At 38.5% G+C, this 288,358-nt stretch overlaps 2 protein-coding genes and 1 non-coding gene across 4 annotated transcripts; 1 reads left to right on the top strand and 2 right to left on the bottom strand.

Moving 5' to 3' along the window:
• Positions 1 to 21,062: 21,062 nt before the first annotated feature.
• On the top strand, positions 21,063 to 74,074 carry FRRS1 (ferric chelate reductase 1). 2 transcript variants are annotated; one of them, XM_043877916.1, is made up of 16 exons: positions 21,063 to 21,200; positions 33,998 to 34,193; positions 35,203 to 35,339; positions 36,585 to 36,679; positions 38,719 to 38,866; positions 42,177 to 42,359; positions 47,438 to 47,536; positions 48,693 to 48,840; positions 59,000 to 59,113; positions 60,682 to 60,794; positions 63,548 to 63,634; positions 70,244 to 70,341; positions 70,583 to 70,641; positions 71,785 to 71,928; positions 73,049 to 73,110; positions 73,193 to 74,074. In XM_043877916.1, exons 2-16 carry the CDS (start codon positions 33,998 to 34,000, stop codon positions 73,283 to 73,285), a joined length of 1,776 nt encoding a protein of 591 aa, XP_043733851.1. In that variant the 5' UTR covers positions 21,063 to 21,200; the 3' UTR covers positions 73,286 to 74,074. The 2 variants fall into 2 exon arrangements, with proteins under 2 accessions (XP_043733851.1, XP_043733850.1); XM_043877915.1 differs by lacking the exon at positions 21,063 to 21,200 and adding an exon at positions 21,350 to 21,460.
• LOC122678429 lies at positions 52,406 to 52,512 on the bottom strand. Its single transcript, XR_006336103.1, has one exon. It is a non-coding gene; the product is annotated as a U6 spliceosomal RNA (small nuclear RNA).
• A 10,933-nt stretch (positions 74,075 to 85,007) lies between the features above and the next one.
• On the bottom strand, positions 85,008 to 142,596 carry PALMD (palmdelphin). The gene is made up of 8 exons (XM_043877126.1): positions 142,185 to 142,596; positions 119,033 to 119,113; positions 112,363 to 112,487; positions 92,814 to 92,928; positions 92,642 to 92,675; positions 92,412 to 92,525; positions 89,544 to 90,638; positions 85,008 to 85,360 (listed from the first exon to the last, which is right to left on the bottom strand). The coding sequence occupies exons 1-8, from the start codon at positions 142,227 to 142,229 to the stop codon at positions 85,317 to 85,319; spliced, it is 1,653 nt and encodes a 550-aa protein (XP_043733061.1). The 5' UTR covers positions 142,230 to 142,596; the 3' UTR covers positions 85,008 to 85,316.
• Between the last annotated feature and the right edge of the window lie 145,762 nt (positions 142,597 to 288,358).

The following is a 288,358-nucleotide window of genomic DNA, read 5'->3' on the forward strand; positions in this document are numbered from 1 at the left end:
TGGGGAGGAAAATTATACCATGATCTGAATAGTATATGTGGAAAGCAGAAGGGATGTGGGATCTATGTCGGGCTAATGAGGATTTCAGAATATAGACAAATTCTGATTGGTTTCATAGTATGTGAGGAGAAAATGAGTGAATTTCAGGTCATTGAGAAATTTGAGTGATGAGTTATGAAGTTTGTACTGCATTGTGTGAGCAGCAGGAACCCACAGTTTTAAAAAAGGACTGTTAAGATCAAAGCTGTTCTCAAAGAAGATTAATCTGATAGAAATGTCAAGGGCCTGAAATTGGCAGTTTAGTACTGGCCTGGTTAGGATGCTATATTAATAGTCAGGAAAAGACAAGGAGAGCCTGAGCTATAGTAGTGGTAGCAGGCATTTACTCATGAGTCAAACACTGACCTTTCTCAGAGGTCAATGCTCTAGTGGAAAACACACAAATAAACTAGTGATTACAACATAATAGGATAAAAGCTGGAATAAGATCCAACTGACTAGAAGTATACAACAGTAACATTAAACTTGTATGTGCCTATAAAATATACTCAATATTTACAAAGCAAAAGTGGATAGAACTATAGGGAGAAACTGATAAATCTACAATCACAATGGAATATTTCAACATGTATCACAAAATTGATGATAGGTTAAGCAAATAAAATATTAGAAAAGATACAGAAGATTTGAATAATGGAAGTAATTATATCGATGTTGGCTCAAATCAGGGAATAATATAGCCTCAGAGAATAATATATTCAGCAATTAGAGAAGTTATCTAAATGCTGTTTCTCCTTTTCCCTTTCCCAAATTCTCTTTTATAGTCACTATTTCCCAACTTTTCAAAAGAAATACCTCTTATTCATCCCAAATCTTCCAGGATGCATCACCCGGGATAAACAATCTTCAGAGGAACAGTCAGAGTATTGGTATTGGAGAAAGCTCTTAGAAACCTTTCATAGGCCATTGTCTTTTCCTGTCTTGTATGAATGTCTAGTAAGGGTGAGGCATGGCGATAGTAAAGGGGTAGTTTCACCCTTGGGGGATGTTTCAAATTCAATAGCATGGGACAGTTGCAGTGATGAACTGTGGTTGTTTGACTACCTTACTCTTTCATTCTCTCATTACCAGATAATGAGTTGCTCCTGAGGGAGTCATAGCAGAGCAACACACTTACTGGGGTAGGTGAGAAAGGGGGGCAGGGAGGACCTGGGGGAGCTGGCCTGGTGCTGAGCCCCCAGGCCATAGCCGTAGCCTGGCCAGTCAAAGGACTGGAGACTCTTAAGCCTTGCCCTGGCAAGAAGCACCTCCTGAGAAAGAAACTGGGAGAAAATGATAGATGTGGCTTAACCAATAACTGCCGATAATGATGAAACAAAAAGGAGCTTTTTTAAACTGTCAGTAATAAAATATATCAACTATATTGAGGAAAACACTTGATTATCTATTTTCCCATGGAAAATGATATCCGAATGAACTGTCATTTGAAGAGACAGTTTGAAGTCATTTGAAGAGACATTTGAAGAGTCATTTGAAGAATTAGAATAATGTTATTCTAATTATCAGGTGCAAAATATATTACTTAATATATTGTAACTTTTACTAACAAAACTCATTCTCATCTACTTACATTTAAAAATAAGATTTTTTTAGTGTTATAAATATAAATGAAAAACCAGAATAGCTAAATCCTGACTCATTCTAGTCATGAAGGTAATATTAACCCAAGGATAAATTAACTTTTAAACATATTAAAAAATATTAGTCAACTTAAAAAATTTGTGAATGATACATTCTTTTTCAAATTTCTTTTACATGTACACAGGCAAAAATGTTTGGAGACAACTGAGCTAGACAAATAACTATGGAAGACTGTGTAAATCAATCATGCAACTCTTTTAAGGGAGCTGCCATCTATTTTTAACTGTTCTGTTGGCAGATTTCAGCAGACAGCTGCATCAGATGGATGGAGGCTGCCTGAGGGTGTGAAGAACACGCGTTGGCCCACTTATCTCCAGTTGTGAAACCTTTAAAAACCCTAATATTTAAAAAGAAGTAATTGAGGCTAAACATTTTTAAAGTCTGGGGTGGAAATAGCTCCCATTAGTGCCATAGAACAGAACATGGGGATCTATAGGCCTATAATGGCAGCAGTTCTGGCCCATTTCCCTCAAGGTGCTCCTTTTATTTGTCCAGAAATCCTTGTGTTCTTCTTATCAGTATGTAGGAACAGGTGAGAGTGAGGCTGGAATTGATCCAGACCACCTTTTTTGCTCTCTTGTTGATGAATCTAATGGAGGTACTTGTTTTTAGTTCAGAATTTTTTCCTGCATAACAGGCTTTGCTTTAGGGCTGCCTAGGACCTGGAGCACCAGCAGTAGATGATTTATGAGGGTAGGAACTCTCGCTTCCCTCATGCTATTCTTATAGAAAAGGAGTCTATTCAAACTGATCATAACTCCAGAATCTTTGTTCTTTTCATTTCTTCCTCCAATCATTTTCCCTGGGGCTGAGTCTATCAGATCTATACAGGAGAGCATTAAGAGAGCTAATTGAAAAGATTGCTAAGCTTGCAAGAAGCCAGAGATGGGCATTTTATTTCTCAGTTGGATGCTTGCTGAGCCACAGAACACGTAGGTCTCCCCTGGAGCTGTCATGGAAGTATGGTGATGAAATTACTAGGAGAATTTGGCTTGTACCCTCTGGGACTTGGGGATAAATATGAATATAGAGACTGGTGCCTATTTCTAGTCTAGAGATTTCTGAGGGAGTCTCTCTGGATTAGTCCATGTTTGTGGGGCTTGAGGAGACTGTGGTAGAGTATACATGAATAAAGGAGGAGACAATCCCTTATCATATTCATTTGAAGAGGACCTGGAAGTTCTTGAGATTTCTAAGAAGAATGTTATCAGACAAAAAGGAAAACACGAGTTGCCATGTAGGAAGATAAACTTGTTCTAGTGTATCTCAGGGGGGCTAATACCTAGAATTTCCTGGTGTCTACTGCCACCATGTGGGTACTTGCATTTATTGAATTTAAATGTGAATATTTCCCTCTTAAGGCTGATCCTAAGCCAAAATACAAAGAACTCTAAGTGTGTTTTAGTGCTCTGCAGCCTCAGATTGGCTCCTAAGTCCCCTCGAGCTCCTCTGTGCTCTCAGACTCACAAGGAGGTTCCATCACTAAGTATTCTTCTCTTCTGTAGCACTCTGTTAAAATGGTAGTAAAACCATGTTGCTGAGACCTCAATGACTTTGAGCTCTGAAATCAGTTTGAGGCAGAGAAACTCTAAAATGGTCCCCACTTATCTGTTTCCTTTTATTCATGCCCCATGTCACCATTTTACCTTTATCGTGGGTGGGACCTGTGTCTAGCTTCTAACTGACAGCTATGGCAGAGGCGATTGGGTGTCACTTTCATAATTACATTATATAACGCTGTAACTTCTGTATTGCTAGCAGAGTACCCTGACTGCCTCTGGGTTTGAGTGCATGAAGCAAGCATCCGTGTCTGGGAGACCCAGTGAAAATGAACTTAGGGCAACTACTGGCTGTCAGCAGTCAAGAAACGGAGGCCCCCAGTCCAGCAAGACAGAGATCGCTGACTCCTGCTAGCAACCAACCATGCGAAGTTGGGAGCAGATTCCTCTCCAGTTGAGCTTTCAGATGAAATGCTGGAAACCTTGGTTGAAGCTTCATGAGAGACCCTGAAGCAGAGGACCTAGTGAGCTATACGCAGGTTCTGCGAGATGATACATGTGTGGTGTTGTTAGCCACTAAATGTGTGCTAATTTGTTATACGACAATAGGTAATGGATATGCAGTTTTGCGGTTTTGCTTATATCACTCCCCTCTTCACAGGACTGCAGTGTTAGTCCTTGGAGATTGTTCTTGGAAATAAGTATAACTGACAATCCCCACTCTGTGCTCAGAATTGTCCTTCTCCTTCCACCAAAGGTCTGTTACCTGATCACCTTTGTTGTGTTTGATTTCTCTGGGAAAAGTTGTCTCTCAGGTGATACCTTAGCTCCTCACACAAAGGGAGCTTTGTGGGGCCTGCCTATGTTGTTCTCCAGATAAGCCTGAATAATCTTAAATCCAGCAGTGGTGCAGCTTGGCCTAAAGCTGAGAGCTCACAATATGTCAGATAATTTGTCAGTTTCCAGATGTATTATCCCAGGGGTCCCCAACCCCCCAGGGCCACAGATCAGGGCTTCAGAGCAGTGAGCAGTGGGTGAGCAAGAGAAGTTTCATCTGTATCTACAGCCACTCTAGTTGCAGGAAAACAAGCTTGGGACTCCCACTGATTCTCCATTATGATGAGTTGTATAATTATTTCATTATATATCACGATGTAATAGTAAAAGAAATACAGTGCAAAATGAATGTAATGCACTTGGGATCATCCTGAAACTATCCCACCCCACCAACTCCAGTCAGTGGAAAAATTGCCTTCCATAAAACCAGTCCAAAAGGTTGGGGACAGCTGCATTAACACTACTGTAGCTATAGTTATTAGATTGATTTTTTTAATTGATTTTTTCCCATTTATTTTTATTAGTTGGAGGCTAATTATTTTACAATCTTGTAGTGGTTTTTGCCATACATTGACATGAATCAGCCATGGACTTACATGTGTTCCCCATCCTGAACCCCTCTCCCTCCTCGCTCCCCGTCCCATCCCTCTGGGTCTTCCCAGTGCACCAGCCCCGAGCACTTGTCTCATGCATCCAACCTGGACTGGTGATCTGTTTCACACTTGATAATATACATGTTTCGATCTGTTCTCTCAGATCATCCCACCCTCACCTTCTCCCATAGAGTTCAAAAGTCTGTTCTGTACATCTGTGTCTCTTTTTCTGTCTTGCATATAGGGTTATCGTTACCATCTTTCTAAATTCCATATATATGTGTTAGTATACTGTATTGGTCTTTATCTTTCTGGCTTACTTCACTCTGTATAATGGGCTCCAGTTTCATCCATCTCATTAGAACTGATTCAAATGAATTCTTTTTAATGGCTGAGTAATATTCCATGGTGTATATGTACCACAGCTTCCTTACCCATTCGTCTGCTGATGGGCATCTAGGTTGCTTCCATGTCCTGGCTATTATAAACAGTGCTGCGATGAACATTGGGGTACACGTGTCTCTTTCAGATCTGGTTTCCTCAGTGTGTATGCCCAGGAGTGGGATTGCTGGGTCATATGGCAGTTCTATTTCCAGTTTTTTAAGAAATCTCCACACTGTTTTCCATAGTGGCTGTACTAGTTTGCATTCCCACCAACAGTGTAAGAGGGTTCCCTTTTCTCCACACCCTCTCCAGAATTTATTGCTTGTAGACTTTTGGATAGCAGCCATCCTGACTGGCGTGTAATGGTACCTCATTGTGGTTTTGATTTGCATTTCTCTGATAATGAGTGAGTTGAGCATCTTTTCATGTGTTTGTTAGCCATCTGTATGTCTTCTTTGGAGAAATGTCTGTTTAGTTCTTTGGCCCATTTTTTGATTGGGTCATTTATTTTTCTGGGATTGAGATGCAGGAGTTGCTTGTATATTTTTGAGATTAATCCTTTGTCTGTTTCTTCATTTGCTATTATTTCTGCTTCTTGATTTGCTATTATTTAGATTGATATTAAACTTTATTCCTCATTTAAAAAATGCTTCATGCCCTGTGAAATGAAACATTCCTTGACTATGAGCAGAAATATAATTAAAAAAAAAATAATACATATACTCCAGTGGTCATTTCAGTACTATTTACAATAGCCAGGACTTGGAAACAGCCTAAATGTCCATCAACAGAGGAATGAATAAAGAAGATGTGGTACATAATATGATGGAATATTACTTAATCATAAAAAAGAATGAAATAATGCCACTTGTAGCAACATAGATGGACCTGGAGATGATCATACTAAGAGAGGTAAGTCAGACAGAGAAAGACCAGTATCATATGACATCACTTATATGTGGAACCTGAAAAGATGAGACAAATGAAATTATTTACAAACCAGAAACAGACTCACAGACTTTGAAAACAAACTAATGGTTACCAAAGCAAAATGGTTGGGGAGAGGGAAAATTCAGAGTTTGAGATTAACATATACACATAACTAAATACAAAATAAATAATCAAGAAGGACCTACTATACACTAGTAGGGAACTATACAGTTATACTATACAGCACAGGGAACTCTCCTCAATATTCTGTAATAACCTATAAGAGAAAAGAATCTGAAAAAGAATGAAAATATGTGTATGTATAACTGAATAACTGTTGTACACCTGAAACTAACAAAATTGTAAATCAATTATACACCAACATAAACTAAAAATTAAATTAAAAAAGGAAGACTATTGGATTTCTTGGATTTGACCAGACGGGAGGATAGAACTATTTGGTTGTGAATGTGTACTGCTCTCCAAGAAGAAGGAAAAAGGATTTAGAGATCCTCAGGGCCTCTACCTCAGTCTCAACAAGGTAGATAGCCTCTGGCCTCCAAACGAAGCCTGAGGATTAGGAGTGCCCTCTGGAGCCATGAGACAGGGACCACCCTGCAGAGTCTTGGAGGTGTGACTCACCCTCTCAAATCTCCCCCTTCCCTCTCTTCCCCCCCACGCCCTCCACCAGCAGAGCTACAAAAGGAAGTGGGTAAGGCAGAGTGCTGAACCAAAAAGGATTATTCCTGAACTTTAATATCTGAGGGAAATTCACCTTGCTAGATTTTGAATTTGCTTGGGATTTACCATCTTTTCCTTTTTTCCTGTTTCCCCCTTTTGGAATGCTAGTATCTATCCTATGCCTGGCCTGGCATATTTTGGAAGCTTGCCTGGTTTCACAGGTTCACAGTTGGAGAGGAGTTATGCCTCAAGATACTTGGAGACTCATACCTACTTGATTTAGATGTCATTTAGATGGCACTTTAGACTGTAGAGTTCTTGCTGGAATGAGTTAAAGACTTTGGGGCTGTTAGGATGGGATGAATGTATATTGCCTATGAGAAGGATATGAATTTTGAAGAGTCAGGGGTGGAATCTTTGTGTCCCATCAAATTCATATGTTGAAGCCCTAACCCTCAGTGTGATGGTATTTGGAAATAGAGACTTTGGGAGGTAATCAAGGTTAGATTAAGTCATGAGGGTGGGGCCCTCAGAATGAGATTAGTGGCTTTACAAGAAGAGGAAGTGAGAGACTTGCTCTTTCACAGCAAGGGAAAGCCAGGTGAGGACATAGAAAGAAAGTGGCAGTCTGCAAGCCAGGAAAAAGGCTGTAACCAGGAGCCGAATCAGTTGGTACCTTGATTTTAGACTTCTCAGTCTCCAGAACTGTGAGAAATACATGTCCATGTATTGTTTAAGCCACCTAGTCTATGGTATTAATATTTTTATGCAGAGCTGACTAATATAAAGAGCACAGGGAACACTTACATTATGTTGCAACAGGGAGCACAAAAAAATTATAATAGTTTAGGCAGGGGAAATGAAACCAAGGAAAATTTTGTCAAGATGGGAGAAATACATGTTTGTGTGCCAGTGGGAATGAGCTTGAGAGTGAACCAAACCCCTCCCTGAGTGGATGTACTAATTCTAGGCACAGTGGAAAAGAAGACTGGTGATCTCTGCTGTCTTGACATTTACATTTTAATTGAAACATGATGTGTGTGTGTGTGTGTGTGTGTGTGTGTGTGTGTGTAAGGGAGACAATGAACAAACAAACAAACAAACAAAAAAACATCAAATGAGTTCATATCTGAGTAATGTGAATAATACTCACAAATCAGGCTATGTGATTCCAATAAATGGAATGAGTAAGAAACTGGATGATACTAAGGATACTGTGTGGAGTTCATTTACTTCTTTATACTATAAGAAACAAAGAAGATTCTAAGAAACCCCAAGGCAAAACAACAAAACATTAAACACTACAGAAAAGGCAATGCTCCAAATATGAAGCAACACAAAATTGTCTGATTTATAACAATGGGTAGAGCAGTAAGAAAAGAGAATCTGCATTGTACATTGTCATGCTGAGTGGCACTTGGATAAAGACTTTGGAGATATAAATTAGGAAATCTATGAACAATGTTAAAATAATAATTGTAATATTGTGATGGACAGGGAAGCCTGGCATGCTGCAGTCCATGGGGTCGCAAATAGTCGGACACAACTGAGTGACTGAACTGAACTGAGATGTCTTTATAGTTTTCAATTTTGAGATCAATTTACAGGCAAAGCAGGCAAGACTTAATTATGGTTACAGAATAGAATGTAAATGTTATTCACCTTGACCAAGTTATTAACAGAAGACAAGAGGGGGTGGGGAAAAGAATGAAGATAGCATGCTAGAGGTCCTATTATCCCCATCTACTATAGGAGAAATTCAAAGGATGATGTCTGTATTTGAAACTATGATAGAATTTTAGATATTATATTAAGTCACACAAGTAGCCAGTGAAAGTGAAAAGTGAAAGCAAAAGTGATAGTTGCTTAGTCCTGTCTGATTCTTTGCAACTTCGTGTAGCCCGCCAGGCTCTTCTGTCCATGGAATTCTCTAGGCAAGTATACTGGAGTGGGTTGCCATGGGATCTTCCCCATAGAACTAAAAATGGTAATATGAACATACAGGGGGAAGAAGTGAGCAGAGTGGCAGGAAGTTAATTAAAAACATCTTAAGATATATCAAGAAATAGTAGGAAGAGTAAATCATTAAGAAAAATGATATTAACCACCAGAAGAACCAAAGCAGATATATATGAAAGATTTTGCCTCTAGGTTTGGGAACTGATGTTACTAGTCAGAACACAGAATGATTGCTTTTCATTATTGCTGTTGCTGCTGTTCAGTTGCTAAGTCGTGTCCAACTCTATGTGACACCGTGGACTTTAGCCCTCCATGGGATTTTCCAGACAAGCATACTAGAGTGGGTTGCCATTTCCTTCTCCAGGGGATCTTCCTGACCCAGGAATCCAACCTGCATCGCCTGTTTGGTAGATGGATTCTTTACCACTGAGCCACCTGGGAAGCCCCTTGCTTTTCATTAGAAGGCTTCTATACTAATTGGATTTTAAAAACCATGTTTTATTTTGATAAAATTTTTAAGAACTAAATATGTATAAACAACTTGCTGCAATTAGAAGAATGTCTCCTTCTTTCTGAGTAAGCTATTTACAAAGAGCTTTTCTTGGGGTGGAGTGGTGTAGGCAGAAAACTTCTGAGTTAAAATGATACCCACCATGTTTCCATCATTTCTGTAATGCTGAATTAGTATCCTTATATAATTACCGAATAATGTCACAAAATGAAAATTTCCTCATTGTTTAAATCCTCACATGTTGTTGGTTAGAATAAAAAAACTGGTACAATCACTTTGGAAAACAGTTTGGTAGTTTCTTGTTAAGTTAAACATACAGATGTGAATATTTATAGTGACTTTATTTCTAATTGCTGCAAACTGGAACCAGCTCAAAGGTCCTTCAGCTGGTGAATGGATAAACAAACTAGTATATATATGCACTGGAAAATTATTCAGCAATAACAAGGAAAAAACTTCTGATCCATGTAACATAGATGAATCCCAAATAACTATGCTAAGTGAAAGATGCCAGATGCAAAAGGCCATAGAGGCTATGATTTCGTTTATGTATGATTATATGATATTCTGGAAAAAGCAAATCTACAAGGAGAGAAAGCAGATTAATGGTACTATGTGTTGCCCCAGAATTCACATGTTAAAGTCCTAGCTCTAGGATCTCAGAATGTGACCTTATTGGAATAGTGTCTGTACCAGGGAAATCAAGTTAAAAAGAAGCCTTTAGGTAGACCTTCATTCAGTATCACTGCTGTTATAAAAAAGGAAAATGTGGACACAGAGACATACAGAGGGAAGATGATGTAAAGAGACATAGGAAGAAATCAGTCATTTATAAACAAAGGAGAGAGGCCTGCAACTTCCTTCTCAGCCCTGGGAAAAAACCAAACTGGCTGACTACTTGATTTTGGACTTTGAGATGCAGATTTTCTATTCTTTAAGAAATTCAGTTTGTGGTACTTTCTAACAGGAGTCCTCGCTAACTAATACAAATGGTTTTTAGGGAGGGAGTGAGACAAGTGTTGCCTAAAGGGTCACAAAGGGACTCTCTGAGGTGATGAGAACCTCTGTGTCTTGATCGTGGTGGCTGCAGGGTTGCATATGTTTCATGCATATGTCAGGAATCACAGAACTCTACACTAAAAAGGGACAATTTCACTCTTTGTAGAATTATACTTCTATAAATACAACTTGAAAAAGTTAATAAAAATGACATTAAAAAAGGTTACTTTTTAAAAAAGTGGAGAAGTGACCCAGAATGTATGTATATACAAAGATATTTATTTTAATGTTGGCCATAATAATAAAATGGCAGAATGAAACACAATGTCCAAAATAGGATATTATTTGAACAAATGGTTAAAATCAGATACAAAAAATAAAATTATTTCCCTGACAGACCTTACATTCTAGAAAATAAGACAGCCAATACACAAACAGATAAATAAATATATAAACATAATGTCAGGTAGTGATAAGTTCTGTGAAGAAGATAAAGCAGAGTAAGGAAGGAGAGTTATATGGAGCTGTGTTTTAGATACAGTAGTATGATGTTGACTGTGCTAGGTTATAATCCCCAGTTATTCCATCAAATGCTAAGCTAGACATTGCTATGAAGGTATTTTGTAGATGTGGTTCAAGTTCATAATCAATTGACTTTCAGTGAGAGAGATTATCCTGCATATCTGGGTGAGCATGATGCAATGATGAGTATGCTAAAAGACCTTACTAGCAGAGACTTCCTTGAGGAAGCAGATATTCCAGCTATGGTGAGAGAGAAAACTTGGGAGAAATTTATTATATCTAAGACCGTGTTATCCTAGGGTTTTATTAATCAAGGAAGGCACTACAATTTTTTCTTTGTCATGGTAAGTGTTTTTAATTGGAGGATAATTTAATTGGAACATTTATGTGTATATGTGCCAGTTCTTCCCAACTTCTAAATGTTAGTGAACTCAAAGCTCATTTGGTCAGATCTTTTCTTTTTTCCATCCATGCTCACTTTGTAGTATCGATGACTCAAATATTTATTTTCATACATGTCTATCAACAGATAGCTTCACTTGGCTATTTTAATGGCATCTAAAACTTAAAACGTCCAACACTCAGCTCTTGCTTTCCACCCTTCAAATCTGCTCTTTCCTTTTCCCACTAATCTTCCCATCCGAATAGATGCTACCACTACCAATTCTTCCTCTTGCCCTCAAATTTCCTGTCTTGGGTTCATCAGTTTTTTTTTTCTGTTGATCAGAATTGACTCAAGAGATACAGTTCTGGTTGTTGCTTCCATTGCTCTCAGAGAAGCAAAGTTATTAGTGATTCAAGTTAGGAGTTTATTCAGTGTTCTGAATTTAGAGTCTTAACTGTCAACATCTTAAAAGAAAATATCTCATTTTTAGGCTACAGAAGAACAAACTTGGCCTACTGGGGGCAGCAGAAAACAGTGTGTTAAATATTTAGGCCCAGAGAAGACACTGGAAGCGTTTAGTTACTAAGCAACTCTCCCAAGCACTCAGATCGCTGTGATCAGTAGTCAGCTCTGTCGTTGGATGATGGGAGGTAAAAGACTGGAGGGGAGTATCGGTGCCCATGTGCCTATCAGAGCTGGAAACCAATGGACAGACCTGGCAGCAGTTTGCTCCACAGTAAAGTAAAGTGAAGTCGCTCAGTCGTGTCCGACTCTTTGCAACCCCATGGACTCTAGCCTACCAGGCTCCTCTGTACATGGGATTTTCCAGGCAAAAGTACTGGAGTGGGTTGCCACTTCCTTCTCCAGGGGATCTTCCCGACCCAGGGATCGAACCCGGGTCTCCAGCATTGCAGACAGATGCTTTACTGTCTGAACCAGCAGGGGAGCCCACAGGGATTATCAAATTTCCTGGAGAATCCATAACCTACTGAGATTATTATCTTTGTTGACTCCCTCCAGTTGTTCAATGGCACCCTGATAGTTAGCTATCAGTGAATTAGCTTATGCAACAAATGGACAAAAAGATTCACTGTTTTTAGACCGCCTAGTGTTGTTGTTTTTCTTTTTCTTTTTTCCATATTCCCTTTCTTTTACACATTCTGTTTTTGTGTTTGGCCCTTGATAGTCTAAAGTCTGTGGAAAGAAGGCCTACATATAAGTATTGTAGGGGTGCAAAATTTGCCACCCCAAAATACTCTTTGGCATGAGGATTAATTTAGGCTGATCATTTTTAAGTAATAGAAGACTCAGGAAGTCTCTCTTCTACAACCTGTTGGCTGTCTAAATAATTTAAAAGGCCTGTTCCCAGAATAAAGCAGAGATATGGGTGGTGTTGAGGGGGAACTCAGCGAGGCCCAGGGGTCAGAGTCCACTCTGTGTTCCATAGTTTCTACACGGCCAGCAAACATTTATTTACCAAATGTTTACTTTTCTATTTCTATGTCAGTTACCTTCTTCCTCTCTAAAGTCTCCAACCTATTACTCCCAACATCCTCATTTGTCTTTAGCTGAAGATGGTATTCAAGGTGAGGTTTTAGGTCATTTTGGCAAATAACTCAGTTTTTCTGCATCTCTCCCAGGGGTACATGTTATTAAACTTTTCTTGTATTTTTTGTCTCATGTCAGTTTAATTCTTAGACCGTTGTGAAGAATTTAGAAGGACAGAAGTAAGTTTTTTCATTCCCCAACAATACTGAGAAAGAAGGAACTGATAATTGACTTGGGGAGATGAAAAGCAGTTGGTTTCAACATTTGGGGCTGTTACCCACAGTGAGAAATACATCTTATCTCACAAACCAGGACATATCTACTCATAATAAAAAAAACTCATGCAACAGCAATTACTTACCCTTTTCATATAAAGATATTTTCTCTGATATTTTCTATTTTATTTCTCTAACATTTTTTTCTGATTGTGACCATTAAGATTATATAATCCACTAACAATTGGGTTGTGGCTCTGAGATGAAAAATTCTGAGCTATAAAATATGAAAAAGACAAAAAGTTGAAAATCATCTCCAGGTTTAGCTTGTGTGGTGAGGAAAATAGGTTCCACTAATTGAAAAACAAAGAAGAAACTGGAAAGAGAAATCGATCAAGTTTCCTGTGGCTACTGTAACAGATGTGAAAGGAAAATATAAAAATGGAGTTGGTTTTGCTAAGAAAACTCTCTAAAATGAACCAGGAGGCCACTGAGGAGGTGTGACTTGTATGCGTCTTGATGAAATCTGGCCTTTTGATTCTTGTCCTACTCAGCATCCTTGTTGGACTGTTATTACTCTAGGGGGCTATTCACAACCTATCTGCCTCTGGGCCCTTACCCTAGAGCAGCTCATGATTCCTTGAGGACAGATGTTTCCTGCCTTGCGTCAGGGTCGGTCATGATTCTTTGGCAGGCCATGTGGCTTTTATCTTTGTGGGCCCCTGCCTCTTTCTCTTCTCCAGAACACTCTTCTGGTTTTCTCCCAATCTGTGTCTCCCAAATCGCAATTCCTTAGACCCCCAATAAAACTCTTTGTTCTTTGCAACCTCAATATATATTACTATTCAACACAAATGACCATAAACGTGGTAGCTAAAACAATGAAAATTTATTCTCTCATGGTTCTGGAGACCAAAAGCCCAAAATCAATATCAGCAGGCCAAAGTCAGGAGGTTGGCAGAACCACGCACCCTCCACAGGCTCTAGGTGAGAATCTGTCCCTTGTTTCTCAAGCTTCTGAGGAGCTGCTGTCATTCTTCAGTGTTTACTTCCAGGGTCACACTGTCTTCTCTTCTTTTGTGTGTACTCTCCTGCCTCTCTTTCTGGGACATTTGTGATTGCAGTTAGGGCACACCTGGATAATCTAAAATAATTACTCAGTGACATCTGCAACACTCCCACCCCATGCACTTTTTTTGGCCTTGTAACATTCATAGGTTCTGGAGATTTTTGCATGTAGATAACTTTTTGGAGACTATTATTCAGCTGACTAGGAGAAAAATAGATTGAGTTCAGTTTTTGAATGGAGAGATGCTCAATTAGCTTGAAAGCAAGAAAACAAGACTGGAATTTATTATTACATAAAAGATGAGGGCTATAATTATATTTTGGGTGTTTATTAACATCAAGGAAAGTTGAAAGTCTAAGAGTGGAGGTGTTTATGGAAGCCTGAACCAAATTTATCTTCATAAAACATACAGTGTTGTTCAGTTCAGTCACTCAGTTGTGTCCGACTCTTTGCAACCCCATGAACTGCAGCACTCGAGGCCTCCCTGTCGGGAGCCGATATGGGAGGTCCCGCCCGTGACGAGGTCATGAAGAAAATACCGGGCAGGCAAGGCCGTCCGAGACCCCATCCATGACGAGGTCACAAGGAAAATACCTGACAGGCAAGGCCGTCTAGGATAAGGGACCCTCCAGGTTGGCCTCGGCCTCTACCCTACCCTATATTCTCCCCCCTTTTCTGCTGTTGTTCTTGTTTGCCCTGCTGCGGATTCTTGTGTTGCCTGCCAAGAGCTCTCCTGCTCCTCTTTCACTGAGTGAGGACCAACTTAAAACCCTAATTAATAAATCTCCTGGACGCTGGTACCCTATGAAGGGGCCAGGGATGAAGGAAATGCTTCAGTTCAAACCCTTTAGCTGGCATTCTAGCTTGTTTGATAAATGTGTGCTCTCATTGCACAAAATGCTCATGATTGTTCTAAACATCCTAAGCACAGTATGCTAACAAAAGAAACTATTAAGCATAGCCCCTTCGCAGGGTGAAAAAAGCTCCACAAATATGATAGCCACAAATGTGCCTAATAGAAAATAGTTTAGATAGAGATTAGCTGGCGACTTCTTGCAGGTAATTAACTTTTAGACTAAGAGCCTGTTTTGTGCCATATCTGCTGTTTTTGCAATCCTTTGCATTTCTGTTCTGTAAAAAAATGTAATCCTATCTAGTTCCTTTGGAGATGACACCTAATAGAAAGAAAATAGATTAACCACAAAAAAGACAGGGTTGGCTACTGAAGTTGCTTAAAGTTGCACCAGGTGCAAACCATAAATTGTCAACAGGCCTGAAAGCCAAAAGATATTATACATAGAGATTAACCATTAAAAAGGCCCTAATAGGCACAGAGCCCTTTGGTGGGGTGAGGAAGCCCTATTAGAAAATACAAAAAATATTGTTCTAAAAGTTGTTATTAGATCAACGTTTGATTGATGTTAATGTGCTGAGATTGTGCAGTGGAAACTATTGTTAATATAGCTAAAGATAGAGTAAAATAAGAGTTTAGCCCTAGTGTAAAAACAATAAGATAATTGTCAATTTTAACCAAGAGTGCTAAACAGGGGCTGCCTCTCCAGAGCCACAGAGTCTTTGTGTGTTAAACTTTTTTAGATAAATTTAGCTGAGAATTTCTGCAAAAAGACTGACTTTATGTTAACAGGATTTTATTTCTATTATGTTACAACCTGCTGTACCATGAGACTGCCACTTTTCTGTTTTCTGCTAACCTCAAGGCCAGAAGATAATGTACAAAAAATCTATGGGAAAAGACTCTCGTAAACAAAAAATATACAGAGCACACCTGGTTTCGTGAAGGACAAGCTGATGTAATGTTAACCTAAGTCTGTATGCTTATCTGCCCCTTAGAAATGTATCAACTTAGGGTATAAAGGCGATGGTGAAAAATAAAGCAACTGCCAGACTCTGCTGCATATTCCTGGTCTGGTCTCTTTCTTTCTCTCTCTCTCTGTCTCCCTAGCAGACTTGGCCCTATCAAGGCCGGTCCTACATGTCTCTCTCTCGCCGACGCCGTTCATCCTGAGGGTTCCCCTGGATCCTGCTGGGGCTGGACCCCGGCACCTCCCTGTCCATCACCAACTCTCAGAGTCTACCCAAATCCATGTCCATGGAGTTGGTGATGCGATCCAACCATCTTATCCTCTGTTGTCCCCTTCTCCTCCTGCCCTCAATCCCTCCCCGCATCAGGGTCTTTTCAAATGAGACAGCTCTTTGCATCAGGTGGCCAAAGTATTGGAATTTCAGCTTCAACATCAGTCCTTCAGTGAACACCCAGGACTGATCTCCTTTAGGATGGACTGGTTGGATCTCCTTGCAGTCCAAGGGACTCTCAAGAGTCTTATGGGACAAAGAACATGCTCAGATGTCTGGAAAACTACCAGACTGCATGTCTACAGGCACATGGGTTTACCAGATAATTGTGCCCTTTCCTTATTCCCTTTCTCCCCCTCTCCCTCCCTCTTTCCTTCCTTCCTTCTTTCTTTCTCACCCACCTAGGAAGACACAATATATTACAGTAGATTTAGAACCTCTTTGTACAAGTATAGGTTGGTGCCTAGTACAATCTTTGCAATACAGTAGATTACTTGACAAAGTATTTGTTGGATGATTGTGATAATTTTTTTTTTAAACTGACCACCTAAAAATCTAATATTTTTCTGGTGCATTATGTGCCTCTTCTTGGCTACCAGAAACTGCATTCAGAATTTGACATGAGACCTTAGAGCATATATGATTCTGGTTGTAACCCCTCACTTTTACTTTTGAGGTAACAAGAGCAGAGAGGATAAGTGATTTGTCTAAAGTGATCTAGTGCTCTTTTCACCACACTCATTTGCCTTTTCACCTTCATTTTAAGCCAAGCTTCTCTAGTTTACCTGTCAACCTGAAGAAGCAGTGCAGGCATGCATGCTAAGTCTCTTCAGTCATGTCTGATTCTTTGTTATATTATGCACTGTAGTTTGCCAGGCTCCTCTCTCCATGGGATTCTCCAGGCAAGAATACTGGAGTGAGTTGCCATGCCCTCCTCCAGGGGATCTTCTCGACCCAGGGTTCGCATCCGCATCTCTTGTCTCCTGCATTGGCAGGCAGGTTCTTTACCACTAGCGCCACCTGGGAAGCCTGAAGAAGAAGAACTATTACTAAAGTGGGGTAATACTCTGAGTCTTTCCCCTGTTAGTATTTATTTTCTTCAAAAGCAAAATGCTTCATTCCATTGGGATCGGGAGTGACTCATCTAATCACAGCCTTACACAGTGGAGCCACTCTCATACCTTATATCTGCTTCCTGCTGCAACTTTGGAAATGTGCAGTGGCATTTTTTGGATTATCATTAGTAATGGGTAGAACAGGGCTTCTATATTAATAGCTGGAGTAATGGAAGGCTTAGAGTTTCTACAAAGAGCAGGACGGTGTGGCACAACAAGGAAATATCTCACTGGAAAAGAATTGTCAGAAAGCAACGTCCTATGCCACAGAGTTATCCTCTGGAGTAGATGTTTTTGACTTCAGATCATCTCCAAGTTTTTTTTTAAATTTTTTAAATTATTTTTTTATTTTTATTTTTTTTCCAAGTTTTTTTTATAGTGAAAAGAAATTATGGTGAAAATAAAGATTTTTTTCAAGAGATTAATTTTACCTAAATAAGTCAAGACTGGATCTCAGTAACAATGTTAGTTACCTTTTGAAGACACAGATAATTCTAGCCAGGGGTTGGGTGAAGTGGCAGATATTGTTCAGGCTCATTCATCATCGAGAAGTCACATTACGTTGAGTAATTTAAGGAGTAGGCTGTGTTTAGAGGGGCATACTGTGAAGTGACCTGGAACTGGTGGGAAGAAAATTATGAAGAAGAATATTGCTACTACTAATCTAACGCTGAGAATGGCTTTGTGTTGTTAGAGAACATGTAAAATGTGGATTTAATGAACAGAGTTTGGTCAGAAGTTTATGGGTAATTTTGGAACAATTTCTTATTGTGAAGCATGGGAAGATGGGAGGTTTCATTTACAAATACTTTTGTGGCAGGCACTGTGATTTACAGATATTATTTCATTTGACTGTCAGTCTATGGAATCTGGACATTCATTCATTCAGCAGTAAGTAGTTAAGTGAAGGTTTTTTGAGAATTACATGGTATGAGTTATACTTTAGGAAGATTAATATGATAGCATGTGGGATGGCTTATTAAGTTGATGAGAAACTGGAGGTGCTTAGTAGATAATGACCATAGTCCTGCTGAGAAGTAATGAGGATGTAAGCCAGAATGAAGGCACTGGAGATAGAGAAGAGGGGATGAATTTGGATGAAATTTGATGAGATATAATTAAAGACTGAGTGAAAATAAGTTCATTTTAGACAGTGGATTTGGGTTTATGGTGTTGAATAGTCCATGGAATTCTCCAGGCCAGAATACTGGAGTGGGTAGCCTTTCCCTTCTCCAGGAGATCTTCCCAACCCAGGGATCAAACCCAGGTCTCCTGCATTGCAGGCAGATTCTTTACCAACTGAGCTGTCAGGGAAACCCTTTATGGAATTGAGGCAGGGTCTAAACAATTGGAGATGTTTTACGGGAATGTAATTTTTAATGACATGCTGACTGCAATAGGAAGATTTATACGTTTGGCCCACCCGCCCTCATTCATACTTGGCAGTGGGACTCAGTATATAGAGTCAGTAGCTCTGGCTTAGATCCCTGTTGGCCACTTTTTTCTGCCCGGCTTTGGGCTCTTTACTTAGCCAGGCACAGCCTTAGCCTTCTCAGCTGCAGTATGTCCATGACAAATACCTTTTACCTAGAGTCCTCGTGAGACTTAGATATGATAATTCATGTGCTTGTTCAAAATGGAAGCCTAATAGGTGGTTCTCATTGTTCATGCTATACTTTATGTGCCTTATTCATCCTCATTCTCATATGAGTATGCAGTGGATTTTTCCAGTGACTGCACGATGTGTTGTATTGTGTTGCAACAGACTGAATGGAGAAGCAGGTATGAGAATCCAGCTGTCTTTTATTAACCCAGGCTCAGAAGCAATTTGTAAAAATTTAAACAATACTACTCTTCTCACTGAATTCTTATTTTTGGAAAACACTTATAAAGGCAAGAGGAAAAAATATTAAGAGTAAAAAAGAAAAAATACATGTGATGAGTTCGTTATTGTCATTTGTCCATAAATAAATATGTGGAATTTGTGAATAAGTATTTAAATATGCCTCATTTTAAATTTTTTAATACGATATTGACAGATATCACCCCCATAACCGAACATTTCTTAGGGGCTGTAATAATTTTTAGGAGTTGCAAAGGGATCTTGAAACCCAAAAATTTGAGAACTGCTAATTTAGAAACCTGAGAGTGGGATCCAATGGGCTGGTGTCTACTTCTCAGAGTCCAATGTACATCGAAGATTTTAATAAATAGACTTTCTTTTCTGGCAGCTGACATGTAGCTGAAGAGGTGAGCTTGTGGGAGGGAATGATAAGGGGAATTAGGACTGGGGACTTTAAGGGAAATGATAAGCCTGGAAAGGCTGGTTTTAGAAAGGGCTAAACCTCTCAATTCAGTTTTTTCTGCCATACCATACTGCTTTCTAAGAGTGCTTTAGGATGAAAGATTGATAGCATATTCTAAGAATTATTTGTTTTATAGACTTTATCATGCTTTTGGCATGTAAAGTGTTCACTGGGGACTATTCCTGGAAAGAGTCTAATTATAGAAAGTTTTGTCACCACTTGACCCTTAATATGGAAGGACTGAAGTTCAACTGACTCAGTTTAAGTTCATTCACGTTCCAAGCAGCTTTAGGATAGAAAATCAGAGTCTTCTTTATTTAAAGCTTCTCTCTAAAATCCTGTAGAGGGGGCTTTTGTTAATTTGTGGCAAGTTCTAAAGATTAAAGTGATGGTGTTCTTTCCCTACTCTTCCTTTTTTGAAATACTTTTAGAAAATTTGCTAATGTGATTGCCAACTAGCGATCACAAGTCAAGGCATGTGTGACAGTTTGTTTTTCAGTCTGCACGTTCTAGTCATGGTCTGAGGTATTTAATATTGTCTTTTTCTAGCCCTGAGTTTTTTTTGTTTTTTTTTTTTTTACAAAAAAAATATTGGCAAAAGAAAGATTAAAGGCTTTAAAAAGAAACAAAAACAAACTCCTACATTCCAAGGTGTGCGTGCTCAGTGCTGAGTCTGTCCAACTCTTTGTGACCCCATGGACTGTAGCCCACTAGGCAACTCTGTCAATGGGATTATCCTGGCAAGAATAGGGGAGTGGGTTGTCATTTCCACCTCCAGGCAATCTTCCCCCACCCAGGGATCCAACCTACCACTCATGCATTGACAGGTGGATTCTTTACCACCTTGGGAAGCCCCAAGGTAAATTTTGCGTAATAAAAGAATTCTTTTGCATTGTCACTTGCACTTTCAAAGGTTTCATTTTAATGCAGTCTGATTCTATTACACCTTTTGTAGTTAATTGGAATAGTCTGCTAATTACTGTTATTCCCTAGATAAGGTTGCCAGATAAACTAAGCTAAGCTAAGTTAAGCGAAAGTCGCTCAGTCCTGTCCGACTCTTTGCGACCCCATACAGTCCATTGAATTCTCCAGGCTAGAATAAGTGGCCTCTCCAGGCGATCTTCCCAACCCAGGGATGGTTGGGCGATCTTCCCAGCCCAGGGATGGAACCCAGGTTTCCCGCATTGCACAGGTGGATTCTTTACCAGCTGAGCCACAAGGGAAGCCCAAGAATACTGGAGTGTCCCTTCGCCAGCGGATCTTCCCCACCCAGGAATCAGACCAGGGTCTCCTGCATTGCAGGCGGATTCTTTACCAACTGAGCAATTAGGGAAACCCTGTCAGATAAAATACAAGGTAAATTTGAATTTTAGGGAAACAATGAATCATTTTTTAATATGCGTGTCATCAATATTGCATAGGATAATGCTTATATTAATGAATGATTGGTTGTTTATCTGAACAACCAATTGGTTGTTTGAATTTAACATCCTATGCAATAATTTTGCTAAATTTGGCAACCCTTACCTAAGCACAAACTGGTTCTGTCTTTACTGAGCATTATCCAGAACAGATTGTATTTCAAACGGTTTTATAGTTAAAGACAAAAATTTAATTTTCTCAGTGAAACAGTGATTAGGTGGTATGGTAAAATTGTTTCTTTGTGTAGAACAGAAGGGTTAATTCTCAGAAACAGAGTCCTGAGACTAGTGTCGGGCTTGCAAATCCTGTTTTGCTGCTTAGTTTGGGAAACTCTCTTCTTATGGGTAAACTGGCTCCACCCAGCTGCTGAAAAAGAGATACGAGTTGTTAACAAAACCGGAAGCTGGATAGGCTGCCTTTGCTTCTCAAGGTAAGTGTCTCCTGTTTTCTTTCTGCCAGAGCTTTTTGTAAGGCACTTAAGAATTAATTCCAGCTCCGTGACTGTACTGAGAGAGCAGTCGCTTGTGCTGACCCGGGCTGCTGGAGACGCAGGGTGGATGTCTTATTAACGAACTGTGTTCTGGAGCTTGTGAGCTTGTGTTGAGCTAATGAGTGTTCGCTAAGGAGTTAGGTTAATAATATGTCCCATGACTTTGACTACGGAGCTTTAATCCCATGAAAAGGGTGATTGTAAGTAGAGACATGTTTGGGATCATGAAAAGCCCTGACTTTATTCGTGCATCAGTGTTTAGTCCTTAATTTTTAGCAATGGAAACTCCCTTTTTACTTAACCTAATGGCATACTTTATTTGATCTTTAAAGTGTCTTTTAATTTAGGAATCTTAGCTCCCCCACCCCTAGCTCTGGTGTGCTTTAGAATTTCAGAGAGGCTCTGGGGTGACTAGGTGTTACCTCTGCCTTTAATTTTTTTAAATATCTTGTCATGCTGTCCTAGGGGCAAAGGGGGAGTTTTCAGTTTGTAAATGTATTATCAGAAATAATTCTTTATAAAGCTAAACTTTTAGTTCAGATATTTTCTTTCTCTGAATTAGAGAAAAGGTGGAAGAAAGCTTTGAATGTTTACTTGGATAGTGCCGAGGTGGGAGGCTAAAACTCGGTCTGTTGATTTACTGAAAATAGTGAAGGACTTTTTTTTTTTTTTAAGGGGATGAGTTCTACTAAGTCTTTTAATAAGCCAGTATGTTGATTCTTTTTGCTGACTGTACCCTCTGTTTCACACCTGTCTACTTAGGTAATGTCAGATTTTCTGGAATCACACTACTGCATTGCATTGAGTGCTATTTTCAAGGTTGTCTGCTCAGTTATTGTGAAAGGAAATCAAGGAGTAGAATGCCTTTGCTTCTTTAAGACAAGTCAACCTGTTGTGGCAGAAAAATGCATTAACATGTTTTATTAGCAAAACACTACAGCTTATGGAGCTTCCCAGAAGAGACCAGTTATTTAAGGTTGGCAGAATTAGGCAATATTCCAAGGAAGAAAGGATTTTATGCAAGATCTGGTTTGTGGTAGACACTCTGCTAAATGTTTCACAGATGTTATTTTGTTTAATCTTCATCAAGGCCCAAATAATTTGCCCAAGGTCAGTCACTAAGGTGGTGCCTGCTGGATTCAAACCTAGGTCTATGTGATTTCAGAGTCCTTACTACACACTGTCTCATAGGACAGAGTGGTTGATAGCATTTTAAATGGACCTTCAAAGAGGTGTGGAGGTTTTATGAAAACAAAAACAAACAAAAAACAGTAAAAGTAATATAGAATATTTGAAAATTGAAAAAAGATTCTAAACATCTTGCAGTTTATTTAATGTTTCTTTACAGTCTTCACATATGCATGTTTGTAGTCTATTTTTAAATTACAAAGCACTGCATGCTTTAAAAAATATACACAATTTAAAAAGGATTAAAAAGAAGTCCACTCCTCTTCCCATATTGAAAACACTTTCCTAGGGGGTAGCTGCTATTGAGAATGGTTAAAAGATGGTGTTTTTTCTTTTCTCTTTTCTTTTGTATGTAACTTAAGTATTCTTTTGTAGTATGTTGTTTTCATTCCTCACTATGGCGTGAGCATGTCTCTGCCTAAGTGTGTGCAGACTCATGTCTTAGGATTTTGTGAAAAGAATTTATATTTGCAAAGCATTTAAAAGAATTCCTACCTCCTAGAAAGCAGTCAGTAATTATTAGCTGTTATTCCTGTCATTATTTACTCTATTTCATTCTTTTAAATGGATACACAGTATTTTATTTTTTAAAGCAGAGTTGATTAACAATGATGTGTTAGTTTAAGTGTAGAGGAAAGTGATTCAGTTATATTTATACACATATATACATTTATATGTATCTATTCTTTTCCCTTATAGGTTATTACAAAATATTGAGTATAGTTCTCTGTGCTATATAGATATCCTTGTTGATTACTTAAGTTATACATAGTGGTGGGTACACATTACTTTAGAGTTTGGGGACAGCATAGAATAAGGGGCATCCCAGGTGACTCAGTGGTAAAGAATCCACCTGCCAATGCAGGAGACACAGAAGACACAGGTTCAATCCCTGGGTTGGGAAGATCCCCTGAAGGAGGAAATGGCAACCCACTCCAGTATTCTTGCCTGGGAAATCCTGTAGACAGAGGATGGGCCACAGTCCATGGGGTGGCAAATAGTTGGACACGACTGAGAGACCAAGCGTGAGCATGCATAGCATAGAATATATTTGTAACCACCTAAATTGTCTTACATTTTTGTTATTACAAATAACCCTTGTACAACTGTGTGGACTTTTCTTTTTCTTTTCTAAAAATTGAAGTATAGTTGGCCTACAATATTATGTTAGTTTCAGGTATACAACAGAGTAATTCAAATTTATATAAAATATACTCCATACAAAGTTTTTTAAAAATATTGACTGTATTTCCTGTGCTGTTTGTTGTGTGGATTTTTTTTTTTTTTTTGTAGGATAAATTCCTAGAAGTGAAATTCCTTAGTCAAAGGTTAAACATATTTTAGTTCAGTAGGAAATTGTTACATTTCCTCCAAAAATATTGCAGTGATTTACACTCTTCACTGTATGACAGCACTTACTTCTCCACATCCGTGCTTATATTGTATATTACCAGTCTTTTGCATTTTACGTGAAATGATAGGCAACTTACCTCTTTTTTTTTTTAAACAATGTTCAGATATTTTTGTATGTATTTTTACCCCCCATTTAACATATCTCTGTTTTGACATGGGTAGGGATTTGATGTGTAGCATAATGGAGGTCCCAGTTAGAAGATAGAACACGGGTAGAAAAAAAGTGAAGCGCCTGTTCCAGAAGCAGGTACAAATGGTACATTGTTGTTGGAGCACGGATTGGGTTGAATACACATTAAATGCCTAATGCTTTTGTCCTTAACTGAGTAAGTCCTGAGAAGCTGTAGAAGGTTTTTGGAGAGAGGAGTGATGTAATGAGAATTGTGCCTTAGGGAAATGATCTTGTGATGTTTTGTAGGACAGATTAGAGTGGAGATGCAGAAACAAGGAGGCAATGGAAAAGATTTCACTAATCTGGGTGACAGATAATGAAAGCTTTATGTTTGAAGGTGTTGTTGGAATGGAAAGCAGCAGACAGATATAATAGAATGAAGGGTAGATGAGAGAAGCTGAAGGGATAAATAGGCAAATGGAAGAGTAGAGGTGGAATCTGCTGAGCTTGTTTGGAAATTGGGGTCCCGAAGAGTGTTTGGAGCCAAATCTTGAGAATTTGGGATTTCAAATCTGTTGACTAGAAATGTTGATAAGCCACCATCAAAATAGGAAACTCAGATGCAAGAGCTAGTTTGGAGGAAAAAGTAATGAATTTCATTTCAGAAAAAAATGAGCTTATTGTCATCCAAACAGAAATCTATAGATACTTGGAAATCTGAGTCGAAGCATTATGATTTGGGAGGGGGGCAAATGAAAGATTTGGGAAATATTATTCAGGGGTGATAACTGAGGCTATGGAAGGGATAGCCTGTAGAGAAATGCAGGGGTCAAGAGAAAAAGTCTTGGGGATGGATATCTCTTTAGTAGTGAAGAATCTGCGTGCTAATGCAGGAGCTACAGAGGACGTGGGTTCAATCCCTGGGTCAAGAAGATCCCCTGGAGAAGGAAATGGCAACCCACTCCAGTATTTTTTGCCTGGAAAGTTTTATGGACAGAGGAGCCTGGTGGGCCACAGTCCATGGGATCGCAGAGTCAGACACGACTGAGCAGTGAGTCACACACTGTGCGTCCAATGACAATGACATCGTCATGTAAGAGAAAAAGCTTTCTGATGATGCTGTGATTAGGAGAATCAGAATTAGATTGTGGAGCTTCCGGTTCTTTCTCTTCAGTGGTTTACCTTTACCTTTTCTTTTCCTTAAACTCTAAATTCTTTTCAACCATTTTCGGTTGTCACACCTGACAGATCTCAAATTGACTGTCAATGTGCCATTTTTTTTTAATGCTCTTTGTTTTTTAGAACCTTTACCGAAAATGTCATAACTCCAATTGTTAATTTTAAAAAATCGTTTTTCTCTGTACTTCCTGCTGTGAAAATGGAGTCTGAAACATTTTTATCTGGGGAAGTGGAAATACTTGACCTGGTTTTCAGTTTCTCTAAAATTTGAGATTTAGCTATCAAAGTCAGTTTAACTCTTGATATTATGGAAGCTTTCTATGAAGGTGAAGTTAAATTACTGGCAAGAAGGGGAACACATTTTCTGAAATATTTCAAAAGGCTTGAACAAATTAAATGCAGATGAAAGAAACACATGGAAATCTCAATTGTTTAACCACAACGGTGTTCATCAGAAGAATTTAGCGCATAATGGCGATATGGAAAGTGACTAGTGATTATAAATGATGGCAATTACCATGTATTGATGGTGTTTTTAAGCATTATACTAGTTGTTTTTGTATCCATTGTTTCAGGGGCTTTAGTTTTATGAGAAAAATCTCTACATTGCTTCTCAGACTCATATAGTAGACCCAGCATTCTGAATAAAGTAGGCTAATTTTGATTTCTCATTTGTCATAATATGCCCCCACTCACATTGTTTGTTGTGAAATTCGGATTCTCGCTGCACCTTGCAGATCCTCTCTCTCAAAGGAGGGAGCAAAGATTTGAAGTGAAGAGAATCCAAATGTTGGAGGTAGGTTTGGGTTCTAATCCTAAAAGTGCTCAGGGTTTTGTGTACATTTCCTGGTCTCAGATTTTCATCTCTAAAATGATGCTTGTTGTAAGGATTGTGTTAGATGTAGTCTCTACTAGTTTATCACCAAATGTATGTTTCTTTTTCTTCTTTTTCACACTATGTCCCCTTTCTTCCCCCTTCTATAGTAAAACTAACCCTTTCATTTCTTATTGCTATAGAAATTTCATTGCTTTCTGTGTATCTCTTGTGCTTAGTCTTATCTGATTTTGTCAATCTCCTTATCCTCTGGTTCTACCTACTTTTCTAAAACTCTTCATGCCTAGCTCTGCCACTGTAAGGCGAACACCTATGGGTATCTTTAACCCCAGTCCCTCTAGCTTTTGGTCATAGGCTTAACAGTTTTGCCCTAGCTCCTAGATGGAATGCTGAAATTACATGTACTGTGTCCCAAAATTAATTTATCACTCAGCTTGGAATTTCAATTTAATTTTTTAATGGAAACATTATTAAAAAATGGTGGTTCTGTTTCTAGGCCAAAACATAAACAAAAGCATGTTTAACTTATAAGCAAATTGAAAAATTTTATACTTATAACAAAATAAAAGAAAATGATGCCATTGTAATTTTAGTTAATAAAATAAAAGCAATATTGAATAAAAAGTAGTTATTAATTTTAAACATTATGGAATGTGCTTTATGGAAATTCTGAAAGGAGCATTCAAGTGCTTTAGGGATTGCAATGTTTTTATATTATGGTTACGATGAAATAAATATTCATATTTTATGCCAGACAAGTGAAAGTGAAAATGTTAGTCACTCAGTCATGTCTAACTCTTTGTGACCCCATGGACTGTAGCCTGCCAGGCTCCTCTGTCCATGGAATTTTCCTGGCAAGAATACTGGAGTGGGTTGCCAGACAAGGAACATTTAAATATAAACTTTTCTCTGCCCCTTTTGGCCACCTATCTCCCCTCTAGTGTGCACTATGCATTTGTATTATGGGTTAACCAGACAAATGCCTCCTCAACAGTAAAGATCGATTTTTCTTCTGGCACCAGTCATGTTACTCCTTTAAAGATAACATTCCTTTCTCAATCCAGTAAGGGGTTGATTATCCGAGGTTGATTATCTTGTACATGCAGACATCTTTGGTGAAATCAGATGGTGAAGAATTCACCTGCAATGCAGGAGACCCACGTTTGACCCCTGGGTTGGGAAGATCCCCTGGAGAAGGAAATGGCTACCCACTCCAGTATTCTTGCCTGAAGAATTCCGTGGACAGAGGAGCCTGGTGGGCTATGGTCCATGGGGTCGCAAGAAACAACTGAGTGACTAACACTTTCACTTTTGTGTATGAAGCCAGTATATTATTTCTCCTAAAGATAGCGATTGATGTAAAACAAACTGGTCAGATGACCTGGGGAAATACTGGGTTGCACCTGATGAAAGTCTTTAGCTTAAATACTTACTGATGTCCTTATTAATGTTACTAGCTATATTATTTGTATTCTGCCTATTTTACATGACTATTGTTTCTTGCACTACCAAATATGTCACTGACCTAAGGTAAATTTAGTGATGATTAGGAAACCTGAAATGATTGACCAACTATGTAGTACTATAAGCTCAACGATTATAAGTGCAACTCTAGTAGTGGGAAGAAGCAACAAAAAGGAACCATTTCCTGGACCATAACAGACTAGTAAGACAGGTGGTTTGGAGACTTTTGGCTACTGTTAACTGGGCTTAGTTCAGTAATAGCACATTGAGAGCCTATCAGTGAAATCCTTGCTGGTCTGGGAATGAGCCTTCCTACTACCAGGGGGCAAATTTGTCACAAAATGCTTACTAAACCTTAGTTGAAGTTAAGACCGAAAGGGAAGGGATTGGAAAGAATGTTGCCCAACTTCAAAATCAAGTGATCAGCTGCTTCAGTCGCTGACCTATGGTATACCCTGAAAGAAGTTCACAGTGAAGATCAGCATGAGGCACTCTGTGCTCTGGGAAAACTGGCAGGACAGGCCTGCAGATAGATATTTTTAGGGGAAAATTTTAAGAACCCAGTTTCTTGCATCTTCCCATACTTAGAGGAGCACTAAAATCATTCACTGAGATATCTCCTCCTTGAGAAAAACAGTAACTTTTACCAAGATGTGTACATGATTGCACATACCCTCCTCTCTAAAAATCACGTAATACTGATCTCTCCCTTTACCTTGTTAGAACAGTTTTCAGATCTCTAAAGAAAGCTAATTTACTAGCCATATTTATAGTTTTTGTTCAGGTTTGCAAATGATATAATACAGAATCAGACTTTTTTCCATTGCATAAGTCCATCTCTATCTCCAAAATCCTCCTTGTGGCTTGGCTTATTTGTCTCTTCTATAGTTCTGAGAACTCTCCTTTTTTTTTTTTTTTAAAAAAAAAAACCCTGAAATCCCTGATCCTCCTAAATTAGAACTTTCAAGACTGAACTTTAATGGTCTGGTCTGTATGTGCCGTGAAATAATGTTTTCAAATTGCAGATTAGAGTCATTGATAGATTATGAAATAACAATTCAGTTGGATGTGACCAGGGCTTCCCGGATGGCTCAGTGGTAAAGAACCTGCCTGCCAGTGAGGAAACATGGATTCAATCTGTGGGTCAGGAAGATCCCCTGGAGAAAGAAATGGCAACCCACTCCAGTATTCTTGCCTGGGAAATCTCATGGACAGAGGAGCCTGGAGGGCTATAGTCCATGGGGTTGCAAAAGAATGGACATGACTTAGTGACTAAACAACAACAAGAAGGATGTAACAGGATAAAAAAAAATGAAGGAATAGAAAATATATGAGTTTATCATGTGTGATAAAAGTAAATGATGGCTCTTGAAATGTTTGTAAGGTCATAAAGATATTTCTTAACTTTGGGTGTGATAAAAAAATTAAAAATACCCACAAGATATAGCAAAAAATATTTTTATATTTTTTATAGTAAACTCTTCTGGTTTTTACTTTTTTGTGACTTTTCATAATTGAGAAAACCTTTTTACTTGATACCTATGCTTTAATTAAATCTCTTAGTGCCTACACTTATTTCCTGTTTGATGTGGAGTAGGTGTTACTGGCGACTTCCCACAATTTTTTGTGTCTGTGTTAACTTTTGAACTCCTTTGATGCTTTCATTTAAAATAAGTGACTGGTAATAAAAGCTAGAGCTTGAATGAAATATAACTAGGCTTGATTAGTTATTTGCTAGCTTACTCATCTCACATGGTTTTCAAAGATGTGCTTTCCTCCGTATTTCTTTTTTCTCATGTTCTTGGAGTAACACAGTTAAAAGATGTCATGACTGCTTTATTTAAAATTATCCTTAATTAACACATAATCCTTTTTCTTACATATATTTTCAATTGAATTCTTTTTATTTTATCTGAATTTTACTTTGTTGTAATAAATATGTTGTCTTGATTAATCTCTGTAGTTCACAGTCACAATAATAATAATTACATATTCATCTAGGTACAAGAGCTTAGTATTTAAATAATAAAGTTTATTTTCATGTGAGACATATGTAGAGTGTGGTAAGTGTTAGTCGCTCAGTCATGCCCAACTCTTTGCAACCCCATGAACTGTAGCCTGCTGGGCTCCTCTGTTCATGGAATTCTCCAGGCAGAAATGCTAGAGTGGGTAGCCAGTCCCTTATCCAGGGGGATCTTCCTGACCCAGGGATCAAACCCAGCGTTCCTACACTCCAGACAGATTCTTTACTGCTGAGCCAGCTGGGAAGCCCAGAGCATGTAAAGGCAGTCATTTTACCTTTTTACTAAGTACCTGTCTTTCAGGCAAGAAAGAAAACTGTATAAATCTCGTCAGGTTTGGTAATTTTTCAGTTAGAGAATCAGGATAATCTCTCTTTTAACCTTTTAAACTAAGAGGTCTGTCATCCTGGGATGACAAAATCCAAGCTCTGGTATCTTTTCTTTAGTTCTCTATATCATGCTCATGGTAGAATGTGAATATTAAAAACCTGTAAAAATCATACAAAATTGGTTGGAGTTTTTCCAGTGCTTGAAGGGTGGTCTTGTAATATAATAGCTCATTATCCACCTTCCACAGCTTTAGCTTAAATGTTTTCACATATAACTCTTTATTCCTTTTCATAACTGTGCAATCTTGTTAGCACAGATTGGTTAATGAATTAACATATTATTTTTAAAAAGTTGTTCCTTAAATCATTAATTGGAAAATTGTCAATGCCCATTGGAATGAAAATAGACTTTACCTTGAATGGTCAGTATCTGACCAAGGACAAAGAAATTGCTGTCTTCTATTTCTCTGTCTGACCTTGTTATATTTTCCTAATGAATGGCAGTAGTGAATGGTGTCTTAGTCACTTCCCTTTCTCATTTTATACAGCATGCTCTGATAATTCCTAGTATGCTTTTCCACTTCGCTTTCCTAAAATTGTAATGTTAGGATTGGACCTGGATTTATTCCAGTTCAGTTGTTGTGTTTTGCAAATGAAGAAACTGGAACAGAGATTAAATGAACTGACTGATGTTATTCAGCTACTAGATGCATGTATGCTGTTGCTCAGTCGTGTCTGACTCTTTGCGACCCCAGGGTCTGTAGCCTGCCAGACTCCTCTGTCCATGGAATTTTCCAGGCAAGAATACTTGAGTGGGTTGCCATTTCCTCCACCAGGAGATCTTCTCTTGGGTCTCCTGCACTGACAGGTGGATTCATCAGTTCAGTTCAGTTCATTTCAGTCACTCAGTCGTGTCCGACTCTTTGCGACCCCATGAATCGCAGCATGCCAGGCCTCCCTGTTCACAGCAGAGACTAAAAATCTTGTTTCCACTTTCACCTGACACAAAATCACTGACAAATAAATATTAGTTAAATCGAACTAACTATTCACTATAGTGAATATATTCACAGTATTCACAAACAAACTTTTCACTATACTATTCTTTAGGTGAGGCACATTTCGCATTTAATTTTCATAATAACTTGGCCAAGATCACATGGTTAAAATAATGACCTTGATCCTCTCCAGTAAATCTTGTATGGCCTTAAAAGCTGGTCTGCATTAACAAAAGGATCTGGAAGCCACGTTTGAACAGAAAATTTTTCTATTGCTTCAGCAGTTATTTTCTTAAATATTGTTTCCTATAGTAATTAACTATTTTCAGAGTTACTGCAGAGGATGACTGCAGCCATGAAATCAACAGACGCTTGCTCCTTGGAAGGAAAGCTATGACCAACCTAGAGAGCATATTAAAAAGCAGAGACATTACTTTGCCAACAAAGGTCCGTTTAGTCAAAGCTATGGTTTTTCCTGTAGTCGTGTATGGATAAGAGAGTTGGACCATAAAGAAAGCTGAGCACCAAAGAATTGATGCTTTTGAACTGTGGTGTTGTAGAAGACTCTTGAGAGTCCCTTGCACTGCAAGGAGAGATCAAACCAGTCAATTCTAAAGGAAATCAATCCTGAATATTCATTGGAAGGCCTGACGCTGAAGCTGAAACTCCAATACTTTGGCTACCTGTACGAAAAAATGACTCAATAGAGAAGACCCTGATGCTGGGAAGATTGAAGATAGGAGGAGAAGGGGATGACAGAGATGAGATGGCTAGATGGCATCACCGACTTGATGGACATGGGTTTGAACAAGCTCCGGGAGTTGGTGATGGACAGAAAAGCCTGGTGTGCTGCAGTCTATGTGGTCACAAAGAGTCGAACAAGTCTAAGCAACTGAACTGTACTGATTTTCAGAGTTATGCTTTTCCTCTGAGTCTACAGAGAAATCTTTGCTGTTGTTCTTTAGGTGCTAAGTTGTGTCTGACTCTTTGCAACCCCATGGACTGCAGCACGTCACACTTCTCTGTCCTTCATTATCTCCCGGAGTTTGCTCAAATTCATATCCATTGAGTCAGTGATGCTACCTAACCATCTCATATTCTGCTGTCACCTTCTCCTTTTGGCTTTAGTCTTTCCCAGCATCAGGGTCTTTTCCAGTGAGTCAGCTTGTCACATCAGGTGGCCAAAGTATTGGAGCTTCAGCATCAGTCCTTCCAATGAATATTCATGGATGATTTCCTTTAAGATTGACTGGTTTGATCTCCTTGCTGTCCAAGGAACTCTCCAGCGTCTTCCCAGTGCCACAATTCGGAAGCATAAATTCTTCAACACTCAGCCTTCTTTATGGTCCAGCACTCACATCTGTGCATGCTTATGGGAAAAACCATAGCTTTGACTATTTGGACTTTTGTGGGCAAAGTGATGTCTCTGCTTTTTAATATGCTGTCTAGGTATATGCTTCTCTTATCATATAGAACTTTTCAAAAGCTTTTGATTGGTTCATTTGTTCCTTTAGCTTATCTTCAAATGAGAATAATTCTATCTAGCTTCAATGTTTGATAAAAGATAGGGGTATAGAATTGGTTGCTAAGCTACCTAGCTGGTTGCCATTGGTGTAACATGTAGGGCCAGTGAAAGAGTGTAGCTCCAACACAATTTCTTGTGTCTAGTAGGAATTTCTGTAGTTTAGCTCTGGTCCAATGTGTGGTTGTAATTTACATGATTATAAAAGGATAATTTATTCTATTGTAAGGGTGTTTTTATTTTATGACCAAAGTTACATGTAGAAAGCTCCCGTTTCTATGGAGAATGCACTTCCTCTTGAGCTCTTTTCATCTGTAGCCTGTCTACTCTGTGAACTTCGCTGCCCTATAACATATTCCTACCCATCTACCTCTGTTACGCTGTGCTGTGCTTAGTCGCTCAGTCATGTCTGACTCATTGGGATCCCATGGACTGCAGTCCGCCAGGCTCCTCTGTCCATGGGGATTCTGCAGGCAAGAATACTGGAGTCAGTTGCCATGCCCTCCTCCAGGGGATTTTCCCAATCCAGGGATCAAACCCAGGTCTCCCACATTACAGGCGGATTCTTTTACTGACTGAGCCATCCAGGGAAGCCTAAGAATACTGGAGTGGGTAGCCTATCCCTTCTCCAGAGGATCTTCTTGACCCAGGAATCGAACAGGGTTTCCTGCATTGCAGGTGGATTCTTTACCAGCTGGGCTACCAGAGAAGCCCACCTGTACCTCTATCTCATTAAGTACTGTGATTTGCAGGTTCTGAATGTATACACAGTGAGTGGTTGATGTGGACTAGACAAGGGTGGGACTGGTTTTCTGTTAGGCAGGTGGTAAGAGGCAGATAAATTGGATGAGAGAAGAAAATTTCGTTGGCTAACAATTCAGAAGTATCTGGACTATTGTTTGGTTGCTAAGTTGTGTCCTGCTCTTTTGCGACCCCATGGACTGTAGCCTGCCAGGCTTCTCTATCCGTGGAATTTCCCAGGCAAGAATACTGGAGTGGGTTGCCATTTCCTTCTCCAGGTGATCTTCCCAACCCAGGGATTGAACCTGAGTCTCCTGCATTGGCAGGTGGATTCTTTCCCACTGAGTTACCAGGGAAGCCCATTTGAGCTGTAGGTAATAGAAATACCGTCTCTTGCAACTGGTTGTTATCCTCAGTTTTCAGTGCTACAAATAAAATGGTCATTATGAGTAGATTTCATATCAAAGATTTATTCAGATTATGATATTTAAATTCAGAAGAAACATTTCTTATTTGTTTAAATTTTCTAGTATGAAATGGAGCAAAACCTTTTGCTTTTATTGGATTATTTATTATTTCCCAATCATGCTAATGAAAGTTAACATTTATTATCTTCCTTTTCAGACTTTTGGTTGTATATATTATAGATTTTATTAAAATAGCTTTGAAAGGAGAGTTTTCGTTTCCTTATTTTTCAGGTAAGAAAGGAGGCTTAAGTGATTTGCCTAAAGTTTCACAGTCAGTAATTAGAAAAGCTGAGATTCAAATCCAGATCAAGCTTCATGCACCACGTTATTTATATTACATGCTTTTGAGAATGTGGTTAAATGATTATTGAAAGCAAATAGTTGTCTAGAACTTACTGCCCTGTGATATGAAAGCTCTTATATTTTAGTTACCTTTGAAAATAATGTGCTTTTAACCTTCTTTTTAAGATGACAGTTCCTGGATTTACCGTCAGTGCCTTCATCCTTCTGTTGCATGTTAATTTTGTGGCTAGTTATCCCAGTGGAAAAGTAACAAAGTCATGCCATGGAATGATTCCTGAGCATGGTCATACCCCACAATCTCATCCTGCTCACAACATTTCAGTGAGTCAGATGACATTCAGGCCAGGAGATCAAATCAAAGGTATTGTGCTGGTATTAATTGTTTGCATTTTTCATTTTGCTTTTTTTTTTTTACTGTACATTGAAACTTTATTACTGTTGGATTTATATAGTTTCATTTAATCTATTCATCTGCTTTCATAAGATAACATGATCTTATACTTCTCATTTTTGTGTTTAACTACTGCTGATGACTATATTACGTAAGCAGAATATTCACTCTCCAGTCAGACTAGGCTTTTTTTTTTTTTTTTTTGACCACACTACAAAGCTTTCAGGGTCTTAGTTCCCCAACCAAGAATTGAACCAGCCCAGCAGTAAAAGTGCTGAATGCTAACCTCTGGACCTCCAGCGAATTCCGCAGAATACGTTTTAAAATATTTTTGTCATTATTTAATATATCTTCATTAACAGTACTATTTACTCAGTAGAAGAGGAAAATAAAGCTTAGTTTATCTGGCTTAAGATATTAAATCCTTATCCTACTTAATATTGTATAATTTCTTATGTTTCCCTAATTCTTTTGGCACAAAGTAGGCTGAAACTTAAGGATGTATCTATAACAGCATTTTACAAACTCTATTTTCTGCAATGTTAGAAATGCAAAATATTAATAGATACTTTCTAACAAAAAGAGTTTATGGAAAAAATAAACTTAGAACACTCTATGTGTTACATGTATTCTATTTCTTAGAGCTTTATAGGATATAGCAGGTTGTTTAAACCCTGAGGGATCTGCAGTCAAGACACAAGTGTACTTTTAACCAGCATTTTTCAAGCTACTTTGGCCCTGTGAACCACACTCTGACCATAACCAATCTTTTCTTCCCTGTTGAATAGCTATTAAACCTTATGGAATAATTTCCTGTGGAACATGGTTTAGAATTTCTTTGACTATGAGATGATTTCTACTGTTTTCTCTCCTGGAGTAGTTTTGTATATGTACAACTGACTTTGTGACATGGTTCCTCTAACAGTCTTTTGGGGGGATGTTGCTAAACTCTTAACTTACTTTTTTATTTGTTTCTCAGTTACTTTGTCAGGGCCACCATTTAAAGGCTTTCTCTTAGAAGCACGTGACGCTGAGAATTTGAGTGGCCCTCCTGTTGGCTCCTTCACATTGATTGACAGTCACGTGTCACAGCTTCTGACCTGTGAAGATGTACAGGTTTGTGTTTAGTTTGAAACTGATTTCTATCAGTTTCCATGCGTCTTTTCACTGGAGTGGTGTTTGCTAGATAAACAATGACATTACCTATGTATTACAGACATCTGAATAGAGTCACAATGAGCAAAGTTTCCACCTAATTTTTCTACTGGCAATATATTTTTATACATCAACATCCTAGACAAGGTAGGCTCATAGTTTTAAGAGTTTATAGGTTTTGATATTTTATCAAAATATTTTGAAGGATGTTGATATTGAAGATAGAGTTCTAGAGTGAAACAGAGGTCTGACTTTTGTAATTAATTAATTAAGTGAACATTTACTATACCAGGAACTTTCCTGCAAGGGATATGGTGATGAACAAGATTTGTTATTTGATGAGTCCAGAGCCTTACACATAAGTAAAGCATATGGACATATGCTATATGACTCATAAACAGAACATATGGATATAGGACAGACACATTAGTAGACTGATATGATGACTCAGATTAGAACCATACACAGGGTGGGTGAGAGGCATGGCAGAAATGCCACACTGACTGTAATTGAGTGAGTTTGGAATCGAGTGAGTGCTTTTTAGAAGAGCTGATCTAAGCTAGACCTCAAAGGATGAGTATCCAGATGAATGAAAGTGGGAAACAAGATTGTTCAAAGAAAGGAATTACTAAAAGATAATACTACATATTTGGAGGCAGGAATTTTTTCTTTTGGTGAATATTCTGCATTCTATTTGTATGTATTAATAGAAAACCATAAACTTACAGTATAAATGAAATAATGCTGCTTGGTTGCTTTGGTCATGTCCTACTCTGTCCGACCCTATGGGCTGCAGCCCGCCAGGCTCCCCCGTCCGTGGGATTCTCCAGGCAAGAGTACTGGAGTGGGCTGCCGTGTCCTCCTCCAGGGGATCTTCCTGACCCAGGGATCAAACCCAGGTCTCCTGCATTGCAGGCAGATTCTTTACCACTGAGCCACCAGGAAAGCCCCACATAAATGAAATAATGCACAGACTCTATACAGCATCAACACATCCAGTATTTGTAAGTCTCTTCAGTTCTTACATTTCAGCTGACTCTAGAGCCAGCTACTAATTTGGTGTCAACCAATCAACATATATTTATTGAGCACCCGAGTCCTTGTGTTTAACAGAATACCAGGGTTGTACAGTGATAAATGGTTATAGTTCCAGCTATATTGAGCTATTGGGTAACTGAATGGTAGTTCTTTTCCATTTTCTTTCAGGGATCAGCTGTAAGTCATAGAAGTCCATCGAAAAAAACAGAAATCAAAGTCTATTGGGATGCTCCAAGCAGTGCCCCCAATCACATAACCTTCCTGTGAGTAGAAAAGTTTGCAATTCTGTAACTAGTATAATTGCAGTAATTAGAGTCTGCATCATTTTTTATAACTACTGAACATTCACCAGTATGTCAGAGGTTTGGTATAGTAACGACACCCGTTTACTAATGTAAGTGGTTGTTTTGTTTGTTTTCTCCAGCAGTATATACTGAGTACCTAGCCCAGGACCAAGGACCTAATAGACACTTGGACATTTGTTGAGTGAATGAAGTGTTGTAGTGCCTTCAAACTAACAAGAGCCATCAGTTAATAACTAGAGTCTGTATGGTGTATGGATGAATACTTTTTAAAGTTTTCTTCCTGTATTAGTATGAGAATATGAAAAAAAGCAGTCCTGAAATTTGAATGACTTTTTTTTTTCATTATTGCTACTTGCAGATTAGATTGTCAGAAAAGTAAGATCTTGTGTGTTCCTCAGAATTATGAAATTCAGTAGAATTAGAACAGTATTTGTCTCAATCTTACATGCAAGGAGGAAATGGAATGTCATAAAGGGGGATGTCATGAATGTCATTTAAGGGGAGAATTGCTCTCCTATCCTGTCTCTATTTTCTGCTTCACTTTGGACACAGATCACCAGCACACAGTAATGCAGCTATGCACCTGTGTGTTGAGTGGAATGTGAAAAAGGAGATTTGACCCCAGTTAGAGCTGAGCGTGGCTTGTGCAGCCTCTGTACAGCTTCTCTCTGTAGCTGCTTGTTACCCATGCTTTTTGGAATAATTTGAATAACCACTGTGATAAGTATAGTAGGAGTATGTCATGTATACGTCAGGAGTAGAAGTCTGTGCACTTCAGTCCCTGGGTCTGGCATTCATAGCTGCTGTGAATATGCCAAAAGAACAGATAAGACAAGAGAGAGAACAGTCAAAGTTCATTTAGCAGTGAGGAGGTTGAAGAGAGTCATTAGAGATTTGCCTCCTACAAAATTCTGTTGGGTAGTATAGGCATTGTTGTTTTATTGCACTTTGCTTTATTTGACTTCACAGATAGTTCATTTTTTACAAATTGGTTTGTGGTAGCCCTGCATTAAATGAGTCTATGGGAGCCATTTTCCCAACACATTGGCTCACTTTGTGTCTCTGGGCCACATTTTGTTAATTGTCATAACATCTCAAGCTTTTCCATCAATATTATGTTTGTTACGGTGATCATTGATCAGTGGTCACTGATCACTGATGTTACTACCATAATTTGCTGAAGTCTCTGATGATGGTTAGTATGTTTTAGCAAGAAGGTATTTTAAAATTGTGGAGAAGGAAATGGCAACCCACTTCAGTATTCTTGCTTAGAGAATCCTGTGGATAGAGGAGCCTGGTGGGCTGCCGTCCACAGGGTTGCACAGAGTCGGACACGACTGAAGCGACTTAGCATGCATTCATGCATTGGAGAAGGAAATGGCAACCCACTCCAGTGTTCTTGCCTGGAGAATCCCAGGGACGGAGGAGCCTGGTGGGCTGCCATCTATGGGGTCGCACAGAGTCAGACACGACTGAAGCGACTTAGCAGCAGCAGCAGCATTTTAAAATTGAGTTTTCCTGGTGGCTCAGTGGTAAAGAATCTGCCTGCCAATGCAGGAGACATGGGTTTGATCCCTGGGTCAGGAAGATCCCCTGGAGAAGGAAATGGCAACCCACTCCAGTATTCTTGCCTAGGAAATCCCATGGACAGAGGAGACTGGTGGGTTAGAGTCGCCAAAGAGTCAGACACAACTTAGCAAATGAAACAATTTTAAAATTAAGGTATAGATGTTGTTTTTTAGATATAGTGCTACTGCACACTTAATAGACTACAGTGGAGTATAAACACAACTTTTGTATGCATTTGGAAATCCCACAATTCTGTGACACTTTATCATAATATGTGCTTTATTGTGGTGGTCTGGAACTGAACCCTCAATATATCCAGAAAATACCTGTATTAGGTTGTATGTCCCTAGTTAGTTACCTTTTTTTTGTTTGCTTTATGATGAGCCATAATCATGGTTCTTTCTAATCTCGCTGGTACTGCATTTCAGGGCCACAGTCGTTGAGAAGTACAAGATCTACTGGGTGAAGATTCCTGGTCCTGTAATTTCACAGCCAAATGTACTTCCTTTTACAACACCTGCAGCCACAACGGCACCCATGCCAACAGGACCTCCGGTCTCCCATTTAACCAGATCAGTGAGTAGAGTTTTTATAGTTTCATCAAATACGATCTCAAGGAACAGCTTCCTTAGAAATTGTGGTTCTGTGCTTGAGGATGTTTGTAAAGGAGTAGCTGTCCTGGGCTTTGGTAGCAGGGTTTTGAATGCCTGTCAGGAAGTCAGGAGGGAGTCTTCACTGCAACATTATGACTTATAGGTTAGAATGAGGAGTGCAGGACCCTACATGTTCAAGGTGTGGTTGTGACATTCACATGTAGTCTATACTAGCAGTGGATATGTTTTCATTTGAAAATAAATCTGAAGAAGCAGGGTTTATTTTCTTTTTTAAAATACAGCCAAATAGCAAACCTGAAGAGGGAGCTTAAAGCTGAAGCTAAATTTATCTTTCAGCTAAACTGGGAGGGGTGTGGGTGAGGGGTAGAATCTTGAAACGGTGATGTAATTCTTCACTCTTGTTTCAACTAAGGCCAATGAGTACTGCAGAATTCTACAGGTTGAACTCTTGCAAGCTCATCAGCTAGAATTTTTTTATAAAATTTAGGCCCTCTGATTCAAAAGAAGTACAGTTAAAAAAACACATCTTGGAAAGGGTTATTCATGTTACAAACATCAGAACGGTTTTACTGAAAGCAATTCTGATGAATTAGACTTCTCAATTCAGAAGTGACTATAACAAAAAATGTCTTATGGAAGGTTATTACAGTTAGAAGAACGAATTTGGGCCTGAATTCTGATTCGTCTAATTTCTGTTTGAGTTTGGACAAATTACTTAAATCTTAAAACTGAGACTAAAGTCTCAGTTTCTTCACCTACAAATGAGAAATAATAATATCTAGTTCTTATAGAATCATATATATTACTGTGAGAACCAAATAGAATGAATATAAGATTTCTGATTGATTTGTACTTAATAGGTATTTAGTAAATATTAGTTCATTTTTTCTCTTCCTTCCACTTTCCTGTCTCTTTATAGCTCTTTTTTCTCATAGGGAAGACTAAAGCTTCTATGCCCCTATATAGCGTCTTGTTTTGTTTACCTTCTTTTCCACATTACACAACACGTGATGAGCCATTTGATTACACTATTATGAACTTTTGTTTGACCAAACAATCCGATTTGTTGTTTGCAGTAATTCTGTTTGTTTAGTCTCAATGTTTATTTATTTTAAAGTTGCTTTAGGGGATTCCCAGTTAGTTTGGATCTGAGCTTCCCAGGAGGAATCTATTAACAATCTAAAAAAAGATTGTTATCTTTTCTTATATTCATTTAAAAGGCATTAGCTCTTGTTGGAGATTTTTTATTGTATCTCTGTATCAAGTTTATAATCTCCAATTATGGAGAGATTCATTCAAAGTCACAGGATGTTGGCACTTGTAGAGAGCTAGACAGATGGGACCTCAGGGTCCCTGTTGCATAAAGATAAAGAGACCCTGAGAGGTAAGTTCTTTAGCAAACATGATGAAACAATGGAGTAAAGGGGAGAACAGAGACAGGCTAAACTCTTGTTTCCTAGCTTCTAGTGGCTTGTTCTCTCCACTCTACTATACTTTCTCTTTAAGTTCCTGTGAAATAATAATCACAAATATATATATATATATATTTATTGGCTTCTGCTTGGTTTCTGTTAATAGCTGGCCTTTTGACCCCAGTTCCTGATACAGAGCTGCTAAATCCCTTGGAATTTCCTGAATGATGGGGTATCTTTTGTTCTAATGAGGTGACTCTTGGTGGATATGGGGGCTGGTCCCCCAAAACACTGAGCCATGATTAGAAGCTTGCTGCTTTCAGCCCACTGACGCCATCTTCCAGAGAAGGGAGAGAGGCTGAAAATTGAGCTAATAATCCTTCATCCCACATGATAGGGGTGGTGGTTTAGTCGGTAAGTTGTGTCTGACTCTTGCGACCCCGTGGACTGTAGCCTGTCAGGCTCCTCTGTCCATGAAATTCTCCAGGCAAGAATACTGGAGTGGGTTGCCATTTCCTTCTCCATCCCACATGATGGAGCCTCCATAAAAGTTCCAAAAGTGTAGGTTTCGGAGAGCTCCTGGGTTGCTGACCACATGGAGGTGTGGGGAGGCTGGTGCCTTAGAGGGGTCATGGAAGCTCTGTGCCTGCCCCTTCCTGCATACTTTACTCTATGCATCTCTTCCATTCTGGCCGTTTGTGGGTTGTTATCCTTTTATAATATACTGGTAATCTAGTAAGTTAACTATTTTCCCAAGTTCTGTGAGCCATCTTTGTAAATTACCTAACTCAAGGAGGAGGTGCTGGGAACCTCCAGTTTATGGCCAGCAATTCAGAAGTACAGGTGGCAGCCTGGAGCTTGTGATTGGCATCTGTGATGGGCATCTGAAGTGGGTGCAGTTTTGTGGGACTGAACTCTTAGCCTGTGGGACCTGACACCAATTTCAGGTAGATAGTGTCAGAGTAGAGTTGAATTGTAGTACACTAAGTTATGTCTGCAGAGAATTGCAGAATTGCTTATTGTGGAAAATGCCCACACCTGTTTGGTGGCCAGAAATATTGGAAGAGTAGAAGAAGAGATGAGTTTTTCTGTACAGTTCCCATTAAATCTAGTGACTTAAACTCATATTTAGCTCCCTTCTGAAATGTGGTGTCACAGTTCATTCTAACTCAGTAAGACTGTTTGTTTGCTCTGTCAAATTGTAGAGCTGACATTTTTCAATAGTCTTTCTTATTTGCCACACCGAGAAGCTCTGAATTAAATCATCATAGATGGTTTTTGCTTCTTCCCCACTAAATTGTTATTACTCTTATTTGGAGCGGTGGTATATATGGGAGTAACCATTTTTTTCTTACATTATTTTAATGTCAAACTTGAACTTGAATTCTAGAGGCAGAGTCCAGGATCTAAATATAAAAACTTGCTAAGGGTTTGTTTGTTTGCTTTTAAAAATTCCATCTCTGAAAGCTAGAGGATATCCTTTAGGCAAGAATGTCAATGTGGACTTAAATATTCCCTAAGAAATTTCTCAAAGTTTACTTGAAACTTTGCTCCAGAACATAATTAATGTGAAGTATTCTGTGTATTAAAGGGATCTTAATACTCATGTGTAATTATAGTCCAATTAATGTTGTGTCTTCCAAATTTTAATTAATATTAATTAAATTTAAAAGTTTACAACCTAACTACTGCTTTGACAATTTTTAATTTGGGATGTGGTCTTTTTCCCCTTGTTTGAATCCTTATTATGAAAATGTATTCTTGTTAAAACCCATACTTCAAGGTAGCAGCTCTTCTGTCATTGGAGATGAATTGCCTGTTTGATAATTAAGAGTCTTTTCCCCCCTGTCATTTTTCTAGTTCAATGCTTCAGACTGTGGGAAGAAGAAGTTCTGCATCAGGAGTCCTTTGAACTGTGACCCAGAGAAGGAGCTTGCCTGTGTCTTCTTGTCTTTCACACGAGATGACCAATCTGTGATGGTTGAAATGAGCGGTCCCAGTAAAGGCTATTTATCCTTGGCATTTTCTCATGACCGATGGATGGTTTGTACCTCTCACTTACATCAGTGGTGATGAATGGAGAGTCACTGGAGTGAGTGATAACAGCAGTTTAGCATTTGTTCCAGAGTCAGATTCTCATACTTTAGGGAGGAATGGGAAGGGAGGTCAGAGAAACTAACTTGGATTCTCAGTTAAACAGCGTTGAGTTGAGCCATTCCATATTAATATCTCTAAGAATAAGGCTGTCCTGAGGAAAGTTAGGAAAAGCATTTTGTTTCCAGTGGATTTGCCACTTTATCTACTTCTATCTCTGTGATAAAGCAGGAAGTGCAGTTAAGAAAAAGTTGCTCTTCATAAAATCTCATGTTGTTTGTGATGGTCTTCAACTCCTAGTTTTCTCAAGTGACTACAGCCTGGATTGCTGCTCTTGTTGCCCCCGTTTTGATGGTCATGGCACATTTCCCCAACAGGGAATTAAACCTAGTGTCTCCAGGCATAAATGGCTTCTTTACTGGGTTTATGAAATTTCTCTCTCCTTGGGTAGTGCTGAATGGATTAAGAGATTCTGTAGGTGGCAGCCTTGTGCTGTGGTGTGGAAGAACAGAGTCCTGCATTAGCATTCTGATTTCCCAGGAGAGGAAGAAGGCTTTAAAGGCCAGGACATGTGTCTATCCTGTTCCAGCAGAGCTGACTGTGGAGGGGGTTGGCTACAAATGGAGAAAGCCTCTCATTTCCACATTAACAAATGCAAGGAGTCTTTTCTTGAGAGTTTTCTTCCTGTTAGGTTTTAAACTTATCACTTTTTAAGGAAATCATTATTTTTTTTAAAAAGAAAAGGAACACTGAGATTCTGTGATAGAACAAATATTTTCCTTTAAAGTGCATGCTAATCGCAGTAATCCTTGTTATGCTGGCTGCAAATATTTCAGGGGGCCACATGTGACTTTTTTGGGGGTGGATGACATTGCAATATGTGATATGACCTGTATATTTTAAAATGTAGTTTCACAATGCACTCATTATCTTTTTTCATTCAACACAGGGTATACCTTAAACCTATGAGATAGAAGATATCCCATAGGCTTCTAAAAATACCATAAAAGAAATCGTGACTCTTTTCCTTTTAAAGTTGCTTTTATGGGAAATTTTATACTTGATCAAATGATGTTGCAATTCTTCAAAACATTTCCCCCATTTTTCCTTTTGTAATTACCATTATGCTTACAGCATACCCTTTTGTTCTCAATTTTGGCAAAAATGAACCTTATTAATACAGTGCGTGAGGAGGCTGGGTTAAAAATAAATGTGACTGTAAAACAATAAGGAAAGATGGTGGTAGGGCCTGTTTATGTGAAGGGAACTGGCTTTGAAGGAAACTCTGAAGAAGAGTCCAGCAGGGGTTAACAATGATAGCCTTGTTGGAATAAATGTAGGTTCATTAAGGTGCATGTGTAAGGTAGAGTACACATTTAGATCGTATTCTAGTCACTTAAATAAAAGAATCCTAGCCAAACTCCCTGCAGTGGTACACTAACACGTTTCCTTTTCTGGTCACATAAAATCTGTCAGCCAGAGGAAGACACTATTGTTACAGACAGTGCTGTGATGAGGAGCCTACAAGTAGAACAGTTAATTCTGTTCTTAGTTGTAGGCATAGGTGACGCAAAAATGTTTACCTCTAATTCGAGATATATTTATCTTACTTAGAAATCTTATGTTTCTAGTATAGTACTCATCAAACATGTTTATAAAAAGACTTAATTATACAGGTGCAGTTAATTTATGGAGCAAACCTCTTTGATGATTAAAATCATCTGTACACCTGTTTGCCTAAATTGGGGGTAATAAATCATCACCAAAAATATTTGTAACATGGTTGTTTCTATTTTTGATTATTTTTAAATTCTTAGGATATTTTTATGACCTGTGATTTCTTATCAGTATGTCCTATAAGTTCAAATACCGAAGGTATCTGATGGTATGAATACTGATTAGATAAGCTAAATTATACCTTTTTCCAATTTGGTTTGTACATTATGATAGCAGTTCTGTTTTGCTATTAGACCTCATCACTAAAATTGAACGTGCAGCTTTCCATATTTTTTCTAACAGTATTTGTTAATATCTGAATTTTAACTGAAATTCAGAATATACACATCTCCCTCATCTTAGATATTTTTTTGTTCTCTGAGATAAAGTGTTCAGGTATACACACTGTATTAGCCGCTGTTCTCTGTCTTCCCCTGCCCAGTGTTGTCTTCTTCTGTACATAATTTCTTAACACTCAAATTCCAGAATGCTCCCAGTGCTGGCCTCTCTTGTGTGTCCAGTTTGAAATTTCCAGCTTCTGGGTGGTTACTTCCGGATGAGTGTTCTGGACAACACAGGCCATCATCTACAAAGTGAATTTATTACCTACCCTTCTAACAGCCTTTTGTGTTTCCCATTCTTGGTGATCAACAACAATAGTAAAAAAGTAACTATTATTGATCTTTTGCTTCTTTTCAGATACTGTCTGGGAAACTTATGGACTGACTATCTCATTCATTGCTGCCACCATCTTCTCTGGTGTTCAAGAAAGCGTTGTGACTTAGATTCCTCTCTTTTACTCGCCACTCAGGTTCTTCTTTGACCCACCCTAGCTTTTTGTTTTGAAAAGTTTTAAACCTAGGTGAAAGTTGAGAGACTAGTATAAGGAACACCAGTAAACCCTTCACCTGCATTTGTCCCTCTCTCTTTCCCTGTGTGTGTGTGTGTAGATTAACTTTTTCACTGTATATTAACACACATTTTTTCCCCTGCACTATTTGAAAATTAAGTTACAACTATCATGAACTTTTGTGTTTCCTTTTCAGTATGTATCTACTAAGAAGGATATTCTCCTACAATTATCATATCACCATCAAATATATAATATAATAATTTTATTCAATATAGTGTATATTCAAATTTCCCTAATTGTCCCAATAAAGTCATGTGTATATGTGTGTGTGTGTATATATATTTAAAATCTCTGATCCAGACTAATCAGTTATCAGTCGGTGCGTTTAATTGTTATATTTCTTTAATCTCCTTTTCTTTAGAATGTTTACCCTACCTTTTTTCTTGATTTTTTTTCTGGCTGGTTGTTTTGTAGAATGCCCTGCAATTTTTACAATAGATTTAGGTTATGATTTTAGACCACATTTGAGGTAACCTCAATCCTAGCTCCCAAAGCATTGGTGAACCATTAGTAGTTACAGGAAAATATTTTTTTCTTTAACATATTTTCGAAACTTTTCAAAGTGCTTGTTGGTATTTCTGGCCTTGTCCTGTATATGTTTTAGCTTTGTGCTACCTGTTTCCTAAAGTTTCCATATACTTTTTATATTTCTATATCTTTGGTCCTAGAAGTTCCTCAGTTTGAAAAACCTTTCCCTTAATTGCAGCTCTACCTTAGCCACATGTATTTTTTATTCTCTGAAGCATAGTTAATGCTATCTTTTCTGATAAGCCTTTCTCAATCCTTTGACCCTACCTAATTTGTCTTTCTATAGCACTTTGTTTAAACCTCTATTTTATCATATTTCACGTACTATTTTAATTGTCTCCTCTATTAAAACATAGTCTTTTGATCATAAGAACTATGTTGTCATCTTTGTTTCTCTCACTTGATATTTTCTTATAGAGTGCATTCTAAATGCTGGAACTGAGAGGAGCAAACAGGGGTAGGAGGTTCTGTCTAATTCTGGGGTTTGGTTGGAACTTCTCATGTGTGTTCTACCATGCTCCACGTTTGGGGTTTCTACAGCTGCCTGGACATAAGGCTGTCATAGCACCTCCTCTTCCCCTCACTGTGAGCCTTGAAAACTGAGAGTTACCTCTCCTTCATCCTCATCACCTCACCAGTATTTGAGAGATTTGCCTTAATGACTTAGTTGACTTCTTACCATCAGTTTGCCTCAAAATCAACCATTTTGCTATACTAAATTTTGTTTGAAATAACAAGAAAAGTCTATTGTTTCATTGATGATAGACATTCTAGAAAATACACATTGTCTGTTTAAATCAGAGTTCAGCCAACTTTTCCTGCAGAGGGCTAGATAGCAACCACTTTAGAATCTGTGGGCCTCATGGTCTCTTTGCAGCTACTCAGCTCTTTCATAGTGCTAAAGCAGCCACAGACTGCTGTAAATTAGTATGTGTGGCTGTGTTCCAGTCAAACTTTATCTGTAGGCACTGAAATTTGGATTTAATGTATTTTCACTTATCATGAAATACCATTCTTAAAAAACCACTTAGATATGTAAACACCATCCTCAGCTTGTGGCCAGTACAAGAACAGGCATCAGGCCAAAGTTAGTCCGTGTGCCATAGTGTGTAGTGATTTAAATTATGACAACTCCAAATTTCTTGAGTTGCACTAATTCTGATTTGAGTATAAGATGTGTAACAGGGAACTTCTTTGCTAATGTTATGTACTTGAGAGTTAAAACTGGAACTTTTTACAAGAAATTTAAAATTTTTTGTAAATTTTACGAATGTTAGAATATCGTAGTGGTATTTTTAACAAGACTTTAATTATAGCTTGTTAGTCTTGGGTTTTGTTTAAGGAATTCAGTGACAAAAGCTGGTTAAAGACCTTGTTAGATAGTTTATGGAGAACAATTTAGAATAGATGAAATAACCAAAACTACACATAATAACTTAAAATCCATATTATTTATTTGGTGGTGGTAGAGTTGTTTGTCGCTAAGTCAGGTCCAACTCTTTGTGACCCAATGGGCTGTAGCCCACCAGTCTCCTCGTCCATGGGATTCTCCAGGCAAGAATACTGGAGTGGGTTGCTATTTCATTCTCCAGGGGATCTTCCCGACCCAGAGATTGAGCCCACGTCTCCTGCATTGGGAGGTGGATTCCTTAACCGCTGAACCATCAGGGAAGCCCTGTCATTCATTTGTACCATAACTTAAATGTGCTTTAAAGATGCAGTCTGCTGTCTGATAATCACTTTAAGTAAGATTTAATTTTTAGAGCTAAGGAATATTGGAGATTAAAGGAGAGATAAGAATTAGACTGATAAAGAATGCTCCCTTGTTGAAATTCCCTTGATCTTTTTTTCATTTGCCATTGTTTTTCAGGGTGATGATGATGCTTATGTGTGTATTCATGAAGATCAGATTGTCCACATACAACCTTCCCGTTTGACAGGGAGAAGTCACCCTATAATGGATTCTGGGGTAGGTGTGAAGATTCTGGAACTCTCTACCTGGCTGGTCCATCTTCTGGCTATATGGCTGACAGTGCCATGGTTGTGGTGCAAAATAGCTTCCAAACCTGCAGCTAGCAGCAGAGACCAAACAGGGTCCTGGTAGCAGAGCTCCTATCTTATAGTCTGGGAGAAACCTTTCTGCATTTTATTATATATATGTGTAAATTGTATGTATTTAAGGTATATAGCATGATGTTTTTATATTCCTCTCCATAGTGAAATGATTGCTAAAATCAGGCTAATAAATATATCTATTGCCTCAGTTACTTTTTTGTTTTTTTGTGATGAGAACAGCTGAAATCTACTCTCTTAGCAAATTTCCAGTATACAGCCCAGTAATAAAAACTACAGTTACCATGCCCCTTTTCTATGCTTTAGAAAGCAGAGGAAAGATTTCTTTTTTAGCTAAAGATGAATTCTTATTTGTTTCTCTTAAATTCTTTTTTATTGCATCTGTTAAAAATATTTTATGATTTGTTAAGAGTGTCAAAGCAGCCACATTTTTTTCAAAAGCTTGCAGACAGATTTTTAAGAGGTTTATGTTAGTGACACAGAATTTCTTGACTGATGAGAAAGAGGTGGATATATATGGTAGGTGCTGGTTCAGTGTCTTGGGCAATTGTCTTAAGTGCCCAATGTTGACATCTGTGCCAAATGTGGCCTATTTCTGGTAGAGAAATGTCATTTTCACATGGCAATTGACAAGCAAATGAGTTCCGAAGGGGCAGTAGCTACCACCTAGTGACATGTTCTCTGCATAACTTTCTTGTGAGGTTAGAGCTTCTCACAAGTTGCATTTTGGCTACTAGTGTATTACTTGCTAAGTATTTCTTTAGTGTTGTTGATTGTATATTAGGGGCCAGATGGAGTTAGTGCATCTGCCAAAGTTTCTAGCCTAGGTAGTAAAAATACTATTTTTGCCAAGTGGGATAAACACAAATAAACTGGGAGAATGTGTTACTTGTACTCTTCAAAGAGGAAGTGGAAAAACAATGACACTGCAGACAAAACATGCACAGAGGATCTTAGAGAAAGGAAATTGAACAGGTCCAGGATTTTGATCACATCTTATTTTTAGCAAATATTTGGAATGTGCTGAGAAGACCCATTGTGTGTGTTTGTAGGATCCTCTTGAGGACATGGCTTGGAGGTTGGCAGATGGTGTTATGCAGTGTTCTTTCAGAAGAAACATTACCCTTCCTGGGGTTAAGAATAGATTTGATCTAAATGCAAGCTATTACATATTTGTAGCAGATGGTGCAGCTGCTGATGGTAAGTATATTGATAAAAAACTATCTTTTTAAGGTTTGTCTTTCATTTTTTTCCTTTCCTTCTTTTTTTGGAGAGACTATGGTAATTGCTCTTTTTTAAAGATATGCATTTGTGAATACAGAGTTATCAAACTCTTTTCCATCTTTGCCTGACAGTTTGACTTCGGTTGACCTTCTAGCTTTGTTTCCCTGGAAACAGGTAAAGATAGTGTTGACTATGTTATAAGGCAACACAATAAAAGTGATTTCTGGCTGGTAAACTGCATTTGGACCAGGAAAAACTGTAAATACCTGATCAACAGCTGTATCTTTGAGCTTTCTTGGATGTAGTGACCTTGGCAGTTTCCTTGCAGGGCCCCTAAAGGCAGGACTATGTGGGGTTTTTGCAGGAGATACTGGCTCTTGTGGATGACCTGTCCAGTATGAATCTCACCTCCTTGGGCCTGAGCTTTCTCCAGGGCGGTAGAGAGGGGTAAAGGGAGTAACTCCGTAACAGCTGAGCAAGCTTCTATAGGACCTCCCTTTGAAAAAGGGCGCCTCGTGGTGCCCTGCAGGCGGGCTGAGTTTCCTGTCTCAGCCTTCTAAGTCAGTCTGATGCCAGGTGTAGCCCAAGGTAGTTTTATGAGTTCGAATGTTTAGTTTATCTTTAATACAGCCCTGGTAGGTACTGAAACACATATTAAAAAGAATAAATAGATTTTGTTTAAGGTCATAGCTAATGATATTCTGAAGAATTGCAGGAAATGCCAAGGTAATGTTGTAGTTAGTGACTCATCTCCCAAACTTAATATCCCCAAACTTGGAGCATATGGCCTACTCTGAGAGTGGTGAGGCACTGGGCACATAGAAGGGAAGAATGGGGATAAAGGAGGAGGAACAGAATTGTGGTTTGGGTAAATTGTGAAAAGCCTTGCATAGTCTATCATGTGGTTTATTTATTTTTAATTGAAGTACAGTTGATTTACAATGTTGTGTTAGTTTCTAGTTTATAGCCTAGTGATTAAGATATTTTTTGAAACTATATATGTATTTCTGAAAAAAAATATTCTTTTTTAGATTCTTTCCACTATAGTTTATTATAAGATATTAAATATGGTTCCCTGTGCTATACAGTTGGACCTTGTTAATTATCTGTTTGGTATATAGTAGTTTATATCTATCACATTGTTTAGATTTTATGCTATAGGTAAAGTAGAGGTTCAAAAGGTTTTAAAGCAGGATAAAATATCTACTCAGCGTTAGAGAAAATTTAGGAATATTTGCAGGTTTAGTGGTGGGTGATATGCTTGGTTATCTTAGGCAAATCATGTATTCTTACTTGCACCAGCAACAGCAAATGTAGCTTGAAAATAACTTCTTGGTTAAATGATAATATGGGTAAAATTACTTAGTACTTAATGAGGCCAGTTGTTAGCACTATCATTAAGGTTTTCATTTTATCTTCATAAAAACCTACACAAGATATGCATTATTATTATCCCTATTTCGCCTGGAAGAAGACAGGCTTCGAGAGGTTAGGTCATTTGCCCAGACAAATAAACAGTGGAGTTGGAATATGAACCTAAACTCTTTGAGCTCACAAATAATTGGGAAAAAAAAAAGAAATACAATTTATTCAAACTTTCTTTTAAGGTTTCTATGTTATTTTTTAAAAGTTACTTATTTCTTTATTTATTGACTGTGCTGGGTCTTCCTTGCGGCGTGGGCTTTTCTCCAGCTGTGATGCGCGGGGGCTACTCTCCAGTTGCGGTATGCAGGGTTCTCCTGGTGGTGCCTTCTCGTGTTGCAGAGCCTGGGTCCACGGGTGTGCAGGCTTCAGTAGCTGCAGCGCAAGAGTTCAGTAGTTGTGGTTCCTGGGCTCTAGAGCACAGGCCCAATAGTTGTGGTGCACAGGCTTAACTGCGCTGCAGCATGTGGAATCTGGGATTGAAGCCTGCATTGGCAGTTGGGTTCTTTACCACTGAGCCACCAGGGAAGCCCTCACAGAGATCTTATGAATAGATATTATATTGCCCGTTTGTAGAGATAAGAGAACGAGAGCCTAGAAAGGGGGAGCAACTTGTTCAAAACCACACAAGTAGCAGACTCAGGAGTTAAACCCAAGTTGATTCCAGTTACAAATGCTGTGACCTTTTCATCATATCCAGCTACTTCCTTTGGGGCCCAGAATGTCATAGGTACTCCAAGAATGATTATCAGCTTGAATGGATGACTTAAATTTCTAGGAGATTTAACAGTTTGCATTTATACTTTTAAAAAGTTCATACTTTAAAAGAAAAAGTGTCATTTATTTTTAAAAATTTATTTATTTTTTCCATTTATTTTTATTAGTTGGAGGCTAATTACTTTACAATATTGTAGTGGTTTTTGCCATACACTGACATGAATCAGCCATGGATTCACATGTATTCCCCATCCCGATCCCCCCTCCCACCTCCCTCTCTACCCGATCCCTCTGGGTCTTCCCAGTGCACCAGCCCCGAGTACTTGTCTCATGCATCCAGCCTGGACTGGTGATCTGTTTCACCCTAGATAATATACAGTTTCCATGCTGTTCTCTCGAAACATCCCACCCTCGCCTTCTCCCACAGAGTTCAAAAGTCTTTTCTGTACATCTGTGTCTCTTTTTCTGTTTTGCATATAGGGTTATCGTTACCATCTTTTAAATTCCATATATATGTGTTAGTATGCTGTATTGGTCTTTATCTTTCTGGCTTACTTCACTCTGTATAATGGGCTCCAGTTTCATCCATCTCATTAGAACTGATTCAAATGAATTCTTTTTAATGGCTGAGTAATATTCCATGGTGTATATGTACCACAGCTTCCTTATGCATTCGTCTGCTGATGGGCATCTAGGTTGCTTCCATGTCCTGGCTATTATAAACAGTGCTGTGATGAACATTGGGGTGCACGTGTCTCTTTCAGATCTGGTTTCCTCAGTGTGTATGCCCAGAAGTGGGATTGCTGGGTCATGTGGCAGTTCTATTTCCAGTTTTTTAAGAAATCTCCACACTGTTCTCCACAGTGGCTGTACTAGTTTGCATTCCCACCAACAGTGTAAGAGGGTTCCCTTTTCTCCACACCCTCTCCAGCATTTATTGCTTGTAGACTTTTGGATAGCAGCCATCCTGACTGGCGTGTAATGGTACCTCATTGTGGTTTTGATTTGCATTTCTCTGATAAGGAGTGATGTTGAGCATCTTTTCATGTGTTTGTTAGCCATCTGTATGTCTTCTTTGGAGAAATGTCTGTTTAGTTCTTTGGCCCATTTTTTGATTGGGTCATTTATTTTTCTGGAATTGAGCTGCAGGAGTTGCTTGTATATTTTTGAGATTAATCCTTTGTCTGTTGCTTCGTTTTCTATTATTTTCTCCCAATCTGAGGGCTGTCTATTCACCTTGCTTATAGTTTCCTTTGTTGTGCAAAAGCTTTGAAGTTTCATTAGGTCCCATTTGTTTATTTTTGCTTTTATTTCCAATATTCTGGGAGGTGGGTCATAGAAGATCCTGCTGTGATTTATGTCAGAGAATGTTTTGTCTATGTTCTCCTCTAGGAGTTTTATAAAAAATATGGAATGCTTCACTAATTTGTGTGTCATCCTTGCGCAGGGGCCATGCTAATCTTCTCTGTATCGTTCCAATTTTAGTATATGTGCTGCCGAAGCGAGCACTAAAAATTTATTATTTTTAATTGAAGAATAATTGCTTTACAATATTGTGTTGGTTTCTGCCATACATCAGCATGAATCAGTCATAGGTATACGTATTTCCCCTTCCTCTTGCATCTTGCTCCCACCGCCCACCTCTTTGGGTTGTCACAGAGCACCACTTTGAACTTCCTGGGTCATACAGCTAATTCTCACTGGCTGTTTTACATATGGTAGTGTATATGTGTCCTTGCTACTCTCTCCATTTGTCCCACCCTCTCCTTCCTCCCTGCATCTTCTGTGTCCATAAGTCTGTCCCCTCTGTCTGCATCTCCATTGTTGCCCTGCAAATAGATTCATCAGTACCATCTTTCTAGATTTCATGTATATGCATTAATATATGATATATGTTTATCTCTTTCTGACTTACTTCACTCTGTACAATAGGTTCTAAGTTCATTCACCTCATTAGAACTGACTCAAATGCATTCCTTTTTATGGCTGAGTAATATTCCATTGTACACATGTACCACAGTGTCATTTAAATTGGTGAATTCCATTGTACTATAAGTTATGTGTGTTTTTGGGTGTATGGTGATGACAACTGTTTCTTCTTAGGCCAGCATTGTAGAAATTAGAATGCATTTTCTGATAGAAACAGTATTTTAATTGATTAGTATTTTCCTGGAAAAACCGAGTTTGTGGATGATACATGTGCAGGATAGAGCATTGTTTTATCTCCCTCTTCTGCTGGTGTTGCTATGCTCATGGCATGGTAGGGAGAGACTCTATCATATTTGGTGGTATTTTCCAAAGTGTGGGGATCAAATAACCTGCTTCAGAACCACCTGGAATGACTGCTGAAATGCACATTCCTGAGCTCCATCCCAGACTCAATGAATCTCTGTTGTTTATGCTTGGAATCTGCATTTTAACAAGCATTTCAGGTGATTGTTCTGTATACTGTGGTTTGATAACTTAGTGCTTTAGAACAGTGTTCTTCCAACGAAGGTGTACATGTTGTAAGATAGTCCAGGGGATACAGAAAACAATGCTAGAACTTTCTATTTAGATTTATTTTATCTCACTAAAAATTTCTATTTTAAGTGTTCACAATGTATTAAAATGATAGTACATGAATATGTTTATTAACAAACATATACATAAACCACAGACATTTCTCTTTTTAACTGGTAGAGTGCAAAGCAACCAAACCAAACTGCAAAACAAAACAAACCAACCTGGACATTATCAGTTCAGGGAATTCATTTTTTAGTTCCTTTGTGTTGGGGAACAAAATACAGTTGCCCCACAGGTCATTGTTGCTTTCGTTGGTTTTGTTGTTGTTTAGTAGCTCAGTTGTGTCTGTCTCTGTGACCCCACGGACTGCAGCACGCCAGGCTTCCCTGTCCTTCACCATCTCCTGGAGTTTGCTCAAACTCATGTCCACTGAGTCAGTGATGCCATCCAACCATCTCATCCTCTTTTGCCCCCTTCTCCTGCCCTCAATCTTTCCCAGCATCAGGGTCTTTTTCAATGAATCAGCTTTTCGCATCAGGTGGGCAAAGTATTGGAGCTTCAGCTTCAGCATCAGTCCTTCCAATGAATATTCAGGGTTGATTTTCTTCAGGACTGACTGGTTTGATCTCCATGCTGTCAGGGGGCTCTCAAGAGTCTTCTCCAACACCAAAATTCTAAAGCTTCAGTTCTTCGATGCTCAGCCTTCTTTGTGGTCCATCTCTCACCTCCATACATGACTACTGAAAAAACTATAGCTTTGACTATGTGGACCTTTTTTGGCTAAGTGATGTTTTTGCTTTTTAATATACTGTCTAGCTTTATCATAGCTTTCCTTCCAACAAGCAAGCATCTTTTAATTTCTTGGCTGCGGTCACCATCCTCAGTGATTCTGGAGCCCAAGAAAATAAAGTCTATTACTGTTTCCACTTTTTCTCTATCTGCTTGCCATGAAGTGATAGGAGCAGATGCCATGATCTTAGTTTTTCGAATGTTTTGAAGAGTTTTAAGCCAGCTTTTTCACTCTCCTCTTTCACCCTTATCAAGAGGCTCTTTAGTTCCTCTTTACTTTCTGCTATTAGAGTGGTATCATCTGCATATCTGATGGCAATCTTGATTCCAGCTTGTGATTCATCTAGCCTGGCATTTCATGTAATGTACTCTGCGTATAAAATAAATAATAAGCAGGGTGACAACATATAGCCTTGATGTTCTCCTTTCCCAATTTTGAACCAGTCCATTGTCCCAGTCCATTTGTTGTCTTGTCATGTGTATGTGGATCATTTATATGCTGCACTCTGCTTAAAAACAGTGAGACTTTGTGAGGTTGAAACCATTTTTCAGAGTAATCATATCTCTGTAACCCATGTAAACATAAATAGAACAAGGTCGTCCTGGGCAAGTTTGACAAGCTCTATTGTTTAGTAATGCAGACTGAAGGTCAGAGGGAATGTGATGCTGAATCAGAAGCTTCTGGTGATTCTTACAGACTGTGTCAAGCTCCAAAGGACACTACGTTATTAGTAAAAACAGAAAAATTAACCAGTTTCTTCATCCAAATATGCAAAAGTGATTTAGTAAAAGTGATCAATATTAATATACAGATGAAATTGCTTAATGTTTTCAGATTTCAGATAACTTTTCAGATTTTCATTTTCTACTAATTTTTCTTGTTATCCTTATATTTGGTGTTAAGCTGGCATATAGCTATCTTTCTGTTCTTTTTCTAACTGTTGAGTTGTTTTATTTTTTTACCTTTTCACAGGAAATTTAGCTCTCTTTTCTGGGTATCAACAGTGCTTGTGGATTAGAATTTGGAACATTCAGAAAGCAGATAGCTGAATATTGTCACATTTCTTTACATCATGCTGTTCAGTCACTAAGTCAAACCATAGCTTTGACTATATGGATCTTTGTTGGCCAAGTGATGTCTTTGTTTTTTAATACCCTGTCTAGGTTTGTCATAGCTATTCTTCCAAGTTACTAAATCATGATGATTACATGACTATTAAACATTCATGTCTGCTAAATGCAGTGAAAAAAATGGTATAAATGTTTACCCAATTCCCTTGTAAACAAGGTTGTTTTGCACAGTAGTAACAAATGGAATTAATGTATAACACAATGTCAGTGAGGTAAATTTCTCTGTAAATAAATTATTCTATTTATTTAAATATATTCTGATTTTTTTCAGCACACATTTACAAACTGGATCAGTGAAAAAAAAAACAAGATATATATTTTACTTTAAGAAGAAAAATTTGAGAAATGACCCACAATGGGAGAAATCACCTAGGAAAAGGGGTCAGAAGAAAACAAAAGATAATTGAGAGTTAAAAATATTGTCATATTTAGTAAAACCTATTTAAAACCTTGTTCTAATTGCTATTTTACCCGCAGAAAGCTTTGTCTTATCGTGAAATAAGCCATCATGTGAAATGCTGAGTCTGAACTGAAAGACAGAACTCATCTGCGTAAATAAGTTATTCACAATTAGAAAATCTACCAACTTAAATAATTAATGAAGCAGAGACCCCATTATCACATGACCTATTATTTTGGGAATTTAGGAATAATACTGTAGGAAGTGAAGTGAAAGCATGGTATGCATATGCTCAGTTGTGTCTGTCTCTTTGTGACCCTATGGACTGTAGACTGCCAGGCTCCTCTGTCCCTGGGATTATCCAGGCAAGAATTCTGAAGTGAGTCGCCATTTCCTTCTCCAGGGGATCTTCCTGACCCAGGGACTGAACTTGCATCTCCTGCACTGCAGGCAGATTCTTAACCATTGAGCCATCAGGATGCTAAACATGAACTCGGTGTCCCTTAAAGCAAAACACCAAATTTATAATGGAGCCACGCAATGAAACACCAAATTATATGGATCTCTGCTTTAATGAAGGTTAAGTTCATGTTAGTCCATGGCTCCACGGTACTTCAGTTTAAAAACACTTTTCTTCCAACTTGACTCTCAGGCTGTTCAGAATGTGGCTTGGTTTTTATCACTACCACTGTACTAATGCAATATTTTTAGATTCTTCGAAGCCTTCCTTGTCATTTTCAATAGTTTTTTTTTTTTTCATTATCTTCTATTTGACATTTTTGTAACTTCTGATAGCTATTGTCTCCTTTTTCTTGACACTAGTCTCTAGGTATTCACTATAAAAACTTCTCATTTTCTGTTTTATCTCTGATCTTCTCTGGTATAACAAGACATGATATAATTGTATTCACCAAATGAATAACCAGGTGTCCAAACACTAGTTTTTGAACAGTCCATTTTTTCTTTACTGTTTCTAAAGGCTCTTTATCATACACTAAAAACTGTCAGTAAATCACATTATTTCTAATTTATTCTTCCATTGATCTATTTGTCTATTACTGTACTGTTTGAATAATAGGTTGTAAGTTTTCATAAAACATGATTCCCCTCCTAGCCTTCTTTTTTTTTTTTAGGAATTCTTGCCTCCTCTTTGTGTATCTTCTCTTCTAGATTAAGTTTAGAAATGATTTGTCAAGTTTCACTAAAAATCTTATTGGGTTTATGATTGGAATTGACATTAGTAGCCCTCATTTTCTTTCTTTTCTTGTTTCACTGCATATCTTACTTCTCCCAGAAAAGTGTGGAATGACAGTGTAATATGGCAAGCATTCTTGTCTCATCCCTGATTTTTATGGGATTGCTTCTAATATCCAGTATTGTGTCCTGTTTATTGTATTTTTCTGGGGGATATATTTTATTGTGTTTAGGAATTATTCTGTTCCTACCTTTACAAAGAGTTCTTGTCATGGGTGTGTGCTGAATTTTATCTTCTGTCCTTTAGGTAGCAACTGAGATGATAGTTTATCGTTACTTTTGTATATTTCTGAACAGTGAACAATTCTCACTTTCCTGGGATGAAAGTGCTTGGTCATGTCCTATTATTCCCTTAATGCAGATTAATATAATTCACTAATGTTTTATTTAAGCTTTTCGCATCTATATTCATAAATGCTTTTGGTGTGTGGTTGTGGGATTGTGTGTGTTTTTTTGTGTGTGCATGCCTGCCTCATGTTGGTTTCAGTGTTATGCTAATCTTATAGAAAAAACTCAAGAAGAGTTAAATAAATATGAATTTTTGAAGTTAAAAAATTTTTTAAATTGTATGATAGGACTCATTCACATAACAGCCTGAGACTTAGGGATGGAAATATTTGACTAATTAAATAAAATTTTATTATTATTCTCCAGATTTGCTACTACTTTGATCAGTTTTTGTAATTCTAGATTTTCTTAGAAATTCATTCACTTCAGTTAGATTTTGAAATATTTTTGGCTGACTTAATGTTGTATATAGCATTTTTATATAATTTTAAGGGATATCTTCATATCAGCAGCTGTGTCACTGTTTTCATTTCTAATATTGTTTGTGACTTTTTTTTCCCATTTATTTTTTTGTGGTCAGATTTATAAAAAACTCAATTTTATTGGCTTTTACAGAATTAATTTTTCTCATTTTTAGACTTACTAGTTTGTTAATTTCATTCATGTATTTTTAATCCATCTTCTTTTCTGGTTTCCTAGGTTATGTTTTGTAGTTTTAAATGCATCTTGAATTAAATTATTTACTTCAAAGTTTTCTTAAATTTTTTTAAGAAAATGCTTTAGAACGATTAAAAACTTTTGAATGGTACCTTGATTACATTGCCTGTGTTTTGATATAAAGTGCCTTCATTGTTATTTGTTTAAAAACGTTTGTAATTTTAGTTTTGACTTCCTATGTATCCTAAGGATTATTTAGAAGAGTTTTATAAATATCTAGCTGGACCACTTTTTCCTAGCTTTCTTTTGTTAATTTTTTTTTTTTAATTTTTTTGATACACATCTTTTGTTAATTTTTATTTTGCTTAATTTTAGTTAGATAAATAACCTATATACATATTTCTTTTTGGAAGTCATTGAGGTGTAGTCTGTGGTCTAATTCTTACTTGAGACAAAGATTCACCATATCAAATTTCTTAATTATTTTAATTCTTTTTGACACTTGTATTCTGAAAATTATGTATGTTCCATAATTTGTTTACTCATTCTTCTAATGACGGACATTTACCTTGATTGAATTTGTTTGGTCAGTGTAAAGAAATGTTTCTATGAACACTGTTGTATATATATATCTTTGGTTAAAAAGGGAATATTTCTGTAGGATAGATTCCCAGAATGGACACACATACTTTCATAGTGACATAAACAAACTAGCTGGGATAATTCTATACATTATAGATTTTATTTTATAAATAATGAATATTATTATAATATATTAAGATTATATATATTAATATTATATCAATACATGTTGCATATTAATATAATATCAGTATATAATATTATATATCATCTCTACTGAAATTTATTTTTTATTACCTTAAGAAATTTTGTTTTCAAGCCATGTCATTGTCTCTCCATTCCTTCTCTCCTGAGAAAGTAATTCATCTTCATTTTTAAAAAAAATTTCAGGTCGAATTCATAAGCATTCTCAGCAACCTTTGATTACACATGAAAAATACAATGTGACAGGCGATCCAAAGAACATAGGAGGATCCCGCTCTTTACTCCTTCTGAAGGTTCATGGTAAGTTACATGTATAGTATTAGTAATACTTTGTGGAATAAACTTAACTTTGTGGAATAAATTTAATGCTGGCTAGATTGAGAATGGTAAGAGGCACAATTTAGCAAATATCCATAAATCTTCTAAGTTTAGGCAACAACATTTGCAGGTAGCATTAGGTATCTTAATGTTTGCTATTTTGTCACAAAAAGAGAGTAGGGATATTTCAGTGGTTTTAACCTTGACTTATATTAAAATCACCAGTGGAGCTTTTAAGACATTTATCAACAGAATTTTTAAAAAGTACACTAGTTGTTTCTAATTGCCGCCAGGATTGAGTATTATTGGGTGAATTAACTTTTATGAGACTTTAATTATACCATTTATTAAAATAAATGGAATAAATTAATAGTTTGTGATTGTGATTGTTTAATTATAACAGTAGTTTGGCTTCAAAGCTTCCCTGGTGGGTTATATGGTAAATAATCTGCCTGCAATACTGGAGACCCGTGTTTGATCCTGGGTTGGGAAGATCCCCTGGAAAAGGGAATGGCAACCCACTCCAGTATTCTTGCCTGGAGAATCCCATGGACAGAGGAGCCTGGTAGGTTATAGTCCACGGGGTTGCAAAGAGTCAGACACAACTGAGCAACTAACACTTTCACTTGGTTTTAAAGATGTAATTTTTGTTGTTGTTGTTGAAGAACTGGTCAGTTTACAAGTATTTGAGGGTATGTAAAGTAACTCAGTGCTGTCATTATGTATCACATACTTAAAACGAAGGGAATCAAGTTGGAAGAGCAGTAGCCTAGATATAAGGCTCTGATGTACTCTGGTTGTACAAGTAGAAATTGATCCCATTTGAAAAGCAGTCCAGTTATTGTTGAAAAATAAGGTTAAAAATAGGAGAGTAGTGTAAGTGTATACTGTACTATACTCTACTTTTATAAAATATTAGTACTGACAGGGAAATTTCCTTAATTGGCGTATTTCCTTTATATACTCCAGAATTATTCATTCTAGTGGGAGTTTCAGTAAAACTTGAAAATATCTTTATTGTTGTTATTTCACTTTTACTAGTAGTTCTAGTTGAGCAGTAATTGGATTCAGAAATAATGTGCCTATTTGTTTTCCATTATTTTTAGGAGTAAAATGTGAGAAGATTCTGAGAAAGCTATAGACAGGCTGTATCAGTGTAATGATTAAGAGCACAATTAATTAAAAAAAGACTGGGTTCAAATTCTGACTTATAACCTTGGGCAAGTTACTTAACTTCTCTATGCTTTCCTTCCCCATATAGCTAAACTGGAATAATAATTGTAAATATTTTATAGGAATTGTTGTTAAGATCAGTTAGATTAATATGCATAAAGTACTTGGAGACAGTGCCTGGCATGAAATAAGAGCTTTGGAAGTGTTGGCTATTAGAAGTAGTAGTGGTGGTAAAAACATTGATATTTAGATTGTATTTATTATGTCAGCTGAATGTATTTTGTTGACTGCTTACATTTTCTAAGCATTTGGATTGATCATTTAAGAAATAGCTTAATTAGATTGTGTTGTCAACCATTGCATTTTCTCACCTCTAGGTGCCTTAATGTTTGTGGCATGGATGACTACTGTTAGTGTAGGTGTACTGATTGCCCGGTTCTTCAAACCTGTTTGGTCAAAGGCTTTGTTTGGTGATGCAGCTTGGTTTCAGGTAGGTGGAGAAATAGTTTAATGCAATTTCCATATTACTTGAATGTTGCAACATGAAAACATATGAAATAAGTGGATTTTTGGGTGGTGATAGTTGTAATTTTAGATTCCTTATAATCTCTTTTTGCCCTTTGGTTTCCTATCCAACTGAGAATAGACACAAGATACGTGATGGAGATAAAAATAAAGACAGCTTTATGAAGGAGCAGGCTGAGCTGGAGAACGTATCATCACCATGTGTGTTTCTTTGGAACACAGACCTTGAGTTCATGTAACATGATCTTGAGTTACCTGTCTAGTTGCAAAAGATTAGAAGAGCATTCACCAACTTCATTGAGTACAGATGGGTCCAAGAAGGCAGTGCATGCATACTCAGTCGTGTCTGACTTTCTGTGACCCCATAGACTGGTAGCCCACCAGGCTCTGCTGTCCATGGGAATTCTCCAGGCAAGAAAATTGGAGCGGGTTATCATTTCCTTCTCCAGGGGATCTTCCTGACCCTGGGATCAAACCTGTATCTCTTGCGTCTCCTGCACTGACAGGTGGGTTCTTCATCAGCTGAGCAATCAGGAAAGCCCAGGAAGGCAGAAAAGCAGAAGAAAGAAACGGTGGTTGCTCACTATGCTGCAGAGCAGTGGTCTGTCCTCTGGTTGATGGGCTAGTGAAGGTGAGGCAGTCCCTAGCTCATCAGTCAGTTCAGTTCAGTCGCTCAGTCATGGCTGACTCTTTGTGACCCCATGGACTGCAGCACGCCAGGCTTCCCTGTCCATCACCAACTCCTGGAGTTTACTCAAACTCATGTCCATCAAGTCGGTGATGCCATCCAGCCATCTCATCCTCTGTTGTCCCCTTCTCCTCCCGCCTTCAATCTTTCCCAGCATCAGGGTCTTTTCAAATGAGTCAGCTATTCACATCAGGTGGATAAAGTATTGGAGTTTCAGCTTTAACATGAGTCCTTCCAGTGAATACCCAGGACTGATCTTTAGGATGCACTGGTTGGATCTCCTTGCAGTCCAAGGGATTCTCAAGAGTCTTCTCCAACACCACAGTTCAAAAGCATCAGTTCTTCGGCACTCAGCTTTCTTTATAGTCCAACACTCACATCCACACCTGACTACTGGAAAAACCATAGCTTTGACTAGATGGGCCTTTGTTGGCAAAGTAATGTCTCTGCTTTTTAATATGCTATCTAGGTTGATCATAACTTTTCTTCCAAGGAGCAAGTGTCTTTTAATTTCATGGCTGCCGTCACCATCTGCAGTGATTTTGAAGCCCCCCAAAATAAAGTCTGTCACTGTTTCTACTGTTTCCCCATCTATTTGCAATGAAGTAATGGGACCAGATGCCATGATCTTAGTTTTCTGAATGTTGAGTTTTAAGCCAGCTTTCTCATTCTCATCTTTCACTTTCATCAAGAGATTCTTTAGTTCATCTTCACTCTCTGCCATAAGGGTGGTGTCATCTGCACATCTGAGGTTATTGATATTTCTCCCGGCAATCTTGATGCCAGCTTGTGCTTCCTCCAGCCCAGCGTTTCTCATGATATACTCTGCATACAGATTAAATAAGCAGGGTGACAATATACAGCCTTGACTCATCAGTCAAGATCATGTATTCCCTTGTAGGTGGGAAGAGAAACTGAAAGTGTCCTTTTTCATGCTGTCCATTCCCTGGGGGATGAGAAGGCAGTCTTTTAATAGAAACATGGACAAGGGTCAATAAATACCCCTCAAAACAAAGTAAAACAAACCTTGCCTTTCATTTGTCATGGAGTATGGATATTTGCATATACAGTGAAAGATCAACAAATATGTGTTGAGATAGAATATGCATGTCTGCTTGTAGAAAAAAATATTGCTTACTGTAACAGTTTTGACTTTAGAAGAAGGTATTCTTGAAACTTCATATACATTTGTAGCTTTTAAGATTTGCCTTGTCTAATATTTCTCAGTTTTGGCCGGCAGTGTTAATCTGTTTTATTTGCTATCACTGCTGACTGTCGTATGTCTTGCTCCTGTCTGTCTCTGCCTTTGATTGTTCTCTCTCTATTTTTCCTCTTCTCATGTGGATATTCCCAACTGGAAAACTCTGTCTCCCTTTCAACCAACTCAAGTCCCCCACTGTCTTCAATGCTATAATATCTGCACATGTTGCCTGACTATCGGTCCTACTTTCTGGTGACTATATATGTGTGTATATCTATACTATATATAGTGACCATAGGTCTTACATTCTCTGGGGTAGTTTTGGTTTGCACCAGTTATCCTGGAATAACCCACTATCAGTGCCCATTTTCACTCTCAGTATTCTCCTTGTTTGAATAATGAATTAGACATTTCAAATATGTTTCTCTTATCTGTGCAATTAAATCACAAGCTCCCCAGGAAACAGTACTTTCTGTTTCCTTGCAGTTTCATTGTATGTACCAGGGTGCTTGGTGGTAGAACTTAATAAATGTGTTTGGAAGGAGATGAGTTTGGCAAGTAAGTGCTCTCTGTGTGTGAAAATATCCATTCCCGCCGTTTTGTGCAGGTGAAGTCTTGGCAGATGCTTTTGAGTGATGAGGTTGGCAGCTTAAACTTTTCTTTAAAGTTCAATGTTATGGTAAGACTTTTTTAGCTGACAACAAATTGTGGTTATATGTCAACAGAATGGATGCCTTCTGTGGATCTCACCCTGTGATCTTCATGGTTACACCAGCTTCTTTGTCTTTTGCGGTTCTCTCTCTTCTCATTTGTCATTTCACTCTTGCAGGTGCATCGAACTCTCATGCTCACTACTTCTGCCCTCACCTTTATTGCTTTTCTTCTGCCTTTTATTTACAGAGGAGGCTGGAACTGGGTAAGTAGATCTTAAAAAGAATGTTTTTTATTATATTTATATGTTTAATATTCAGTTTGATGCCAAAGGAGATTTCTGTTTTTTTTCCTCAGATGATGCATAAAAAGATATATCTTCATGTCCCTCTTTCTCTCCTTTTTGAATCATCTGATGAGTGTTTCACATGGTTGGTGTCAGGGGTGGAGTTAGAATGTCAGTGCAGATTACTTGGTAGTGGGATGTATTTTTAGAGGGTCTCAAATTTTAACTATGTATTATGTAGCTTTAAGGAGTTTTCTCACTATAGAATGGTGAAAGTTGAAAGCATATCTAAGGAACATGAACACTTTAAGTGATTTTCTCTAATACTGTGACTATCACTGTTAACATTAGTTGTATTCCTACTATGTGAGGAGAGTTAAGAAAGCCTTCCTCAGCCATCAATGCAAAGAAATAGAGGAAAAAAACACAATGGGAGAGACTAGAGATCTCTTCAAGAAAATTAGAGATACCAAGAGAATATTTCATGCAAAGATGGGTTTGATAAAGGACAGAAATAGTATGGACCTAACAGAAACAGAAGATATTAAGAAGAGGTGGCAAGAATACACAGAAGTACTGTACAAAAAAGATCTTCATGACCCAGATAATCACGATGGTGTGATCACTCACCTAGAGCCAGACATCCTGGAATGTAAAGTCAAGTGGGCCTTAGAAAGCATCACTACGAACAAAGCTAGTGGACGCGATGGAATTCCAGTTGAGCTATTTCAAATCCTGAAAGATGATGCTGTGAAAGTGCTGCACTCAATATGCCAGCAAATTTGGAAAACTCAGCAGTGGCCACAGGACTGGAAAAGATCAATTTTCATTCCAATCCCAAAGAAAGGCAATCCCAAAGAATGCTCAAACTACCGCACAATTGCACTCATCTCAGATGGTAAAGCGTCTGCCCACAATGCGGGAGACCTGGGTTCAATCCCTGGGTCAGAAAGATCTCCTAGAGAAGGAAATGGCAACCCACTCCAGTATTCTTGCCTGGAAAATCCCATGGCTGGAGAAGTCTGGTAGGCTACAGCCCACGGGGTCACAAAGAGTTGGACACGACCGAGCGACTTCACTTCACATCACTTCACATGCTAGTAAAGTAATTCTCAAAATTCTCCAAGCCAGACTTCAGCAATACGTGAACTGTGAACTTCCAGATGTTCAAGCTGGTTTTAGAAAAGGCAGAGGAACCAGAGATCAAATTGCCAACATCCACTGGATCATTGAAAAAGCAAGAGAGTTCCAAAAAAACATCTATTTCTCCTTTATTGACTACGCCAAAGCCTTTGGCTGTGAGGATCACGATAAACTGTGGAAAATTCTGAAAGAGATGGAAATACCAGACCACCTGACCTGCCTCTTGAGAAATCTGTATGCAGGTCAGGAAGCAACAGTTAGAACTGGACATGGAACAACAGACTGGTTTCAAATAGGAAAAGGAGTACATCAAGGCTGTATATTGTCACCCTGCTTATTTAACTTATATGCAGAGTACATCACGAGAAACGCTGGGCTGGATGAAGCACAAGCTGGAATCAAGATTGCTGGGAGAAATATCAATAACCTTAGATATGCAGATGACACCACCTTATGGCAGAAAGTGAAGATGAACTAAACAGCCTCTTGATGAAAGTGAAAGAGGAGAGTGAAAAAGTTGGTTTAAAGCTCAACATTCAGTAAACTAAGATCATGGCATCTGGTCCCATCACCTCATGGGAAATAGATGGGGAGACAGTGGAAACAGTGACAGACCTTATTTTTTTGGGCTCCAAAATCACTGCAGATGGTGACTACAGCCATGAAATGAAAAGATGCGTGCTCCTTGGAAGAAAAGTTATGACCAATCTAGATAGCATATTACAAAGCAGAGACATTACTTTGCCAACAAAGGTCCATCTAGTCAAGGCTGTGGTTTTTCCAGTAGTCATGTATGGATGTGAGAGTTGGACTATAAAGAAAGCTTAGCACCAAAGAATTGATGCTTTTGAACTGTGGTGTTAGAGAAGACTCTTGAGAGTCCCTTGGACTGCAAGGAGATACAACCAGTCCATCCTAAAGGAAATTAGTCCTGAGTGTTCACTGGAAGACTCATGTTGAAGCTGAAACTCCAATTCTTCGGCCACTGTATGTAAAGGACTGACTCATTGGAAAAGACCCTGATGTTGGGAAAGATTGAAGGTGGGAGAAGGGGACGACAGAGGATGAGATGGCTGGATGGCATCACCAACTCGATGCGCATGAGTTTGAGTAAACTCTGGGAGTTGGTGATGGACAGGGAGGCCTGGCGTGCTGCAATTCATGGGGCTGCAAAGAGTCGGACACGACTGAGCGACTGAACTGAACTGAACTGAATTGAGAATCAGAGATGTACCTAAGGTCAGAGTCTGAGTTTCCAGTATACTCTTCTTGTTTAACAGCCAGTCAGAATTTGATATCAAAATTTAATATTTCAATTTGGGCTGTTGCTATAAGGGCAAATATGGATGAATCTTGGGTCATAGGTATTACTAGGAAACCTCCTTTCTGCTTTTTAAGTATTTTTAGACTGGTCAGCCTATTTTTTAAAGGAAATTATGAAGATTTTCTGATATGACTTGAGATATTGGGACTTTATTTTCTCCAGGTACTTGTGACAAGTGTAATGCTTACTTTATAAACTTCATAGCTTGTTAGTCTTTGTAGTTGTGACAAGGGTGGTAAAAAGATAAAAAGCATAATTCTATAGCTGGACCCTTGGATTTGAATCCTCATGTCATCACGGATTACCTGGGACACCTTGGGCAAGTTGCCTAACTCCTCTGTCCCTCAGTTTACTCCAATGAAGACAGTAGAGTATCTCATAGGCTTTCTGAGGGTTGATAGTTAATTAACTGAATGCACTTAAAATAGTTCCTGGCACATTCTAAACAGAGAATTTTGTCTCTGCTATTACTATTTTTTATTAGATAGGGACAATTTCCATCTCTAGAGTCCAAGTTGTAACTTATCTGCATAACTGAGTCCACAGTTTGAAAGTTTTTATAGTGCTTGTCTGTCAACTTTTAGTTCCTAATTTGCAGAAGCTTCCTATCTTGGCTTAGAAACCATATGGCCTTGTTCTAGGTCACAGGTTTTAGAGCCTACCCAAGCATGGTCGTCAGTGACAACAGACTGAGATATCCCTCTATCTAAATGTATCATGGATAAGAGCATTTCTGTAATCCTTCTCTTAAGTTTTTAAGTGCCATAATTGTGCAAAGTGGTCTAATCCCACTCTCTGTTGATTTGAGCCGACACACATCACTGAGGGAGGAGTATAGCTGAAACTATCAAGATGTTGCGTTGATGATTTTTCTTGGCTGAGACCTTTGAGTGACTAGGCTCTGTTAAGCCACACGGGTTGCTCCTGCTGCTAAGTTGCTTCAGTTGTGTCTGACTGTTTGCGACCTCATGGACTGTAGCCCGCCAGGCTCCTCTGTCCATGGGATTCTCCAGGCAAGAATACTGGAGGGGGTTACCATGCCCTCCTCCAGGGGATCTTCCCAACCCAGGGATAGAACCTGCATCTCTTATGTCTTCTGCATTGGCAGGTGTGTTCTTTACCACTAGCATCACCTGGGAAGCCCAAGCCACATGGGTTACAAGGAATCACATAGAACCTTTGGCCCCGGGAAACATAGAGGTCTGAACAAATAATTACAATACACTGGATTGATTGTTCCTTAAATGCAGATACTAACTAGTCTTCAGTTCAGTTCAGTTCAGTTGCTCAGTCAGGTCTGACTCTTTGTGGCCCCATGAACTGCAGTACACCAGGCCTCCCTGTCGATCACCAGCTCCTGGAGTTTACCCAAACTCATTTCCATTGAGTTGGTGATGCCATCCAATCATTTCATCCTCTGTCATCCCCTTCTCCTCCTGCCCTCAATCTTTCCCAGCATCAGGGTCTTTTCAAATGAGTCAGCTCTTAGCATCAGGTGGGCAAAGTATTAGAGTTTCAGCTTCAATATCAGTCCTTCCAATGAACACCCAGGACTGATCTTTAGGATGGACTGGTTGGATCTCCTTGCAGTCCAAGGGATTCTCAAGAGTCTTCTCCAACACCACAGTTCAAAAGCATCAGTTCTTTAGAGCTCAGCTTTCTTTATAGTCCAACTGTCACACCCATACATGAATACTGGAAAAACCATAGCCTTGACTAGATGGACCTTTGTTGGCAAAGTAATGTCTCTGCTTTGTAATATGCTATCTAGGTTGGTCATAACTTTCCTTCCAAGGAATAAGCATTTTTTAATTTCATGGCTGCAGTCACCATCTGCAGTGGTTTTGGAGCCCCCAAAAATAAAGCCTGACACTGTTTCCACTGTTTCCCCATCTATTTGCCATAAGTGATGGGACCAGATACCATGATCTTAGTTTTCTGAATGTTGAGCTGTAAGCCAACTTTTTCACTCTCCTCTTTCACTTTCATCAAGAGGCTTTTTAGTTCCTCTTCACTTTTTGCCATAAGGTGGTATCATCTGCATATCTGAGGTTATTGATATTTCTCCTGGCAATTTTGATTCCAGCTTGAGCTTCCTCCAGCCCAGCGTTTCTCACGATATGCTCCGCATATAAGTTAAATAAGCAGGGTGACAATATACAGCCTTGATGTACTCCTTTTCCTATTTGAAACCAGTCTGTTGTTCCATGTCCAGTTCTAACTGTTGCTTCCTGACCTGCATACAGATTTCTCAAGAGGTAGGTCAGGTGGTCTGGTATTCCCATCTCTTTCAGAATTTTCCAGTTTGTTGTGATCCACAGTCAAAGGCTTTGGCATAGTCAATAAAGCAGAAATAGATGTTTTTTTGGAACTCTCTTGCCTTTTCAATGATCCAGTGGATGTTGGCAATTTGATCTCTGGTTCCTCTGCCTTTTCTAAAACCAGCTTGAACATCTGTAAGTTCACGGTTCACGTATTGCTGAAGTCTGGCTTGGGGAATTTTGAGCATTACTTTGCAAGCGTGTGAGATGAGTGCAATTGTGCGGTAGTTTGAGCAATCTTTGGCATGCCTTTCTTTGGGATTGGAATGAAAACTAGTCTTTGGTGGGCTTCAGATGGCTGTGCTGGTGTTAGTGGTCATCTAACATACTGGTGGGAGGGGGCCGCATTCCGTCATTAGATTCCATCACAACCATTTGTGCATTGTGTGACCTGGCTACATTACTCACCGTCTCTGAGCCTCAGTTCCCTCGATTGTGGAAGTGGGATATTGATAACTAACCATCAGGCATCAGAGTGAGCATTAGTGATAATGTGTATAAAATATGTGCCTGGCCAACAAAGGAAACTATAAGCAAGGTGAAAAGACAGCCTTCAGAATGGGAGAAAATAATAGCAAATGAAGAAACAGACAAAGGATTAATCTCAAAAATATACAAGCAACTCCTGCAGCTCAATTCCAGAAAAATAAATGACCCAATCAAAAAATGGGCCAAAGATCTAAACAGACATTTCTCCAAAGAAGACATACAGATGGCTAACAAACACATGAAAAGATGCTCAACATCACTCCTTATCAGAGAAATGCAAATCAAAACCTCAATGAGGTACCATTACACGCCAGCCAGAATGGCTGCTATCCAAAAGTCTACAAGCAATAAATTCTGGAGAGGGTGTGGAGAAAAGGGAACCCTCTTACACTGTTGGTGGGAATGCAAACTAATACAGCCACTATGGAGAACAGTGTGTAGATTCCTTAAAAAACTGGAAATAGAACTGCCATATGACCCAGCAATCCCACTTCTGGGCATACACACTGAGGAAACCAGATCTGAAAGAGACACGTGTACCCCAATGTTCATCGCAGCACTGTTTATAATAGCCAGGATATGGAAGCAACCTAGATGCCCATCAGCAGACGAAAGGATAAGGAAGCTGTGGTACATATACACCATGGAATATTACTCAGCCGTCAAAAAGAATTCATTTGAATCAGTTCTAATGAGATGGATGAAACTGGAGCCCATTATACAGAGTGAAGTAAGCCAGAAAGATAAAGACCAATACAGTATACTAACGCATATATATGGAATTTAGAAAGATGGTAACGATAACCCTATATGCAAGACAGAAAAGGAGACACAGATGTACAGAACAGACTTTGGGACTCTGTGGGAGAAGGTGAGGGCAGGATGTTCTGAGAGAACAGCATTGAAACAAGTATACTATCAAGGGTGAAACAGATCACCAGTCCAGGTTGGATGCATGAGACAAGTACTCGGGGCTGGTGCACTGGGAAGACCCAGAGGGATGGGATGGAGAAGGAGGCGGGAGGGGGGATCGGGATGGGGAACAGATGTAAATCCATGGCTGATTCATGTCAGTGTATGGCAAAAACCACTACAGTATTGTAAAGTAATTAGCCTCCAACTAATAAAAATAAATGGAAAAAAAAAAAAAGTATGTGCCTGGCATAGACGCTCAGTGAACAGTGTTTATTATTATTTTTAAATGTTTACAGCTAGAGAAAAGCCCTAAGAAACTACTTCTGTTGTATTATTTTTAATTTGAGGATTTGGTGGGCAAGATTAAGACCATTAAAATGATATAACTTTGTTCAGCATGCAGGTTATCACCCATACCTTGGTTTTATAGTGATGGTTTTAGCAGTTCTTCAGCTTCTTTTGGCAGCTTTCAGACCACCTTTACATGACCCAAGGTACTTGTAATCTTTATTTATAAATGCTCTTTAGGTAGATATCATTAATTGGCAAGCCAATTGCTTTTTGTTTGCATTTTATAAAATTCAAAGGTAAATTATATTTACTTAAAAGGTTTTAAAATGTATTTCAGATAGCTGATGCCTAAGCAATAAGGGAAATTACATGCTTTTTATTCTCTTGGGAATTTCTTGTAGTTCCATCTCTTTAAAGAATACTGACTGGTTCTTTATTTGGTAGAAGGAAAATGTTTAACTGGACTCATTGGAGTATGGGAACAGCTGCTAGAATAATAGCAGGTAAGTAATTGCAATGCCACTTATTCATATATAATTGAAAGTTGTTTATACTGTAAGTCGTAATTTGGCTTAAATGATTTTTAGATGCATTAGTAAGTGGAGTAATTGGTTATTGAGGAGAAATCAGTCTTAACCATTGAAATCCAGAAAGTAATTTCTAGAGGTAACTATTTAAGCTATCATTTCAGTTTCAAGGTTTTAAAAATGACTTAAAAACCCTCCTTTTAAGACTTTTTTTTAGTGTTTGCCTTTGCCAGCAGAATAAGCTATGCTGATGACCAAACGTATAAGCAGCTCAGCTTGAGGGTCTGTCATGGTTTGGGCTGAAATGGGCTTGGGGACCCAGCCCTCTGTCCCCAGGTTTTCTCCATGGGAATGGTACCTTCCAGGGCAAGGTGTTTTTCAAATGTCAAGTATGAGTCTGTAGTATTTTTTAAATTAATTAATTAATTTATTTTAATGGAGGATAATTACTTCACAATATTGTGATGGTTTTTACCATACATCAACATGAGTTGGCCACTGGTATATACGTATTCCCCTACCCCCATCCTGAACACCCCCTTCCTGTTCCCTCCCCACTCTATTCTTCTGGGTTGTCGCAGAGCACTGGCTTTGGGTGCCCTGCTTCATGCATCAAACTTGCACTGGCCATCTATTTTACATATGGTAATGTATATGTTTTAATACTATTCTCTCAAATCATCCCACCCTCCCCTTCTCCCGCAGAGTCCAAAAGTCTGTTCTTTACATCTGTGTCTCCTTTTGATGCTTTATGTGATAAATACCTAAGCTGATCTCCTGCCCTCACATTTCTACGTTCTGTAGAGATTGTGGAAGGGGAGGTATAGTCAGAAATGGTTTCCATACTTTTTCCCCTTCCTACATTGCAGACAAACCATTTTTAAAAGTTTGGGCACCTCTTTTTTAACAATTGGTAGATTATAATTATAATTTCCCATCTTAGCCTTTCTAGTCTTACAATAAGAACTAAATTAACTACTTGGTCTTAATTATTAATCTAATTCATCTCATAAACTCTTTGAGTATATTTTACTTGATGTAATTCACACATGTATGCACATACATCCATAGTTACCTCTTGAATTGTATTTGAATATGTGTATTTTCTTATAAATGTAGTGGCAGCAATGTTCCTGGGAATGGATTTGCCAGGACTGAATCTTCCTGGCCCATGGAAAACCTATGCAATGATTGGATTTGTTGCCTGGCACGTTGGGACAGAGATTATTCTGGAGATACATGCTTACCGACTCTCTAGAAAAGGTAATCTGCTCAAAGAGCAGTGTTGTAGAATCACTTTTATACAAACTGTTGGAAAATAATTAGTTTCTCGACACTAATGATTGACTCTTTCATAGTACCTTACTAAAAATTTGTTTCCATCACTCAGGCTATGATAAAAATAGTGGAAATTTTCTGCCTTTGATTTTTATATTCATTAGTATTAGAGTTTGTGAGTAAAATGCAGGGAAAGAGGGCAGCTTTTAGGGAAGATGCCTTCTTTCTAAGTACTTTTTTACTTTGCCTGCTGGTCTGACGTGGGGCTAGAATGAACCGAGAGCCCTGAATGGCTGGAGCTGAGAGACCCCTGAGACGGAGGAAGAAGAGATGCTCATCCAAAGTCAATACAGGGCAAAGCTGCAGATGAATTTTACCTATTGAACAGACTTCTTGTGTGCTATCACTTACGTTGCCATCTGCGTTATATAAAGCTAGCTAACCAGCATGCTACATAAGAAGGACTTAATATTTTGCCAGTGCTCTCTAGTGGCAAGGTCCATTTTGGCCCCAGTGCCAGGCAGGATAAGATACCTGTAGCCATTAGGAGTGGAGAGATTAGTAGAGAATCAGTGACATGTTTGCCTGGTTTCTAGGCTAACTGTCCTTCGTGTCCTAAGGTGGGCTTCTAAAAACAAAACCTCTTTGTTGTCTAGTGTGTATGCTCAGCAGCTTTTTCGGAACTGCGTAGTAAAAACTGTCCTACCGGTTTTTGACTCTTGATAGGGTAACATACATAGGATTTGAGTCCTTTTTTTTTTATTGGTGTAGTTGATTTACAATGTTGTGTGGGGTTTGAGTCCTAAAGGGACTTTTGATGACCACTAGATTATGGCTTGCTATTTAAAAAAAAATATATAGGTATTTAACACTTGGATTGTTAGAACTCTGACTAGAAGAAAGTCCTTTCACATGTATGCTGTAGCCAGCTTGACCTGATTTGTAAGAGCCTTAAATATGTAGGAAGTTTGCAACATTTGGTCACGTGAAATGCGAGAATGTACCTCTTGGAAATCCTCCAATGCTCCAAATCAGGGCTTTCTTTGAGAATGAGTTTACCTGCATACCCACTGGCCTTACAAACTTTTGTTCTTGTTCTTGACAGTTGAAATACTGGATGATGATAGAATTCAGATCCTCCAGTCATTTACCTCAGCTGAAGCAGAAGTAAGTTCTTTCTTCTTATTTATTGACACAAACCTTAGTGATTACAGTTTCCTTTTTTACATCTCATGTTTTTTTCTTTTAGGGTTATGTTTTTAAAAAGGTGGTGTTAGCAATTTACGTTTGTGGGAATTTGACTTTTCTCACCATGTTCTTATCTGCAATCAACCGTCTATGAGCGAGTGAAGACCTTGGCTTTTGCAGGCCAGGTGATAATCACCATCAAGCCAAAAAACATGATGCCTATCCTGACTGCCTGGAATGTATTCATGATTCTAATTAGGGAAGATCAGATCATGTCTACAGAGAAATTCTGAAATCTGGTCTTTAGAGATCAACATTCAGTAGGGTGCTATGGACTATAAACTGATGTCAAGGTTTATATATTATTCTGAGTCTTAATGGGAAGGTTGTGTCTGAGGAGAAATAACTCAAATATTTTATATGCTGAAATTTTAAGAATGTTAGCATTTAAGAAAAGAACTTTTTAGAAAAACAAAAGGATGTCATGGAGATAAAATGGAGACTGTATTAAGGTAAATATCTTTTGAACTTAAAGGTGCTGTTGTACTTTAAAGAAAACATTTATTTTTTACTAGTTTCTATGAATGGTCTTTCTTAGGACTTTTTCCCTTTCCCCTTTCCTTAAGAATTTTTGAGAAACATATTTTTCAGTCCAGTTTTTTAGACGTGCCCTTTGTTTCATGTATTTTGTTACTTCCCTGATAAAGGTAAAAGTGGGGTTAACACCATTTCATTAACATTTGAATATATTATTAATATTATAATTTCTTTCTTAGCAGTGAAATGCAAGTGTGCATCTTTTGATTGAGTGTCTTCATTTATTTCGCTACAGAGCTAAAATGACATTTTCTATGTTAATTGTTTTGACTATGAGATTAAAGTCTTAGTCTTTGGAGACTGTAGACTTGCATTTCTAAATTAATAAAATTCATTGTTGTGAGCATTTTAAGAGTTGCTCTCTTTCTTTGTGCTAATAAAATAATATGGATGATTCTGTTTTGTTAGAAGTCTCTGATACTACAGTGAATCAGAATCATTATTATTATTTTCCTTCCTATTTCAGTAATTTCCCTTTTATGATTGGCTCTCATATTTGCTATGAGGATTTCTAGCCAGTGGGTGGCACCATAACACTACTACTTTGTTCCTGTTTCCTTGTGCGGATTCATTTTTAGTACCTGGTATCTTGGGGTGGCATACCCCTTAAAATTCACCAACTCTTAATATTTGTTTGAAAAATTTCCGCCTTTGAGGGAATGATCACAGTTATAGGATAGAACTGAAATTAGGGACCAATGTTGTTATTTTCTGGTTCTAATTCTATTTGTTTTCTAACCATGTTATTTAATAACCATTGTTTGATACTTTTTCTGTTTACATTTCTGTGACCTGGTAACAAATGAACACAACTATATTAGATAGATAAAACAAGCAAAACTCTGTATTCTTAAAATAAAAAGTTTAGGGAAGCATAGTTTAAACTTTTTTATGTTAAAAAAAAAATACGATTGGTCCAAGGACCTAAATTCTATCTGGTATAAGTAATAGCCTCATTGGTGTATCTTACACCTTTTTCTGGGTAAAATGATATGTTTTTGTCCTTTAGATAGGTGTTTATCATAAGTAGCTTAGGGTTTGAGATGTGATATTTATGTATTCATGTTCTATAAGTGTCAGGCTACTTACAGTCTAAGCTTTTTTTTTGAATGTCTTTATATAAAAGCATAGGGCTTCCCAGGTGGCTCAGTGGTAAAGAATCTGCATGCAGTGCAGGAGGTGCAAGAGACTTGTGTCTGATCCCTGGGTTGGAAGGTCCCTTGGAATTAAAAAAATGACAATCCACTCCAGTATTCTTGCCTAGAGAATTCCGTGGGCAGAGGAGCCTGGTGGGCTACAGTCCATGGGACCACAGAGTCGGACATGACTGAGTGAGCATCCCTTTTTATTGGCTCAGTGGTAAAGAATTTGCCTGCAATGCAGGCGACTTGGGTTTGATCCCTGGGTCAGGAAGATCCTCAGGAGGAGGTATGGCAACCCACTCCGGTATTCTTGTCTGGGAAATCCCATGGACAGAAGAGCCTGGTGGGCTACAGTCCATATGGTTGCAGAGTTGGACATGACTAAAGTGACTGAACACGCATGCATGCACATTTAAAGCATTTTGTAAAAATATATAGATCACAGAGTCAGACACGACTGAGCAACTGGGCACACACACATAGAAAGTTAAATGTATACTAAAATATTTTCCTCTAATTTTCAATTATGAGGGGCTTAAAGGTTAATAAATTACATTTGACATGGAAAGATTTGTTTAAGGAAAAGATGAACCTTGCTGTGTTTTGGTTTTCAAATACATAAACTTACTGGATTTCCATTGCTGAGGCTAACCTGTTTTACTTTTCTTTTTCACTAATTTCATCTGTTGACACTGGATATATCAGTTGATATACAGAGTTGTCCAAAGAAGTCTTTACCATTTAATTTTAGTAGACCAACAAACCTTTTCATTAATATCAAATTTATGATTCTTCTGCTTATGAATGGTTGATATTTACAAATTGAAAATGCCTGTTCTTTTTTTTTTAAAGTAAGTATGGTATTTCTGTGCTCCAATAGTCTAATACATATTATTTTTATTTATTTGGCCACACAGGGTCTTTGTTATAGCACATGGGGTTTTTGATCTTCATTGTGGAATGAGGGACTTTTTTTTTTTTTTTAAGCTGTGGCATGTGGGATATAGCTCCCTGACCAGGGATTGAACCCAGGGCCCCTGCTTCAGGAGCATAAAGTCTTAGCCACAGGACCACCAAGGAAGTCACCAAAATGCCTAATCTTTACTCCTCTCAACTTTCCTTCATGTTTTTGTAATAAACAATCTGTTTTTTAAAAAAGATATCTTTTTTATAGGAGTGATTATTAAACTAAATGCCTTTATATCTTAAACTATGTTGCCCCTAATAACAAAACCATGAATTTTGTTCTTTAAGATGGATTCTTCTATAAAATAAAAATAAGTTTTTTTTAAAGAAACAAATTCTGGAATGTTGTGGTTGGGGTAACATTCATAACTGATGCTATTTTTGTTTTTATTGTTTTCCTGTCTTTGGAAATCATTCTCGGGGACATAGGTAGCCTATGGCGTAAGTAATTGAATAAATGATTCTTAATTCCTACTTGGTTATCTGGATTTTGGCTCAAATGTGTGTTAAATGATATTCATCCCTCCCACCTCCTGTCCCAGTACAGGTTGCAGTGGAAGACAGATGCAGCAATGCCAACTAGGAAGCCCTAGGGGGACATGTAATTTTTGACTAAAGTTCTATTTATCTGTATATTCTGGTGAAGCAAGGAAAAACAAAAAACAAAGGTCCTTGTTTAAGATAATCCATTGTAGATGGGAATGAAAGAAAGATTTCTTCTAAACTCTTTCAAATTAGATTAGGTTACATCCTGTCACTCCACACATCCTGTTTCTTTCCTCCTTGCCCAATACCCACCAGGCTCATCTCTGTACCCAGGTCAGATGGTCACCTGCCTCGTATGCCCCTTCTGTTCCCCTCTTCCCAGAAAAAACTAATTTATTAAGTTCTGGCTCAAAATCTTTCTTGTTTTTGGAGCCTTCTTGACTGTTTCTTCTACATAGGTCTCTCCTGATCATCCTTATAAAGGGTGGATTGGAAGGCGGCTAATCCTGTAACTAAAAAGGACTGGGAGTTTGGGAGTGGAATTGGAAGACCTGAATATGCATGTTTGGTTTATGAAACTCATGTTGTTGAGCAAGTCACTCATCTCTGAGTCTCATTCCTTCATCTGTAAGGCCCATCTCACAAGGAAGTTGTGAGGAAGGAATGAAGTGGTGCCAGCAAAAGATACTTTGAACAGGTTATTGATGATGTCATTGCTTTTGATTACAGTGTTAAACATTGGTAATTTTTAAGCTATGAAATGTGTAGTTTTTGTTTGGTAAAAGATTTGATGTTTACCTTGAAAGCATAATGCCAAGTGAAATAGCCAGACAAGAAAGGACGCTATTATGTAATTTATTTACTTGGAGTATCTAGACTAATCATATTCATAGAGATGTAAAGTAGAATGGTGACTGCCAGGGGCTGTGTTGTGGGGAGGGAGGAGAGGGGACTTATTGTTTAATGGATACAGATTTTCTGTTGATGATGAAATTGTTTTGGAGATTTACGGTGGTGATGCTTACTTGTGAAGATTACTTTGTGAATAGTATCCATGCAAGTAGTTAAAATGGAAAATTTTGTGTTACATATATATTTTATCACAATAAAAAATTTGACTATTCATAATAGTCAAATGATAGAAACAGCCCATCTGCAGATAAATGAATAAGGAAGTTGTCATACATACATTCAATGAAATAATATTCAGCCATAAAAAAGATATGAAATACCGATACGTGCTGTCACATGGACGAACCTTCAAAACATATGCTTCTCCATGGCTACCAAAGACACTGAAGGACTAGAATAAGAGGAACAACAAACAAACCAACAAAAAAATATCATGCTAAATGAATCAGACACAAAATGTCACATATTATGATTGTATGAAATATCCAAAATAGGTAAATGCATGGAGACGGCAGAGTAGTGATTGCCAGGGCCTTGAGGGGAGGGAATAGAGGAGGGAATGGGGAGTAAATGCCTAATGGAGATAAGGTTTTATTTTGGGGTGAGGAAAATGTTTTGGAGATAGAGGTGGTGATTGTGCAACATTGTGAATGGAAGAAATGCTACTTTAAAATGCTTACTCTATCTTTTGTGAATTTCTCCCCAGTAAAGCAAGTATTTATCTAATTGCAACTCTTGGATTATACCTTTTGCTGCCCTTAAATTTGGTATCAGCTTAGTTTCTTATTTCATTATCAAATAAGTTAATGTAATTTTATATTGTGCCTGGTTATATAGCTCTAGTTTAAAGGAGAGGTAGTTCCTAGAACGTATCTTTAGAAGTATATTGTCTTCATATGATAATCTTCTTATTCACATATAAAAGAAATTCGCATTAACATGTCTTCTTGTTCACATGTGAAAGAAATTGTACTGCACTCTGGGTTTCTGAGTTGGTGATGGACAGGGAGGCCTGGCGTGCTGCAGTCCATGGGGTCGCAAAGAGTTGGACACAACTGAGCAACTGAATTGAACTGAACTGAACTGGGTTTCTTGTAAGAACTTAAAGAAATTTTTTGATTTCCAGACAGATGCTAAGACATGGTTATCAAGTTCTGGGAATGAGAATTTCCTAAACCCATACATTCTAAATATGTGATGTCTGCTGCCAGTAATGGCTAAGATCCTGCAAAATAGACTCTTCTTCAGTAAACTAGGGTAAACTTCAAAAAGCAGCTATCTAAAAGCCCCAGGGAGTGGTGGGAAGTAGGAAGATTTGGATGAGGTGTCCGCACTCAGAGGAGGATAATTGTCTGGAGTTTCCTGTTTTCACTGTTTTTAGTCTCAGAACAGTTGAAGTCAATTGTGTGTGTGGTGTTGAGTGGCAGGGAAACTACAGAGTCCCTGGCATAGAAATCCAGAGGACTGATGGCTGGACCAGTTGTAGCTGTCAGGGAGTGGGATGAGAGGAGGAGGTTTCCTTTCCTGAAAAGGAAAACACTAGAGAGGGAATCCCAAATCCTGTTTGCCCACAGCTCTGATGAATCCTCGAATATGTTCACATGCATAAAGCAGATACAAAGCAGCTAGACCAGATGAAAAAAATTGACTTGAGATTGGAGCTGTAATGTAAGTAACAAGAATGTGCAGTCCAACCCCGCTATTGCCTGCTAAAACAAAAGAAGCAACTTTCATTGGGGAAAAATAAATGAGGATCCAGTATTTTACTTAATGATATACAGATGACAATCCAAAATCACCTGACATAAGAAGAATCAAGAATTACCTGACATAAGAGAATCTGGCCCATTCTCCAAAGAAAGGGTTTGCTAACTTTTTCTCTGAGGGGATTGATACAAAATATTCTGGGTTTTGTGGCCCACCTATGGTCTCTGTAGCATAAGCATTTTCTTTTTTATTTTTATTTTTTTATTTATTTTTTTTAATTTTAATATTGTATTTTATTTGCCATATCTAACGTATTATCATCTCAGCAAGTAATCAATATAAATGGTTGAGATGTACTTTTTTTTTATTTTTTTATTTTTTTGGTCATACATTGATATGAATCAGCCATAGATTTACACGTATTCCCCATCCCGATCCCCCCTCCCACCTCCCTCTCCACCCGATTCCTCTGGGTCTTCCCAGTGCACCAGGCCCGAGCACTTGTCTCATGCATCCCACCTGGGCTGGTGATCTGTTTCACCATAGATAGTATACATGCTGTTCTTTTGAAATATCCCACCCTCACCTTCTCCCACAGAGTTCAAAAGTCTGTTCTGTATTTCTGTGTCTCTTTTTCCATTTTGCATACAGGGTTATCGTTACCATCTTTCTAAATTCCATATATATGTGTTAGTATGCTGTAATGTTCTTTATCTTTCTGGCTTACTTCACTCTGTATAAGGGGCTCCAGTTTCATCCATCTCATTAGGACTGATTCAAATGAATTCTTTTTAATGGCTGAGTAATATTCCATGGTGTATATGTACCACAGCTTCCTTATGCATTCGTCTGCTGATGGGCATCTAGGTTGCTTCCATGTCCTGGCAATTATAAACAGTGCTGCGATGAACATTGGGGTGCACGTGTCTCTTTCAGATCTGGTTTCCTCAGTGTGTATGCCCAGAAGTGGGATTGCTGGGTGCATTTTCTTTTTTAAACAGCCCTTCAAAATGTGAGAAATCATTTTTAGTTTCTGGGCCATACCAAAACAAGTTGTGGGATGGATTTGGCCTTTGGGCCATAGTTTGTCAACCCTTGCTCTAAAAATAGAATAATCAATGGAGACCAATTTTTGAGATTCCTTACATTATTATTTTCAGGAGATAAGAATTGTAAAGTATGTATTATAACTACTCTCAACTATCTGAAAAGAAACTTGTTTGCTATAAATAAAAATGCGTAGAAATAGAAACAATACAAAAGGACCATGTGAAAGTAGGAAAGCTAAAAATATACAGTATTTGAAATAGTTCAGGAGAGAATGTCAGAATGAAGATGACAGGGAATAAGAGCCAATGAACTTAAAGATAGATCAATGGAAATTAACAGAATAAGGAAAAATTTTTGAAAGAGAAATGAATCCCAAGGCCTGTTAATAATAGCATCTTTAGTATTATCTCAGAAGGAGAGGAGAGTCTAAGTTAATAATGACTGGAAAATCCCCAAATTTACTAATGGCCTAACTTTACTGATTCATGATACAGGAAAACAACTCAAGCAGGAAAATGTTGGCAGTCATGCTTATACAAATCATAGTCAAACTCATGAAAGCAAAAATTACAGAGCAAGTCTTGAAAGCAGAAAGAGAAAAATTAAGCATTCCAGACAGGGGAACAATGATTTGGTTAACATTTGACTTCCTTGGTGCTCAGACGGTAAAGAATCTTCCTGCAATGCAGGAGACCTGGGTTCAATCCCTGGGTTGGGAAGATCCCCTGGAGGAGGGCGTGGCAACCCACTCCAGTATTCTTGCCGGGAGAATCCATGGACAGAGTGCCTGGTGGCCTACAGTCCGTGGGGTCACAGAGAGCGGGACACAACTGAGCGACTAAGCGTAAGCACAGCGCAGGGACATTACGGAGCCCAGACAGAGCGGAGTCACACCCAAAAGAGAAAAAATGTCAATGAGAATTCTAGTTGCAGAAAAAATATCCTTCAAGAATGAAACAGAAATGAAAGGACATTTAAGAGAATTTGTTAGCACATATGCACTACAAGATGCAGAAGGGAGTTCTTCAGACTGAAGAGAAATGACAGCCGGATCCTGGGAAAGAAATGAAGAAAATTCAAAATGATAAACGATTAGTAAATAAAAAATCCCTTTTGGACTTTTACGACCCAAGTTCTTTATAATAAGTATGTCTGATTAAAGCAAAAAACAGTCTACATTGTTTTGTGGGGTTTATAATATATGCAGATATAATGCATATAACAAGTTAGCATAAAGGATGGCAAGAGATAATGGACTCATACAATTGAAAGGTGTTCGCATTTTATATGAAGTTATACAATGTTAGTTCTAAGTGAAAAGTTCAAGATGTATATTGTAATTCTTACAGAAATAAAAAATAAAACATATATAAGAAGCCAGCGGAAAAAATGATATAAAATCTTAAAATTATTTAGATAATTTAATTTAAAGATTAGAAAAGAAAAATAAAGGAGCAAAAAAGCAAAAACAAAACAAAACAAAAAAAACACAGTGGGGATAAAGAGAGAACAAATAATAATATTGTGGGCCAAAACTCAATCACATTCATAATTACATTAAATATTAATGGACTAAAAACTCCAATTAAAAGCAGAGAAGGTCAGATGGATAAAAAAAGCAAAACCCATGATATGATTTATTAAAATATAAAGGGACAGATAGGTTGAAAGTAAATAAATGGAAAAAAGCATAGCATGAAATAATAAGCTTGAGAAGGAAAAATGTCTGTTTCCAGCCAGAGAGTATCACGAGAGAGAGACTGTACATTTTTGTTTTTTCTTTTTTGAGATAGACTCTTCTTAATTGTTTACAGCATTAATATATTGATGCAGTAACTCGAGAGTAGTGTAACTCAAGAGTAGTAACTCAATCAGTAACTCAAGAGTAGTGTAAACATCCATGAGCCCATACTGATTTAAAATTAATGATTGAATAAATCAACAAATGAAGGAGAATAGACAAATCTGTACAGAAGAATTTGAAATAATTGATACAGATACTCTGTCCTCAAGGAAAGTGAGCCTAACTTCCTATTACGTAAGTGTGGGCTGTGTGTAGTGACCTCCTGCCAATGCAGACAGCCAAAAAGAATGATTTTACAGTGAAGTAATCTGACTAAATTATATCAGCCAGTTTATCAAGGTCAACATTAACAGTGATAAATCATGTTGAAAGTATCATTGATATGATCTGATAAAAATGGCAGTTTACCTCTTTAGTCTTCCTTTCACAAACTTATGACCTCAGTTTATCAGGAAAGTAACATCAATTTGCAGTAGAGAGACATCTTATACAATACCTGGATGGTAATTTTCAAAACTGTCAAACTTACCAAAAACAAGGAAAGTCTGAAAAACAGTCATAGCCACGTGGAGCCTAAGGAGACATGACAACTAAAAGTAATGTGGTTTTCCATATACGATCCTGGAATTGAGAAAGTACGTTAGGTAAAAACTATGGAAATCTGAATAAACTATGCTGCTGCTCCTGCTGCTAAATCACTTCAGTCGTGTCCGACTCTGTGCGACCCCATAGACGGCAGTCCACCAGGCTCCCCCATCCCTGGGATTCTCCAGGCAAGAACACTGGAGTGGGCTGCCATTTCCTTCTCTAACGCATGAAGGTGAAAAGTGGAAGTGAAGTCGCTCAGTCGTGTCAGACTCTTAGAGACCCCACGGACTGCAGCCTACCAGGCTCCTCTGTCCATGGGATTTTCCAGGTAAGACTACTGGAGTGGGTTGCCATTGCCTCCTCTGGAATAAACTATGAGATCTTAATTAATAATAATGTATCATTTTTGATTCATTAATTATAACAAATGTACCATACTAATGTAGGATGTTAATAATAGGGGAAACTGGGTGACGAGTATATGAGAACTTTATATTATCCTCTGATTTTTCTCTTAATCTAAAGCTATTCTTTGAAATAATGTTGAATATAGTTGACTGTAGATAAAATAACTTGAGCATGTTTCTCTTCATCTCAGGGAGAAGGTGAGTTCTTTGTATAAAGGATAACTGCCTCTTATTAGATAGAGATAGTTGTCTTTTTAGTTGTTTGAATGGTCAAATATATGTAGAAGGATAAATATGGAAGCTGAGTAGAAAAATGGCTGGACGGTGCCAGTTTAATGCCTCATCTTTATCTTCATCATTTAGTGCCTCATCTCCATATCCACCTTCTTGGTCCTGTTTTGTTATGTAAGCATTTCTCCTTTGCCAGCTGAAGCAGTTGTAGAAGGTGTGAAAGTGTTAGTCGCTCAGTCGTGTCTGACGCGTTGATCCCCTATGGACTGTAGCCCCCCAGGCTCTTCTGTCCAAGGGTTCTCTAGGCAAGAGCACTGGAGTGGGTTGCTGTGCCCTCCCCCCGGGGATCTTCCCAGCCCAGGGACTGAACTTGAGTCCCCTGCATTGCAGGCAGATTCTTTGCCATCTGAGCCACCGGGGCAGCCCAGTGTTACGCTTTGTCAATAGAGAGTACTGGAGGGATGTCGCAAGGGCAAGAAAGCACCTCACTTCCATTTTCCCGCTTTCCTTCCTTTTTGCTGAGTACAGGGGCCAGTGGATTGGTGTGTGGATGGCCCAGTCTCATCTCAGCAGCTCGGACTGACCAGCTCCAGCTTTGCACTCAAGCCCCATCCTGCCCACCTGGCAGCCAGTTTCTCAGCAGCTCCAGCTTCATCCCCAGGCAAGAGGCCAGCTCCTGCCTCCCACACCTTCTGGCTATGCTGGGCCACTTCTACGTACAAGCCCTGGTCCATGACTCACGGTAAGTGGCTAGATGATCTGCCAGTCAGATTCGGCTCATGTTGCCTGAGACCAACTGGTGTTACACAGCCTCCCCTTGTAGATTACATCTTTCCCCTTATGAACTGTTTACTCATTCATATGTTTGTTGACCAATTCCTTGGTGCTCAGCAGTGTTCTAATAAATTTTTGTGTGCAAAAGCAAAACCCAGTGATTTATTCACAAGGATGACAGAGCTACAAACGAATGTGCGGATTTGACAGGTCATTTATGCTAAAGCCAAAGGCAAGAAAAGGAAGGAATGGTACCCTTGGACCTGGGATAGGGGTGTTTCTGTGAAAGTGCTTCTGAAATTTGACCCTTCAGCTTTCCCAGAACATTTCAGGCCAGCTGAGGAGCTCTTTCCTTTTAGAGAAAAACTGCCCTTTGCAAACAAATCATCTGAGACTGATGCTCCCCAGGTAAATTCTTGTCCTCATCAGGATCTGCTTCTTTTACTGCTCATTACCTCCACATCAGTAGCTAAGATAATTTCATCATGGACTTACCAGGGAAATTCAGTGTTTTCCCTGAGAGAGAAAAACAGACTATTTATTGAAAGACTTGGTAGGACCTGGGTAATTTGCACTGGCAATCCAAGGGAAGATGTGTTTGCATAGATTTTGGAGGCTTGTTGGATGGAAGACAGAATAAGAAGGTAGAGTAGGAGAGAACTGTTATGGGAGTATTATTCAAATCATGATTTAATATCTTGGCAAAAATACTTAGGAATTACATGTGGTATACTTTATTAGTAAGTTTTAGCATTAGGATTCTGACTTATTTATAAGAATTGGTCAAACATTAGACCAGATTTGTGTTGAGCATTTGAGAAGTCCTCCATCCAACAGCCTTGGGCCATAATCAGTCACTGTACCCCAGAATTCACATTGAAATGAATGAAAGAAGATATTTCAAGAAGAATGAACATATTGGTTATCAACTTTAAAGTCATGTACACTAATAAGATAATCCAAATCCAGTCCCCAAATAAGAGGATAATTATTGCATGCACCTTTGAAATGTATGCAAGGAGCTTGAAGTCTCAATTGAATTGTTCCTTGGCAAGGGATGTAGTTGCCTGAGTCCTTGTATACTTGGGATGGCATGTTTACTTGTCAGAGTTGAAGATGAATATTTCTGTGATAAGGCACAGTGATTTCCTATAGTCTCTTAGTCTTTGTGTTAGCAAAATGACAATGTCAGTTAATAAAATAATGTTGGGCTATTTTAAATAACTTTATTTGTAAATTTAACAAGCTCTTATTAGAAATGCTTTGGTATCAATACAATAAAAATATGTTGGTTTCCCCTCCACTGAATCATATCAAGTAACTGGAAAAGTTAAGCATTTGTTCTCCCCAGCTTTTTTTGGAATTTTTTCAAATAATGACTACTGCTTATCCACATGGCATAATATGGCTATAATTATAATTTTTGTATCTTAGGAAAAAGAAACAAAATATCCAGAAGAGAAATCTTCAAATGTTTCTTAGTTTCTTCTTCAATGGATGTTTATGTAGATGGTACACCTCTCAGATAACCTTTTTCCCCAGCTTTGCCATTCTCATCCTTAATGCTGTAAAATAAAGAAAAAATAGAGAGTTATAAAAAGCTTTAATTTTCACTCTAAATGACCATTTCATAGATTGCAGGAAAGTTTGAAACATACCTCAGATGATTTTATCCAACAATGTGAGCATTGTTTTAGTAGCATAAAAAGATAGTAGAAATAATAAGCTATGGTTAACTTAGGGAAGAAGCAGGTTTAGAACTAGAAGGAACCTATTTCTACAAATATTAATAAAGCAAACACAGCATAAATTGAGTAAATACAGGACTAGTGCACATTAACACTACTAGCCATAGATAAATGGTATGGGTCAACAACTGTGTTTTGTGCATATTTCTGAGCTATGTACTACTGAAGAGAAAAAGGTATTGATATAAGCCCTAATTCATGATGGCTGGGTTATTTTTTAACTCATCAAATCTAGTTGTCGAAAGGAGCTTCATCCTTAGGTACAGAATGGCAAGAACAAATTTTTTAAATAATTAAACAATGTGAACTAGTAATTAGGAGTTGGAGTCATTATGAAATGTCTTTGTCAAGATATAAGTACTTTCAAATGGCAAATTTATCTTTTTGAGAATACTTCACTGTTAATGATGTATTAGATATAGAAACCATTTTTAAAATGTAGATTTAAAATTCATAACACTGGTATCATGCTCTTAACAGTTAAAACCTGATTATAGCTGCCTCAGTCATGTTCCAAAAGTTGAGAGATGCTTTCAAGGCACCAATCATTACACTCATGTGTAATATTGCCCAAGCACCAGCTATTTAGCTGTTTGAAAAATTTTGTTTAATTAAAAAAAAAAAGCAAAAAGGAACTCATATTCTCTCATTTCACAGTTATATATTAGTTCTGTATTGAAAAATGAAGTGACCCTACTTCTAAGAAGCTTTTTTTCACAAATACAGGAAAGTTTGGGATCCAACACTATAACAATACTATGGTCAATTTTGTTGTCACTATACTTATATGAAATGTTGTCATTTAAATGAAGCCAAAGAGCTTTATTTCCCTGAGAAATTTAAGGGAAATGATGATTTTCAGTGGCAGGATCAAGAATATTTCCTTGAATTTAGGACCAGCTGAGATAATTTTCCTTTGTTCTGTAGCCAGGAAGATGGTCCCAATTGCTGGGAGATGTTGGGTGGTGAAATCTAATGACAGGAGTGTACCTCCACATCAAGGAGCAAACTGAAGACAGAAGGCAAGTCTTTGTAGTTTCTACTCTGAGTCTTTGGACCATTACCTTTCCCATATCAAAATAAGAGCAGGGGCAAAATCCATTTTAAGGGACTTTTTGAAGGTCTCTTTTAAGGGAAGGACAAAGTCTCCTCCTTACAACTACTCCTCAACTTAGATTCAGTAAAGCAGGCCTACCCAGTTGCTGTAGACCTTCAATGAATTCTTAAAGGACATCCTGGATGTCTGCATCCTCAGGAGTGAGGCAATCCAGTAGCTTACTGTCCCATTTCTTAAGGTAAAAAAAAGAATTCTAGATTCTTAGAGTCTGCTATTTCTTTCTTTAGGCTTATGGTAAGTAGATGGTGTGAGTTCTAAGTAGCTGTGTGGGGATAGGCAATGAGAAAGCCCCTTGGTATAGCAGCTAAAAAACCTGAGTTATCACCTCTCTTTTTACTTTTCCTTTCTAGTCTTCTCTGATCTCTGTTTCCTCTCCCTGTGGCAATCCAGACACAGTTTTGACTGTTTCTAACTTGACAGAAGAGAGCCTGCTTCCTTACTTTCAGTGTCCCCTGGCCTCTAATGGTTGCTGCGGGTTGGCAGTTCTGGCACCAACAGGTTGTGAATCCCCTGGAGCTGAGGTTCCCTACCGATTTATTCTGAAGTGCCACTGACATCTATAAGAGGGGAGGACAGAGCTAGAAGTATAAAGGTAGGTAGGTGAGGATTACCAACGGGAGTCAATTGTTTAATTGGTGGGGATAGTAATAAAGTCGCAGTGAGACGTTACATGGCCACTCATTGGTGGATGTATCTGGCATTGAACCAGATATTTTGAACATGACCCTGTTATACTTACTTTAGCAAATGGACGTAACTTTGCCTAAATTTTCTTGTCATGTCTCATCCTGTTCAAAGTTTTAACTAAATCTGGTTTTTAGGATCCCCAGGCTCCAATTTGCTCTATCATTCTTTCTCCTTCGTGCTCTTTTCCAAGCATTAAAAATTGCTCTTAGATAAGGCTTTGATAATAACATTTGCACAAATGAAAAGAGACATAGTTCTTAACTATTACTGTGCCTACTAGGAATGTTATATTTAGTAGGGCACCTATACCATAAATAAAGTAATTGACTTAAATGGGGGATTCCCAAGTATCAATATGCTTTTAGGGGGAAGGTGGATAGAGAGAAGCTTAACCTACTTGGTGCTTGTGAAATTAAAATGCATGGGTGGCTATAAATTCTATGTATATGGATGACCTTGAGGTCAATATGATATACTTATTTTTAACACCCATTTAAAAATATCAGTTCTGTAATCCACATGCTGAATTGGAAAACAAGAATGTAAAACAGTATTATGATAGAAAGCAAGGAATCTGGAGGATTCTGTTTATAAGATGCCTTGATTGATAGAACATAACTTTGTATTGTTACTTTGTCTGGAAAAGTCTTCCTGTTTTCATTATTTTAGCTCAGTGGCATGATTAGTGTTGTCTGGAAACATTAGTCACTTCCTATATTTTTCTCTGTGGTTAATGTGTTGACACAAGTAGGGGAGAAGGAATAAGGGTGTTCAGGAGGAGTTGGCTAACATCCAAGTTAGAAAATAGGAGGTTTTATAGTGGGTAATGTCACTGCTCTTGACCATAAAGAGTGTGTTCCTCTTTTCTAAGTCTTCTGTGTTGTTCTTTTAAAAATGGATTTAAGATGCAAAATGTGATCAATAAACAAAGCTCATTCTCAAAACAGAGGAACTTTTAGTTTTAGTAGGTTTCTTTTGTGGGGACACACCATTAAGCTCTGATTTAGGTAGATAGTGTAAGTGTACACTTACCAATAGGTTAGAAATTCTTCAGATAACCAAATTTATAATTGGTATGCCTAATTTAACTACTTAATAAAAAGGGAAGAGGTCCATTTTATTGTATCATTGACAACCTAAGACTAGGTTGCTGGGTTACAGAGGAAAGATCCTTCCTGAATTGTTCTACCAATTAGTTTCTACCACAGTTCTACAAGATTATTTAGTTTTTTGATTGCTAGATAAGTTGGGGTTTAATAGTTACTGCTTTTTAATGAGAATTCTCTCATTAGAACATTTAAAATTACTATCCCTTTCACAGATCCAGTACTTATGTCTGGATAATTTGATTTATGTCTTTAGGCATGGTAAGTTCAGCTGTTATAATTAGTTTGATCATATTTTTACTTATTGTTCATAAATAAGTAGAATACAATATTCAAGTGATAATAAAGAATCTAAAATAGATGAGCTATCACTTTTGTAGAAAAAGTGTTATTTTCTATTCAATACTAAAAAAGCTAGATAGCTATAAAACTTTACAGAGAATGAGAATGTATGGAATGCAAATATTTAGAAAATAAAAAAATAAAATTTCTAAGTTAGGGAAGATTATGTGACATAAATATTATAATTAGAATAAACTGATACCTTTTGTAAAATGTAGAAAAATGAAGGACATAAAGTTAATAAAATTATAAAAGTGTAGAGAAACAAGATATAGCAAAGTAATAAAATATCACACTAAAAATAAAATTTGTTTTGTGTTTTTTTCTTGCAAAATTAAGGCAATTTGTTAACTTAAGTAGGAAATCTAAACCACGAAGAGGCACAAAAAAAGGGCTGGCTTCATTTCTTCTGGGAAAAGATCTAATATTGATGACAACATGATTGTGATTCAAACACATTCATACACAGTACCATACCATGCCAGAAGACGAATTTCAAGTTACTAAGATCAATCAATGCAATACCCAAATAAGGCAACAAATTTTTGTTTCACTTTCTTTTTCTTTTGAAGTGACTTAATGCTTATGATGATAATAACTCATATCAGCATTAATAAAAAAAAAACCTTAGCATGTGTTAGTCTATGAAGCGTCAGAAAAAGCTGAGAGCAAGAAGGCTTGGTAACAGCACAAAGAGAAGATTGTCACATGACTAAGCAGCAGTGACAAGCCTTGTCATGTTTGTTACCTGTTAAGGAGGGATCCTCAGTCCCATCTCCTGCTATCTGACCGTCCAGTGGAGAATGATGGATGGGGCTCCCTAAGCTTTCTTCTTGTTCCTTCAGGGATATGGAGTTTTTATGGGGAGATTTATGGTTTGTGTTTTCATGGGGATTGACTTCTGGTCTCTTTCTCGGGAGCGGTGTTGGCTTGGCAGGCTGGAAAACCTGACTGTGGGGAGCTATGGGATGGTAGGCTGGTTTCTCAGCTTCTACTTCACCCTCCTCCTCGTCATCAATCACAACAAGCTCAGCATGGATGATTCCATCATACCCAGTCAGAAGCTTCTTTTCTTCCTCATTGTCTTCTGCCTGCTGATACCCCATGAAAATCATTGTCACGGGCTCTTTCTCATCCAGGTCAGAAGGCAGGGAATGAACAATATTATATCTAATGTCTTTCTCATCCTCCTGGCAAGGGGGTGAAGAACTCTGGCGTTCTGACTTCTCAACTAGAGCTCTGCTGGGACTCAGTCCTGCCTTTGGAGAGGGAGTATACTTGTCCTGCATTACATTTGGTTCTTCCCAAGGAGTCATCAGCCTCTTTTGTTGTTTGTGGGGCATCTCCTCTGCTTGTTGAGTCATTGATCGGGGATGAGGTATCGGCCGAACTGGGCTGATGTGATTGACAGTGTTACCTCTCTCCTCTGCAAGTCCATTGTCCATGCTGTGTATGGATCCATTCACATCATTACCCAGTCCATTAGCTTTCATTTTTATCCTTTCTTGAAAGGTTGGTCCAGGAGTTACCTTCTCTCTCTGTGGAGTTGTAGGTCTGCAAAATGGATTGGCATATACAGGTTCATGGTACTCTGTTGGGGATTTAGAATTTCTCTCTGAAGCCTGTCTTAAAAGTTCCTCCACTTCAACTGGTGCCAGGCCATCGGTGCCATTGTACGCTGCACTGTGATTAGAGCTTACTGCATAGACTGACTTTTGTCCGTCGTCATAAACTTTTATCCCTGTACCTTTAAAGTCATCTGAGGGGAGAGGTATTGAAGACAGGACAGTACTTTCTCCGGTCTTCAAGTCTTTTTCAACTTTGATTTCCATGGCATACAAGGCTGTTGAGAGACAAATTTGATCTCTGATTTAGTCAATTTTTCCTGTTGTAAAGTAACTTGCTTTCACAGTGTTTATGTCCAGTATACCTGTTGACATTCTTTTATGAGAAGTCTTTTTAAAATTTCTGATTTATTCATTAAATATATAAAGACTAAAACTTTAATGACATGGGTTTTTATGCAAGGATGTGTGAAAATTACTAAAAAAATGGGAAAGACTGAAGAAGGGAAGCTGATTGTTCCAAATGGTAAGGATTTTCACTAGGAAACCAAAAGATGTCCCCTTTCTAATGAGAAAATCTGACACAACAGATTTCCAGTCTTTTATATTGCTCAGTAGGAAGGATCAGGGTTTTCTTTTTAATAAGGAAGAATATGTTACTCTGTGCATTACTGTTGGTAAAGGCTGAGCAAGGTATATTTTATTATGCTACATCCTTGATATACAGCCCTGTAATGTGTTGAAATTAGAGAGGCGTGTTCTAAAGTTTTCATAGCTGGGAGGCGGTTAAATGTTGAACTGGTATTGAAGAGGCAGGAAGAAGGCTAGAGTCACATGCTTCTCATTTTGCCTTATGTTTCTTTTCATTTTGACTCCCACTTGTAAGAAGAAGGGCTAAAATTAGAGCCGTATCAGCTGTATTAAAAAAAACTGAACTGGGGGGAACTGGTTGATTTGGGGGAAGCTGAAATCTGTTTCATGGCCCTGGCAAGGTCTTGATGCATGTATGCATGCTCAGTCGCTCAGTCGTGCTGACTTTCAGTGACCCCATGGACTGTAGCCCACCAGGCTCCTTTTCCATGGGATTATCCAGGCAAGAATACTAGAGTGGGTTGCCATTTCCTCCTCCAGGGAAGATCCTAATGGCCAGGATCGTAACTGGCAGGGTAAAGCTAATGGGATCTTGGGCCACATTACAATGCGGCACTGCCTGTTTTTGTGTCCCCCAGCTTCCTCTTTGGAGACATCTTGCGTGTCATCTCTCCCCCCACAGCCCGGTGGTTCTTGGCCTTCCCTGGCTACCCAACTCACATTGTAATACACTCACCCACATGTGCCCTTTCCACCTTCTCTGCATTATTCTTCTCTTTAGCATTTTTGCTTCCTAATATATTTCATTTATTTACCTAATTTTTAACCTATTGTCTCCCTTAGAATGTCAGCTTTTATTCTCCCTTAGAACGAGGGCAGAGATTTTTGCTGTTTTATTCACTACTGTATTCTTGGTGTGAAAACTGAGCTTGGCATTGAGCTTGGCACTGAGTATTTGTTGAATGAATGAATGAATGGTTGCTCCCTGAAGGTAAAGTGTAGTTTTTCTTTTCACTCTAAAATTCAAAGGTTCTATATCTACCCCTATACAAGCCTTCATTTCCCCTGGGCCATTGACATTAGTTTCACACAACCATTCTCACATAGGGGCAAATAATGCCTGACCTCAGGGGGAATACTTTTGTTCATTCATTTCATCTTATTCTAGGGTCTACTACACAGAATATGTTGGGAGAGATGTTTTTGAGCAAGGGAGCTTTGTTTTAAGAGCTTCTTGTCTCCCTGTCCTTACCTAGTTTGCTGAGGAATAAAATGCATGGAAGAAATACTGTAACCCCATTGTTGCTACTTATACAAGTGACTTACCTCACGGAACTTTGTAAAATGGACCATTACTTAACCTGGAAGGATGTTACAGGATGTTACAGCAAGTTGCCAATATTTGATATTGTAAAATATGAATTTGAGAACCTACCATTGAAGACAAAGTTTTCATATACCTTTTCTATTTTGTTCATCATCTTCTATTCCTTCATTTCTTTCCTTCCTTAACCTGGAAGGTACGTAGGATTTTGGAAGGTCAGGGATGTTAGCATAGATGTCTTCAACTGACTCTGTAAAATTCATGTTAATTCAAAATACATTTAGAATATACTTACAATAGAGAAAAATTTCAGCAGGCTAATCAAAAAATATCTTAGTTCGACATAACAGACTGCTCAAAACATACCTTCTGATGTTTCTTCCTTTTCCACCTTCACAGACTATAAGAAAAAAGAATTCTCCATGATTAATACAGTTTAAAAATAGATTCTAAATGTGAATATACTTTCAAGAATTATATACTATTTGTGGAATCATTTTGGGAGGGAGTCATAATTTTCAGATTAGCTAATGCTCACCCTTATTATGTCTTCTGTTGTCCTCTCAACTGATTTCAGTTTCTTTAAAATTGCTTCTTCATTGGTTGAGATTTGCAGTTCAGCCTTCTCAAGATCTTGGATCTCTTTCTCAAGTCTGAACAAAGATATACTTTATATTGTTTAAAACAATACAAATACAGAGCTCTCAAGGATATATTTCCCATATACCAACTTTACTTGGAATATTGCATGTAAGTATCCAGATACCATATAAGATGCTGAAGCTGAAACTCCAATACTTTGGCCACCTCAGCAAAGAGGTGACTCATTGGAAAAGACCCTGATGCTGGGAGGGGTTGGGGGCAGGAGGAGAAGGGGACGATGGAGGATGAGATGGCTGGACGGCATCACCGACTCGATGGACATGAGTTTGAGTAAACTCTGGGAGCTGGTGATGGACAGGGAGGCCTGGCGTGCTGCGATTCATGGGGTTGCAAAGAGTCGGACACGACTGAGCGACTGAACTGAACTGAACCATATAAGAACTTAGCATTACACCAAACATCATGTTAAGCACATAGAAGATACCCAATAACTGACTTTGACTTACTTTTCAAGTTGTTTGTTTTTGACAAGGGGGATTCTCAGGTAAAATATTTGACCCTTGGTCCCATTTTCTTCATTACAACTACTAATGTTACTTCCAAATGAAATCGAGAGATTTCTCTTACAAAGAGGCACAAGTTTAAAGTTGGACCAAAAGGAATGGTCCATCTGTCATTAATACTGTAGAATGCCAATTTTTCTTACCCAAGTTTTCATAGAAATTACTTGGAGAAACATTGTAATTTTATTTTCTAGCCAAGCAACACTTTATAACATTATAATTATTATATTTGATTTAAAAATCATAACTATTTAACACTTAAAACCCCTGCATATCCTAACACTGAAAATGACACTTCATTTTAATTTTAGTTTTCTAAAAGTTGCTATATTATAGTGAGTAGTGTTCTATTATAGTGAGTGAAGAGGTGAGAAATGGACAAAATCTAGTACAGTGGCCTCAGTTGCTGTTGTTTATAGAGGCTATGTTTCCCAGATTAAAAAAAGTTATCACATAGCCTAACAAAGTGTAAGGGAACTCACAGGGACAGAAACAGACATTTGAAATTGGGTTGTCACATCCTGAGCTGGTATTGACTAGTTTAGAACTGCATGTCAGATTCAAGTTAATTCCAGGGTGTGGCATCATGACCTCTATCCTGGATAAAAGCACATTATTACCACTGGCGTTCACAAAGTTAGAAAAGTTGGCCCTTGGCATCCATGAAACACACATAATTTCTCAGGCAAGTACTCTGAGCTGTAAAATCAGCTGCCTCAAAGGATGGCTGCTTAGATATAGCAGCTAGTTCAGGAGATGACAGCTGTGGGTATTAGCGTCAGCTAAGATAATTGTCAGTTTTCTTGACTTCTTTCTTTAAGGTGATCATGCATCTGGCAGCTCAAAATCCCTGTGCTGTTGTCACACCAATAAAAGTCCAAGATATGGTCAAGCAGATCATTCTCCTACTTATTGCTTTCATTTCAAAGTTCTGACTTGCCTGCTGCCTATAACTGTTGGTAGTTGGCTGTTTATAGCTGAGGTGCTCTTGCACATCCTAAAACTCCAGGTAAAATGCAGTACTTCTGGTTTCTTAGAAGTTAGTAACGTGTGATGCCAACCTCTTAAAATCCCTCCATGTCCACAGTAGTATAGTTGCCCTTCAGTAGAGTTGTGGGGATATATGTTGGTTGGTAGAATGGAAAGTTGAATATTAAAAGTGATAGATCTGGACTGTTCTGTTTCTGCTACTCACTACTTGTAAAAACCAATTCTTTACACTTTCCTGAAACTCAGTTTTGTAATATGTACAATAAGGATATAGTATACACCTTACTTGATGCAGAAACTTGGTAAAGCTAAGAAGAGGTGATGTCTTTGAAAGCACATTAAACATAGTTGAGGGACTTCCCTGATGGTCCAGCGGCTGAGACTCTGTGCTCCAGTCTGGGGTTCAATTCCTTGTCAGGGAATCAGATCCTGCATGCCACAACTAAGGATCTTGCATGCCATAACAAAGATGGAAGATCCCGCATGTTGCAGTGAAGACCCACAGGCAAATAAATATTTAAAAGTAAATATAATTGATATCAGTTGTAAATGTTATTTTGGTGTAATTATCAAAGATTTTCTGCAAGGCAACATGTCTCTCTTCGGTTGTCTTGTTCTGCAGGTTCCTTTACCTGATAGCATGTTAGAGATAATCTAATGGGGAGCCTTTGAGTAGAAATCAGGAAGGCTCAAGTCATTGCTGCATAAAGCTCTCAGGATCCAGCTGTGGAATCAGGCGGACCTGGGCTTGAATTCTGGTTCATCTATCAAGTTCCTGGGTGACCCTGGACAAGTCACCAGACCCCACTAAGGCTCATCGTTTTCATTTATTTACAAATGTTTGTTTAGCATTTACTTTGTACCAGGCACTATCCTCCATGCTGAGATGTAATGGTCAACACAGCAGTTCCTGCCCTCAAGGACTTTACATTCTAGTGGATACTATACTGATACAGGAGCTGGCAATCTTTTGCTATAAAGGCCAGATAGTAAATACTTTAGGTTTTGCAGGCCACATATGGTTTATGTTGCTTATTCATCTTTATTATTTTTTAACTTTTACAATATTTTAATAGTGTAAGAACCATTTCTAGCTCATGGCTATACAAAAAGTTGGCCATGGCTAAATTTGCCAACTCATTAAAATGTATATATGTATGGCCCAGGATCAAATCTAGCCCTGAACTTTACACACACACACACACACACACACACACACACACATACATATGCGCACCTCATATATTTACTTATAAATACACAGATACACAAATATATATACATAATAAACAAATATGTATGTATACATACATGCCTTTATTTATAAAGAAAAATATTTCCTTGAAAAAAGAATCTAAGGGTTATAAACAGAAGAAATAGGAGATGGAGGGTGCCTAGGAAGGGTGTTCTATTTTACGTAGTGTGGTGATGGAGAATCTCTGACAAGGTGTCATTTGAGCAGAGACATAAAGGAAATGAGGGAGAGACACACAGGAGTGTTAAGGGGAGTGTACTTCACAGAGAGAAAGAGTAACTTCAAAACTTGAAATAATAGCTGAGGGATTAAGGAAGCAAATGATGAGAAATGAAGTCAGAGATGGGGTGGCTGACAGATCATACAGGGCCTTCTGCATGGTAATGCCTTTGGAAATTCTGAGAAGAGGAAAAACTTGCCAGGACTTGAAATTTAAACAATTGCATTGGCTTCTGTGTGGAGAATAAACTGGAGCAAGCAAACACAGAGATCTCAGTTGTTGTAATAATTCAGATAAAGATGGCTTAATCCAGGGTCCTTGCTGGTTGAAGGGTGAGAAGTAATTGGATTCTGGAAATATTTCAAAGAAAGAACTGCCAGGATATGTTGATAGATTGCATGTGAGATGTGAAAAAAGAGAAATGTCCAGAGTGATTTGCATGTTTGTGATCTGAACAGTTGGAAAACTGTGAATGCAAGTGGCCAAATAGTAATCTGGGAATGAGAAGAAAGGAGATTGATGGGGGATGTGTTAAATTTGAGACAGTCAAATGATGACATGGAGAAGACAGATATAAAAGTTGGGAGCTTAACTAAGCCTGGGTTTGAAGATATAAATTTAGGAGTGGGCATTTATAGCCATAGGAGTGGATAAAATTTTCTAGAAAGTCAGGGATTCCAAGGGCTGAATCCTGGGGCAATTAAACATTTAGCGATCTGGGCATGTTAAGTACTTTGTATGGTTTGTGTGTGTGTATGTGTTTTAGTCACTCAGTTGTGTCCGACTCTTTGTGACCCCATGGACTATAGCCTACCAGACTCTTCTGTCCATGCGATTATCTGGGCAAGAATATTAGAGTGGGTTGCCATGTCATTTTCCAGGGGATCTTCCCAACCCAAGGATTGAACCTGGGTCTCCTGCATTGCAGGCAGATTTGTAGGGTTTAATAAGGAATAAAAGAAATAGTGAACACTTGGCTAATGCTAGTTGTCTCCTGTCTCTGATCCTTTCTATTCCTGGGGCACAGAGATAGAGCTCTTGGTCTGCCTGAGCAGCTACATCTCAGGGAAGTATGAAATGCACTGGTATTTGTAGTTGCTTTCCTCTGTAAAGAGGCTCATGGATAATGTAATGTTGGGTAGTACTCATGAATATCTTTAGATTAATATGGTAAGAATATGAGGTTGAAAGCCTGTCAGCATCATCAGAATAATTGCTAATGAATGTTTCTGGAGGTTTTCAAGTCTTTGGTAAAAACTGCATTAATATGAGGCTGCTGTCAAATGACACATCATGAGGCATGCGTGAAAACAAAATAGATGCAAAAACACACACCTTTCTCTCCTTTATCACTTAGTTACAACCAACTCTCTGTAAAATAGGATAATAAGGAAACATCTTGGTGTTAATTACTTGGAATTGCAAACTTCTGTAGTAGATGCTTACTTTTACAGAAAATTTCTTAAAATTCTCACTCTAATATTTTGTTTTTATATGTTGATGTGATATTTCTGCATATTATTTGTGGACAACATAAACATAATTAAGGGATAAATGTTAGAGTTTTTTTTTTTCTTCTGAAAAATCTTTCTAAAAGATTAGGATGTCAGTGGGAGTAATGGGAGGCCCAGGGTAGGGAATGGGCTTGTCTCCCGTGGTTCTCCTCACAAGATCAGAGCAGTACAAGAGGAGGTCTCACAGCTCCGTATCAGACAAAGGATCAAGCTTTTGAGGAATGAGGATTCTTAAGGAATATACAAATTACAACTGGCAGGTAGGTGCTATTTTGCATAGCCAGTACAGCGGGTCTCAACTGAGGGCGATTTCTTCCCTGAGGTCATTTGGCGATGTCTGGAGACATTGTTGTTCTCACAGCTTAAGAAGTGCTTCTGGCATCTGGTGGGTAGAGGCTGGGGATGCTGCTGAACATCCTATAATGCAGGGCACAGACCCCCACAAGGGCTTATCTCACTCAAATTGTCAATAGTGTTGAGGTAGACAAACCTGTGACACCTATTACATTGCCTAGTCTAGTATAGGTGCTTGATATACGCTTTATAAAGGGTGTTTAAGTATCTGTCTCTGGGATATTTTTACTTTTTCCTCATTATTTTTCTCTTCCACTTAGCCATAATCTGGGATCCAAATTTATTACTTGTTGAAAAGAATTTGATCATCCCACTTTTATTTAAAATTGTTAATTCAGTCAACTTGCTTTTCAAGTCTCTTTCTGTCTCTCTATATAAATCAGTCCGTGTGTGTGCTCAGTCGTGTCTGACTCTTTGCAGCCCCGTGGACTGTAGCCCGCCAGGCTCCTCCGCCCTGTAGGGTGCTCTGTCCACGGAATTTTCCAGGCAAGAATACTGGAGTTGGTTGCCATTTCCCACTCCAATATATATGTAAATTTATGCACATATAAATATATATTTATTTATTTCCTGACTCAGTGACTCTTCAAAATTAAGAGGATACTTAACTCTGATTTGAAACTCCAAAAATGCAGGGCTTAGATTAGAGCCTCATATCCAATACTTTTCCAAAGATTTTGGTGGAGAGAAAATTTAGCAAGTATTAGTGAAGAAGTGGAGTAATATATATGTCTATTTCTGTATGTGTGTGTAGATACATTTGTATATGCATGTTTATGTATGTATACATCTATGTCTGTATTTTTTATGTGTGCATAAAATTTTAGTTTTACATGTAAATATAAATTTATGGTGTATTCACATGTATATGTAAAACTAAATTTTTTTTTTTAACTTGGAAAGCTTTGGGTAGATCACTGGGGGATAACTCTCTAACCTTCACTTGCTTATCTTTCATCTGATGGGTTAGAATTTCCATAAGTACTGCCATTCCCATCTTTAGAAGGTATTACTTTTCTCAATGGGAACTGAGTTCCTAGAAATGCTGATTCAGTTTGGTGAGAAACAGGCAGCAGAGAAAGAGAAATGTCCTTCCTGTGCCTCTTGGACTGTTAGGTGGGGCCTGACGGATGAGTTAGTACCTTTCTCCCTCGGTTTCTGAGAGCTGTTAAGCAGGCATCACGTGCCAGTTTAGATAAGCAAACTACACGAAAAAGGATTTGTAATGCTATCCATTATTGGAATTTTTCCTCTCCTTATTTGTTGGAGAAAAAGAGGGTTATTTTCAAGAGCTCCCTAGGTGAAAGCAGGTAGCTTCCATTTCATGCACTGTTCTAGTAATAACTTCCCTTAATCATCATGAGATAATGTCCCCAATCCAATTCCAACATGCAACTTTTTTGTCTTAGTAAAAGGACAGCACAGAAATGCTACAAGCACCAAGAAAGGGTTATTTCAGAGGGCAATTTTTTCTGCTGCTAAGGAGTCCATTTATCTCTTTCAGTTTTTGGTGGCGTTAGCAAGGACTAACAACCTGATAGAGTTTGCTGTTAGGGGCCAAAGGAGAATTCAGAGAAAAAAAATTTGAAGAATCTATGCCCTACCTTACAGCACTTCACTTGTTAGCAATTATAATAACATTTAATATGTATCGAGTATTATTTACACTGTACCAGGCACTGGTCTAATTAGTCCTCATAACAGCCCCCATGAGTACTGTTATTAGTTCCATTTGACAGATGAGCAAACTGAGCCTCCAGAAAGGCAACTGATCTTTTCAGACAGCCTGTGGCAGGATGGAATTTGAAATCAAGTCTCTGCCAGTAGAGTCTGAGCTCTTAACTCCTTGCTAATTAGCCACTGTGGGAACAAAACTTTAAAAAAAAAGGATTCTTATGAACTTACAAATAACATTCTTTTTGCTAATCAGTATAAAAGGATTTTCACTTTGCATAATAATAAAGTGAGGATTGAAATGCTAGCTGGAGTCTACCAACATGTAACAATGTTGACTCATTACCTCTAAAGGTAATATTTCTTTCCTGATCTTCATTAGAATGATTTTGCTGTGCTGAGAATGTCTCTGCTTAGTCGTTCAGTCAGTATGACCAGAATTAAAGTCCAAGCTTTGTCATTTTTCTCTTTGGTTGCTTGAGTTTGGTTTTTGGTTGGAGTGCTTAGAATATTCTTTTTCAGAGTCTGAGGTTTCATAAACTAGTACTACTTTATAGAGACACTTTATTTGCTTGGTCATAAGATTATTGTTCAAAGTAATGGAAGCTTTAGGTCTTAAATATAAAACTGGTTATGCAATTTGATTATAATACCACAGTTTGAATACAATCACCAATGCTATGTTTGAAATTAAATTTATGACTGGCTTTAGCTATTTACTTTGAAAGGACTAATGAATTACCTGTGTCTTGGTATCACAAGCTCTATTATTAAAAGTAGGACTATACCCAAAGAGAGGTCCCAACTGACACTTCTCTGGGACGGCCTGAGCCAGCAGGTCTTAGATCCAGGCCAGGTCACTACTGATGTACCTCTGAGAATAGCTGATAGAAGTGCTAGGACCACCTGTCCAACCCCTTGGACCATAGGTTCTTTCCTTTCCTCCACACTGAATTTTGGGAGAACAGGAGGTGGCTGGTGGTTTACCTATGCTTTGGAGTTTTTTGTGTGTGAAGGTCAACTTTTTTTCTTCCAGCCCTACTCATGGAAAGAGAAAGGGAGCTCTTATCAAAACTAACACACTTGGCTTAAATATTAAACCCCTCCAAGCTTCCCCTCATAGCATTCTCATTTGGGGAATAATAATAGTATTCACAAAGGGTTGTCTTAAGGAGGTAAATGAGATAATGTTTGTAAGTTTTTAGCACAGGCTGGCATAGAGAAATTCCTCAGTAGGGCCTCCCAGATGGTGCTTGTGGTAAAGAACCTGCCTGCTAATGCAGGAGACATAAAAGATGCAGGATTGATCCCTGGGTGGGGAAGATCCCCTGGAAGCAGGCATGACAGCCTACTTCAGAATTCTTGCCTGGAGGATCCCATGGACAGAAGAGCCAGGCGGGAAATGGCCCATAGGTTCGCACAGAGTCAGACAAGACTGAAGTGACAGCAAGAGCAGCCTCAGCAGCACAGGGTTTGACATAGAGGAATTCCTCAATAAGGGTTAGTTACCCCTCTCTCCTCCTCAGTTTTCTAAGGAAAGGAGGGCCATCTCTGACAAGTCTAGTGAAAGAAAATCTACCAGGTCCATTTTTAGATTTGATCTTCAACCTTAATATCAATGATTTTAGAGCAAGCATTGTGCTACTATAGCTTCAGGGACACATGCATTCTTGAAAATACAGTTCTAGTCAGAAACCAATAACAGTGCTCCAGCATTATTAGAATATTCATAATATTTATGGGGATAGTGTCTGTTTAATAAATGATGTCTAATTCATGAAAGAATGTGCTACTCTGCCTTGACAACCTGCTGATTCTGCACCCCCCACCCCAAGTCCATTCCCCTTGTTCTTTTTAGTAACAGAACTCCCTGAGTTTTGTGTCTCTCTGCTGCCCTGCTGCAGATTACATTTCCCATTCTTTGCATTTAAATGATATCATGTGACTAAATTCTGGCCAATAAGATAACTAGCAGGAGTGACCTCTGCAATTTTCAGGTCATATCCTTAAAATAGAGCTGTTTGCCCTCCATTTATCTTCCCGTTCCTAAGCTGAAATGCAGACGTGGTGAGGTCAGCTTCCTTTGATCTTGACCAAGGGCATCTCTTAGAGGGTAGCAAAGCATCAAGACAGAAAGAAACAGGGTTTCTTGATCATCTTATGTAACGTTGCTGCTCCCCTCCCTTGAATTTCTCCCAGCTAGCATCAGTATGTGTAGGAGGAAAATGAACCTTTCTAATATTGTTTAAGCCACTGTTCTTCTACAGTCTTTTAAGGCAATAAAACCAGTATGCAAATTATTACATAACCTTATGGAGGATGAATCTTGATGTGACAAATTTTATTAATTTTTTTCATAACTTTTTTGTTGATTTGCAGAATTAGTCATTAGTATTTACACTTTAGGTAGTTCGCCAGTAAAAATAGAAAATAAATCAGTTTTTGCTCCTAGTAGTTAAAGAATTTATGTGTTTCTAAATAACACATCAAATCTGACATGGTTTGTGTTGGCAATAACTAGTTAATACTGAAAGGCTAAGGTTTGCAATGAAAAAAGGAAATCTTATTTTATCTTTTAATCATAACTGATCTAAAAATAGATCAAATTGCAATGGATACTGTTGAGTATATACAGTCGATGACTTCAGTCAGATATTCTTGACTATAGTATGTTGATCACATGTCATGGGCAGCTACATTGTTATAACGGGTCAGAGATTATAGATATTTTATCTTTATAGATAATGTGGCCAATGAGAATGTCAAGCTGTATTTTCTCAATAAAACTGAAGGTATGTAATCCAGATGAATATAGGCTGTTTTATTTTTAAAGTTGAGGTCCAATAAATTTCACCAAACATTTAACAAACTTTTAAATGTCAGGCACATTTTATTCACCAAGCTGAAACAAAAATATATCAAAAAAGATGGAGATTGCCCCTCTGGATGAACATAGGAGAAGAACTGCCTTACAATCAGCCCCTGCTGAAGAGCATGGATATAAGAAAGCTCTAACCCACCAGAGCAAATAATCACATGCCGTGGGTAAGTCTGCCAGAGAATTAAAGGGTATTTGGCATACAGCAAACACTGTTTTCCCCAAGCCAGATCTACTGCCTCTAATCCTGAGCACTGAAGAACAGGACGAGCAAATACAGCACAGTAGCTTCAAGATAACTCCAAGCAGAGAGCTGGCCTGACAGTGATATTGAAACAAGTGTCAGTTTGCCCTGATAATTGGGAACAGAGTAGATATTTAGAAAAACTGAATAATTTATACTTACATGGGGGCAGTTTTTGCATGGGTGAATTTCATCTTCTAATATAACTCTATAAATATTAACAATTATCTTATGGGCAGACAATACTCCCATGGTTTGGAACTGCCTGGTAGGCAGGTAATGTCAAAAGAGAATGACTTAGCAAAAAATCAAACCCTCTTACTCAGAATATTTTGTAAATTAAGGATTGCATGTACCATGAAAAACAAGACACCAAACTGGTTTTCAGAGAATCAGGTGCTTTTATGTCCAAGTTACAAATGTAATTTTCAAATGAACCCAAATAAACCCACACCCTGGAGGTTGGTGTGATACGGCAAATTGGTTACTTTTGAGCTTCTCAAATGTTCTGCCAGACAGAAGCAGGGTGTGTGGTTTTAATTAGAGCCTGGAGAGAACCTTGCAGGACATGCCAAACACTTATTAAGAGCTGAATAACTGTAATAATAATTCAAATTGACCTCTACATAGGTGGCATGAATTTCCTGAGTGACCTTCAAATACTGTTGTAGCTAGGTCATGGGAAGTTAACTGCAGATACACTTATCCATGATTTTGGAAAGTTTTTTTCCTTAAAAAAAAATAAGTCATAAGGGAAAAATATTTTAGTGAATATACTACTTGTATATTATAAAATAACAAAACATATTCAATGATATATACAGCCAGTGAGTGTCTCCATTCAGAAATAATTACTGGCTTTGTGTCTTGTAACCCTTAACATGTATCTCTAAAACTATTACAGAGAATGCACTGTATTTTTCACTTCTATTCACTTCATTTTTACTTTGCTCCTAGTGTTAATTGTTCATACTTGAAGCCAAGAACAGGACTCTTATTATTTGAACACCATAAATATAAAACCCAACCTCAATATAACATACAATAACTAACAAAGACCAGTTAGCCTTGGGTGGTCTAAACGAACTAAGTGACATTTGCTTTATGTCAGACAAAAAAGGCATTGCAAGGGGGTGGTGTGGAAGTTTTCCGAACTGTACATTTAGTCTCTGGGGACTCTCCTGGAGAACGGGAAGGCCCAGGCCCCATGATAACATAGAACCTTTCTCTCACATGAGTCTCTGCTTCTGAACATTCTTTCCTCATGCCCACCACCTGGAAGATGGATAACTGAAACAAATGCTCTTTCCACTTTCCAGAATGTTCAGTTGTTTCTTTATTCTTTCTTTACTCACAGTCATAGTTCTATGACATCCCTGATAACAGCCTTAAATTTGTGTTTCAAGTTACTGGATATTATTTTGAATGGGATAATTAATGTCAAAGTTCTTTGAAAAGTTAAAGAATATAAAGAGAGGTAAATGCAAATAAAAATTTGCTTTGAGGAGTTTATGATTCTTGAATTGCTTCTGGAAGAACAAAGACACATGTGACAGGTTTTTAATAAATGCTCATTATTTATCAAATAAGGCATAAGCAGTGTGAAACATGATGGACAAGGTCTGGAGTCAGAAAGATCTGTGTGTGACTTCTAGGTCATCTGTTAAAAGGTTCATGGCTTTCTATGCTTTAGTGATCTTATGTGTAAAACAAGCCTAATTAGACTTCCCTCAAAGAATTGTCATTCTCAAAATAATGCTTATTATGTAATATGTACTCTGTAAAGGATAGTTGTTATTATTGAATTGCAATCGGGCAATGGGAGCATTCTCAGAGGTGACTCTAATCTGCCTTTTAGCCTACAATTGTTGTGGGGGAGTGTTTACTTTAGGTGAGCATTTAAATTCTTATTTCTACTAACATATAAATGAGATTGGCAGGTATGAGCAAAAGGGAATGCTGGGAAGTGAGGATAAGAAAATAAAAAGGCACATTAGAAAAGGGGAAAGGTAAGAAGGTAAAATGATGACAAGATGGTAAAACATGCCATCAACAAGTGTCTTAAATCCAAGGACACTACAGCCACATAACTTTGCCCTTAACTCGAGATATGTATTTTTTTTTTAAATTCAAAGCATTCCTTTTTAGTTTATTGATGCTCAAGTTATTATCTAATCTTGAGATGGTCTTCTCATATATGCAGTATTTTCAAGTCCATCCATCTATCCATCATCCATCATTGATTCATTAAGCTATGTAGTCATAGATATTCTTACTATGTGCTAGGAGTTGTACTTTTTTGTGGGGGAGATAGATTTTTCCCTCCCATCTTTTTTTTTTTTTTTCTGAAAACTTGGTTAATAGATCCTTTTGTTAAATTTAAAAAGCTTATGAGTTAAAAATAATCAGAATATCTGGGAAATTAAAAACAACAGATGAACTCTTATAAATCTGTAAACCAGTTAGTCAAATATGCAGAGTGAAAAACATGCTTGGAATGATTTCAACTCAAATAATTGCCTCAGAATAATTTCTTGAGTGTTTTGAGGCTACAGAAAATTTAAGAAGAAACAAATGGTGGGGATTTTTTTCCTCCCTTTTTGCCATTTTTTCTCTTTATCTTTGCTCTTATGTTGTCACAGAAGAGCGGCCTATCTGTCTCTTTGCAATGTGATGTTAGATGTGGCTGGCTGGGTCAGAGCAGGAAGGCAGAGATATTTAGCATGCATATTTTCCATGTAGCATGCATCACTGTGTTTTATGAGACATTCATTTCATTAAGGGGTTTGCACAAGGAGATAAGAGCATTAGGTAGGGGTTAAATCTGGATAATGAGCTAAGCTTTGATAAACCATAACCAGCAACATTTGCACTCATCTCACATGCTAGTAAAGTAATGCTCAAAATTCTCCAAGCCAGGCTTCAACAGTATGTGAACTGTGAACTTCCAGATGTTAAAGCTGGATTTAGAAAAGACAGAGGAACCAGAGATCAAATTGCCAACATCTGCTGGATCATTGAAAAAGCAAGAAAGTTCCAGAAAAACATCTACTTTTGCTTTATCGACTATGTCAAAGCCTTTGACTGTGTGGATCACAACAAACTGTGGAAAATTCTGAAAGATATGGAAATACCAGACCACCTGACCTGCCTCTTGAGAAATCTGTTTGCAGGTCAGGAAGCAACAGTTAGAAATGGACATAGAACAATAGACTGGTTCCAAATCAGGAAAGAAGTATGTCAAGGCTATATATTGTCACCCTGCTTTTTTAACTTATATGCAGAGTACATCATGAGAAACGCTGGGCTGGATGAAGCACAAGCTGGAATCAAGATTGCCGGGAGAAATATCAATAACCTCAGATATGCAGATGATACCATCCTTATGGCAGAAAGTGAAGAAGAACTAAAGAGCCTCTCAATGAAAGTGAAAGAGGAGAGTGAAAAAGTTGGCTTAAAGCTCAACATTCTGAAAACTAAGATCATGGCATCTGGTCCCATCACTTCATGGTAGATAGATGGGGGAACAATGGAAACAGTGACAGACTTTATTTTTGGGAGCTCCCAAATCACTGCAAATGGTGACTGCAGCCATTAAATTAAAAGATGTATGCTCCTTGGAAGAAAAGTTATGACCAACCTAGACAGCATATTAAAAAGCAGAGACATTACTTTGCCAACAAAGGTCCATCTAGTCAAAGCTATGGTTTTTCCAGTGGTCATGTATGGATGTGAGAGTTGGACCATAAAGAAAGCTGAGTGCCGAAGAATTGATGCTTTTGAACTGTGGTGTTGGAGAAGACTCTCAAGAGTACCCTGGACTGCAAGGAGATCCAACCAGTCCATCCTAAAGGAAATGAGTCTTGAATATTCATTGGAAAGACTGATGCTGAAGCTGAAACTCCAATACTTTGGCCACTCCAATACTTTGAGTCAGATGTGAAGAACTGACTCATTGGAAAAGACCCTAATGCTGGCAAAGATTGAAGGCTGGAGGAGAAGGGGACAACAGAGGATGAGATGGTTGGATGGCATCACCGACTCAATGGACATGAGTTTGAGTAAACTTTGGGAGTTGGTGATGGGCAAGGAGGCCTGCCGAGTTGTAGTCCATGGGGTCGCAAAGAGTCGGACATGACTGAGTGACTGAACTGAACTGAGCTGAACCAGCAATAAAGCCATTTAACTTATATTACTGCAATAATGCTTGCAGTAATTCCTTTTTGAAACTGAATCTCGCCTGGTATCTTTTGAGTTAACTGAGTAGATTATTGCTTTATATACTGTTGAGCAGAATGCATTTTCTACTAGTCTGTCTCCACTTGTGGAGGAATTTCTCTTAAGTGATGTGGGATGCATATAGCTACTGTAACAGCCCGCTTTCCAGGTTTTCTCATGATATACAATCCCATAGAAATCCAATGTTTCACATGCACCTTCGTCTCAGTACTATACATGGAAGGAAGTTTCTACCTATTTGGAGCCAAACGAAAGTGCATTAAGGAAAGGCAGAAGGTCAGAAGGGTACTTTGGAATATTAAAACAAAAATTCTTACTAGGGAACATTTAATCACAAGTAGATAATCTTTCTCAAAGGGAATGCAATATATTTGTATCATTTTCCTTGACAGTTAACCTTTTGCATTTTATGCTTATGACATTTCTGTCAGGCACTCTGTGTCCTCCAGTTGAAGTCAGGAGTCTCTGGACACAGTTCAGAAAATAGCTAGTGTCTGGTAGGGAGCTTGGTGCAAGGCAGTTTGGCAGAGGGAGGCATGAAGAACCTCAGGGTAGCCGGATAGCAAAGAGAACCTGGCAAGTGAATGACATAGTTCCTTTGGACTCTTTTTAGGTGCTTGGGGTGTCTTTTGGCTGTAGGTATTTTATGGAGGAAAGCAGCAGAAGTGACAGAACAGGATTTCTAAGCCACCAATAATCTGTGCACGTGGACGTTTGGATTGAGAAGTCAGGGCCGGACTTGCACCTGTGCCTACAATCAGGAAGTAAATGGTTCAGGGGTTATCCTAAGGGCTCATTTGGGAGGCAAGCTGAAACCCTAATTTGAACAAAGTGATTCAGAAGATGTTCAATATAGTTTTTCTCATGGGAACATTTCCTCCTGAGGTATTAATCAGGGCACCAGGCAGAGTGCTCATGAATATTGTTCCAGAGCTGAAGTGTGACTCAGAAACAAAAACCATGGAAACCCACTTAGTTTCTGAAATGTTGCCTCTCTCTGAAAGGAAAAACGAGAGGATAAATGTGCAGACAGACTTTACTTAAAGGTTATGTGTGAGTCAGGGAACCTATGAGTGTTTTTAATATGATAAAGAGTCATATAAATCTCTCTATAAAATGATGCATATACGAGTGAAGTCATAGCATGGATTGGAAATTAAAAATTCTGTGCATGTGTGCTAAATTGCTTCAGTCATGTCTGACTCTTTGCAACCTTACGGACTGTAGCCTGCCAGGCTCCTTGTCCATGGGATTCTCCAGGCATTAATACTGGAGTAGGTTGCTGTGCCCTTCTCCAGGGGACCTTCCTGACCCAGGGATCGAACCTGTGTCTCATTAGGTTTCCTGCATTGGCAGGCGGGCTCTTTACTACTGCTAGCGTCACCTGAGAAGCCCAAAAATACTATAAAAGAGAAAGTGAAGTCACACAGTTGTGTCTGACTCTTTGCGACCCCATGGACTGTAGCCTACCAGGCTCCTCCATCCATGGGATTCTCCAGGCAAGAATACTGTAGTGGGTTGCCATTTCCTTCTCCAAAAATACTATAGAGAATAGCTTTTACAGGATTTAACTTTTGGAAAATTTCGCTGTGGATCCTGAATACAATTTGTTTTTATGATTAGGACTCTTAATTTGATTTTATATTCTGGCTCTTAAATTTTTAGCTGTATGACATGGGGCAAGCTAGCCTCTATAAATCTCACCTGTTAAATGTTATCTGTCTCATAAGGTGGTTGTGAGAATTCAAGAAATAATATAAATGAAGTGCACAGTACAGTGCCTAGTCTACAACAAATGTTCTGTAAAAATTATCTGATATTATTAACATTTTAGTCTTCAAACCATAAAGGAAACCAATCAATTATTTTCCAAACTGAAAGAATCATAGTTGGGGGATAACCTCAGACTACTCAAAGAGAAAGATTCTTTGTATTAGCATAAAGAAAGGCGTGGGTTGCCATTGCCTTCTCCAGGGGATCTTCCTGACCCAGGGATTGAACCCGTCTCCTGCATTGCCCTGAGCCACCAGTGAAGTGCAAAGAAATACGTCTTGGCCGTTAGATGAAAATTTCCAAAGCTCCAGGCACTGTCCTTATTTAAATTATTTTTGATTCCTGTTGAGAAAAAATATCTAATGTTTTTTGCACACCTACCATGTATCAGGCACTCTTGAAGTTGCTTCACTCATCCCAACCCTGTTAAGTGGCTTATGATGGTCTGCTATTACAGACAAGGAAACTGAGGCCCAGAGGGATGAAGGAACATGGCCAGGCTTATGAACTATGATTGGCAGAACAGAGATTTGAATGTCAAAGACCATGCTTTTTTGGTTGATCTCATGAAGCCACGGAAGTAAAAGAAATGCACACTTCATGGGTAGTTTGGCTTTGCTACAGACTCTGAGGTAATAGCAACATTTCTATTTTGATGTTCCTATTAAAATCTTATCCTGTAGCTGAGAGACCTGGCACATGGCAAATGTAACCCTAAAGCAGGCCACCTAAGTTAGTGATAAATCACACCCAGGGATGGAGATACCTCCTCTGCTTAGGGAAAGCAGATGACTCTGCCTAATTCAGCCTCATTGGTTGGTTCAGAATGGTTCAGCCATTCAGAGCTTACAGGAAAATGTACTGTATTTAGCAGTAATAAAAGCTCCTTAAGTACTGTGGGTGGTTGTTTCTGAAAAAGAATGAATTTAAAAACACGCACCTGATTATTTAGCAGCTTTAGAAATATCTATGAAGAAATTGTTCAGTTACCAGGTAAAGCTGCTTTGGAAGGTGATTTCTATAATGCTGGGCAGTAGCGGAGGCTGCTTAGTACTGTCAAAGCACAGATAGGTATTTTTTTGTCTCTGCATGTTGCCTTAGAACGCTCTGTTCCCTGAAGATTTTAAATAAGATAGACATGCCTTTATGGGTCACAACAATGTAAATTCTTTACTAGATCTTTGCAAATACCTCTTTTTAAGCCTATTCCTTAAACAATGCAGTCTGCTGTTAGGTGTCAGATGTTTCACTGCTTTCCGAGCATTTATACCTACAGCTCCCTATTAATTTCACAGCTGGAGAGCATTGAACCCGACTTGTTTTGAGACCCAAATCTCTCCTCTACTGGCCCTGTGATCTTAAAAAAGTCCCTTATCCTCTCTATTTCCTCATCTTTGAAATGGAGGTGTTGATTCTTCCATTCTAGGATTGCTGTGGATATTAAATGACTTAATGGAAGTCCAAGTGCTTTATAAATTGCACAAGGTCATTTAAGAACCAACAGTTACTGCTATTATTATTTATACTTGAGGATTAAAATCATTTGGTGTTAGTAAAGGAGCACTGATGGGTTAATGACATTCTAAAGATCTAAAATAAAGTCTCAGTGAGATGCCAGAAATTGGATAATAAACAGACATTTAATTGGTAATTTAACAAAAACATTAACTGGATGCAGAAGAAGGTCCCGAGTGTTGTAAAGGCTTTTTAGAGAAAGGAGAACCAAGGGACATTACATGCTTCAAAAACTTCCAATAAGATCACGCCTTTTCAGTTCACAGAGGTTGCTGTGTGCCATTATCTTATAGGCAGCATTGGATGGTTTCTTATTTTGCCACTTCCTAACAGTGTGAGTTCTTTAATCTCTCTTTAAAAAGTGAAGATTATAACACCTGCCTTACAGGGTTATGAGAATTAAATGGGATGATATATGCAAAGGGCCTGGTGCATAATATGACTCAGTAAATACATTTTCCTTCTCCTGCCTCTTACTTCTCTCCCTCTTCCTTCTTTTTCTTTTTCTTTCCTTCCTTCTTCCCTCTTTCCCCTTCTATCCATTTCCTTCTTTCCTTATTTGTTCACATAGGAGCTGTAACTAGGCAAGTCACTACCAAAACTACTAGAAGCTTATGTGCTTCTCAGAGCATTCAGGCAAGGCCTGAAAGCAATCAGGAGAGTCCTAGTAAATTCTCTGGGATTACTCAGAAAGCAGCCAAACTTGTTAATGGAGTTTGAGTATATGTAGCCACTTCAATTATCATCAGATGCAGAGAAAGTTGGAGGTGTTCAGTATGTGGAAAGACTTCAAAGAAGGGGCTCTGAGGGAAAGCAAGGAGGTATCTGTGCCGGGTGAGGGTTTACAGGGATTAAATTCAGGGTTCCTTCAGAGATAAGGATTGTGTATGGAGGAGTGAGGAAAGCAATCATCAGCGAAACCAGACTTTGTTAGGAAGCTTTTGCTAAGAGATGCTTTACGAATAATCAAGTTTTCCAAACTGTAGAATTCATTTATTGAATTATTTTTTGAAGTATATCCCATCTGCCATTCAGAAGCAGATGTGTCTTTGAACAAACAGCTAAGAGGTTTATAAATATAAACATTTCAGTGACAAGATATAACTTAAAAAGAAATTTTAATTTAAAAAACATCTGAATAAGAATGAACAGTAAATGATTTTAGCTATTAAATACACAAATGTATGAAATTAAGCTAGTAAAATAAAAATCAGTTGAGAAAAGAAAGTTTTTCTCCATGTTGTCAATTTTAGGCCTAATGCAATCTGATTGCACAAAGTGGTATGTTTGGACAAAAAGTGGCTTAGCACAGCTACTGGATACTTTTATTTTCTAGATCTTTCCTATGGTCCTCACTAAAGATAACAAATTTGTAGTGAGCAAGGTTTTGAAAGTTACCTATGTTTTAAAGATGTCTAGGCTTTAAATTATTGTCATTATTATACCACAAAATAATTCCATCTTTTTTTCATGTGTGGTTTAAAAAATGATTTTTGACATTTCTCACATCTCTTTCTTCTATCTTATCTATATTTTGTAATAATATTAATAATCCCATCTTATATTTGAGCTCTCCAGTTTTTTTCATGTCCAACACCTCATTTTAAACCATGCCAATTAAAAAACTTTATTTGCTATATCAGAAGTTGCTGATGCTTTACTATTGATAATTGTAAATTATGGGCAGGGAAGGACATTGGGAAGTGAAGTCAACCCCCATGACCAACCAGGGAAGTAGAAGAGAGAAAACAGTAGTGATGTAGTCCCGTAGTCTCTTCTCTTCCAAAGTAGCATGGCTGTGACTGGGGAGGGCCTGGGAAGAGGTGATAAGGGGGAGCATGCGTGCACACACCCTTATAACAGTCACCTGTCCTAAGGTGAGAGAGAAGGTTGAGGCTGTGAAGAATTGTTTTTTGATCTCCTGCTGAGTTCAAGGGGCTGCTAATAGTTTAACACATGCATTTTTCATCTGTTCAATAATTCTGAAAGATAGATGTCATTAATACCATCTTGTAGACGACAAAATGGGCTCAGAGAGCTATGAGTAACTCACCCATATGTATTTTAAAAATGAGTTTCATGGTGCTATGTGTTGGGGACATTTACAGCAAAATATATATTGTTACTTTGTGGTGTGTTTTCTTTATCAGAATTCCAAATGGAAGATCTGATTATGCTCCTAGAAAAGAGAATGGCTTTTATACATTCAGTCTGGGACAAAGTCAAGATAAAGGTAGTTGTAGAGAATCTCAGAGAGGGCCATACCTGAGGATACTTTGTTCCAGAACCTGGATCTGGTGCTGGTCTTGTTGATTCTGCTTCTTCATCTCTTCCTGCTCTTTTCCACTGCTGATTCCATCTAGAAGCCATTTCTCCCTCAAAGCCTTTTTCTGATATCAGGAAACATAAAGATATGTTCTTATATCAGTCAAATATTCCAAAATCTCCAAAAGCAAATTCCAAATGCTTTTTTTTTTTCCCAAATGCTTTCAAACTTACTATTTTTAATAGTGGAAATATTAAAGAGAATTTTTTTCTCTCACTGCCTTGCCTGAGTAAATTTGATAGTTTCCTACTTTGCAGCCTTCTTGACCCTCTTCTAAAGCCAGTGTTTATGTATCTAAGTCCTATGTATATTCTAAGGTCTAGCTCAGGTCCTATTTCTATATGGAAATCTCTTTCCTACCCCTGTATCCCTTTCCCTCTGACAGACCCACTTCACCCTCAGAGAACTCTTTCTTCAGAATCACATAGCAGTGTATATTTACATTTGCTGCTGCTGCTGCTAAGTTGCTTCAGTTGTGTCTGACTCTGTGCGACTTCATAGACAGCAGCTCACCAGGCTCCCCCGTCCCTGGGGTTCTCCAGGCAAGAGCACTGGAGTGGGTTGCCATTTCCTTCTCCAGTGCAGGAAAGTGAAAAGTGAAAGTGAAGTTGCTCAGTCGTGCCCAACTCTTAACGATCCCATGGACTGCAGCCTACCAGGCTCCTCCGTCCATGGGATTTTCCAGGCAAGAGTACTGGAATGGGTTGCCATTGCCTTCTCCAATATTTACATCTGCTGTATGTTTACTATGTGTTTAACATTATATAGGAAACTTATCATGGTAGCGCCTTAATATTATTTGTTGGGTTGATGAGTGTATATCTGATGTCAAAGTAATAAGTTCCTTGAAGTTATTTGCTATGTATCCCAGTGACAATACACAGTGACTGCTCAAAAAAAAAAAAAACAACAAAAACTTTTGTGGAATTAATTGAATTGGTGGGCAAAACAAGAGATGGCTTTGTATCTTAAAAGGGCTTTCCTGGTGGCTCAAATGGTAAAGCATCTGTCTGCAATGCAGGAGACCCGGGTCCAAACCCAGGGTTGGGAAGATCCCCTGGAGAAGGAAATGGCAACCCACTCCAGTACTCTTGCCTGGAAAATTCCATGGATTGAAGAGCCTGGTAGGCTACAATCCATGAGGTCGCATAGAGTCGGACAGGACTGATTGATTTCACTTTCCTTTCCTTTATTGTCTCTTAAATGAATTCAGTGATAGGCTTAGTCTCTGTGGTTGACATTTATTGTTTTACCTGCCCAGCACCCTTTCTTTCTTCTGAGAACCTCTTTAGGTTCTAGATATCCCTTCACTTCAGCCCCCTACTTGTCCCAACAATATAATCCACAAAATTCATCAATCTCTTTAAATATTGGTGAGTTGAACTCCTGTCAGCTTGAACAAAACAAAAAAGATTTATGTTTCATCAGATGGAAAAAATGTCTCCTTGAATTTGCATGAAAGAATTACATTCCTGGACTTGAGCTTCAGAAGACAAAGCAAATGACGAAGACCTATACATTTCAGAGAAGTTTTAGCTAGCATCTTGTCCATGTCTCAAGCAAAAACTGTTAAATATTATCTTCAAAGAGTTTCAATTTCTCTTTTTCTCCCTGAAGAAAAGTGCTACACTATATATCTAATCCACTTTAAAATTATTTGCTCAATGATTGTTCCCTGGGAATGTAGTGTGTCTAAAATGGTGAGGAGAGAAGAATGAGAATTTTCCTTATTATTTTGAGACTTCTTTCTCTAACACCATGATTAGAATGAAAGCAAGTAAGAAGAATTTTTGTCTTTTTTTTAAAAAAAATGCTAGAATTAATACAACTGGATTACAAATATCTCTGAATTTAAAAGAAATTTAAACAAGTTGATTGGGTTAGATAGTTACCAAAGGACATTACAAAATTACACTGATTACAAATATGTATTATTTGGAATTACAACGTATAGAGTAGATGAAATGTCATCTGTTCTAGTTGAAACAGTGAGAGGGCCTGGAAGCCTATAGAGGTTATAATAGCCTATAGAGCCTATTATTAAGTCAATAATAACCTCACCTCAGATCATCATATTTGTGTTGGCTTTTTCAAAATTTCAAGCAATTGCATGTGGACAACACACCCTGTAGAAGCAGTTTGTATTATTGCAATTTGTAGCCAGATTGTTTCTCCCAATGTTATCTTTTCCCTTAATTATAGTTGTTTAGTTGTTTATAAAAATATGTTCCCACAGACACAGTAATTATTGTTAATAAAGGTCAAGATTTATCTCCTGATAATATGTCAAGAAAATCTGAGTATATAAGCACTTAAGAATTTACCTTGATTTTAGTTTATTTTTATTTGATGAAATATGATGATAGCTAATGCACAGTAAAGAAGATAGATGACAACCATCAAAGTAAATTACAGTTCTTACAAACCACCTACAAGCATAGTTTCAGTCAATTACATCCACATCACTATAAGAAACACTCAGATGGGATGGATGGTCTTATGATGCCAAGTTACAGAGGGTGGTGAATGGTTCCTGTGACATAATTAGGTTATCTTGGGCTACATTCATGGTTCTTAGTCTGGTTAGGACTGAGGATAATGTTAATTTTACCCTTAAAAACTTCATTCATAATTCAGGAATTATCATTTAACTCTGGCAGAGAATTTTTTGCATCTAAATAAAAAATATGTAATTTGGATGGGTAATCAGCATGATATGGTACAAATTGTAGTACTCACAACAGTTATTTTGCTTTTATGTCACAATTTAGACTTACACTTCAGTCTGTGAGGCTGATGAATAGAATAAAATCTATTTCACAGCAATGACATTCAGGATCAAAATCTATAGTAACTAAATGAAAATATAAGGGACATGCATGTAGTAGATCTTTTGGCAATTTTTTTCCCAGCAGTTCTGTATTCTACACAACAGTTACAAGAGACTTTAGGAATAAATTAGTTTTTTATACCGTGATTTAAATAGACTCCAGATAAGAAAACTTTTCTAGGTTGAGTATGCTTAGGTTAGTGTGTTTCTAGGTGGCATGAGATTGTGATCTTGATACTAAGCAAGATGATCCATAGTGAACAAGCCTCAGGAATGTTTGAATGTGAGAATGCTGATAATGGCCCTGGAAACTCCTTTCCAAGAATGTCATCGGTATGAATGTCAGGTTCCGGACCTATAGGGTATTTGAGTGAGTTCCCACAACTATTTTGAAGTGTGTGTGTGCTGCTGATACAGAAGGAGCACTTTGAAAATATTTACATTTGTGTTTTTTAAAATGGGTTGCTGAAGTCTAATTAAATAATTTGCAACCAGGAAAGTGGTGAGGATGGTCACTGGAATGGAGACAAGTAGATGAAGAAGAAAATGAAAGACTGGTAATTGCTGAAGCTAGCAGAGCTTTTCTGACTTGGTGGACATCTTTTAGAATCGATTTTTAAAATACCTCTGCACATTTTTGAATTCTGTTGTGGAATTATGCCTAGTTGCTGTTTGAAATAGCCAACCATTTTCTGCAGAACTTGGAAGAATATGATTACTGGAACAGCCACTCTATGTTCCCTTTGCAGTTGATGACTCAAATATAGTGTTCATCACAGTACAAATTATAAATGTCATTATCAGTTCAGGTGTCTGTTACCATTTTAAGGGTGCAGATCAAACATATTTTATATTCTTAATGCTCAGCTTAGTGCTTTGCACGTATTAGGTGCTTATTTAATAAATGCTTATTTGTCAGGAAGCATTTAACAAGAGGCTTCCTGTGTGCTGTTTTGGATCTGTCAGGAACCCTCTGGCCCTTGTTGATTCCTGAATATTCAGGAATTAAGAGGAGAGGCACGCCTTACCCGGGGCTGAGGAATCCACGCATTTCTCATTACAGTGATAAGTACCCTCTTCCTTTTGATGAGCCAAATGGTAAAAGGTGATTGTTTGCAACTCTCTCTTTGATAGGGATCATCTTATGTTTTGTAAGTCTGGAATTTTAATCTTTGTCTTTGCTGAGCATAACCACCTTGTAAGACAGTATATATGCCCACGCCATGTTGATTCAAACACCTTCGCTCCAGAGCTTTGGTCCCCGTGTCTTTCTTTCTTTCTATTCCTCTTTTCTGTCTTTCTCTCTCTCTATTTCTGGCTAATTCCTTGGAGCGCGGAGGCCCGCTGAGCTCACTTTCTTGCCCGGGCTTCTAAGCCCCTTTCGAGAACTCGCACTGTGGCTTCACCCACTGGAGAGGGCGCCTGGTGCCTACTTGCAGCCGCACGAGCCCTAAGTACAGGACTCTATTGGCTCTCCGCGTAAACCGGAGGATGTCAGCCTCTTTCTCTCTCTTACTCTCAGAACCACCAGGTTCCGGTCCATTAAAGGACCAACAAGCGCTGTCAGCCTCTTTCTCTCTCTTACTCTCCGGGCCACCAGGTTCCGGTCCATTAAAGGACCAACAAGCGCTATCAGCCTCTTTCTCTCTCTTACTTTCTTATCCTCGACTCCGGACCACCAGGTTCCCGCCCATTAAAGGATCAACACTTACTGACCAAAAGACTTTCTATTTATCTGTTAAGACTCAGGTTAAATCCCATACCTTTAACAGAACATTTTTTGACTACCCCAGATTAAAAAATTGCTGTTTATACTTATGTTTCAATTTAAAAAACCATCATTTAACTTCTCCTAATTATTTATTTAACCTTGAATTTCCCACTAAGTTGCAAGCAGAAGGGCTGAAACTCTGAGGACCACTGCTAGTCTCTAAGGCATTAAGATGCAAATTAGGAAATGGTACAGCTCCCCACTCCTACCCGGCCAGGTCAATGTGCAGCTTGGGAAGGTGGACCGCACTTTTGTGCAGAGAGAAAGAAACTGCGTCCAGACAGAAGCAACCCTGTGCTAGGTGCGCAGTTCCAAGGAAGTATGGGCAGGATTTCAGCACCCCCCTCTCTCAGGTATCTTTACACAGTATACAATCTGCGCAGCTGTGTACTGCAGTCCAAAGCATAAAACATGCTTTGATGACTGAATTGTATTAGAGGAGATCTGGGTTCCAGAAGGCGAACCTATAGGGAAGATTATAGATTACTTTTCAGACTTTTTTTTCTTGGTTAAGTATTGAAATGAAGCATCAGCTCAGAAATGGACCTCTCAGTGTGTTAGAGTTTTCCTGTATGAAATTTACCTCCCAAAATGAACAGAGGAGATATATTAACCTTTTCTCCTATTGTGAACTCTACTGATGCTTGGCTACCCATTCTGCAAGGATAGAAATTACTCAGAAACAGTAATTAGTTCACTGTGAGATCCAAAATGTGTGTGTGTGTGTGAGAGAGAGAGAGAGAGAGAGAAAGAAAAAGGGAGAGAGAGAGGGAAAAAAGATTTTGCAGTTAGAAATTGCCTATCTCAAAAATTGTTGTATATATATTTTCAACTTCATTTGACTTGTACCAAGATAACTTGGTAAAATCTGTTATTTCATTGATTTTTCTGGGAGTACACATTGCGTTTCTTGACTAGACATACTGTAAGGATAGCAGGCTGACTATACTTTGAAATTATTCATCAAACGTTGGAAATGTCAATTTATGTAAGAGTGAAGAAGCAAACAGAATCCAGAGAAATGAAGCTAACTGGAATCTTAAATTATATCTCTTCTCTCAAGAGGTGATTACTTGATCCATCAGAAAGACGGATTTAGCAGAATTCAATAAGTTTAGCAAAAGACTGTAGACCCCACGAGTGTGTGGCACTGTTTCACTGACGGATTTATCATGTCCACTGATAGAAGCCCTGCCAGATAAATAGTTTCCTGCTTAGGCCTGTTCACAAGGAGCTCCTGTTTGTCATTGGGTTGCATCCTGTGACTAAGCTACATAATAAAACGTTGAGACTCAATGTGCTTTTATTACAAAATGACCACACCCATGAAAGATGTAAGGTCTGATTTTAAAAATGGAGGTTTATTTTTGGTTATGATCTCATGTTTTGTCAAAACAAAATAAAACAGTACCTTGAACCACACTCAGACAACACCGAATCCACTGCATTGAACTCTTTTTTTTTTTTTAGAAGAGAAACTTTCATTACTGAAGCTAATAATTATATCTATTACATTTTTTCTATGTTATTAGAGAAGGTTTATTTTTTAAACTTAATTTCTTTTACTGTCTGCACTGAACTCTTAAATGCGAACATCCTTGAGCAGGCCCAACAGTTATGCTTTACACCCCCCGGGTAAAGGCTGGCTTTTCATTGATTTCAAAAGAAACTTCCCAGCTGGATCCGCTCCCAAGGGATAATAAGCAAGACTGTACTTAGGGCAAAAGTGTTAATACTGAATTCTCAAGGTTACCAAGAAAATGAGGAAATGCAGTAATAAAGGATAAAAGTAACAAAACCATGCTTTCAATTTTCCACTTTTGCCAGAAAGTGTTAGTCTTATATGCAAATAACACTAGCTTGTTGTCTTCCCCTATGGGTCTTAAGGTGTTAGTATAAGTCTGTTGGGATTTTTTTCCTTCCTTAAAGCATCTATACTACTGAAATTTGAGTGCAATTAGAGTATTTGAATCAGAACCACTGAAATGAAGTTAAAGTCATAAGTTACCTTTAAATGCTGGTGCTTTAGTTTTTCTTCCTCTATTTTCAGACGCTTCTGTGAGATTTCTTCCTGTATTTTTCTTTTATCCTGAAATAAAAAATATTGCAGCATGATCAGTTTTTTTAATTTGCTTAAGTATGTTTCCTGGGGATGTTGTCATTATTGAATGGCTGGCCAGTGGTATGCTCTTGGCATTGGTATGAAGCTGCTTTGGAAACCCTTATTTCAAAGCAAAAGAGAGTGACGTGGGACATGCAACGCATCTTACTGATGGAAAATGATATAAAGAGCTTTTTCAAAGAGAATTTAAAAATAATCACTTTCCTTCCCCCCTCATCTTTTCTATCTTCCCCATTAAGTCTAGCAAGATTGAGCTACTGAATGATGCAATGGAAACTCTGAATTTTAAGGTGGGAGTTTTGAAATAGGCATGAGGAAATATTGTGAGGAGAGAGATTGTTCTGGGCACAAGACTGAAGAAGCTGCTGGGTAAAAGGCCTGCTTATGTGTGAAAACAGGATAGCCTCCAGAGCATTAAAACAACAGGGAGCTAGAAAATGTGACTGTTTCCTCCTGTAAACGTTGCTATGAGAAGAGAGAGAGAAAAGAATCAGATAATGCATATTAACACTAAGAGGACTTCTAGCAGAGGTTAAAAAAATTCACGGAGAGATATAGTACCTTTCATCATGTTTATTATTATTATTTTAAATTTTTATTGGGTATAATTGATTTACAATGTTGTGTTAGTGTCATGCATACAGCAGAGTGAATCTGTTATGTATATATATACACCCACTGTTTTGTTTTTTAGATTCTTTTTCTATGCAGCTCATTAGAGTATTCAATAGAGTTTCCTGTGCTACACAGGGATCCTGATTAGTTATCTATTTTGTATATGGTTGTGTGTATGTGTCAATCCCAATCCCAAAGTAGAGTTTGTCCCTACTCCCTTACACCTGGAACCGTAAGATTATTTTCTACATCTGTACCTCTATTTGTGTTTTGTAGATAAGTTCATCTGTAGGCTTATTTTAGATTCCACATACAAGCAATATCATATTTTTATTTCTCTATCTGTCTTACTTCACTCAGTATAACAATTTCTAGGTCCATCCAGGTTGCAGCAAATGGCATTATAATGTTCCTTTTACTAGCTGAGTAATGTTCCATTGTATGTATGTACCACATCTTTATCCATTTCTCTGTTGATGGACATTTAGGTTGCTTCTACATCCTTGCTATTGTAAACAGTGCTGCGATGAACACTGGGGTGCATGTATCTTTTTAAATTATGATTTTCTCCAGATACATGCCCAGGAGTGATGTTGCTGGGTCATATGGTAGCTCTATTTTTAATTTTTTAAGGAACCTCCATACAATTTTTATGAATGGTGGCTATACCAGTTTAAAACATACCCTAACATCATTCACAAAATAAACTCAAAATGGATTAAAGACCTAAAGGTAAGACCATAAAAACTCTTAGAGGAAAGCATAGGTAGAACTCTGACATAAACTGCAGCATAATCTTTTTGCTCCACCTCCTAAAGTAATACAAATAAAAACAAATAAATGGGACCTAATTAAACTTAAAAGCTTTTTGCCCAGCCAAGGAAATAATAAATAAAACAAGTGGACAACCCTGAGAATGGGAGAAACTATTTCCAAACAAAGCAACCAACAAAGAATTAATCTCCAAAATATACAAAACAGCTCATGCAGTTCAATATAAAAAAAAAACAATCAACCTAACCAAAAAATGGGCAGATCTAAATAAATATTTCTCCAAAGAAGTCACACAGATGGTTAAAAAGCACATGAAAAGATGCTCAACACCTCTAATTATTAGAGAAATGCAAATCACAAGTTTAAACTACAATACCTTAAAATCCCAGACAGCATAACTGCTGATACACAGAAGTTGTACTTTTTAAAGGCTGTAGCCTGCGTACTAAGTAGAAAGCCTGGGTTCAGTTTCTGCCTCTGCCATCTACTAGCTATGCATCCTGGGACAAAGTCCTTCACGTAGTGCCCCGTAAAATGGAGGTACTGAGGGTACCTATGTCATAAGATATGAGCCTTAATGGAGCGAATATATGAAAAGCTCAGAACAATGCTTGACACATAGTGTTCCATAAGTATTCGCTTAATAAAAACGAGTAAATAAACACATAACCTATTAATCACACAGAAAGCAACACATTAACTCTGATGATGGTTCCACTGGTTTGAAATGCTTTAGAACTTTCCTGTCTGGAATTGTTTGAGACATTTTACAAGCCATGCAAAAAGGCCCTGGTTTCCTTATTTTTTGACCAGAGGTGACATTATCCTCCATCTTACTTATAAAAATTGGTGCTAAATCTGCTTTCAAAATGGAAAACTCCCAAAGGTAAACATTTGCTGCCAATAAAGACCTCTAAAGGAATTTGAAGCAGGCTGAGAAGGTAATTTAGAAGGAAGAGCTCCAAAAATATTTGGCAGCAATATGGAAACAAGTGCATGGCTTCCTGGTGTAACTCCTTTGAAGATAAAAACTCCTTTTTGATGTATAAATTCAGGTACCTTTGTTGAATGTAACAGAATTCATTTGAATGTACATTGCTGTCCAAATATATGTCATGTTTCTGTTTGTGTGTAATAAGCATATATGACCTTATCAGTATCTTTTTTTCTTTTTTAATTTCATGAACAGTTCTGTAGAAGAAAAAAAAGAGCTTGGCAACAAGCCTGAGTTTTCAGATTCACTTGTTTATTTGGATTAAATCTGGTTGTTTAAGAGTAAAAACTATGAAGATGTCTTTGAGTCAATTCTTCACTATATCTTGAAACTGTTATTGAGCAAATATTAGTAATATTTTAAACTTATTGTGCCAAACATTTGGGTAAGTATTTTTCAGGCACTATTTCACTTTAATAGTCATAATAACAGAGATATAATAATATTACACTTAATAGTTATGATAACAAAGACATAGTGTAATAACTTTCATTTTATAGAAGAGGAAATGGAAGTTTCCAGAGATTAATTAACCAATCCAAGTTCTCACAGCTGGTGCCTGGTGGCTCAGTGGTAAAGAATCTTCCTGCCAGTGCAGGAGATGCAGGTCCGATCCCTGGGTGGGGAAGATCCCCTGGAGAAGGAAATGGCAACCTACTACAGTATTTCTGCTGGGAAATCCCTTCCACAGAGGAACATGGCAGGCTACAGTTCTTGCCGTCACAAAGAGCTGGACATGACTTAGTGACTAAAAACACCACAGAGGCAGAGCCAGGATTTGGACCCAGGCAATTCGAGGTCAGCCTCTTAGCTGATTCACTACATTATTTCCCTGAGTGGGAAGTTAGTCAGCTTCTCACCACGTCCCCAGTTGTCCTGTCTATTGTGAACCACTGGGGTGTGTTGGCAGTGCCAGGACGGCAGCACTGGAGGGGCTTCTCATTAGAAAGGCGTACACACACTTTCAGTCTCCTGCGTGCTAGGGTGGAGCCGTCCACCTCTCTCCATGGACAGCCCATAGAGAAGAGCACACTCTGTATGTGTGACCATGACTGCTGAACCCAGCAACGATTGCCCGCCTCTGCTGGTAGCCAGTCCATGCTGGTCGTTTCATCCTGGGTGAGTAATGACATAATGAAAGCTGTGTGCAGAGGCAGGGCATCTGAAGTGTTTGGGCAACAGGATGCTTACAGAAGGGTTGCTAAGGAATCCTAAAGTTTTGTCACTCAGAGGTAATATGATGCCTTTCTCATGTCAGTGTAGGTAGTTAAGAAGGTAATTTTCTAATGTTATAGGCATGATTCTATTTTAAGATATGAGTAAATTTTCCTCATAAGGTATTCATCAACTGCAAATTATTGTCCTTTTGCCAAATTTCATGAAGATCTATAAGCATTACTGAAAACTAATATGGCAACAGTTTAGTTTCATTATGGCAGGGTAAACTATAATACCAGACCACCTGAGCTGCCTCTTGAGAAACCTGTATGCAGGTCAGGAAGCAACAGTTAGAACTGGACATGGAACAACAGACTGGTTCCAAATAGGAAAAGGAGTACATCAAGGTTGTATATTGTCACCTTGCTTATTTAACTTGTATGCAGAGGACATCATGAGAAACGCTGGGCTGGAGGAAGCACAAGCTGGAATCAAGATTTCTGGGAGAAATATCAATAACCTCAGATATGTGGATGACACCACTCTTATGGCAGAAAGTGAAGAAGAACTAAAGAGCCTCTTGATGAAGTGAAAGAGGAGAGTAAAAAAGTTGGCTTAAAGCTCAACATTTAGAAAACTAAGATCATGGCATCTGGTCCCATCACTTCATGGCAGATAGATGGGGAAACAGTGGAAACAGTAACTGACTTTATTTTTTGGCTCCAAAATCACTGCAGATGGTGACTGCAGCTATGAAATTAAAAGACTCTTACTCCTTGGAAGGAAAGCTATGACCAACCTAGACAGCATATTAAAAAGCAGAGACATTACATTACTTTGTCAACAAAGGTCCATCTAGTCAAGGCTATGGTTTTTCCAGTGGTCATGTATGGATGTGAGAGCTGGACTATAAAGAAAGCTGAGTGCTGAACAATTGACGCTTTTGAACTGTGGTGTTGGAGAAGACTCTTGAGAGTCCCTTGGACTGCAAGGAGATCCAACCAGTGCATCCTAAAGGAGATCAGTCCTGGATGTTCATTGGAAGGACTGATGTTGAAGCTGAAACTCAACCCACCTGATGCCCACCTGATGTGAAGAACTGACTCATTTGGAAAGGCCCTGATGCTGGGAAAGATTGAAGGTGGAGGAGAAGGGGACGACAGAGGATGAGATGGCTGGATGGCATCACTGACTCAATGGACATGAATTTGCGTAAACTCTGGGAGTTGGTGGTGGACAGGGAGGCCTGGAGTGCTGCGGTTCATGGGGTCGCAAAGAGTCGGACACGACTGAGCGACTGAACTGAACTGAACTGAAACTATAAGTTAAGCTTAAAATGTCATGTAGTTTTATTGTTAGTATATCAAAAGTTATTACAGTCAGCTAATTGCTTCCCAGATTATCATGGAACAAATATTAATAGATGTGAAATGCCATCTGTTTCCAAGAATTTTTCCAGAAACTTAAGCATCTCTATATACATCTATCATAATCCAACATATCAGATATTTATTGATGTTAACCGATATGAATAACTTATATTACTGTTTGCTTCTCCAGTGTTCAACTAATAAAGACATTTGTTCGATGAACAATTGCCTAGATGTTCAGCTGTCTAAATTGGAATATTTAACAGCTGACACCCACAAATTTCAATTCTGTAAAAGCCTACATCTTAATTGTTTTGAAAATTTATGTAGCTAGTACAGCTATACAGCTGTTGCAATCATCTATGATGCATTGATATTATTGCAATCACATACTTGATAAAAGTATCCTGATACATAAGAATGTGAGTACTTTAGGTGTATCACTGATTAACAATTAGCTAATATTCTAAAATGCTTGAATCTGTCAAGATGGCAGGATTTGTCATGAGTTATTTAATTTTTAATTTATTCAATAGTTAGTGACTTCTGTACAAATGCTTTTGTCAAGGCAACACTAAGCGTTGTTCGATGTTTGAAGATTACTCAGAAGTAAATACTTTCACCAAGGAAGTTACATGTCTTAAAGAAGGAAAATCATTTGTGCAGGGGCCTATAAGAAATAAAGTGATAAATGTCATCACTAAGGCACAAGTGAGGTGTGGTGAGAGTTAAGGTGAGGCAGGAAGTGATGATATCTATGATCATAGATCATACATCATGATATGGTTAGGAGAGGCTTTGAAGAAGCATCCAAATGAAATAATACTTTGGGTAGTTGCTAGGGTGCTGGAGGGTGGGGAGAGAAGGCATTCAAGTTCATTGTGAGCAAAGGCCTGATGTAGAAAATTGGGACATTATTCGGAATAAAAAGTCTGGAATCTAAATTGCTGAACAGAGGGTAGTGGGAAATAAAATAAGAAAATGAAATGAGGATAAATCCTCAATAGAAAATACTGAAAGGCAGGGCACGAAGTTTAGAATTAATCTACATGTTGAGATAGAGAGTAATGAAAGGTTTTCAGAGGGAGAGGAATAATAGAGTTTAAACCACATTTTAAGAAGTTTAAAATAGCCTGATTGAGTATTGAAGGAGGGCAACTTGAAGGGGATCATCGTTTACAACTCACACATAAAATCAAGAGAGCTGGAACAAGAAGTAACAGGAGGTATGGATGTCAGAGATATCAAGGAGTTAAAATTAGCAGGACTTGGCAACTGATAATGTAGGGATGCAGGAGAGAAAGAGGTCAAAGGGGAGTACAAGTCTTTGATGCCCAGGTAACTGAGAGGAGAGCAGAGTCATTAATTGAAATAGGAACTTCAGGAAAAGAGAGCCTGGGAGGAAAGATGATGATTCACAGCAAGTTTGAGGTGTCTTTGGGGCAACTAGGTGGAGTAATCTGGCAAGTAGTTGAAACATTAGATGAAGAGAGATCAGAAGTGAGAAATAGAGATAAATATGCCAGAGTTTTGGAAGGGATAACTGAGGCCAGGAGACAAGGTCAAAGCATGACAAGAGATGTATTTATGAAAAGTAAGGGACAGCTAAAGACAGAACCTTATGAAGCATCACATTTAGGGATATTGGAGGAATGGAATCCATGTGGAAGTTTATATGGGACCAATTAGATATTATTGATAATAGAACTTGGTGAATTGGGCCAATTCAGTTAGGCAAATGGTTTCAGATTCATTCTGGTAGCAGTATCTTATAACTTCATGACTGTCTTTGCTGATATTTTCATTTTTAAGGTCTCAAAAGAACAATAATAGAAGCTAACTGTTTGGATTTAAATACTACCAACAATGCAGAACTTACTGGTGAAGTGCAGATAATAGTAACTTTGAAGGAAAGGGATGTGCTAACCTAATATTCACAGAAAAGAATACTGAGCAGAGTTACAGGTTTAATACACTTCAGTGAAAGTAGATTTTTTTAATCCTTGAAAAAAAATTCTTGAAAAGTTGTTTTAAAAATTTGTTGAAAAAGAGTCAAACATTTCAGGAGGGACCATAGCTCATGAAGCACAGGCAATTTACAAGTGGAAATACTGATGCACAATTACAAATGATCTCAAGTAAAAAGAAAACTAAACAAAACCAAACTAAATACTTTTAGTTTACTGGGAGCTTCCCCAAAGTTCATGAAACCAAGAATACAGATGAACAGGTGGTTACCCATTTGTAACAGTGTAAATAAGGTACAGATGCAGGGTGATGAGAAGATGTGAAGCATGTGGGAAACACTAAGGGTACAAAAAGCATGTGTGTAAAAATAAATCTATATAAAATGTTATGTTGAGAGCATAAAGACCACTGCTTAGATACACAGTGTAATATTAGCAAGACAGAGATAAACTAGAACTACTTCAGTCCTATTTTACTACAATTTTTTTTTTTTTGACTAAGGAGAGTAATCTTGAGCCTGGAAATGGTAGAATAAATATGCTTAAAGGAAACTCAAATCCCAAGAGGAAATAAAACACTGAAGACACAGCTGCTCAGACTCTCATGGGTTTCAATTCAAGGAGCAGAAACATTTATAGACACAACAGGAAAATGTCAAATAGTCTTGGAATCTTAGGTGAAATGAAGAGACATCAGAAGGCTGAAGATGGTATATGATCTATTTTTCCCCCAAACTTATTTATTTTTAATTGAAGGAAAATTGCATCACAGTATTATGTTGGCCTCTGCCATACATCAACATGAGTTAGTCATAGGTATATATGACTCAGTTTTTTGAACAGAGATAAAGGTGAATAAGGAATATTTAAAGAAGAAAAACATCTATTTCTGCTTTATTGACTATACCAAAGCCTTGGACTGTGTGGATCACAATAAACTGTGGAAAATTCTGAAGGAGATGGGAATGCCAGACCACCTGACCTGCCTCTTGAGAAACCTGTATGCAGGTCAGGAAGCAACAGTTAGAACTGGACATGGAACAACAGACTGGTTCCAAATAGGAAAAGGAGTACATCAAGGCTGTATATTGTCACCCTGCTTATTTAACTTATATGCAGAGTACATCACGAGAAATGCTGGGCTGGAAGAAGCACAAGCTGGAATCAAGATTGCAGGGAGAAATATCAATAACCTTAGATATGCAAATGACACCACCCTTATGGCAGAAAGTGAAGAGGAACTAAAAAGCCTCTTGATGAAAGTGAAAGAGGAGAGTGAAAAAGTTGGCTTAAAGCTCAACATTCAGAAAACTAAGATCATGGCATCTGGTCCCATCACCTCATGGGAAATAGATGGGGAGACAGTGGAAACAGTGTCAGACTATTTTTTTGGGCTCCAAAATCACTGCAGATGGTGACTGCAGCCATGAAATTAAAAGACGGTTACCCCTTGGAAGAAAAGTTATGACCAACCTAGAAAGCATATTAAAAAGCAGAGACATTACTTTGCCAACAAAGGTCCATCTGGTCAAGGCTATGGTTTTCCAGTGGTCATGTATGGATGTGAGAGTTGGACTGTGAAGAAAGCTGAGCGCTGAAAAATTGATGCTTTTGAACTGTGGTGTTGGAGAAGACTCTTGAGAATCCGTTGGACTGCAAGGAGATCCAACCAGTCCATCCTGAAGGAGATAAGTCCTGGGTGTTGATTGGAAGGACTGATGCTGAAGCTGAAACTCCAATACTTTGGCCACCTCATGCGAAGAGTTGACTCATTGGAAAAGACCCTGATGCTGGGAGGGATTGGGGGCAGGAGGAGAAGGGGACGACAGAGGATGAGATGGCTGGATGGCATCACCGACTTGATGGGCATGAGTCTGAGTAAACTCCAGGAGTTTGTGATGGACAGGGAGGCCTGGCGTGCTGCGATTCATGGGGTCGCAAAGAGTCGGACACGACTGAGTGACTGAACTGAACTGATCTGAAATGTATTGATTAATCCTTTTTCAAAGTTGTAGAATGAATTATTAAACAGTCTTGTATTTAGACAAGGAACATCTAAGAGAAAATATTTGATATTTTAAAAAAAATTTAAAAGAATTTCTTTTGTTTAAATTTTTACAATCTGCAGATAATGATGATTAGCTAACGTTTACTGAGCTTTAAGCCAACTTTTTCACTCTCCTCTTTCACTTTCAAGAGGCTCTTTAGTTCTTCACTTTCTGCTGTAAAGGTAGTGTCATCTGCATATCTGATGTTATTGATATTTCTCCTGGCAATCTTGATTCCAGCTTGTGCTTCCTCCAGCTCAGCGTTTCTCATGATGTACTCTGCATATAAGTTAAATAAGCAGGGTGACAGAAAGTGAAGAACTAAAGAACCTCTTGATGAAAGTGAAAGAGGAGAGTGAAAAAGTTGGCTTAAAGCTCAACATTCAGAAAACTAAGATCATGGCATCTGGTCCCATCACTTCATGGCAGATAGATGGGTAAACAGTGGAAACAGTAGCTGACTTTATTTTTTTGGGCTCCGAAATCACTGCAGATGATGATTGCAGCTATGAAATTAAAAGACGCTTACCCCTTGGAAGGAAAGTATGACCAACCTAGACAGTATATTAAAAAGCAGAGACATTACTTTGTCAACAAAGGTCCATCTAGTCAAGGCTATGGTTTTTCCGGGAGTCATGTTTGGATGTGAGAGTTGAACTATAAAGAAAGATGAGCACCGAAGAATTGATGAATTGAACTGTGGTGTTGGAGAAGACTCTTGAGAGTCCCTTGGACTGCAAGGAGATCCAACCAGTCCATCCTAAAGGAAATCTAGTCCTCAATATTCATTGGAAGGACTGATGCTGAAGCTGAAACTCCAATAATTTGCCCACCTGATGTGAAGAGCTGACTCATTTGTAAAGACTCTGATGCTGGGAAAGATTGAGGGCAGGAGGAGAAGGGGACGACAGAGGATGAGATGGCTGGATGGCATCACCAACTCAATGGACATGGGTTTGGGTGAACTCCGGGAGTTGGTGATGGACAGGGAGGCCTGGTGTGCTGCGCTTCACGGGGTTGCGAAGAGTCAGCCACGACTGAGTGACTGAACTGAACTGAACTGATTGAGTGCTTTATGTGTTGGGAATACTTAAAGAACTTACATGTATCAATTACTTAATTTCCCCCAAGTTGCCAGGAAGTTAAGACCCTGTTTGTTCCTGTTATGCAGGTAAAGCAACTGAGGAGCATAGGTATCTAGATCATGAGAATTCAGTATATCTTGGTTTCAGCATGACTTTTGACAAAATTTCTTATTTTTTTCTTTGCTAAAATTGTGTAAATGTGAACAGAGAGGAATACTTATTTGAAAATGATTATCTTAACATTTTTTTTTAACTATAGAGATAGAAAAATAAAACCAAGCCCAATAAGCAAGTAAACATAAACATATTGAGCTAATTCTTTGAGCCAGAGATTTCAAGGGTGAAGTGGGGGTGCACTGGATGACTTGTTGCTAAAAACTGCTTCAGACGACTTTAATGAACAGCCAGGTTTGGGAAGCAATGAAATAAAAGATGACCAAGGCAAGATTTCAAACATGTTGTCTGTTAGGAACGAGGAACCCAAATTAATGATTAATTTTATTATTAATAAAGGTGAACTATGAAACCTATAGGATATGCTAATTGCATGTTTGAATGTTTGAAAAATCTAGACAACTTTAAAGAAAAACATAAAAATCTCCCATAATCCCACTATTTTAGAAATAACTACTAGTTATGTTTTGGTACATTTTATTCCAATATTTTTTCAAAATGCTTAAAACAATTAACTATGTTTATAAAAACACATGCAGAAACCACACAAGGAGGCCCATATGCAGTTTTGTGTTTTACGTTTTGCACTTAATACTGTGTCATGAGCATTTCTCATGTAATTGAATTTTATTAAAATAACTCAATTTTATTCAGAAGAGCATAACTTGCTTAATCAGTTTCCCTTTTTCCGCCCATTAGATTGTTTTTAATCTTTTGCTGTTATAAGTAGCTGTATGATGAAATTCCTTGTTTATAAAATTTCGACCACTTTCGTCTAGTTATTTCCTCAGGATAGGTGCCTAGAATGTAGTTACCTAGTCAAGGGGTATGGATGTTTCCAGATTGCTAAAAAGCTTCAGTGTAAAGTTATTTTAACTTGTATTTATGCAAAGCAGTGTATATTACCTCACTCTTATTAAGTAGGAATATTATATGTGAAAGATCCTTAAGCAATATAAATAGAGCAAAAATAGTCTAATTTTGATCTCTTAATGAGATTTATAAGATTTCTGTGGTCAAATATTATATATTAATGTGTATAATTTTCTTGGCTATTTGTATTAGTTATGTAAAAAATTTTTGTGATGACTACCTGATGGTGATGGCTTAGTTGCTAAGTCATGTCTGACTCTTTTGCAACCCCAGGGACTGTAGCCCACCAGGTTCCTCTGTCTGTGGGCTATCCCAGGAAAGAATACTGGAGTAGGTTGCCATTTTCTTCTCCAGGAGATCATCTTGACCCAGGGATCGAACCTACATTTCTCTCATTGCAGGCTGATTCGTCCCACCAGGGAAGCTGTGATGTCCACCTATATTTTGGTAAAGTGAAAGTCACTCAATCGTGTCGGATTCTTTGCAACCCCATGGATAGTCCATGGAATTCTCCAGGCCAGAGTACTGGAGTGGATAGCCATTCCCTTCTCCAGGAGATCTTCCCAACCCAGGGATTGAACCTAGGTGTCCCACATTACAGGCGGATTCTTTATGAACTAAGCCACCAGGGAAGCCCAAGAATACTTCTCCAGTGGATCTTCCTGACCCAGGAATCAAACTGGGGTCTCCTGCATTGGAAGTGGATTCTTTACCAGCTGAGCTACTAGGGAAGTCCTTTTTTTTTTTTTTTTTTGTAAAGCCTATTAATTTTTAAATCAACAGTTTGAAAGAGTTCTTTGGGAGAAGGATAAGGCAACCCAACCCAGTATTCTTGCCTGGTGAATCCTATGGACAGAAGAGCCTGTCAGGCTACAGTCCATAGCGTCACAAAGAGTCTGAAGCGACTGAACACACACACCCACCCACCCACACACACCCACCCACACACACACACACGGGTTCTTTGAATTAGGAATAGCAGCCTTTGTTTGCCATCTCTTGCCTCTCCTGCAATGGCAGGCAGATTCTTTACCCCTGGCACCACCTGGGAAGCCCCCATTGTTTGCCATACTTAGTTGTAAATGAAGTCTCCTAGTTTCCTTTAATTTTTTTTTTTTAATTTATGTTGTTTCTAGAAGTACTGAAAGTTGTTTTTCCTATGTGCTGTGTTGTGCTAAGTCATTTCAGTCTTGTCTGACTCTCTGTGACCCTATGCACCATAGCTTGCCAGGCTCCTCTGTCCACGGGGATTCTCCAGGCAAGAATACTGGAGTGGGCTGCCATGCCCCGCTCCTGGCGATCTTCCCAACCCAGGGGTGGACCCTCCCTATGTCTCCTTCACTGGCAGGTGGGTGCTTTACCACTAGTGACACCTGGGAAGCTCCCCCCCTTTTTTTTGCTTTTATATTTGTAATATCTTTTACTTTTTGAGATACAGTAATTATTCATCTATATTTTCTTCTAGTTTTCTAAAGACTTTTTTAAACACTCTTAAATCCAGTTGAATTAATTTTGACTTATGGTAAATGTTGAGGGTCTAACTATTTCCCCCGCAAATTCTAACTAAATTTGAAACTTAATCAAATAATTCTTTCTTACTGGTTTACTTTTTTATTTACTAATTTTATCATTTACATTTAAAAATTGTAAACTAGGGTCTGGCTTCAATTTATCTGTGTGTGTCTTTAGTTATAGATTTTGGTACTAATACTATGTACCACCAATGAGATAAATTAACATTTTATTGGGCAAGTTTTCCTTTGTTGCTTTTCTCTAAAATGTCTTGATTAGTAGCAGTACTTATTTTTCCCATTGAATTTTGCAATCATTTTGTTAAGTTCAGATAGAAACTAAATGGAAAACTCAGCTGGTTCCTTATGCTTCATCACTCTCTACCAAACCAAAATTACCAACCAACAAACCAGCCAACCAAACAAACAGCCAAAGAAGCAAACAAAAACTCACATACCCTGGTAGAATTTTAAAAGTTACTCCTAATAGTAATTATCATTATCCAGAGATAATCAGAGATTGATACTGTTATATATGATTTACATCTGCATAATATGTTATAGCTCATATAAAGCTGGAATTGTTACACATTTAGTAATTTTATTTCTCTTGATATACCATGAAATGATGATATACCACATCATTAGTCTTCTAAATTATTTTTAATGGATACTTATTATTCCATTATATATATATATATATATATATATATATATATATATATATATGCAAGTATATCTACAAACTTGTATATGTGCACTGTATTTATTCAGCTAATCCCTACTTTTGGACATTGAATTGGATTCCACTTTTTATTAAATACTCTAAGAAATGATTTTGCTATCTTATGAATGTCTTAAGAATACAATTTATACGCATCTCTTATTTTTCTTTAGTATTTGTATGTTTCTTTGTTAATAAAATTCTTGGTCAAATAGTAAAACAGTTTCTGAGTTTTCTTTTACTGATTGCCGAATTATCCTGTTTCAACAATTTCATGGTGCCACCAGAAGTGAATAAGAATGCCTCCTTAGAGATTTTGATTGGAATTGCATTAAACTTAAAATAAATTTGAAAATATGTGACAACATTTTTTGTCTTCAGACTTTACCTCAAGAAGCGGTGTGTCTCTCTAGACATATATGTCACTTAGTAAAATTAAATTATATATATCCTGCACAGTTCCTTAGTGGGTATAAAACATAAACATAAAGATTTCTTCATATAAATTCTTCCCATTTCTTAAATAAAATTATTTTTAGGCTTTAACTGTTTTTTTTTTTTTAAAGTGTAGCTATCAGGAATGAATTACTTTCACATTACATCATGCGTGCTTGGTCATGTCTCACTTTTTTACATTACAATTTCTGACTGTTGTTTTTCAGAAAGCTTTTGATTTTTGTATATTCGTTGTATATTTGAATATTGAGTTTTCAATTTAATTGCTATTAATTTTTTTCCATTAAAAAATTGAAGTATAGTTGATTTGCAAAGTTGTGTTATTTTCTGCTGTACGGCAAAGAGATTCAGTTTTACATGCATGTACACATTTTTAAAATATTCTTTTCTATCATGGTTTATCTTAGGATATTGGATACAGTACTCTGTGCTCTAGAGTAAGACCTTGTTGCTTATCAACTCTATATGTATTAGTTTTTATCTACTAACCCCAAACTCCCAAAACTATATAATCAAAAAGATAAAAAAATAAAAAGATACATGCACCCCATGTTCATTGTTGTTTAGTCACTGTCATTCTGGCTCTCTTTTGTGATCCATGGACTGTAGCCTGCCAGGCACCTCTGTCCATGAGATTTCCCAGGCAAGAATACTGGAGTGGGTTGCCATTCCTTCTCCAGGGGATCTTCCTGACCCAGGAATTGAACCAGCGTCTCCTGCATTGGCAGGTGGATTATTTACCACTGAACCACCAGAGGAGCACATGTTCTGAGCAGCACTATTCACAATAGCCAGGACACGGGAGCAACCTAAATGTCCTTGACAGATGAATGGATAAACAAATGTGGTATATACAGATACTTAGCAGTAAAAAAGAATGAAATAATGCCACTTGCAGCAACATGGATATACCTAGAGATTATCATACTAAGTGAAGCAAGTCAGAAAGAGAAAGACAAATACCATATGGTACCACTTATTTGTAGAATCTAAAATATGACACAAGTTAACCCATCTACAAAACAGAAATAGGCTCACAGATAGAGAAAACAGACTTGTGGTTGCCAAGAGGGGTGGGGTAGAGGAGAGATGGACTGGGAATTTGGTGTTATTATTCTTTCTAACTGCAGAATTCTTGTGCTTGAGATGTCTTTGTATCTAGATTTGGTAGCATAGATTGATTTTGAGTACTTGTTATGTCTCCTTTTAACATATTGTATCACTCCATGCCAGTTATTGATACACTTACACATTGAAAACTTCATGCTTAAGACAGAAAATTACTTGGCTCTATGTCTCAAATGGTTTGAGTGATCACTCAGTCACTGGGGTTTTACATAAAAACTGTAAGTATGGATCTCACTCAAATTATTCCTATGGTGTTTTAGGAAAGTTGACATATCACAGGGCTCCTGGTGAGGAAACTTCTTGAGTTTCCCAGAATGACACCACTGCCATTTAAATAAATTGAATAAATTAATAAATTAAAATATTCTTATCCTATTTCTAGAGAAGCTAGCTAGTTTCAGTCTGTAGTTTAGGAAGTGGAAACTCTGCTTTGATTCTAGCCTGAACTACACTGTATTGTTTAGACTCTTGGTAGATTTAGTCACTTAGTCTCTGGCTTGTTTTAATCACAGTTTTCTAAAGAAGCAGCTTTTCCTTTTCACCATCTAGTAGTGTTGAGGAAGTTCGTGGGGATCCTTGTCAGTAGAGGGCTTGGCAGAGTAGCATTATCACTCCATAGCACACTGGAAAAAAAAACCATCCCTGATTATCAAAAAGTAGTTTCCTTAACAAGGCATCAAAATTATTGTACCTCATCACATGGGCTCCTTTGTGGGTGGGCTATTATGTTTGGCAAAGAAATGTGGCATAGCACTTTTGTTTTAAGAAACCTTTCCCTCTCTGGAAGAAACATGTAATCTTAGCATAGCACTGTGGAAAATTGTGCAGAGGCTTAATTGTTTGAATATACTAGCACAGGACATCTTTGCTTAGGAGATTCCTACATCTCCATGTACCAACTTTATGTGAATGTCTTGGGATGGTCATGACAAATTGGGAGTTCTTTCCATAACTGTCTTAACCACAGGTGCAGTGAAACAGTGGTTCACTGTGCTTCCTTTTAGTCATTATTACTTTGAGGTGTCGTTAGAATTCTAAACAACACAATGATCCAAATACACGTTAAGGTCTACCTTCTGTTGTGATTCAGGCTGGTTTGCACTTGTTTTTATGCTCTCATTTGTTTAGAAGGAATACATAGGAAAGAGATGTCCATGGCTGGACTGGGCTTCTTAGACACGTGACCTGGGAAGTCATACATGGCAGCACCACTCTCAGCGGGGCCCAGAGCTTTATTTGAATGCTTTCAAACTTCTGCTGTTACCACTTTGAAATTCTGAATACTTTTTGAACAAGGGTCCCCACATGTTCATGGTGTATTGGGCCTCACAAATTATGTAGCAGATCCTGCTTTGAGGTCATTAACTGTCATATCAACTGTTAGAAAATACCAGATATTGGGAAAAAGGTGAATGAGATGAGGTGGGGTGTCCAGTGAGAGGAAGCATGTGCTAAAGAAGTAACTAAAGGGACTTTCCTGGTGGTCCAGTAGTTAAGGATCTGCCTGCCAATGCAGGGGACAGCTCTGATCCCTGATCTGGAAGGACCCCACATGCCAAAGAGTACCTAAGCCCATGTGCCACATCTACTGAGCCTAAGCTCTACAGTCAAGAGCCTCAACACTAGGCCCACGTGCTGCAACTAGAGGAAGTTTGAAGGTAGCACCGAAGACCCAGCACAGCCAAAACCAGAATTAATTAATTAAAAAGAGAAGTAACTAGGATCTATGTGTATTTATGGTACTGTTTTAATAGCGGTCTTTGTACTGAGTAGATTTCTGTTTTATACAAAGAACTTTCTGCCTCCTACATTCCTATGTTTACAAGTCTAGAAAAAATTCCTTGGGAGTGGAACAAAATAGGGAGTGGATCTGGGGAAATGTAGAGCTCTTGATTATTTTGCGTCATGAGCAGCTTTGGCTGGCAAATCTGGCTCTGTTTCTCAAATTCCAGTGTCAGGACTTTATATGGCTTATTACCAAATGGAGTCAGTCCTAGGCAGGTGCTTGTTCTTGTGATTACTGCCGTTGTCTAACTTTTGACAAGCTCACCTCACCTCCAACCATGTTCAAATGTCACCCTCTCCTTGAGGCCCTTCCTGACCATTTTACAGCAAATTGCAACCCATCCCATCTCACTTCTTACACTCCTGAAAGTGAAAGTGCAAGTCGCTCATTCGTGTCCAACTCTTTGCAACCCCATGGACTATACAGTCCATGGAATTCTCCAGGCCAGAATACTGGAGTGGGTAGCCTTTCCCTCCTACAGGGGATCTTCCCAATCCAGGGATTGAACCCAGGTCTCCTGCATTGCAGGTGGATTCTTTACCAGCTGAGCCACAAGGGCAGCCCAAGAATACTGGAGTGGGAGCCTATCCCTTCTCCAGAAGATTTTCCTGACCCAGGAATCGAACTGGGGTCTCCTGCACTGCAGGTGGATTCTTTACCAATTTAGCTATCAGGGAAGCCCCTCTGACACTCCTAATTCCTCTTATTTTACTTCTTTTCATTTAAAAGCATGAGACCTAAATAAATATTGTATGTCGTTGAGGGTTTCCCAGGTGGCTCAGTGGTAATGAGTCCTGCCTGCCAGTGCAAGAGCCACAAGAGATGTGGGTTTGATACATGGGTTGGAAAGATCCTCTGGAAGAGGAAATATTCATTCTGAGATAATCCCACAGATAGTGGAGTCTGGTGGGCTCCAGTTCATGGGATTGCAAAGAGTCAGACATGGCTAAGAGACTGAGTACATATATTGTTGATGCAAAAAATGAATGAGGTTTGGCACTTAGTAAGTGCTCAATAACCTTTAATTGAAAAAAGGAATGAGAGAATGAGTGGATAATGTGCATTTCTAACAGCTAAAAGTTAAACCTGAATGAAAGTAAAAATGTCAGCTTTATTCTTACCCATTTTCTCCTCGACTGGGTTTGTTCTCTATATATTGATTATAGTTCTCAGGGTTTTTTTGAGCTCACTAACTGTACCTCCCATCCTGGCCCCAAAGTACTACTATTTTTGTGCACTTCTATGATCTCCTGCAGTTTCAGATCTAGGAATTTTCCAGCCTGAGTATCCCATTATTTAGTAACAATATTTTCCTAATGCCACCATGGGAATGGAAATAAGAAAATCTGTTGCTTGGGAAGGAGGATATGAACAGTGAAGTTGCTCAGTCGTGTCTGACTCTTCGCGACCCCATGGACTGCAGCCTACCAGGTTCCACTGTGCCTGGGATTTTCCAGGCAAGAATGCTGGAGTGGGTTGCCATTTCCTTCTCCAGGAGATCTTCCCCACCCAGGGATTGAACCCGGGTCTCCCGCATTGTAGGCAGACACTTTACCGTCTGAGCCACCAAGGAAGTCCCCAATATAGGATATTACTGATTATCAGAAGATATTTCTGTTTTTGTGGGAAATTCACTTGGGCCATTTCATCATTCTTCGATGTGTACCATGTTTACTTCCAGAGAGGAACCTTGTAGAGATAACTCAGTCCTTCATGTCATTCTTTCAGAGAACACTGGAGACATTGGTAGCCTCAGTTCTGATAATATTTAAAGTGCATTTCTATTTGCTAGCCTACTTTAACAGTTCTCCTTTTGTATAAAAATCAGCTATTTGTTAAAATACTGTGTAGTAACTTAAGCCTCAAGAGACTTTTTAATCAATGTAGTATTTACTTAGTTTGAAGTATTCTGTTTTCCACTTATAATTGAAAACTTAAACTCTTTGGCTAAGAGATACTAAGAGATTAATTAACTTATTAATTTAGTAAGTTATGAGTTGGCACAACTGTACCTCATTTTATTGTGCTTCACTTTTATTTCACTAGATACATAGTGTTTATTTCCATAGATACTGCTTTTTTAAAATAGTTTGAAAGTTTGTGACAACTCTGCACAGAGTAAGTCTATTGGCACCATTTTTTTAAAACAGCATTTGATCACTTTTACATTTTGGTAATTCTTGCCATATTTCAAACTTTTTCATTATTATATTTGTTATGGTGATGTATAATCAGTGATCTTTCTTCTTGTTTTTTTCCCTTTGTGAGCAGTCTTTTTTTTTTTTTTTAAATTGAGGTATAGTGACTTGAGGGCTGCCCTGGTGGCTCAAGAAAGTGGTAAAGAATTCTGCCTGATAATACATGAGACACAGGAGACACATTTTCAGTCCCTGTTCTGGGAAGATATACTAGAGAAGGAAATGGCAACCCACTCCAGTGTTCTTGCCTGGGAAATCCCATGAACAGAGAAGCCTGGTGGGCTAGGTCAATGGGTCACAAAAGAGTTGCATACGGATTAATGACTAAACAACAACATAGTTACCGTACAATATTATATTAGTTTCAGGTGTACAACCTAGCTATTCAATATTTTTATAGATTTTGCTCCATACAAAGGTATATAAAATATTGACTATATTCCTGGTGCTGTACATTATGTCCTTATAACATTTATTTTATAACTAATAGTTTGTACCTTTAATCCCCTTTACCTACTTTGCCCCTATCCTGCCCCTTTCCCTATTCTGGTAACCACTAGTTTTTTCTCTGTTTCTGTGAATCTGCTTCTGCTTTATTATAATTGTTCATTTGCTTTATTTTTTTAGGTTTCACATACAAGTGAAAACATACACTGTTTGTCTTTGTAATCAGTGATCTTTGATGCTACTACTGCAAAAAGATTACAACTTTCAGAAGACTCAGATGATGGTTAGCATTTTTTAGCAGTAAAGTATTTTTTAAATTGTGGATTTCCCAGCTGGCACTAGTGGTAAAGAACCCACCTCCCAATGCAGGAAGCTTGAGATGTGGATTCAGTCCCTGGGTCAGGAAGATCCCCTAGAGGAGGGGATGGCAATCCACTCCAGTATTCTTGCCTGGAGAATTCTGTGGACAGAGGAGCCTGGAGTTCATAGGGTAGAAGAGAGTCGGAAACGACTGAAGAAACTTAGCACTCATATGTGTTATTTTTTAGACATAATAATATTGTATTATGTTATACAGTTGAAACATAAATTTTGTCTGCACTGGGAACTGAAAAATTCATGTGACTCACTTTATTGTGATATTTGCTTTATCAAAGTGATCTAGAACCAAATCTGCAGTGTCTCCGAGGTATGCCTGTACCTGGATAAGGTAATGAAGGAGAAACATGAGAGTAAGTATACAAAATAGAATCCATACTTGGTATACCCAAATGAAGTGCATGTTCAGTTCTCAGCTGTGTCCGATTCTTTGTGACCCCACGGACTTCAGCCCTCCAGGCTCCTCTGTCCATGAAATTTTCCAGAAAAAATACTGGACTGGGTTGCCCTTTCCTTCTCCAACCAAATGAAGTACCCTATTTAAATAATCATTTCTGTGTACTTTCATAATTTTTTTCTTTTATTCCCTTTAAGTCTTTGAGAAGCCTCATGAATAATATAAAATTTAACTTACTGGTATGAGAAATAAAGGCACCATCACAGTAATTTAGTTTTCAATTTGAGAGCCTAATGTCACATTCCATCTACTTGCTGTGTTTAATCTGTTGTTTTTCAAAAGAGGAACAAGAAGACTGGCACTTGATTCTATCAAGTTTCAGGCATATACATTTATCTTTAAATTTCTTGCAGTAGAAATAATGACTTTTTGGACCCTCAAAATCACGTCAAATAAATATTGCAGTGAAGTTTATTTCATTTCTCAGCTATGAATTAGAGGAATAAATTTTAGTATGAAACTCAAATAGATCTTAGAATGTTGAAAGTTTTGTTTTCCAATAAAGTGAAGTCTCTGAATCGCTGTTTGGTTATACTGGGCAACTGTCTTTTGATTTTGTTCTTGAAGTATATAAAAATTATTTCAGTATAGGGAAATAGAATGAAAACAGTTAAAATGAGATTATTGTCTCTGAGTTTTAGTCTAGGTCTGAGAGTCTGAAGATTTTAAGTGCTTCCAAAAGCGAGACAATCCCTGAAAACTCTCTGGACACTGTGTTTTCATTTCCCTAGGGGGAAGGGGAATAGCTGAGGTGGCTTCCTGGGTAAGGCAAGGGTGGAGCGAGCTGGCATTTCCCAGGGCGTCCGGGAGGGAGATGAGTGGATGTGTTGTTTCCATGGACACACCAGTGCTCCATTTTTTCATCTTCAGTGGTGACCTCTGTGACTGGACTTGGTTCAGTGAGGTATAGACTAGGGGAAATTTGTCCCCATAAACTTTTCTCAATTTTTTCTCTACAATTTTATACAAGTGTTTTACTTCCAAAATATAATTATTTTGTAATTTTACTTTATAGACATGCTTATTCTTTCAAAAGGGATATGGTTAAGCTAATGAAATAATCCAAAAACTAGTTGTTATTTTATTATTTTTTAATCATCATAAAAGTACACACCAGTATATTCAGGAACCTGTTTACTCTCTGGTCTGCTTATAAGGCATTTAAAGCATTATGACTTTTGTCCTAGTTTTATTTGCAGGTGGAAATTCCGTTTTCAAAGTGCGATCTTACCCTTAGAACATGTGCCGCTTCAGTATGAGTTGTAAAGTGCAGCAGGCGTAATAAGGACTGAAGTAAGGGTAGGCTGCGATTCAAAAAGGAAAAGGTGGAAGAAGGAGCTACGTGTGGATTTCATCGGATATACGATTTAATTTAGTTAATTAGGGGATAGAAGGGTCAGGGAAAGCAGAGCTTGTGCCCACACAACTCACACAGCCTGATAAAGTAACCTTTAGACAACAGCTGTAATGCAAAAGGCCCACGCCAAAAACAGCAGAGCAGGGCCCAGTTCCTGTCCCTTAAAGCAAGACAGCTGAAACAGTGGCTGAGTTTCACAACAAAAGGAACAAAGCAAAACAAACAATAATCCAAACCAAGGTTTTCTGAAGAAAGGAAAATGTACTAATTAGGAGTTGGACATTTTGAGAGCACTGCCTTATGGAAAAGTGCCAACTTTATCTGTGGACTTTTGGTTCCTAAACCATTGGTTGAGAAAATATTTAAAGTTACTGAATGCTTTCTGGGTGGAACTGAAACTTTGTATCTTTTTAATAAAAATTCTAAATTGGGCTTAATAATAATAATAATTTATGCTATCAGAATTTGAAGAGCAAAGAATAGTATCTTTCTATTCACTCTGATTTTGCATCAGTTTTCTTTTCACAAGAGAGTAAAGAGTAATTTTTATAGATAGTAACGTCCAAATACATTTAAATTAATAAACCCACATCTGTGATATTATGCATCAGTTTTTAAACAGTACTCTTGACAGCTAATTTCAGTGTCAGAAAATGCTGAAAAAATGGAATGTTGATTTCTAAAGTGTTTTTCCTTTAAAAAAATTATATGATAAGTTGTAGCCAATGATAAATGATTGTGCCAGAGATTTCCAGGTGACTGCCAAATAGAGGGCTTTGTAAAATTGAAAAAAAGCTGGATCACTTAGGGAAAGTAATTCATTTCATACTTTGACTCTTTCCCAGAACAAACATAAAAAATGCACTATTCTCCTTCCTGGTATTAACAAAATATTTTCCCAATCCATTGCATTGCATGCATTACATTCCTTTATCAGGATCTTATTCAGTTTGTGACTCTGCTGGAAACTGATATCTTAGAATTAATCTGATACATGCTTTTACCTACTTTTCTCTTGTTTTAATCCTTAGCTAAAGTACAACGATAGTCATTTTAATTCTGTAAGGCTTTGCGGAACACACTATCACAACTACAAATAAAAAGCTTCAAGTAGTTTTCTTAATTTCTTTTTTCTCCTCCTTTTAAAAGATTTTCACTTTTTGGTGAGTTAATTGTTTTAAAAACTTTCCAAGTTGAAGATCAGTTCCTTGATCTAGTGTTTGTCAGATATAAATGTAAGGAAAATCTATGCTTTTCAGGTACATGATAGTGTAACCAAACTGCCTTAAAAGCTTCTGACCTCTATTTAAAACATAGGTACAGTTTTTGTGAAAATCAAGAACATTTGCTCTCTACTTAGATTCGGAAGCCCAAGAGTTACAGAGGGTCACCAGGGTTAAGAGAGCGGCAGAGACTTGCCCGTGAAAGGTGACAGTTCTGTTTTTTCACTAACGGGCCTCGGCAGCAGGGGCAGCAAGCAGCGTGTCTGTCGTCCCTGTAAGCAAGCACCTCCGTGAGTTACAACTAGGCAGACTTACTGTGATGGCCTGGAGTCTCTCCTTCACCAGCTCAGCTTCTTCCATTCTAGAAGTCGGGGACAGGCAGCCAGTGAGGGAAGTCCAAAGCTACCATAAAGCAGGAGCCTCCTTGGGGAGAGGGGTGGAGGTGACAGAAGAGAAGCCGGGAGAGACCCACTCCTGCACCGGTGGAGAGAAGCAGAAATCCCCGACTCGGCAGGAGCGTCTCCGAGCAGATGTACAGATCAGCCCAGACAGACACATGTAATGAGGGTGTGCCGGGGAGGCAGACGCTGAGGCTGCTGGCACAGGCTGACTGACAAGTTTGAACGGCAGCGGCACAAGCCCTTTTCCTTCAGGAGCTGCCAGCTCTTTGTTGCAATGTGCACAGTGAGCGAGGCACATTTTCTTATTAACTGTTCCTTACCCGATTCATTCTTCTCTAGGAGTAGCACCAGGAGCCCACCCTCTGGGTTTCATCAGCCTCTGCTCTAGCCACACACAACCAGATCTCTGCATGTGTGGGTCTGTGTGTATTTGTACAAAGTTGTTGACCCCTACTCTCTCTCTACCAGAGTTGCAAAGACAGAGCCTTACCTTGACTGGGCCAAGTCACTTGCTTGCTTTTCTTTCTTTGATTGCTTTCAGATAATAATACAAAATTCTGGGGCAACTTTAGAATTTAATCTAGTGGTAAATTTACATCAGGCTGTCCTCACCTCTTCCTTCTCTTCCTACTCCAGCAGTTTGTTTCAAAGTTTGGAATCTTTAGGTCATGGAGAAATTAAAGACAGTGATGTGACACTGTTAAGAGCTTGGCCCATCAGCCGTGTTCAGTGTGGTTTAAATGTCAAGTACCACTCTCTGTTATTTCTGTCTTGGACTTCTTTGGCATGCATTTCTTTCTTGCACCTTGTTCATCAATGACACTCAGGAAGGTGGCCATTTTGACCTCACCAGTTAAACAGGAGAAAGGAGTGTGGAGACTTTGAAAGTCTGATGAGACATTCTGTAACTCATGTAGTCTGACACCATGTGAGGATTCCCTGGCCCTTTGGAAAAAAGAAATCAAACCCAGTGAGACTCTTAGCTCAAAGCAGAGTTTTGGAAGCTTTATGATTGACTTTGTCTGTTTTCTTTCCCCTGCCCTTTCTTTAATTAAATTTTGATGCAATAAATCCTAATTACCATCTACCTCATTGTTATATGTGTAGATGCTGTCAAGCACTTTCATATCAACATTCAGCTAAAGAAGTTAAAAGGACAACCCAAACATTGAACAAATGGTTTACTTTCCTTTGCATTATCAATATCAGAATTAATAATGGCTAATATTTGTTGAGTACCCTCTATAGGCAAATGCTTTACATCAGATTTATCTTACAAGAGGCTGAAAGATATTAGCCCTATTTTAAAAATGAGGGAGCTGAGGATCAGAGAGGTCATTTTCCATACAGGTAATAAACAGCAAAGCCAGGACTGGAACCTGGATTTTCTAACAGTGATTCTTCAGGTCTGCCCAAGAAATAGGCTAAAGATTACATCCACCTTTGTGAGAAAGAGTGGGGCCCCCAGCTTCCTCCTCCATCTAGCTCCCAGAACAATTAGAGCTGGGCTTAAACCCCTTAGTTGGAACCCTGTGGGGATCTCCTTAAGTAAACTCGGTGGCTCCAGTGAGAAAAGACTTCCCCATATTGTCATTTAAAGCCATCCCACCATAGAATCCTATTTCCAGAATCTGGAGTCGTACTTGAGAATAGTTTGTCCTTAGTCATCCATCCTCAAGAGACATTTAGGGAGACTAGAGAATGGGAGAATTGATCAGGTGTGGACCAAGTTTGATTGCTATTGGATGAATATTTAGCCTTCAAAAATTTCAATTTTGCTTATTTGCAGATCCTGGCTGAAATTAAAGACAAGAGAATGATAGTGATAAATATCTCAGTCAAAATTGCATATTGGCTGCCCAGAACAGATGGCAGTCATCCAATTATTAACCTGGATCTTTTCCTAAAAACAATTTACCTCTCAAATCTCATTTCTGTAATGGGAAAACCCAAGTGTTTTCTAGTGTAAGGGAAGGACTAGATTAAACAAGAGGATCAGGGAACTGAGGAGGGAGCAAAGTTGTGATAACTGATTGGGATTGTCATGTGTTTATTCAGTTATTTCGTTGATAATATGAATTTGCTAACTTGCTAATTGTAAGCCTTTGCTGTCCATTTATTCTGCACATATTTGTTGAGCACCTACAATGTACCAGGCATTCTACTAGATGTTTGACATACATGGATTAACAAAATTCCTGCTCTGCTGGAACTTACATTCTAGTGGGCAGTAAAACATAAAATATAATAAACAAGCAAAATGTAGGACGTGAGAAGATGATTATGTTGGTCTGAGTCCAAATGCCAAGGTGGACTAAATATGTTTGATTTTATTAGGAGAATGACAGTGTGAGAGAGAATGGGGGAGGTAGGCAGCAAAGGCCGGAGACGGGGAGGTCTGGGAGGGCGGTCAGAACATGGTGCACATCTGACCAGAGTGAAGCTAAGAGTGGAGGAAACAGCCCGATCTATTGTGCAGTTCAAGGAAGATTGGCAAGTCTATCAGAGAGCGTTGGAGACAGCGTCAGCCACCAAGAAGCCTTGTGTCTCCCAGGAATAAGCCTACTTTAGCATTCTTGCCAGATTCAATCAACGGCTGGGTGTAATTCTTAAGAGGCATGGTCTTAGAGCAAATACAGGGATGGATTTCAGAATACAACAGCTGGGACCCCGTGGTCAATTATTTTCCAATAGATGGATGTCTGAGAGGCACATTCTCATGACAGCCACTGTGATAAATGCTGTGGAAAGCAAATAGAGCAAAGAAGGAGAATAAAGATCTCTAATGGCTGGCACCAAAGCCGTTGACTGTGTGGATCACAACAAACTATGGAAAATTCTTAGAGATGGCAATACCAGAACACCTGACCTGTCTCCTGAGAAATCTGTATGCATATCAAGAAGAGACAGTTAGAACTGGACATGGAACAACAGACTGGTTCCAAATAGGAAAAGGAGTACATCAAGGCTGTATATTGTCACCCTGCTTATTTAACTTATATGCAGAGCACATCATGAGAAATATGGGGCTGGATGAAGGACAAGCTGGAATCAAAATTGCAGGGAGAAATATCAATAACCTCAGATATGCAGATGACACCATCCTTATGGAAGAAAGCGAAGAAGAAGTAAAGAGGCTTTTGATGAAAGTGAAAGAGGAGAGCGAAAAAGTTGAGATAAAACTCAGCATTCAGAAAGCTAAGATCATGGCATCCGGTCCCATCACTTCATGGCAAATAGATGGGAAACAATGGAAAGAGTGAGAGACTTTATTTTGGGGGGCTCCAAAACCACTGCAGATGGTGACTGCAGACATGAAATTAAAAGACACTTTCTCCTTGGAAGAAAAGCTAAGACCAACCTAGACAGCATATTAAAAAGCAGAGATATTACTTTGCCAACAAAGGTCTGTCTAGTCAAAGCTCTGGTTTTTCCAGTGGGCATGTATGGATGTGAGAGTTGGACTATAAAGAAAGCTGAGCACCGAAGAATTGATGCTTTTGAACTGTGTTGGAGAAGACTCTTGAGAGTCCCTTGGACTGCAAGGAGATCCAACCAGTCCATCCTATGGAAAATCAGTCCTGAAGGAAGGACTGATGCTGAAGCTGAAACTCCAATACTTTGCCCACCTGATGTGAAGAACTGACTCATTGGAAAAGACCCTGATGCTGGGAAAGATTGAAGGCAGGAGGAGAAGGGGATGACAGAGGATGAGATGGTTGGGTGGCATCACCGACTTGATGGTAGTGAGTTTGAGTAAACTCCGGGACTTGGTGATGGACAGGGAAGCCTGGTGTGCTGCAGTCCATGGGGTTGCAAAGAGTCAGACACGGCTGAGCAACTGAACTGGACTGACCTCCAAACTGCTCTTTGAAAATTCTTTATCTCTGATAGAATCATTAAAAGCATCTTGGCACTCAGATTTATTATGTGATCAGTTCAGTTCAGTTCAGTTCAGTTCAGTTCAGTCGCTCAGTTGTGCCTGACTCTTTGTTACCCTATGGACCAGTCCATTTCTATTCTTATTGCTGTTGACTTTTACTCTCCCACATCTCCGGGCCATGTGAGTCTTTTCACATCCTTTCTGTCTCTAGTATGGGGTGGGATTTAATTGCTATACACAAGTAAGAAACAGATATGCATTAATAAGGGCTTCCCAAGTGGTGATAGTGGTAAAGAACCTGCCTGCCAATGCAGATGTAAGAGATGTCATTTGATCCCTGGGTCAGGAAGATCTCCTGGAGGAGGGCATGGCAACCTACTCCAGTATTCTTGCCTGGAGAATCCCATGTTCAGAGGAGCCTAGTGGGCTACAGTCCATGGGACCACAAAGAGTCAGACACCACAAAAGTGACTTAGCACACACACATGTATTAATAAATGGGGTGATTACATAAATTCCAAGAGATTCTGGATACTGCTTTACAGTCATGCTAGGATTTTCTATATAGTTGAGTTGACAATATGCCCATTTTTTTGGTTAGGTAATTGGAGCTTTATGATTTAGAGGCTGAGTGAGGGAAATACAATAGGCTTTAAGACCATCTAAAGGCTAGGTGTTCATCTTACCTGAACTATTCACGGCATTGGGCAGAGCTGATTCCTCTTTCTGTCTTTCTTCACTTGGCCTCCAGGATACATGCTCTCTTGATTTTACTCCTACCTCACTAGTCTCTCCTTCTTAGCCTTCTTTGCTGATTCCTTCTCTTTTCCCCAGCCTGGACACCAGGGTTCTGTTGTCAGTGCTCCTTCCTTTTCTATTCTTCTCTACTCACTCCCTAGGGATCTCATTTTATCTCATTCTAATGCCATTTAAATGCCAAGACTGCATTTATTTATGGGGCTTCCCAGGTGGCTCAGTGGGTAAAGAATCTGCTTGCCAATGCAGGAGACACAGGAGATGCAAGTTCGATCCCTGGGTTGGAAAAATCCCCTGGAGGAGGGCATGGCCATCCACTCCAGTGTTCCGGCCTACAGAATCCCATGGACTCCTAGAGGAGCCTGGTGGGCTATAGTCCATAGGGTCACCAAGAGTCAGATATGACTAAAGGGGCTGAGCAGGCATACATGCATTTATTTGTATCTACAGCTTAGACTCTCCCTTTCTGCCCTAGAGTCTTAGGAACTCACTTACTCGAAATACCCATATGGTTCATTCTCTCACCCTCTTTTAGGTCTTTGCCAAGATATCACCTTCTCAATGAGGTCTCCCCTGACCACACTATAGAAAACCACAAACCTCTCTCTGTTTGATTCTAGCAATCCCCCTCACCTTGCTCTATTTTTTGCCACGTATTTGTTGCTCAGTCGTGTTTAACTCTTTGCAACCCCATGGACTGTTGCCCTCCAGGCCCCTTTGTCCATGGGATTCTCTGGGCAAGAATACTGGAATGGATTGCCATTTCCTTCTCTAGGATTTTTTTTGCCATAGCCCTTATCAATTTTACAATACTATATAATGCACTCTTTCGGCTTGTTGGTTGATTGGATTACTTACTGTCTTCTTTCACAAGAGGTGCAACTCCCACATAGTGAAGGGTTTTGTCTGTATTTGGGATCAACACTTGAAAAGATTCAGTAACCTATCAGGGAGTCACATGTTCAGTGTGCAGTGAGACCAGGATTTAAATCTGGGCTTGTCTAGACCCACATTCCACCCAGTCCATTACATCATCCTACCTCTATTTTCCCTCATTTATAATGAGACACTGTAACACCAGGTTTAACTACATATATTAATACATGCCTAGAATAGCATATTATGCATGACAAGCCAACTCCATCATTTTGGTAATTTGTGGAACTGAGTTTTTAAGACTGTACACAGTCTATAACTATTTTTCCTTAGGAATTTGTTTAAAGATTACAACTTTTCTGAAAGTGAAGTATTCAGAGGTATAGAGGTATATCAGTACCAAAATTCTACTAGGGGATATTCGAAGAGTGTGTGTGGTTAAGCATTCTGTTTTCTCTTTGAACAACTTAAAGTTCTTTCATGCTGAGTTTCCTAGAATTAAAACAACAACTTAATTTAGTGAGAAAGAAGATTTAGAATAATTGTTGGACTTTTTGGAGATGAAGAAAACAGCCATTTTCTGAACTCAGCTTCAGTTATCTAATAGCCTGTCCAAAATAGCCACAGGATAAAAACAAACAAACCTATTAATAAATGAAACATACATAGCAAAATAATTCCCCAAGCACCCATCAAACAAAATTCCAGTGTTCCATAATTTATTTCTTTTCTCATGTGCACATAAAATGAAAAGTTAATATTTAACATGTTTAGAATCTTATATTCTAGTTTCCTTTGACTCAGTTTACAAATGGACATGAATATACTCAGCATTGTAAAAAAGCGTTAGCAATGATTTAAACCATAGAAAAGCAAGAGTCTAAAGAGCCTACAATTACTGTTCCATCACGATCAAGGGCTATAGGTGTCTCAACAAAATAAATTCAATTCACAACTCAAACATCCAGACCTAGTGGCTTTCATAACTGTGTACAGTGTGCACCATAGGGAGGATAGAAGGACCATCTGAGTTGAACTCCAAGTGTATTGTTTTGAGTCAGAGCTTTTGGTGAGGACGTTTACCTTATTCATTTTCCTGCCTTTGTTAGCAGTGTAAGGAAGCTGCCCTTCCCTTGGCTTTGTTTTCGGGTTTGGGTGTTTTCAAAAGTGCTGTTCCACTGTGATACCTTCACTTGAGGCTTTCATTTTCAGTCAGTCAATTCAAGACAATATTTAAAACATTTGGATCAAGAATGTTCTTGAAGTCGTAAGTATTTTGAATGGTGTCCACAATATGTGATACTACACATACTGAACTGGATACTGAAATTGTCTAGTTTGCCTCTGTGTGTACTTAGCTATTCTTTAAACTTGAAAAGTTTGAACTCTGTTTGTTTTTTGTTTTGAAAAATTATTTTGTATTTTTTCCTCAAATTTGTGATTTTAGTTTAGAGAGTGATTGCAAGTTTTAACATTTGTGTAGTTGGAAGTTTTTGTTCTAGATTTGCACAAAGAAATATTGAGTCGGGGCCCTTCAAAGGAGTGGGTAGCCATTCTCTTCTCCAGGGGATCTTCTTGACCCAAGCACTGAACCCTGGTCTCCTGCATTGTGGGCAGATTCTTTACAGTCTGAGCCACTAGGGAAGCTACCATCTGGCCCCCAGATTTCTGCATTATCTTCTTACTTTCTCTTTAAGTTTGAATCTCAGGTTTTGTTGGTATAGCAAAATGAATAGCCTTATATCTGTATGGGGATCATAATTACAACTGGAGAAATTGAAATTGATCATTGAGGAACTATCTTCCTCATTAAAGGAGTCACTGATTCCATCATTCTGCTGGACTGTTGAATTCAGACACGGGAATTCCTGGTTTTCATATTTAAATCTCAAGTACCTGTAATCCCTAAAAGTTTCAAAGATCAGTTTGGCTGTCACAGGAATCAATTATGGAACTGGATATGAAATTGTAAAGGGGTGTCACTGCTACATGGAAGCCCAAGTACCCTGAGTTCTGATCATTTGTTCATTTTCCTATCCATACATCACACATTGTTTAAATATCTACTGACTATGTAACTAACTTCATGCTATTTGCTAGAGTCAGAGATGAATAAGACAATGAACTCTTTTCAGTGGAGAAGACAGGAGGTAAACAAAAGACAAGTAAACACTGTGTGAAAAGTGCTAGGTCACCAAAGTCAGATACTGGACAGAGGAAGGGGCAGAGTTCAGCCAAGTCATCCTAGCGAAAATGAAAGCTGAGCCAGATGTTTGAATCTTTTAGATTTGGACAATTAGGAATTAATTAATCAAGATAATGAGTCAGGTTGGAGGGTAGGAAGGTAAAAGGGAAATTGTACAGTAAATAGTCCTTGATTTTCTAGATTACCATAGACAAACTGAATATTCTCCCCAGATATAGATTCCTTAGCAGATGATGGAATGACTTACTTCCCAAATTGTTCACATACAGGCTTATAAGACCCCAGTTTATTATGTAAGGTACGTGGTATTCAAAGGGTATGCATATTTATACACATATTAAAATATGTTTGTTTACATATAAACACACATATTATAAATATTAGGGCTTCCCTGGTGGCTCAGATGGTAAAGAATCTGCCTGCAATGAAGGAGAACTGGATTCAGTCCCTGAGTTGGGAAGATGCCCTGAAGAAGGGAATGACTACCCCTAATATTCTTGCCTGGAGAATTCCATGGACAGAGAAGCCTGGGTGGGCTACAGCCCATGGGGTCACAAAGAGTCAGACTCAACCGCGAGACTAACACTTTCACTTTCATTATAAATATTAATGATCCTTAACTAATTCATATACATCAAAATCTTGATCCTAATTAGAAAGTTAATAAATATAGGTGGTTTAGGAATCAGAGAGACTTGGGCTTACTTTCCAACTTTTCTACTTACTAGATGAGTGAACCTGGAAAAAATCACTGTCTCAGACAGTCTATTTCTTCAGGTGTAAACTGATAGTAATAATAGTTCTCATAATTTTTTTTATCAAGGTTAAATGAATATTTAGTTAAAGATGGTCATGGAACATAATAGTTGTTTAACAAATGGCAACTGTTAGTATTAATTTCTTATTGTCCAAGTCAGTTTCCTAGAAAGGCTTATTAAATCTTACAGGCACAGTATTATTTCTTTCAGTGCTTTCACATGACGGCATCTTTCTCCACACATAACCTAATACTGTGATTGACTTGTTCAGGAGAAAGACCAGAGTCTCATCCTTCTCTGTGAGCCAAGAAGCTATCAGATGGGTTCATTTCTAACATGGGGAAACTGAGGCTTAGATGGACTGACTAACTTGAGCAGGGAGCCAATTCACTAAATGGTAGACTTTCTGTCCGATAGTCTTTCCACTAGACTGTCTATGGAAATCTTGGAGGTCGTGGTCTGATTCTTTGTTATAATGGAAATATGCTATAAGATTATCCAATTAGATTGGCTACTAGGCAGAGCCATCACTCTGAAAGCTAGGGTGTGAGCCAGTTATGTTAAAGAGGATTTGCATGGCAAAGCAAGAAAGGAGCCAGCTGTCAGTGCGTTTACCCATCAGTCCATTTTGCTATTAAGAGTGAAGGCTCTGAGGTTTTTACTGACATATTGGATTCCAGACAATGGTAATTCTAGCCTGAAGATTTTTGGAAATAACTGTTTTGAAAGATGCCAACTGAAAGTTTACTTCTAAAATATTTAATGGGTCTCTCTTTGGAGAGATGGATGTTATGTAATGGCCAGTGATTACTGCATGCCTTAGACAGGCCTTTAAAAAAGAACCTAAACAAAACAAAACCAAAAAATCCCCAAACCTTTTCATTTAAGAGGTTTACTCTATTTTAGCACAGTATGAAGAATCACTGTTTTGTGATTAGATCTGTTATCATTAGATTCTCTCCTCTCATCCCCCTTCTCCTCTTTCCCACTCTTGACTTCTCTCTGGTGAGATTCTTTCTAACTGTGGGAGTTAGATTGCTTAATGCCCGCCCAGGGCAAAGACTGAAAGAATTGCAGTATGCAGTCATGCAGTGGTGTGGGTGGGGTGAGAATTTAAGAGAACATTAGGTTCCAAGAAATATAGTTGCCACAAACAGATTTGTAGGACCTCCCTTAGAGCTGGTTAATTAGAATCCTTATTTCCTATGAAATTTGAAGTTCTAAGAGTCTGGTCCTAACAGTGACAGAGAGAGCTGCCACGTTATAACTACACCAGTTGTCCAACAGCCACTTTTTTAAAAAAGAAGATCTAAGCAATGAAAATATCCCTCTGTTTATATCTGATTTTATTTTAAAATTTATATGATTGAAGTGTAGTTGACAACAATATATATCATCTAGTTTTAATATTATTCTATAAAAAATATTTTCAGAAGAGAAATTTAAAAACAAACTACATAAACATTTTCCTTCAAAGTGAAATCCCAAAGAGCAGTTCACTCTGTTCCTGAAAGACTTTGGAATTCTTAGAAATGAAACTCTAAGCCATTATGGTACCACAATAGCAACCAGCCCTCTAAAGGCAGCCCCTGAATAAGGGAAGAATAGTAATTCAGTTGGGAAAGAAAGGTCAAGCCAGATGACTATCTCTAGTTAACTTTGTCCAAGGCTTTATTAACTTACTATGGCTTGCCCATTTGACATTTGATTTTTTATTGAGTTATATTTTTATCTACCTCTTTTATTTCCATATCTTTTTCGGAAATGGATATGAATGAAATAAAAATCACATCCTTCTGGGGCATGGGGCAGAGCCATTTTCCTTTGTTTGAATTTACCAAACCTCCGTGTGTGAAGAAGACAGAAATGCATTTTATGATGGTCTAATGAAATAAGTATTATGTTTACTGGAGCTAGTAGTCAGCTAACTTCCAACTGTGTGATGTAAACATTTTCAATTTTGTGTCAAGCTTTGGCTGATTGCTGGTCTTCTCTGTCTTACCACAAAACTCCCAAGTGCAAATGCACATGCTGACGAATGGAATGCAGAGAAACGGTATGCCCTGGGTACACAGTGGGTGAAATGTACAGAGAGGCACTAAGGGCGTTACAAATAGTAGCCCCCAATGGCAAGTTATTTATAACGAGGAGAAGCAGTGACTTCCTAACATAGGGCTCAAAATAAAGACGGGTTTGTCTACAAAAAAGAATGTGGTGATTCAGTTCTGTGCATTTGTTTACTGATGATCACTTTTTCCCCTTACGTCTTGACATTCCACCAAAGCAAACTGCATGATCTTCCCCTTGGGAACTAATCCAGAGCTTAGCTTTACTTACAAGTTTCCTTATACTAAAGAGCAAAATGTTCTTGCTGATTGAATAGCTATCACATCGTAGCCCACTGATTTCTCTATTTGGGAGAAATATTTGACTCCTATAGAGCAGTCCTAAATGTTAGCTGATTCACGGTTAGTTTTGTTTTTATACTCACTGCAGCCCAAACCACCACCTTTCCTTCCTTCCTTCCTTCCTTTCTTCCTCTCTCCCTCCCTCCCTCCCTTCTTTTCTTTCTCTTTCTATTTCCCTTCCTTCCTTCTTTCCTTTCTTTTCAGTTTGGTGTTTCATACTTCAGGGATCCAAGAGGATGAGAAGGATTTCGACTTTTGGGAGTGGAGTGACATCACAGGCAGGAAGTTCCAGTGTCAAAAATCATTGCAATGCATATTATATCCTTGATCGTCTCCCTGGCTCTCTAGGACAGATGTGGCCTGGGGAAGGTCTTTGAGCACACAATGGTTATTCCAATATCAAAATGTAAATTCAACACTCTACAGAAATAACATTTTTGAAAAGAGACTAGGATTTTTCCCAAGTCACTTTGATAAGGTATTATAATACTAGTTGAGAGTCCTTGCTTCTCACAACACTTTTACTGCAGCTTTTATTCCTGCTTCTATCAACAGCCCTTGGTTCATTCCACCCAACAAACAAGTGCTAGTTCATTTGAAGCTTATAGCCAACATTGTGATTCAAGCAGCACATGGAATTAATCTCATAGCATGGCCGGAATTACTTTCTCTCTCTCATCCAAATGTGTACAGATCTCTTGATTATTACCTGTATCCTCACTACTCAAAGTCCATCTGCCCCTCTCTCTTTCTCCTTCCTCCCTTCTAACCATAGCATTGTTATTTGTAGGTAAAACATAACTAAATGGGCCTAGGTATGTTTATGAACTTACCACCCCTCAAAGTGTTTAGGTCCATCTGAATGATATATTTAGGGATGAAAACACTTCCCATACTCTACAAGGAATGTGAGCTTAAGCATTCATGTTTTACTGAGTGGTCAAGTCATGTACAGAAGGAAGTAACCCTTCCCCTAAGAAACTCGCTGGACATCAGTAGGACCTTTGTGCGAATTACAGCCTGCGTATCACCTGTGTGTGTCAGCTGATGTTGTATCAGTGCTTCTGTGGTGAGTTGGAAAGATGAGTCACTTGGAATGACAAATAAAATCTTGGTTCAAACATGTTGATGGAAATCAAAGGATGACTAAAAATCTTTTGAGATTTAAAAGTCTGTTCAAGTGTGACCCTTTTCACTGCTATACACCTTAGGGAGATGACTGTCATGGCACGGTTAAATTCATGTGCCCAGCCAGTATTTGTTGTGTATTTGCCATGACGCGGGCACTGTTCATGTGGCTGGCAAGAGTGTTCTAAGTAGCACTGACACTGTGCTCTTTTGAGCCTTACATTTCAGTGGCGAAAACAAGACATGAGAAAAGTAAACACGGTTGGCTGCTATCTAAAAGCACAGTTTTAGACAGTGTCAGGTTCTATAGAGAAAACAAAGAGGGACTTTCAGTGAAGTTACTGGTTGGGGTTCGCGGCAATGGTAGGTGTGCTGCTGGCTGTGTTCAGTTGTGTCTGACTTTGTGGTCCCACGGCCTGTAGCCCCCAAGGTTCCTCTGTCCATGGGCTTTCCCAGATAAGAATACTGGAGTGGGTTGCCAGTTCCTTCTCCAGGGGATCTTCCCAACCCAGGTATCGAACCCCTCTCTTGTGCCTCCTGCATTGGCAATCAGGTTCTTAAGGCAGAGTTGAAGGGTATTTATCTAATTTAGACCGAGCTGTCAAGGGAACCTCTCTGAGGTGATAATATTTAAATATTCCTAAGTTGAAAACTCAGGGATCTTTTTGAATTAGATCCCTCTCCTCATAGTTCTGGATCAATGATGCCTTACCTTGTTGGCAGGTATCAGTCAACTGCTGTCCTCAAGGTCCCTCCTATGATGCTTCAGAAGACATCCATTAGGGACAAGAGCTATGAGTGTACTTCTACTAGAGGCTTGCTCTGGAGGTTACCCAGTCCTGATCCTTCCCCTTAATGAATTAAATAAAAATATAGGTCTAAAACAGGAAAATTTTAGAGACCCTTTCAAAAGTTTATAAAATATAGTATTTGAATGAGACACAGGTGTATAAATGTATGGCTCAATTATGACTCATTCTCTCCCAGGTATTTATAGAGAGGGAACGTGAGTAGGCAGGGAGAACAGACTGTGATACAGGTCTGCCACCTGTGAAAGGAGATGGGCAAGGAAAGGATTGTGTAGAAAGACTTCAGAGCTCATGGCAATTTTGAAAGAGTCTTGGATAGGCTGATGGGGAGTTCCTGGGTCAAGGTAACCACGTCAAAATAGCCTGCATTTGATCAGTCAGTCCATGTCTCTGCTGGGGAGCCCCAAGGTGGAGACAGGGCTGATTTAAGAGAGCTCCATGATGTATGACACGCTTCCCAGGTGGTGCAGTGCTAAAGAATCTGCCTGCCAATGCAGGAGACCCAAGAGACTCGGGTTCCATCTCTGGATTGGAAAGATCCCCTGGAGTATGAAATGGCAACCTACTCCAGTATTCTTGACTGGAAAATTCCATGGGTAGAGAAGCCTGGTAGGCTACATGTAGTCCAGGGGGTTGCAGAGAGCTGGACATGACTGAACACACACACACATACCCATGGTGTAGACTTCTCTGGTGGCTCAGACGTTAAAGCGTCTGCCTACAATGCGGGAGACCTGGGTTCAATCCCTGGGTTGGAAAGATATCCTGGAGAAGGAAATGGCAACCCACTCCAGTTTTTTTTGCCTGGAAAATCCCATGGACAGAGGAGCCTGGTAGGCTACAGTCCATGGGGTCACAAAGAGTAAGACACGACTGAGTGACTTCACTTTTCACTAGGTCAAATTCCAAGAATGATAAAGCTCCTTTTAATGTTTTCCAAAAGTTTCTTTCCTGGAATCTATTTTAATTCTGTCCTCCAGCTGGGCAAGGCCCACCAAAACTCATTTGAAATTTCTTTTTTTCTAAAACAATTTTATGGAGATATAAGTCACATATCATATAATTTACCCATTAAAGTGAATTTTTAGTATATTCACTGTTGTTTATCCATCACCACAATCAATTTTAGAACATATTTATTACTTCAAAAAGAAATCCATACCCTTTATCCATTTCATCACCCTCAGTCTTTTTGTATGTGTAGCCCTAGGCAACCACTGATACAATTCTGTCTGTATAGATTTGCCTGTTCTGGACATTTCCTATTAATGGAAGCATGCAATATATGGCCTTTTGTTTCTGACTTTTATTTAGCAAAATGTTTTTAAGTTTATTCATGTTGTAGCATATATCAGGACTTCATACATTTTTGTGGCCAAATAATATTCTATTGTTTGAACATACCATATTTTACTTATCTATTCATCAGCTGGTTGATATTTCAGTTGTTTTCACTGTTGGTTATTAAAAATAATGCTGGTGTGAATATCACTCAAAATTTCTACTCCATCTTTTCATTTTTCTACCCAGAACTTCTTCTTCCTCATATCTAAGGCCAGAGATAGGAAAGCATGAGAATAGTCTAATGATTACAATTCCTACTCAGGGGTAGATAACTGAGACACTAGAATTCCCAAAGAAGCAGTTTAGCAGTCGTTTCTGAAAAGCTGCAGACTCTTCCAACAGTTCTGTGTTTAATCCTTTCTTATTTTCTTCTGGTCACATTCAATGTTTCTTCTCTATAGTAATTTTTTCTGGGTGAATAAAAAGATTATTATTCTGAATCTTGTCATTACCCATAATTGTAATGTCTTCATCATCTCTTCCGCCTCTATGACCATTAGTTCCTATCTTCTATCTCCCTCCTTCTGGAACTGCAATTCCAACAGTTTGATTTTACCTAGATCTCCAATCCATGGATCTCACTTACCTTTTCGCTGTCACCCTCTCTATGACCTCTCTTCACTCTTGATCAAGCTTGAATTCCATTTGCAAACAGGGTATCACACCTGTGTATATTTCCCTGCCTGTTTTGACTTCAGTGTTCTTCCTCATAAAAGCCTTCAAATCCATTTGTCTCCTACATACCTACACCAGTGAATCAGAGCAGAACAAGAGGGAAATAAAACCTTGCTTCACTATATAATTTGCACTGATTTGTTCCACTGTAAATTGACTATCTACTTCACGTGGGCCTCTGATGCTTGATATTTCCTGGAAATGGAATGATTCCTGGAAATGGTTTTCCTAGTCTACTGGCTTTCCCAGTTTTCATATCTCTCCTCAAACCTCAAATACCTCCCCCATCATCCTCAGTCACATCTGAAGGAAAGTTCTCCAGTCTCTAACCCCCATTTATATCTGTCAGTAGCATCTGCATCCTTTAGCTTGACCCTATACATGTGCTTCTATTGTTTCTCCTTAGACAGAAAGCTAGTCTTCCCATTTGTGTGATGGATCCCATCCTTTTTTCCTGCAAAAGATCATTTTGTCATTGTTGTTTAGTCATCAACTCATGTCCGACTCCTTGAGACCCCATGGACTGTAGCACACCAAAGATCATAGTCCCAACAATTCTTCCCTCTCTCTGCTTCTTCAGTTTTCCACTTTCTTGGAACATTATTACCAATATACAAATATACTATTTATTATATTTTGTGTCTTAAAACAAATAATGAAAACCAAAGCTTTCTACTCAGTTCACTCTTCTTGCTAGTTACCACTCCATTTCTTTGCTTTCTTTTGCAGCAAAACTCTTTGAAATAGTTGCCTCTATTTGCTGCCTTCTTGAAATCTCCATTCAAAGAGCTCATCCATGTCACAAACAATATATCCAAAATTGAATGTCTGGTCTTCACTCCTGCAATACTTCTTTTCCATTTGTCTCCTTTTCAGTTGATGGAAACATCACTGTTTTAACTGCTCAGAACTTGATTCTGAGCAGTTAAAAGGGATATCCTTGATCTTTTTCTCTCTTGCCCCATATCCAATCAGTTGGAAAATCTTGTTTGCCCTATGTTTAAACTTTATGCTTTATCCGATCAATTCTTATCATCTCTATCACTGGCACCCCGGTACAAGCCCTCTGTTTCTCACCCCGCATTGGTCTTCCTGTATCTATCCTTTCTTCTTACCATTTGTTTCAACAAGGATCGATCCTTGTAAAGCATAAGGCAAATCACGCCACTTTTCTGCATATAACCTTCAGTGTAAAAGCCAAAATGCTAACAACAGCCTACACAGCCCTGCATGAGTTGAGCCCCTAATAATCTCTGACCTCATCTTCTCCTTTTCCCTCCCACTTACACTGCTGATGTGCTCTACCTCAGGACCTTTACACAGGCCTCTGCCTGGAATTATCTTTCTCTAGAAACCCACATCGCCAGCTCTTTTACTTCTGAGAGCCTTTCAAACATCACTTTCTCAATTATGTACACCTAAGTCCCTCTATTTAAAATTATAAAGCATCTCCATCCTGATTGTCTCACCTGTTCTATTTTTATGTAGTGTTTGCCACCTTCTAATATACTAAATACTTCTATATATTATATAATTTCACTTTTTAATTTAATTACTTAATTTTAAACATTTTTAATTATTATTTTTGGCTGCATTGTGTTGCACTCAGGATCTTAGTTTCCCACCTAGGGATTGAGCCTGTGCCCCATTCATTGGGAGAATGTAAGCTCCATGAAGTCTGGGATTTTTGACTGCTTTATTCATAAGCGTTTAGATGCTCAATTATTATTTGATCAATATTTGATCATAAGTTACTCTGGGAATTTGAGAAATTTAGTATAGCCTATTAAATTTAATGATCATATTGCTCTATTATGTTAAATATCAATTTTTCTTTGAAAGTTTGGTGCAACAATCACATATTAAATCTGAAGCTTATTTTTAAAAGATGTACATAAATGTGCATATTATATTTATCACCTACTTTGCCACCTCTGCCGTAAGCTTTCATTGAAATGGTTGCTGTTTTCAGTTTGCTATAGAAAAATATTTGTTTTAGCTTACATTATATTTAAAAGCAGCATTCGTTTGATAACTAAAACCTAAAATCACGCATTTGTTTTAAAAAGAGAAGTTTAAAACAGTGGTATTAGCTTTGTGTCCTGGAATTTGGCATTGAGGACTCCCTGGAATTCTCCAACTGCTGAGACCTAGCTGAGAGCTAAGAATAGTGCAGAGCATAAACTTCTATAGAGGCAACTGTGAAAGGAATTTTTAGAAACAGTGTGAGACTGTAGCCTTGTCAAAGAGTTTGGAAAATGGCAGACTTTAATTGTCAAATAAAACACATTTTTAGTTTTATATTTTACAGTCCTAAATTCGTAAGGAAATTTGTGGAAAGCTTGTAGAACCCTGCCTCCAAGTTTTATTAATTCTCTATTCATTCACATTTTATTTAACATTATTATGAGGGAACATAGGGCCAAATCTATATTTGGCAAAAGGCATATACTTATTGCCACGTCTTACGGAGTACCTTTGAGGTTCCCCAGAAATGCATGTGGCAATTTTATTTGACATTGGATTATAATTTGTTGAATTCACTTTAGAACTGGGATCCCCATTTTTGTTTGTTACTTTCCAGGGTACAGTCAAGGAACGTCTAGCAGAGTCTGGGAAATAAAATGATACTGATTTGGTTTCTTTTCATCTGCCCTTCCACTGTTCTTATTTTCTCTTTCAGCATCTTGATCCCTGTGGCCAGTTTCATCACGAGGGAATCCCACAAAGCTCTGCTCTCCCCAGGAAATATTTGTGTCCTGGTCCTACTTGCTTCTTTCCCCTTGAGTGGAAATCATTTCTTCTTCTTCTTTTTTTTTAATAATATATTTCATTTTTGGTTGCCCCGGGTCTTCGTTGCTGGAGCGGGCTTTCTCTAGTTACCATGAGCAGGGGCTGCTCTTCGTTGGTTCATGGGCGTCTCATTGCAGTGGCTGCTCTGTTGCAGAACACAGGCTCTAGGCACACATGCTCAATCGTTGCAAGCTTGGGCTTTACTTGCTCTGCGACATAGAATCTTCCCAGACCAGGGATCAAACCTGTGTTTGCTACATTGGCAGGAGGATTTCTATCCACTGTATACCACCACGGAAGTCCGGAAACGTGTTCTTAACAGGCTGATAGTTGGGGATGGCGGAGAGGGAAGTTAGTCTACATTTTTGTTTTGGTAAAAGTTTAGATGCTAACCAAGACCCGTTCCTGCTCTAAAACCCTATGACTCTGTGATCCTTTCTTTTCTGTTCACAGTGAAAACTACTGATAATAAACTTTCCTGAGAAAACTGCCATTTTCACCATGTTTGTGAAATTATCCTTTTTGTTTTGTTGATCTCTCTCTCTCTCTCTCAGGAATATTATTTGGATCTAAAAGAGTATTCTGCTGATAGCACATTTCATAGAAGACTGGTCAGTCCCAGGCCTAGTTTCTAGGTGTTCAGATTTCAAGCTCGTAACTGGGACTACTGGGCCGTTCGGTGCATTTCTCACTCTGGTAAAGGCTCTGATTTAAAGCCACTCTGCATGTGCTTCTCCACTTTTAGACTTAGCATGGACGACTGAGGGATCGATAGAATCGTTTATTAGAAGGTGCAATATTGCTGCTACTATGATGATTTTCTAGGCTTGGTTCTTGCAAGCAGTTCATTCACATGAGCGCACACCATAGATTAGAAAGAAGTAAATGAGAGGCATTGTCCATGCTGAAACTCATAGGCCTCTGCTGAGATTAATTGTCAGCAAACTCCCCTTAAGATCCGTGACTATAAAGTACTCCAGGGAATGCAGAAGATTACAGTCATTACCCCGATGAAAAGCTGAGCTAATTTTGCCTGGTTCTGACCCTCCGGTTCCAGGGAGTCTAGCTATTCCAAACCCGTTGCTTAGACGACACACCATGATGACGACATCCAGAGTGTGATCAGCTGCTCATCAGATGCTGGGCCCCCCAGCATTTCCTTTCCAGCTCACAGATATTCCTTTGGAATTTAAAACACCTTCTGAAACAGGGACCTTACATCTCTTGTCAGTCATCCCTGCGTTGTAGCTGGTCAGTCGCTGTCCCCGGAGGGTGGAAAGACATACAGCCTCAGACACATGAATCCACAGTGAGCCCTGTGGAGCCACCGGGGGAGAGGAAAGGGCGACAGGTGCTGGCAGCCAGGGCACAGGCGGAAACGTGCTGTCACAGTGAGGGCTTCGGGGTATGCAGGCAAACTACCGACCGAGCAGACTCATTCAGTTTCATGTTCTGTTCCAGAGCTTTCTTCTTTTGTTTCTGTATGACTGGCAGACACCCACAGTCACGCTTGATTGTAGTATTACTTTCTTCGTTACCAAGGCAGCTTTATTACTGAAACCCAGTGAAATATTATAAAGAAAATAGTCGTGATGTGTCACTAAAGAGCCCTAATGAAGGAAAATAAATTCTTAATAAAAGAGAAGTGATGCTCTAGATCAAAGTTAACACTAAATACTGCTGTCTTTGGGATACAGAATGAAATTGGAAGGCAGTGGGGGAAAGGATTTGGAATACAATGTTTTAATTAAACTATTGTTTCAGTGCAAGGATAAAAGTGGGGAGCTGAGGTTAACAGAAATTAAATGACTGGCAGTATTCACTTAGGTAATACCTGTTAAAGGGCCTGGCATTTCCTGAAGAGGAGGAGGAGAAAAAGGGCTAGTAGTTCCTAAAATCCTCCCCTCCTCCGAATGGTTAATCCTCAGGAAGCAGCTGGGTTAGGTGGTTACTACTGTGAGTGAGAGGGTAATTTACAAATAATGAAGGTCCGTTCAAAGGCAGCGTGTACAGCACAGCATGGTAGCCCTGAATGCTCACCCATCAAGATTTCTTTGAGGAAACTTGCCCCATCTGAGTCCTGGTCATGGTTCTTAACGGCAGAAATACTTGGTGTATTCTTTGAGGAGGTTAGTTTCACTGGTGTACACTAATGTGCAGAACTTGAGTGAAGTTTAGAAGGCGAGATAAGAAAAGGGAGTTGTATGTTTAAGTATCAGCACAGAAAATCCATATAGTATATTAATTGTATTTTATTCTTTATAAAGTGATTCCATCCTTCACTCTACACCTTTTTTTTTTTTTTAACGCAATTCTTTTTCTTAACTAAAGTTGCCTTGCTGTGACTTGCTCACTCCATTACAGAAAGCCTATTTATAACACATATAGCTTAGTGTGGATTGGAAATTCTGACTCATCCATTCTCATTTTTAATGATTACCTAGACTGAATATTTGCCTACTGGCAGTGCTCAGTCTCTGCTGTGGAAAAGGGACAGTGACCAAATTCTGGTTCGAAGGCACTAATAAGAGCTAGAAATCATTTTGAAAACAATATTATGCTTAGCCTGTATCTCTTAAGATGTTTTCCACCCTCTTGAGATGTAGTCTTGAATGTAATAATCGTGATAATAACATTCAGTGAGAACTTGCTTTGTACCAGATGGTGTAAATTCTTTACATATGTTGACACGCTTAATGTTCAGAACAACCCAGGGAGCTAAGTCTTATTAGAAAGACCTCAAGGGAAGGGCTGAATGGCTATTGCTCTGGGTTTAATAGATGGATCAAGTGTTAAAGGAGGGCAGATTGATGCTGAATGTCAGGTGGTGGATGCCTTTTCAGATCTAGTTGCCCTGGCACAAGGTTCTGTTCTTGGGACAATGGCCAAGCATGTGAGGATTAAAGAGGTATAATATTGAGATGCAAGTGTGGGGAAACACTGTGGCCATGACTGAAATCTGGTCCAGTATGGATGTCACTGATCCCACATTAATTAATTAATAAAATAAAATAAATAAAATGCTCACCACACTGATACTTGTCTTTTATTTTATTTATTTTGATTTTCTTGGCCACACCACACAGCATGTGGGAACTTAGTTCCCAGACCAAGGATCAAACCCAAGCCCTCCCATTGGAAGGTCAGAATCTTCACCACTGGCCTGTCAGGGAAGTCCCTGATACTCATCTTTTAGATAGTTCAGGAATTCTGTGACAGTGAACCCAGTTATAGGCCCAGTAGATTGATGGGTCTTTCCATCTTCTCCTTCTCCTAACATTTATGAGAACAAATGACCCCCTGAACTGAACTGTGAAAGCTCTTAGAATTCTTGGATAAATCAGGGTTAGGATGGGATGCCGTTTTTAGGAGGGAGATGCTAGACTTCCTGCTAAGGCAGATACAGTTTCTATCAACAAATTGGAAAGGTAAAATAAGTCTGACTATATTTATGCCAGAGGCTGGATTTGCCTCTATGAATATCCATTTCTATGGGTCAATGCCTTGTCTAGAAATCTCCAATGACCTTCCATTACATATGGTATCAAACTTAAATTCCTCCCACCAATGACCAGAGTACTTTGCCTTTAGTTGTTCTTTTGGGATGCAGTAAGGACATTCTGTTGAATCCAAGTACAGATCTTCCACTATTATGGGGTTATGATAAACTCATGGTCAACAGAAAATATTGTAAGTTGAAAATGGATTTAATATCCTAACCTACCAAACATCATAGCTTAACCGAGCCTACCTTAAAAGTACTCAGAATATTTTTATTAGTCTACTTTTCAATAAAATCATCTAACACAAAGCCGATTTTTAGTAAAATGTTGCTCTCTCATGAAATTTGTTGAATCTGTACTGAAAGTGAGAAACAGAATGGTTGTATGGATGCAGAATGGTGGTAACTGTGCTGGTTGTTTATTCTCATGATTGTGGGACTGACTGACAGCTTTGTCTCACTGACGCTGTCTAGTAACAGGAGGGGGTGTCTACTGTATATCGCCAGTGTGGAAAAAGAGCAAATTTCACAATTTGAAATGTGGTTTCTACTGAATGCATATCACTTTGGCACCATTACAAAGCTGAAAAATTGTCAAGTCAGAACCACCATTAGGTCCTATAGTCTCATTTCTGTTTCCAAAATATGCTGTGCCTCCTGACTTGAAACTTTGCTCATGATTTTTTCTGTATCTTTCAAAGGAACAGTTCCTCCTCTCTCATAATCCATATTAAACTCCTCCACTAAAACCCCCTGTCCTTGGTGAAGTTTTTCTCTAGTACAAGCAAATCTCTTCCATCTCTAAATTTCTACAGCCTTTACTATCCACACTGGTCCTTTGTTTCCATGAGAATAAAGTGCTAGCTATCACTAATGACCTACTTTGTTTATTTATATCTTTTCTTTTTAAATTTTTATTTACTTATTTATTTTATTTTTGGCTGTGCTGGGTCTTTTCTCGTGCTTTGCTCTAGTTGCAGAGAGCAGGGTGGGGTGGAGTTGGATGAGGGGCTAGGGGTGGGGTGTGGGGGGACTACTATCTAGTGGCCCTACCAGGGTTTCTCATCTTGGTAGCTTCACTTTTGGAGAGCATGGGCTCTAGGAGCACTCAGGCTTCAGTAGTTGTGCCTCCTGGGCTCTGGAGCACAGAATCAGTAGTTGTGGCTTAGTTGCTCTGTGGCAGGTGGGATCTTCCTGGATCCAAGATTGAACCCTTGCTTCCTGCATTGGCAGGCAGATTCTTTTACTACTGAGCTATCAGGGGAGCCTTTTATCTTTTCTTTTTAACAAATCTTTAAATTGTGAGAGGACAAGACTACAGAACTAACATTTCTTTTGTATTCTCCAAGTGGCAACTTGATCAGAGGGAGGAAAACTATTCATTGAACCAGAAGATCTGGATTCTAGCGATGCCTCTGCCATTTCCTATTGTGAGCTTAGGTGACTTTTTCAAGCCTCAGTTTCTTCATCTATAAAATGGACTTAATAGTCACTCTCTGACAGGGTTACTCTAAAATGAAGCATGATAGGGTATGTGAAAGTAACTGTGCAAGAACCAGACACATGTAAATTATTAAGGATGTGTGATCATAAAATCTTTTGAAAAAGAATGACTATTATGCAGTCATATTTCCTTTTCTATTTAGTTAAATAACTTGGCTGCTCAAAGTCTTAGTGGCAACATGTGGGATCTAGTTCTTGGACCAGGGATCAAACCTGGGTCCCCTGCATCAGGGTCATGGAGTCTTAGCCACTGGACCACCAGGGAAGGCCCCAACCATACTTTTCTAACTGCAAGAATTTATGCCATTTCAATATCTTCGTTAGGGACAGCAGAATATCTTAGAATAGTTTGTCTTCATTTTAAACTTCCCAGTGAAAACCATGACCTTCCTTTAAGCATCATTTGTTTTCTTAAGCAGCCTGGCCCCTGTGATTAGTCACACCAGAGGTGTCCTATCTCTCATCTTCAAGTTCTTTCCCCTGCTGATCTCCTACATTTCCAATTTTGCTGTGTTTGTTCTCTATTGCTGCATAATAAATCACGCCAAAATGTGGCGCCTTGAAATATTAAAATTGCTTATTATCCCTCATTGTTTTGTGGAACTTAGGAGGAGCGTATCATGACACTGCAAAATCAGATGTCAGTGTGGCTCCCGTCATCTGACGGTTTAGCAGGGGCAGAAGATCCACTTCTAAGATGGTTTAGTTACATAACTGTTGCCTGGGCAACAGTTCATCTCAGTTCATCTCCACATGGGCCTCGCCACAGGGCCACTTGAGTTTCCTCATGGCATTGTACAGGAAGAAAATCTTTTTTTTCCTTCTAAGTTCTAAGCCATATCAGAGATGTGCCATCTATCAGCTTCTAAATTCTAGTCTGGGGCTCCTGTAACAAAAGACAGATTAACAAGAGAAAAACAGAAGTTAATTAACATGTATATCGTTGGGGAGAAAGAAAAATTCTTCCTCTACCTGTCTAGGTTCTTTGGCTGTTCTAAAAATAAAATTGGCATAAGACAGATTGATAGGAGGAAAATAAATTACTTACATATGTACAGGGACCCAGAAAGACATCGACACCTAAGGGCAGGTCTGGCCATTGAGGTTAGTATGTCCTCTTGAGCTAAGGAGTGGGATAGGAGCCTGGGGCTTCAAAGGGAGGAGGGTGATTGACAGGACAGTAAGAAAAGCACGTTTGGTAATTGGGTATTTGTCTGGCCACCCAGATAGGTCACTCAGATAAGATGTTATCTCTGGTGATGCTGTCCCCTGGAGAAGGAAATGCCAACCTGCTTCAGTATTCTTGCCTGGGAAACCGCATGGACAGAGGAGCCTGGTGGGCTACAGCAAAAGAGTTGGACTCAACTTAGTGGCTAAACAACAACAACTGGTAATACTGTAGCTCTCTTTCTGGACTAGGTCCTTATCTAAATTGTCTACCTGTCAAAGCGGCATATTTTGGGGAGGCTGATTCTGAACCCCTTCAGTATCTCACACTGTTCCTCTAGATCTGAAAACCTATGAACAACTTTTCTGTCCTGTACAATGCCCAGTACCCAACAGTCTTGAGAGAGGCACAGGATAATAGCAATTCAAATTCTTCAAAAAGGGCAAAAACACGAAACACACAGAGTCAGTGGTCAGTAGCACTTTTACATCCAGGTTGGCACATTGACAATTCTTTGATGAGTGCTCAACTCTACTGCCTTGGAAGGATACTCCAAGACTTTTGCCTCTGCTACCTGGGCTCTTGATTCTATCTTCTGAGCCTTCCTTCTTTTCCCATAAGAAATGGCTGGTATTTGCACTTGAGTGGTTTTCTCAACCTGCTTATTGCCCATAGTGGTTCAGGGATCCAAAGGTCTCTCATTTACCATCTCAGTCCCTTAAATTCAAGAAGACATAATTCTTTATAAATTTTGTGAGTTTTTAGTGAACCAACTATAATCCACTCTATTAGACAAAAGGCACATGTACACATCTTTTCAAGGTAGCACTCTCTTCACTTTGAGCTTCCTGTGAGCGTACTAAGAGACATCACCTTTAAGGGTCTTAGAGGGATTTTTCTAAAGAAATGAATTTGTGAGACTTAGTCTCAGACCTTAAAGGACCTTTTGTCTGACTGAATAACTTTCCCAGGTACTGTCTTAGATCTTTCTACGTTCTTAAGAAAGGATCTCATAATTTTTTTTACTGTATTTGATCTCTGTTCTGAAGTCTCCTCTTAATTTGAGAAGCTTGGAAATGCTGAGAATAAGATTTCATTTTTGAACTCAGCAAGTCTTAGCTTCTTTTTACAGTTAAATATTGTTCTTCATTCATCTCTCCTGTCACATTTTACTATGAGGGACACAAAGAAGCCAGGTGGCACTTTTAGCACCCTGCCTAGAAATCTCCTTCGCTAGATTATTGAGTTCATCAGGTACACTTTCTACTTTGCCCATCACTGTAGGCAGCAGACGCCTAAATTACCTGCCACTCCATTATAAGGACACTCTTTCCCCCAGCTCTCAATAACATTTCCCACGTTTTCTGTTTTTCTTTTTCCTTTTAAACTAGACCTTATTTTTTAAAAACAATTGTGTGTGTGTGTGTGCGCTCAGTTGCGGCCTACTCTTTGTGACTCCATGGACTATAGCCCACCAGGTTCCTCTGTTGATGGGATTCTTCAGGCAAGAACACTGGAGTGGGCTAGAATCACAGAAGAATTGTATGGAAAGTACTAGAAGTTCCCATGACCCCACTGTCCTCACATAGACCCAGATTCCCCACCATTAGCATCCCCTACCACAGTGATACATTTGTTGCAACTGAAGAACCTACAATGGCACTTTATCACCTAAGATCATAGTTTATATTAGGATTCACTCTTGGTGCTGTATATTCTATGGTTTTTGACAAGTGTATGATAACATGTAACCACTGCTGTCCTATCAGGCAGAGGATGTCATTGTCCATAGATGACAGAGGATGAGATGGTTGGATGGCATCACTGACTCAATGGACACTAGTTTGAGTAAACTCTGGGAGTTGGTGATGAACAGGGAGGCCTGGCGTGCTTCTGTCCATGGGGTCGCAAAGAGTCGGACACGACTGAGCAACTGAACAACTGAACTGAAATCCTCTGTGCTCTATCTGTTCATCCCTCCTTCCCCGCTAACCTCTGGCAACTACTAATCTGTTTACTGTCTCCATAGTTTTGCCTTTTCCAGAATATCATACACCTGGAATCACATCATACATAGCTTTTTCGAATTGGCTTCTCTCACTTGGTAATATGCCTTTAAGGCCCCTCCATGCCTTTCTATGGCTTGATAGTTCATTTTTTTAAACTGTGGGAAAATGTCTACTTTTAATTTTTATTGTCTGGCTGTTCCACAGTTTATCCACTTGCTCAATTTCTTTTAAACCCTCATTGAAATCCTCCCTCAGGAGTTCATTACCCGTCACTTCTAGGTCCCCTGGGCTCTCACTAGCATTCTTCTCAAGATCCTTCCAGTTTCTGCCTGTCACCCCATCCCAAGCCACTCTCCCATGTTTTACATTTTTGTTGAAGTAGCATTCCATTTCCAGGTACTTAAATCTGTATCAGTTATGGTTTGGTCAAAGAACTATTCTCTTTTCTATCATCAGTATAATCTGTATCTATTTCTATATCTCTTAGAAAAATAAGCACACATTATAAAGGGTATGGCAAAAACCACTACGATATTGTAAAGTAATTAGCCTCCAACTAATAAAAATAAATGAAAAAAAAAAATAAAGGGATTTACTTCAAGCATTTGACCATATGCAATTTTGGGAGCTGATTGCACAATTTATAGGAGGTTTTTGTTTCTTTGTCTGGTAGAGGATTTGAAAATTCACATGTTGGGCAGTTGGAAAGGGATGAAAATACGAAATGGTCCTAAAGACAGATCTGCACTGACTTCCTGACACTAAGCTTTTAACTTGGGTGATGGGTGTATCCTGCAAGAGAAGCTGGCAACTTTTGTCACAGAGCTAAACCTGCACCTGTCCCGGGATTTGGAGAAGCTGAAGCAGGAGAAGTGTGCTTGGCCGCTGCCCTGTGCCAATCAGTGGAGCAACAAGAAGGACATGCCCAGGTGCCACGCAAAGCCTTGAGTTTGGCCTGACCTTTGCAGCACAAAAGGAAGATGGCATCTCTTTCTCTTTTCAAATGTCATGCACTATCTTTTGTGCTCTAAACTCACCTGTCCTAGGGAAGGGAATTCCTGGAAATTTACTTAAAGTGACAAAATACGAACCTGATACACTTGACCATACACTCTATCTTGACCTTTTCCCCACCCTATACATTCTTTGGGGCTTCCCAGGTGGTCCAGTGGTAAAGAATCCACCAGCCAATGCAGGAGATGTAGAAGACAAGGGTTCGATCCATGGGTCAGGAAGATCCCCTGGAGCAGGATATGGCAACCTGCTCTGGTATGCTTCCCTGGAAAATTCCATAGAGGGAGGAACCTCGCAGGTTACAGTACATGGGGACACAAAGTGTCAGACACAATTGAGAATGCATGCATGCACTCATACATTCTTTATTTCTTTTTAACTGCAGGAAATTTGAAATGTGATGCACAGTTTTTGCACATTGGATAGTTGAATATTATTACAGGACTTTTTTTTTTTCACTTGTTCAACTCCTTTAGTTCTCAGTAAATTTATTACAGCAGCTGTCTTAGACTTTTTCTAAACCCTTATATTTCAAACACTATTATTGCCTCATACTTCTCTCTCCTATTACCAGTGAAAAATAAGGTGAAGGGATATAGGCTAGGCTGGTGGTTTTCAAACCTTAGTGTGGTTGAGATTTTGCGGGAGGCCTTATTAAGACAGATTGTTAGGGCCCCCTCTTTCAATATTTCTGATCCAAGAGATCTAGGTGAAGCCTAGGAATGTACTTCTAACAAGTTCTCATGGGATGCTAGACTCCAAAGGTCTTTATGAACTAGGGATGGGGGATAGAGATTGAACCAGGATGGACTAAGCATGGTACTATGGTAATGAGATTTGAGGGAAAGAGCATGTGTTTTAAACTTTTGGTAGGCTCCCTTGGCCCTGGTGTCACACACCCTGCTATAGCTAGGATTACCTATAAGGGTTTCTAAGAGTAGCTGAAGATCATTCCATGTGTATTTAGGTTTTGGCAAAAAATAAGATGTACTTGAATGAATGCATATCTAGACTCTTAATGAAATGGTGAAGACATGAGGAAAAGAAATTCACATCTTGCCATCTTGTTGTAGCCATCTGGAAATTACTTTGCTGTGCAGTATTTCATGTTTGTGGCAGCTAATATGAGCGCCCACCCCACCCACCCCCACCCCCGGCCTTGCAATCTGTTGGTGTTTAGACATGTGGTGTCCTCAAAGTACTGCAAATCCCTGGGGGAGATTTTCATACTTTAAATAAATATTATTTTCCTAGTCTTTACCCAAGTACGGAGAAGAATATTCTTTTCGTATCTGAGATTGTTGTCTATATTTGAGCATCTTGCTTCTCTAACATAGTATATTCTGATGCAAGTGAGTAAGGGGCAGATTTTAGCAAAGGACACAGACAGGTATGATAAATTTTAGAGAAGCTTCACTGTTTAATGAAAAGAACACTGTCTAATGAAAAGAACACTAAGTTCCAGCTCCAAATCTGCAAATAACATGTTGTAACATTTGAGCAAGTCACTTAGATAATCTGGTATTAGTTTTCTGGACTGTAAAATAAAAGGGATGCATGAGATAATTCCAAAGGTACTAAGCCTAAAATCCAATGATGATTTTAATGGAAAACCAGTTCATCAAGTAACAGGATTGATGTCATTATTCTGGGATGTTATACAGAGTCATATTAGAAAGGAACAAATTTTCAAAGTAGATTGGAATAACCTACTGAAGTTTCAGAACCTTGATCTGAGTCTTATAGGACAAACTAGTCTTCTAACTGGTTTTAAGTGAGGTAGGGCGAGAGGGCTGGCTCTTAGGCTGTGCACCTTGGCACACTAGTCTTGTTTAATGTCATTTCCTCTCAAGGGCCAATGTCAACAATCAGGCACACAATGAAAGTCATTGAGTCAAAGTTTCAATGCTTAAGTGACTGTGGCAGGGTAAGTTTTGATGGTGGAATTTGATAAAGCATCTCGATTGTTTACTTAAAACCTGCATCAACTGAAACTTAATTATAAATAGCTCTGGACACATTTGACATTGAATGTACCCTGTGATGGCATCCTTTTGGAATTTACTTACATCATTTGGTGATGATAACAGCATGAAACATTTTTTAACATGATTTCTTCAGTGTACAGACATTGAAAACTCAAATTTTTAAACGGAGTAAGGGGCTTCCCAGGTGCCTCAGTGATAAACAATCTGCCTGCCAATGCAGAAGACACAAGAGATGCAAGTTTGTTCCCTGGTTGGTAAGATCCCCTGGAGGAAGAAATGTCAACCCGCTCTAGTATTCTTGCCTTGGAGAATCCCATGGACAGAGAAGCCTGGCAGGGTACTGTCCATAGGGTTGCAAACAATTGGACACAACTGAGCACTCACACATGCTCTCAAGTGGAGTAAACCATGTAATTTAATATTCCCGTGAATGATGATGAATTCAAATATAGCAAATTTTTTTTTTTTTTACCAAGGAGAAGTAAAGGTACACAAGCAAAGTTAGATTTAAAAAGCCTCTTTTTATTTCTACCATCTTAAGTAGTGAGCAGAAGGAGAAAGCCAGAAGAATCAGTCCAAGAGAGAGAGATGTAGATTTATCGGGTTTTGGTGGGGTAATTAGGTCAGTTCTTGAAAAATCATGTTTTTGGTGCACTTCCCTTATCTGTTTTTATTCATTTCCAAGCAATTTGAGTATTTATTTAAATTATTTATGTATTGATTTCTGGTTATGCTGGGTCTTGGTTGCTATGCATGAGCTCTCTCTGGTTGCGGTGAACGAGGGCTATTCTTTGCTGTAATGCACATTGTGTATTGTATGTAATTGTATGTAATATTGTATGTAATGCACAATTCTCATTGTGGTGGCTTCTCTTATTGCACAACACGGACTCTAGGCACACAGGTTTCAGTACTTGGAGCACTGGGGCTCAGAGGTTGTGACACATGGCTTTAGTTGTCCGAGGCAGGTGGAATCTTCCCAGACCAGGGATAGAACCCATGTCCCCTGCACTGGCAGATGGATTCTTATCCACTGTACCACCAGGGGAATTTCTCTAAGCAGTTTAATAAAGGTCTTCCAAGTGTAAAGAACCTATGTACTGGAACCTATTCTCAATTCTTTTGTGTTTTTCAGCTAGGATATACATACATGTGATGAATTTTGATGGTAATATGGTAAAGTAGAATAGGAACCCTGAAGTGAGAATGGTCCAGAAAGAGAGGGCTTAAGGAATAAAGTCTTAATCACTCAAGTGTGTATATTTTTATAGACAGAATAGGTCCAAAATAATATGGAGTATAAGCCATGCTTTTTTTGTAATTTTACAAAAATTTGCAGGGAGTTATCATCTATACTATTAAAATAAAATTAAAAAACCAAAACCCTGAGCTTTAGTGTTTAAATAACTTACAGTGAATGACGAATATAAGATTCACACCCAAATCTACTAATGCCAAATCTCATTCATCACACCTTGTTCCCTCTGATTTCAAGTCCAGGAACAGATTGCCAGATATAGCCCCTTAACTCAGTAGCCTCTTCATTAATCTGGGCCATTAGAAAGTTCTAGTCTAAATATAAACACTGCAAAGGAGTGTTTTGGCTATAACGCCCCGCCCCTATTTTTTCCCTCCTGTCCCCTCATCTCTGACAAATAAGGAGAGAGAAATTTATAGAACTGTAGTCTTTGCAGAACCTAGTTGGCTGATTCATGAGGCTATGACCCTAAAAATAGAATCTGGTAGAAGGAAGAAGTATGGATGGTTCTACAGAATGCCTTTGCAGTGTCTTGATTATTGATTAAAATATGATTTTAACAGGACTGGTTACATAATTTTTAGGGTTCAGTGCAAAATGAAAACAAAGGCCCTCTGAATAATTAAAAAATTATTAAGAATTTCAAGAGAGAAAGCAGAAGGTTAAACCAAACATGGGACCTCTGTAACTCTGGAGACTTTGTGACTGCATGAGGTTACACATCTCTGAAATGTGTCCTGGATCCTGATTTCAGAGAAGAAATTACCTCTCAGCTGTTTTGATTGATCCACATTGAAGATAGCTTGATATAATGATTAAAAGATTATTCCCATTAATAAAGTTGTGGAGTGAAGAGCATAGTTCACATTATACAGTTAAAAATTTTAGTCTGTGTAAAATGTATAGGCCCAGACAAGTTCTAGAATGGTTAAGTCTACAGTTTTGTATTTTCTTGGTGGGGGGAGATGAAAGTGGAAGAAATATATTTTAATAAATACATTTAGAATTAAAATCCATAATTGTTCAGAATTATGTCCAGAATTAAAGTCCACATGTTCAGAAATTGCATGTGAATTCAAAGGAGGACAATACCTTTTATTTCTATTGATAATCTACGATTTTTTTCATCTTCTCTCTTTGAGGGATACGACAAAAGATAGGCAGCATGTAAATTACACAGCTGAGTATTTCAAAATATCTGCTTGTCATTGGACTTTCTGACATTGTAAAGTAAATAAATGGAAGAAATGGTCTTGCCTTTCAAAGAAATGACAATTTAGTTTATATTTCAACAAATAGATTTAGAAAAACACTTAAAGTGTGTGGTTGGACTTAAGATTCAAGATGATATGAGAATAACTTGCAGATATTTTAGGAATAATTTAATCAGGAGGTCAGTTGAAAAGTGCTATGTAAGATATACGAGCTACAGAAGAAGTCTTCATTGATAATTATGAGAAACCATTATTTAGTTTTTTAAAAAATTAATGATCTAGTGCCCTTATTTTTGAGAAGCATGATGCTTTAAAGTAGGACAAACAGGCTGCTTATTAATATTTATAGAATTTTAATATGCTTTCTAGAGAATTACCACATTATTCATCTGAAATTAGGTTGTCTTTATGAATTACCAACTTGGCTACAAACATCCTCAAGACAAAGACCATTTAACCCGGTGATTCTGTGTATAAGTAATATAACACTGTTTACAGATGACATTAACTGCATATAATTGGCCTGAGATCCTCCAGTCACCAGTGGTTATAGATCTTCTTAGATGAGCTTTTAACTATGGTTTCTAAAGTTTAAGTTTTAAAGTTAATGATTATCACATTAACTTTAGTGAACATCCATCATCTCATATAGATACCAAATTAAATATAAAAAATATTTTTTCCTTGCAATGAGAACTCATAGGATTTACTCTCTTAACTCAACTTTCATACATAATATCTAACAGTGGTAATTATATTTAATACGTTGAATGTTACACCCTCAGTATTTATTTATCTTATAATTGGATGTTTGTACCCACTGACCACCTTCATCCAAATCCTTCTCCCCTGTATGTTTTTTTTGAAGTATAATTGACCCGTAACACTATATTAGTTTCTGGTGCACATCTTAGTGAATCAGTAGTTCTATGCAATTCAAAATAATCACCACAGTAAGTCTAGTTACCGCTTGTCACCATACAAAGATATAACATCATATTGACTATATTCTCCACACTGCCCATTTCATGTCTATAACTCATTTGTTTTCTAACTGTATGTTTTTACCTCTTAATCTCCTTTACCTATTTCTTTCTTCCCTCCAGCCTCCTCCTCTCTGGAAATCACCTGTTTGATTTTTCATCTGTGACTGTTTCTGTTTTGCTATGTCTTTTCACTGGTCTTGTTTTTAAGATTTCCCATATTAGTGAAATGATATGGTATTTCTTTCTCAGTCTGACTTATTTCATTTAGCATAATACCCTCTAGCTCTACATATTGTTGCCAATGGCAAAATAACATTGTTTTTGATGGTGGAGTAGTATTCCATGGTATACATACACCATATCTCTCTGACATGTGAAGCTGGAGCCAGGGGGATCCTAAGCTTGCTTCCTCCTGCTGGGATAGGGCTAATCTACTGGTAGGTGGGACTTAGTCCTAGGGTAGTGGTGGTGGTGGTGGTTTAGTCACTCAGTTGTGTCCGACTCTTTGTGACTCCATGGACTGTAGCCTTCCAGGCTCTTCTGTCCATGGGATTTCTCAGGTAAGAATACTGCAGTAGGTTGCCATTCCCTTCTCCAGGGGATCTTGCCAACCCAGGGATCGAACCTGTGTGTCCTGCATTGCAGGTCAATTCTTTACCAACTGAGCCACCAGGGGAGTCCTGGGGTGGCTGGGATTGAATGGGGGCCTACAGCTGCTGCTCATGGTGGGCCTCTGTCCCCACAGGGCTGACTGCTCGGCTTCGGGAAGGGCTGTGCTGACTGACAAGGAAAGTGCTGACTGACTCGTGGGTGGGGCCAGGCCCCAGTGCTAATGTCAGAGGAAGGACTCTGCAGTGGCGCTTGCCTGATGTCTTTGTGGTAGAATGAGCTCCCCCAGATAGCTGCATCATCTTCTGTATCCCCGGGAGCAATCCTGGTTGCTTCTTGCCTCTCTGGTAGGCTCCTGGAGATTAGCAAGTGGGTCTAAGTCAGGCTCCTTTCAGATGACTCTTTCAATCCTGGGCCTTGGAGTGTGTGGGATTTTGTGTGCACTCTTTAACATTGGAGTCTGTTTCCTACAACCCTCTGGGTCTCCTGAAAGCAAGCCCAGCTGGCCTTCAAAGCCAGATGTTCTAGGGCTTAACTTCCAGTTCAGGATTCCTGGGCTGAGGAGCCCATTGTGGAATTTGGACCCCTTGTTCCACGGGGAGGACCTCTGTGATTGTCATATTCCTTCCCTTTGTGGGTTGCCTACCTATGATTATACCATGTCTCTGCCGCTACTATCCATCTTATTTTAGTTTCTTCTTTATATCTGTTCTACTAATCTTCAGGTTGTTCTTGTTGATAGTTGCTCTGTAAATAGCTGTAATTTTGATAGTTGCTCTGGAAATAGTCTATCTTCAGGTTGTTCTTGTCAATAGTTGCTCTGTAAATGCTCCCATGGGAGGAGGTGAGCTCAGGGTTTTCCCATTTCACCATCTTGGCTCCTCTCCCAATAATAAACTATTAATGCTGCAATTTAATTTTATAGCTGAACTGGTTTAAAAATGATTTGAATTCTGCCATCTATATCATAACATTTTAAAAGGCCCCTGTAAGACAGTTTGGGAATTTCTCATAAAGTTAAATAGATTTACTCTCTGACTCTGTAATCATTTTCCTAGGTATTTCCCAACTGAATTGAAACCTCTAGTCAAACACAAACTGTATATAAATGTTTATAGAAGCTTTATGTTCACAAAAAATTAGATTTAACAAAAATGTCTTTCATCAGAAAAATGAATAAATTGTGGTATATCCATTCAGTGGTACACTTTTCAGCAATAGAAAAGAATATGTAATTGATTTACCCAACAACATGATGAATCTTAAGTGCTTTCCACTAAGTGAAGCTAGATCACAAAGGCTACATATTGTATCATTCCTTCATATGACATTCTGGAAGAATAAAACTACAGAGACAAAATGTATCAGGGGTTGCCAGGAGTTGGTCTAGAAGTAGCCGACTACAAAAGGGATGCACAGGAAAGTTTAGGGTAATAGAATTATTCTGTATGGCACTGGGATGGTGGATGCATAACTATGCATTTGTCACAATGTATAGAGTGTATATCACATACAGGAAACTTCAGTGTATCTAATGCAGATATTAGAGATCCCAAGATAAAATGCAGACTTTGGCCAATGATTCTAACTATAATATAAATGTACAACATGACTGCACTAAAGAGTGTAGGAGGGGGAAAAATAGCTAGCTGAGTTGAAAAACAGAGTTTTGACTGAAATTGTAAGGTCGAAGACAAAGAAGAACTACATGTGAGCACTGTATTTTAGTTGGTAAGTTTGTTTCGTATGGAGGTATGAGTTAACAATTATGAACCTGCTTTACGTATACACTGGGGCTGAACAAATAAGTAAATGGAAGCTATGTTTCTAACTGTTGGAGTGGAAGGTTACAGGCAAGCAAGGGGGGAATGCTAGAATGAGCCCTCTGGTACTGGATTAGAGTCAAAGACGTTAGTGTGAACTCACATGTGGTTTAATATACAGAGAGATGAATTAATACAGAAAAAATTAAATGTGTAGTTAGGTTCACATATGTATATGTATATATGTCACCTAGCTCTGTCCACTGAGACAAGAGTCCACAGAGAGTCTAGAAGCAATAACATCTCGGGAGAAACATATACTCTCAGTGCACAGACCTTGATTTCTCAATAACATTTTGCTATAAATGCAACTAGAGGTCCTTAGAAAATGGTTGACTCTAGGGCTGGTTAGGGAAAATACAAGATGTGCCTGGAGCATCTTCTAGTACTAAAGTGTAAGGAAATATTCCAAAAATTAAAGGATGGAGCTTGTCAAAGAAGCATGACAATAGTTTGAACAGCAAGACAAATCATAATATAGGATTATAATATAAAATATGAATCCATTCATAGTGACATACATAAATGGTTGAATTAAAAAGTAAATGGGGAAGAGGAGAAAAATCTCCTAACAGAAGAATTCCTAATAATTTGTGTGGGGACTTCCATACTCCACTTTTTGAATGTGGTTGGGACTTACTGACTCACTTCCAAAGGGTAGGGTAAGGAATGAGAATAGTAACTTTACTGAGGAGAAACCTGGCAAACACTATCTTTACCACATGGCCGAGGTTAACATCACCAATGTTGTCACATGCATATCACATGTCCTTTATATGAAATAAGGAGAAAGGTGCTTCATTTCTGCAGCTTTCTTTTCAAAAACCATAACCTTTGACTAATTATGAAAAAAACATCAGAAAAAACCAATTCTATAGATACTCTACAAAATGTATAACTAGTACTCCTTGAAACTCTCAAAGTCATGAAAAATAAGGAAAGACTGAGAAACTGTCACACTAAGGTGAGATGGGAACTATATACAATGTAGTATCCTGTATCAGGTTCTGGAATAGAAAAAAGAATGTTAATGGGAAAATTTACTGAGATCTGAAAAAAGTCTGGAGTTTACTTCAGAGTAATTCACTGATGCTGGCTTCTTTAGTTTTGAGACATATTCTCAGTCAGATGATAACATTGGGGTAAACTTAAACTGGATAAGGGCCTATCAGAATTCTTTGTACTGTCTTTGCAACTTTTCTGTGAATCCAAAATTATTTAAAAAATGAGCTGTTTATTTAAAAAGCAACTCTGATGTTAAAAACATTAACTTTATTCAACAAGGAGCTACTGAAACCTATAATCTCTAGTCAGTGAGATAATAATGACGAACAAGTCAGATGTTGTCCCTGTCTTCTCCAGGCTGACAGCTTAGTGGTGGATAAAGACAATAGGCAAGTTCAAATGTAATTTGATAAGCACTCTGAGAAAGTGCCAGAGGTTGAAAAAGTATTTTTAACTCCTATATTGAAGTTAATAAGTACGGCATGCTAACTAGATGCTGGAACATAGAAAACCTATTAGTCCAAAAGTAATATCCCTATTGAATATTTTTCATGTGAGATAATCCCTAAATTGAATGACTTGCCAGGTATTTTAAAAGATTTTTTATTATATAAATTTCAGGATATTCTTTACTATACTCTGTTCACCAAAGAATTATGTCTTTACCAAGTGGAGAAATGTTTCCCTTTTTTCATATTTAAAATGAAGAGTTAGTGGATATATTCTTAAATATTTCTTTTAATTTAAAAGTCAATGAACTTTGTCAAATATGTGGCATTTTCTTGGGTGTTAACTAGTTCAGTGAAGATTTACTTATTGATCACATAAAAATAAACGTAATTATATTTTCCTTTTTTCATCAAAATTCCTATTTTTTCAGTTTATTGCAAGTAAAAACATGTATCCCAAAGAAGAAAGATATTCTCATAGCGAAAAAGAAAAACAAAAAGACACCATATATTCCCGTAGGTAGGCAGCACACCGCCTGAGAATGAGAAATCACGTTCCTTTCATAAGGCTGGGCCTTGAGAGCAACACCTAAATCACAGACTCTGCTCTTGCCAACCCTTGCCAGCCTACCTTGGTTCTCAAAACCCTCAGGAATGGGTATTTTAAAAAGAAACACTTTTTTTTTTTTTGGTGGATTTGTGATTTCTCACTGCAAAGAAATCCATCTCAGTTTGAAGCATCTTGTGGGGGTCAAAGTCAAGACTTATTTGGAAATGCTGCATGACAGACGTTCTGTGACTCTTTTGATGAGACGTACTCTCACAAAGGATTTATCGTCTATGACTGTGCATGAAGGGCTCAAACATATGTACTGCAAGTGGAAAGGCTGGGGTGGGGGGGGGGGCGGTGAACATGAAACATGATGTCCAATCATGAAATCTGCTTCTTTAGCTACAAATAGAGAAGTTTTGGGAGAAGGAAATGGCAACCCACTCCAGTATTCTTGGCTAGAGAATCCCGTGGACAGAGGAGCCTGGTGGGCTGCCATCTGTGGGGCCGCACAGAGTTGGACACGACTGAAGCGACTTAGCAGCAGCAGCAGCAGAGAAGTTTTAGAACCAGAGGCTGGAATCTAAAGCTAGAATAAGATGTAACAAGGCAGGAGTTTCCAAGAATGCACTGGGGAAGGAAGGGGGTGGGACAGTGACCAGATTTCCTCTAAAGAATAGGAGACAATAGGAAAGGAATTTCTAATGGGGTAGGGGAGACGAAAACCCCAAATGCAAACAAACAAACCACTTTCAGTTGAAGCAAACTTATCTCTTTTTAAAATTACCCTTTTGCTGAATAATTTTGTTTAAACTTCCTGTCACTAATTTCTCTCTCCTTAAATTTATTCTGCAAACTATTTTCTGAATGATCTTCCTAAGACTTCTTAGAGATGATATAACTCTCATGGTCAAAAACTTTCAATAACTTAACACTGTCCCAGGAAAAAATCCAAACATGTCTATTTTATTTTTCAAGTCTTTATAGCTTTTTTAATTTTTGTGTTTTTTCAAGCCTTTAGATCATTAGCCAAATCACAAAACTTTTCTATGTATTGTTTTCATTTGTAAAATGACATTGACTTATATAGAAATTTATAGACTATCTCAGCAGACTAGGCCAGATTTAAATCTAAGTACTAATTTAAAAAATGGTTCAGAAGTAGTATTTTGCTATCTATCTAATCATCAGTCTTCTAGTACTAGCATTAGTAGTTTGTACTTAGGGTGACTATAAATATGGGATATAAGTTATTCGTTTCCAATGTTACATTGATTTACTTATACAAGTGATTTTTTAACATGCTAAATAAATAAAGATAATATCCAAAAGAAAAATAATGACACTTTTACTTTTTATTAGGACTTAGACTAACCCTAGGAATATTGAAAGATGAGAATTTTTTTTTTTGGTGTCTGCCATATATTTTCAGGTTTAGTAAATAATTGGTTTAATTTAATCTCTTAATCTTCAAAAATCTCTTGAGCAAACTCTTGGATTGCATCTGCTTTCAGTAGGTTAATTATAAAATAATTAGGTCCTAATGAGGCTTTTGCTTCCTTACTCTGTTTACCAGCACAATTTCAACATCCTCCTATTGATATGAAACCTGTGGAAACATAATTTTTTTTCCCTCTCTTTTTAGTCTTGATTCTGGAAGTCCTGGTAGAGTAGTTAAGGAGATTTCTTAACAGTGAACAGGGGAAGTCTTTTTTTCTCTTTTGATTTTGACAGTACACAAATTAACTTGTTTCCTCTACTGAGCTGGGAATTCAGAAAAAGAAACTTGTTGGAAATATGAACATTCCTTTTCTTCCTGACTCTAAAGTTTCAGCAGAAAATTTTTTGCATTACATAACTTTTACTGAAAGAAGAATGGAGGCAGTGTTAACAAGAATGCTGTTAACGTAAGAAAAACAATGTAGAATCACTAATCACTCGTATAACAAACAATATAAACACCATTGTTTACGGAAATGGTGTAATTCTGAAGTAGAGTTTTAAGTTCATTTCAGGTTGCCATTGAAAGAAGGGTATGAATTTGAACCAGATACCTACCCTCTGTCAGGCATGATGTTAAAGCATTTCCCTCGTTTCATCTCATTTAATTCTTATTGCAGTGCTGTGACTGGGTAGTTTTTCAACCCAAATTATTAGAGATAAGGAAATTGAGATTCCCTTGAGAAAGGGAATTAAAATAACATGTTTTAGGTCACACGTCTACTGAATTGCAGGGTTTAGATTTGAACCACGTTTGTTCAAGGCAAAACTGATGTATTTCCACTACTGCACCTTCTTTGTTGGGGTTTTTATATCCTTCAGAGTCCAGTTTCCCTGTTTACGGGACTAGCCTGGTAATCTCAATCTGCTTTGCAAGAATGAATGGGTTAAAGAACTGCTAATTGTAACTTTCTCTCCTACTTGTGGAGAACATGTATTATTGAAACAAAACCATAACATTTTATAGTTACTTTCTCAGATCTTTTTGGTTCAAACCAACCTTATCTGATGCTATCCCTACTCCCTTTTCAATGACATAATGTAATGGAAAGTGAACAAAAATTTCCAAGAATTTCCTAACACAGTTAACGCATTCTTTCAGCTGCTAACTTCTCTCAAACATTTAGATTCATGGGGACATAAATGCCAGACTGCCATCTTATTAAATTCTTCTTTAGATAAGAATATATACGATGCATATATATATACGATGTATGTTATCTATGGTGAAACAGATTGCCAGCCCAGGTTGGATGCATGAGACAAGTGCTCGGGCCTGGTGCACTGGGAAGACCCAGAGGGATCGGGTGGTGAGGGAGGCGGGAGGGGGGATCGGGATGGGGAATACATGTAAATCCATGGCTGATTCATGCCAATGTATGGCAAAAACCACTACAATATTGTAAAGTAATTAGCCTCCAACTAATAAAAATAAATGAAAAAAAAAAAGAAAAGAGGGAAAGGAGAAAGCAAGCACAATAGTTTTCCTTAAAAAGGTAACTAATGAAATAAATTATAAAACATCACTTACTTCAAATATTATAATGTTTGGCATACAACCTTCATAATACTATATCCCCAAAATCCATTAGAAATCATTTTTGCATATGTATAAAATATAATAAAAAATGAAAGCCTAAAAAAAAAAGAATGTATACGATGCAAATGAGAAAAATGCTAAAGTTGTATAAATACCACCTCTGAATTTTATAACCCTGCTTTAGAAGAGTACATCTATAGGATATAAAGTGCTGAAAAGGAAGCATGCACAACTGTATACATAATGGGGCTGCAGTTTTGTAATATATAAAACAAAAAATATATTTATATAGAGAAAATACCTGAAATAAATATGCCCAAATGTGAGCCATTGGTCACCTGTAGGTGAAGAGCTCATAAACTCATTTAATTTCATTTAGAAAATATTTTTCTGTATTTTCTAGTTCTTAAAAAAGAACTATATATTTCTTCCCTAATTAGAAGAATGCAATGAATTTTCATCCATATTTTTAAAAGACACATTCTTTTGAAAACAGCTCTGATGGAGTGTGAGGGTGAGAATATTCTCAAATGGAAACAATTTTGTTTGTAAGGGAATTCAGTTTTAAAATGGAAGCAGGGCATTTGTCTCTCTGATGCCATGGCAACTAGAGGAAAACTGCAAAGTCCAACAATGGTATAAAAATGTGCCTCAAGAGTGGGTAAGAAGGAGGCAACCTTGGACCTCTTTTTTTTTTTTTCCATTTCCCCTAGAACAGAAGCCTGCATTGTGTTTTTCTAGCTGACTCTATTGCTTTCCAGTTAGGCTGCTGCAATAGGAAAGAACAAACAATAATAATAACGTTTTCCTTGTGAAATTTTGGACCTCTCCAAAAAATTGTGTGCTTTCTCTGGGTAGAAGGCTCAATTTCTTTTGAGTTAGTTTCTCTGTTTCCCCTCCCCTTGACATCTTCATATTCAGTCAGTTTTATGGTGAAGTTTCTCAATCCCCTATATATTTCCTTCTCAGACTTCCCCTTTGTTTGCTGTCCTCTTTGAAGTTGAGGGCTGGATTGATTTTTTCTCTGTGGTCACAGCTTTCTACATCCCCATGAATTTCTTCTATGAATGGCCTCTCTTTCTCGGACCTCAAACCTCAATATGTATTCTCTTGGTCTCCAAGGACTTGGCTGTCTGATACTATTAAAATCTTTCATTTGAAAACTTCTTTTTTAAACTTAATTTTATTCTTCAGGTAAATCAAATTTCTCCAAGCCACTAAATATTGCTAAAGGTCCTCATTTTGGTGGTACTAATTCAGATATTGGGTTGTTAGAGGTTTCCAAAGGATTTCTTCCCCATTAGACAGGTAAGGAGTGATGTTGCAAAGCTCTCTCTTGTGGCGTGTGTCATGTTACCACTGATCTGACAGAAGGATCAATGACCTCCCTGCTGGATTTTACTTAAGAGTCTAGTATTTGGGTTTAAAACTTAAGTCAACTTAGAAGACCCTAGGAACTTGAGCAAGTAGTACTCTGCTTTTATCCCTCATATCAATGTTTTTCAAAAAAATATAAAGAAACATTATTGGGAAGAGAGTTTTTGGGGCAATCAGAGAAGTAACTCTGAAGAGTTGCTGGTCCTCAGTGTGGCAGCCAGCGATCCTTTGTGGGACTGGAGGATCCGTGCCCCAGTGTGGCCCTCTCGCATCAGAAACCACAGGAGGGCTGTGTAGCTGCCTGGCCTCTGATGGTCATTCCAGAAAGCTGGCACCAATGGTGTCATTCCTAGGAGCATGGTCCAGCAAGAAAAATGAAGATTATAGCCAGGAGAAAACTAACTGTGGAGGACGCAGGGCTCATGCTATTCATTTTTTGAATCTGATGACAGTATGAGAAGACTTTCCCAGGTCAGATAAATTTAGATTAACCTAAGGTTTTATCAGAATGGTACAAAACTTGATATACAGTAATGGGAACAATTTAACAATCTGTGTTCTTTTTCTCATCGATAAGAGAGCAACAATAGGGTATGAAGCTATGTGAAAGACTGTAAGAATTGAGTGGTCAGATCTGCCCATCCCCAGATCATTTGATAAAATGTTCTGGGGTTGGGCAGGTCTTTCTATTGGGGGAGAATGGATCCATGTATTTGAATGGCTGAGTCCCCTTTGCTGTTCGCCTGAAACTACCACAACATTGTTAACCGGATATACCCCAGTATAAGATGTTTTTGGTGTTAAAAAATAAAAAGTTAAAAGTTAAAAAATTTATGTATGTGGTTGGCACCATGATGGTACTTACTAGTTTCTCAAATGTTAATAAGATATAATAATAATAAATAAAAAATTATGCATTACTTTGTTTTGTTTTTTCCTTTTCTCTTATTAATCTTGAGTTCTAATTTCCATATAGCTTTTGGCTGCCAGGTTATTCTGCCTGCTTGCTTGGTTCTTGATATACTAGGTGCTCAATAGAATTTGTTGAAAGGATAAATGGAGGAAGGAAGGCTTGCAGTGGTTCTCTGTATTTATTTCTGACACAATGTTAGTATTCTTCATTCCAGAGGAGCTCAAAAAGATTCATATTTATTAGCATCAAAATTTCCCTTATAAACTTGGTGATGTCAGTCAGTTTAAAGTCAAAATAACCATTATGGCTTTCTTTATCATCTCCTCCTTCTTTTCACTTTCCCCCTTCTTTATAGATTTTATTGAACAGTCCTTAAAAATTGGGATGGTTCTATTTCTTAAAGTTGGCAGTTTTAAAAGTCATTTTATTTTAATATACAAGTACTATCAACGATAAAGTCAGGCAATAGTCAAAGTGGTAAAGACAGATTTTCATCAATGATATATAATTGTAATAAAGAAAAGAGTCCAGAACTGAATTCAACTTCAATTTATAAAGAGGTAACTGGGCATTTTAAAGGGAGAATGAGGGACTAAGGAGAGGGATAGGGGGTACTCAGAGTGGGAAAGTGAACAATTACAAAAATCAAGAAGGAAGGGTTGGTCCAAGAGAATCCCATCTGAGTTAGTCAATTGGTACTTATTGGATCAGGCTCTATGATAGCTAATTTTATATCAAAGGTATTATTTACTGTCAAAAGTATTAATATTACCAGTTTAGCCATAATGTTTGTCTTTATGGAGCTTATGGTTAGCAATAAAGAATTTATTACAAATGTGATGTGTTCCTTTTTCTTCCATTGAAAATATTTCCTTTGATTTTTTTGACTTCTCCCAGTTCCTAGCAGGGAAGTTGTCTTTTTCTCTTGCTACATCAAATAAAAGTAGAGGACATCTTGTTAAAATTTTCACATAGGTTTGGTGAGAATTGGCATCTAGGTGCACACTCGCTCCAAAATTTAAGGCGATGTTGATTCAGAATGGCAGCTTCTCAGATACTGGGTTGGGATAAGGTGCTTGAAAATATTTTCTTGCTAAATATGATATTGAAAGTACATGGTTTGGAACCGTTCAAAAGAAAGGGGAAAAAAGCTATCAGAAGGTTTGGCACCCCTTATACCTAAGCAGGTGTAGCTTTTGTATAATTTAAAGTTAAAACCAAACTCTACCTTATATTTATGGTCAAATTTTGCCTTTCCAAGTGTAAATGAAAATGTTATTATCATAAGACTGTTATGCTATGCTGAAGATTATAAGCTGAAACCCTCAGACTAAATTATAAGGCTCTGTTTTTTTTAAATTTTTTTCCCATTTATTTTTATTAGTTGGAGGCTAATTACTTTACAATATTGTAGTGGTTTTTGCCATACATTGACATGAATCAGCCATGGAGTTACATGTATTCCCCATCCCGATCCCCCCTCCCACCTCCCTCTCCACCCGATCCCTCTGGGTCTTCCCAGTGCACCAGCCCCGAGTACTTGTCTCATGCATCCAGCCTGGGCTGGTGATCTGTTTCACCCGAGATAATATACATGTTTCCATGCTGTTCTCTCGAAACATCCCACCCTCACCTTCTCCCACAGAGTCCAAAAGTCTGTTCTGTACATCTGTGTCTCTTTTTCTGTTTTGCATATAGAGTTATTGTTACCATCTTTCTAAATTCCATATATATGCGTTAGTATACTGTATTGGTCTTTATCTTTCTGGCTTACTTCACTCTGTATAATGGGCTCCAGTTTCATCCATCTCATTAGAACTGATTCAAATGAATTCTTTTTAATGACTGAGTAATATTCCGTGGTGTATATGTACCACAGCTTCTTTATCCATTCGTCTGCTGATGGACATCTAGGTTGCTTCCATGTCCTGGCTATTATAAACAGTGTTGCGATGAACACTGGGGTGCACATGTCTCTTTCAGATCTGGTTTCCTCGGTGTGTATGCCCAGAAGTGGGACTGCTGGGTCATATGGCAGTTCTAATTCCAGATTTTTAAGAAATCTCCACACTGTTCTCCATAGCGGCTGTACTAGTTTGCATTCCCACCAACAGTGTAAGAGGGTTCCCTTTTCTCCACACCCTCTCCAGCACTTTTGCTTGTAGACTTTTGGACAGCAGCCATCCTGACTGGCATGTAATGGTACCTCATTGTGGTTTTGATTTGCATTTCTCTGATAATGAGTGATGTTGAGCATCTTTTCATGTGTTTGTTAGCCATCTGTATGTCTTCTTTGGAGAAATGTCTGTTTAGATCTTTGGCCCATTTTTTGATTGGGTCATTTATTTTTCTGGAATTGAGCTGCAGGAGTTGCTTGTATATTTTTGAGATTAATCCTTTGTCTGTTGCTTCGTTTGCTATTATTTTCTCCCAATCTGAGGGCTGTCTTTTCACCTTGCTTATAGTTTCCTTTGTTGTGCAAAAGCTTTTAAGTTTCATTAGGCCCCATTTGTTTATTTTTGCTTTTATTTCCAATATTCTGGGAGGTGGGTCATGGAGGATCCTGCTTTGATTTATGACAGAGTGTTTTGCCTATGTTCTCCTCTAGGAGTTTTATAGTTTCTGGTCTTACATTTAGATCTTTAATCCATTTTGAGTTTATTTCTGTGTATGGTGTTAGAAAGTGTTCTAGTTTCATTCTTTTACAAGTGGTTGACCAGTTTTCCCAGCAGCACTTGTTAGAGTATAAGACACTGTTTTGAATTTAAGCTATTGTTGTTCGGAAATTCTAAAAGCTATATTAACATTTTACATTTTGTATTTTTTTCATCCAGCAAGATTTTAAAATTTGATCCCATTTGGTAAATAACAGTACGATCAAACCTCTTTTCAGAGCTTCTTTCAGTCATAGAAGTTGTTTCTCCTAGTGTACTCATCTACCAAGAATATTAAGCACTGAGAATGGAACATAAAACACACTTCTTTCCCTCCAGAATCCCAGGAGGTTGGAGTTCTGATTTTAGTTTCTATATCTTTGTAATGCACCTGTGAAATCCCCTGAATACCTTACCCTGGAAAGCATTAATACCTAATACAGACTCTTTATTCCTGAATCTAAGCTGCCAGTTTCCCAGTATGGAAAAAGTAAAGTGGTCCGGAAGCTCATGCCACCAACTCAGGAAAAGGTGGTGCTGACTCCCAGGATAAGCTGTCTGTTTATAAGAGGAGGGACAATCTTTAGCTGGTCTGGGGGCTCTCAGAACACTGCTTCAGGATAAGAGATTTAAATCCAACATAAATTGAGTATTTATTATGAATTGGGCCTGCGTGACACGCTTGAACAACTATGTCATCTTATCTTGAGAGACTAGCATTATGATGCACCATCAGTACTATTTTACAGAGAAGGAAATTGACATATTTGAAACATGAGAGTTCTTTTGACTAATATTTTCATGATATATTTTTTCTAGACCTTTGTTTCCAAACTTTCTATGCACTTTAACAAGTCTCTTGCAAACTATATATTTTTCCTTCTTGATAATCTCTGTTATTTGGGCTTCCCAGGGGTCTCAGTGGTAAAGAATCCACTTGTCAATGTAGGAGATGCAGGAGATGTAGGTTCAATCGATCCCTGGGTTGGGAGGATCCCCTGGAGGATGGCGTGGTAACCTACTCTAGTATTCTTGCCTGGAAAAGCCCATGGTCAGAGGAGCCTGGTGGGCTGCAGTCCATGGAGTCGCAGAGTCAGACATCACTGAGCACGCACACACAGTTCACTTACTCTTTTTGCATTTGTTATGAGTATTGGCACCACTGGATTTGCTTCTACTGTCTCAGCTCTGCTTTTTGGTCATCACCCTTTCCCTTTGCCCCTACCCTTCTCCCTCCCTCCTTCCTTCTCTTTCTCCATTACTTTCCTTCTTTCTTCCTCTCTATTTCTTTTTTCTCTCTCTTTATTGTTGTGATAGTTTTATACATACTCCCTGTTTTTGTTCCTCTCTTGGTTTGGAAACTAAAATTGTATAAACATGTACACACATATACATGCAATATACATGTGTTTTATACAAATATATGTGATTATATACAGTTTTACATGCATATTACACACATAAACACCTTTGCCTCTATTTACACAAAAAGATCCTTGTTTATGTAGAGTCTATGGGTATTTTTATTATATTTGAGATTACTTTTATTTTGCTTCTACTCTTGAAAGATATTGTGGCTGAGTATAGAATTTTAGGTTAAGCATTCTTTCCCTAAGGTTTTGGAGGATATCACTACATTATTTTCTGGTATCTGTTGCTACTGATGAGAAATCTACTGATAGTGAAAACATTAAGAAACTTGTTTATTGTCATTACTTTTAGGTGTTCTCTCCTTTCCCCTGGCAGTTTTTAAAAAATTTCCCTTTACATATTGATATTCTGTTGATTTACTCTGATGTCTAGATGCAGACTTATCTTTGTTTATCCTGCTTGTACCTAGAGTGCTCTTTTAAAAGTGCTCATAGACTTCTTCATAATTTAAGCCATTTTATCTGCCTTATCTTTGAGTATTGTATCAAGCGCATTCCTTCCTGGAACTACTGGTAGTTAATTTTGTCTTTTGTCTTTTAACTACTATTTCATATAAAAATAATTTTTTCATCATGCTATTCTGAATTCTGATGAATTTTCCAGTGCTTCTACCTGCTAGATGCCAGTAGTACACTTAACCCTGCCAGTTAAGATGATCAAAAATGTCACCGGCTGTTGCCAAATCTCTCTTGGTTGGGTGACTCAGTGGTAAAGAATCTGCCTACAATGCAGGAGAGCCAGGTTTGATCCCTGAGTTGGGAAGATCCCCTGAAGAAGGGAATGGTTACTCACTCCAGTATTCTTGTCTGGAGAATTCCATGGACAGAGGAGCCTGGTGGGCTATATAGTCCATGGGGTCACAAAGAGTTGGAAACAACTGAACAACTAACAGTAAATGTATGCTCTGTTGATTTTTTAAAGTAACCTTTTTAGTGTTAGTTTTCTTCATGTATTTTGGAATTTGATATGTAGATTTATTCTCTCACCCTCTCTGCTGTCTAGTGCTTTTGTAGTCGCCATCACGGACCCCTTGGCTCAAAGACCAGAAGCAGTTCTTATGTTGGTGACTCAAGTCCCTGTCTCATGGTGATATTAAGGATATCACAGATTCAGGCACTGAGTGGCTAGACTCAGGTACCGGTTAATATTTGTTTTTTTCCTTTACCTGCCTGGGCTTCCTGTAAGACATTGCTTCAGAGAGATCTGTGTAGCAACTTTTCTCAATTTAGTCTTAAAACCTGCTTTCATACAGTGAAGCTTGATTTCTTTTCCCACGTCTCCATTGTGTACAGGAACCAAACTCACGGCTGCCACTGCACCTATACCCAGAGTCTAGAAGGCACTCCATTTCACACTGCTGTCTGGTTCTGTGCTATGGAGATGCTTATCTTGACTGTAAGCAGAGTTTTGTGTTTTTGAAATTCTCATTCCATAAGTCATCTATCAGTACTATGATTGGAACACAGGCCTAAGGAGGATGCTGCTGCTAAGTCGCTTCAGTCGTGTCTGACTCTGTGTGACCCCATAGACGGCAGCCCACCAGGCTCCCCTGTCCCTGGGATTCTCCAGGCAAGAACACTGGAGTGGGTTGCCATTTCCTTCTCCTAAGGAGGATGAGAGGGGTTCAAAGTGTGAACTTAGATTAGAAGTGTTGCACTTTATTTAAAGTTCATGATTGCTGAAAAGAATTTAAGTTCATTTTTTGGTGTCGCTAGTCCAAGATTTTCCCACCTTTAACATTAACATTTTGGGCCAGATAATTATTTATTAATGTGAGGGAAGATGTCTTGTACATCATAAAATGTTTAGCAGCACCCTTGTCCTCTACCAGCTAGGAAGGGGCAGCATTCCCCCTTCTTCCCAGTTGTGATGACCAAAAGTATCTTCATATCTTGTCAAATATACCCTGGGGTCAAGATCACTCCTAGTTGAGAACCACTGCTCTTGTCTGTGAATTTTGCTTCTTATCCTTGGTTACATAAAATCAATACTTGATGCTTTACATATGTAAAGAAAATTTAAATGGATTTTTAAAAATTTAGCTTACCTTTTAAGAGTATGTATGGTTATAGCACTGGATTTCCAATGCATTCAATTAAAATGAGTTTCAAGATGCTATTGTCTGATTTTGCTCTTAGTTGACTTTAGATTATGGTGACTTGGAAGAATGTTCTGGAGGGCAACAGAAGCACAAAAACATAGTGGGCTTGAATACTTGTGCTTTGTCCTTGACATTTTCTTGTCTAATTCCTCTGACAGAACTGCATCTAAGATACAATAGTACTTTCACAAATAGTGTCATTTAATAATTGCTACCTGCACCCAGCCCATTGTTAACAGGATGATTCTGTCAAACTATGGCTTTGGGGAAAAGACATGGAGGCTGAGGTTGTTGTGTGAAACACTCTACTTTTCCCAGCTTGAGTGGGCTAGAAAAACAACGTGCTTAGTGCATTAGGGGCTCACTGGCCTGGCCCCTTCCTGAGAGCTCTACTCATTCTTTCAGGAAATTTAAGACTGAGGCTTGGCTTTGACATGACATTTTGCAGTAAAGAAGATCAGTTCTACTCCTGTTGGTGAAGGGCTGAGACACGACCTCCTCTGGTCCTAGGCTAAGGTTGGAATGAGTGGTAGACACTGCTCTCTTCCCATAAGAAGGAACGATGGTAGAGAGCACTCAGGTGGGTGTCTGGTAGGTGGCAACTTAATTGATGCCTGCTGGCAGGGCTCAAAGAGGTTAGCCTGAAGAAGTGAAGCCAGATTGGGAAGGTGGGAAAACCAAGGGGAACATGTCCTCTCCCCAGGGGATACTGGCCTTGAAACAGAAGCCCTTCTGTTTTTTTTCTCTTGGTATTACAAAGGAAGCTCTCTCTAACAGACACTCACTGTTCTTGTTTTGTCAGGCGAGTCATTCCCTCAAGGTCTGGAGGATGCTCTTCTACTCAGGTATTAGGTGACCGTGTGAACCAAGGTGTGGCTTTTGTGAACTTCAGGACTCACAGCTGATGAGTGACAATGTTGTTTTGATTAATCAGTTGCCAAGAAACACATCCTCCCTTCATGATTCTATATATTTCCTAGCTTCATAGGGCCTCAGGTTTCAGAATGCAGGCATTATTAACAGAAAAAAACAAAAAGCGAGACCTACCTCTCTCTACCTGTTGCCGTCACAGAGCTAGAGGCTCAGTACCTTAGTGGCTTTGTCCAGAAGACTATTTATCGGGTTTGCTGTCACTTCCATTTCTTGACTTCTTGGCTTGGGCTCTTTCCATGCCCCAGAATTTACATTGTCTGAACAGGAAGGACGTGGATTTGCTGTTATCACTGATCCAGATACTCCCAAGATTTTTCAATATGAATTCAATTAGTCAGGGCCCAGACAGAGAAACGGACACACTATGACTGTTATCAAATCACAGATTTATTGTAGGAATTAGACTTTAAAAAACTGTAGGAGGAGCTGAGATATTGAACTTCAAAAAGAGGGAGCTGGAGAATAAGAAAAGTGGCCAACTCTTCTTCTCAAGGCACTGATGCAGGTGAATAAGTTGGAGTCGTAGGGAAAAACCTGAGAATCGAAGTATTTCCAGCCATTGAAGTGGGAATGAGAACAGGAAGTTATGTAAGGTCTATGAAAAGCTGATGATCTGTACAGTTGCTGCCTCTACAGGTCCACAGCCAAATTCCTGGTGGTGGGCATGGGCAGATGAGGAAGAGTTGGAAGCCTGGTGGAGGAGAGCAAAGATAAGCCAGGACCTGCTGAGCAACTCTGTTCCTCACTGTATCTCTCCTCAATGGTGACCAAATCCCATACTCGTTTCTCTTTTGGCCCACTCTAATCTGGAACAATATAAAGGAGGGGATACTGAGGACCTTGGTTTCTAGCTTAATAATGTTAATATTAACATTAGGTATGTTAATAAAGTCTACTACCAAGAAATGTCCAACATCCTGTAGAGGAGACTGCAAAAACATCTAGTTACCACATACATGTATCATCTAGGAGTCCATTCAGATTTACCTCTAAGTGGCATTGTAGATTTTCTTTTATAAAGATGGCCATACAAATAGGTTTATTCAATTCCCTGAGCTCTCTTTATGGCGTGACTTACACCACCGAGAGGTGGGGCTCCCGAGAGGTGGATCCTAGGTCTCCATCCGATGAATCTAGGTTCTGATCAAGTATGGCAGAAGTGATACCTTGTGACTTCTGAGGCTAGGTCATAAAAAGGATACAACTTCTGCTTTTCTTTTTTCTCTCTCCTCTATCTCTCTCTCTCCTGGACCCTTGCTCTTGGAATCTAGCCACCAGCTGTGAGGAAGCCAAGGTCGTGTGGAAGAGCCACAGGATGATGTTCTATCCCCCGGCCTTTGCATCTCCCAGCTGAGGTTCAGACATCATGAACAGAAACAAGCCATTTCCTCACAGTGCCCTGTGCATTACTTATCTGCAGAAGATCTGAGATATAATAATTATCATTTTTTAAACAATTTTGCTTGTTTTTGGCCCTGCTGGGTCTTTGTAGCTGCATGGGCTTTTCTCTAGTGGTGGTGAGTGGGGGCTACTCTCTAGTTTCAGTGCATGGGATTTGTAGCTCCTGGACTCTAGAGCACAGTTTCAATAGTTGTGGTGCAAAGACTTAGTTGTTCTGTGGCATGTGAGATCTTCCCGGACTAGGGATCAAACCCATTTCTCCTGCATTGGCAGGTGAATTCTTTACCACTCAACCCACAGGGAAGCCCACTTATTATTAAGACACAAAGATTTGGGGGTAATTTTTTATGTAGCAACAGATAACTTTAACAGGTGGACCCTGGAAATCTCCTCTTCCATCTGTTCCCACAATTCCCCATCTTCCTTTTATATCCCTCTGACAGCATTCCTGGTGCCATCCTGTTCCCATCAAAATATACCCAAGACCAGTAGAATCCATTTTTGGTTCTGTCCTAGAAAAACTAAGATATAGGCTCGTAATCATTAGATTGCAACTCCTACAAGCCAACAACCCATTTACTAATACTGATAACCTTTCATAGCATAACTTTAATGTTATTAGATTAGGTAACTAACCTCTAGGGAGTAAGATAGGGAAGAACAAGAAGGGGAATAGGAAAAAAAAATCCTTTTATGATACTGTTTGTGTGGCAGAACAGGGACTAGTGTCTAGAGAGCATTTAATAAAAATACACTGAATAAGTGGACACATTGCTAAACTGTGACTTGAGCATTAGGAGAAGACTCACATGAATTTGTGGGGGGCATTATTGCAGTTTATGTAAAAGACTGCTTAGGTAGTGGATGGTGCAGGGATTCTGCCCCACAATGGAGGAGTTGAGAGATCTAGATTGGGCCTAGACATGACTAGGTGGGCCTGAAGTATTTGCATCTGTTCTAAGGCAGGTCGAAGAATCTGTAAGACTGGGGGAGCTTTAAGTGCAGTAGTTACTCTACTTACTTGCAGGTTTACTTCCCATAGTTTCAGTTATCTGTGGTCAATCATGGTTTGAATATATTAAGTGAAAAATTTCAGAAATAAACAATTGCATTCCATTCCAAGTTGCGTGATGCAGCCCCACGTTGTCTCACTCCTTTCTTCCCCAGGAATTGAATCATTCCTTTGTCCAGTGTATCCATGACATGTAAGTTACCCACCTGCTGGTCACTTAGTAGCCATCTTGGTTATCGGATCCACTGTTACAGTATTGCAGTGCTTGTGTTCAAGTGACACGTATTTTACTTAAAAATGGACTCAAAGTGTAAGAGCAGGGAGACTGGCGATTCAGATATTCCATAGAGAAGCCAGAAAGTGCTTCTTTTAAGTGAAAAGGTGTAAGTTCTTGACTTAACAAGGAAAGAGAAAAATTGCACTCTGAGGTTGCTATGATTTACAGTAAGAACAAATCTTCTATCTTTGAAATTGTGAAGAAGGAAAAAGAAATTTGCTCTAGTTTTGCTGTCACAGCTCAAACTGCAAAAGTTATGGCTGCAGGGCAAGATAAATGCTTAGTTAAGATGGAATAGGCATTGCATTTGTACAGTATGATATTTTGAGAGAGAGAAATTACATTTACATAGCTTTTATTATAGTATATAGTTATAGTTGTTCTATTTGATTATTAGCTACTATTGTTAATCTCAGAGTACTTAATTTATAAATTAAATTTTATCTTAAATATGTATATACAGGAAAAAAAACAGTATATTTGGGGTCTAGCACTACCTGCAGTTTTGGGCATCCACTGGGGTCTTGAAACCTATCTTTGGAATAAGGGGAGACTGCTGAAAGTGTTGTCCATACACAAGGCAGGGGACTTTTTGATGGCCAATTATGTAAGGATAGGTCATAAATTCTGGGATTACTTTGGACTATAATGAAGAGCACTATAACCTTGTAGGGCCCAGAATCCACATTCTTTACCAGCAGGGCACTGCGGTCTGTTTATTACAAAAGCACATGGAGAGATAGTTTGATGCTCTTCCTAGGCAGACTGCTATCACAGGTCTTTAAAAAAATATCACTCAAGGATGGAGATTCTAGGAACCTTGAGCAGTATGGGCTCTGACTGGGAATTTTGTGGCCACCTAGAGTGATAACAGTACATCATGAAGTCTGGGTGAAGCTGGCCAAGGCCTTGGTTCTGGAGTCCAATAAAACTGTGTTTGAATCTTAACACTACTGCTGCCTGTGATGTTGAGCAAACTACTTAGCCACCTTAAACTTCAGTTTTGTTATCTTTAAATGAGGCTAACAGTAGTGAGACAATGTCAGAGAATGTTGAAACTATCACACAATCGCACTCATCTCACATGTTAGCAAAGTGATGCTCAAAATTCTCCCGACTAGGCTTCAACAGTATGTGAATCATGAACTTCCAGATGTTCAAGCTAGATTTAGAAAAGACGGAAGAACCAGAGATCAAATTGCTAACATCCTTTGGATCATAGAAAAAGCAACAGAATTCCAGAAAAACATTTACTTTTGCTCCATTGACTATGCTAAAGCCTTTGACTGAGTGGATCACAACAAACTGTGGAAAATTCTTCAAGAGATGGGCATACCAGACCACTTTACCTGCCTCCTGAGAAATCTGTATGCAGGTCAAGAAGCAACAGTTAGAACTGGACATGGAACAACAGATTGGTTCAAAATTTGGAAAGAAGTACGTCAAGGCTGTATATTGTCACCCGGCTCATTTAACCTGTATGCAGAGTACATCATGTGAAATGCTGGGCTGGATGAAACACAACCTGGAATCAAGATTGCAGGGAGAAATATCAATAACGTCAGATATGCAGATGATACCACCCTTGTGGCAGAAAGCAAAGAGGAACTAAAGAGCCTCTTGATGAAAATGAAAGAGGAGAGAGAAAAAGCTGATTTAAAACTGAACATTAAAATAATGATGATCATGGCATCTGGTCCCATAACTTCACATATTGCTGAAGCCTGGCTTGGAGAATTTTGAGCATTACTTTACTAGCGTGTGAAATGAGTGCAATTGTGTGGTAGTTTGAGCATTCTTTGGCATTGCTTTTCTTTGGAATTGGAATGAAAACTGACCTTTTCCAGTCCTGTGGCCACTGCTGAGTTTTCCAATTTTGCTGACATATTGAGTGCAGCACTTTCACAGCATCATCTTTCAGGATTTGAAACAGCTCAACTGGGATTCCATCACCTCCACTAGCTTTGTTCATAGTGATGCTTCCTAAGGCCCACTTGACTTCACATTCCAGGATGTCTGGCTCTAGGTGAATGATCACACCATCATGATTATCTGGGTCATGAAGATCTTTTTTGTACAGTTCTTCTGTATATTCTTGCCATCTCTTCTTAATATCTTCTGCTTCTGTTAGGTTCCTACCATTTCTGTCCTTTATTCAGCCCATCTTTGCATGAAATGTTCCATTGGTACCGCTAATTTTCTTGAAGAGATCTCGTCTTTCCCATTCTATTCTTTTCCTCTATTTCTTTGCATTGATCGCTGAGGAAGCCTTTCTTATCTCTCCTTACTATTCTTTGGAACTCTGCATTCAAATGGGTATATCTTTCCTTTTCTCCTTTGCTTTTTGCTTCTCTTCTTTTTACAGCTATTTGAAAGGCCTCCTCAGACAGCCATTTTGTGTTTTTGCATTTCTTTTTCTTGTGGACGGTCTTGATCCCTGTCTCCTGTGCAATGTCACAAACCTCTGCCCATAGTTCATCAGGCGCTCTGTCTATCAGATTCCAAAGACTCTTGGGAGTCTCTTGGACTGCAAGGAGATCCAACCAGTCCATCCTAAAAGGAGATCAGTCCTGGGTATTCATTGGAAGGACTGATGTTGAAGCTGAAACTGCAATACTTTGGGCACCTGATGCGAAGAGCTGACTCATTTGAAAAGACCCTGATGCTGGGAAAGATTGAAGGCAGGATGATAAAGGGATGACAGAGAATGAGATGGTTGGATGGCGTCACCGACTCAATAGACATGAGTTTGGGTAAAGTCCGGGAGTTGGTGATGGACAGGGAGGCCTGGCGAGCTGCAGTTCATGGCGTCGCAAAGAGTCAGAAACGACTGAGTGACTGAACTGACTGACCCATAACTTCATGGTAAATAGACGGGGAAACAATGAAAACAGTGAGAGACTTTTTTGTGCTCCAAAATCACTGCAGATGGTGACTGCAGCCATGAATTAAAAGATGCTTGTTCCTTGGAAGAAAAGCTATGACCAACCTAGAAAGCACATTAAAAAGCAGAAATATCACTTTGCTGACAAAGGTCCATCTAGTCAAAGCTATGGTCTTTCCTGTAGTCAGATATGGATATGAGAGGTGGACCACAAAGAAAGCTGAGCACTGAAGAATTGATGAGTTTGAACTGTGGTGTTGGAGAAGACTCTTGAGAGTCCCTGCAAGGGACTGCAAGGAGATCAAACCAGACAATCCTAAAGAAAATTGGTCCTTAATATTCATATCATCCGGGAGTCGGTGATAGACAGAGAAGCCTCGTGTGCTGCAGTCCACGGGGTCACAAAGAATCAGACATGACTGAGCGACTGAACTGAACAATAGTATCTGAACTTATTGTGTAGATTAAATGCCATTTCATACATGTCAGATGTGACAATATACTGTGTACCTTACACATACAGTTATTAAATGGTAACTCTTCCTATTATTAAGATGTATTCTTTGGCAAAAGTCACTTCCTCTCCAATCATCCCTTTAAAACATCAAAAGCCTTTCATTATGATGCACTCGATTTTCCTACTTTCTGATTTTTTTCTACAATGCAAAACACTATCAGTTCATCTTTTGAGGTCAACTTCCTTCATGAAGTATTCCCTGAGCTTACCATCTAACATCTTTTCTTCTTGAAATCTCCATCTCCCATGTTACTAAGACCAAAGCATAGTTTTATCACTACTTGTTTTTCTCACGTTGCCCTGGGTGTGGCCTTGTCTCTTTAATAGAATTTTAAGTACCTTGAAGTCAGGGACAATGCCTTACCATTTTTGTACCATCTTGGAGTGTTCTAGACGATGCTGGGCAAAGATCTGGTACTCAGTAAACAATGGCTGATTTCATTTTCTATTTGGAAGGTGATTAAAGTAAAATTTCTTCTTCGGAATGGATCAAAAGGTCAACTCATGAGATGTCACTGATAGCTCTGGGCTGAGTCTAGAGAGATGATCCCTGGGATGAAGACCAAAGGGCTTCTGGTCACACATCACATTCACACAGGATATGTGAGGAAACCAGGGAAAATTCAGTAAAGGAATGTGGTTAAACAAACCAAATGATTACATGTCTTGGACTCTGCCCCTGCCTATGGCTGGTTCAAAGCCAGAGGTATGTGGCTGGTGAGGTGGGGAAGGCTTAGATGCCTGGCTTTATGGAAACACCATTAATAGGGCTCTTTTTCTGAACAGATTTCTGAACAGGCCAAGGGCAGGGCCTGGTCTAGAATAGAAGGTTGACAGACAACAGATCACCATGCTTAAGTAGGACTGAGAGAATGGAAAAACTGATCCACAGGAGGTCCATCCTGCCAATTCAGCGGCAGTTGGAGGAAGTGCTTTCAAAACGTAGTGTGTGGAGGCTGGCAGATCAGCACAAGGAGACATGCCAAAGCTTGCAAGTTCCCTATCTGAAGCAGGGTGGATTCCACATGGCCAAATCATACCTTTTCAAAAGGTATGGTACCTCCCAACTATCTTCTGTATCTTGCCAATCTTTCAGTATGATCTGGACTGATTGACATTGTTTAGGCAAAGGCCAAAGAGAGAAAAACCGTTCAAGTGCACAGAGTGGTGGGCTGGCTGATAGCTTACACTTCCAAAAATAATCATAGACACCCTATCTTATGCTAACTTTTCTATCCTTCAATGGTGAACTTCATGAATGCAGATAGACTGTAGAAGGTAAGCACTTAAGTTTCACAAAGTTAGTACTTGCTTACATCACTGAATAACAGGTGAGTAAATGGGGCTACATTTCTAGTGCCTTCTGGTTCAGTTTCATAGGTCACATACTCAGTAATAGATCTCTAAATGTCTACAGCTTACAGTGTTATGTTATGGAAGGGATTGGGCTGGTTTTTCTTGATTGGGAAGAAATGAACCTGTTTAACCAGATGACTTCATCCTTATTCCAGTGGCTGGGCAAAAAAGACAACAAAAGACCAACATAGGCAAGAATGATGCCCATTTCCCTGGAGAAATTGGTGGGGAGGGAGGTATTCTTGGAGGAACAGGTTATGACCTGCTTGGAAGAGATGAAATAAAATTGTGATTAACACTCACAGAGCAATTTTTAACCTTAGGCCTAACAAAGTTAGGTTTTAAAAGAAGGCAAATTCATTGATGTGAAACACTGTGATTATTGGCTTCAGATGAGAGAGAAAGTGGAGACATGATTTGGAAGTAGCAAACACTTCAAGTTTATTCTGCCTGATTCATGGAAATCTATTTTTCTATAGTACTTCTATTTTTCTATAGTACTTCATTAACCATTTTATGAAAAAAAATAGAAAGGGCCTTCTGCTTTATTCTGTAAAACAGAAACATGTCTCTTTTCATCTCATTTCTGCCAAACACACACATAGACTCCACATTCACAGTTACCTCTAAGTGAGAAGGAAAACTTCATAGACAAACATGAATAAAAACTGTTGGACAGATTTTTTTTTTTTCTTTACCATTGGGTTCAGGTTTCCCTGTCTTCCACATCTGTGATCAGAGAATACCTGAAAAGTCTTTTTAAGGAAACACTACACTCTGGCTTGTCACATGTGTAGAGCAAGTGAAACAGCAGTGGCCTGGGAGAAAATTCAGCCCTTTTCTGTTAGTTGGTGGTGATTTAGTTGCTAAGTTGTGTTCAACTTTTGCGATCCCATGGACTGTAGCCTGTCAGGCCCCTCTGTCCATGGGATTTCCCAGGCAAGAAAACTGGAGTGGGTTGCCATTTCCTTCTCCAGGGGATCTTCCTGACCCAAGGATCGAATCTGCGTCTCTTACACTGCAGGCAGATTCTTTACTAATTGAGCTACCAGGGAAGCCCCTCTGTGAGCTGAAGACTTTGATAAACTCTCAAGACTGCTAAATATATTACCTTTTCTTAGCTGTTGTTGTTTATTCACTCAGGTGTGTCTGACTCTTTGCTATCTCATGGACTGTGGCCCACCAGGCTCCTCTGTTCAGGGGATTCTCCAGGTAAGAATACTTAACTCACTTCTTAAATGAGTGGAGACTCTTAGTGGATTTCCTGTCATTGGGGGGGTTAGGAGATGCGAGTTGGGTGTGGGTGGGCAGGAAAGCTGATACTTTAGGGGAACTTGTGTGGTTTTGAAGTGATTTTTCAGAGCTTCAGAAATGTGTATGAATATCCTGAAATATCACTGCATGAATATTTGTGTCAGTAGTACTTTCTGAATTCAAATGGCCATGATTGGCAAACAATTTAGGAGTAGAGAGAAAGTGAATTAAGATGCAGAATTAATCATCCTGAGGTTATTGATGAATGACACTTGGGAAAGATATGGTGTTGGGGAAAAAAAATACGTATTCTACTTGGTTTGGGGAAAACCAGAACAAAACAAAAAAAGTATGGCTATTTAATGTCAATTTAAATTCTAAATAGATTATCACTTAAATGTAAAAAAGGTGTAATGATAGTGGAAGAAAATACAGGCAAGATTTTCATAACCTAGGGATGGAAAAGGATGTTCCCTAAAAGTGACATTTAGAGCCAAAATCCAAAGAAAAATTCAAATTGGTTATATGAAAATATTTCCATGAGATATAGAAAGCGCTATAAGCAAAGTTAAAAGACAAAAAGTACATGGCTTTATTATAAAAGAGATATTATACAGAGGTTTATAAAATCAATAAGGAGGTTGTGAATACTCCAGCAGAAAAGCAAAGACAAATTACAAATGGATGAAATAAAAGAATGCTTACCATCTTATCAATAGAAAATGCTTTTAAAGAAGCATTTTAAAGAGAAGGCGAGGGTGGGATGTTCTGAGAGAACAGCATTGAAACAAGTATACTATCAAGGGTGAAACAGATGACCAGCCCAGGTTGGATGCATGAGACAAGTGCTCAGGGCTGGTGCACTGGGAAGACCCAGAGGGATGAGGTGGAGAGGGAGGCGGGAGGGGGGATCGGGATGGGGAACACATGTAACTCCATGGCTGATTCATGTCAATGTATGGCAAAAACCACTACAATATTGTAAAGTAATTAGCCTTCAACTAATAAAAATAAATGAAAAAAAAATTAGTAACTAGTGTTCAGCAAGACTGTGAGGAAGTGGGCCCACTCATGTGCTGTGGAAGGTAATGCTGTGCTGTCTGACTCTTTGTGACCCCATGGACTGTAGCCTGCCAGGCTCCGGTGTCCGTGGGATTCTCCAGGCAAGAATACTGGAGTGGGTTGCCATGCCCTCCTCCAGGGGGTCTTCCCAACCCAGGGGTCGAACCCAGGTCTCCAGCGTTGCCGGCAGGTCCTTTACCAGCTGAGCTGCCAGGGAAGCCCATGGAAGGCAATACATAACTGCAAATTGTATTAAGAGTAATCTTGCAAATGTCTCAAAATGTAAAGAAACATGCATTCTTTGACCTGGTATTTCTACTTTTAGGGATTGTATATGGAAATAATCACAAACAAGCAAAGATGTGTATGCAAAATGCCTATAGCATTAATTTAACATAACAACAGATGGAAATTATCTAAACATCTGTAATTGAGAATTAGTCTTAAAAAGTTAAAGCAAAGCCATGCAATGGATTACTTTTGAAAATAACACTGCACACATACCTTCATTGCTATGGAGAAGTAGCCATGATATACTTGGTGGAAAAAGGTACCAGAAAAACACTTAGAGCATAATAGGATAATTTGAATGGGAATGCTCAGGTTATACACATAAGTTTGCATAATTCTCAACATTTCATTATAAATTTTTTAAGCATACAAAAAGGTGAAAGGATATTAAAGATTCTAATATTTTCCACCTAGGTCCAATAACTGCTAACATTTTGCCTTTTTTATTTCTCTTTTGCTGGACATATACATAGACACACACACACACACAGACACCACATATATTTGATTTTAATGAGCTACCTGATACACTAATCTTCTATAATCATTAAGGCCCAGAATTCTGTCTGAAGAAGTTGTGAAAGCCTCTGTCTCATGAGACAGGCAATATATTTTATCTTTAATTGCACTCTCCAAGGAAGTTTCTGCCTAATTTGGATTAAAATCAGCATTTTTTTTTTTTTTTTGGTGGGAGGTTATTTATTTTTTTACTCTTTAAAAATTTATTTTTTTAATTGAAGTATAATTGCTTTACAGAATTTTGTTGTTTTCTGTCAAACATCAACATGAATCAGCCACAGGTATACATATGTCCCCTCCCTCATGAACTTCCCGCCCCATCCCACCCCTCTAGGTTGATTCAGAGCTCTGTTTTAGATCCCTGAGTCATACAACAAATTCCTGTTGGTTATCTATATTCTACATATGGTAATGTAAGTTTCCATGTTACTCTCTTCATACATCTCATCCTCTCCTCAGAGGGAGGTTATTGGCCCTATAGTTTGGGAGTCATTGTTTCTCAGGTAGAAGGATGCTGAAATAAAAATCTAATAATTTAAGATAAATTGGGAATAAGTCAGTTCTAATTTTTATGTTACAAAAAGTAGCAATATTAATAAATCTTTGGAAGATTTGCTTAAAAGTCTAAGTAAGGCTCTATCCATTAGTCTATCTTTCTTGACCTAAACTGGAGGAGGGGTGGGAAACAGCTCCCCCTCAAACAGACATCTTCACTTGCGACCAAACAGCTTTCCTTCTTACAGTCATGTTGAGTGACCTCTGTGCTCTGGGACTATTCCTACCTGTCAGGGAATCGGATGCTAGGTAAGAAGATGCTGACAGAGTTCTGGTACACGTACAAGCTCCCCTTCCGAGTATTCCTTTTTTTATCTTGATCACCCCACCTCCATCACCTGGGCAAGGATATTTTCCTGCCACTTTTCTGTGTTTAACCAAGCATCTCAGTTTAAATTATTGTAATCAACTGTCTTTTGTAATCTAACCTTTTTAGAGTGTGTGTTGAGTGTTTGTGTGAACATGTGTGTGAAAAAGTCTGGGGTGAGAAATGGCTTTCTGGAAGTTGGGAGATGGGATTCTCTGCCCTCCTGTTTCCTACAAAGTTCTCAGATTTGAGCTTTGTTGCTGTTGTTTTCCTTTTAATTTCTTACTCCCCTTTTCCACTTCCTGCTTCCCATCCCGTGCTACACTCCTCTCCTCACTGGGATTTTCTCTTGATATTTCTCTTCTGCTAAAGCTGTCACTCATCTCAATTTACCTGGGCTTGGTAGTTCAATTGTGAAATCCGATTTTCTTCTTTAGAGTTGTCTGTTAGGTTTTCTCACAATGTTCTTTCCAGTTCTGGCTTATCTCAGAATTTCCAGCAGGACAGAAGTTTCCTAAATGTCTCTTAGTGCATGGTGCCTGAACTCAAGGTTAATGAATATTGGAGACCTGGGCAGGGATTTGGTCACCAGGTTGAAGGCTGGATTTCCTGTTCATTTTTAGGAGTCCACCATGTTTGTTTTAGGATTGGTCTCTAGAGATTATGCTTTGAGTTAACATAAAGGTCAAGTTCCCCAGACTGGATATAGTCCAAGTTTATAATGGACACAGATAGGGGCAGGCTTTCAGCTTTTATTTGAAGTTTTTTATAAACTTACATTGTTATAGATTGATACATTTAAAAAAAAACTGGAAAATTTTCACTATCATCAGTTAATTTGTCATGTTTCTTTGTACTGATATGGTATTTATCCCTCTCCTCTCCCTTCCAAAGTCAGAATTCATGGTAAGGTCCAGAATGTTTGTCAATCTCATCATACATTTGTTTTATGGATTTTCAAGGTTAGAATTACATACATGCTGAATGTCAGGTGAATTTCTATATCAAAATATAAAAATAAGAACAATAAAAGGAATTGGTCATTCAAAAGTAAATGGGATAATAAAATTAGAGAACATTTGTTAGCTCTGCCAAAGTAGCAAATGAACCAATACTTGAAAGATTCAAAGCTGTAGAAAAGTTTATATAGCAGTTATCTGGCAACTATGGAGGGGTGAACATGTACCAAAATATTACAATTAAAATAATATGCTAGAGTTATTGAGGAATGACATGTATAATACATTAAAAAGCTTAAAACAATTATAGACATTATAGCATTTACACTACGTTTACACACAAAATGGCTAAAAGATCATTTAATGCTGATGTAAAATGATGATCAACAATCTCTCAAGGCATGTTCTAGTATTTTATTTTTAATAATTCTTGAATTTTATGTTTTGTTGTTTTTCAATTGCTCAGTTGTGTCTGACTCTTAGTGACTCCGTAGACTGTAGTATGCCAGGCTTCACTGTCCTTCACCATTTCCTGGAGCTTGCTCAAATTCATGTCCATTGAGTTGGTGATGCCATCCAGCCATCTTGTCCTCTGTTGCCCCTTCTCCTCCTGCCTTCAATCTTTCCCAGCATCTTTTCAAATGAGTCAGCTCTTTGCATCATGTGGCCAAAGTATTGGAGTTTCAGCTTTAGCATCAGTCATTCCAAAGAATATTCAGGATTGATTTACTTTAGGATGAACTGGTTGGATCTCCTTGCAGTCCAAGGGACTCTCAAGAGTCTTGTCCAACACCACAGTTCAACACCACAGTTCAAAAGCATCAATTTTTCAGTGCTCGGCCTTCTTTATAGTTCAACTCTCACATCCATCCATGACTATTGGAAAAACCAGAGATTTGACTATATGGACCTTTGTTGGCATTTCTTGAATGTTGAGTTTTAAGTCAGCTTTTTCACTCTCCTCTTTCACTTTCATCAAGAGGCTGTTTAGTTCCTCTTTGTTTCTGCCATAACGGTGGTGTCATCTGCATATTAGAGGTTGTTGATATTTCTCCTGGCAATCTTGATTCCAGGTTGTGCTTCATCCAGCCTGGCATTCTGCATGATGTACTCTGCATATAAGTTAAATAATAGATTGACAATATACAGCCTTGACGTACTCCTTTCCCACTTTTGAACCAGTCTGTTGTTCCACATACAGTTCTAACTGTTGCTTCTTGACCTGCCTACAGATTTCTGAAGAGGCAGGTCAGGTGGTCTGGTATTCCCATCTCTTGAAGTATTTCCCACAGTTTGTTGTGATCCATACAGACAGAAATAGATGTTTTCCTGGAATTCTCTTGCTTTTTCTATGATCCAGCGGATGCTAGTAATTTGATCTCTGGTTCCTCTGCCTTTTCTAAATCCAGCTTGAACATCTGGAAGTTCTTGGTTTACATACTGTTGAAGCCTAGCTTGGAGATTTTGCGCATTACTTTGCTAGCATGTGAAATGGGTGCAATTATGCAGTGGTTTGAACGTTCTTTGGCACTGCCTTTCTTTGGGATTGGAATGAAAACTGACTTTCTTCAGTCCTGTGGCCGCTGCTGAGTTTTCCAAATTTGTTGGCATATTGAGTGCAGCACTTTCACAGCATCATCTTTTAGGATTTCAAATAGCTCAACTGGAATTCCATCACATCCACTAGCTTTGTTTGTAATGGTGCTTCCTAAGGCTCACTTGACTTCACATCCAGGATGTCTGGCTCTAGGTGAGTGATCAAACCAGCACGGTTATCTGGGTCACTAGGATCTTTTTTGTATAGTTCTTCTGTGTATTCTTGCCACCTCTTCTTAATACTTATGATTAGATTTTGTGTAATTTTTGTTGGTGACTCTCTCAGCACCAATTATATGTCCAGACTGATTTCGATAGATATCTATACATGAACTAAAAAATTAATTTGATCTGATTCACCTGTCCACATTTGCAGAATATGTTAGTGAAAATATTTCATGTTTATTGAAGATGATGGCACTGGTTTGAAGAAAACAAACAAACAAACAAACAGTACTAGATAAGTTGGCAGCTCTGCAGGGAGCATCCACTGTGTGTATAACAGCATGTTACAAGGTGTGGAAACTATAAAGATGGATGGTCAGTCTTTGTTCCTAGAACTATATAGTCTATCATTGGCATACCAATTGCCTACATGTAAGATACAAATTACTGCTTTATTGACTACGCCAAAGCCTTCAACTGTGTGGATCACAATAAACTGTGGAAAATTCTGAAAGAGGTGGGAATACCAGACCACCTGACCTGCCTCGTGAGAAACCTATATGCAGGTCAGGAAGCAACAGTTAAAACTGGATGTGGAACAACAGACTGGTTCCAAATAGGAAAAGGAGTACGTCAAGGCTGTATATTGTCACCCTGCTTATTTAACTTATATGCAGAGTGCATCATGAGAAATGCTGGGCTGGAAGAAGCACAAGCTGGAAACAAGATTGTAGGGAGAAATATCAATAACCTCAGATATGCAGATGACATCATCCTTATGGCAGAAAGTGAAGAGGAACAAAAAGCCTCTTGATGAAAGTGAAAGAGCAGAGTGAAAAAGTTGGCTTAAAGCTCAACATTCAGAAAACTAAGATCATGGCATCTGATCCCACCACTTCATGAGATATAGGTGGGGAAACAGTGGAGACAGTAGCAGACTTTATTTTTTTGAGCTCCAAAATCACTGCAGATGGTGATTGCAGCCATGAAATTAAAAAACGCTTACTCCTTGGAAGGAAAGTCATGACCAACTGAGACAGCATATTAAAAAGCAGAGACATTACTTTGCCAACAAAGGTCCGTCTAGTTAGGGCTATGGTTTATCCAGTGGTCATGTATGGATGTGAGAGTTGGATGGTGAAGAAAGCTGAGCGCTGAAAAATTGATGCTTTTGAATTGTGGTGTTGGAGAAGACTCTTGAGAGTCCTTCGGACTGCAAGGAGATCCAACCAGTTCATTCTAAAGGAGACCAGTCCTGGGTGTTGATTGGAAGGACTGATGCTGAAGCTGAAACTCCAATACTTTGGCCACCTCATGCGAAGAGTTGACTTATTGGTAAAGACCCTGATGCTGGGAGGGATTGGGGGCAGGAGGAGAAGGGGATGACGGAGGATGAGATGGCTGGATGGCATCACCGACTTGATGGGCATGAGTCTGAGTAAACTCCAGGAGTTTGTGATGGACAGGGAGGCCTGGTGTGCTGTGATTCATGGGGTCGCAAAGAGTCAGACATGACTGAGCAACTGAAATGAACTGAACTAAACTGAACTGAACTGAAGATACAAATTAGGATTTCTGTGGTTGCTCAGTGGTAAAGAATCCACATGGTAATGCAGGAAATGCAGGTTGGATCCCTGGGTCAGGAAGATCCCCTGGAGAAGGAAATGGCAACCCACTGCAGTATTCTTGCCTGGAAAATCCCATGGACAGTAGAGCCTGGCGGGCTACAGTCCATAGGGTCACAAAAGAGTCAGACATGACTTAGTGACTAGACAAGAACAACCAACAAAACAAGATAACAAATAATCAGTTGTGAAAGATAAATATTAATGCAAGGTAATATAAGTGGCAAGTGAAGGATGCTGCTAATGAGTATAGTACCAAGAGAAGGAGATAGTGTTTTGTGTAGTGAACATGACTGAACATTTTCTAAAGACTAGGACTTTGAAAAAATTGGAGTGTTTTTACACAGAATGGCTATGCTGATAGACCACAGATCTGCTCTAAATATAAGTAAAAGATGAATTTATATCATCTTATTTACCTTTAGAACTCAGCCTTTTAAATGAGGATCAACTCAAGGCAGGTGACATGAATTTTGTCCAAATCAAGAAACTTGGCCTCTTGCCCTTTTATGTAGGATGGCGGTGTCAACTATTGTAACCAGATAATATGTTGCAAATTTCTTCAGCATTTCAAAATCATTGCTTTATTTACACATAGCTGCTGTGTTTTCTTTTGGTGGTATTGACTTAAGGATTTATATTCTTGTATACATATTTCATTTTTTCACAAGTATTTAACTAAGCTGAACTCACTTGTTAAGCATTTTTGTGTAGAATTCTTTAGCAAAGCTACCCACACAAATATAAATTCAGGGAAGTTTTCTTTAAAGGGAAAGTTAAATACTTAGAATTCTAGGCATGTTCTATGTAAATATTTGACTCTATGTAACCTTCACCTAATCTGTCTAGTATTTACCATTGATTTTCTACTTCATTGCAGCTTATCAATCTGTTACAGAATTTAAGGCTCACCATTTTCCCCCCAATCATGCTAAAATCATCTTATATCAAGGAACTTTTGCAACTAACTGAAGAAAGTAAAAACTCTATCAACCAGAAGCAAGATTTTTGAGACTGCAGATTTAAATCTTTCAGCCTAATTTCATATTTTACTAATAGCCATAATATGGCTAACTATCCCTAAATAATTTCATCCAAATGGGTAGTCTACAGGAGAGACAGAGTATATTAACAGGCTAGGACTTTTGTAAGAAAGTATGCCTCAATATTTTGTAGGATACTATGCACCTCTGTGATATAAAAAAACACACAAATGAGACAAATAATGGAGACATCTACTTAGAGACAAAGACAAGGCAGAAATATTCCTCTGTCATGTTGTTGTTTGGTCGCTCAGTTGTGTCTGACTCTTTGTGACCCCATAGGCTGTAGCCCAGCAGGCTCCTCAGTCCATGAAATTTTCCAGGTGAGAATACTGGAATGGGTTTGCCATTTCCTTCTCCAGGGAATCTTCCCAACCCAGGGATCAAACCTGTGTCTCCTGCCCTGGCAGGCAGATTCTTTACCACTGAGCTACCAGGGAAGCCCCCTCTATCATAATGAATATGGAAATGTCCATTAAAAGGTCTGTTGGGAAATGAAATGCTAAACTTAAAGGCAGGACCCTGCCTGGTGTGGAGAGGACCATTGGTGGAACACTCTTTCTGATCCTTGGGAGGCTTTTGGTATAGGGATGAGGAACAGGAGCTACAGTCTGACAGACCTGGGCTCAAACTCAGTCTGTGCCTTAAGAGCTGTACTTGACCTTAAGCATAATACTTTGCCTCTTGGTGCCTCTGTTTCTCCATCTGTAATATGAAGATACTACTATTCATCCTCGAAGAAAGTTGTGAGGCTTTCCCATCTGTAAAGAATCCAGTATAAATCTCTGTAACTATCGAAGGCCCCATTTCTCCCCTCTCCACATCAAGCAAATGCTCAGTGCAATGGCGGCATGACCAACCACGGTCTATACGCTTTGAGAAGAAGCCTTCTCACAGTAGGATAGAGAGCGGCCTTAGCTGGCTCCAAAAATAAAATAAATCCAGAGGAAATATTTTCACATATCTGCGAAGATAGAAGGCAAAGGCAGTCAAGTGAGAAAGACTTTTGTTTTGAAAAAAAAAAAAAAAAAAGCTTGGATGGAAATGAAAGAAGCTCGAGGTGGTACTGGGAAACAGTGGGTTGATTGTTAGAGTAATTAGTGGCAGAACTTAAATGTCAAGTTGTTTTTGGATCTGAAAATTCCCACAATGAACCTGTGTGAAGGTTCTCTCTGTGGGTGGCAGTTGGCCAGGTCTGAGTGCAGATATTTGAGTTTCTTGGAGACGGGAAAGCATACCGTCTGGACTACTCAGGACCCAGAGCTTGAGGCTATTTGGTAGGCTGGTAGTACTCAACAAGAGCCATCTTTTGGGGACTTCCCTGGGTGGGCCAGTGATTAAGAATTCACCTGCTAATGCAGGAGGCATGGGTTTGATCCCTGGTCCAGGAAGATTCCACATGCCTCAGGGCAGCAAAGCCTGTGCGCCGTGACTACTGAGCCCAGGTGCTCTAGAGCCCATGCTGGACAAAGGGAGAAGCCGCTGCATTGAGAAGCCTGCACGCCACGGTAGAGAGTAGCCTGCGGGCAGCAACAAAGACCCAGCACAGCCGAAAAAAAAGAATTAACCTGTGTAGGAGCAAGTGAGGAGGCCAACTCTGTTCTGTGACCCTGTTTAGACTGAATTGACAGAAATTTCTAAAAATATTTCCTCACCTGCTGTCCCCTTGTTGGAAGTTTTGCTCTAGAACATTTATTTCTTTGGGTTAAGGTATTATCATTTTCAGATGTTTTTTTCTAAACTGGAAGAATCTATAAGAGGGTCTAATACATCCCATTTTTGTCCTATTCCTTCAGTTAGTTTTAATTCCCCTAGTGGAGAATCAACTTGAACCTGGGCTTTGCTCCTCCTAAGGCTCAGGCCCTGTGGATGTCTGATGCGATCCTGGGGCAGTTCACAGAACTGTTTGTACAGGCTGAACAGGTCTGGGTGGAAACTTTATTCAAAAACCAAAAAGAGTCAGATCCTATGCTTAGTTGAGCCATAAAGCCTTAGACACTGAAGAGGAAAATGATTCTGAATATAAAAGTGGAGTGTTTATCTTTTGACAGGGAAAGAGCAGAAGTAAAAATAGAAAAATCTATTTCACTAAATAGTGAAGTCTGAGAAACAACTCTAAGTACTCCAATCCTTAGAAATTAACCCAAGTAGAAGAGAGGCATTGTCTCATGAGCTCCCATAGATCACCTCAGAAGCCCTGGTTACCTGTGGATCAGTGGCCTTGGGGCCACTTGGGAGGGTGGGCGTTTGGGAACATGGAATTGGCCTGGGGCTGGAAGTTCTTTGTTAAGAAGTGGGGGAGTCTGTGGAGTTAACTCAGGTTTCAATTGGAAAATATGTTTATATAATCAGATACAATATTGAACATATAAAGACAGAGAAAACAAAGACATAGATTTTAAAATTCAATTGTGTTTCAACTTCTTGAATAAAGGGGATATCAAGATTCAGTAAAATAGGGAGTCAATGTGAAACAATAATTAAAGGTTAACATCAGTTGAGGAAAGAGCGTTCTAATACTTTGTTGACCAATTTTGGTCAGAGACTAATCATTAATTAAAAAAAAAGACTAGCTCATTAAAGGTGTGGAAAAAAATTTGATGGAAAAAACATTTAGAAACATTTGCCAAAATTCTGTCAGAAAATTTTACCACACAGAAAATTAAATAAATAAAAATATTTGGTAGATTAAAAAAAATTTTTCATAGATTTATATACCTTGGGAGTGGTATTTTTTACTCTAAGAATTATTTGGTTCAATTATGTAATGAATACGAATTGATTCCTTTTTAGGTTGGTGTTTTATTTTTCAAAATGAAGTCAGGTTTATACAAAGTTGGGCTCAGAGTTCTCTAAAGCTTATATTCTCATCATTGGCACTGTCTATTTGGTGGCAACAATTTGAAGGATGAGGTAAAATTCCTGGCTGGAATTTATAAAGTCAAACCAGGACTTACCTCGAAATACTCAAGTGCTCAAATGATGTGACAGGGATATATGCAGAGAAAAAACTGTGAGTTGTGTTAGTCATCAAGGTATTAATATTTAAAATAAATGAGAATAGGACCCTTGGGATTGGAATTTTTGATGCGGAGAAGAGTGGAGCTTGCTAAAAGAGGTGGAAAGGACGCAGTGGAATGTGGACCCGGATGTGTGTGTTTGGGAGCTGTGGACAGCATGCACTCCCAGGCATGGAGGATGGCTCCTGGACGGGTGGGGGTCAGAGAATAAGGAGAAGAAGGGGTCAGAATGGTGCTACCCATCTTAACACTCAGCTTAGATACATTCCTTAGAGACACACAGTTAGGATTTCCTCGGAGATTCATGTGACAACTTTTTATGACCTCTTAAAAGTAAGCATCCTACTTCTTAAAAACTGAAGCATTTTTAACATATATTGTACATAGCACTCAGTTATCATACTTACATTCCAAACAAACCAGTGCAGGTTTCAAGAGTTTTGAAAACTTGTGGCTTTAGCACTTTTCCCTCTCTTCCTCAACACAACTTAAGAAATGTTAATGAGCCTCTGGACAAAAAAAGATAAGTAATAAATGAATGCTTGAAGTTTTAGACAATGGATGGGGTGTAGATAGATGGATGGGTGTGTAGAGATAGATGATGGTTTGGAGGCTTTACTAAAAAGAAAATATTTGTCAGGTAAGGAAGAGAGAAAAGACATTTCAGATAGAGTCATGGCTTCTTCAGAAAATAGAAATTTGGTGAAATTTGAATAAGGATATTGAAAAGAATCTGGTGAGAAAAACAGTAAATATAATTAATAGCTAATATTTGGTTGAGCAGTTTTTTGGTATATGAAACTAGATTAAAGTCAAATTGTAAGGCCTGAAATGTTATGCTAATAGATTCACTTTATACTTTATTCTTAGAACAAATAGAGAATGATTCCCTGTAATCGAATTGTGAAGGAAGTCACAATTCTGTAGTGATCTAATCATGGCTATAATTACTGAGTATTTATTTTGTGTCAGGCATTGGGCTAAATATGTTAAACATTATCTCATTTATTAGATCAGAGCTTATTATATTAGTATAACAAGACATGATAAGGGCCTTGATTAGATTTCTAGTGATAGCAAAAGGGCAACAATTTAATCAGTTGTGGAAAAAATATTTCAAGAGGATGATCATTCATTCATTCAGTTTCTTACTCATTCATTCAGTCAAAAAGACATTTATTAAAATACTTACTCTTTCCCAGGCTCTAAGCCAAGTGCCAGAAGCTAAGTGTATGTGGTGAGAGGTTACTATGTGCCAGGACCTGTTCCAAGGGCTTTGCAGGCAGGTGCCTTATTATTATCATTATTATAGGTGAGAAAATAAAGACACATAGAAATCAAATAACCCGTTAAGTACAGTCAGTTGCCTCATAGGATCTGACCCACGTGGTCTGGCTCCAGAGTTGTCATTCTTTCATACTCAATACTGCCTCTCACAGGTGGATAAGACCTCAAATCTCAAACGTGACAATTTTTAGTTGGAGAGAAGGACATGGAACAAATAACTAAATTGCCCAAAGTGTATAAAATGATAAAGTGCCATGTGTTATTTCCAGTTTGGGGCTGTTACGAAGAAAACTGTTACAAATATTCATGCACAGGTTTAATGTGAATGTGAGTCTTCATTTCTCAGAGATAAATGCCTAAGAGTGCAATTTCTCTATGTTAGTTGCTATAGTTTTGAAGAAACTGGTAAAGTATTTTCTAGAGTGGTTGTGCCAATTTACATTTCCATCACCAAAGTGTGAGTGATCCAGTTTCTCTGTATCTTGACCAGAATCTGGAATTATCACAGTTTTTAATTTTAGTTATTCTCATAGGTGTGCCAGAGTATGCTGCTGTGGTTCTAATTTGCATTTTTCTAATGGCTAATAATGTCAAACATCTTTTTGTGTGCTTATTTGCAATCTGTGGGGCTTCCCTGATAGCTCAGTTGGTAAAGAATCCACCTGCAATGCAGGAAACTCCAGTTCGATTCCTGGGTCAGGAAGATCTGCTGGATAAGGGATAGGCTACCTACTCCAGTATTCTGGCATGGAGAATTCCATGGACGGTATATTCGATGGGGTCACAAAGAGTCGGACACAACTGAGTGACTTTCACTTTTTCTCAATCTGTATATCCTCTTTAGTGAAATGTCACTTCGTGTCTTTTGCCTATTAACTAGATTTTTTTTTTCTGTTTAGTTTTGAGAATTATTTACACATTCTAGTTACTGGATACCAGTCCTTCATGATACCAGTCTTTCGTTGGTTATGTGGTTTGCAAGTGTTTTCTCCTAGTCTGTAGCTTGTCATTAACAAGATATTTAGTATAATGAAAGTTTAAATTTTAATAAAGCCCAATTTATCAATTTTTAATTTGGTATCAAGTCTAAGAACTTTGAAGTATCACTATGAACAAACCTAGTGAAGGTGATGGAATTCTAGTTGAGCTATTTGAAATCCTAAAAGATGATGCTGTGAAAGTGCTGCACTCAGTATGCCAACAAATTTGGAAAACTCAGCAGTGGCCACAGGACTGGAGAAGGTCAGTTTTCATTCCAATCCCAAAGAAAGGCAGTGCCAAAGAATGTTCAAACCACTGCATAACTGCACCCATTTCACATGCTAGCAAAGTAATGCTCAAAATCTCCAAGCTAGGCTTCAACAGTACATGAACCAAGAACTTCCAGATGTTCAAGCTGGATTTAGAAAAGGCAGAGGAATCAGAGATCAAATTGCTAACATCCGCTTGATCATAGAAAAAGCGACATCTACTTCTGCTTCATTGACTATGCTAAAACCTTTGACTGTGTGAATCACAGCAAACTGTGGAAAATTCTTCAAGAGATGGGGATACCAAACCACCTGACCTGCCTCCTGAGACACCTGTATGCAGGTGAAGAAGCAACAGTTAGAACTGGACGTGGAACAACAGATTGGTTCAAAAGTGGGAAAGGAATACATCAAGGCTGTATATTGTCAATCTATTATTTAATTTATATGCAGAGTACATCATGCAGAATGCCGGGCTGGATGAATCACAACCTGGAATCAAGATTTCCAGGAGAAATATCAATAACCTCAGATATGCAGATGACACCACCGTTATGGCAGAAACAAAGAGGAACTAAAGAGCCTCTTGATGAAAGTGAAAGAGGATAGTGAAAAAATTGGCTTAAAACTCAACATTCAGAAAATTAAGATCATGGCATCTGGTCCCATCACTTCATGGGAAATAGATTGGGAAACATGGAAACAGTGAGAGACTTTATTTTTTTGGGCTCCCAAAATCACTGCAGATGCTGACTGCAGCCATGAACTTAAAAGATGCTTGCTCCTTGAAAGAAAAGCTATGACCAAACTAGACAGCATATTAGAAAGCAGAGACATTACTTTGCCAACAAAGGTCCATCTAGTCAAATCTATGGTTTTTCTAGTAGTCATGTATGAATGTGAGAGTTGGACTATAAAGAAAGTTGAGCACAAAAGAATTGATGCTTTTGAGCTGTGGTGTTGGAGAAGACTCTTGAGAGTCCCTTGGCCTGCAAGGAGATCTAACCAGTCAATCTTAAAGGAAATCAGTCCTGAATATTCATGGGAAGTACTGAAGATGCTGAAGCTGAAACTCCAGTAATTTGGCTACCTGGTGGGAAGAACTGACTCATCGGAGAAGACCTTGATGCTGGGAAAGATTGAGGGCAGGAGGAGAAGAGGACGACAGAGGATGAGATGGTTGGATGGCATCACCAGCTTGATTGACATGAGATTGAGTAAGCTCTGGGAGTTGATGACAGACAGGGAAGTCCGGTGTGCTGCAGTCTATGGGGTCACAAAGAGTTGGACACGACTGAAGGACTGAACTGAATTAAGGTTTCTGCCTATTCTTAGATTCTGAAGATTTTCTTGTAGATGCTCTTCTGAAAGTTTTATAGTTTTATGTTTTCTTTTTAAGAACAGTTTTTGCAATTTTTTGGCACAAATTTTAGTAATAGTTAAGGTTTTGGTCAAGTTTCTTTCTTCTCCTCCTCCTCCTCTTCCTTCCTGTCCTCCTCCTCCTTCCCATCTCTCCCTGTTTTTCTCCTTCCCCACCTCCCTTTCCTTCATCTTCTTTTTTTTTTTTTTTGCCTATGGCTATTCAATCACATTAGCACAAGTTGTTGAAAAGACATTCTTTTCTCCACTGAGCTGTTTTTGTGCCGTTGTCAACAATCAGTTGGACGTATGTGTGGGCATCTTTTTTTGGGTTTTCTTTTTGTTCCATTGATCTATGTGTTTATCCCTCTAACAATATCACAGTCTTGATTACTGTAGCTATATTGTAAGTCTTGAATTCAAGTAGACTATTTTTTAAATTGCTTTAGCTATTCAGTTTCTTTGCCTTTCTGTATAAATCTAAGAACAATTTTGCCTATGTTAATGAGAAATCTTGAGGATGTTTGATGAGAATTGTGTTAAATTTTACATCTCAGTTTGGGGACAACTGACACCATTTTATGCTGTCTTCCAAGCTTATGAATGGGCTTCCAGTTGGCTCAGTGGTAAAGAGTTTGCCTGCTAGTGCAGGAGATGCAGGAGTGTCAGGTTCTATCCCTGGGTCAGGAAGATCCCCTGGAGAAGGAAGTGGCAACCCACTCTGGTATTCATACCTGGAGAATTCCATGGACAGAGGACCCCGGAGGGTTGCAAAGGGTCCATAGGGTTGTAAAGAGTCAGACACAACCTAGTGACTGAACACTTCAATCTATGAATATGGTATGTCTCTCCATTTATTAGATCTTTCATTTCTTTCATAAGTGTCATAATTTCAGCATGTAAGTCCTGTATTTGATGTTAGATTTATATCTAAGTATTTTAATTTGGGGAGCAATTATAAATGGTATTGCATTTTAAATTTCAGTGTCTGTATGTTCATACAGAAATATAATTAATTTTTCTATGTTTATTTTATTTTTTGGGTTCTTGCTGAACCCACTTAGTTGCTCAGTCCTGTCCGACCCTTTGTGATTTCATGGACTGTAGCCTACTGCTCCTCTGTACATGGAATTTTCCAGGCAAGAGTAGTGGAGTGGGTTGCCATTTCCTTCTCCAGGGGATCTTCCTGACCCAGGGATTGAACCCAGGTCTCTCACATTGCAGGCAGACACTTTCCCATCTGAGCCACCAGGGAAGTCCCACTTGTTAGTACTAGCAGATACTGAAAGTTCTTTTGAAGATTCTTTAAAATTTTCTACATAGACAGTCACGTCATCTGAAAATATGAGCAGTTTTACTTTTTTTTCTCCTTTCCAATCTCTATGCCTTTTAAATTCCTTATTAGCTAGAACTTCCAGAACTAGGTTGAATAGTGGTGAGACGGAATTATTACTTTGTTCCTGATCTAGATGGTGGTTGTGGTGGTGATGGTGGTGGTGTGTACATTTAGTCTTTCATCATTAACTAGAGACTTTAAAAAAAATAGATGTTCTTTATCAACTTGAAGAATTTTCCTTCTATTCCTCATTTCCTGAATGTTTTTTATCATGAAAACAATATTGATTTTTCTAAATGTCTTTTCTGCATCAATTGATAAGATCAAATGATTTTACTTCTTTAGCCTATTAATATGGTGGATTATATTGGGTGATTTTTAAATATTGGATGAGACTTGCATTCTTAGGATAAACCTCATTTGGTCATAGTGTATAATTCTTTCTATATATGATTGAATTCTATTGTGTACTATTTTGTTAAGAATTTGTGTCTATGTTAATGAGGAATATTGGTATAAGTTTTCCTTTCTTTTTTTATAATGGATTATATGGAATCCATTATATGGAATTTTATAATGATTATATGGAATTGGTATTAATTGCTTTTTTGAGTTTGTTAAAACTCTCCATTGAAACCACATGCACCTTGAGATTTTTTTTGGGAGTTTTCCAATTGTGAATTTGAATTCCTTATTAGTTATAGGGATATTGGAATTATCTAGTTCAGATTAGTTCAGTTGTTGTAGCTTCAGGAATTGGTCTGCTTCATCTATTTTGACAAATTTACGTATGTAGACTTATTCGTAGTATTTCTTCATTTTGTTTTTGGTGTTTGCAGGGTCTGTGGTGATGTCTTATGTTTTGTTACTTGCATCTACAGTTTGTATCTTTTCTCTTTTTACTTTAGTTTTTCTAGAGATTTGTCAGTTTTATTGATCATTGAAAAATAGCTGTTTCATTGATTTTTCTCTTTGTTTTCCTCTTTTTAATTTTGTCGATTACTGTTCTTATCTCTATTATTTCTTTCCTTCTGCTTGCTTTCAGTTTGGTTTGCTCTTATTCTAGGTTCTCGAAGTGGGAGATTAGATTATTGATGTAAAACACTTTTATCTTTTCTAATGTGTAAATTTCATGTTATAAAGTTCTCACTCAGCATTGCTTTAATTGTGTCCCACAAATTTGGATATATTTTCATTTTCATTTAGTTCAGTGCTTTTTTTTTTGTTTTTTTTTTTTAAGTTCCCTTGAGACTTTCTCTTTCATCTGTGTATTATTGTGTTGTTTAGATTCCAAGTATGGATATTTTCCTGTTATGTTTCTCTTACTGATTTCTAATTTGATGTGGTTGGAGAATACACTCTGTATGATTTCAGGTCTCTTAAATTTGTTGAAATTTCCTTGGATACTTCTGACACCAAATGTGTGAGGTTTTCTTTCCCTCACAGGAACCAATTTCCCAACTTTCCAGACAACTACTAAGTGTCCTATACTTTATTTCAATCTGACAATAACTGGTCAGAGTTAGTGTCAGATTCCATAGGCTCAGGGCCTAGTCCCATAAGACTTCTCATTTCAGAAACTAGCTGCAGTCATGGGTCCCCAGAGGGGCCACAACTTTGTCCAATGTAGCTACAAAGTTGGGTTACCCACAGCCTTCCCTCAGATTTGAAAATTTGCTGAAATGGCTCATAAAATTCAGGGAAACATTTACTTATGATTAGCAGTTTATTATATACAGATGAAGAGGCATGAAGGCAAGACCCAGAAACATCCTGAGAACAAGAGCTTCAGCTCTTATGAAGTAGGGTGTATCACCCTCCTGGAACATGGATGTGTTCACCAACCTGGGAGCTCTATAAACCCTGTAGTTTAGGGATTTTTATGGAGCTTTCATCATGTGGGAATGGGCAATTATTAACTCAGTCTCCAGACTCTCTCCCCTCTTTAGAAAATGGGGTTGGGGCCAAAATTTCCAAGCTCCTAACCATATCTCAGTGCTTCTGTTTACCAGTCCCCATCCTGAAATTATCCAGGAGCCCACTGAAAGTTGCCTCTTTAGAACAAAAGAAATGAAGAAGAAATCAAGACATTCTCAGATAAAGGAAAACTAAGGATTTATCATTAACAGACCTACTCTAAAAGAAAGTTGTTATTATTTTATCACCCAGGGAATTCCAAATGATTTTAGGAGCTTTGGGTCAGGAACTGGAGTTAAAAAACCAATTATTAGTTAAAAAAAGATGCTCCTGGCATTTGTATCACTCAGGGAATTAGAAGGGTTTTAGGAGCTCTGTGTCAGGAACCAGGGACAGAGACAAAATATATATCTTCTCTTATGTCACACTTGCCTATGTGGTTTTATTTAAAGTGAATATACTGATAATGAGGCTTCCCAGGTGGTGTTAGTGGTAAAGAACCTGCCTGCCAGTGCAGGAGACATAAGAGATATGGGTTTGATCCCTGGGTTAAGAAAAATCCCCTGGAGGAGGGCATGGCAATCTACTACAGTATTCTTGCCTGGAGAATCCCATGGACAGAGGAGCCTGGCAGGCTACAGTCCATAAGATCACATAGAGTTGGACACGCCTAAAGTGACACATGCATGCACACACATGCATGCATACTGATAAAGAGGGTGATAAAGAAGGTAAGAAGGAAAAATGACAGTGGTTTGGGTTAACTACCAAGGAATATATAAAAAAGAGACTAAATAGAAGAAGGCCCACTAATGGTTGAGAATCTTAAATTTTTAGTTGCAAAAATCCATATAGTGTCTTCCATTTTGTGTACTTTCATACTCACCGCCATCCATCCCCAATTTCTTACTTTCAGAGAGGTAGGAAAAGAATCAAGGTTCACATAACTAGTGAAGAGTGAAAGTTGATTCAAGCCCAGATCTGTCTCTCTGTCTTCAAAGTCTATGTTAAAGTCTATAAGTTAAGGAATTATGAGGCTGGTTATTGGATCACAGCAGACTCAACGAGGAAAAAGGAGATACAAGCGCAAGTGTGAGCAATAAGGAAGGTAGAGAAGAACATAGGAAATCAGAGGACATTGCAATTTTCTGATTTTATGTGTCAACTGTTTATTATATTTATAATGATAATAATATCCACATTTTAATATTTCTATAAAAATATGACATATTTGTAAAGGATGTAGGGTAGTATACAAACACATGTTCAGATATAATACTATTTAATGTCTTTGAACATAACTGCTATAACTACACTGGTTAGCAAAAAGAAGCCAAGTTAAAATAACTGGAATTCTTTAAAAGTAGAACTAGAGAAAAATTTATTTGTATTAACTTTTATATGCACAAAATCTCTGAAAGAACAAATAGGAAATTTATTATGATGGTTCATTGTTGCAGGGTGGAGTACAGTGGTACAAGTATTATGGTTGTGGAACTGGACAGATGGGTTGGAGGGGTCTTTTTAATAGTATCATTTTATAATTCAAACAATTTAATTCCTATGACTGTATTACTTACTCAAAATTTTTTAAAAATGATAAAAAGTAGAGTCGTCAATCTTAAGAATTTATCCATTCCCTTCCTTGAAAGTGTTGGGTTGAATGTCCATGCTCATTAAACAAGGAAGTTGTAAGCAGATATTCCTTCCACAGGTGAGAGGTAGAATTTGTCCTCTAAGGGAGTACCTTGGACTGCAAGGAGATTAAACCAGTTAATCCTAAAGGAAACCAACATTGAATATTCACTGGAAGGACTGGTGCTGAAGCTGAAACTCCCATACTTGGTCACCTGATGCAAAGGACTGACTCATTGGAAAAGACCCTGATGCTGAGAAAGATTGAGGGCAAGAGGAGAAGGGGGCGACAGAGGATGAGACGGTTGGATGGCATTATTGACTCAGTGGACATGAATTTGAGCAAACTCCGGGAGATAGTGAAGGATAGAGAAGCCTGTCATGCTGCAGTTCATGCGATCACAAAGAGTTGGACACGACTTAGCGACTGAACAACAATGTCCCTGTTTGTGATTATCTGACTGTGAGTAGGTTCTCTATTCTGCAGCTTATTTTCTTTCTCTTTTTTTCTAAGTTGCTACATAAGCATTTTTTTCCATTTATTTTTATTAGTTGGAGGCTAATTACTTTACAATATTGTAGTGGCTTTTGTCATACATTGACATGAATCAGCCATGGATTTACATGTGTTCCCCATCCCGATCCCCCCTCCCGCCTCCCTCTCCATCCTATCCCTTTGGGTCTTCCCAGTGCACCAGCCCTGAGCACTTGTCTCATGCATCCAGCCTGGGCTGGTGATCTGTTTCACCCTTGATAATATACTTGTTTCAATGCTGTTCTCTCTGAACATCCCACCCTCGCCTTCTCCCACAGAGTCCAAAAGTCTGTTCTGTGTCTCTTTTTCTGTTTTGCATATAGGGTTATTGTTACCATCTTTTAAAATTCCATATATATGTGTTAGTATGCTGTATTGGTCTTTATCTTTCTGGCTTACTTCCCTCTGTATAATGGGCTCCAGTTTCATCCATCTCATTAGAACTGATTCAAATGAATTCTTTTTAATGGCTGAGTAATATTCCATGGTGTATATGTACCACAGCTTCCTTATCCATTCATCTGCTGATGGGCATCTAGGTTGCTTCCATGTCCTGGCTATTATAAATAGTGCTGCGATGAACATTGGGGTGCACGTGTCTCTTTCAGATCTGGTTTCCTCAGTGTGTATGCCCAGAAGTGGGATTGCTGGGTCATATGGCAATTTCCAGTTTTTTAAGGAATCTCCACACTGTTCTTCATAGTGGCTGTATTAGTTTGCATTCCCACCAACAGTGTAAGAGGGTTCCCTTTTCTCCACACCCTCTCCAGCATTTATTGCTTATAGACTTTTAGATAGCAGCCATTCTGACTGGTGTGTAATGGTACCTCACTGAGGTTTTGATTTGCATTTCTCTGATAATGAGTGATGTTGAGCATCTTTTCATGTGTTTGTTAGCCATCTGTATGTCTTCTTTGGAGAAATGTCTGTTTAGTTCTTTGGCCCATTTTTTGATTGGGTCATTTATTTTTCTGGAATTGAGCTTCTGCAGCTTATTTTCAAGAAATACACAGTAAGTATGTGGGATAGGGAGCCTGTTAACTTAGATCCAACAAACACTTCTTCTAATTGCAGGTTTTATCCACTTTTTATGTTGACTAGAATACTTTGTCAACTAAAAAGGCTTTGCATTAAAGGAGAGATTGTTCTACATGTAATATAATCCAGCTAACATTGAAAACATTGTCCTGCCAGTGTTTAAATGCCAGATATGGCCCCTGGATGATGCGGGGCAGAGTGACCTAATGACCCACATTGACATCATCCAAAGACCATGGCTATCTGTCAGTTCTCCTTATAAAGGAGACAGATTTCCCAATGTCTTTATTCATTTCAAGTTTTACCCTTATGTGTGGAAAAGATCTGATCTGGGTGCTTACCTTTCTTAGCTTGACTTTTGTTCTGACTTGTGAACCCTGTTTTGGACTCTCGTTTTAGTGTTGTTGACTCTTGTCTGCTGGTCCTGAACTATGCTCTGTGGTTAGGTTTGCTATTTGCTTTTCCTCTGCTCAGAATTCTACTTTCTTTTCCCTTTGATCTGACAGGACTTCAATACGTTTTTCAACTTCCCAAAGAGAATAATTTTCTAAATCACTGTTATCGTGGAGTTGCCTCTATCATTATTTCAGTATTTAGCATCATTCTTTATACAACAATAGCCTTACTGCATGATATAGATGATGTACTGTTATTGTCGTCAAGTCAACCCAGTGCTCTTGGGGAATCTTGTGACCTTTTACCGTGTGTTGGAATTGGAAAGAAATTTTGTATATTTTTGAGCATAATTCACCATTTGATAAAATAAATCACAGTTATCCAGGAACACTGTGTATCAGATCAATTTTTCTTCATCTCAGTTAGTCTAGGAATGAATCTTACTAAGACAATATTGGAAAAACTTTACCAATATTGACCTCATCTGACTAGTGAGTGGGTAGTAAACAACTCACCTTTTAGAGATAAAGGAATCCTTTCAGATAACGTTGGCACTTACCAGTATGCTGTAGACATGTATTCTTAAGTGTGTTAAGCAATTTATGATTGAATTTCCCTCAGTTTCAAAAGCCTATGCTGCGAGATACCAGTTCAGTCATTTTAATTGATATCAGATAGAATTCAAGTAAGATTTAGGTTAATTGGCTTCAACAGGAGACATCTTTCTATAGAGCCTTGGAGTTGCAAAATTTTTTCATCACCTTTTGAGAGAGAATTTTGTGAAATTTGAGCATATTTTATGACTAAAAATTTTTCCAAGAACTGAATTTATTTCTAATTGATTACTCAGTGCCACATCACTGGGCAAAAATTCCCCAGAGTTCAGTTACCTCTTGGTCCCATCTAGTTTGATAAGAATATTTAACTGAGCTTACCAAATATTTGCTGTGTCTTGTTCCTCGAAACTTAAGTTTTTTGAAAGCTTACTTAATGCAATTGTAGGATACATTTTGCTTTGGATTTTTGCAGGCTAATAAGCATCTTATTTACAAGTTCTAAAGTAAAAAATATAAAATACATCAAAATAATTTTTATCACTGAAAAGTAAAACATTAATATAAGTACCATACATTTTTGTACTCATTTTTTTCTAGTTAATAGTTTACTAAGGAAAATAACTTTCATAGTTTGCTTTTGAATTTAGGCAAATGGCAGTTAAGGCTAGTTATAACATTCTTGGGCTGTGACTGAGAATTCTGTAATTTTCTTTTCTTTTAGCATTGATTATTTCAGAAGATTCTGCTAAACTAGCTGATTTTAACTGCTTTGAAAGAGACTTGCTCAACAACTTTCTGCCTCATTATTTTCTGTTCTTCTGGGTCTTCAATGACGAGTAGTTAGACTTTCTCACTGTATCCCCTATATCTTTTACTCTCCTGTATTTCATCTCTTCATGTTTTGTGTTGATGATTTTATTCCAATATTGCTTCTTGTTCACTAATTTCATCATTAGCTGTGTAGAATAAAGTTTAAGATTCATGTATTTAATTTTTAATATCAGTTATTATCTTTTTCATGTCCAGAATTTTTGTTTGGTTTTATTTTGTGGATTCTATCTCTTTGTCAAAATTCTTAATGTTGTATTTTGTCTTTTTGGACATGTTGATAAAGACTTAAAGTCTGTATATAACACTTTCATCATTTGGATCTCCTGCAGCTCTAAATCTGTTTTCTCTTATTACTCTTGGTTTTTAATTATATTTTCTGATTACTTTTGATTATGCTAAAAATTGGATGATGAAAACCTAGTAAATTAATTTAAAGCATATCATAATGTTATCACAGAGCTTATTAATTGTGTGTTTTCTTTTGGCAAGAGCCTAGGAACACTAGCAATCCCAGATCATCTCATTCTAATAATAGAAATGAATATGATATGAAGCTATGCTTCAGTCCCTGAAAAGGTTGAACTATTTCTGGTATATCTTTACTCCTAGAGCTTAGCCCTGTGGAGTCAAAACCCCAAATATGGAGTATTTTACCTGAGAAATGTAGTTCTTTTAGCCTGAGAGATTTTTAAAAAATCTGATCAGCATCTCAGATTCTTTCCTAAAAGAGGTAGAAATTCACCCTCTCCCCTCCCCCCCAAAATAGTCCTGAATGCAGGGCTTTCTTCTCTGAGTTTATTTCTTCTCATGATCAATTTGTATTCATAGGAAATGTTGATGAACTAAAAATAAAATCAAATCTTGTTTTTCTAAACCTTTGTCATATCATCTCCCCAATCTACCTTCTCAGAAGCTTACTTTTCAGAAACTTACTGATGAAACTTCAAAAATCCATTCTGGATCTGGGTCCTTCTTTGACCACATAATTACATTGCCTTGACAAATGTGTAGGAGCTATATAATGTTTACAAACTATATGATCTTTCTTAATCTTATTGACTTTTATCAGAATGAAGATTTAAAGGATGAGTCTCCCTAGGGATTTAGGAGGATTTCAAACAATTTGTGAGTGGAAAAAGCTTAATTTTACTGATTTTTATTTATACAATCTTTGCAATTGGTAGAAATAATAATTTGATAGTAAGTTTACCTTGTTTTGGATAAATAATGTAGGTCATAGGAGTGGACTCATTTGCCTTGAATGAGTTAGGAAGCATAACTATTCAAAGTTTATCTCCAGAGTATTTTCCACAAAGGGTTTACTTGTAATTTTAAAGAATGACCAGAATTGTATGGCCTGGTTGTAGGCCACAAATACAAAATTGTCCTATGCCAAAAAGTAATTAGGGCCCAAAGTGAACTTTGTATAAGGTCCAAATTAAAACTTAGCTACAGTTGCAGGATATAAAATTAACACACAGAAATCCCTTGCATTCCTATATACTAACAATGAAAAAACAGAAAGAGAAATTAAGGAAACAATACCATTCACCATTGCAACAAAAAGAATAAAATACTTAGGAGTATATCTACCTAAAGAAACAAAGGACCTATACATAGAAAACTATAAAACACTGATGAAAGAAATCAAAGAGGACACAAACAGATGGAGAAACATACCGTGTTCATGGATTGGAAGAATCAATATTGTCAAAATGGCTATTCTACCCAAAGCAGTCTATAGATTCATTGCAATCCCTATCAAGCTACCAATGGTATTTTTCACAGAACTAGACCAAAGAATTTCACAATTTGTATGGAAATACAAAAAACCTTGAATAGCCAAAATAATCTTGAGAAAGAAGAATGGAACGGGAGGAATCAACCTGCCTGACTTCAGACTCTACTACAAAGCCACAGTCATCAAGACAGTATGGTACTGGCACAAAGACAGAAATATAGATCAATGGAACAGAATAGAAAGCCCAGAGATAAATCCACGAACCTATGGACACCTTATCTTTGACAAAGGAGGCAAGGATATACAATGGAAAAAAGACAACCTCTTTAACAAGTGGTGCTGGGAAAACTGGTCAACCACTTGTAAAAGAATGAAACTAGAACACTTTCTAACACCATACACAAAAATAAACTCAAAATGGATTAAAGATCTAAATGTAAGACCAGAAACTATAAAACTCCTAGAGGAGAACATAGGCAAAACACTCTCCGACATAAATCACAGCAAGATCCTCTATGACCCACCTCCCAGAATATTGGAAATAAAAGCAAAACTAAACAAATGGGACCTAATGAAACTTAAAAGCTTTTGCACTACAAAGGAAACTATAAGCAAGGTGAAAAGACAGCCCTCAGATTGGGAGAAAATAATAGCAAATGAAGAAACAGACAAAGGATTAATCTCAAAAATATACAAGCAACTCCTGCAGCTCAATTCCAGAAAAATAAATGACCCAATCAAAAAATGGGCCAAAGAACTAAACAGACATTTCTCCAAAGAAGACATACAGATGGCTAACAAACACATGAAAAGATGCTCAACATCACTCATTATTAGAGAAATGCAAATCAAAACCACAATGAGGTACCATTACACGCCAGTCAGGATGGCTGCTATCCAAAAGTCTACAAGCAATAAATGCTGGAGAGGGTGTGGAGAAAAGGGAACCCTCTTACACTGTTGGTGGGAATGCAAACTAGTACAGCCGCTATGGAAAACAGTGTGGAGATTTCTTAAAAAACTGGAAATAGAACTGCCATATGACCCAGCAATCCCACTTCTGGGCATACACACTGAGGAAACCAGATCTGAAAGAGACACGTGCACCCCAATGTTCATCGCAGCACTGTTTATAATAGCCAGGACATGGAAGCAACCTAGATGCCCATCAGCAGATGAATGGATAAAGAAGCTGTGGTACATATACACCATGGAATATTACTCAGCCGTTAAAAAGAATTCATTTGAATCAGTCCTAATGAGATGGATGAAACTGGAGCCCATTATACAGAGTGAAGTAAGCCAGAAAGATAAAGAACATTACAGCATACTAACACATATATATGGAATTTAGAAAGGTGATAACGATAACCCTATATGCAAAACAGAAAAAGAGACACAGATGTACAGAACAGACTTTTGAACTTTGTGGGAGAATGTGAGGGTGGGATATTTCAAAAGAACAGCATGTATACTATCTATGGTGAAACAGATCACCAGCCCAGGTGGGATGCATGAGTCAAGTGCTCCGGCCTAGTGTACTGGGAAGACCCAGAGGAATCGGGTGGAGAGGGAGGTGGGAGGGGGGATCGGGATTGGGAATACATGTAAATCCATGGCTGATTCATATCAATGTATGACAAAACCCACTGGAAAAAAAAAAAAAAACTGAAAATTAAAGGAGTAATAAAGAGAAAAAAAAAAACTTAGCTACAAAAAAAATAAATATTCAGAAAAAAAAATATTCAGAAAAAAAAAATAAAACTTAGCTACAACTTGCTTGAAATCCATTGGCTGATCTAGCATTATCCATTTCATAGCACTGCTGGGGCCAACATGATAGAAAAATGTGATAATATAATATTGAGCCTTCTGATTGTTTTTTTTTTTTTGGTCACCTAGTGGTTCTCTGAACAAAGATAATGTAAGTGAGCCTTGTTTTATGTAGTTGGAAAAGTACTTGGGAATATATTTTAAAATATATTAAAAACATTTAAAATGTACTTTTAAAAATATTTAAAGACCGATGATCTTTTGCAAATTAAAGAAATGCTTGCGAAACATCACTCATGCTTACTACATTTGTAAATTCAATATTTTTTCTGTTTCTTAAACTTTAAAAACTTTGGACATACCTGTTGAATGTTGAGAGTGTCCACAGGAAGTAAATGTTGGGTATAAGGAGGACAAGGAGGTAGCTAGCAGTCGCTACGAGTCGGACACGACTGAGCGACTTCACTTTCACTTTTCACTTTCATGCATTGGAGAAGGAAATGGCAACCCACTCCAGTGTTCTTGCCTGGAGAATCCCAGGGACGGGGGAGCCTGGTGGGCTGCCGTCTATGGGGTCGCACAGAGTCAGACACGACTGAGGTGATTTAGCAGCAGCAGCAATATGGGAAGGAGGCAAGACCTTAACTTGAAGTCAGAACACTTCATCACAAGCCTTTGAATAAAAGGAAGTAGACAGCTCACAGGGCAACTGATAAAGGTGAAAATCTTTAAGGTATGGAATAGAAAGAAAGCTAACAATGCTATTAAGATAAAGATGTTTCCTTTGTGTACTACTGACAGTGAGAGTGAGATTACAAACTGTGTCTGTCTGATGAGTCAGGGTCATCAGTCACTACTCTTGCAGGTATAAGCAAAATAGCATCTCCCTTGTAGTACCTCATTCATTGCTGATGGCACCTCAGAGTAGCATTGTTTATAAAGCTCAAAACACTTCATGGACATTTTCTGTTTCTTCAGATCCTTTATTCTCCCAGATAAACCTGCATAACTCTACCTACCCAGTCCACAGTGGAAGTTCAACCAGAGTTGCTGACTAATAGACTAAGCATACAAAGCTGCCCAACTTTCCAGGTGGTTCAGTGGTAAATAATCTGCCTGCCAATACAGGAGATGCAGGTTTAATCCTTGGGTCAGGAAGATCCTCTGGAGAAGGAAATGTCAACCCACTCCTGTATTCTTGCCTGGGAAATCCCATAGACAGAAGAGCCTGAGGGGCTACAGTTCATGGGGCTGCAAAAGAGTCAGACACTACTTAGCGACTAAACAACAACGTGAAACTGCCCAGCCCTGCCTAATGCTGGATTTGCAACTAGCAAGGGATGTGTTCGAAGGTTCTGCTGGGATCTTCCTAATCATTTCTCCATAGCCTCTCTGAATTTACTAATACCATCTGCCAAGGTCTGTGCTAAACTACACACTTGGAAAGGCTGAAAAACTACTTCTTTTCAAGATCAGTTACCATATGATACTCTTCCCCACCCTCACCTGTTCCCTTCTGGCTATCACTATTTTCCCTAGAAAGTGATGAGAATGTTGATTTCCTAGGAGGAAATCTGAAAGCCCAGAGACTATTTGCTGCATCTACTGGTCATTAGACTGGGCTTCCCTGATAGCTCAGATGGTAAAGAATCTGCCTGCAATGCAGGAGACTTGAGTTCGAACTCTGGGTTGGGAAGATCCCCTGGAGAAGGGAACGGCAACCCACTCCAGTATTCTTGCCTGGAGAATCCCATGGGCAGACTATGGGGTTGCAAAGAGTTGGACATGACTGAGAGACTAACTGGTCATTAGTAACTGTAAAAGAAGAATCAGAATTTCCTCTGTCTTCCTCATGTGTCCTAACTGTTTTATAACTGCTTCCTTATAGATGACTGACTTTCAATAAAGAGCAGATAATAATTTCTTTGAAGAGGTTTAGAAAGCATGAGATACTGAAAAAACAAGCAGTTTGGGTTCAGAAATCTAGAAGTTGTGTAATAACACAGCACTTACTAGGTAGTTGGCCTTGTGCTTCAGTTTCCTAATATATAAGTTAGGAATAATAAAACCTAACTCATGGGGGAAGGAGAACATTGCAAGAGTGCTGAACAGTGAAAGTACTCCGTAGATCACAAATGTTTTATAATATTTTTCATTATTATTTGGATATTTGATTTTGTAGATACTTTTTCATAAAAATTCAGAAAAGTTAGAATTTTCTGGTAATATTGGATACCTGAAAAGTTGAACACTTCTTACCATTTGATTTTGGAGCAGGGAAAGGCAGAAGGAAAGCAGAAAAAAATTTTCTGCCACACCCTTCTATGTCTTCCAGGTGATTGCAGTTGGTAGTATCAAAAGTCTAGCATCTAGAAGAATACTAGTTTAATGAGAAGTTCTTATTGGTTTCACTTGTATTGCTTGGTCATGGATTTGGAGAAGTTAAAAGTAGTGATAACATTAAGGTTCAGAAGAATTATTGCTCTGATGTCCAGGCAAAATTTCTGATAGAGTCCTCCAAAAATCTATAAAGGGATCATTCTTATAGAGCCTGCTTCAAAGAATTGTTCTTTATTTGCCATGCAGAACTTTGTAAATATTTAACTCTCTTTAGAGTTTGGAATGTGCAAGTGTGATTTATTGTTTCTAATGATTGAAAAGAGGCTTGGTATCAGCAAACAAAGGTATGAATTGAAAGAGAATTCATGATACAATATGTTCCTTTGTAAGTAATAAGCGGACCAGCATTTTAAAAAAGGGAGTGATTCCCAAGATGACTTGTCTCTCAGCAATGCCCAAGAAGCGGGGCTTCAGGTGATAACAGCTTTTATTCTCCACACATTCACTCTGTGCCAAGCTCTGTTTGGACTAAGTGCTTTAAGTGTGGATTCTGCTCTCTGCAACTTAACACTGATGAGTAGAGGGTACAAATGGGGTTGTGTTGAGAATGTTGGTGATCTATTTTGGTATGTTATTATGTAAATTCTTTTCAATTTCTTTAAATAATAAATTCAAGATTCTTGAGAAAGAAGAAAAGGACAGAGAGATAGCCATATATACAATAGGGAGAGAGGGAAGGAAGGAAAGAAGGAGAAAAGGAAAGAAGAAGAGAGACAGAGAGAGAGAAAAGGCAGGAAGAGATTGAGCCAGATTAGTTGTGAGATTCAGGCCTTTGTGGAAAAACATGACTCATGACATGTAATGAAAACACAACTTTATTATTGTCTCCCTCAGCCTTGCTTCAGACATTCGGTGAGAGTAATTATCTCTTGCTGCTGACTCAGAACTTGGGAAGGTTCCATAACTCTTGAGCTCACACTTAGGTATTAGTATATCCTACCATCTCTTTTAAGAAATAAGCCTTGTCTCTGTGAATGAACCAGAGTTACCAAGTCTAAGATGTCAATACAAACTGAATTTGATTCAGCACTAGATGTTTTCTCTTCTCCCAACTCAGGCTTTCTTCTTGCTGACAGACATAGTGGGGTTGGCTTGGCTGGTTTCTGTCATTCTACGCTTTGTTTTCCTCCTCCCTAGCAATCTTTTGTCCCAGCTTTTGAGTTTGTTCCTGACCCTGCTGAAGTTTTAAAGGGCAGGAGTGAGGGGATAGAAAAGATTATAAATTGGCTCTCTTGGTTATGTACAACTTTAAGGTGATTATCTCCTTGGTGACCAGTTTGTGGTTTTTCTCTCATCCCTAAAGACCTCTCACTTTTAGGGTTGTTTACCTGTCAGATCCATCTCTGCAGTGGATGGTCACTTCGACTCCCTACCACAGTCCCTGAGAATCAAGGTCTTCTGACTTCTTGACCTTTTCTCCTCCAAGTGGCTTTACCTCATATGACCATTTGGATGCAAGGCCAGTTTTTTCTATCAAAGGACTTGCATCTCCTCCACCAAAAACATTCATATAAACTGTGTCACAGAAATTTGTCAGAAATTTGGGAGAGTAGGTCAGTCCCCTTGGGACTAACCCATTGAAGAGTTCCTGCCACAGGTCACTATGACTAGCTCACACTTGAGTCAAGCTTCAGTCTTTCATGCCCATTAGATGCAAGGGGATACCTAGTTCTTCAAATGGAGCTATGAAAGTCCATTTACTTAACTGGAGAGACATGAGAAAATATCAGAACACTCTTCTCTCCTGGGTAAGTGGGAAGAAACTCAAACTGTAGCTCTCTCTGAAGAAATCTCTTCTTAAATCCTTTTCCATTTTCATTCTCTCTCTCCCTTTCTTCTTTTTGTATTTTTCAAGGTAACTCAGGTGGATTCATGACTTAGGACACTACTTATCTTAACTTTTTGGTGAGGATAGATTCTGCATATGGCAATCTGTCCCACACTCAGTTTGACATCTGAAATAGATCGTATTGGTATGTCAGTACAAATCAAGACAAGAGAAAAATCCGTATATTTTAGCAGCAACCTTCTTCACTTTCAAGTAAACATGAAATGGAAATAAGCAAATTAAGTAATTCTAATGGTTTTATTTGTCTTCCCAGCTGGCTCAGTGGTAAAGAATCCACCTGCCAAGTAGTGGGTTCAATCGCTGGGTTGGGAAGATCCCCTGGAGAAGGAAATAGTAACTCATGCCAGTATTCTTGCCTGGAAAATTCCATGGACAGAGGAGCCTGGTGGAATATAGTCCATGGGGTCACAAAGAGTTAGACATTACTTAGCGACTTAACAGCAACAACAGATGATTTTGTTGATTGTAATCTCAGAACCTAGGACAGAAAGAACACAGTAAATGTTTCCTTACAAAAGGAGGGGAAGAAGAAATGCGGATAAGTCACCTTTTGTCATCTGGTGCATGCATCCATATTCCAATGCTCTGCTCTCTTCCTTTAGATTCTGTCAGCTTTGACCTTGATTTTGTTCTTAGTCCCAGTGGTTACGTTTACTCTGCTTACATGTATAACTCTCCCTTGAGTAACTAAGTATCTGAACTTGGTTGTCTCTCTGACTTCACATTTGCTACAAAACCTAGATTTGGATAGGCTCACACTCTCTTGATAATGAACCCTAATCAACTTTATTTTTATTAATTTATCAAACAGTTACTGAGAACCTGCCATAAGTCAAGCATTAAGTAGGCACTGAGAATACAAATTTAAATGATAGTCTTCATGTGTTAACACAGGTAACTGATATGACAGACAGATACTAAGTACTTTGTGGGGATCATCTTACTTACTATTAAAACTAACCCTGCAAGTAAATATCATTATTATAATTTCCATTTTACATATTAGAAAATAAAACATAAGAAGGATAAATAAATTCCCCAGGCTCCTGTAGGAATAAGCTGGAGCTGACAGTCTAATTCTTGAACACTAAGCTACACAATTTCTGCCTACTTGGTTCTGCCTGATGTATTGAATAACTTCAGCCTGTTTTTGGCATACAGCTAGTGAGTTGACCATGGGGCTGGAACTGGAGCTGGTGATTATAATGAAGCACCTAATGAAAACTATGGAGATGCATTATTGTGTGGTGGTACAAAGCACTTTCTTCACCAAGTCTGAATTTGGCAATAAGGAGTTCATGATCTGAGCCACAGTCAGCTTCTGGTCTTGTTTTTGTTGACTGTATAGAGCTTCTCCATCTTTGGCTGCAAAGAATATAATCAATCTCATTTCAGTAGTGACCCTCTGGTGATGTGTGTGTGTAGAGTCATCTCTTGTGTTGTTGGAAGAGGGTATTTGCTATGACCAGTGCATTCTCTTGGCAAAACTGTTAGCCTTTGCCATGTTTCATTTTGTACTCCATGCCAAACTTACCTGTTACTCCAGGTATCTCTTGACATCCTACTTTTGCATTCCAGTCCTCTATGATGAAAAGGACATATTTTTTTGTGTGTGTCAATTCTCGAAGGCCTTGAGATCTTTATAGAATCATTCAACTTCAGCTTCTTCAGCATTAGTGATTGGGGCATAGACTTGGATTACTGTGATATTGAATAGTTTGGCTTGGAAACAAACAGAGATTGTTCTGTCATTTTGGAGACTGCACCCAAGTACTGCATTTCAGACTCTTTTGTTGACTATGATGGCTACTCCATTTCTTCTAAGGGATTCTTGCCCACAGTAGTAGATATAATGGTCATTTGAATTAAATTTGCCCATTCTGGTCCATCTTAGTTCACTGATTCCTAAAATGCTTATGCTCACTCTTGCCATCTCCTGTTTTTGCCCACTTCCAATTTACCTTGATTCATAGACCTAACATTGCAGGTTTCTATGCAATATTGTTCTTTACAGCATCAGACTTTACTTTTACCACCAGACTCATTCATAACTGAACATTGCTCTTGCTTTGGCTCAGCATCCGAATTCATTCTGGAGCTATTTCTCCACTCTTTTTCAGTAGCCTGTTGGGCACCTACTGACCAGGAGAATTCATCATAAACATTTTATGGCAGCATAGATCAGTACACATCAACCATGTTGAGTTGGTTGGATATATTCTGAAGTATCTGCAAGTTCTTAAGCCACTGAGCAGCAGAATAAGATCATAGTGTATGTTTCAGGAAAATGATCTACAGTAAGAATGATTGAAGAATGATTATAACGAGCGATGTGGAAAGATATGAACTATGGATGGAGGAGAGTTGATGACAGATGAGATGTCGTGGATTTGGAGTAAGGCACTGATAGTAGGTTTCCCCGGTGGCTCAATGGTAAAGAATCCACCTGCCAAAGCAGGAGATGTGGGTTCCTTCCTTGGATGAGGAAACTTCCCTGGAGAAGGAAATGGGAACCACTCCAGTATTCTGGCCTGGAAAATCCCTCAGGCAGAGGAGCATGGGGGGCTACAGCCCATGGGGTTGCAAAAACGTCAGATATGACTTAGCTACTAAACAACAACAACTGATGGTGGGATCCTAGAGAGAAGCAAAAATCAAAGATCCATGAAAACTGAAGAATCAGCAAATTTGGGCAACTACTTAGATATGAGGGGTGAAAGGCATTAAAGTGCCCCTGAAGTTTCGATCCTCTGTAGTATGGAGAATAGTGGAGCTATTGGTAGATCAGGGCGCTCTAAGGAGCAACCCCACAGCTGATGTGCACAGGATGAAGTGTTGAAGGACTAATCCATTTTCCTACCCCAGTCATGTCGCACATACGTGTGTATGCATCTATGTCTATGTTCACCTAAGTGACAATATGAACCTGTTGACAGCTGAAGTCTATATTTCCTATGAGGTGCTAGCATTAATAAATTAAGCCCTGAATTAATAAACTCAATACAACAAATATTTATTGAGCAGTCTCTGTACAAACAGTCTCTGCACAGCAGTCTCTGTGTCAAGAACTGTGGGAGAGCCAATAATTAACAGTCTTTGTCATCTAGCAGCTAACAAGCTATGGAAGGGATCATGGACTTAAATAACTTGAGTCTAGAGTAGACTGAGGATTTTGTTCTAGTAAAGAAAATGTGTTGTGGGGAGCAGGAAGGAGGTTGATTTAGTATTTGGAAAAAATTCTATTTGGAGACAGTAGGGCATGATCTGTTCCTTGAAAAATGGTTGGACTCAGCAGAAATGGAGAGATTATTCTAGAAAGAAGGCATAACATGCATGAGCAAAACTTCAGAGATGAGAAAATGAGAAAGAGCTTGGTTGAGGAATAAGACCAGAAAATCAAGGGTTAAGTGGAAAAGTAGATAGAAGTACTCAGGAGACGAAAGTCATCTATCCTGATAATCAAGTATTTTCAATGGGGCAGTATTACTCCTAAGGTAGTAAAAAAAAATGGTTCTTACATTTTTATGTATAAATCACAGATATACATACAATGAATAATCAGATACACAGTAATTGTGGCATTAAAATAATATGTGGGTGATTAGAAAAAAGTATACCTAAAATGACTCCTTAAAGGCATTACAATAAAAAAAAGTTTGAGGAACACTACTATAGATGCTGCTGCTGCTGCTAAGTCACTTCAGTCATGTTCGACTCTGTGTGACCCCATAGACGGCAGCCCTCCAGGCTCCCCCATCCCTGGGATTCTCCAGGCAAGAACACTGGAGTGGGTTGTCATTTCCTTCTCCAGCGCATGAAAGTGAAAAGTGAAAGTGAAGTCACTCAGTCATGTCCTACTCTTAGTGACCCCCATGGACCACAGCCTACCAGGCTCCTCCATCCATGGGATTTTCCAGGCAAGAGTACTGGAGTGGGGTGCCATTTGCCTTCTCTGCTACTATACATGGACTTTGGCAAAATGGTGAATTTTATGGAGCCCTCTGAAGAAAGTAACTTGTTTTGCTTAAGTAACTTGCCTTGCTTTAAGTTCTGGTTCTGGTACACTTCTTGAAGATAAGTTGAGGTGAGTCAAGGTAATTTGAGTAAAAATACTCCACAAACTCAAAGTGTTAATACAATTTTGGAAACTGTATGTGAGATAAATCATACAAAATTGTTTTTTTCCTGACTCATGGAAAAAATGACTTCCAAAGTAATTTTTTTCCTTCCTCTTGATTTTGGCGGCTTGGCATTATAAAGCACATGGAATTGCAGGATACTTTCAGCGCCCATTATAGTCATTAAATAATGAACACTCTCTTCTCCAATCTCACAAATTCCATTAAGACTGACATCATCACTTTTAAAACCCAAAGACATAGACCTGCTTTTTAAAATTGAAGAATAGTTTGATTATAGAGCTAGGATTGAAGTCTATTATTTTTAGTCTGGGAGAGGCTCTCAGCTTATTTTTAATCATTTTATTAGCAAGTATTTATGGAAACACAAAATGTGTAATTATTGTAAGTGCCAGGCTCCATGGGGCAAAAGATTTAGAATACTGATGATACATTTACTGGTCTATTAAGGAGTTAGACAAACAGTAAATAAACTTATGCAAGTTTGTGCTAGAATGAATTCATGTTGTAATCTGATAACCTAACTCTGGTAAACAAAAGAAAACTTTAGTCATTTTTATAATGTGGGTCTTCTTTGGGGCAGTAATACTATATTCCAGACTTTGCAAAACCAAGCAGGAGTCGTAGAAGGACAATTTACATTTACCTTGATAAATAGAATCTCTTGAAACTCAGTAGAAAAAAATAGACTCAATATATTTGCAACAGGAATATGTCACTGATCATATCTCTATTGATCAAAAACTGTATTCTCACCTTCTGAAGACAGGCTTGGGTGTGTGACTTCTTTTAGCCAATGAAGGTGAGTGGAAGGGATGTGTGTCACACTCAGGCAGAAGCTTTGAGAGTGGGTTTGTTCTTTGCAACAATCTTTTTCTTGGCTGTGTTGCCAATGACATTCTAGATGGAGGTTATTCTTTCAGGTTGAGTCTCAGAGAAGAGGTTCAGTTAATCTTCCTTGACATGCGCCATGAATAAGAAATGGAGTTATGCTCCTGCAAACTAATGTAGTTTGGTTTGTTACTACAGCATAGCCCTGCCTAAGCTGACTGCTGCTAAAAACTAGGATGGCAAGACATCTATGAGTAAATACAATTCTGAAGGGGCTGACTAATGAGAACTGTAAACAATCCATTCAAAGACAACCAGCTGGCTGGAACTCAATAGGAGAGGCAGTGATTATAATCTAATGGTCCTTAAGTAGGCAAGACAGAGTATGTATGGTTGGTTATATTTTACATATATATTTGTGCATTTACTGCATATTTATTTATTTCAGTTAGCAGAGAAAGGAATGAATTAATTATTTGAAGGGGAAAATAAGTAATGAAAAATCATTGCATATTACTTTATTATTTTTCATCTATGCAAGGCAATTTATATTAATTTGCCTCCCTCAGAAAGTGAGTAGTTTTGGGGAATGAAAAGCCTAACACAGTTTGTTTGCCTATGAATCTCAAGGTAGAGTTTTTCTATCATTCACTCAGGGAGATCGCTGTTGGATATTTACCCATACATGCTCTGCACATCCACTTCTTTGTTCTAAGCTGGTATTAGGGGAAGCACTGGTGATAATGGCTTTTCTGAAGTGGTTCAGACAGTAAAGAATCTGCCTGCAATGCAGGAGGCCAGGGTTTGATCCCTGGGTGGGGAAGAGCCCTTGAGGAAGGGATGGATACCCACTCCAGTATTCTTGTCTGGAGAATTCCATGGACAGAGAAGCCTGGTGGTCTATAGTCCATGGGGCCTCCAAGAGTTGGACACAACTGAGTGACTAACACTTTCAATTTCACTGGTGATAATAGGAATATTATAGGTGGATGTGCAAACTTGATCTTACTTTGATCATTACGTTGTCTAGTTTCCTTTCTAAATTGATCTCTAGCAGAACTAACAACAAACTAAAAAACCTATTATGCTTGTTAGGGTTAAGGTTAGGGTTAGGCTTAGGGTGTTTTGTTTTCTGATGGAAGCATTGGAAGGTGGGAAATTCAGAAGCTTAGATAATCCAAGAATTCTTTAATTAATTCCTAATTCTCCCCTTCCATTGACCATAATAAATATAAACAGGTATCCAAGGAAATAATATTTATATATCTCCCATACATATAAATATATGTGTATCTATCTTTTCACATATAAAATTAAAATTAATACTTTGTCTCAAAATTTATGTTAATAAATGCAGAATATCATTGACTGTCGTAAGGGTGCCAGCTTTGGAACCAGGCTGTTCAGTGTTAAATCCTGTTTCATCTTGGTGGTTGTGTGACCTTGGACAAGTTAGTTAACTTCTATGTATCTCAGTTTCTTCAACTATAAAAAGAAGAAAATTTTAATTCCTACCAGTTCAAAGTGTTTTGAAGGTTTCCATGAATATAAAGGCCTGAGAACAGAGTCTGAACCATAGTAAGAAACTAATCACTGTTCATTACTATTAATTTTATTAGGCATGAATAAATATTCATGCTGCTGAAGAGGCAAGTTTGCCTGCTCAAGGATATTTAAAGACAGAAGTGTAGAATTTAAATGTATGGCAAACAAGAAGCTTGCCCTTTCTCAGCACAGAGTCAAATAAAGTCAGAGAACAGTGACACAAGAGAACCTTAGAACTGGGAGGTAAATTGAACTCAAAACTTTTAGAGTTATCTTTTAAATGATAGCTTCTGCATGTGAGACATTTACAAACCATTCTTCTCTAACAGAACACCCAGGGTTTGATCCTGGGTTTGATTTTGGTATTGTCTTATTTCCTGATTCTATCCTCTCCCTGGTGACAGTAGCCCTGAGCCTGACACCCTCTGACTTTCAGATTTACCAATGCAAAACTTCTTTCCAAGTGTCAGAATGTCCGGGTGCTCATCATTGACTACATGCCATAGCACAGGAGGTATCCAAGTGGCCTATAAATAGAGCTGTGTCTGGGTTGGTGCCAATTCCTCCTGCATCAGAAATATTAATAATCTCCTGCTGAAAATTTCAGACTAGGCTTCCTAGCAAAATAGCAATAATCAGTTCCATCACACCTTAACTTTATTCTAGATTGCTGTCTCTGAATATAAAGGACTTGTTTTTGTTAAAAGAATGAATTGATATATAGATGCAGGAAAGATTTCCCCTATTTAGTTCATAAAATATAAAGAGGGAAAGCAGTGGAAGAAACTGGCTGGTAAATTTGATTTTAAAAGCTTAAAAACTCACAATGTAAAAAATTATAAGCAATATTAAAATGTAGATGATGCATTTGGAAAGTTGTATAAGTTATGACAACTGAGAAATTAATTTCTCAAGGTTTAAATAGCACTTATATGCCAATAAAGAAATTGAAAATGGAATAAGGAAGAGAAGAGATAATTCACAGTATAAATAATTAAAATCAATAAACATGACAAGTTTTCAAATTTCACTAGTAATCATGAAACAAATAATGAAGAGATGCTCTTTCTTTTTGCCTATGCTATTGGTAATAATTAGAATAGGTAATCCTGACAAGACTACCATAAAATTGGTCTTCTTTTAGAATATCTAAACCTCACTACAATATTGTGGGAAAGTACCACACTTTAAGAACATAATCTTACAATACACTAGCAAAAGCCTGAGAAAAGTTCATACTCTTTGATCCAGTGATCTCAGTTCTAGAAATCTCTTCTGTGGAATTAGTGATTCATAAAAAGATTTTTGCACAGAATACTTACCAAAATCTTATTTGTAATAGCAAATAAACTGAGTAACATCAGCAACAAAAACCAACCAAACCAAACCAAAACCAAACAAATAAAAAACTGGGAACAAGTATTTCTAATAAGCTAAAAATAGGGAATGATCAAGTAAACTATACTTTGATATTCATAGAAAGTAAAAGTCAAAGTGAAGTCTCTCAGTCATGTCTGATTCTTTGTGACCCCATGGACTGTAGCCCACCAGGCTCCTCAGCCCATGGAATTTTCCAGGCAAGAGTACTGGAGCGGGTTGCCATTTCCTTCTCCAGGGTTCTTCCCAACCCAGGGATCGAAACCCGGGTCTCCTGCACTGCAGGCAGACACTTTACTGTCTGAGCCACCATATGGTAGGATTATTGATCAACATATTTCCAAATGCAGCCACTATTAACCATGCTCAGAAATAATTTTTAATAACATGAAAATATATACGAGTATACCTCATACTTTGTTATGTATCATATATGATAGACATCATATAAATTGTTACTAACCATGCTTTGGGAGAATTTTTATTAACCTATGGGTTGTTATTTAGTTGCTAAGTCACGTCCAATTCTTTTGCAACCCCATGTGCTATAGCCTACCAGATTCCTCTGTCAATGAGATTTTCTAGGCAAGAATACTAGGGTTGGCTGCCATTTCCTTCTCCAAACCTAGTGGCACATACATATGTCATAATAGATGCATATATCATAATAAAATGCATGTATTTTGTATATCTATACATATACTTAAACACATATATACATTCTCTAGGAAAAAACTAGAAGAAAATACATGAAAATCTTAACAGTACTTATTGTTGACTGATAGGAAAGAAAGGACAAGAAACTCTTGAGTTCTTATGAACAATCCTGCTACAAAGGTGCTTTACATAGCATTTATGCATCCTTTTTAATCTGAGCCTCAATACAATACTGTGGGTAAGTGTAGGCAGGTATTATTTCCCCCTTTTTAGAGACAAAGATGCTGAGGCTGAGAGTGATGCTTGGTTTAGTCAGGGTCATATGGAAGCTAACATTAGGCAGAGCTGAAATTTGAACATGGCTCACTTGATGCTGTATCTGGATGCACTTTCACCAAACCTAGTTGACTGTAAGATCACATGGCTAGAAAATCTATAGCTATAGAGATGCCAGGAAACAGTGGGAACCTCCAGCTACAATTCTGAAAAGTTTTAGGGGTGAGAATAAGACATAGGAAAGGTCAGTTGAGATTCTAGGTAAGTGTCTATGCAGATGAAAGTTTCTGCAAGCTTAAAGAAAATTATTTACTATTGAAAATGCCTTAGTTCACTGGCTAAATTGAAGAGCCTTTTTCATGAGTCATCCCTGAGAACTTTGAAGGAAAGTAAGTGGGCATTATTTCCTTCTATACCAAGGGAAGCAAACTCATAAATAAGGAAGAATACCCTTTGCAATAACGCAGTGAAATGGTGGACAAGAGTGAGGTCCATCTCCCAGTTTTGATGTCTATGTAGTGCGTTCATATTCCCATCACCCCAAATAGGGTGCATTACTGAGAAAGTACACAGGGCTTGTTTCCAACTGAGCAAATACAATGATCACTGAGTGTATTCCCTTTGTGTTCCCAAATAAGAGATTGAGCATTCTTAGCCAAGAGTTTTAGAATTAGAAAAATGAGAATTGGAGTAATTTCATCAGGAAACCAGAGCAGGTAACCTTTTTTCCTCTTGCATTTGAGAAATGTAGTTGATACATGAAGTCTCTTTGGGGTCAAAGTCTCCTGGGTGCCATTTATTTTATCTTTCAGTATCAGGTTTTGTTTCATTTCATCAATAAGTATTCATTTATGTAATTTGGTCTCACCTCTTAAAACTTTATCTACTTTGTTCAACTAAAAGATTTTCCTCCATTTTCTAAGTTTGTCTGATTACAGTGCTTTTCCTTCTGAATTTTCTAAATATGTTTTTAATCCACAAAATCTCTTTGCATAGATATACCTAGTGTTCCTTATCCTTGAAATGTAAAATACTATGTTAGTCTATTTTATGGTTGATTTTACTTTGGAAAATTGATAGAGGAATGTTGCTATGGAAACATTCTGTACAAAGAAGACTCTAGTAACTATTAATAGCTGATTGGGAACTATTATGACTGATACATATTTAGAATACTAATGTCAATATATTAGCAGACATTTTATACATTATGAAAAAAGAATGCCTTGTTAAATTTTGATGGCTCATATAAACTTTAAAGGGCTTCCCTGGTGGCTCAGTGGTAAAGAATCCTCCTGCAATGCAGGAGACATGGATTCGATCCCTGGGTCAGAAGATCCCCTGAAGGGCATGGCAACTCACTCAAGTATTCTGGCCTGGAGAATCCCATGGACAGAGGAGGCTGGCAGCTACAGTCCATAGAATTGCAAGGAGTCAGACACAACTGAAGCAACCGAGCATGCATGCAACTTTAAAGTCATAATCTGGTATCCCAGAGTTAACTGTGTTCATCTCTGCTCACACCTTCATGGCCATTCAAACTCAGGCCTTGTCATTCTTCAAATTGGAATAATTTGTTGGCTGGGTTAGTCTACTGTACATAAAAATATGCTTGGTGATAAAAGGGTACCAACAACATATACTCATGTTATAAGTACCAGTTTTTGTGTTTGTCTACAGAATATGGGTGAATTAGTTTAGGCTTTTTGAACAGTTCTGTGGCTTTAATAGGGTGATAATATACTTAGGGAAGGAAATTAAACATACTTATTTATCATTAAAGAGCAATATAAAACAAACAGCAATGAAGACAATATAAAGTATGCCAAAATATGTTCCAAAGGGGAGTTTGGTTTAGACTTGGAGACATTGTGCTCTATTGTGGAATCAAGAAAAACATTTTCATGGAGAGCTGATTAGAGCAAGAGGAACAAGTGTAGTGTAGTAAGTAACAGCATCAACTTTGGATCAAGGCAGGCCTGCACTTGAATCCAGGCTTTGTGATCCTGAGCAAGTTATTTTACCTCTGTGAGCTTTGGTTGTCTTCTATTAAACTGGGTTAACAAAATTTATTTTGCAGATAATTTGGAAGAATTATGAAAAATAAAGCATGTAGAGCATTTAGTTTAGATCTTGGTATACTGTAAATGCTGAACAATGGTAGGTGCTATTAAGTAAATTGGAACTTGAATGACAGGTTGTACATATTTTTATGTATAGTAGTTTAACCCAGCCAAATAAATGACTACCATTTGATGTGTCCAATTGCAGGGGATTAAATGACAAGGCCTGAGATCAAGAAAGCCATGAAGGTGTAACCAGAGATGAACACATCTACTTGCGGGGCTATGATTAGGTTATGATTTCCATGGTGGGAGCTAGGACTGAGGGATCAGGACAGACAGGGCAGGAAAATGAAGTGAAGGCAGAATAATAAAGACAGAAGATCTTGCTGGTGGAGCAAAATGGTAAACAAGAGTGGTGGTGGCATTGTTTTAGCTTCTAAGTTATGTCCAACTCTTTTGTAACACTGTGAACTGTAACCCACTAGGCTCCTCTGTCCATGGGATTTCACAGGCAAGAATACTGGAATGGGTTGCATTTCCTTCTCCAGAGGATCTTCCTGACCCAGGGATTGAACCCACATCTCCTGCATTGGCAGGAGCCAATTACCAATGAGCCATCAGGAAAGCCGTGAACAAGGTGGGAAGGCCTAAATATGCAGATATGTGTAAGGAGAATGTAACTGGACCAGACTGAAGATTTTGGGGGGCTGAAGATGTTACACTATTTGTCTTGAATAGAGGCCATTTGCTTTAGATTATAAGCCACTTGACTTTAGCAGGTGGCTTGGCATCTCCCTTTTGAATGCTGAGATGCCGCCTTCTGGCAAGGTAAACTTTCTATATTTATTAAATTTCTTGCTTTACAGCACCTTGGGGTGTCTTACACATGACACAGTTCTTATATAACACACCTGTGAGAGGGGAAGAGCTGTGAATAAAAATGTCTGATGTGGACTGAATGACTCACAGCAGGTGAATGTGCTGTGGAGAAGGGCCTGGCTCTAGGTTTTCTTCCTCCCGGAGTCTTCCCGTAAAAGCCCATGTGGCCAGTCACGGCATTTACCATCACATCTGCTCTGGAGGAGAGTGAAAGGAAGAGAACCGAGCACTGGCAGGACTTAAACAAGAGGCCTCAAAGCCTTCTGCAAATGAGTCATGAAAGCAGTTTTGCTGATACACCGTAATGGAAAAGAATATTAAAAAAACATATATGTATAACTGAATCACTTTTCTGTACAGCAGTAATTAATACAACTTTGTAAGTCAATTATACTTCCATTTTTAAAAGGAAAACAGTTTTGTTTTATATATACAAAGTACAGATCTGTTAATTATGAAACCATTTATACACAGTTTTTGCAGTAGCAAGTTGTCAAGAGACTAGCGCTTCCTTGTGTTTGTAAAGGGGTTCATCCCATTTCTAAATTGTTTATTTTTATGAAATATTTCATGTCAGGCTTGTGCTTTTCTTTGAACAGATAATAGCTCTTTCTCCTTTTCCTGTGATAAATGACTAGGTGAGAAAAGATGGCAAATATCTTATGAAATGATATAATGTTTGGAGAAGATTTGTATTCACCAATGTCACAAAGCTAAAGCAAAAATCATCTCATTGGGTTTTCCTCAAGTTTTATGAGCAATGAAAGCAGAAGACTGACTAAAGGAAATTTTTCCATGGAAGATTATAGAGTTGAAGACCTTGGACTGGAAGGACATTCAGGCATCATCTAACTGATGTTTATTTTTACAGAAGAGTGTTGAAGCCAAGAGAATGTAAGTAAATGATTCACAACCTTGGCTGCTATTGGAATCACCTGTAGAGATTTAAAAATCACTGCTTGCTGGGCCCTATTTCCAGAATCTTGGATGTAATTGGTTTGGGATATAGATAGGACACCTAGAATTTTAAAATCTCTTCAGGCAGTCCTTCTGTGTAGCCCCAAATTGAAAACCCCTGTGTTAAGTGAGATAAACAATACTACTTATACCCACATGCTCTTAATAAGATGTCAATATGAACACCCAGATATGTCAGTAGGAGTTCAAATGGCTCGATCTGAAGCTATTTCATCAAGCCTCCAAACCTCTTTCTGCATATTCCTGTTTGTCTTTCTATTTACTTTCCTTACATAGCCCATGGAATTTGCCCACTGTCTCTAAACTAGCAAAACAAGTCATTAGAAAAGGTACCCAGAAAGGCATCATTCTTTTTTTTTTCCATTTATTTTTATTAGTTGGAGGCTAATTACTTTACAATATTGTAGTGGTTTTTGCCATACATTGACATGAATCAGCCATGGATTTACATGTATTCCCCATCCCGCTCCCCCCTCCCACCTCCCTCTCTACCTGATCCCTCTGGGCCTTCCCAGTGCACCAGGTCCGAGCACTTTGTCTCATGCATCCGACCTGGGCTGATGATGAAAGGCATCATTCTGAGTGTAACTGACTAATCCGTAATGCCTCTCCTAGAGGTACTTGTATCCGAACCAGAAACAAACACCCTGCTATAAAATTCCTTCATGATAACAATGAAATAACAACCCATTGGCAGTTGCTATCTATGGAGAGGCAATCTGGTTTTCTCTATCAGGTTGACTAGCTGCATTGTCCAGGAGAGCTTCAAGGTCTCCAGCTGTAAACACATGCATGTGCAAGCTTACCTGGCAATTGGCATCTGAGAACAAAAAACCTGTCTCTCCAACTGTGAAGACCAGGATTCTTTCTACTCAGTGTGGATGTCTTCTCTCTACACTCATCCTTTCTGAAAAGACAAGAGGACCTGAGATCAGTGTCCTCATCCTGGAATAAAATTGACGGATGTCTGGCTGGCCAAAGTGTGCCTCTTCATGGGATATGCAAATCTGGGAAGCTACATAGAGTTTGCTAACGTTAGACCTAGAACTTAACCTAAGAAATCTACTTTGTACCTCCATGATGTGTTTGTACTATTGTCTTTATTCTTTGTCTGGTTCTGTCTTTCCATAAGGTTGCATTTAAGTAATTAGGCAATGATGAAAGCTGTTTATAATTTATATTTCTTCCATAGAACATCACAGTAGGTAGGAAATCTAAGTATCAATTTATTCATTGATTAGAATTCCTTCTGTCGAGGTATAAGTTTTCTTCTCTAGGATGATAGTGTGTTGATTCTTCAAACAGCAGGTCTATAGTTATTATTGGAAGTATCCACTGGAAACATACTTTTATTATGTTCTAGTTAGTAGGTCTAGAAATAGAAGAGAGAAGGGGATATGGAAAAGCAAGGAGATGAATCATGAACACTTAACTCTGTACTGAAGAACTTTCTGCATGACCTTAAAATTTGGCCATGATTAAATAGCTTGTATCAGGCTTTTTCTTCCACCAGAATGTATATAAATATGGAAAAAAATATATAAAACAATTATGTGCAGGAAATGGACATCAACCAATGCAATACTAAGAACTCTGAACAAAGGGAAGCACATAAGCTATATCCTCGATGCCCCCTGGTTTCTTCCTGGGTGCAATTTCCAAATCATTGTATGGGGGAATAGCCCAAGAAGAAAATAGAAGTTTTGCTGGCAGAGGAACAGGAGACTGTATTTTGAGTTACACTAATGATTAGGATTTGAGAGATAAGGTATTAAACAGGAGAGAGCTTCAGAGAAGGAGCTTCAAAAATCTACACAAAAATTCACACTGAGTGGCTGTCTCATAAAGCTGTGCTTTCACAGAATATAATTTCAAGAGATGGAGCACAGAAAAAGGCAGGGAGGCTAAAATATAATCAGGAATTTCAGAGGTTTCACAGTTTTCAGGACAATAAAGTTTAAGTCCAACTGATGAATATCTTGGGCTTGTTGTCATTATTGTTGAAACATCACATCCTAAAAGTTGGGAGAATGCTATGAGTATGCTTTGAGTGCTAAACTCTAGGAGAAAGGGCAAAAGAGAGACAGACTCACACTAACAAAGGCTAGAATCAAGTTGTGGCAGGACCAGGGAGATCCTTTAGTATTTTAATTGCTTGCGTGTTAGTCACTTAGTCATGTCTGACTCTTTGTGACCCCATGAACTGCAGCCCACCAGGCTGCCCTGTCCAAGGGATTCTCCAGGCAAGAATATTGCAGTGGATTGCCATTTCCTTCTTCAGTGGATCTTCCTGACCCAGGGATTGAACCCAGATATCCTGCATTGTTGGCAGATTCTTTACCATTTGAGCTATAGGGAAGTCCAATTTAATTGCTTGTCAAATAAAATAATTGACACTCTGAAAGATGGTAATATTTCCCAGAGCTTCTACGATGTATCATTTATGACATCCATGCTAAGTCACCTCAGTCATATCTGACTATTTGCAACCCTATGGACTGTAGCCCACTAGGCTCCTGTATCCCTGGGATTTCCCAGGCAACACTAGAATGGATTGCCATTTCCTCCTCCAGGGTATCTTCTCCACCAAGGATTGAATCTGGGTCTCATATCTCCTATAGTGGCAGGTGGGTTCTTTACCACTAGCGCTACGTAAAAACATATTAGACACGCAAATAAGCAGAAAAAGAGCAAATAAGAGATAAACAGAACGTAAATAAGGACCTAGAGGTGATATAAATATTGAATTTCGTATGTTGAGTTCAAAATAATCCTACTGTGTTAAAAATAAAGGAGAAGATCAAAATGAATAAAAAGATGGATTTTTTAAACAAAGTTGGGCTCTATTAAAAGAATCTAATACAAATATGGGTCTGCAAAGTACAATATTTGAAATTAAGGACTTAAGGTCTGATATGACTTATTAGCCTAGAATCTCATGGTAATCACATTTATCTGCCACACAGGATAAAACCTATGATGTGAACATAGAAACCAGTAAGTGTAGGCTGATGAATGGTAATGAATGGTAATAAGAGCCTGAAGTTGCATATAATAAAGAGAAAATTCTTTTTGTGAACTGTACTGTACTTTGACCAACCAGATGAGGCAACTACGAAACACGATATTTAAATGGCCAGAAATACATACTTAGTCTATATTAGTTTGCTAGGACTGCTGTTACAAAGTAACACATACTGGGGTGACTTAAGCAACAGAAATCACATGGGATTCTCCGTGTGTGTGTGTGTGTGTGTGTGTGTGTGTGTGTGTGTGTGTCTATGCCTAAAACTTTTGTTCAAATTAATTGGAATTAAGTTACTATTGCTTTCAACCCAAAAACCTAATCATTAAAATAATGGAACAACACATAAGCCTTTGAGACTTCAGCATATTTGGAAATGCTCAGGATGGAGCAAAACTTGTACTTCCAGATGGACAAACACCTATTTCCTTGACAGCCAAAAGAATGAATAGCGAGGAGTCTGGAATGGCTGGAGGAAAAGACAGTAGAATTAAGAGAAAGATTGATTTTGGGCATAGCTATGCAGGAGAGGACCGAGGAGCCTGGTGGGCTGCAGTCCATGGGGTTGTGAAGAGTCAGACCCACCTAGGCGACTTCACTTTCACTTTTCACTTTCATGCATTGGAGAAGGAAATGGCAACCCACTCCAGTGTTCTTGCCTGGAGAAGCCCAGGGACGGGGGAGCCTGGTGGGCTGTCGTCTATGGGGTCGCACAGAGTCGGACACGACTGAAGCGACTTAGCAGCAGCAGCAGCAGCATGCAGGAGAGGCCTGATTTCAGAGTCTAGTTGTTGGGCAGGATCCCAAACTAAAGAAATTCTAAAATCTACCTCCATGTTTAGATTCTCTAATTTCATCACATGGTATAGTTATTATCGCACATTGTTCTCTAAAATAGCTCGCTAATATACTCTTACACTTGCAGTCCTTGGCTGCCCTCCAAGTTAGCTCTGTTTCTTTGCAAAATACAGTTTTCATGAAGTAACAACATGGCTGAAAGATGATGTGCACATTCATATCTTGGCACTAAAGTTATACCTGATATCTACATCAGAAAATATATCAGAATGCAAGCAAAAATAGTATTCTTGAAAAACCTTGGATTTTCTTAACACCCTTTGTGTAGTGATGAGTTGCACCTTGCCTAAGAGAGGGCTGCCTTCTCCCTTCAGCTTCTGGGAGGTAATCTCTAAGCCCTTGCAATGCCATGCCTCATAGTAGTGTCTTTGTGTGATTGAGGGTTTTGGGATATGCCAAACAGCCTAACAATGATATTTATGGTAGAAACTTTGAGTTATATGGTATCAGCTTGACTCCAGTGTCTGGAAATAGAGGACATCTATGTAGGTGGTAAACCATAGAGCTCAAATAAAGACTCTTGACACCACTACTTGGTTGGCAATATTCCATGTGTATAATCATACACTGTTGCCAGGAAAATAATGACTCCATGAAGAGAAATGACGTCCATGACTCCATGAAGAGAAAGCAACTTGAAGCTCTTGGAATCTTTCCTTCATTCTGCTCTACATGCCTCTTCTCTTGGCTGATTTTAACTGTATCTTTAAGCCTAACTTAATCTGTATCCTTGGGGCTTCCCTGGTGGCTCAATGGTAAAGAATCTACCTGCTAATGCAAGAGACGTGGGTTTGATCCCTTGGTTGGGAAGATTCCCTGGAGAATGAAATGGCAACCCACTACAGTATTCTTGTCTGGGAAATCCCATGGACAGAGGAGCCTGGCAGGCTACAGTCCTTGGGGTCGCAAAGAGTCAGACACAACTTAGTAACAACACTGTATGCTAAATCAAAATCATGAGTGTTAAGAGATTCCAGTGATCTCTCTGAGTCTTTCTAGCAAATTATTGAACTTGCAGCTGGTGTCAGAAGTGAGCCTTGTCTGATGGACCACCCCTTAACTTCACACTCTTTCAGAAATAATTTATAAGCTATGTTTTTATAATTGCAAATAGTGACGTTACCTATGAAGAACTGCTGAGCAACTGGTGTGAGAATAATACTGATGGTTATTCATCATAAGGAAGAGAGTTTGGGGTTTAAAATGCCTGACAGGTCCTCTAAGTACTGAGGAGGCATCCAACAAATATTTGCTGACCACCTTACCATATGCCTTAAAGGTACAGTCCAGTAAATTAGGATGATTCCTAGATTTGAAAGAAAAAATAATAATGACTAACGGAGAAATCTGATTCAATTCAAAGAAGAATTAGTTTGCTGACAAAGATAGATACATCAATGCCATCAGGTTTATCTTTTTGTAATAACTAAACGTATGATATCTGGAGCCAAGTAAACCTTGGTTGACTGCCTAATGTGAATTTTAGTGCATGCACTGTGACATTCATCACAGTCCTTAGTCTTTCTCACTTTCCTCATCTATAAAATGGAGAGAATATCTACTTCATAGATGTGTTGTGAGGATGAAATCGGATGACGTTTTAAGGCCAGTCACATAATCAATACATGTTATCTATTATTATTAAAAATGTGCTCTTTTATTGAATCATTTTTTCTAAACTGAGTGCATGCCGCTTCCCAGCATATCTGCATTAATGTTAGTGGCCACTGAGTTCCTTGGTCCCAGGAGCTCTCCCAGAACCAAAAGGACAATGCAGGCCCAGTTTAGAACTGTATGTGGTGGCAGAAAAGAGCGCACGAACAGGTTTGGGATTTACTTAGTCATAGAGACTTCAATTATGGCTGCTTTTGCTGCCTTTTGTTTTATTAGTAGAATACCAAAGAGATTTGGCTCTTGCATATACAGGAGTGCAAAGCCCCAGAGAAGGTGAAATTGCATTTTGTAATCTCATGGCTTTTAGGCAGGAGAAGGATTATGAAGCAGCTGTTGAGAGTAAAATATTCATTAGTTTAGTCTGTAGCAACATTCAAATGTTTAGACCGTTTCTTGTCTGTGGTAGCTCAAGCTCTTCCCTAGACATTTTAATTGTGTGGAATATATTAAATAGGCAGAACTACACGAATCTTTGGTAAATCGCTTAATTTCTGAGACTTTCTTCCTCCTCGTGAAAATGTATAGATATCAGACATTAGTCTACCCAAATTTATGGGATGAAGGCAAGAGACAGCATAACATGAAAAGCCAAGCTAGCATTTTATAAAATTAAAATGCTTTCCCCTGAGTACATTAAAAAAAGCCATGTTACCTCAACATTTATCTCTGCACACCCCTGCCTTCAGGCAGTTTAGCTGGTGTAGGTCACCACACTAGTCTCTTCCAGGTAATTATACCTCGATCTGACATGACACCTTGGGCTCTTCTCTCTTATTTCTCAAAATTAATGAATCTGTTGGCTAGCAGAGTAGATCATATTATATGCATTTTAAGTAAAATGCTAAAATTTACAAAGCTAGACAGTGGCAGATTTAACCACTGTTCCTCTTCAATGGAGTCATGGTCTCCAAACTCTAAGAGTATGAAGTAGAATTAACAGGGGAAGCTTGCAGGACGTGTGTGTGCCTGGGTATGAACACACACGGGTGCTGATTCTCTGGTGCATGGACCAGAAATCTGCATTTTTAGCAACCACATTGGTAATTCTGAAATAGGTGATTGTAGGACAACACCATAGGGATTATATATGAAGGCTGCTGGTAGCAAAAACCATAGTTTGTTCCTCCATTCTTTAAACATTATGTGCTATTTAGTGTTAATACCATTCTCTATGGTATAGAAGAAAATAGAGCTGGTTCCCCTAAAGGAGAAATGACGTTTTATTTTTCTCAGCCTTGCTGATTCACTGCTAGATGGGCATATAACACTTTCGAAAGTTTTAGGTTGGAACTAAGTTTTACCCTTGGGATACCCGGGAATGGTTTCTATTTGTGGTGCTCATCCTGCATTTAGGGAGTGAACATGAATGTAATAGAAGCAGACCAAAGCTTCACCCATGAAATATCCCCCTTTCTGGATAACCCACTGATACCTTCTACAGCCACCAATTGTCTGTGTTAGTCGCTTAGTCCTGTCTGACTCTGCAACCCCTCGGACTGTAGTCCACTGGGCTCCTCTGTCCATGGAATTTTCCAGGCAAGAATACTATAGTGGGTAGCCATTTCCTTCTCCAGTGGATCTTCCTGACCAAGGTTTTGAACCCGTGTCTCCCGCATTGTAGGTGGACTCCTTACCATCTGAGCCACAAGGGAAGGCCATCTGGATTCTTGCTCTGTGTCTGGTCTCATTGACTCCTATCAACTTCTGCAACAGGAAACAAAGAGCATGTTTTTGTGCAGGCCCACTGCTTCTTCTCAGAAATATCTTAGCAAGCCATCTCATGAGAATAAAAAATTGCTTCTGGGATCATACTGGTCATCAGTCTCCAGAGGACAGTGGTTTCTGCAGCAACCTGACACTCCCACTTTGTGCTGAAGTTGGAAGCTGCCACCTTTCTTAACCTCAGGTTTTTCTGGTCCTAATGGGAATTACTGTCCTTTCTGCAGTGCAAGTACTAGCTATATAGTATCAGAATAAAATCCCACGTTCTGTAGGGCTCCCAGGAACCATCATTGTGTTACAGAAACAACCAAACAAGCTAATGAAGCAGGTTGTATTTCTATCAGTAAACAGTCTGCAGATACATATTTCCTGAAACCAACAAAGATGATACATTAGGAAATTTCTTAGCAATGTTCTGAATTGTATGATTGTATTTAATAGGCTCATCAGGAAAATTAGAGGGTGAGAATAGATCATGTGTATGCTCATTCAGTCGTGTTCAACTCTGTGACCACATGGACTGTAGCTTGCCAGGCTCCACTGTCCATGGGATGTTTTTAGGCAAGAATACTGGAATGGGTTGCCATTTCCTCCTTCAGGGAATCTTCCTGACCCATGGATCGAACCCTGGTCTCCCACATTGCAGGCAGACTCTACCGTCTGAGCCACTGGGGAGCCCAAAAGTTAACAATAGGGAATAAAAAAGTGTGTGATGACTCTCAGGCCCCAATGATTTGGTCCAGAAGTCAGATTCCAAGAGGAATAAAAAAGGGAAAGTAAAGGAAGACTTGTAACTTTAGAAAATTGGCAATTTAGTGGAGAAAAATGGGATGGTTACATCCAACTTCCAATTTTTTTCATTTTCTCTCCATGGAGCACTTGAAGACAAAATAAAAACAAAAACAACAGATAAAAATATCCTTTCATGAGTTGATCCTTATGTTACTTGGCAAGATTGCATGAGTTAAACATCAGGAATTACTCCTACATAAGAGCAAGTGTTTCACTGTGTGGCAGAAATTCATTAGTCTTGAGCCTAGTTCAGTGAGTGACAGAATGGTCACTAAAGTTTTCTTTTCTGTGACTGAGTGTTGCCTCAGCATCACTGAGCTCATTGTTCTTTTACTGTCAGAACAAGATGAAATTAAGAAGCCAGTTTGTTGGGAAGTTGGTTCTTGCTGTCATGCAGATCTAAGAGAAATGTTGGAGCAATTGCTATTCCCGAAAACATACAAAGTATGGAGAATTTTGTTGATTTTACTTTTCTCGTAAACTAGGAGAAATGGATCAAGCCTGGCAGAGTTCAAAGCACTCTGTCGCTAAAGAGAAATATTTCCAAGGGCCAGAAAAATAAGAAGACGGTGTGTTTATGTCAATCCTTAAATTAGAAAATATCACTGGCTGACATTCCAAACTATATATTTCTGTCTCCAGCCATCTGAGAGAGAGTTGGGGACCTGGTGCTAACTTTGAAGAGGATTGGAATGCTTGCTTCTTTCTGCAGAAACATAGAAATTGGATAATTGTTTTAAAAACAGACAATGTAATGCAGAGCCTAAAAAAAACTCATTTAGAAATAAATACCATGTGATTTCACTCATATGTGGAATCTTAAAAAAAGGAATAAACAAAACTCATGGACACAAAGAGGAGACAGGGGAAAGGATGTTGGGGGATGGGCAAAATGGGAGAAGGGGGTCAGCTGTATGGGATGTGATGGTAACTTGACCTTTAGTGGTGACCAGTTTGTAGCGTATACAGATATCAAGTTATAATGGTGTACACCTGAAATTTATATAGTGTTATGTACCAATTTTTTTCAATAAAAAAGAACTTAGTATTTTAGAAGCATTACCATGCAGGACACCTCTAAGATTAAATAAATAAATATCTTGGGTGCGCCATTATGAAAAGTCGAGTGTAGGTCAAAGATCTTTTAAGACAATTTTAAATGTTTGAAAATAGTACTTTAAAAATAGAGGAAAGAATGAACTATCTGTATTAATTTTAGTGGTATCATGAATAATGAGCATCCACCAATAATCAGTCTCAAACCTTAAAGGTTTTATAAAATGTTCAGTTTTCAGTCAAAGCCAACATTTTTTTCTGTGTGCCTAATAAATTTCAAGCTATTATAATTCTATATATTAAAACTTTATTTTCCATTTTGCTAATAGTAATTTGTCACCTGCTCAAACAATTGTTATCAGAAGCACAGAAGTGGACCAAATATCTGGATAATTCGTTCACCAAGTTGTATAATTAAGGCTTGGCAAAAATAATGTAATGTAATTCAGTGACTTAGTGAACATGGTGATGGTGGGCAGTTTCTAGTAATTTGAGATGATACTGTTCATCTGTCCTTTACTATAATTTTCCTTGTACTTATTTTTTCTATTAACTGATCTTTAAAAAGGAATTTAAAAAACTGCATATAATATTATAGTGAAGTGAAGTGAAGTGAAGTCGCTTAGTTGTGTCCAACTCTTTTCCACCCTGTGGACTGTAGCCCACCAGGCTCCTCTGTCCATGGGATTCTCCAGGCGAGAATACTGGAGTGGGTTGCCAGTTCCTTCTCCAGGGGAATCTTCCCGACCCAGGGGTCGAACCCAGGTCTCCGGCATTGCTGGCAGACACTTTAACCTCTGAGCCACCAGGGAAGCCCAAATATTATAGTAGGTCCTAATTAGTTCATTATGGAAGAATTGGAGTATCATTGCTGATTCATCCATCCGATCCTTTCCTTTATCTGTACAATATTTATTCAGTTCTGAATTCAAAAGATATTTATCTGGTGCTACTGTTAACCACTAAGCACAAATAGTTAACTTTTCTTAGAGATGCAGACTAAGTTATTTTTCATGTTGAACTCAAATGTTTGATTAGATTTTCCTGATTTTCTCCATAGGATATTCTTAGACTGATGATTGAAGACCTTGTCTTTTAGGAAACATTGGCTTAGTATGCACTGACGGACATGGAGCATACCACACACATGGTAGGCATCTAGAAAATGATTTTGAGCTTGTATTATTTTAAATAGACTATTTATTTTCACTTTAACTTCTTTTTTAAAGTTAAAATGACATAATTTTATAGACAACTAAGATTCCTATGCTACTTATTAGTTGCCCCAAAGTATTTACCTATTTTTTTTATTTCTTAAAAATTTTATTGAAACATAGATGATTGACAAGGTTGTGTTTGTTTCAGGTGGACAGTATAGTGTTTCAGTTTTATTTTCTTTTTTCCGTTCTCTTCCATTATAGGGTATTACAAGATATTGAGTATAGGTCTCTTTACTATACAGTAGATTCCTGTTGGTTCAGTTCAGTTCAGTTGGTCAGTCGTGTCCGACTCTGCGACCCCCTGAATCGCAGCATGCCAGGCCTCCCTGTCCATCACCAACTCCCGTCATGTCCATCGAGTCAGTGATGCCATCCAACCATCTCATTCTCTGTCGTCCCCTTCTCCTCCTGCCCCTGATCTCTCCCAGCATCAGGGTCTTTTCCAATGAGTCAACTCTTCGCATGAGATGGCCAAAGTATTGGAGTTTCAGCTTCAGTATCAGTCCTTCCAATGAACACCTAGGACTGATCTCCTTTAGGATGAACTGGTTGGATCTCCTTGCAGTCCAAGGGACTCTCAAGAGTCTTCTCCAACACCACAGTTTAAAAGCATCAATTTTTCGGCGCTCAGCTTTCTTCAAAGTCCAACTCTCACATTCACACATGACCACTGGAAAAACCATAGCCTCGACTAAATGGACCTTTGTTGGCAAAGTAATGTCTCTGCTTTTCAATATGCTATCTAGGTTGGTCATAACTTTCCTTCCAAGGAGTAAGCGTCTTTTAATTTCATGGCTGCAATCACCACCTGCAGTGATTTTTGGATCCCCAAAAAATAAAGTCAGCCACTGTTTCCACTGTTTCCCCATCTATTTCCCATGAAGTGATGGGACCAGATGCCATGATCTTTGTTTTCTGAATGTTGAGTTTTAAGCCAACTTTTTCACTCTCTTTCACTTTCATCAAGAGGTTTTTTAGTTCCTCTTCACTTTCTGCCATAAAGGTGGTGTCATCTGCATATCTGAGGTTATTGATATTTCTCCCGGCTATCTTGATTCCAGCTTGTGCTTCTTCCAGCCCAGTGTTTCTCATGATGTACCCTGCACATAAGTTAAATAAGCAGGGGGACAATATACAGTCTTGACGAACTCCTTTTTCTATTTGGAACCAGTTTGTTGGTCTATGTCCAGTTTTAACTGTTCCTTCCTGACCTGCATACAGGTTTCTCAAGAGGTGGGTCAGGTGGTCTGGTATTCCCATCTCTTTCAGAATTTTCCACAGTTTATTGTGATCCACACAGTTGAAGTCTTTGGTGTAGTCAATAAAGCAGAAATAGATGTTTTTCTGGAACTCTCTTGCTTTTCCGATGATCCAGCAGATGTTGGCAATTTGATCTCTGGTTCCTCTGCCTTTTCTAAAACCAGCTTGAACATCTGGAAGTTCACGGTTCACGTATTGCTGTTTCCTGTTGGTTATGTATTTTAAATATAGTAGTGTGTGTATTTTAATCACATACTCCTAATATATCCCTCTCCCAAACCTTTCTCATTGGTAACCATAAGTTTGTTTTCTATGTGAGTCTACTTCTATTTTGTAAATTAATATATTTGTTTCCTTTTTTAAGATTCTACATATAAGTGATGTCACATGACATTTGACATTTGTTTTTTTTTTCTCTGTCTGGCTTACTTCACTTGATAATAATCTTTAAGTCCATCCATTTTGCTGCAAATGACATTATTCACTCTTCTTTATGGCTGAGTAACATTCCATTGTGTGTGTGTGTGTGTGTGTATAAAATAACATTTTCTTTATCCATCACCTGTCAGTGGATGCATAGGTTGCTCCCATGTCTTGGCTATTGTAAATAGTACTGCTATTAACATTAGGGTGCATGTACCTTTTTGAATTACGTTCCTGGATATATGCCAAAGAATGGGATTGCAGCATCATGTGGTAGCTCAATTTTTAGTTTTTAAGAAACCTCTACAGTGTTCTTCATGGTGGCTCTACCAATTTACATTTCCACCAGCAGTGTAGGAGAGTTCTTTTCTTTCCACAGTCTCTCCAGAATGTTTTAAATTTGTTTCTTAATTGGAGGAAAATTGCTTTATAACGTTGTGTTGGTTTCTGCCAGCCAATAGCAGGAATCAGTCATAATTATATATTGCCTCCCTCTGGAGCCTCCCTCTCCTCTCCCCGTTCCACCCCTCTAGGTCATCTTGTAGTGCCAGGCTGTGCTCCCTATGTTATATAGCAACTTTCCACTAGCTGTCTGTTTTACACAAGATAGTATGTATATGTCAATGCTGCTTTCTCAATTTGTTCCATTCTCCCTTTCTCCCGCTGTGTCCACAAGTCTGTTCTATGTGTCTGCATCTCCATTCCTTCCTTGTATATAGGTTCATCGGTACTATTTTTCTAGATTCTATATATACATGTGTCTTTCTCTTTCTGACTTACTTCACTCTGTATAACAGGTTCTAGGTTCATCCACCTCAGTACAACTGACTCAATTTTGTTCATTTTTATGGTTGAGTTATATTCCATTGTGTATATGTACCACATCTTCTTTATCCATTCATCTGTCAACGGACATCTAGGTTGCTTCCATTTCCTGGCTATTGTAAATAGTGCTGCAATAAACACTGGGGTACATGTGTCTTTTTGAATTGGATTTTCTCAGGGTATATACCCACTAATGGGACTGCTTCATCATATGGTAGTTTTTTTTCCCCATTTATTTTTATTAGTTGGAGACTAATTACTTTACAATATTGTAGTGGTTTTTGCCATACATTGACATGAATCAGCCATGGATTTACATGTGTTCCCCTTTCTGATCCCCCCTCCTGCATATGGTAGTTTTATTCCTAGATTTTTTTTTTTAAAGAAGTCTCCGCACTCTTGTCCAGTTTATATTTCCACCAATAGTGCAGAAGGGTTCCCTTTCCTCCACATCCTCTCCAGTGTTTTTTTTTTTTTTCCCAGTGTTTTTTTTTTGTAGGTTTTTTGATGATGGCCATTTTGATTGATGTGAGATGATACCTCATTGTGGTTTTGATTTGCATTTCTCTAATATTTAGCAATTTTGGGCATCTTTTCATATGCCATCTTTATTAGAGAAACATTCTTTTAGATCTTCTTTCCATCTTGTGATTGGGTTATTTGTTTTTTGAAATTGAGCAATATGAGCTGTTTGTATATCTTTGGAGATTAATTCCTTGTTAGTTGTATCATTTGAGAATATTTTATACAATTCTGTAGGTTGTCTTTTACTCTGTTTATGGTTTCCTTTGCTATGTAAAAGCTTTAAGTTTAACTAGCTTCCATTGCTTATTTTTGTTTTTATTAATATTTACATGATTCTAGGAGATGGGTCAAAAAATATATTGCTACAATTTATCAAATAGTGCTCTGCCTATGTTTTCCTCTAGGAATTTTATAGTAACATTTAAGTTTTTAATCCACTTTGAGTTTATTTTTATGTATGATATTAAAGAATATCCTAATTTAATTCTTTTACAAGTAGCTATTTTGAAAAATTGCAGAGGAAGGAACACTTCCAAAATTATTCAATGAGGTCACCACCCACCTGATACCAAAACTAGACAGAGGTATCACAAAAAAGAAAATTTAGGTCCTTATCACTGGTGAACATAGCAATCCTTAACAAAATAGTAGCAAACTGAATATAGCAATACATTAAAAGGATCATACACTATGGTCAAGTGGGCTTATCTGAGGAATGCAAGGATTTTTCAATATCCACAAATCAATCAGTATGATATCTCACCTACTTTTCTCGGTGACATGGTTTTGACTCTAGAAGTGAGCCAGTTACCAAGTAGTTTATTCAGATGCTTATTAACTGAGAACTTCCAGATGAACAAGCTGGGCTTTGAAGAGGCAGGGATATCACAGATCAAATTGCCAATGGTTGGTGGATCATGGAGAAAGCAAGGGAGTTCTAGAAAAAAATCTACTTCTGCTTCATTGGCTGCACTGAAGCCTTTGACTATGTGGATCATAACAAACTGTGGAAAATTCTTGGAAGAGATGGGATCACCAGACCACCTTACCTGTCTCCTGAGAAACCTGTATGCAGGTCAAGAAACAACAGGTATAACAGGACATGGAACAACAGACTGGTTCAAAATTGGGAAAGGAGTATGACAAGACTGTATGTTGTCACCTTGCTTATTTAACTTATATGCAGAGAACATCATGCAAAATGCCAAGCTGGATGAATCACAAGCTGGAATCAAGATTGCCAGAAGAAATATCAACAACCTCAGATATGCAGATGATACCACTGTAATGGCAGAAAGTGAAGAGGAGCTAAAGAGCCTCTTGATGAGAGTGAAAGAGCAGCGTGAAAAAGCTGGCTTGAAACTCATCATCAAGAAAACAAAGATGCTGGCATCTGGTCCCATCACTCCATGACAAATAGAAAAGGAAAAAGTGGGAGCAGTGACAGAGTTTCTTTTCTTGGGCTCCAAAGTCACTGCAGATGGTGACTGTGGCCATGAAATTGAAAGATACTTGCTCCTTGGAAAGAAAGCTATGATAAACCTAGACAGTGTATTAAAAAATAAAGACATCACTTTGCCAACAAAGGTCCATATAGTCAAAGCTATGGTTTTTCCAGTAGTCATGTACAGATGTAAGAGTTGGTCCATAAAGGAGGCTGAGTGCCAAAGAATTGATACTTTCAAATTGTGGTACTGGAAAAGACTCTTCAGTGTTCCTTGGACAGCAAAGAGATCAAATCAGTCAATCCTAAAGGAAATCAACCCTGAATATTCACTGAAAGGGCTGATGCTGAAGCTGAAGTTCCAATACTTTGGCCACTTGTGAATAGCCGACTCATTTGAAAAGACCCTGACACTGGGCAAGATTGAAGGCAAAGGGAGAAGGGGGTGATAGAGGATGAAAATGATTAGATAGCATCACCAACTCGAGAGACAGGAATTTGAGCAAACACCGGGAGATAGTGGAAGACAGAGGAACCTGGCATGCTGTAGGTTCATGAGGTTGCAAAGAGTCAGGCAGGACTTAGTGACTGAACAGCAACAACAAGAATTATTTTTATGGTTGCATGTAAAGAAATGAAATCAAACAAGCTCTAAACTCACAAGTAGGCTTGTGAATATATCATTAAAATAAAAAGTAGTTTTGCAATTTTATTTCAATTCTTAAGGTAAAATTTACTTTTTGAGGATCTGCTTGTCAGTTTTTTAGTGTTAGTCATGAGGATCTATTTATTATTCTCTTTGGTGTTAGTCATGAAAACTTAAAATGTAAATATAGTAGACAGTATTACTACCTACTAGCAATTTCTCTTATATTGAGACAGTTTTATTTGTACCAAATGTATGAAATGGATAATTATATGTGTGAATATTTAATTAATTACAAAACTGATTACTGAAGATTTCATATTTGTTTTGAAAAACAGAAATTTATTCTAAGTATTTAAGTATGTTGAAACATTAATCTACTCAGGCTTTTGCTAGGATATTCCAGACATAATGTTACTTGCTTGAAAAATCTTGTTCTTGCTATGGGAGCAATCAAACACATACTTACCAGAAGAAAAAAATATTTAGAATCAGCTCATACTGAAACAACTTTTCTTATAATCCCAACTAACTAATAATAAATTTTAAGTCAGCGAGTCCAAGTGAAACAAAGCAGGACCCTATTGTCCTTGCCCCACCCCCACCCCCATGTCCTCTGAGGCCTTTTGTCTGTGGAAAACTTTAGTCAAAGAATAAGTTTAATCAGAGAAGTGAGGAATGTGGAAACAAAGAAAAACAATCAGAGGAGACTAAATAATAATAATAAGGTAGTCATTAAGCATAGGCAAGGACCGGCAGTTCTTTCTCAAGGGCTGTAGATAATATTCTGAGCAATATCCTGTGAGCTGTTTTATAGATACGAAAACCCCAGGTGGAGAAGTTAACTCCACGATGACCAGACTTTACCCAGGACTTAAACTGCAACAATTCTGAGAACTGACCACAAAGAGATGGGAACAAGTGCACCCCAGAACTGAAGATTAACTGTACCTAAAACAACCAAGATGATGCTAGTCAGATGACTGATGACCAGTTTGAAGATGACTGTTAGAGATGACTGTGCTGTTTCAGCATGTAGCACCCTCCTGACTCTGTCTGGAGTTGGCCTTTCGGCAGATGTCCACCACCCTCCCCACCACCCAGTTGCTGGCATCTGAAATAAAGCAAACTTTCCTTTTCACCAGCCTGGCCTGTTTATTGGCTTTTGAGCAGTGAGTAGCCGGACCCCTCACATACTCCTTTCAGTTACATAAGTATGTTTTCTACTGCAAAGTTTAAATTCCAGGTTTTAAATTATGCTGAGAATTATCATAGAAGGAAGCAGGGCTTTTTTCCAGAAAAATCAGACATTGTACTTTTCTTTGGGTGAGGTGGAAGAGTAAACATTCTCAAAATTGATATTTAATTTCACAATAAAAATTAATTTCTCATAGTCAATATTTTAATTTCTATATCTTATTTTGTTTGTGTATTAAAATTTTTGTCCTTTACTTTGTTATAGAGATACAAGATAAAGTACAACGTTTAACAAGATCGATGCAATAGCAGTAGTCTTTTGACCCAGACAAGGTATGTTAGCATCACTAAGAAGCACCTACCTCTGAACATAATTAGTTCTTAACTGTTAGAATGTTGTTCTTTTTTTAGTACTTGTTGTGGGCTGAATTGTGTCTCTCCCCTCTCCATCCCTTTTAAATTTGTATGTGAAGTCCTAACACCCGGTACCTCAGAATGTGAGTGTATTTAGATATAGGATCTCTAAAAAGATGATTAAATTATAATGAGGTCTTCAGGAACCCTAATCCGATATGACTGTTGTCCTGATGAGAGGAGGAGATTAGGACACAAGCATACAGAGAAAAGATCATAAGAAGAACAGGGAGAAGAAGGCCACTCACAAGCTGAGTGGAGAGTCCTCAGAAGAACCCAGCCCTGCTGGCACCTCCATCTTTGACTACAGCTTCCAGAACTGTGAGAAAACAGATTTCTGTTGTTTAAATCATTCAGCCTGTGGTACTTTGTTATGGCAGGGCTAGCAAACTAATACAGTACAGTTATAGCTATGGAAATTCCAAGACCAGTCTTCACTCTTAGGGAAAAGTTTTAATGAATTCCAGCCCCGATGGCAGTTAACTTTATTTAATGAGCTTCTCTGTTACCTCTGGGGCTTCCCATGTGGCGCTAGTGGTAAAGAATCTGCCTGTCAATGCAGCAGTCGTAAGTTCAATCCCTGAATTGGGAAGATCCCCTGAAGTAGGAAATAGGACCCATTCCAGTATTCTTGCCTGGAAAATTCCATGGACAGAGGAGCCTGGTGGGCTACAGTCCATTGGAGTCTGTAGCCATGGAAAGAGTTGGACACAACTGGGCTACTGAGCACGCATTTCCCCTGGCTCCTTGTTAGGTAAATAGAGATGGGGTGTTACAAAGGATGATGAGAGTTTGATGTGTCCCCAAACATCTGAACATCAAATCTATTTGCTCTATAGCTCCATTTGTTTGTGTAAGAAATAAGTCTGAATGTGTGTTCATGTGTGTGTGTTTGTGAGTGTGTGTGTGTGTACTGAAGAGGTATTAGGTGTTAAGAGCACAGACTCTGGAACCAGATGGAGTCTAACTTTGCTACACATTTATTTACTGTGACCTTGGGCAAGTCACTTAACTTCTTATCTTTAGATTGCTTATCTGTTAGGTGGTTCAGTAATAGTCCCTACTTCATATGGGCATTGTGTAGACAAATTGGTTCAAGTATTTAGAATGGCGCCTGACACATACTAAGTGTTGAGTAAGTATTAAATAGGGCTTCCCAGGTGGCTCAGTGGTAAAGAATCTGCCTGCCAATGCAGGAGATGCAGGAGACACAGGTTTCATCTCTGGGTTGGAAAGATCCATGGAGGAAGAAATGACAACCCACTCCAGTATTCTTGTCTGGAAAATCCCATGGACTAGAGGAACCTGGAGGGCTACAGTCCATAGAGTTGCAAAGAGTGGGATGTGCCTGAGCACAAGCAAGAATTAAATGCTATTATATGCCTTTTTGCATTTGACTGACAAGTAACTTCAAAAGTGGAACAAAAGACCCAGTGGTTGGTGATAAATGAAACAAACAGGAAATTAAAATATCCATTTTGTTAAGAAGAGAATACATTCCTTTCTTGGCTTCATTCATTAATTCATTATAAATAAATCTTGATTTGCTATAATTGATAATATGTGTTATACTTACATTTTCCTGTTTTTTATATAATACACTGTTGTGTATTTTATTAAACAGCATTCTTAATTTTAATGTAGTCCCTATTTTAATTTTATTTCTTTGTAGCAAACTGTTTCCTGTTTGGGAAATCCTTAGCTTAGCCAAAATCAGAAATATATTCTTTATTTTTTAGATGCCAAAGTTATGGTTTCAGACTTAAATTCTTAATCTGTCTGTAAATTTGTATATTATGTGAGGTAGGAATTCATCTTTTTTTTCTTTCTTATGTTGATAATTATTTGTTTCAACATCATCGAAGTAGATTTTCCCCTTTCCAGTGATCTCCAATGCCATATTGGCTGTCTATCAAATATCACTTAATCCTTACAGAGAGTAAATTGAACATCTTTTATGTAAAGTAATTTGCAATATTAACCAAACTTACAAACAAATAATTTCAATATCAGAAATTACTCCTATATGCTTGCACATGTGAAAAGTCATGTGAATAAAGTTACAGAAAACCTTGATTTAAATCCTGGCCTTACATGATTTGGGGCAGCTTATCTTACCTGTGAGCTCATAAACTTTAGTTTCCTCAACTGTAAAATGAGGATAATGATCTCTACTTCATAGGGTTATTGTGCGGATTAATGAAATGAGGCAATGGGTTTGAAGAGCCTTACATGGAGCCTAGAAAGTAGGAGGCACTGAACATCTCTTGCCTCCTCTTTCATCCTCAATATTCTATTAATCTCAATAGGGTACTTACTAAGGTTATAGGCTCTAAGGGAACAAAGTGTGAGAACTGGGAAAGTACTTGGAAATCAAACAACTGAACTGCTCATGAACAGGTCTGTGAGGCCAGGTCAGAGAGGACTGCAAACTCCTTGTCTCTCCATATCTCCACATCGACAAACTCTCTTCTCATCATGCACTCTTTTGTTCCTCTCCCTTCTCTCCCACATGAGGGAGAAACGAATTCAAAACAATCAGTGGTTTGTAGAAGGTAGAGACTGGCAGAAGAAACCAGATATTGGTAAGGACTTGGCAAAGGTTTTATTGTTTTTCTTATTCTATGAAATGTGAACCTGTTTTATTTTTCATAGGATTATGGCTATCAGTCTTTTAGAGGTCCAAGTGCTAAATCTCTTCTGGTTTCTTCCTTGCTCTCTGAACTCCTTTTTCATAACCCTATTGATTTTCTGGTGTATGCCTACCTTCCCTTGTTAATTCAGGGCTCCCATAGTCAACCACGGGGAAAATGAATCAAACTCGCTTTTCTGTCTGAATCTAGAACTGAATCTAGAGCCCGTCAGCAGCATGTGGCACAATGACTGATTTGCTATAAGTTTCTTTGCTGGTACAACTTATTATCCAGTTAATTTCCATTCTAATCTCTTAATGAGCCTAACACATTGTAGACAAGCAAAGGAGAGTCTATTGATATTAGGAATTTTTCAGTTAAATAAATGCAGTCCACACATATTTCAGTTCTTTTTCAAGGGAATGCAAAACTCCCATAAAACTGAAAATGACTTGAGAAGGAAAGTGTGAAAATTTTTCAAGAGGCCAGGTGGTGGCAGCAGAGAATGTGAAAGAAAAAACTCTTCTGAACAGTAATGTTTTAAAGGCATGATAAGAAATGTTGCAAATAGTTGTAAAACTAGTTGTTGACCTCAGTTAAAATAAGGAAACTGTTTAAGGACATGCACTTCAGTGCTACAGATATCTGGATTTGACTCAATGGTAGTGTGAACTCTGGCAAATCATTTAACTTTTCTGTCTTGTTCTCTCGGTTTGTAAAGTGAGACTAGTAATAGGTACAGTGTCATTGGGGATTAAGAAAGATAATGTAGGTAAAAATGCCTAGAAAACTGTAGTACTTACACACATACACAGAGAATGAATCAGATCAAATGTAAGCATGATATCTAAAAAGAAGTTTCTATGGCTTACTCTAAACCAATGAGGGTACCATGGGGTGGATGGAAGCAGTCAGCTCCAGGGTGAAGGCTGAAAGGAGATGCATTGCTTGTATAGAGTTTAAACAGTAATAATACCAACTAAAATCATTCTGCATTAAAATAAATCACTATGCATCAGCAATTCTAAATCATGCCGATGGTGGCTCGGTAGGAAAGAAACCACCTCCAATGCAGGAGATGTAGGTTCGACCCCTAAATTGGGAAGATCCCCTGGAGAAGGAAATGGCAACCCACTGCAGTATTCTTGCCTGGGAAATTCCAGGGACAGAGGATCCTGGTGAGCAAAGTCCATGGGGTTACAAAAGAGTCAGACATGACTTAACCACAAAACAACAAAGTGATAGAGTATACTTCCTCTTGGAAAGTCCTCTGTTCCTAACAGATTGAGGTTTTTGTCATCAATTAGGCATTTTAAGACCCTTTACTCTCTGGCTCCCAACCTGTTTCCCATACTTATCTCACACTGAATCCTCCTTTCCAATCCAACTGGGCTAAGCATTTAAAGAAGATACTCTGCACATTCTTGTCTCTGCATTTTTGATCATATAGTTTCCACCATCTGAAATGACTTGTTCTCTCCATTTCCTTTATTTAGATCTTACTTTTCCTTCATGGGCTCTGGATAAGGCGTACATTTTCTGGGAAGCCTTCCCCATCTGCTTGATTCCCAACGACCACTCCCGTCTTGTGTATGTAGCTATTTCTATCTCGACATTTAGCATCTGCTGTCTTGTTTTGAAATATATTGCCCCTCTCTCCCAATGTAAAGGAGGAACTCATTCATGGAATTTTCCCATCATCTAGGCCAGCTTTAGGTTTTGATATCATCTGTACACTTGGTGCTTAGAGTTCCCGTTATCTTACTTCACAGAATAAACACAACTGGTGGATACCTTTTATTTTGAATTTCCTCTGAAACATGTGTATGTTATCTTAAATACTGTATATAACATAGTATCAATCAACATTGGATGATTAAGAAAGAAGAAATATGACTATAGTATGGGCTTGGAGGTGAGTGATTGGGCTCTATGTCTTAGAACCAAGATTAGTCTGGAAGGCCCCATGTATGAGCTCTGAACCCAGATTCCACAGATCCCATTTTCTGTGGGATCTGGAACCGTTTCATCGCTTCTTTGTTGGTGCAAAGTATAATGCAAGTTTTAACAAGTGATGTCCATGCCTATCATTGGTTGCGTAAAAAATACTGGATCTTTGTACTTAACCCTTAACCTTGCATCTATATTCTAACCAACTTCAGCTAACAGTATGCTATCAACACTCACTTTGTTGTTCCAATAGTGAAATAAATATTTAGGAGGACACATTAGATAACAAACTATTTTAAATGAATTGAGAAAATCATTAGAGAAAAAGGGAAATGTCAGAATAAAATATCTTTTTTCACATCCTCATATTCAACAAATTAACTGTATACTGTGAGGTTCTTTGTGTAAATATCAGCCAGATCCTGGGATCAGAGGCTCAGTTTCCAGAAGTACGGAGATATTAGAGGTTCCGGGCTCTAAGAGGTGCTCTCTATAGAAGGAAGCATTTTCTGGGCTGAGGTGGCTCCAGCTCAGGAGGGATTTTGGAAATATGATTTGGTTTCATTCCTCTCAGACTCCAGTAAAGTTGAACCTGAGCGTTCAGTCTCTCATTGCTTGTGGGAGTAAGGTGAGGAAAACTCTGTCTCATTTCATCATTGATTAGAATTGCTATCTTAATTGTTTCAGGAGCCTTATTCTGGGAGTGAACCAAAGTTCATCATTACCAAAGGTACATAGACAATGTGGCAAGGGAGAAAATAGCAGATGTCTTTAGCAGACGGTAAGGAATCTGCCTGCAAGGCAGGAGACCCAGGTTCAGTCCTTGGGCGGGGAAGATTTCCAGAGAAGGGATTGGCTACTTGCTCCAGTATTCTTGTTTGGAGAATTCCACAAACAGAGGAGCCTGGTGTGCTACAGTTCATGGGGTCAGAGTCAGATGTGACTAAGCCACTAACATTTATTTATTTGAAAGATTGCTATATGAAAATGAACTAACATTTACTGTCTATATAAACCCAAGGAATAAAACTAGGAATAATGTTAACAGACTTTAGTTCAAAATAAATAGCAGAACTTTCTAACAGTCAGTCCTTGGATAGAATGGACTGTAACATTGACACTGAGTTTCCATGATGGTGAGACAGTCATGTAAGTGGGAATTCTACAAGGTGTTCATGTATTAGGGATTGATGTGAATAAATACATTATAAAGCTCTTTTTAGTCCATAGTCTGTAGTTTTACAATTCTGCCACTTCCTTTTCCAAATCTCTTTGATTACCACTCAGAATTTTTTGGACATGTGAAATTAAAAAAAAAATCAACATTTGAAGAGCAAGCTATCTTTCCTCTCTCTCTTTCCTATTCTTGTTATTATTGAAGACTCTGGTCTTGTGTTCTAAGTTCTACCAGTTAGGGAAATAGAAGGAATAACCTCTAAGTAGGAAAGTATATGGTGTTAAAATAGTGAGGATATAAAAATCACATGAGATTTTGGAAGACTATGCACAGAATTTCAATTTTTTTTTTCCTTAAAGCTTAGTAAAAGATGCAGTCTTGAAATTAAGCCTTAGGTGACATGTGAAATGAGAGATTAGGAATTTGGTTCTCCTCCTATGCTTACCCATCAATGGAAAGCTTTATTCATATATTGAACAATTCTTTTTCCCAACCTGGGTGGTCCAAAGGATGGATTCAGTGAAGAACTGGTGGGAGGCACAAGTGTTCTTTCTATTCTGCCTTCTATTCATGAGGCAAAAAGAAAATTGAAACTCCTCTGGGTGTCTGACTTACATTTTATGTGCAGGTGCCATATGGCAATTTCCTGTATGACCAGAAAAAATATATAGACGCCCCTTCCTTTTTTAGAGTGGAGTTAAGAGTAGGCATTGCAGTGAAGTGGTTTGAAGATCCTTAGAGGGAGGACAGTATACATTTTTTTGTATGATAGTCAAACCACCAGGTCAGAGGAAGGGATTTGTGATTGTATCAGTCTGTGTCTATCAGGAAACAAAAACTACACAGTAATTAGTCATTTGAACAGGAAAAATTACACATAAAGAACTGTTGACCATAATAGGGGATTCAAGTAATGAGAGATTAGATAGTATGAAGTAAGGAGAACTCTAAAAAACGTAAGAATAGCAAATATAAGAAACAGTCACTACCTGTAGGTCTGAGATACACACTTTCTTGGCGAGGACATAGTTATGGGTCAGTAGATGGCTGAGAACTCACTGTGAAACTACATGAGTGGAACTTGCTGAAAATCTGAACCCAGGGTCCCAGGGAAAGCTGTTTGTGAACAAGTGTCTCACTGGAGGTTCTCTACTACAAAACCACCCGAGGGAGGTGCCGGGGGAAGTTGCTGGCTGTTGAATCCTGTCAGTTGCTTTTGATTTCATTGATTACATTTGTTGTCTTCAATTCCTTTGATTTCTGCTCTTTTTATTATTTCCTTCCTTATACTTTGTTTGTGATTATTTTACTCCCTTTTCCCTAGTTTTCTTAGATTGGACTCTTGGATCATTTTCCAGAAAAGAAGAAAATTTTCAAATCAATGATCCAAGAGTCCAATCTAAGATGTGTTTAGTGCTATGAATTTGCCATCAGCACTACCAGTCATCCCATTAGGTTTGATAGGCTATGTTTTCATTTCCATTCAATTTAAAATCTTCCTTAATTTTCTTTGTGATTCCATTTTTAAAAACAATTGACCTTTTCTATTTCTGTTTCAATTTGGCTGGTTTCTACTGACCTCTTTTAAAGTTTACTTCTTTCCTTAGTTGTCTTGAATCTACCAATGAACTTGTTGAAAGAATTCTCATCTGTTACTGTATTTTTGACTTCTCTGGTTGCTCAGATGATAAAGCATCTGCCTACAATGCAGGAGACCCGGGTTCGATCCCTGAGTTGGGAAGATCCTCTGGAGAAGGAAATGGCAACCCATTCCAGTACTCTTGCCTGGAAAATCCCATTTACGGAGGAGCCTAGTAGGTTACAGTCCATGGGGTTGCAAAGAGTTGGACACAACTGAGCGACTTCACTTTCACTGTATTTTTTACTTATAGCATTTCCTTTTCATTTTTTCTTATAGTTTCTATCTCTTTGCTAAAATTCCCATGTGTTCGTGCATGCTGTACAACTTTCCCATTTTGCATTTTAAGTGTAGTTGTTTTTAATTCCCTGTCTAATACTTAGGCATCTCAGTTATATCTGTGTCTGAGATTTTGTTGATTAGTCTTGACAGTGGATTTTTTATTTAATTGCTTCTTCATGTACCTTTTAAGCTTCACATGCATAGTATTAATCTTGTATAGGAATGTATCTGCTGCTGCTGCTAAGTCGCTTCAGTCATATCCGACTCTGTGCGACCCCAGAGACGGTAGAGACTCAGGTAAATGGAATCTGGGAGTAGGAGCCTGGAAATTGTTGCAAATCTTACTTTGCTGAATCTTTTGCATAGGGATTGAGTTGATCCAGTTGGAGACTGAGCTGGGTTTGTGTCTTGCTGCTATTAATTATTGTCTGAACATATTCTTTAGTTCCCTTGCATATTCCTGTTATAAGGTCTTCCTGCCAGCCTCATCTTCCAGTAGCGTAGCTGCTCATTCTACTGAATCCAACAGTTCTTAATAATACAATAGATTATATTTAACTGTATTATGCTGAAGCTGAAGCTCTGATACTTTGGCCACCTGATGGCAAGAGCCAACTCATTGGAAAAGACCCTGATGCTGGGACAGAGGAAAGGCAAAAGGAGAAGGGAGTGTCAGAGGATAAGATAGATGGCATCACAAACTCAATGGGCATGAATTTGAGCAAACTCTGGGAACTAGTGAAGGACAGTAGAGTCTGGAGTGCTGCCATTGGTTGGGGTCGCAGAGTTGGACAGGACTTAGCGACTGAACAACAATTTTGTTGGTCTGGGCTTGTGGTAGTCTCCTCTATACAATATACTTGTATATTTGTATATATATACATATATGTATATATACTTATATATATAAGCATATAAGTATATATATATACTTTTTTATATATATATATATATATATATATATATATATATATATACTTGTATATATACACAATATGCTTGTATATTCTCTTCTAACTGATGGAAGTAAAACCAAGTTCTATGATTTATGCCTGAAATTCAGAAGCAGAAATTTAGTTATATAGTCTCACTCCCCACCCCCACCCCCACCCCTTGCTGCATTCACCCCTCTTGCAGAACACAGGCACTTCTACTACATGCTCATTCTCTTTGGTTAATAGGCATGCTGATTTCTTCTTGGCTTCTTCATTTCAACCTGGGGAGATGAATGCCTTTGTTTCCCTCTTGATTTAAAACCTAATTGCTCCTCTTTGTGAGAATATTAAAAATAAATTGTCATTACTATTTTCAGGACCTATACACCACTTCCATTTACCAAAGACCAAATATGCTCGCTTTTATTCAAGAATTTATTTATTCTATCTTCCTTGTAATGATAGTGGATGGCTTAATATTTTAAAACTTCATATATTTCTGAGAACAGAAGTTAATGAGGTAGGTAGAGATATAAATGTCTTCTTCCAATCTTGAGAGCTAAGCGTTTTGATGGCCAGGGACTCTGAAACACTTTCTTCACCATTTTCAGTGTCAATGCCTAGCGGAGTCAAATGTGGACCATTATTTTATTTCCTTTCATGTTCTGAAGTTCACACAAAGATGCCAGAATTAACACTGCTCCACCTGCGGTGCTTGCTACCAAAAGAGGAACATCTTTGCTTTTGAATAAAAGCAACAAAAGAAGACAAGATAAGAAATATTGGCTTTGGAAATCATACAAAAACCTTGATTTGGTATCTCTTTTTATTCATGTGGTTCAAAAAATGTTGTATGATGAGTAGATTTTCTTTGCTGAACCTCACCATCAATTTCCTTCTTTGATCATATTTCCTATCTCTTCTCTTAAAAGAGCTATTATATTCTTCTTTCATTTTAGAGTAGTCTGATAGCATTCTCTAATATCCTGTGAATAAATTTCTTTGAAGACACTTATCAGTAGAGGCAACTGTTCTATTTCTCCACCAAATCCATGATTTCACTTCTGTTTGGGCACTTGAATTCCATTAGTAAGTGACAAAGTTATGTTTTTCCTCCAGAGTACAAGGATATTCATAAAGCAGTTGTTCTAATTTTAAAAATGGGTGGTCATAAATAGGCCTTAAGATAGTATAGGTGACTTTCTAGTCACTGATTTAAGAAATAAACATTTTAGATAAAGTCAGAAAGAGATTCTTTCAGACAACTATCCCACATACGAATCTGTGTAGTCATCATTTCTCTTTCTAAAAAAATCTCTCAGTCATTATTTCTGGGACTTCTGTCTCCTATTTTTACTTCACATCATTCAAATCTATTAATTCTGGGCCTGTATATATTATTCCATGTAACATGGTCAAGAGAGAAGCATCAACTGATAGTGACTTGAAAAACGTAGATATTTATTTCTCTCTTGCATTAGAGAAGTTTAGAAGAGACAATATAAAACTGAATGGCATTCCATAGGGTAAGAGAAAAGTCTGGGCTTCTATGCCCTGCTACCATTCTTGGGTGTAGTCACCATTTTAAGTTTACTGGATGGCCTAATGGGGCTACATTGCAGTCAGAAAGTAGAAATGGATAAATCAAGGCAAACACCCTCTCTTTAAGGGCACTTCCTGTAAGATGTCTTGTATGACTTTCCCATAGACCAGCTCTCAGTCACATGCCACACCTATGTGCATAAAGAGAGGAGAAATGTCTACATTTTGAGCTGCTGTGTGATCAGCTAAATTTTGGGGAGTCTGGCAATAAATTAAAAGCAAGGATGATTTTGGCAAACAGCCATGGGTGTCTGCCGCATGCCACACCAGCATGTGCATTTTTAACAAACATATCACAGAAGTCAGTCAAATTCAGAACTGAAATACCACTTCTTCTACTGAGATAATTCATAAATTCAGTTACATGCCATTCATATGCCTGGGCAGCCTGCACCCCATAGCAATTTTGAATGCAATTCTATTCTCACACCTCGATGTATAACTCAGTATAATTAAAATTAATTCATAGTCATTTTTTATACAAGCCTTTTACTTCCTTGTAAAAGTTAGCATGAAAAAATGGAAGTTACTGATTAATACGTCTCAGTAAATTCTATAGCATTTTCAGTACATGTGTTCCTATTGTTAGATGTATTCACCTATTATCCTCTCCTTATTGTCCCAGTTTTACATTCTGTGGTATTTATATCCACTCTAGCCTGACTTTAAAAAAAATCCAATAATCTATAATAGTCAAAGGAATCAAAAAGCATTTTTTTACATTCAAATTAAAATATTAAAAGAAATATTTAATTGAGAAATTTTATCAATTAGAATTATATTAACACTATTCTGCAGCCTTAAATTGAACCGATTCCATTTTGTCTTTTTGTTAAGAAAATATATGCCAATTTTAAACATAGCTATACAAGATGAATCAATATTCTTGAAATTAATTCAATTATTAAGAAAAATATAAATTTATATATAAATTTAAGCCTTCCCTTTTTACCAATATTTATGCAGTTAATTCTTTATATTGTGAAAAACTTTGTCCTGACCCTCACTTACTTTTAAATTACTGCTCTCTTCCTCCACTTCCCTTTGGAGAAAAATCCTTTGAACTATTTTTCTGTATTTTGTGTCTTCAAGCACTCTCCTCCCAGTCTCTCTTGAATCCTCTGCCTTCCTCATTCCACTCAGCCTCTGCCAATGATTGTTTCTAAATTCAGTGGTCACTTTTCAGTACTCATTCTATTAATGTGTCTGCAGCATTGGTACAATTGATTACTCCCCTCTTCTTGAAGCTCTTTTTTCTCTTGGTCTTTAGGTCACTGGCTTTCTCTTAGCTCAATGACCTTTATTTTCAGTTTCCTTTGCTGGTTCTGCCTCATCTTACCAAACCCTTAACATAGAAGTGCTCTAGAGCTTACACCTGAACTTACTTTTCTTTCTATGCTCAAGGTCTTAACAAGTCTGGTGGCTTTAAAAGCAATCTATACACTGAAGACTAAGCAATTTATAACCTGGGTTGTTCCCCTAAATCCATACTCATTTCCAACTGCCTATTTGCATTTCAACTTAAAGATCTGATAATCATTTTACATGTAACATGTTCAAAGTTGAGCACTTGATTTTTGCCTGAAGACTCCTTCCACAGGCTTTTTGACCTCAATTAATGCTATCTCCATCATGACAGTTGCTCCAGCCCATAGCCTTGGAGCAACTCTTGAAGCTACTTTCTCTTATATGCCACCTGTGATAATTTAACGTCACCTCTTAGCATTGCCTTCAGAGAATACCCAGAAACTGACCATTTCTCACCACCACCACTTCTACCATTATAAAGCAAGCCACAAACAGCAGTGGCCTGGAGATTCTTGCAGTGGCTACCTCACTGTTCTGCCTTCAGTTCTCTTGCCCACTATCAGTTTCTTCTTAGTGGTCATGTCATTTCTCTGCTCAAAACTTGCCTCTATTTAGCTGGAGCAAGAGAGAAGTGAACTCCTTTGGTAGCTTCCCACACAGCTGGGGAAGTTGGGTGCTTACTCACATGCTCTCCTCCTTTACAGGACAAATTACAGGATTGAGGAAGAACTTTCTTGACCCTAGGCTGTCATACCTTGGGAGATGGTGACACAACTTTTGTCAGACTGTTCCTCTTGTCTCCTCCAATGTGTCCAAACTTGGTTTTTGTTTGTTTATTTGTTGTTGGTATTTTTTGGCCCAAGAGAGTGCTGGAACATCTCCCTGGAAACCTATACTTCCATAAATGTTCTCCCATCTATGAGGAATTGTCCAAGTCAGTGTTCTCCAGGGGTTCCTGGACTGCAGGACAATAGAGGCTGGAGCAGGTTCATGGGCCACTTCAGGGTTCCCAGGGGGTACTGAGGTCTGTCAGCCTATTACCTGATGCCCAGGTAAAGAAGAGTCCTCCTGATCCCTTGGTATATGATGCTGGATCCAATAGTTCCCTCAAAGAGACTTTTGTCTGAGAATGGTTGCTAAATTTTGTTGTTGAGGCGGGGAGCAAAAAATGAGGGACATCTTATGCTGCCATGATGCTGATGTCACTTCTAACTGCAACTTTGTATTTTAGCACTCCCACTTCTGTGACTTTCTTCTTGTCTCCAGAAGCCAACTCGGGAGGGATACTTATCATACCTCTGAGTAAGAAAAGGATAAGATGCTAAAACTGCAATAAAGCAAGCAAACAAACAAACAAAAAAAGTTAGCCCCACCAAAGTGAGTTAAAAATAAACAAAACACTGATTCACTAGAAATTATTGGTAAGAGATTTGTATTTTGAAATGTCTGCTTGAATGAGCCAGAAGCAAATAAAAGCAATGGAATGGATTATCTATATAGAAAAGGTATTACACTTAACTCAGTTTAGAGTGTATTACTCTAATTATCTCTTAGAATGTGGGAAGGGCCCCTTGGTTAGGGGCCACAAACCTTCAGTGTAATCAGGTCAGTTAAGGAAGACTCCTTGGTGAAAAATGTTTGAGCTCCAAGAGGAACTGTTCCCTACAAAGAAGTAATGTGGGAAAGCATTCTGAGTAGAAGTAAATGACATGTGTGAAAGCGAGACCACAAAGGACATGTATAGAAAGTGGAATTACTGTAATTTTCTGATGTTTTTTGACTCAGCCAGCAGACTTATTTTGACCATAATGATGTCTGAGAGGGGAAGTGTGTAGTGGTTTTGTGAGAGTGAGGAAGAATTGGGTGGGTTTTTAGTCCTGAGTCTCATCCTAACTGACTGAGTTCTTAGGTTATTCCATTTCCTCATCCGTAAAATAGAGGTTTATAGCATAAGTCCCTTTTAGCTTAAAAGTAATTTATAAATAAGCAATGAGTAGAGTAAGAATTCCTCTAAAACTTGAGAGTGAGAAATATCATGTAGTGTTTTTTTTAGATAAAAATAAATCTAGCTTATTTATTCAACAAATAATCGTTTAATGGCCATTATATACCAGACATGTATTCAATTCTGGGGTATTCTTGGGAAAGAGGGCAGACAAGGTCTTGCCCGACCACTGGAGTGTTTTTTTTTTTCCTCCTAGTTTTTTCTTTCCAAGGGTGATGTCTAATATCATTTATTTTTCACAGGTCCTTCCTTAGGTCTTGGGTTAGTCCATACCTGAGATTTACGCAGTCCAGGAAAAATAAGAGCAATCCCTGGCTCTCTGTTTATGGCCATCACAACTGCCATTGCCTTTTGTCTGATCATATCTTTGAAAAGTGTCCAACTCTGTAGGTAGCATCCTTTCTTAAGAACCAAGTGTTGTTAGGAATTTTGGCCAGGCTCTGTTTGCCTCCATTTCCATAGGAACTCATTCAATGTCCTAGATCTTGTCCTTTTTATGATGCTGCCGAAACTGTAATTCAGATTGGGACTTGAACCCAGCCAAAACCAAGATTGGGACTTTAATACATGGTCTTATAACTGAGATCACATACCTGGTATTAAGAACTAATGAAGCTCAGGTTCTTGATGTCTCAGTTTATGAAGAATTCAGTGAGAGAAAAAATGATAGGTAACAAATGAATTTGAAGTTGTTGATATTTCTCCAAGCAATCTTGATTCCAGCTTGTGATTCATCCAGAAGAAATAGCAACAACTTCAGATATGCAGATGATACCACTCTAATGGCAGAAAATGAAGAAGAACTAAAAAACTTATTAATGAAGTGAAAGACAAGAGTGAAAAAGTTGGCTTGAAACTCAACATTCAGAAAACAAAGATCATGGTATCTGGTCCCATCACTTCATGGCAAATACAAGGGGAAAAAATGGAAGCAGTTATAGATTTTCTTTTCCTGGGCTCCAAAATCACTGTAGACTGTGCTGCAGCCATGAAATTAAAAGACACTTGCTCCTTGGAAGAAATGCTATGACAACCTCATAGAGTCAGACACGACTTAGCAACTGAACAACAGCAACAAGAATTGAAGTTATTTAGAGAAAAACATACTCCATAGACAGAAGAAGACTAGAGTGGCCCTAGGATATAGGGTTGTGAATTTTTATAGGGGTGGATAATTTCATAAGCTAATAAATTGGAGGAGCAGTCCAATTATTTTGGGGGAAGGGGTGGGGATTTCCATGAATTGGGCCACTTTTTGACCTTTCATGGTTGGCCTCAGAATTGTCATGGTGCTGGTGGGTGTCTCATTTAGCTCGCTGATGTATTACAATGAGTGTATAATGAGTTCAAGGTCTACTGGAAGTTGATTTCTCCTCCTCCTCCTTCTCCATCTTATACCTATTTGATTCTGATCAGTTATGTCATGTCCTCAGGCTATGTCAGTGGCTGTCGGTAAAGACTCCGCCTGTAGTGTGGGAGACCTGGGTTCAGTCCCTGGTTGGGAAGATCCCCTGGAGGAGGACATGGCAACCCACTGGAGAATCCCCCTGGACGGAGGAGCCTGGCAGGCTGCAGTCCATGGGATTGCAAAGAGTTGAACATGACCCAATGATTAAGCACACAGGCTGTGTCATTCTTTTGAAGGTTGTGCCCTGCCCCCTCCTATTTCACTATGAATAAGTAGGCCAGTATTTGCCACTCCACAAAACCCACCTTCATCCATCTCCTCAGTCTCTGGGAGTCAAGCTATCATGAGACTTTGAACTACCACCCTGCTTAATTCTCAAGGCGACGTGCATGCTAAGTTGCTTCAGTCCTGTCTGACTCTTTGTGACCGTATGGACTGTAGCCCGCCAGGCTCCTCTGTCCATGAGATTTTTCAGGCAAGAATACTGGAGTGGGTTGGCATTTCCTTCTCCGGGGGATCTTTTCCACCCAGGGATTGAACTTGCGTCTCTTATAGCTCCTGCATTAGCAGGCATGTTCTGTAACTAGCACCATCTGGGAACAGATTCAAGCCTACAGCATTCACCATATCCTACACTGGGCAATGTAGTCCTTATCTTCTTAAGGCCTAAGGCTCCAAACTAGTGATCCAAGGATTGAATTTGACTCACAGATGGTTTCTTCTCCAATTGCTACCATCTCCGTCACTCCCTTTTGATTTTCAACAACACAACTGAGCATCTATGTCATCGTTCTTTCACTGTTGCTTTTCCTACATTTGTAGTTCACTGTGCAACTCCAAAAATCAGATTGTCTAAGTTTAAATTCAAGTTTTATCACCCATTAGTTGTATGGCTTTGTCAAGTTATTTAGCCTTTCTTTATTTCAGTTCCCCTACCTTTAAATTGCAAATAAAAGACCAATATCCTAAAGGTGTTTTAAGTATTAACTGAATTAGTGTATATGTGTCACTTAGAACCATACTTAGCACATCGTAAATGCTTTGTAGGTGTTTTTATTTTATATTAGTATTCATTATGCTTTCTTTATTATTACTGACCTGACTTTTATAAACATTTGAATGAGATCAGTGAACCAGATCTTTCCACATAAAGTTCTTAGTGGGAGTTTTCATCAAAGTAGTTCTACTTTCAGCTACGTTCTACCAACATTTTTGGCCTTTAACAGCAACAAAAATGTTTAACTAGCTCCTTAGCAGTGAACAGTAAGGTCTGTTGGACTTTTTAGTGGGAGGAGGTGTGAGAAGAATCATCTTTCATTACTTTGATATGAGATTAGTATAATTAAAAAAAAAATCACCCTATCACATTTTAGCAGACCAAAAAAATGTACCCGGTTTCTAACTCTAAAGTCTGCACAGATTTCCTCACTCTGTTCCTTATGCATCACCAAAAAAATGTTTCTACTACATTGAGAAATTAGCTAAAATTTTCCCCCATCTGTTTCTTAAGATTAATTGTGGCTTTTCATTCTGTATCACTTGTAACACAAGGTAATTTGACTAGCTTCTTCAAGTCTCAGGCTTACCTTGTTAGCTGGCTTGTCAATCATTCATTTTCTGTGGTGAGTCAAAAATATTTTTCACTTGGTGAATAAAATTTGGATATTTCATTTTATTGAACCATTTCAAGTTTCTAGAGTTGAATTGCTGATGTCTTGAGATTCTTTGCACCTGCTTAATTTTGAAATATGACCTTTACACTGCTTTGAAAGTCAAACTTCTAATGGGGAAGATTTTATTTTAATGTACATATTGGCATGTTTCATAGGTTCGTAAGCTCTTTCTTTAATGTGCAGAGAATGAAAATAAGTGATTATTTGACAGCCTGTCAGTCAGAGTTTCATTACCTATGTACAACCATGTTCCTTAGGTAGAAATGGGAGCCAGGAGCAGCTGGATTTTTACTTATTGCTGTGACACTTTGTACATATTTAAAAGGCGCCGTGATTGTGGATATAAAAATAGGGTACTTATAGAGACCAGGAGATCTAATTTCAGAAACTGCCTGAATGATCCTGTGATGAAATGGGCAGATCTAACCTAACTTCTTGTTGCCTTATCTTTTGAGTAAATAAATCCCTGCTGCTATCCAGGGGAGTGAGGAAGGGCCTTTCTAACAGACTGTACCTTTTTCATTTGCACTGTTGTCCTTATGCAGCTTACTTCAGGAATGTGGAGACATGTTGGGGAGGTGGTGAGGAAATGGGGAAATCAGAGAAAGGGAACCATTTTTTAATGTACTTCAGAATGAAAACTCCAGTGGGATATGTCAGAGAACACATTGTCATTCATGGTGTTTGTAGTTGCTAGCTGTGTCTGACTCTCTGTGTCCCCATGGACTGCAGTACGCCAGGCTTCCCTTTCCTTCACTACCTCCTGGAATTTGTTCAGACTCAAGTCCATTGAGTCAGTGATGCCATCCAACCATCTCATTCTCGGTCACCTCCCTTCTTCTTCTGTCCTGAATCCTTCCTACATCAGGGGCTTTTCCAGCAAGCTGGCTCTTAATATCAGGTGACCAAAGTATTGGAACTTTAGCTTCAGCATCAGTCCTTCCAATGAATATTCAGGATTGATTTTCTTTAGGATTGACTGGTTTGATCTCCTCACAGTCCAAGAGACTCTCAAGAGTCTTCCCTTGAAAGGACACATATAGTTGCTAACTAGCCAGGCCTAGAGACTAAGAAGGTCAAAAGAAAAGAAAAAAACACATTAATTATGATAGATGTGACTTTTTTACTAAATTGTTATAGTTTAGATGACCAAAATTAGTACACTTTTAACTTGTGGTTGAAAATAGAGATTGAGGTTATTCAAAGGCTTAGTGATTTTTCTCCTTAGGTTATTTCTAAGTGTACCCACCACTTCATAAGAATCAGATGAACTTTCACCTTTAGTTTTGGCATCAACCATCTAATTTAATTTACAGATATTGCCTGCAATGGATTGAATGTTTGTATCCCCCTAAAATTAATATGTTGAGATCCTAACCTCCCCACCTCAATGGGGGATTTTAGGATAGGATTAGGTTATAAGAGCAGAGACTAAATGCATGAGATTAATGTCCTTATCCAAGAGACCTAGAGAGATCCCTCACCCCTCCTTCATGAGAGGTTATAGTTAGCAAGTGCTAAGAACCAGAAATGAATCAGAAATTGGGTTTATACCAGCCACTGAATCTGCTAATGCCTTGATCTTGGACTTCCCAGTCTCCAGAATTGCAAGAAATAAATTTCTGTTGTTTATAAACCACCAGTTTATGGCATTTGGTTATGGCAGCCCAAACAGACTAAAACATTGCCAAAGAGCTAGTCTTTCCTCCAACATGATGTATTTATAGTAATAAGAATAGCAGGTTCTGAATTATTTTATATTACTAACTTCCTGATCTTATGTGTTTACTTAAGTTTTCTAAGCCTCAGATTTCTTATTGTATTTAAAATGGGGTTAATAATTTTACTTTGCTGTCAATCAATTATTAGTAAACCTGTGTGGGAAAAAAGCTTGCAAAATATACTGTACTTGAATCATTCATCAAGCAGTGTCTTGAGAAGGGGTCAATTGAGTTACATATGAATGAGTTTAATTTAATTTATAGTGATTAGGGAATGATTTTATTTTAACCCTCAGATTTTGAGATCTTTAGCCATCAGAGACTGCTGAAACCTACATTTTAATTAGTCTTAGTCAGGCATGAGAAAGGACAGAATTATCAAAAGAAGTGTCTCACCTAATCTGTAACAGTTCTCTTGAGGTTGAAACTGTGGCCTTGGGTAGATTTCTCCAGTTGCCCAGCCGGGCATTGTGCACAGGAAGACTTGCCATTAGTGACAATGACATCAGCGCTTGTGGAGTCAAAGCAAGCCACCGGGAAAGAGCGGCACATGTTATCTTTTCTCTTTAAGCAGTTCCCTCTCTGAATGAGAAAAATATGCCTGCCTGCTGTTTCTTGTAGAAATTTTTTTTCCCTTAAAGACCAAAGAGTTTTCTACAGACAGGGTGGAAATTGGCATGGTGCACAGTCTCTTGGGGAGCACCACCTCTCATCTATGATTGTTACTTGGACTGAAGTCTGTTAAGGACACAGGATGTGTTTTAGCTTGGGTGTCTGGGGGCTGCAGTTCTCACACGGGAATAAATCACCGACCTTATGGTAACATGTTATTTGAAAATATATATTTTACAATGCACCAGCAGAAATATAAAACTCAACCTCACAATAGGAGCATAGAGATTGGGCTTTTTCACTCTCTCAGTGACTTTATTTAGAGAAGGATTATCTTCTCTTTGTTTCAAACTGCAGTGATTTCGGCAAACATGCAGCTTCTGGAGGTTGAAACAGAGAAAGAGAATTGGGAGGGAGAGGCACGTTGAGCTGACATGTGGTGTTATTGAACAGATTTAAAGGTATTTTAATCATAGGCCTTCAATGCTATTTTAGAATATGTGTGTTGCTTCCTAGCATGTTTCCTCCCTTTTGCTCCAGCTGCTGAGAAACAGGCAAACCAACACAGTGGATTTAAAGTGAAAGTGTTAGTGTCTCAGTGTGTCCAACTCTGCAGCCCCATGGACTGTAGCCTGTCAGGCGTCTCTGTCCATGGGATTCTCCAGGCTAGAATACCGGAGTGGGTTGCCATTTCCTCCTCCAGGGGATCTTCTCCAGGGATTGAACCCAGGTCTCCTTCATTGTAGGTGAATTCTTTACCATCTGAGCCACCAAGGAAGCCCATAGGATATTTAAAGACCCTGCATTTTTGATCCCAGATGCTAATGATAAAAAATGCAGGATTCTTAAATACACTGCCTGGTGACTCAGTGGTTAAGAGTCAGTCAATGCAGGAGGCATAAGAGTTGTGGGTTCAATCCCTGAGTTGGGAAGATCCCCTGGAAAAAGGCATGGCAACCCACTCCAGTATTCTTGCCTGGAGAATCCCATGGACAGAGGAGCCTGGCTGGCTATGGTCCATCAGTTCAGTTCAGTCCAATTACCCAGTCGTGTCTGACTCTTTGCAACCCCATGGACTGTGGCATGCCAGGCCTCCATGTCCATCACTAACTCTTTGAGCTTCCTCAAACTCATTCCTTTGAGGGGTGATGCCATCCAACCATCTCATTCTCTGTTGTCCCCTTCTCATACCTTCAATCTTTCCTAGCGTCAGGGTCTTTTCCAGTGAGTCAGCTCTCTGCATCAGGTGGCCAAAGTATTGGAGCTTTAGCTTCAGCATCAGTCCTTCCAATGAATATTCAAGACTGATTTCCTTTAGGATGGACTGGTTGGATCTCCTTGCAGTCCAAGGGACTCTCAAGAGTCTTCTCCAATACCACAGTTCAAAAGCATCAATTCTTTGGTGCTCAGCCTTATTTATGGTCCAACTCTCACATCCACACATGGCTACTGGAAAAAGTGTAGCTTTGACTAGACAGATCTTTGTCTGCAAAGCACATTCTCTGCTTTTTAATATGCTGTCTAGGTTGGTCATAACTTTTCTTTCAAGGAGCAAGTGTCTTTTAATTTCATGGCTGTAGTCACCATCTGCAGTGATTTTGGAGCCCAAGAAAATAAAGTCTCTCACTGTTTCCATTGCTTCCATCTATTTGCTATGAAGTGATGGGACCAGATGCCATGATCTTAGTTTTGTGAACGTTGAGTTTTAAGCCAGCTTTTTCATTCTCCTCTTTCACTTTCATCAAGAAGCTCTTCAGTTCCTCTTTGCTTTATGCCATAAGTGTGGTGTCATCCGCATATCTGAGGTTATTGATATTTCTCCTGGCAAGCTTGATTCTAGCTTGTGGCTACAGTCCATAGGGTCACAAAGAATCAGACAAAACTAAAGTGACTTATCATGCACACACACTAAGAAGGAGTAAGTTTGCAAAACCATGTTTCTAGAAGAGTGCCCCAGTGATTAGAGAGCTCCATCTCTGCAAAAGGGAGGAAAGCCCTCTGTCTTTATGTTAATTGAGCTTCAGAAGTCCGTGACAAGTAGCTCCCTGCTCAGATTCAGCTCATTGATTTGCCACTGACATTTTCCCCCTGAAATATGCCTTTCTATTCATGCCATCCTGGTTTCTAGTCTACCCAGTAATTTGTGCAAAAGAGAAATATCAGACATGCCTGGTTAAGAATCTCTACTGACATTTTGCAGAACAGAACAGATTGGACCTATCTTCTTTCAGTTTAAAGTGTTTGAACCTTCCTAACAGTTGTGATACAATATTTATTCTTAATCAGCAACTGATTTCATGAGTCTGATGCCATGCAATGTATGTGACTGTGTTTTATTTTATTTTTTTTGGTGACTGTGTATTAAACCATGAAAAGCTGCCTGTGTTATGGAGCAGAACTTCAATAGGAGGCAATCAAGGGTTATCTGAGAAAGAGGAGCTTTGGGATCATGGAATGGATCACACTCTATTCTAAGAATATGATAAAATGGCTTAGGAGGAGGCCAAGGCTTTCCATTTCCAGGAAGGCCAGTCAAACTCACAGGCAGAAGGAATACTTTGAGAGTTTTATCTAGTGATAGTGGTGGTTGTGGCACAGGGAATTCAGAATTAGTGCAACAAAAGAGTTGTGGGAGGTTGGTTAGGAAAGAGCATTTGTGTGTGACTATCACAGGACATTGGAGAAGGAAATGGCATCCCACTCCAGTACTCTTGCCTGGAAAATCCCATGGACAGAGAAGCCTGGTAGGCTACAGTCCATGGGATTGCTAAGAGTCAGACACGACTGAGCGTCTTCGCTTTCACTTTTCACTTTCATGCGTTGGAGAAGGAAATGGCAACCCACTCCAGTGTTCTTGCCTGGAGAATCCGAGGGACAGAGGAGTCTGGTGGGCTGCCGTCTATGGGGTCGCACAGAGTCGGACACGACTGAATCGACTTAGCAGCATCATAGGACATGGGCTTCCCTGGTGGCTCAGTCATAAAGAATTCTCCTGAAATGTAGAAGACGCAGGAGATGTGGGTTTGATCCTTGGGCCGGGAAGCTCTCTTGAAGGAGAAAAAGGCAATCCACTCCAGTGTTCTTGCCTGGAAAATCCCATGGGCAAAAGTCATTGGTGGGCTTCAATCCACAGGGTTGCAAAGAGTTGGACACGACTGAAGTGACTGAGCACATCATAGGATGTTAAATACATTTCACCAACTTCTGCTTGTTTTCATGTTACATTAAGGAGCCGCAGGGAAGGGTTTGGGTAATGCACCTTTGGAGTGTGTGTATAGAATCACCTTGGGAGCTTATTAAAAATGCAAAGTCCTGTTTGCATCCTCCAGACTTTCTGGTTCAGAAGGTTGAGTGTGGAGCCAAGGAATTTGCATTTGATGATCATTGCCGGTCATTCTGATGCAAATAATTTAAGTAACAGCATTACAATTTCTGAAGGAGAATAAAGCATCTAATATTTTTATTGGGATTATAACTCATCACTAATTCACAAATATTCAAGAATAAAAAACAGGGAGGAAAATCAACTCTAATATCTTTTTGTGTAATTTGATTGTAAGTTATGGGAAGGTAGTTAACATTTTTTTTTATTTTAATTGGAGGCTAATTACTTTACAATATTGTAGTGGTGTTTGCCATACATTGACATGAATCAGCCATGGGTGTACATGTGTTCCCCATCCTGAACCCCCCTCCCACCTCCGTCCCCATCCCATCCCTCAGGGTCCTAAATTGTGTCAGATGATTCAAACAAAATAAATTTTATTTAATCTTTAATATAGCAGAGTCAGTTCACATTACATCATTTTGCAGGGAGTGGAAAACAGGCTGAGAGCTGTTGAGTAACTTGTCCAAAATGATATATATAGAAATTATCAAGGCCGGTTTAGGTTTTTCACTTTCCCCATTATACTTGTGCAAGTTTATCTACCATGACTTTCATTCCAATGCTTATAACAAACCTCAGATCTGTGTCTGCAGCCTGGATCTCTCTTGGGTGTTCTCCAGCCATGGCTTCTTTGACGTCCTTACCTAGATGTTTTCCAAACATTGCAAGTTCTACATGTTCTCAATTGTACTTTCTGTCTTCATCTCCATCTCTGTTTCTCCTTTTCTATCCTGGTGTTCAGTCAGTAGGCTCTACCATCTACCTGTTGGTCCAAGCCAAAAATCATGGAGTTCTTTTTATTGAAGCCATTAAATCTCTCCTGATCTTATGTCCTGCTTGTCCTCCCTGCTAACCTGATAGTTCAGTCCAGCCTCATGTCTTGCCAGGTGTATCAGTTAGTGCCTGCCACATAACGCAAATTTCCCCATAACCTAGTGGCTTAAAATAGAAATCATTATACTTAACTTACAGTTATGTGGGTCCCCCAGGCAGTACTTTGAGTCTGGACAAGTTTGGCTAATCTCTGTTGGGCTTTCTCTTGTGTCTGTGATCTGCTGATAAGTTGGCTGGTGGCTTAACGATCCACCGCTTCCATAGCTGTTGGTAGGTGAGCTCTCAGCTGGTTGACTAGAATGCTGGGGCTCTTTTCCCTGTGGCCTCTCATTCTTTAGGAGCTTGGGCTCATCCTCGTGGTGGTGTCAGGATTCCAAGCGCAGTAAGAGAGAACAAGCCCCAGAACACAAGTGCTTTTCAAGCCTTGGTTTGCATTATATTAGTGAACGCCATCCAGAGCCTCTAAGTCCCTGTGCCAAGGCACTACCTGAGGTTGTGGGTAGCGAGGGAGGAATATTTCACATCCAGTTTTGTCAGCTTTTACCCTGGGACTTTATAATAGCCTCTTAACATATTCCTTACTACATTACTATGTGGTGTGTGTTAGTTGCTCTTTGTGACCCCATGGACTGTAGCCCACCATGCTTCTCTGTCCATGGAATTCTCCAGGCAAGAATACTGGAGTGGATTGCCATTCCCTTCCCCAGAGGAACTTCCCAACCCAGGGATTGAACCCTGGTCTCCTGCCTAGCAGGCAGATTCTTTACCATTTGAGGTATAGGGAAGTCTTAGGGGTTCCTTTAATCTCCAATACAGCAGTGATTGGTCTATCAGGCTACAATTTGCTTAAAACTTTACTGGCATACTATGGTTCTGAATGTTCTAAAGTCTAGCTCCTTAAATACTTACAAGGTACACTATGATTTGTTTTCTATCTCTTCATGCTTTGGCTGTCTCCCTACTATACTCTTAATTTCTCTTGGTTACTCAAATAGCCAGATTTAGTCTCCCAGTGGAGAAAGCAATGGCACCCACTCCAGTACTCCTGCCTGGAAAATCCCATGGACGGAGGAGCCTGGTAGGCTGTGGTCCATGGGGTCGCTAAGAGTCGGACATGACTGAGCGACTTCGCTTTCACTTTTCACTTTCATGCACTGGAGAAGGAAATGGCAGCCCACTCCAGTGTTCTCACCTGGAGAATCCCAGGGACGGGGGAGCCTGGTGGGCTGCCGTCTATGGGGTTGCCCAGAGTCGGACACGACTGAAGCGACTTAGCAGCAGCAGTAGCAGTCTCCCAGCATACTCACATTGGTCTCCTTTTCTCTCCCTATCTGAAATGCTTTTTTACATTTCCCTCCCTTCCCCTTCTTTGTTGAGCTAACATAATTATCCATGAATCTGAGCTTAAAAATCCTGTCTTCAGGCCTTCTTTACCTTCTGCGGATATTAACACTCATGCCTTACTGTAATTATGTGTTCAAAGTCTGGTTTTCCTGTGAAAGTGAGAGTGTAAGCCTTGTGAGGTCTGGGACCATGTCATTTTACCTAGTACTGAATCTCTAACATACAACGCAGTGCCTAGTACATAACAGGTGTTCAGTAAATATTGATCGAAACACCCCTGACTTGTCTGATTTCAGAACTCTTCTTCCTATGGCACAGTGAAATAGACTCAATTTGCTGATCCTGCTTCTTTTGCTTATAAACTTAATTTACTTGTGTTCATGTTCTAAAAATGATTTTAATAATATAGGGGGAAGGCAAATCTACATTTTATATTTATATATAATAATACGTATGGACTTCCCTGGTATCTCAGCTGGTAAAGAATCCACCTGCAATGCGTGAGATCCTGGTTTGAGTCCTGGGTTGGGAAGAGCCCCTGGAGAAGGGATTAGGCTACCCACTCCCGTATTCTTGGGCTTCCCTCATGGCTCAGATGGTAAAGAATTCACCTGCAATGTGGGATACCTGGGTTCAATCTCTGAGCTGGAAAGATCCCCTGGAGGAGGGCATGGCAACCCACTCCAGTATTCTTGCCTGAAGAATCCCCATGGGCAGAGGAGCCTGGCGGGTTACAGTCTATGAGGTTGCAGAGTCAGACACAACTGAGTGACTAAGCACACACACAATACATATAGAACAATATTATTTATTTATTGCATTTGGCTTTTTTAACTACACAACTTTGAACAGTATAGGTCCACTTATACATTGATTTTTTTCAAAAGTAGTAGTACTGCATTATTTGCGTCTGGTTGAATCTGTGAATGCGGAGGAACTATGTATGTATGGAGGGCTGACTATAAGTTATGCATATTTTGGATTGCATGGAGGGTCAGCATCATTTACCCTGTGTTGTTCAAGAATCAACTGTATATATTTAATAAAATTAGTAATTAAATTTAATAATTTAGAGAATTCACACTACTTCTTATTCAGGGGTCAACTGCAAATGACATTTTATTTCAATGGATTTTGCTTGCATCCCAACCTCTTTGAAGAGAAAAATAAGAGTGATTTAAGGTGATAGGGATTGGACCCTTCCAAAGGGAGCTTAGATAATTTCAGTCATCTGAGAGCAGTCTTACCCATGTTACCTAAGCTATATGGTCTGTTGTGGCCTGGACATTTTCCAGGTAGGTCAGTATCATGAAGATTGACCAAGGTCTGCTCTCTAGAGGTCATTCAACTCTGGAGACCATTCTAAAAGTAATGGAAAACCTACTTGGGAAATAAAGTTCCAAGGCCTTTGTGTTCCTTGACTTACATAATTTCAGAAGTTTAGCCTGTGACCTGCACATTTTGTGTCAGGTGAAGCTGCCACATCGAAGCTTACAGTAGATCTGATAACTCTGTTACCATAAACAAAAAACCCAAAAAACATTTTCAGAAGTCTTCTCTGGATGCTAGAGAAAATTGTCAGATCAAATAGTTTTTTTTTTAATCAAAATTTTCTTTATTGCCATGGAAAATTAAATCACATATAATTTATAAAAAACTATTTAGTTGGAAACCTATAGAGTGGTTTTCAGCCTCTCCCCACATGCTTTACCTTCCAGGAGTTCTCAGCTTTCTTATCAGTGAAATGGAGACATTCATAATCTTATACCATATAAGATTACTATGGAGCTAATAGGATATTTTTGAAATAACTTCATGCAAGATAAAGTGGTATTCATTCATCACATATTTTTTGAATTCATATATTTCACACCTTGCAATAGGCCCCAAGGAGACATATAAAACTGAGCAAGAGTCCTCGTTCTGATTGAACTCACAGTTGAGGGAGGTGACAGATGAGGGCAAAATCATAATACGAGCTGAGTGAAATGGCAACATTACAGGTGGGGGAGCAATTAATTCTGTCTAGAATGTTAGCAGAAAAGAAGATTTTGATGTGGGCTTGGAAGACAGTTAAAATCTCACCAGAGAGAGAAGACAAGAGGGCATTCTAGTCAGATATCTACTTAAAATTTGTAACAGGAGATCACTTTGTTTTTAAAACAATGCTAAGTGGCAGGAAGATACCCAGAAGGCATATAAAAGAGGTTTAACTGTGAGTTTTATTTATTTATTTTTGCATTAAGAGAAGACAAGCTAAAGTCATAAAACAAAGCAGCATCAAGGACAGCTGAAACAGAACAATAAGAAATGAACACCCAGTGGAGGAAATAGTAATCTGTGACATTATGTAGCCCCTAAACATGCATGAAGGCTCTGAGGCCACCCCCAGAAACTTCATGAATCAGAAGAAGATGCTGCTGTCTTATTTCATGATCAGACAAGTGAATATGTCGACAGACCCAGAGGTTTAAAAACAAATTAAAAGTGCCTAAAAACAATATTTGGTCAAGGATACATTCAAATGCCTTTTGCAAAATAACTTCAACAACAGTTCATGAACTAAGCAGAAAAATGGGAGAATAGCTGAGTTCTAACTACGATTATTATCAACACTCTGTGTCATAGATGTGAAGGGCCATTACTCCTTTATATCCTCTTAGCCATTTTGCCAGGGGTCTTCTGAGATGGATGAGTGTTCCGATTTAGTTTTAAAGATTTAAATCTGTGACAGACAAATTCAAGAAAAAAAAAATTTTAAAGATAAAGAATTCAGAAGCTTAGGGCAAACATACACATATGCACACAAGCTCATATGCCACTTCCAGACATACTAAG

The sequence above is a fragment of the Cervus elaphus genome, chromosome 20 (genome assembly GCF_910594005.1).
Source record: "Cervus elaphus chromosome 20, mCerEla1.1, whole genome shotgun sequence".
Classification (NCBI taxonomy): Eukaryota; Metazoa; Chordata; class Mammalia; order Artiodactyla; family Cervidae; genus Cervus; species Cervus elaphus.

Coding starts and splice junctions, on each gene's coding strand:
- FRRS1 (XM_043877915.1), top strand. Junction 47,537..48,692: donor ACCCTATAATGGATTCTGGG/GTAGGTGTGAAG, acceptor GTGTGTTTGTAG/GATCCTCTTGAGGACATGGC. Junction 59,114..60,681: donor ACTCCTTCTGAAGGTTCATG/GTAAGTTACATG, acceptor TCTCACCTCTAG/GTGCCTTAATGTTTGTGGCA.
- PALMD (XM_043877126.1), bottom strand. CDS start 142,229: ATGGAAGAAGCTGAGCTGGTGAAGGAGAGACTCCAGGCCATCACA. Junction 112,488..119,032: donor TAAAGCACCAGCATTTAAAG/GTAACTTATGAC, acceptor TCCTGATATCAG/AAAAAGGCTTTGAGGGAGAA. Junction 92,929..112,362: donor CTGGAACAAAGTATCCTCAG/GTATGGCCCTCT, acceptor ATCTTTGTTCAG/ACTTGAGAAAGAGATCCAAG.